Source organism: Stegodyphus dumicola, chromosome X1 (genome assembly GCF_044657685.1).
Source record: "Stegodyphus dumicola isolate Sdum_Otavi_A_Nest chromosome X1, ASM4465768v1".
NCBI classification, from domain to species: Eukaryota; Metazoa; Arthropoda; class Arachnida; order Araneae; family Eresidae; genus Stegodyphus; species Stegodyphus dumicola.
The window spans coordinates 171,753,345-171,962,092 of record NC_140780.1 but is presented as its reverse complement, the minus strand read 5'-3'; the positions used below and the strand labels follow the sequence as shown (position 1 = coordinate 171,962,092).

The 208,748-nt window shown below is 32.7% G+C and overlaps 2 protein-coding genes across 3 annotated transcripts; one reads left to right on the top strand and one right to left on the bottom strand.

Annotated features, from left to right (window-relative positions):
• Nucleotides 1-29,606: 29,606 nt before the first annotated feature.
• Nucleotides 29,607-175,890, top strand: LOC118192042 (alpha-catulin-like). Its single transcript, XM_085807804.1, has 17 exons — nucleotides 29,607-29,716; nucleotides 33,009-33,198; nucleotides 64,713-64,888; nucleotides 67,096-67,215; nucleotides 67,438-67,527; nucleotides 67,654-67,893; nucleotides 79,206-79,409; nucleotides 100,452-100,538; nucleotides 104,290-104,448; nucleotides 108,000-108,092; nucleotides 110,967-111,155; nucleotides 122,919-122,969; nucleotides 125,980-126,162; nucleotides 141,880-141,957; nucleotides 145,933-146,055; nucleotides 163,784-163,867; nucleotides 169,463-175,890. Exons 1-17 carry the CDS (start codon nucleotides 29,630-29,632, stop codon nucleotides 169,613-169,615), a joined length of 2,307 nt encoding a protein of 768 aa, XP_085663930.1. The 5' UTR covers nucleotides 29,607-29,629; the 3' UTR covers nucleotides 169,616-175,890.
• A 2,028-nt stretch (nucleotides 175,891-177,918) lies between these two features.
• Nucleotides 177,919-197,587, bottom strand: LOC118200172 (uncharacterized). 2 transcript variants are annotated; one of them, XM_035372097.2, is made up of 4 exons: nucleotides 197,374-197,587; nucleotides 187,492-187,615; nucleotides 186,762-186,799; nucleotides 177,919-179,532 (listed from the first exon to the last, which is right to left on the bottom strand). In XM_035372097.2, the coding sequence occupies exons 2-4, from the start codon at nucleotides 187,589-187,591 to the stop codon at nucleotides 178,015-178,017; spliced, it is 1,656 nt and encodes a 551-aa protein (XP_035227988.2). In that variant the 5' UTR covers nucleotides 187,592-187,615; nucleotides 197,374-197,587; the 3' UTR covers nucleotides 177,919-178,014. The 2 variants fall into 2 exon arrangements, with proteins under 2 accessions (XP_035227988.2, XP_035227989.1); XM_035372098.2 differs by lacking the exon at nucleotides 197,374-197,587 and adding an exon at nucleotides 180,246-180,383 and having other exon boundaries at nucleotides 187,492-187,590.
• Between the last annotated feature and the right edge of the window lie 11,161 nt (nucleotides 197,588-208,748).

The following is a 208,748-nucleotide window of genomic DNA, read 5'->3' as shown; positions in this document are numbered from 1 at the left end:
ATCGAAAGGAGAGGAATTTTATCTTAAAAGTTTCTAAAGAATTTATTTAAACGGAGCATCTATTAGGACATCTGGGAGAAAAAATTTATAATTTAAAAATTCCCTTTAAGAAAACTTTCATAAAAATAGCACACGCAGAATATGACATTTTACTGACTTAAGTTATTTCAATTTACAGTAATTCCTCGATAAGTAATGTATTCCCGAACCAATTTTGTAACTTTCTTAAGTGTAACTTCGTAAGGAACTCCAATATTTATTATATGTAAGTAGGAATATATATATTATTCATACAGTACTTTATTATAAATTAAACATCATCCAGGATTATTTACTCGAATATGAAATATCAAAGTATTAAAAATATACTGGCGACAGGTGAAAATTAGTCCGGACACCCGGGCGGCTTACATAGACTAATCGGGTATTGTCCGGATCCCGCAACTATTTAGTGCAACACTCCGGTGCCCCACAAGGAAAGCATGGATTAAAAATATACAGATTAATGTAAAAACAAACTAAAATAAAAATTTTCTAATAAAAAAAGGTCTTGGGACAGCTAATATGGTTCTTTTGGAGAGTAGGCGCTGCAGGTTGGTGGCTGTGAAGATATGCTGGTCTTTGACAATTCTACTTTTTTTGATGTTGAAGTCTGAAAGCAGTCGGGGTCTTTTGATTTGTTCTTCTGACAATGGTGTAGGGATATCTCGCAAATATGCCCAGAGTAAATTGGGTTGGTCACACTTTTTTTGTCATTGTTAATGGCCTTGTACTTCAACATATCGAATGGATATGGCTGCTAACATTTTTGAACCGCTTGGTGTTTGTATGTCGGACTTCTCTTGTTGATCTTGTAAGTCTTTATGTAAAGACATGGTCTTCTGCTTGGATAACAAGATCCTCGATCCAGTGAAACAAATCTTCCATCTCTGAAATCGGGCCTAGACTTTTCTTGATAATGATTGTGCGCTTCAACTTTAGCACAACTTTCACGCTTTCAACAATGTGAAATTTATATTTCAGTATCGTTATTATTGTCGAAATAGATGGATTTGAATCCTGAGTAGTTGATATGATTTTCCCCTTTTCATGCATATGAATTATTTTCAACTTTTCTGCTGCAGTAATTGGAGTTTCGTCAGATTCATTACCAGCGCATTCAATTTTGTGTTTCGAATCAATCTCAAAGGCAAATAAACACTCAACACTAACAGTGGTAAACAAGTAACTAAACGAACCAGACGAATATTGTTTAAGTACAAGAAGTACGGATTGGATTAAGGAGGAGCCCACCAACGGCCAAACGGTAAAGTCACTGAACATTGGAAGCTCAAACCGGAATTCGATTCCATATGAACGGGCTCGTTGCATCAGCGTTTTCGTGTTTTTCCTCATGTTTAACGGGAATACAAACCAGTTTCCCTTAGAAAATGCTCCACGGAGGCATCCCTTCCCCTAGGCATGTAGCCCTCGTGAGCTTTACTGTAATCAAACAAACCAAACCAAACCGTAGGAAAAGGAGAAATTGTTTGCGGATTTCTTATTTCTTATTGGTAGGTTTCAGTTTGAATGTTACAACTTTTGCCCCTTACGTAACTGCGAATTAACGTATGTGTGTGTGTTTGATTATGGCAAAGCCTCGAGGGCTATCTGCCTAAGGGGGAGGGATGCCTTCGTGCAGGACTTTCTAAGGGAAACTGGCTCGTATACACGTTACACATGGGGAAAATCACGCGAATTAACGTAAATGGAAGTTTTACTTCTACGCATTGCTTAAGATTTCATTCTTCTTGATTTCTACGCAAAATTAGCGTATACTAATAAATGGATTATGAAAATAACAGTATTCTGTATAGTTAAATTTTTGGTATATTTACTAATTTATCGTAATAAGCAAAAATGCTTATAAAATGCATAGAATACTCTCCGTTATAACTCGCACAAACAGTTTTCCGATATGTTATATGTGGCAACTCGATACTTCTGCCAAGAAAACATGCTTTTCCCATCAGTTCATTTCAACTCGTGGTAACGTTTTTGGGTTAGAATAGACCTAAGGGTACCTCTTGTATTATCGCAAAGTTGTTTCATTTATCGCCAAGTTGTTGTTTCATTTATGGTAACCTGAGTAGTTGAATGTTCCGTAAATATACTTTTACCTAGAATTGCGTGCTCCTTTGACTTGTTAAGTGAAAATATATCTATGTGTGCATGGATATAGTGAAGGCAGTGCGCAATGCCAAATTTGTGCAATTCTCTGATTTTTTTTAAGTAAAAATAGGTCGACGTGTACATGGATAAAGGGAGTGAGCAATGCCTAGTTTGTGCAATTCTGTGATGTTTTTTAAGTGAAAATAGGTCAATATGTACATGAATACCGAGTTCGTGCAATTATTTGACTTGTTATTTTGTTTTTGTGTAGCGGCGATTTTTTTATCTAAAATTGCCGCTACACAAAGCCAAAATAACAAGACAAAGAATTGAACAAACTCGGTATCCATGTACCGCCAAAAATTGCCAATTTTCGCTAAGGGGTACCCGTAATTATATTTTTACCAATTTTTCTAAGCATAAAAATAATAAATCTCTTAGGTTAATTATTTCGATAAGCAAAACAGAAACAGTATCACGCACATTAAAAATATTTTATTGAAAATACTCCTTTTGAAAACAAAGACATTTTTCTTCGGGAAGAAAATAACCCATTTAATTTAATAATGGCGTAACGGCCATGTTACCATATATATGAAAATCTTTCTACAGGAAAAGGTTTAGCACGTGGTATCCTATAACGGAAAAGATTCAAATTTTGAGCTAATTTAAAAGAAATTTCAACTGCAGTTTAGAATAATATAACTTATATCCCTCTTCCTACCCCCCCCCAGGTTACTGCTATTCATAGGGAATTACTCTTTTACAGGAATTTTATTCCTCAGATTTTCCTTTTTAGTGAAATAAATGTATGTGGTCCGTGTGAGTAAATGCAATTTAAATAAAATTTACATAAGTATATGCATCATGTAATGTAGAAGATTGATATATTCAGTTAAAATAAGTAAAATGGGCTTTGGATAATCATTTAAAAAAATTTAATTTTCATAGAAAAAATTGAAACTGTGTACTATATAGTTCAAGCGATTAAGTCTGATAAGAAGAAAATGTAAATTCTAAACGTAAATTATCATAAATATTGCATAAAATGTTATAAAAAAAGGACTCCAAGAAGACAAAGACAAAAATTATCTTTGAAAATAAAAGAAACTCTAGCTTTCTTATTTATCTTAGCTATCTCGAGGAAATCCAGTCACTTTTTCTGAAAAAGGGCAAATTATGGATAGAAAGGCTCATGAAAATTTGCCCTTCGGTGCCAGAAGCATTTGTCATTGTCCCGGGCTCGCTTTCCGGCGGTGGACTGTTTGCATGAATTTTCATGCTTCTTTCCTCCATGTATATGAAAATGTTAAAAAAGGAAGTCCAGTAAAGTCTTAAAAAGTATCCTTTATTTTAGATGAATCGCCCTGAAATGCTGAGCCATAATTAACAAATGCAGTCAAATCATGGTGAAAATTCCTTCAGTATATTGAAGTGTCTATTGTGTTTCTGTTGCACTAACATTTTCTTTAAACTTCATCTTGTTAGCTACATAGAATAAATTACGCAGGAGAACATTTCAAATAAAGCCAGAATATCCTAATTTCATATTAAGTTAGATTATTTTTTCAATACTGCAAAGCACATGAGAGCAAGAAGGATGTCTTCGTAAAGGACATTTTAAGAGAAACTGGCTTGTATTCACCTTACACATGAAGAAAAAGCATAAAATCTCGCATGCAGCCAGAAAATGCTAGCGTTCAGCAATTTTTAACACTCGGGTGCTCGTTGGCCTATTCTAGGATTTTTTTTTAATACTCAGCTTCTACAAGCTTATTTATATTTTGTTATAGAAAAGCTAGGCTACTGATAATTAAAGTAATTCGCAACATTTTCACAATACAAGCTAAAACCTCATCTTGCGACCTCCATATCAGTAACTGACTAAGAAAACGTTGTCGGGTTGTTTCAAGCTTGAAACATTCTTTTCGAAAGTTGGCCCATCAATTTAAAGAATATCGGCCCATCACTGTATCACTGTCTGAGAGTTAGAATTGGTAAATACTTGCAATCTGATGTGGGTTCATACCTCAAAGAGCAGGCTGGATGCATGGGAATTTTAGTGGTTTTCCACATCTTTAAGAGAATATGAGTAAATTTTGCATAACAAACTTTCACGATAGATACACATATATATGCATATGGATATATATAGATATATATCTAAATTTTAACAAACATGTATATACGTAAAAAGCAAATTTATATCTATATATATATATACACATATGTATATACATACTGCCTCTCTCTTTGTATATATATCATTATGGCAGTGAGCAAATTAGGCTGAAAATCACTGTCACGCAACAGCTTAACTTCAAAGCTTTCAGCCAGCTATAACTGAAACTTATGCTATAACTAAAGCATTATGTTAAAGTAACTGAAAATTAGTGATGAAATATATGCAGTATATTGTAAAAGTTTCAAAAGGCCATTCAAATATCCAGACAATGCTTATTTTTAATGAATCTACTAAACTGCTGTCACTTAGCGTAAACTGTAAATTATAATCTTTTAAACGTTACCTTATCGAAATACGCTAACTGCAATTTTTGAACAAGTATCAAAACTGAAAGAGATTTATTGCTGAAAGAAGACCAGAAATAAATTCTCTGGAGAGATTCCATTCAGTAGAATACTCAAGAAGGAAAACAGCAATGTAAAAATAATGAAAAAAGTCGCTCAGTGATCCCTTTTAGAAATTTATATTTTATCTGCCTAAGTTAGAAAAAAATTCCAGTATAACAAACATAAATTAAATGATTGTTTACCAGTGAAAAGCCATGTTGGCGACTTTATATGAGAAATGCATAGTTAGGTATAACAACAAGACAATTATTTTTCCCTGTGATAAAAATAGAACGTTTGCCGTTTCTTTTGGTATTTTGCCTCTTACTTTGACCGGGATGTTATTCAATGAAACCAACTGCTTAACGGAGATGAAAAAAGATCAGAGAAAGATATATAAAATGAGGAAGGAAAGAGGTTTTATTAAAGACACACGCAAAGATGATTAAACTACTATAGATCTTCCGCAGTTGGCTTGCATTTGCTGATCACAAAGGAAACTGAATAAAATATTACGGGAATACATTTTCCAAATTAGAAATTCATCTATGTATTTTCCGGCGTTAAACGAACCATGTAGATATATATCTGCTTACGAGGATACCAGCTCATATTCAGGTTACAGATGTAAGAAATCGGAAAATTCTAGTGACCCACCAACGGCAGATCAGTTAAGTCACTGAGTTTGATTCTAGGCCAATGGGGTGAGTGCATGGGTGTTTTCGTGCTTTTTCACATGTGTAGAATAGTTACGAACCAGATTCCCTTAGAAAGCCCTCCAAGGGGCATCTCATCCCCTTTGAAAGATACTTCTAGCGTGTTTTGCCATAATCAAATAAACCAAACCAACTGAAATCCTATGCAATCTGACTGAGCGCTCTGAGACGAACTATCAGTGTTCAGCGGTCTTATCCACATAGCCACTAGCAGGTACTTTGATAATCAGAACAGAAAAACTGTATTTTCATTGAAACAGTCGTGAGACTTATGTTTATAAATAGCAGTAATTTCTTTTCTGATTACTTTTCCAATCGGTTAGTAAAATACTTTCAAAAAAAATGCAATCATTTTTACTTCTTTGTACGAAGTAAAGGATGTATATTGTATTTGGATAAAATGTCGGGTATCATATTTCAACAGAAATATCCATTTTGATCATTCTCAAGTCCATCTGAACAATATTTTTGCATGATGTCTGCACATACGACAGAAAAAAGGACTTTTTTTTCCAAAACGAATCATAAATATATTTAAAAGGGATTCAAAAGGGATTTTTTGTGACGTCTCTACGTACATACGAATTAATGTACCTCGCATAACTTAAGCACGATTAGCCTCAGAATATTGAAATTATGTGTATTGGACTACAGTAACATCTAGTTGTGCACCTCCCTTTTTCATTGCAGTTGGTGGTGCCAAAAGCCTATATATATATATATATATATATATATATATATATATATATATATATAAGCAACAAAAAGGAAGCTATAAAATTAGTGAATTTCAAAATTTATTCAAAAGGACCAAGACATAAAGTCCCGATCAATTGCTGAAAGATACCACTTAATTTAGCAATAGAGAAAACAAAGATAATTATCTCCCAGGAAATTCGAAGTAAAATTTAGGAAGCAAAATTGTGTTATTGTGGTAAAAATTGGCAATTACGAAAGCCTTTTTGGAAGACGTTTGGATACTTTTCCGTTTCGCCGGCGCAAATCTCGAATTGGCGAAACCACACAGCATACACATAAAAATTGTTGACAAATGTTAGTTCTAAGAACTTTTTATTTTGAAAGTATAAATATTTTAATGCAGTTTAAAATTTTGTAAAGAAGCCAATAAATAAAGACAATAAATTGCTAAAAATACATTAATTTATGAATTTACTATGCTTTCATCGTACAACATCCTGATTCGCCGGTTCACATCACGTGACCCCATCTCACGTAAACTAAGCTACAAAAATCTAACTCTCTCAGTAATTATCTACATTAATTTCAAGTTAAATCTTAATTTGGAGTACAAGTTTAAATGCAAGAATTATTTCAATTCGTACGAATAGCTTACTCAGAAATTAAAATCGCAGTGCTTTACTTCGCTGGTGCATTCTCATTAGAATGCATGAATTTAACCCTTGACTCTGCCTTTTCTACATTTTCGCCATCGGGTGAGCGGTATGATTGCATCCTAATTGACTTAATTACCGCCCGCAAATGGCCTTAGGGCATAAAATTCAAACTATCTGGTAAAATTTCTATGTAATTGTATGCCAGTATTGAAAGAAACAATCAATCTGATAAGAAATGGCTGCGACTTATTTTGAAAATGTAAATGTTAAAGTAAAAGGTTACCAGCGAGGATATTTCGTTTGGCATCGGTTGTACCATTACTGGCGACTTTATCGCTTGCGCAAAACGGAAAAGTACCGACGTTTGGTTTGGTTTATTAGATTACGGCAAAGCACTCGAGGGCTATCTGCCCTTACGGGAGGGATGGCCTCGTGGAGGACCTTTTTAAGGGAAACTGGCTCGTATACACATTACACATGGGGAAAACCACGAAAACACCCATGCAGCCAGCCCGTTCGCGGGATTCAAACCTCGGACTGAACTACCAGTGTTCAGCGACGTTACCGCTCGGCCGCTGGTGGGCCTTTTTGGAAGACGATATGCACAATTGTGGAAATATAATTGGAATGGATGAAGAAATAACAGTTTAAATTAAAACAGCATAAAATAGAATAATTATTACTGGTTCCATGGAAAGATCCCGACTTTTCAAGGGGAGCTGGAATATCTCCATACAACCATCAGCAGTTCATGAAAAGCCTCATTCGTCATCTAGCAGATCCGAAAAAAAAACCCTTTAATTAACAATTTAACATATCCGAATTTCATCTAATTATTTCGGTTCGCGAGATAGTTCCCCGACACACTGCCAGAACATTGAAAACAATAAAAATAAATCATACAAGAACAATACTTAAAACTAATTATACGAAAATGGAATAAAAATAGAAATAAACGAAAGGGTCATAAATACAATTAAAAACTTTATAAAAAAGACCAAAATTAATTTTAAACTCTGCTTACATTTCACTCCAGCAAAAGAAAGTTGAAACTGGTGCCATAAGTGAAATAAGCATGAGACGCTAATGGTTGCCAAGAGTAAAGCTGGGGAAGAGTCCATTGTATTGTGAATTGCGCCAGTTTGGCTGGATTTGAAATTGGAAGGGATGCCATTGATATATATGTATACAGTAAGAAAGTTATGATGTGTATCCAACTCATCAGCAAGAAGACGTGAATTTCACCAAGTATTTGTAATATATAAAAACAGCGTGGTAAAAATCTAAAAAACTAAAAACATATGATGATCCTAATGCATAAAGTAAAAACTAAGATTCTAAAACTTATAGTGATCTTAATGCACAAAGTAAAAATTAAGACAGTAAAAATGCATGGATTAATCTCCCTTGTTTGGAGCTCCATAACAGAACGTGTCAAGGGAAAAGTGTTTTGAAGCTCCATACCTGGTTGATTAATAGACAGCTAAAACAAGTTTCGTTCCGACTAATTCACTGAGACTGAGAACTTAGTAATTAATCAATTATTCAACGAATTAGTATAATGAAGAGTGTTATTGAACTGTCTCCTTTCCCTACCTGTTTTAGCTCTCCAACACAAAATTATGAATTGTGAAATATTTTTAAATAAACAAGTTATAAAAACGTGCTTAAAAAATTATATAGAAAATTGATATATAAAACTGAAGAAGCCTTTGCAATATTTTATATCCTTTATGTGAATGATTTCTCTAATTTTAATGAGAATATCAACTCGCTAATTGCCTGCCACGCTGATGATACCGTTGTAATTTCGAAGTCCAGGAATCCAAATCATACACTGCTCAAAATTCGGGAAAAAATCCCTATCGTCGAGCGCTGGTTTAGCAAGTGGAAAATTAGCATCCAACCCGATCAGTCAAAAAGTCTCCTAATCAGAAAATTGCGCAAAAAGAGACGCTAATATGAAAGAACTAACACTCTTCGGAACCCAGGTTCCTAGATTCAATGCGGCTTAATTATTTGACTGTTACCCTAATTAAGGACTTCACCTAGTCCAACCACATGACTAACGTGTTGAAAAGGCTTATGATGATCAGGTTTTCCCGCTGCTCAAAAGTTTAAATTAAAACAGCATAAAATAGAATAATCATTACTGGTTCCATGGAAAGATCCCGACTTTTCAAGGGGAGCTGGAATATCTCCATACAACCATCAGCAGTTCATGAAAAGCCTCTTTCGTCATCTAGCAGATCCGAAAAAAAAACCCTTTAATTAACAATTTAACATATCCGAAAAACATCTAATTATTTCGGTTCGCGAGATAGTTCCCCGACACACTGCCAGAACATTGAAAACAATAAAAATAAATCATACAAGAACAATACTTAAAACTAATTATACGAAAATGGAATAAAAATAGAAATAAACGAAACGACTCACATTAAATCTGAAGAGGAGATTATACCTCTCGATCATAAGACCTATTGTTACATATGCTTTTCCCGCCTGGGCCAACGCCAGCGATAAGGACATTAGAAATATTCAAGTTCTCCAAACTAAATTTCTAAGGATCATCACAAACGCTCCTTATTTCAATTGTAATAGAAGCCTGCATTCAAATCTGAAGATGAAATCCATTAAACGTTCGTCACCAGGATAAATGAAAATTTCTTCAATAGATCAATAAGGAACAACCCCGCAAACTTCGCTAATATCCTGACCTATGAGATTCTGGAAGAGGATATACTTATTAGGCCTTATGCTGTTCATCTGCTTCACTCAAACCCGTGTGACCACGATAACCAATGACAACATAATACTTCTGTGCACTGACAATTTTCTGTAGAAAATTGTGTTTCTTCAAATTTACGACTCTGAAAGACTCTCGTCTCCATCATATGGAACGTAATTTTTTTGAGTGGTCGTTGTATATAGTTTGCAAAAAAAACCTACATGTCAGGATTCGTCGAAGGAACTCGCCTGACTAGCTCCCAAGCCTCTGGTCTGCTTTCAAGGTTTCAAGGGACAAAATGCTCAAAACTTCTTGCCCAACGAATTCACCTCATTCAGAGGATATATTTAACTGCGAATTTCACAAAGGTCAGGCTTTAAACATGAATCTCGAAGGTACTGGTAAGAGCAGAGAAAAAAAATATCCTGCTGTAAGCCAGTATACCGACGAATGTATCTAAGATATAAATATACTTATATCAACCTCCTTACCTGGCTTAAAAGTCTTTAACCAGTCTTTATTTTTGCGATCGTTGGGTAACAATCCCGGCGAACGAGGTAGCTATGGGCGTTTTCGTGGTTTTTTCCGTATTTAACTTGATTACGAGTAGCTTTCCTTAGGAAATTCTCCACGATGGCATCCGTTAGTCAGATAGTTCGCTAGCTCTTCGATATAAATAAACCAAACGAACCCTTGCTCTCTATACCTCTTTGATACTTCTGTAATACTATTTTTAAACATCATTGAACTGTAAAACAGCATTTTTAGACTAAGGAGCTCCGCTAGAGGAGTTGATTCTAAACATGGCTCAGCGAATCAGAACATTTGGTAACTGCTGATCTAGAAGATAATCTCGTATAATTTAGTTCTCTTCAGTGCAGCACCTCCGCTAATAAAGTTGTAGAATCAGAGCTTCCTCTTCCACGTTTAGCTTAATTCGCATTAAAATCTCAAAATGTCAAACATTTTTAGTAAATATTTTAAATCTCGTTCAAACTGAAACAGCTGTAGAGACATTAGGTTAATTGGAAGCAGGGCAGAGGGTAACTGAGCAACGCCCTCGCCAGGAATCGAACCACGGACCTCTGGAATACGCGCCCAGCGTGCTGACCACTACACTACGAAGGCGGGAGAAATATCTTATACAGTTTTAAAAAATTAAGCTATGTAACAGATCTTCTTATCTACCTTTGATAAGATTTATAAATTTTACTTACTTTTAATGCAGCAGCAAATTATGCCACTAGTATTCTAAAATAAATTCCTTACTTTTCCTAAATTTCACTTGTTTTACGATTATAATTTATAATATAGGTGCAAAATTTGTATATTGTTCTATATTTGGCGAGAAATTTACATAACCAACTTTGCGGAATTTTGTTTCTCAAGAAGTTTTTAATTCAGTGACATACTATTTTAAGGAAATATTAATTTTTTATGTCTTACTTATAACTCGTTAATGTACAAATACTGAATAACCAAAATTCACTCTAAATTTTTGTTTTTGCAAGATGTTTCACTGATAAAGAAAAAGTGAAATGAATGAATTATTTTTAAAGCTCAAGAAAATGAAGTTTATTGAACAATACATGCTTTTTAAATATATTGTTTTTGACAGTTTTAATCTGAATATTCTATGTGATATTCTGTACTGGCATATAATATTTTTTCTTAGTTTCTACCACAGCAGCTCTCAAACGATGAGTCACAACGTTCTAGTATGTCAAGAAGCCCCGACAGATGTGTGTGTGATGTAACTTTCATATTTACATGCACATTTGTGGCATTTAGATATGCTGATTGAAAAATTATGTTTTATACCTATCTTAGAGCGTTTAATGTGTTTTATTTTGAAACTAAGTTGTACCAAACATATAAACAATGCTTAATTTATTCTTTACTGTTGGCTGATAAATAGATTCATTTCGACTGGTCAATACTTATTCTTTTACTTTTTCAGCTTACTGATAAAGCGAGTTAAAAAGTTCCCTTCCAGCAGAAGTTAATATCAAAACATCTAAAAATGCTTTTAAAAAAAACTTCAATATAATACATTTCTCATCTTTCTCCGTTTCAAGGTTAGAATGAGCAACTTTGTTTGGTCAAATTTAGAATTATGTGCTTTACCGTGCAAGTCGCTGAAGGGAAATTCTTGGCAAAAAAATTCTGCTGCTGTTACTCTTTTTGATTGATTCAAAAGAATTTCTCAAATAAACAACTTAAGAATAATCGAATCTTTCTTTCCCTTTAGCTTATTTAAATACGGCAAAGCACATCAGAGCTATCTGCCTAAGCGGAGTTATGGTCTAGTGAAGGATGCCCACCAGCGGTCGAGCGGTAAAGTCGCTGAATGCTGGTAGTTCGGTCCGGGGCTTAAATCCCGGTGAACGGGTTGTCTGCATTGGCGTTTCCGAATTTTTTCCCATGTGTGACTTGTATACGAGCCAGTTTCCCTTAGAAAGCCTTCCTCGTAGGTATCTCTTTCCTCAGATAGATAGCCTCGTGTGCTTTGCTGTAATCAAATAAACCAAATCAAACCAGCCCAAATGGAGGAATTTCTGTGGTAAACTTTCTTGGATTCAAGTTACCCTCGGAAAAGTCACAAATAAAAACATGCAGGCAGCCGTTCACCTGGATCTGAACACAGAACAAACTAAAAGTACTCAGCTGTCTTTAACCGCTTGCTCACTGGTGGAGTTCTAGACTTTTATCAATAGTTTTAATTTTTGCAATCACTTCACTCTTTAAAAACCTAAATTTTAACTCCGAATTTTTGTAAAAATAATGCATTCTGCATAGGTTTATTGACATTATAAAGTATGAAGCCTTTTTGTATTGAATATCACAACAAATAAATTCATGGACAAAACACTTCAGTCAAATAAACTTCTATAATTTCTTTCAATTGTCCATAGAAGTAGAATCTTCTCCTATACACATATACACCCGCGCATATAAAATAAATCTAATTCCAGGTTAAAATTTAAATATTCTAAAATATTTCTCCTTTTGTTTCTGTAAGGGGAAGTTTCATGCAAAAATTTATTTATGCATTCTACTTAATTTGCAGAAAATTCTATAAATACTCGGGTTTAGTAAGGCTGCTCGCTTATTTGTACTTAAATATGCAGATGAAGTAACAAAGCTTTATGTTAAATTCTGAAGAAAAATTGTTGGAAAGTTCCGATAAATGCCACTAGATCGCAGCACTATTGAATGGGCTTTGCATAATTAAATTGGAAAGACATTTGAAGTACTGTTCTTAATGAGTCACACGTAGCTTAGTAGTTCTCTTCCCAAAATCATCATTTAGTTGGCAATCTTTAAAGCGATAGAGAATCGGTAATTATCGTAACGAAGGGAGTTGTATCAGTGAAGAACTTTTGAAAAAAGATCTTGTGTTCTTACATGACAAGGAAGGTCTTCCAACCTTGAACGAGGCTTTCCTTAAATGTTGTATTTACTCGCATGTTCCTTCCCTCGCATAATATATTTCCCATGTTTTTTCAGCATATGATTTAGAAATTACTGATTTGTAGAGCCAATTTAAAATGCACTGCAGTGTAACGCACTGCCGATTTGTGCACACAGATCGGAAAGTATTTTGTATAAATAAAAAGAACATTAGTGAAACCGATAAGTTCTTTACATCTTTTACTTGTCATATACGAATCTAATATACGCACTGCGTGCGAACTCGAAAATTTTGTATTGTACCTAACAGAAGTTAATAATTCTTTTCTTTCCATGATTGTTATAAGATTAATAAAATCTTCTCCCGAAGTTCACCTTGCAAGACATGTAGTATGTTACTGGAGGAGTCAAACAACAAGAATTTGGGTAATTATTTCTAAATTTTTCAGAGCTAGTTTCGATGGTACTGTAGTTAAAAAATTGAAACTAGGCCTGCAAAATTTAAAAATATTACGCTAATTCTTTTTGTTTGACTTCTCCAATAATCATTATTCGGCGTGTTATTTTAATATAAATTATGAAGTCTATTGTTTGAAGTTAACTCTAAACTAAATTCTTTACCCTTTATTTTTGTTAACTTATAACTTATACTCATTTAAATGCTAATTGTTATCTTTTTTTTTGGGGGGGAGAGTAAATGTTTCTATTTTTGCAAGCAGAAAAAGAAAGGTTACTAATTTATCACAAGCAGCAAATAACTTTATTATTTAGCTGTTAGACGTTTAATTTAAATTGTACCATTATTTGGCAGCGAAAATATATACCACGTGGTTTGAATGTTGTTTCAAGATTATGCAGCAGATATTTGAACTTAACAGGTTTTACCCAACAGGACTGAAAATCCCGCTTCCTGATATGCTGAAAGACTATGAAAGTCCAGGGGAAATTACGTTTGATCAAATAATAGAAAGAAACCTAGCCTGATCAAATGGAGAGACTAACTCTATAAATGAATACAGTGTCACATTTGAAAGTGAATTCCCAGTTGCTTCGTCAAATAATTAAACTAGAAGGTGGGGAATGAAGCCTCAATCATGTATTATGAAATTGTAATTAAAAAGGTGGTAAAATTCTACCGCTTAAAAACATCAAAATTTAACTCGAAATGTGTTCGAAATAAAATTAAGCAAGTGAAACATTTATAGCAAGTTTATTTAAAAAAGAAGAATGGGGTCACTTTTTGAAAAAAAAATCGATAATATTCACGTTACCCGAGTAAACATCTTATGGTACCAGTCCGTCCACCGTGATTTGAAGTCTCATTGAACGAGCTGAGGTGAGCGGTTTTACATACTGGCCGCCGGAGGGCTTGCAAGTTTGAAACTTTTATAGTTCAATTCAGTCCCCTAATTGCAACTGGTGTAAAACAGATTATAACTTTGATCACTTTTCTTTATTGGACTTCATCAGAACTTTACATTCAATCTGTAATCAGCTTGTTTATTATCCTGTATTCTAAAATGACTAAAATATTAGATACTTTTCTATAGAAAAATAGAAGCGTTTCTTGTGACTTCATTTTTCAAGGACTAAATTTGCGTCACTAACTAAATTGCATAGTTCTCTTTAAGATTTTATTTTATGTTATGGTGAATGACAGCCAAAATATGAGTCTTTCGATTTTTATCTCTTCATTCATTATTTTACATTTTCGTTTAGCTAATTGATAAGCTTGGAGACTTTCCAAATTTTCAAATCTGCATTCTGAAACTTTTGGGGTTACCAAATAGCACTGTATTGCTAAATCTCATTATTTTTTACATTTTTTAACTTTTTAACTATAGACTATTTAATTTTACTATTGTGAACTTCTAGAGAAGTAGATTTTTAGGCATTGTTTTAAAAAATGTGAGAGTTCAAGCTTGGCACCCCCCTTTTTTTTTGTGTGTGTGTGAGTCATTTGCAGCCCTTTAAATTATACTAATAGTGTGTTTACCTTTATGCATTATTAGACATTACGCGTTTCTTAGTATATATACAAATGCGTAACCCATTCTGGCCGTTACATTCGCTATAAGGTAAGGTTTGTGAAGATCAATGATGTTATTTTCATAGCAAGTAAATATACCCCAGGAGAAAGAAGCAAATCAACAAATAAGAAAGACAACATAGAAATGAAACTTCATAAGATAAGAATAATTCCAGGGTAACAGGATGAAGGCAAATTCCAAAAGTTCAAGGAACATGAGCCAATGAGAAACAAAGAGTACATCATTTCATAGCCTGCAAATCGAACGAAAATCAAAAATCGTCATGGTGGAAAGAGACAGGACTTGCATTTTACTAACAGAAGCGGATTCGAATAAATACAGATTAAAGTATAGATACAGAAAAGTCATGTAATAGAATAGTATAAATAATACGAAGGCCTAGAGAAAATAAACATAGCATTTTATGCACAAAAACATGAAATATTGAATAAGCCGAAAAGCTTCACTATGAAAAATTTGCATATAAAAAGCTCTAAAACTCCAGCAATGTAGAAAGTATGTAAAACTAGGTGTCGAAATTTTGATCTTTTAATAAATGAAAAGCAAAAATCCTACCGTCTGTTACTTTAAAATAGGCACTTTAAGATCGTAACGACCTTTCCCTCATTTACATATGTTTTCATTACCGCACAGTGGGGATTGGAGATTAGTAAATTAGAGAGCTTTACTATGGTCCGCAGCAATCGTAACCATGGTTCCTAGGCAAGCCAAAAAGAAGATAATCGCTTTGGAATGCCTGTACTGAAGCAACAGACTACACTGGTGTGCAAAAATTAAGGACGAGACGGTTTTTTTTCAATATAACTTTGTACAAAAACTTTCCAAATCAACACATTTAATACCGTAAGATCCCCAATACGTAAGGACATGAGTAATGTAAGCAACACTTACTAAAAGAGAAATCAGAGGAATAAAAAGAAGCTTTATTGAAAAAGTAGCATGGAGCGCAATGCGACTGAAGGCCGAAACATCCCTGTGATGGGTGTCCAGCAAGAAACATCCGGTCTTTAATAGGGGATATGACCTCCCCTGACTGCTAGGCAGGTTTCACAGCGTCTGCCTATGCTGAGAATGAGGGTGTCAATGAGTTGTTGAGGCATTGCTGCCCATTCGTCTTGCAGCGCCAATCGAAGCTCCGGAATCGTTACTGGTGGTAAGGTACGAGCTGCCAAGCGTCTGCCTAGAAAATCCCATGCATGCTCGATGGGATTGAGATCCGGAGATCGTGCCGGCCAATCCATACGTTCAATATCTTCACTCTCTAAGAGCTGTTCGGCAGCTACTGTGCGATGACATGGTGCATTGTCGTTCATGAAAAGAAACTGCGGACCCATAGCGCCTCTAAAAAGACGCACATATGGAAGAAAAATCTCGTTACAATAACGGATCCCGTTGACTGAACCTGCGTCGAAGATGTGAAGGTCTGTACGATTACCAAGCATGATGCCTCCCCAAACGAGAACACCGCCACCTTCATACCTGTCCCTTTCAATGATGTTCGAGGGATGATTGCGGCTTCCCCGCTCGCTCCAGATGAGTATGCGATGAGAATCGCTACTAAGACTGAATCTGCTCTCATCTGTAAAGAGTACTCGTCCCCATTCATTGTCTCTCCAATTCCGGTGTTCCCGGCACCACAGAGAACGCCTTCTCCGATGGGCAGGCGTTAGAGTTACACACCGTACAGGGCGTCGTGCAAACAGACCACCACCGGGCAGTCTTCTGGCCACGGTAAAACGCGATATCGGTCGTCCAGTCGCCTGTGTCGTGTGTCTAGCGGTTTCTCCCGCTGTCTGCCGCCTGTTTCTTCTGGCCTGTAAGGCAATATACCGGTCATCTGCGGGTGTGGTTCCTCGTGGACGACCACTACTAAACCCCCGGATAGCTGTTCCTGTAGTTTGAAATTGTCTCCAAAGTCGTGAAACGATGCTGTGAGCAATTCCGAACTCTGCAGCCACACTTGTCACACTGCGGCCTTCCTCCAACTTCCCAATGATTCGACCTCGGGTAAAAGCATCCAGATGTCGTCTAACAGATTGATTATTCGCAATTTCTCGCTGAGGCAGCAACTCGGTGTGATTTTAACTGCTATACGGCGTGCAATCTCTTTGCCAGAAATACTGATCTTACACCGACAACATGCTTTATACTACTAAGACACTCCCCCATTACGTCTACCTGCATATCTGCGCATGTGCTACCGTACATCACCTTACTTAATCTCCTGATTGGTCTTTCTGTCCGCTCTGCCTCTTCGTTCAGCTGATATGCTAATTTTTCGACTTCGTCCTTAATTTTTGCACACCAGTGTATAGTAAAGCAAGGGATAGTGATACATGTTATTAATAACTGCTCCTTTTCCAGGCACTTTCTTAGGCTTAAGCTTTTTAACCCTCCAAGCGGCGAGCAAGCATATATACGTCCAAACCAAAATCCTCTTCTAAGCCCCCAGCAAGCAAATATACGTCCAATCAAAATATTCCTCTAAGCATATATACGCTCGCTTTAGCTTTTCTTCCCCAGCAATTTCGACGAGAGAGATTGCACTAATAGGCCCCCTGCTGGGAAGGGTTTCGCTTTCCTGAAATTTCGCTTGTTAGTTTGGGGTTGCTGCATATAATTGCTATGTCGCCCAAACTCTACATATGTTTTGCTAGCGTTTTTAATACCACTACCGAATTAGCCAATATAGCGGAAATACTTTCAACATGCATTGAAAATAAAAATTGAATTTATTTCTTTATGTAAGGTCTCCCCCCCCCCGAAATCGAAGTGTAAAATTCTGCGAAGCTACTGGCTAGGATCTATACCGAGGCAGTCTCGGCTACGGGGTATGAAATTTATGAGCTCTGTGGTTCTGAAGGCCTCGGAAAATTCACTTATTAGCCGGCCCGGTGGTTTGGCACGTCTTAGCGCGGCGTGGTTCTAGTAGCCCGGGGGGTAGCGTCCCCTGGTTCGCTGGGTAACGTGCCGCTGCGAAGGGCAGCCCGAGCGACTGGTTAGGTAGCAAATTAACGACCAGTACCGTCTGGACTTCTCTTCAGGCGGTGCTTCTCTCTCTCTCTTTAAGGTGTGAGGGCGGAGGTTAAACCTCTGTGCCTGGTTCTGCGGAGTGAGGTTACCACACTGTGAGTCATAGAGACACGCGGAGTGGGAATGCCCAAATCCCGTAAATTAATTCATCCAATGTCTGATATGGTGAATAAAAATAATTGAATAATAACACTTTAGCCGCTTTACAGCTAAAATCTGGTTTGGCAGTTTGAAGACAATATATAAATCCGGAGTACCTATTCAAAGTTCTTTTTTATATTTTAGAATCGAATATCCGCAATGCAATAAACTGAACAGAATCGTTAAAACCAATTTCAAAATTTTAATCATTTAATTCACCTTAACATTTAATGAAGATTTGTTTTAATAGGAGTATGTCAGTAGTGCATTGAAAGTTATATATGCAATAAATATTTTAATGACAGACTTTTGACAGCATAAGATTGGTATTAAAGTTATAAACATAAAATCATCTTTACTATCGGAAATACTAGAATATTAAACATATTAACAAGAATTTTTAATAATTTCCCCCGGGTATTAAACTGATACTAACCTAACGTAAAGGATAACGAGGCAAATTTAGTTCACGATTAATTTCCTCAAGGTCATTAGAAAGTGCATTAAATCCGTAATCTGGTGTCAGTAGAAGTTTCTCTTAACTATATAAAATTGCTACTTGAATACTATAATATTACAATACAATAGAACCTTGCATACATTCTAAAAATCTGCATCTCCTTGAGACTATGAAGTGAGAGGTAATTTTCTATGATTATCTTGAACATCACATTTTCTGTAGGGTTATAACTTAAGTCTCTGTTGTAGAACATCGGACTCAAGAAAATATTATACACATTATGTCAGCTCAAAAGTTTCACCCATTTTTGAAAACGCAGACTACAAGTGGATTTCAAGACATACATGACTTTATGATGCCTGAAATTTTTGACTGATAAACGTGTAGCCCAATAATAAAAATCAGACAGGTCTCTCTGATATTTAACATTCAAATATAAGACAGATTGTGCGAGTTTGATAGAAGCAGTTCTACAGACGTAGCAAACCAAAACATTCGTCAAGTATGCTGGGAGTTGACGATAACAGATGTCGTCACTAGTTTCGGAAATGTAGGGGAGGAGGAGATAAAAGCAGTAAAGTCCAGCGACATTTTGGACGAATGGTTATCGATAGTCTGATTTATGTCTATCGATAATTTCGCAGCGGATTTCAGACAAGCCCAGATCGAATGCCTGGCATCCAACTATTGAGGAATCCTCGGAAACACCTATTTCATCTGAAGTGCTATACACTGACTACCAAGAAGTATTTGGACGCCTGTGATATAAAAGAAAAACTAACTTTATTCAAAATCAGTAGTTGGTAGAGCCTCTACGAAAGGTAATTACAGCGTGGACCCTCCAGGGCATACTTTCCACAAGTCTTTGTATGACAGCTAGTGGTACTTTCTTCCACTCGGCCTGGAGAAGACATAGAAGTTCCTTCACCGATTTTGCACGGGTAGTGCACCCCTGAATTCGGCGATGCAACTCGTCCCAGAGGTTCTTGATAGGGTTCAGGTCTGGACTCTGGGCAGGCCAGTCTATTCGATGAACTCCATTGGCACCATCCCAAGCCTTGGTTAACGTCGAAACATGACAACTGGCATTGTCGTCCTGAAAGTAACAGGGGTACAACCCGTAAAACTGCCACAACGTAGGAAGCACATTTTCATCCAAAATAGTGTAGTAGGCATCGGAGTTGAGCTTACCATGAATGGGGACCAAGGGTCATACCATACCAAGAGAAACACTCCAGACCATAATTCCACCTTCGCCGAACTTTACTGTAGGCTCAATGTATTCTGGCAGGAGACGTTCTTCAGGCAGACGCAAACCCTGCCACCTGAACGGTAGAGGGTTAAACTTAATTCGTCGCTCCAGAAAACTCGTTTCCTCTGATCGACGGTCCACTGTCAGCATGCTTTGCACCACATTAACCGAGCAGCGCGGTTGGACTTCGTGATCAAAGGGCTTGTGGGCAGCAGCACGACCATGAAAACCAAGCAGATGTGCTTTCTTACGGATGGTATTCATTGAAACAATACTCTCGAATGCCTGTTGAAACTCCTTGCGCATGAAGGCCATCGGTTGGGTGCGATTCTTCCGAATTTCTCTGGACAGCACTCGTCGGTCTCTATCTCCCAGTTTCATTGGTCTGCCGACTCGGGGCACATTCCGACAATCACCGCTCACCTTTCACTTCTTAATCACATAGGCCACTGTCGATTTTGGGTACTTCAGATCGCTAGATATGTCACTTCAGGATCGGCCACATTTGTGATACCCGATAATAATACCTTTCTCGAAATCAGAGAGCTCCGAACTGCGAGGCATCTTGCATGCGACTAAAGCCTATGCTGTTTCCTACACGATATATACCGGCGGAGTCCGTGACGTACCTTAGGACCGCAGATATCGTCATTTTCATAGGTGTCCAAATACTTATTGGTAGTCAGTGTATAACTGCTTAGGACTGCGTGTCATGTAGCTCCAACCGCCTCCATAGTAAGATTGGATCCCAAAAAGATATTTTAAGAGCATGGTAGGATATGAAGAGTATACAATGGCACTTACGTCCACGAAACCAAACCAATAAAGCTGGCATGCAACTGCCTAGACAGTTTCCCTCTGATTTCCTTCATGAAAGCATCCCTCCCCTTAAGCAGTTAGTCCTCCAGTGCTTTGCCGTAATCAACTGAAACCAAAGCCCTTACGTTTTCTCATTTCCAACGAGGAAAATAATTTTCATATGCGCTTTTAGTATATAAAGCATACGAAAGCTTTCCTGAAACGACGGTGAAATCTCTGAACTATCAATAAATGAAGAAAGAAACTGACAATATTCCATTTTTAAAAATAAAAATACGATTACGAGATCAATTTTTTTTTAAACTTTGTAGAGGTAGAACAAATCTGAATGAGTAGTCAACTTATTATTCAAAGTAATATTATAAGGTATTTCTCCACCTTCTCAGCATGCCTTCGTAGGGTACTGGTCAGCACGCACGACGCATATTTGAAAGCTCCGTGGTTAGAGTCCCGGCAAGGGCATTGCTCACTTTTCATTTTTCCTGCTTCGAAATAACCTGATGTCTCTACAATATTAACATTTAAATATTATAAACATCATTAAAATAGTAAAATATATGCATATTAGTGTATTGTTATTATACTGTATTAAAGTTGACTTCACACATTACAGTGAATATCAATAAACAATACACGCTTCATAACCAATTATAACGTGAATTGCATTTTAATGTTAAAGATTTAAATTTCATTACATTAGTTTTAAATGTTCTTTCTTTTGCGATTTGGCCATCAAACATATTAATATATTAGCGTCCCTTCCAGGATAAAATCGTTCTTATCTCAACTTTTACTACATGAATCATTAAAACAATTTGTATTCTAGAGAAAAAAGCGAGTTATTTTGACTGACAATTTGTTTAGGTAAGCATCAAAGCAGTTTAACAGCGTAGGCGGCGGTGTGTGTGACATTTGTGCTCTGTACGAATCTTAGACTTAACATAAACAGTTCGAAAACAAAGCACAAAAAAAAAAAAAAAAAAAATACAAACTATAAAAAATCTGAAATGTTTCAGATTTTAAATTAACAAAGGGGTGTTTTTTTTTACATTTTGTGTGTTATATTTATTTATTAAATATCACGTTCTTCGCACTTAAACCATTAAATTCAGTTCAACAGCAATATCGCAAAATAGTTTTAAAATGAGTTTAGCTTTAGAAATTTCCGATACAGAGACTCACGCGCTGGAGATAAAAATTTGTTTTCTGTACAACGTTGCTTTTAAATCGTCGAGTTTGTTAATCAAAAATTCGTTTAGGATAGGAAATCGATAATAAAACAAATTCAAAATTTAAATTTGGTTTTCCACATGCCCATATTCGGAGGAGGATTACGTAAATTCAAAATTCGATGGCTCTATGTACAGTTGTTTTATCACAATGCGAGAAATATACATATATTTATGCAGATTTTTCATAATTTAATTTCTTCAAGTATAATGCAGGACTCTAACATTTGATGGCAACAGTTTGAAAAGCGATTCGCCGTTTATAGTGAGTGATTCAACTCAAAATCGCAAAATGAAAGCAATAGTCCTTCAGGTTCTATATTTCCCGTTCTACTGGGCCGATTAACGAAACTCAACTTGCGTTTTTCATGTCTCGAAAGCGCTGCTTAGGATATGTATTAGATTTAAATATAGCATTATTCTAATATAGGTATTTTGACACAAAATCGGACTTTTTCTGAAATAACATACCAATTTTTTTTTTTTTTTTTTTTTTTTTTTTTCGTATTTCAATTCTACGACTCAAATTACGTTAAACTAGTAACGCCAAGTTTTGTAAAAATCGCATGAATAGTTTTTGAAAAATTAGCTCTCAAAATTTTAGCTCCTCAACGTTAATTGAGTTTGGTATATATTTATAAATCTCTCTTTTTTTTTTCATTAAACTTGTTTGATTCTTCCTTTCACATTTCGAAATTCAGGTTCATTCCAAATAAAATTCACCTATTTTTTTTATGATTTATTTTAAAAAAAATTTTATCTTTAAATAATTTTTAAAAAATTTTCGAAGAAAATTTTGAATTGTAACCTATAAAATTTTTACCATCATCTTAAAGTAGACGTATTTCTAAGCACATCTGCAAAAAATTATATTTTTTAATTCAAAATTTCCGAAGATATACGTGAATTTATATACTGGCGCGTTTTGAAATCTGACATATTTATTGAAAGCGATAAAACATGAAATGTGGCTTAGACACTGCTAAAATTATTTGAAAGTAGGAACGATGTAACTTTTTCCCGCTCCGGCATAATGGAAGTGAAAGGAAAACTGGTTGTTATATATTAAGAAGTTCGCCAAGGGAATTATTTTTGGCGCAAACTGAAAAAATTGCGCCAAGATAAAATTTTGAATTTCTCCGTAAATTTGGCACCAAATGTTACAAAATTTAATATCTAGGCATAGTTTGAGTCGTACAATCGAAATATGTAAAACAATTCGTATGTTATTGCAGAAAAAGTCCGATTTTGTGTCAAAATACCTATGTTAGAACAATGCTGTATATAAATCTAATATATATCATAAGTTGCGCTTTCGAGGCATCAGAATCCCAATTTTAATTTTGTCAATCAGTCCAGTAGAACGAGAGCTATAGAACTGTAACCCCCCCCCCTTGTGTGCGTGCGCACTGTACATATTAGTGGATACTTCAGTGTTCTACAAGTGCATGAGCATTCGTGTCCTGTTCCAAATCGTTAAGCACAAGAAAACTAGGCAGTTTTCTTGGTCCATCATAAATATAACTTCTCAGATTTCTTTGATAGTGAATTATTACTCTATATATTATTTTTTAATTATACCGATATTTTTATAATATGCATAATTCATTATGCAAGGCAAAAATGCATAATTCATTCAAAACATTGTCTTGAAAAACAGTAAAATACAGAAAAACTTAAAATACCAACTACAGTTAAAAACAGTTTTGAAAACAATTTTTGCTGCTAAAATTAGAATTTGTACGCAAAATTAAGCAATTCTTCCAACGCGCAGAAGGACAACATTTTCGATGCTCAAAAATTTAGAGTTAACTTTTGGTCCCAAAAGACGTTGAAGTTGTTCAAGAACCAGCTAAATGAATTCACTACACTACTAAGAGTTTCAACAAATAGCCGACACGTTAGGCCTAGCCGCCACTTACACTTTTAATTTGTTGAAAATTCTACGACTTTTGTATGCGGATTAACTAAAAGCATAAAAAAAATTAACTGGAACATTAGAACAACATAATTCAGTTCACTTTAAACAAAAAATACGCAATTTACCAGCATATAGGAATAAAAAAGAAGGGAAGCTCATCGAGCCGGGTAATAGAGTGGGTATACGCTTGGTGCGGCCAATTACAACAAAAAGGTGCGGTGAATAACTAGATATTATAGCAGTTCCATATACAAAATTTCAACATTCTACGTAATCGTCTTTGAGTTAGGCGAGAGAGATACATACATACGTAGTGGCGTCATGAAAACATTCCTTCTGAATCCATTTTACAATCCGTATTGAAAAAAATAGTGCTTTGTTCTGTCCGTATGTACATATGTCACACACAAATAAAATCATTCAAATGGGTTCGACAGAAGTCAAGATGGACATTTTCGTTGAAATATGATGTCCGAAATTTTTCTCGATAACAATACTTCGTTTACTTCGTACAAGGAAGTAAATATTGAATATAAAGCGTAACTTTGAAACCTGGATTTTAATACAATGTCTCCATTTAGGATTATGTCCGAAAACTGCTGCACATTTTTCTGGATTTGGGAAAAGGCAGACCTTTTTCTGAAATCAGAATAGAGCTACATTCAATAACCAGATAATTTTTCGTTCTGTATATACATCTAAATGAATGTCCATAAAGGGAAATTTTTATGAAAGTATCATTAGGTTACATTTCTCTTTAGGCATGGCTGTGTCTATGGAAGTTAAGGAACGAGAAGTAAAATAGAGTATGGCATAAAATTCAACCAAATTTCTATATCTAAAGTTCTGAACATTCTAGAAAACATGACTACTTGATTTTTGAATAGATATTTCAAAATCTCACAAAAACATCAGCATGACCATGGGGAGAAGCATTAACGAAATTCGTATCAATTACATTTGGTAATCCAAAATACTCACAAAATACCTGAATATTTTATAAATAATATTTCTGAGAAATAACCAAAATCGGAGTTTTGAAATAAAATGCAGGACCGTCCCTAAAGAAACGTCTTTTCACTTTACTCTGCTCGTGTTATCTTTTGTCCCTGTAATTCCGAAATACTAGAATTATATTCTACCGGTAGGAATTTATTTAAAAGCAGACATTACTATGGGGAAAAAAAAAATCTTCGGATTACCTTCTAAAAGTGCAAAATATGTTCTAAATACTGTCAAATCCTCTCTAAAATCTTATTAATTAATTATAAAATTTATGCTGTTTAATATGATTTTTTTTTCACTTTTTACTTTCTTGTACGAAGTAAAGGATTTTGGATAAATAAATAACTACATAATACTCTATTATAAATATATTAAAATATGCAGTGTAAGAAATTGCAGTACATTTTCCTATTTATACCCTTTCCAAATCGATCCTACCAGCGACCGAGCGGTAAAATCGTTGAACACTGGTAGTTCGGTACGAAGTTCGAATCCCTGGAACGGGCTGGCTGCATAAGCGTCATTACCAACATATCTGTCATTAAGTTAAATGTCTTAAAGGCGGTCCAGCTGCTCATCTGATAAAAATAAATATATCTGTCATTACTAATATATCTATGGTAACTTCCAGAAACATAAAAGTTTAAAGCCCACAAAAGCTGTTTTAAATAAATTGATAACTATAACTACATATATTTATATATATATAATTATATTATAAATATATTAACATATGCAGTGAAAGAAATTGCAGCACATATTCCTATTTATACTCTTTTTAAATCCAGCGACCGAGCGGTAAAATCGCTGAACACTGGTAGTTCGGTCCGAGGTTCGAATCCGGCGAACGGGCTGGCTGCATGAGCGTTTTCGTGGTTTTCCCCATGTGTAACGTATATACCAGTCAGTTTCCCTTAGAAAGTCTTCCTCGAAGGCAACCCTCAGCTTAGGCAGGTAGCCATCGAGGCTTTGCTATAATTACATAAAACCGAACACTTTTTAAATCTGAATAAAAAATACACAAAACTGGTGTAATATCTAAAAGCAGCATAAAAAATTTGATAACTAATTATAAATCCTGCATTAAAATATTTACAAGAATTCAATTTAACTGAAAATTATACGGGAATTTAACTGGAATTATACAAGATTCTAAAAATACTGGAAACTGACATTAATATTGGAACAATTAAAACTTCTTAAATAATTTTTATATCAAAGCAGTTTAATATGAATGTTGAATTTATATGTGCATAATTTGAATACGTACTGCATATTCTTTAATGCATTTGTTAATGTATTACATATTTATACACTACAACTTAAAATAAAGGTAGAGGAGAATACATTATAATTTAAAACATAAAATTTATATATTTATAAATTATTCATCAAAACACGAAAATAAGTGCATTAATATAGACATTAGTTAAAAAATTACAATTTTAAATTAAAAATATGCACTCCTTCTTTATATGTGAAAAAGGAAAACACCAAATATATTTTTTGCACTGAAATAATATTGTTACGAAATGTCAAGGCGCGGGGAGATGGCTTTCCGCAAAGCAGTTTTAGGGTTGCCATAAAATGGCAAGGGAAGGCAGCGTTATCACATTTGGCGAGAAATCGCCCATTTGGCGAAAAAATTGTCCATGGACTGATGGAGAACCTTCTGGAACGAATTCTTACCGGTTTAGCCGAGAATGTTTTCGAACACAAGCCGAAAGCTATATAAACCCTGCTGGTCCGCAGTCAGAGAGACTGCCTCGTCGAGAGGGCGAGTCAGAGTGTCTTCGAGAGTGCGAGATAGTTAGTATCAAGTTGGTGTCTCCTTTAGCGAGTCAATCCCTGCGGAGTCGATCGAGTTGACAGCAGGGCAGTGAGTTCGTCGAGTGCACCGAAAGAGTCTCGTAGTGTATTGCGGTTAGCGCATATTGAATTTAACCTTGGGAAACGAGACAAGTCTTTGTTCTTAGCTAGCTGCCCAGCAAGTAGATTTAGTTTAAAAGCTTTGAGATGGGCCCAGATATCGTCGATAAATTGATTTTCCCTTTGCATCTTGACATTCAAGTTGCTCATAGAATAAAGAAGGTCTGTGAAAAATGCAAAGTCTGAAAGGCATTTCGTATCTTCTAACATTTCGCACTCCGCAGAACACTGTTTCTCATGCAAGAGCGATACAATGTCGTCTTTCAGCTGCCAAACTCGCTCGAAAACATATCCTGCACTAAGCTACCTTACTGTCTTGTAATACAGTACATCAGAATATTCAGACTGCACAGACTGAAGAAAATTTCGAAATTGCCTGTGAGTAAGCACACGTGATTGAATAATATTTACAAGCTTCACTACTGCATCAAACACGGGTTTCATATTCAATGCAGACTTACACAGAGCATCGTGATGTATAACACAATGTAGGAAAACAACATTGTTCCCTGGATAGTTTTGATTAACGATTCCAAGAAATCCACTTTTTTTTTTTTTTTTTTTTTCTTTTTTCCCTGTCATATTTGTGCTCAATCGCTGTTATAGGCACTTTCAAAGTTAAAAACCACTACTGAAATTCACGAAAAATATCATCCCGTCGTAGTTCCCTTTAAAGAACGCATGCACGCCAAATCATCGGCAATTTCAAAGTTCTCATTAACAACTTTTATAAATAATACTAATTGAGCAGTATCATTTATATATCAGTGCTTTCATCCATAGCTATGGAGCAAAATTTAAACTGGCCAATCTTTGACTCTAATTGTGATGTCAAATTTTTATCGATGTCTTCGATTCTAAGTCACCATTTTTCGGACTCTCATAAATGTCCGTTCACTTTTCAAATTGTTGCCACAAAGTGTTAGAGTCCTGCATTATAATTGAAGAAATTAAATAATAAAAAATCTGCATAAATATATGTATATTTCTCGTATTGTTATAAAACAACGGTATCTAGAGCTATATAGTTTTGAATGACGTAATTCTACTGCGAATATGGGCATCTGAAATTCCAAATTTGAAATTTGGAATTTGTTTTACTATCAAGTTCATTATTCATAAAACTTTAACCAATTTTTCAGTAACAAGCTCAACGATTTAAAAGCGAGCAATGGGGACCGTAATGTCGGTGTTAAAAATGATCAGACGTTTAATTTTGTGTTCAGGCTGGCGCTGCGATCACCGAGGCAAGTGGCTGCACATTGGCAGCGCTCTGTAAAAAAGTGTAAAACATTCCTTTCCCCTTAGTGATTATCAATTAAATTACTTTCAAATAGTGTGTTTTCTACAAAATCTACACGTTTTCTAAAGATTTTCGTCTCCGATGTTGATGAGAATGAAACAGCGGACATGTGAGCATATACTACGAAAGCATAGAATTTTAAGATAAGTACCCTTCTTTCATCTAAACTAAATCAAATTTCTATAAATAAGTGCTTTTAAATCAATAAAGTTTAATTTTTAATCAGTTTTTAGCATTAAACAATACTTGAAATTGCTCATTGCTAGTGGCTTCCTTTGTGTTTACAATTCCAAACAGACGCCAACATTATCAGTTCACGTCTGTCAGCACTTACAAAGGCCCCACACCTTATCTTGTTTTCAGGAATCTCGTGAGAGGGAAAATTAGGGATTTGGGAAATCGCGCTACTTCCCTCTCGGATCTTCTGGTTTCTTTTTTTCTTCTTCTTCTTTTTTTTTTTTTTTTTAGATTGTTTAAATATATTTTCGCCTTTAAATAATATTATACCTTACCGATTTTTTCTCATACTGTTCCTTGCTACCTGTTAAATGTCCATATGTAAGGGATGGATTATTCTTCACTGCCTTAAATAAATTCTTAGAACTATGAGCTTATATAAATAACAGTGTGCCTCATTGTGTGCAACAGTGTACCTAGTAATAAATTATGATAGTTTGTTGTTGAATCTTAATTGGAAAAGTTCTGTTCTTTAAAAAATCAGCGATTAGATGGATGATGGCAGGTGAGAAATTATAGTTCATCAGCTTGATGATAAGACCGTGATGCCAAACTTTATCGAAGGCTTTCTCTACATCCATAAAAATAGCAGCAACTACTTCATTTTTATTAAAATTTTCACCTATGAATTCTACGATTCGGGCGATCTGCTGAGTCGTTGAGAATCCCTGGCGAAATCCGAATTGATAGTCTTTGATGATGTTATTTTCATTAATAAAAGTGGTGAGTCGAGACTCGATAAGCCTTTCGAAAAGTTTGGCAATCGCAGGCAGAAGACTGATCGGTCTAAAGTTACTTGTGAGATTTCCAGCTTTGCCAGGCTTTTTAATGACAGTTAGAATGGCGTGTTTCCAATTTTTTGGGAATGTATTAAGTCTTAAACATGCGTTAAAAATATTTGTAATAAGAACGATGCCTTTCCTTGGGAGGTATTGCAGGGCCTTATTAGTGATATTGTCATATCCAGATGCTTTCTTTGGATTAAGTTTCTTTATAATTTTCTGCATTTCTTTGGGAGAAGTCGGGTTGTTTTGATTTTCAGGATCTTTGCAGAGGAAATCGGTCACGTGATTGATAATATTGATATAATTCGGGTGTGGGAAATTATTTATATTAAACTGTTGTTCATAGTTATCAGCGAAGAGGTTGACAATTTTCTTATGATCGTAAATTTGATGAAAACGCTGTGGGTTCTGGTTCATCCCTCAGTCACGTGGTTTGATTAGCCAATCCTATAGTCATATTTTATCCCTCTCTTTCACTATCTTTTCTCGGTTGAAGTCTTGCAGTTTGCTAGTAGTGAGTTTTAAAATGGCAGTGGTGGTCGATCGGCAGTCGATAAGTTTAGAAATTCGAACGAAATCAATTGAAAAAACCCTCATTCCTCTAGTGACACAAGTACGTCGTATATTTGTTTTCACTTACACTGTTTCACATAATTGAAAATTATATTATTATATGAAATTTTACTCGACAGATAAATAAACGTGGAGTTCGAGCTGTCAGTGGGTTGCGATTTCCTTGGAATGTGGTTGTAATTTGAATTACTACTGAAGTAAATCTGCTTTATTTGTACATCCTAGTTTTTAATCAGAATGATAAAGTGCTGTTGCCACAGGTAAACTGGAGCCGAAATATACATGATTATAATAGATAATTATATTCTGTTCTGAATATGCTACCATACATTTCCTGGTCTAACTTGTCATCGATGTTTCTGAAAATGATTATTAAAAGATAGGTACATATTGAAGTAATAAAGAATATGCCGAAGATAAAACACCTCGTCCTCAGTAATTATAGAATTGTTAAAATCTACGCATATAGCTGCGGTTTAACTTAAATGCTAAGTGTTGTGTACCTGTACAGCATATTTATTTGATTACGAATTCTAGGAAGTGTTTTTTAAAAAAATTAATTGAAAAGGTGAATCATAAGATTTTTGTCGTAAAAACCATATCCCCAGCAAGCATAAAATTTTACTCGCAGCGTTTCCTGTTATATACTCTCTTTTTTTTCATAATTAAGAAATTTAAGTTATTTCCTTTTCTATCAGTTCTTCATGGAGAAGCTATTCTGCTTTTGACATTTTTCTAATAAAATTCTTAATTTAGAAACTAATAACAGAGAGCTGTTCAAAATTATTATTATCAGTAATATAAAAGTATATATGGGAGAGTATACTTTTTTTTTTTTTTTTTTTTTGTTGTTGTTGTTGTTTGTTTGGCCTTCCCCTTTTTTTGCTTTGTTTTGTTATAACCAAAAGATCATGCATTAAAAATTACATTTTATGTAAGTGTTTTCTTTTTGGGAAAATTGATTTTTACTATTTTAATAATTAGATGTACTATATTTATTATTTAGTGAATTATTAAACTGCATTATACAGTGTGTGCAAATTCTAAAATGTATATAAATTTGATTGTCTTTATATGAATTTGCTTAAGGTGTCAGCTGTGCAACACATACACAATAAAATAAGTCAGCCACCTTTAAGTATATACTTTGAAGTGTGTGGATCAGCTGTAATATTTAGTTGAAAAAATAATTGATTCACGTGCATGCACTGTTATTTTATCTAACAAAGTAACACAGAATGTTCTTTTTAAATGTAAGTTATGTTCAACATCTTGAATGCTTGAACTGGAAAATGGTTAGGTTAGGTTATTCAATTACGGCAAAGCCTCGAGGGCTATCTGCCTAATGGGAGGGATGCCTTCGTGGAGGACTTCCTAAGGGAAACTGGCTCATATACACGTTACACATGGGGAAAACTATGAAAACACCCATGCAGCCAGCCCGTTCGCGGGATTCGAACCTCGGACCTAACTACCAATGTTCAGCGACTTTACCGCTCGGCCGCTGTAGGGCTGAACTGGAAAATGAATTTAGTAGAACTGCTTTCAGTACTTAGACAAATTTGACTACTACTGTTACTTATAATTCCTGATTAAATATTTGTTTATTATTTAGTTTAAAATTTTGCTGTTTATTTTAAATTATATTAGGTAAAAGCAATGTGAAAAGTGAATAACTCATTCACTGGCATCTGAAATTCGCTAGGAATTAGAAGAAATAGAGTTCAGATGTACTATAGATGTTTAAGTTAAATCTTAAATGTTTATAATAAGCATAAGAAATCTCAGTTATTTTGTAATAAGTTAGATGTTCCTTAAATCAGCTGAAGTTTAGCAAATAATTATTGTAGTTTTTCTTATTATAAACTCTCATACTCGATTTATAAGTGGTAAAATAAATAAATCAGATTGATATAGATTGAGTTAACAAAAATGAAGAAGGAATTTGCAATGTTACATTTAATATGTGTGTACATTGTATTTAAATTAAATTTATTTAATTAAATTCAATTTATTCTTATGTATAAGTAATACTATGTTGTTATATATATACTTGGATATTCCAATCTCTTCAAAGTTATTGACTTTTAGAAATCATTTATGTATACATAATATATAAATAAGATAATGTATATATATGTAATAAATGTTTTTAGATTGATGATGAATGATATGTAATAAAATAGTAATATATATATATAATTAGGTTTCAAGAGTATTTCATCTTGTAAATACTAAAAGCATTTTATTAATACAGTATAAAGTCTTTAATCCGGACGTCCATAATCCAGAATGATCTATAATCGGGACCTTAAAGCTACAAACTTTCTGCGCATGCCTAAATGCATAATGCGTTTACGCATGTGCATAATACGTTTACGCATGCGCGTTTAATGTATAACGGACGGTATAAGCTAGGCTAAAATTATCTAATTATCTATTTCAGTTAATGTTTCAGATTGCATTGTTCCTTAATCTTCTAATTGGATCCGGCTTATTATTTTTTTCAGATTGTTAGAGCAATTTTATGAAAAGTAAGCTTGAACTTTCGATTATGTCAAAAAGAGTATCCATTTCTGGAGCTGCCAAAGAATCTACAAAGCGAAAGCATATTTCAATGTCCATTAAACAAAAAGTGGAATTGCTGCAGAAAATGGATAAAGGCATGAAGAAAGTGACAGAGAGGTGATTTGTTTCTCTAACCATTCCGAAATCTGGTTATCAATTTTACGCTGCTCTGTGGTGGGGGGGAGTCGTGATGCGCAATGAACTGGAAGTTGATCTGTCAGCACTATCATCATCTTCAGGGCAGATTTTTTTTTTTATTCGGCGTATAATTCCTTACTAAATGTAGTGTTTCATGTTGATGTACTCCGATATGATTTAAATCAATTTCCTCATCATTATAAATATCGTGAATACACATCAAATAGATTTCTGGTTGCAATTTTCTAATTTCAACTATGCGTAATGTATGCTTTACGTATGCGCGCATTGAAAGAAATGTTTAATAAACAAATAAATATTAAGCTTTTTTTTTTTTTTTGTAAATTTTGATACCCTTTACATCATAATTGCTCTTTATTTCATAAATCACGATTTCATATTTTTAATTGTATAATTTCTGCATGCCATCTTACCAGATTTAAATTGATGATCTATAATCCGGAAAAAACCCTAATCCGGAATCGCCGAAGTCCCGACAAGTCCGGATTAAAGACTTTGTATTGTATAAATATATCGTTTCACTTGTGATCTCGGTTAGATATCTCTTTAGAAGCAAAACAGCTTCACTCATGGCATATATGTAATGTATTTTTAATTTCTTTTAGATTACTACATTAGTAAATGCAAAAGAAAAGCCAATAAAGTCGGAGAAGACATTACGAGCAATTGTGCATGTTGGCCAGGCTGTTAATTTTGCTGTTCAAAAATTTGTATCTGTTGGAGAAGCAATTGCTGATGATAATTGTGAAATAAAATCTGACATGTATGAAGCTTGTAGAGATGCCAAATCTGCAGGTTAGTTATGAATTTCATAACTCTCAAATTTTGGTTAGTTTTACCGTAGATACAATTTTGTACAATTAGAATATGTTATTTTAATAACTTTCATATCTACATTATGCTGCTGCTAACAACAGTTATATTTGCTTTGAATATTTTATATAATATGATGTGTTTTATTTTCTGCATGTAATTTGTATGTGCTGAAATATACATATTTTGTTGTTATAATCAGTAAAAGTATATTCATGGGTACCCGTAAGGGAAAATTGGCGATTTTTGGCGGTACATGGATACCAAGTTTGTGCAATTTTTTGACTTGTTATTTTGGCATGTGTAGCTGCAATTTTTGTGCCAAAAGTTGCCGCTACACAAAGCCAAAATAACAAGAAACAGAATTTCACAAACTCGATATCCATGTACACATTGACCTATTTTCACTTAAAAAAAATCCCAGAATTGCACAAAACTTGGCATTGCACACTTCCTTGACTTTATGTACCCATCGCCCTGTTTTCACTTAAAAAAAATCATCAGAGAATTGCACACTCCTTTGACTTTGTCCATGTACACATCAAACTATATTCATTTAAAAAGTCAAATTAACAGCAAATAAAAAATTTATAATCTCAATAAACTACATTTTAAATCAAACAATGAAATAACATAAAAAAGGAAATTTATCTTTGCACTACACAAAGGAAATACCCATTTACCTTATTTATGAATTAATATGTCTTCAGTCGAACAAAATTTCTTAAGAGCATTCAAAAACTTCCTAAAATGATCTGAACTAGAATCTGTATACTGGCTTCGCCACATAAATTCACAAAATAAGAGTAAAAAATATCCTCAGTAGCACCGTTATAGTCCGACCATACGCATTTCCTTCCTACAAACAGGACACTCAATAATGGTTACTAAGCAAACCTTCATTTACACACCAGTCTAGTAATGCTCTTTTCCTCTTTCTTTCTAAATCGTACAGAAACTTCAAATTAATCTTACCACATTCAGCCATTTTACCATCTAAGTCAGAAAACAAGCGATCTACTTCCTAACCAGCACATAGCACAAGCCCTTACAAGTTCACCGCAATCATGCAACCAATTACATAATAGATAGGGTTTCCATAAAATTCAACTACTCGGGCTACCATAAATAAACCACCACTTGGCGATAAATGAAACAACAACTGTACAATAATACAAAGAGTACCTTTCTTTCTTCTAACCTTATAGTCTATATGTTTTATGCATGCTGTGTTCTCGTTTATAGTTGTGAAATTTAAGGGCTCATAATATGCTTTTAAAGTATGTTTAAGTTTAACCACAGTATTCCAATAATTCACACATCTTCAACACATTGACTGCATGCATTAGAGAATTTTAACGTGTGTCTTACCGAGTTTTGTTTACAATCTTCCTTTTCTAAATTTTATTTTAAATTTTGATTGTTTACACATAAATAAGTTATCAAAGCATGCTTACAGTAACAATTTTAAGGCAGTTTATCCCAGGGCCCTGAATAATCTGTATTTTTTTAGAACTTAAAAAAGCATCTTTTGCAAAATATTCTATTATGATGTTATTATTTTTTGTTTTTAAATAAAGATGCTGAAAAATAGTCAATTAGGGTGGCAAATAAAGTAAGGCCTGACAGAATATTTGGCACTTCTGGGTTAATAAAGTACCACTTAGCATTAAATCTAAATGCTGACGCGAAGCCTAATTAGAGAGAGGCGGGCCATTTTGAGAAATCTTGGAATCCCAAGCAAGTTCAAGGATTGGGGGCTCTTTAACATGGTCTTTTTCAAAATTATATTTTCTGTGGCCTGGTCAGACAGTTACATAATTTATTACCACTACAGAACAAAGTCCGTAATCCTGACTCGTTGGCATTTCGGCGATTCTGGATTAGGGTTCCTAAAATGAAAAACTTCCTAAAATGATCTGAACTAGAATCTGTATACTGGCTTCGCCACATAAATTCACAAAATAAGAGTAAAAAATATCCTCAGTAGCACCGTTATAGTCCGACCATACGCATTTCCTTCCTACAAACAGGACACTCAATAATGGTTACTAAGCAAACCTTCATTTACACACCAGTCTAGTAATGCTCTTTTCCTCTTTCTTTCTAAATCGTACAGAAACTTCAAATTAATCTTACCACATTCAGCCATTTTACCATATAAGTCAGAAAACAAGCGATCTACTTCCTAACCAGCACATAGCACAAGCCCTTACAAGTTCACCGCAATCATGCAACCAATTACATAATAGATAGGGTTTCCATAAAATTCAACTACTCGGGCTACCATAAATAAACCACCACTTGGCGATAAATGAAACAACAACTGTACAATAATACAAAGAGTACCTTTCTTTCTTCTAACCTTATAGTCTATATGTTTTATGCATGCTGTGTTCTCGTTTATAGTTGTGAAATTTAAGGGCTCATAATATGCTTTTAAAGTATGTTTAAGTTTAACCACAGTATTCCAATAATTCACACATCTTCAACACATTGACTGCATGCATTAGAGAATTTTAACGTGTGTCTTACCGAGTTTTGTTTACAATCTTCCTTTTCTAAATTTTATTTTAAATTTTGATTGTTTACACATAAATAAGTTATCAAAGCATGCTTACAGTAACAATTTTAAGGCAGTTTATCCCAGGGCCCTGAATAATCTGTATTTTTTTAGAACTTAAAAAAGCATCTTTTGCAAAATATTCTATTATGATGTTATTATTTTTTGTTTTTAAATAAAGATGCTGAAAAATAGTCAATTAGGGTGGCAAATAAAGTAAGGCCAGACAGAATATTTGGCACTTCTGGGTTAATAAAGTACCACTTAGCATTAAATCTAAATGCTGACGCGAAGCCTAATTAGAGAGAGGCGGGCCATTTTGAGAAATCTTGGAATCCCAAGCAAGTTCAAGGATTGGGGGCTCTTTAACATGGTCTTTTTCAAAATTATATTTTCTGTGGCCTGGTCAGACAGTTACATAATTTATTACCACTACAGAACAAAGTCCGTAATCCTGACTCGTTGGCACTTCGGCGATTCTGGATTAGGGTTTTTTTCATTAATTTAAATCTGGTAAGATGGCATGCAGAAATTATACAGTTAAGAATATGAAACTGTAATTAATGAAATAAAGAGCAATTATGATCTAAAGGATATCAAAATTTACAAAAAAAAAAAAAAAAAAAAAAAAAAAAAAAAAAAAAAAAAAGCTTAATATTTGTTTACTTTATTAAACATTTCTTTTAATGCAAGTTGTTTAAGTTGCTTCATTTTTTTTTTTTTTTTGCTAATTTTGCTAATACTTTCTCTTTCATTCTGTAAACAAATTTATTTGTTTATATCATTATTATCATTCTGTAAACAAATTTATTCATTTGTTCAAATAAACAAATTTAATAAATAAAATTTCTTTATTTGTGCAAATAAACAAATTTAATAAATAAAATTTCTTGTTCAGTTACAAAGTTCCACTGTTCAAGTCCTGTAATTGCTGTGTCTAGAATACCAACTAACTTGTCAATCAAAATTTTTTTGTTTCCAATAACCTCTCTGTCACTTTCATCACTATCAAAAGCACACATGCGTATCGGAAGTGTGCATTAAATGCGCATGCGTAAAGTATACCAAAAAAAAAAAAAAACTTTGTGCCTTTGAGGTTTGGATTATAGATCATTCCAGATAATGGACGTCCGGATTATGGACTTTGTACTGTATTAACTGTATTTTCAAAGCAAAAAGAAAGAAAATAATAAGTACTTATCTTTTTTTTTTTTTTTTTCATATTAATAGGTTCAAAATAATGTATTTTCAGTTGTGAAATAGACCAGAAATATCAAATCAAAGGAGAAACACGCCAAAGTTAAACTTAAAATTTGTAAAGAAATAACCTTGCATTTAGACAAAAAACTCGATGAATTTTGAGGGCAAACAGGTCCCTCTTCTTCTGGGGCAAAGAAATTTGCAAGACTGAAAAGCAGAAGGCACATCAGTTCTATTTATACCATACTGCAGTAAAATGAACAAGATGATGGTGCCATATATCAGCAAAATTATTAATGAAAACTGAATTAAGTTTATCATAGTTGGTAATTTAATCATAATTTTGACTTTAGGTCTGCAGAAATTATCCAAACAGCTTTTTCCATTGGTGAATTAGATTTTCTTGAAACTTTTCACATTCACAAAGATTTATCATGTTTAGTTAATGACTTAAAGTCCAACCCAGTCCCTCCCAATGCTTTTAAAATTCTAATAACTTAATTTTTCAATTTTCATTACTAATTTTGCTGTCAAATGGGTGCTACCTCCTCATTCGCTTTACTGCGGTAGCATATAAATAGGATCATTATGTCCATTGCTGCTCTTCAAGAAATATCCATAGCGGTATACCACAAGGTTCGGTTTTAGGACCTTATTTGTTTTTATTTAATGCTGCTGACTTTCTTCAGACACCTTAAAACAATGCTATATTGACCTGCTATGCACGCAATACTGCTCTGGCAATAAAGACTACAAATATGAATCATGCCATCAAAAAATTGTAAAATTTCATTCTCAGCATAGAAAGATGGTGCGTGCAACGGAAAGTCCAAATAAATGCAGCCAAATTTCAACTTCCTCTCATACAGAGAAGAAAAAGGAACACTCCTGGGAAAAGAGGACTTAATGTGTTTAACAAAAATGTTTCTATTCTTTCTCATACCAAGTACTTCAGAGTGATTATTAATGATCGCTTAATGTGGACTAATCATATAAATCACATCGGAGACAAGGCTTGACAAATTATTAAATGTCTCTACTGAACTGTGGGTAAATACTGCACTGTGGACTTAAAAACAAAGTGGCTCATCTACACTTCAAGATACTTCAATGCACTTCACGATCAAGACTGATAATGACTTATGCCTCTCTGTAGAGCACCTTTAACAAAACTGACCTCAACAAATTATGTGTTGTTTAGAACTGCTATCTAAGGATGTGTAACCAGACAAAAGCCTACTGGATGAAAGTGCACATGACAAAAGCCCACAAAAAAGACCCTACTGGGATAATTGCCCATGCGACTAATACCCACACTGATGAAAGCTCACATTGATAAAAGCCCACATAGATATAAGCGCACGCTGATAAAAGCCCACATTGACAAAAACCCACATTGATATATATGCTACGTTAAAATTAATATTTTTCCCTTTTTCCTCAGCTTCACGAAGCAGATTCATGAATAAAGGTAAAATAAAAAATACATTAAATTAATAACAAATAATTGAACAATAAATTTAAGTAGCAGAACACTTTTCATTTTGGGCTCCTGAATTAAAATCCTATATGTATATAAAACAGAGAGTCGATCAAAATAATATAATTAAAAACATACACATGTATGTGTAACTTTCTTTTTATATTTACGCAACAAATGGAAGTGCCCTCGTGTAAGTCTGACAAAGGGAGGTGAAAGGAAATACTGGCCATGCTGCTTCTTTTAATTCTACAAAATTATAAGGAGTATAAAATGTATGTAAATTTTCATCATATACAGAGAATAATTTATGAATAATTTAAGACTGCAGAAAATTTTGCATATAATGAATTTAATATGGAGACTTAAAGCCGAACTTTCATTTCAACAAAAAAATATTTGTGTGCACTATCACAAGCACTGTTTTAATGATGAATTTTAAAAGCGCAGTTTCAAATAATCTAGTTCAATTTTGACCACTTGGATTTTATATAAAATAATTTCATTCCCACTTGAAATTTCATTTTTAATCATAATAATTATTACTCGCAAAATTTTTCAGGAAGTCATAATTATTTTGGATTTCCTGAAAATGTGTGCTGTTTTTAAGTGGGCGTTCGTCAAAATGATTGGCTGCTGGCTACTCAGGCGGGAAACCATTGAGTTCCTTTTTTTTGCCCCCAGCTGTGTGTAAAAGCAGTTAAAGACAGGAGAGCCTTGCTTAATTGCTTCATCCCCTATCGATCCTGGGGTGCCAAAGAACGGCCTCAGAACAGACGGGGTGGCAGGAGAGCAATTAAAGGTTGGTCAGGAATAAATTAAAGAGGATTTTAAATGTCTTTTGTTAGTTACTAGAAAATAACACTACCTGAAATTTGGTTTGTAACTGAAGTTAACCCCTTTCTTGCTTTTCTTTAGTCTAGTTCTTGAATAACTTTTTATCTAAGGATTTAGTTAGAATTTCAATTATTTTTAAAGTTTCAATAACTGGAAAACGAAAGGAATTAAATATTTCTTAACCATTTTTAAAAGGATAATTCACTGTTTTTGCAGTAAAACTGCGGAGTGGAAAAATATGCTAGTTCCTGATTCAATAGTGTCTCTAACAACTTTTTGATGAACTAATTAAACATGTTTGTTATATTGAAGCAAAGCCATTGTTTAAAACTACTGAACTATTTCTAAAAAAATTAAATTATCACATATATTAAAACTTACATAAAAGTAATATTTTTCATTTTAACTTTCATATGGTTGAAAACGCAACTAATGAAAGTTTAAATGAAAAATATGAAACCATATAAAAGTTAAGCTATTCAAATAATTTTAATAATGAAGGTTTCTGTACCCAAGAACAAGAGGATAGAACCATTAGCCCAGTGAGAAGTAATCACACAGTTGTGAGAAAAGTAATCTTGCACATTAAAAACAATTTTTATTTCAATAAAAAAATATTATGTTACTCGATTAACTGTAAACGCTTAAAAAACAGTTCATTTTAATTTACCATAATTATTTATATTCAAAAACTTTCAATGAAGGAAATTTAAACAGAATTTAGAAACTGAATTTCACTGGAACACTTCTTTTGTGGGTTTTATGCTGTTATTACATGTTGAATATTATTTTGCCTAGATTAAGAAAAAGAAACACATAACATGTAAAAATTTATTATTTAGAAAAATTATCAAATTAAGGTCATTTTCTTCACTATTCTGACAACACAGAAAAATTGGCCACATAACTTGTAGGAGATTTTTCTTATAAACCTTGTGTGTTGGCGATCAAGTAGAAAAAATGCTTAATTAATGGAGCTACGTTTTGAATAATTTTTTCCCTTATTGAATGAATTCAAAAGTTTCTAATATCTTGTTTTCTAGCATGAAACCATTGAGTTCACCAGTTTTTAAGGTTCTTTCCTGAGAATAATTTATTAAGCAGAAGTTAGTAAGAACAAGTAAGGTATACTTCATATTTGATCTGTTAGGGTTATTAGGTCTGGCTGCCAAATAAACGTTTTTGAATTCAACATCAAATTTTAAACATAATTTTTTTTAAAAATTTGTGTCTTAACTTCTATTTTCAAAAAACATGTATGTAATCCGAAGTTTTATATAACAAAAGCTAGTATAAGAGAAGTGTGACAAATTAAATTATCTGTACATTCAGTCACTATTAAGAACTAATTCTGTCTAGACTATAGGTCCTCAATCAGGAGGAAATAGCCCTAAGGGGAATTTCACAGTTTCAGAGAGTAATTTAGTCAACCTTTTCTTTACGAATTAAGTATTTAGATTTAGTTTATGAATATAAAAAAGCACTTTTATTCAGATTTTGGTATTTAGCAACACATTTTATACTTGTTTAATTTACATTAAAAATAATCCATATTTAAACAAACGTATATGTACTTTTCAAGTTTCGGGAAAGAGGTTGAATAATCGTTTAGCAACGGTGAAAAGGGCACGAGGGGAAAACTATTGAAAATAACTGGTCTAGACTGAGCCAACTTGAATTAAATATAGAATTTTATACTTTACAGATCTTTAATTCTTATTGTAGAGTCATTAGGTTTTTTTTTTTTTTTTTTTTTTTTAAGCAGAAGACGTGGAAAATAAGCAATGCCCTCTTTGAGACTTGAGCCTATATCTCTTGAATACGTGCCAATTGCACTAACCGTTACACCACATAAGCATTTTGGAAGGAGGGAGAAAATACCTTATATACTCCCCCTTTTAAATACGACTGGGTATTAGAGAACCCAATCATCAAATCTTGGTGGAGAAGAATCATCCACCACCTTTTTTTTTTTTTTTTTTTTTTTTTTCAGTTTAGGCGTCATGCTGGAGACGTGAGATATGAGCAATGCGCTCACCAGGACTCTAACTTGAACCTCTCAAATGCGCACCGAGTGTGCTAACCATTACACCACGAAGGCATGCTCGAAGGGGGGAGAAAACACTATCCTGTTATGTATTATTTCAGCCTGTACTGTCAATTCTACTTTCCGCTTCCTCACTCAAATATAAATAAGTTAGTAAGTAAACATATTTAGGATGCAAATGAGTTAACCTTTTCACGTGGGCTGGAAAAATAGTTGTATTCCTTCACTGGGGGCTCTTCGCTCAGCGGTTAGGGAAAGGGGGTAAAATTTTTCAGGTCGAGTCTTAACGACAAGGTGATTAGTGCTCTTTTTGTTACCAGGCAGAGAAACGGTCAGCATTTCTTTTTGGTCCAGTTCCAAAGCTCTAGGCGATAGAATGAAGGAAGTATTCTAATCGCTTTCACACTGCAGATAGATGTATGCAGTTTTCCCATGAAACGTAATTTATTGTTTTATTTTCAGACGAAATGTTTTATGCTACAACTAGGCAATTTTGTTCATTTTTTTGTTAAAATAACTTTTTAAACTTGCACATAGGTTATATACTGAAAAATATGCGAAGTAATCAGAGTTACCTATATTGACTTGTCACAGTATAGAGAATTTAGTAATTTAAAATATTCAAACATATCCTTCAAACAATATATAAATTTTCATTTTAAGTATTATAATTATCCTGATATTGAAGAGCAAATTAAATACAGTTTAATTATTACAAGTGTCATTTAGAAAGCATTTTCGAGTTCCCAAATGAGTGTTATTGGATTTACACTTCTGTAAAATTCATTTCTGGAGAGAAAGAAATTGGTAACTGCGTTTGTGCTGCATTGAATCATTATTGAACACCACTAACAAATATGCACTAACAAAAATTTACCAATGCACGAGGTAAGAATTTTTTTTAATAAATTTTTCTTCCATGTGACGTTGCAAATAGCGTTCCCAGGCTTGATCTGCCTTCATATCAGGGATATATAAGATCTTTAATTTTTCTAACTGCTTCACAGTTTTTGGTTCGGTAAAGAAATGCAGGAGCAAACGCTGGAGGTTGAGAAAATAATATTGAATTATTATTGAATACATTGAAACTTGTTGAGTTTCAATGTATTCAATAACAAAAATTTAGGTTTACAGTTAGAGATATTATATATTGCTTTTACCTTAGAATAGAAGAGAAATAGTTGTTCGTCGATTTATATTGTTGCTGCATTTTTTCTTTAAAAGCAAAATTGCATATTCAAGAACCCATTCAAATTTTGAAAAATAAAGATTTTTGTCGAATGGAGAAATATTTCTTCAGTTTTTTATGATCTACATTTTCAGAATGCTAAAATCGCCTTTGAGGTATCAGATTGTTATGCGAAATTTTCAGATCTCGAGCTTTTTATTGTTGCTTTCTTTCGGAGTAATGAAGCTCGGAATGAAGATTCGTACCGAGTTGATGAACATTAATAAAGAATCGTACTGAGGATTAAATTCAGGGAACTAAAAAATAGTACACATCTCAATTACTCTATGCATCCTTAGTATCCTAATGTATCGTTTGATTCCCTCCAAAATACAATTATCACGTAAAAATTAATTACTTTCTGAACACTACCTGTGACTGAGTGGTCAAGACCGCTGAATACTGGTAGTTCAACTTGGGTTCGAGGCCAGGCGATTGGGTTGGCTGCATGGTTGGTTTTCGTTGTTTGCCCCATGTGAAACATGAATACGAGATAGTTTCCCTTAAAAGTTCTCATCGAAGGCATCCTTTTCGATAGGTAGGCATCATTTCCCTTAGAAAGGCAGCCTTCGTGTGTTTTCCCATGTTTAATTAGTCTAAACTAATGTATCTACTTTCTGAAAGAATTGATACAGATATCATCTTATAGACGCAAACATATAACAACGGATAAATTAATAAGTTTTGAAACTTTTAAATTTTGAATTATAAAATGTTCTTTACTAACAGCTTTAATAAAAATTCGTGTTTCATTTATCGCACAGTCGAAATTCATTTTGTCATCAAAATTATTCATAAAAGGAAGGGTTTCTAAATATAGTTATGAGACGCTCATAAATATAGTTTTCTTATTTCGAATATAATTTTATTTTCATTCCTCTGATTAAAGAAAAGATTATTTGCCCAATCGAAGGGGGCTTCCGTGGAGGACGTTCGAAGGAAATTGGCTCATATACATGAACGAATACGAAAGGTTCATGCAGTCAATCTGTTCTTCGAAATTTGAACCCGGTTTGAATTATTAGTATTAAAGAAAATTTATCCGCTCAGCCGCTAGTTATAATTTAGAACATAACAAAGCAAAATTTCACTCAAGTAAACAGTCATCGTGGAATGTATGTCATTTAGAAATAACATTAAAATTAATTTTCATCACCTGAAACGTTTATATTCATTTCACTGCCTTTACATGCACATTAAAAACTGGAATAAACTGAAGTAAACAATTACAAAAAGAATGAAACAACGAAAATTTCCTTTACGTTTAGCCATTATTTAATACTGAACTTGAAAAAATGATAAATATCAACTCAAAGAATTTATAACAGTATTTGCAAAAGAAAAAAAAAATTGAAGAAAGATCTTAAAACGCAAACGCGTGAGAATCGAAGTAACAAATTAGTCTTTTTATTTTCTCCTCTTGAGAAAATATTTCCTGGAAGACACCGAATTCACAAACAGGCCATGTGGGTTCAAACTACGAACAATTACCCCTACCCATTAGCGGAATCCCTCAAAAGAAGGCACTCTTTAGGGTGTCGTAAAATAGTCGTCGAGCCTCAAGCGTTAGAATTCCTACCCCTGCGACCTAGGAAAAAGTGTCCCGGGCCCCCAGTTGCCGTACACTTTGCTTGGGACATATATGTCCCAGCCCCCGGGAAAAGGTTAAGAGTATTTAAGGCGAAGTTTTTGCGATTGAAAGGGAATGCAAGAATTGGCTACGTTGACTTCTGCTGTCAGGGTTTAGCCATTTGCAGCTGTTGCATTAAGTGCGCCAGTAAGTTAATTGTCTGAGAAAGCCTGTTAGGCTAATCTTTAATTCCTCTATTTAATTTATTACCTTGAAATGTTAAGCTTATTAGTTGTGCTGATACTTTAGCAATTCAATATTTTGCCAATTGAGTTGTTAAAATATCAACACAGCAATTTAAGTATTGTTGTATGGTTATACTGATGCTTTAGCAACTTATTCGTCAATACTGAGTAGCTAAAGTATTAGCACATCTATACAACAATATTTAAATGTAAGCAGTAAGCATAAATATGGAGAATGAAGTAAGCTTTGTAAACAATTTTATAGTAACTTAATTTTGATAATAAAACACTGATGTAAACAGATCATGTTTGCAAACACTCTCTAAAAGAACATCATCTACATCACGCCTTTATCATCTTCATCACACCTTTATCTATTGCAATATGTAATGTCCTGAAACATGATGCCTGTACCCATTACAATAAATAATGCGATCATGTAATGTAATGCATTTTACTTGATCTAATTTATTGATGGCAGAACTTGCAGTGTTGGCTGGAGTCACAATTTCATCATGACTTGAAGACGCCGGAAAGTTGTTGTTTTTCTTAGTCAGTGTGTAGAGCTAATGCGTACTTACTTCAGGTGTATATTAGGTGGCCCCTTCACTTCTATGTAACATAACACCACAAGCAGTGGTCTATATGTTAAGCACAAGGTGTACTCTTTTAAATAGTTCTCTTGGATAAAAGGTTTCAACCTTTATCCTTATTCTGTTGTTACTGAACATCAAGTTGATTAGTGAGTTTGGTTTGGTGTATGTGAGCACGGCAAAACCTCGAGGGCTATCTGTCTGATTAGAGGAATGCCTTCGTGGAAGACTTTCTAAGAGAAACTTGTTCGTATTCAAATTACACATGGGGAAAACTACAAAAACGCCCATGCTGCAAGCCCATCCACGGGATTTCGAAACTCGGACTGAACTACCAGTGTTCCACGACTTTATCCCTCGGCGGACTCTGTTGACTAATGAGAAGTCACCAGCAATCTTACAGAAGGTCATTGACAATTTGCATGCTGCCGTGAACAATTAGACCTTATAACTTGTTTGCTAGCTCCATTTTTGAAGCTAACATTCAAACATAAAATTAAATAAAATTCTGTGCTTTAGTGGAGTTAGTTTCATAAGAAAATTTCTATTGATTTCAAAAGAGAAAAAATTTGAGCATTTGTTGAGATAAGCAGTATGCATAACAACTTACATATATTACATTCTAAACATGAAAACATTTTTTTGATTGGTAGAATGAATCTCATCTAAGACTTAATCATTTATTTTTGATTAGCAAAACTTTCTAGACATTGTTCCTTTGAAAATAAATCTGAGAAAAAGTTCAAATATTGGAAAAAATAAATGATTAGTTTGATGAATAAAAATTAATAAAAAAAAAAGAGAATAAAAGCTGTACATTAAGAAATTGTCAGTCATCTAATTCTTAAGCTTTTCATGTAGACACGAGGCTCACAAGCGGCCAAGTGATAAAAACACTGAACAGTGGTAGCTCAGTCCGGGGTTCAAATCCCAATGGTAAGGCTGACTGCATGGGCACTTTCATGGTTTTTCTCTTGCGTAACATGTATAAGAGCGAGTTTCCTTTAAAATGTCCTCCATGAAGTCCTCCTCAACTTCCCTTGGCTTAGGGCCATTTCATTCGTTCTCTTTCATGCCAAATTCGAAATAGTGTCATTTGCCCCTGCCGTTCGCACTTATTCTGTTTTCCCATTTCATTCGCTGTTCGAAAAGTCACTTTATGATAAAGACAAGATATATTCAGACGAAATGACCCTTACTACTTTGACCTGATTTAGCCTTTGTGTTCTAATATTTATTGAACATTTTCTTTAGATAAATTTATTCTGAGCAGAATAATGAATTTCAGACATGTTCAAGAAGTGTGTTTTTGAATCTAATTCCATTTTTGTCATGTAGTGTCCATTTTTTTAATTTCATGTATTTCTAAAGAAATAGAACTACTATTCCTCTGCTTTGACAGAAAATCAAAATGTAGCAAGTGTATAACGAAGATGTACATATTTTATTTAAAATATATGGAGCCTCTATAAAGGCAACCGTTCACAGTTTTAAAGGATTTTGTTGTAAATATGGTGGTCTTAAAAATGCGATATTTACTGGCAATGTTTGTTTATGTTCACAAAAAATACAGGTCTCTTTCAAAAGGTGACCTCTTAGAAATGTCAATAGATATAATAATTCACTATGATTATCTTCTAATGGATAATGGAATTAATTTAATCTAATGCCAATTAGAAAATGGCTATTTACAATAGGGATATTTAAAAACACTATTAACTGTAATTAAGAGCACTATACTTTTTTTTTTCCACAATCAGCTGTTATATAAGATTAGCTGCTTTCTGTGTATTTTTCATGTTATATAACTGATATCCATACGTTTTGAACAAATATACAGCAAATCCAAGACAAATTATTAAAAAATTACAATTTCAAACATTAATACTAATTTTCTATTACTATACATAACACTATTAATGAATGACGAATTTATATAATATGTATACTTAGAATCTAAAAACGATGAACTTTGAATCTCATGACTCTAAATATATATTTATGTAGTTACAAAAATTTTATTAGATGTTATTATATGCATAGTTCTTTGTAATCGTCACAATCTCTAATAAAATGCTACATATTTATTACTATAGTTTGAGGTGATTGTACTTAAATTTGTAGATATGTTGACTTTTAAGAGTTGTTCCATCCCCTTCCAAAATAAATAAAGAAAGAAAATTAAAAACACTATTCCAAATTGCTGTAGTTGAATGATTAAGGGGTTACATTTGGAATTCATTTTCAGACAGGGTGTCAGCTGACAGTTTTAATTTATTCAGAAATCTAAAAGAAAATATCTCTAGAAAATCGTCAAATTATAATTGTTACATTCAAAAACGCCTTCAATGAGAAATATGTTTAAACTTTGATAATAAGCTCAGTCTAAAGTAAAGAATAAAATATCTCTTAGCCAAGTTTTGATTGTGCTTAACTGTTCTAATATCCCTAAACTTAAAAGGAACTAAAGGAAAAATTAAAAAGAAATAAAATAAAGTTAAAGTGTTTTTAATTAAAAAGTTAATAGTTTTAATAGTGAAACATAATTATATTTAATCTCAGCCATATTATCTTAAAAATAGCATGTGAGAAACTCCACAATTATATTTTTCATTTTCACATACACATACCAAAGTTAAATAAGTAAATAAATAATAAAATGCAATTTCAGATTTATCATCGAAACGTTATAGGTAATCACTTAATCAGAGAGTAGAAAGTTTGCTTTCAACCTAATAAATTAAACAAATAAAATAGTGGTACAAACAGACATATATTTGAGACATTAAAATTCAGATCTGAATACTCCATTTATTAAAATTAAAATTATAAATACACGATTTAGTAATAAAAAACCATAAGTCCCTTTTGATTATGTGTGCTTTTATCAGCATGGGCTTATATCTATGTGGGCTTTTATCAATGTGCGCTTCCATCACTATGGGTAGTTGTCGCGTGGGCAATTATCATAGTGGGCTTTTGTCGTGTGCGCTTTCGTTTGTGGGCTTTGTCTGGGACCCCTGAGGAGGATTATGAATGTACATTATTTCATGCAAAATAAATGCCTTCACGACGATCTCAAGATTGACCTCCTCAGGTAACTTCATTAAAGGTACATTTACAGGCACCCCTTGGTGAAAATATGCGATTTTTGGCGGCTGATGGATACTGAGTTTGTGCAATTCTTTGACTAAGCATTGCATGCTCCCTTGACATTATCCATGTACACGTCGACCTATTTTCACTTCAAAAAACTTTAGAGAATTAAACAAACTTGGCATTGTGCACTCCCTTGACTTTGTCCATGTACATATCAATATATTTTCAATTAAAAAGTCGAATGAGCACCCAATTCTAGGTAAAAGTATTTGGTACTTTTCTGTTTTGCCGGCGCAAATGATAAAGTCGCCAATAATGGTACAACTGATGCCAAACGGAATATTCTCGCTGGTAACCTTTTACGCCTCATTTTCAAAAAAAGTCGCAGCCGTTTCTTATCAGATTGACTGTTTCTTTCAATACTGGCATACAATTACATAGAATTTTTACAAGATAGTTAAATTTTATGCCCTAAGACCATTCGCGGTAATTGATTAGGATGCAATCACACCACCCACTCGAAGGTAAAAATATACAAAAGGCAAAATAAAAAGGGTTAAATTCATCAAATCTAATGAGAATGCACTAGCGAAGTAAAGCACTGCGGTTTTACATAATTTGAGTAAGCTATTTGTACAAATTGAAATAATTCTTGCATTTAAACTTGTATTCCATAAGATTTAATTTAAATTTTAACTTGAAATTAACGTGCATAATTAGATAATTACTGAGAGAATTTGATTTTTGTAGTGTAGTTTGCGTGAGATAAGATCACATGGGGTCACGTGATACGAACCGGTGAATCAGGATCTTGAACCATGAAAGCATAGTAAATTCTTAAATTAATGTCTTTTTACAAATTTATTGTCTTTACTTGGTGGCCTTTTACAAAATTTTAAACCATATTAAAATATTTATGCTTTCAAAATAAAAAATTCTTAGAACTAACATTTGTTATATGTATACTGTATGCTGTCGCCAACAAAGTCTGCTTGGCGAGATTTGCGCCGGCAGAACGGAAAAGTACCAGGTATTTTTACAAAACATTCAACTACTCGGGTTACCATAAAAGAAACAACAACTTGGCGATAAATGAAACAACTTCACAATAATACAAGGGGTACCCTTTAGTCTACTCTAACCGTAACTTCTTCAGAGAAGCTCAGGACTGCAATCATATGTGTCAATTTAATCTATTCGAGTATGAAATGTTGCATGAAGATATACATCTAAGACCATTTACTGCATTTATTCTCAAAGTAAATCAAAACTTTCATAGTTAGGACTTTATTCTGTATATATTTTGCAATATTGAAATGCTTAGCAATGGAACTACAGCACAAAGTGTTTGTACGAACTCGTTGGGACTTCGGCGATTCTGGATTAGGGGTTTTTCCGGGTTATAGATCATCAATCTAAATCTGGTAAGATGGTATGCAGAAATTATACAATTAAAAATATGAAACCATAATTTTTTAAATAAAGAGCAATTATGCTCTAAAGGGTATCAAAATTTACAAAAAAAAAGCTTAGTATTTATTTGACATTTCTTTCAATGCAAGTTGTTTAAGTTGCTTCGTTTTTTGTGCTAATACTTTCTCTTTAATTCTATAAATAGACATAATTTCTTGTTCATTTACAAAGTTCCACTGTTCAAGTCCTGTAATTGCTGTGTCGAGAATGCTGTGTCAATCGAAATTTTTTTGTTTTCAATAACCTCTTTGTCACTTTCTATTGGAAGTGCGCATGGGTAAATGCTTTACGTGCATGCATAGCGGACGTGCGCATTAAACAACAGATGTGTAAACGCTTTACGCACAAGCGTAAGTTTGTGGCTTTGAGGTCCGGATTATAGATAATTTCGGATAATGGGCGTCCGGATTGGAGACTTTATACTGTACTATTGGGGACAAGATGCAGGAGGATGACCTCCCACGTGGCTACGAACTTCGACTTTCTATCACTTATTTTAGAACTCTCACTGCTCCTGTTTACATCATATTTCTTTTATTACATTTATTTCATCTTATAGTGTGATAGAAAAGTATGTTTTATATGTTACTGCACTTAATTATTTTAATAGAAAATTTTCATGATTTTTGCATACCCATCACAGCAGCCAATCAGACGACATCTTCTGATTACTATCTGATCTATGTATACCTGCTTCTGATAGACTGCCCGCTAATTTTTGCCTTATAATTGCTTACTTATTTTGTTATTATATTTTTGTTAATATTTTGTATCTATATTTTAGGGAGCCCCTTGCATTATGGCCAAATTGTTGTTTAATTTATGGTAACCTGAGTAGTTGAATGTTATGGAAACCCTATGATGACGTCATTGGTTATGTGATTGCGGTGACTGATGGAAAAATATATGTAAGGTCTAATTTCTGTATTGTATATCAGTTAGGAAGTATGTTGCTTATTTTGTGCTGCACACCATAAAATGGCTGTATGCGATAAGATTAATGTGTAACTTCTGTACGATTTAGAATGAAAGGGGGGAAGCATTAAATGAGTAATTTGTAAATTAAGGTTTACTTGGTAGTCATTATAAGTGTCCTGTTTGTACGAAGGAAATGCATATGGTAGAATGTAAAGATCGTTCAGATGTCCTTAAATGGGTTTGTCTCAAGAAAGTTTCATACAAGAAATGCCACCAACAGTCTGGCACTGCAGAGGATATTTTTGACTCTTATTTTTGTGAATTTATGTGGTGATGGCAGTATGCATATTCTGGATGAGATAATTTTAGAAAGTTTTTGGATGCTGTTAAGGTATTTTGTGTGCCACAGACTGAAGACACAGAAATTTCTTAATATGGTAAGTCAATATTTCTTTTTTGTAGTGCGTATATGCGATAATATGTATTTCCTTTTTTATGTTATTTCATTGTGTGATTTAAAATGCAGTTGATTGAGCTTCGATTGGCTACAAATTTTGTTAAATTTTGGTGATGAGTAACTTTGTTTTAACATTATATGATGTCATCATTCTCCTGATTTTTTTAAGTGAAAATAGATCAATGCATACATGGACAAAGTTGAGGGAGTGCGCAATGCCGAGATTGTGCTGTGCAATTATCTGATTTTTTTTAAGTGGAAATAGATGAATGTGTACATGAACACCAAGTTTGTTCAGTTCTTTGACTTGTTATTTTGGTTTTCTGTAGCAGCCATCTTGAAATTGTGCCTTGCAGGCCAGTCACCAGTTTTAGCCAAGGGGCACCCTGAAATATATTTTTACTCTTATTTTGTGTAAATGGTCTTTCTAATTGCAAGAAAAATGTAATTTTTATGATACAGTGCACTGAATATTTGTAAAATGGACACTGTTTCGAAACCTTTGACCAGCATCTCTTCAGCCTACTAAATGCCTCTACAGCTTCACATGACAAAGTGGTCATGCCCTCTTTACATCTTGTCCTCTGGTCTCACTCGGGCATTCCTACTTGCAGCGTCTCTCATCAAGTCAAGACAGCCAGTATACAGCTTACTATCTGCAAGCTAAACACAACAATAGCAAGAAAAGTAAAGGAACTGCTATTCAGTCTTGCAAATTTCTTTGCTCCTGATGAAGAGGGACCTGTTTGCCCTTGAAAGCGATTCAGTTTTTTGTCTAAATCTGTACCAAATACAAGGTTGTTTCTTTGCTAATTTTACAGCACAAATATGTTAAAAACAGTTTAATGTAATACTTATATAATAATAAGCAAGGTACATATTATTTTCGACAAAACAAGAAAAAGGTCTAGTATATTTTCGCTAAATAAAATCAGAACACAATTAATTTCTGAGTGAAAAATTCTGAAATGTATAAAAAAATAAGCTTACCTCAATCACATGACTAATTCTTTTTTATTATACAAAACTATGTTGCACACATTTACTTAGTTAGATTTATTTTTAAACTTAACGTTTATAGTTTTTCCCATACAATTTGTCTTTTAGCCTCATAAATTTTTATGCAAAATCATGTAATATTTTTTCCCCTTTCCTCTTTAGATAACTTTTTTCTGCATTTCTTAAATCTTCGCATTTCATGGTTTTTGTGAAGCAAACGTTTTAATTAACTTGGTACATTGAACTTGTAATCTGCCTTTCTTAAATCATTTTATTTTCTTTGGGTAGTAAACATTTTAATTAACTTGTTAATGTCCACTGCACATGCAATTTGCCTTTCTACTATTATTAAAGAAAGACCTCTTAATCATTCTTCATTCATTGTAGATTGTATGTAACTTTTGAAATCAGTGTGAATGATAGAAATAGCCTCAAAGCTAAAAATTAATTGCTTTCAATGTCTCTTTATTTACGATTTAGTGCTACTTGCTCAGAACAGGAAATGAACTATTAATATAAATGTAGAAATGTAGTAGATCATTCAAAGTAGCTGTAATGTAAAACATCTGAAGGAAGCTCATGGGATATGATGGTGAATAAATAGTTGTCATGTGGTATGCTTTGTTGTTCAAATCACACTAAATCAACGTTCCCCTCCCCATAAAAGTAATTTTGCTAATTCAGTAAGAATCAGAAGTGTAACTCATTCAACATCTGAAGCGCTTAAACAATTTTGATGTGACAGTGAAAGTAGACAATTTGGTGACTGAGGTTCACATTGGATGGTCTGTGTTGGATTAGGATGTCGACAATGATTAAAATGAATCTTGGACAATGATACACTGGTGGACAATTGCTAAGGACAGATGATGGTAGCAGCAATATCAACCACAAAATGAAAGGCAGAAAAATGTGGAAGTTAGCATAAGTGTGGAATACAGTAAGCTGTGTTTTATATACGCAAAATTTGAATTGCCACAATTGTTCATCACGTAATGTGTTGATAAAAAGGATAAAAGATTTGATGCATGACCTTTGTTGTTCAAAACTGAAATTTAATGGGAATCAGTCAACAAACTTGCAATTTTAACTATGTCTTTCCTACATTATTTAGATGATTTTACGCATGGCCATATTATTTGCAAGATTGAAGAAGGGCAAAAAATAGCAGATATGGCTAGGGAGTTTGACATCAGCCACAGTGTTGTTTCAAGGCTTTGGAAATCATTTCAAACAAATGGAATGTGTAGCAAACATCATTCGGGAGATCATGTTCACAGTGCGGAAGATAGGTACATATTGCTATTGACAAACAGTACTGCCGCAGCACAGCTGTTGAAGTGGCAGATCAGTTACTTGTTGCTACTGGTAAATGAATCTCCTGAAAAACTGTAGTCAGATATTTGCATCAAGGAGCACTATATGCCCGAAGTCCTATTGTGTGTATTTCATTCTCCAGACAGCAATGTACTGCCCATTTGCAATGGTATCGTGAGCATTGTAATTGGACTAAACAGAACTGGACTCGTGTACGATTCTTAGATGAGAGTAGGTTCAATCTGTTACTGGATTATAGACATCAACTGATCTGACATTACTACTTATCATCCAGAAAATACTTAGGAAGGACCGGTATCCGAGATGTAGTATCGTGGTATGGGCCGGCACTATGATCAATTGCTACATGTAGTTTTGCAGCTGAGACTATTGATACTGGCCAGTGATACATTAATAATGTTCTGCTGCCTCATGGTCGCATTTGTATGGTGCTGTCGGTGATAAATTTGTTTTCATAGATGACAACACAACATGTCCTCAAACAGTCATTGTCCTGGAGTGTCTAGAGAGTGAGGATATTCAATACCTCGTATGTCCAGCATGTTTTCTAGATCTGAATCTCATTCAAAATGTCTGGGATGCTTTGGGGGAAAGTCTTGCTGGTCAACAGTGCTGTCATCTATGCACTGATAGAGGAATGGGATTACCCCAACAGCTGTTGGATAATATTGTGCAAAGTATGACACAATGCATTGAATCTTGCATCACACTCCATGGTAATCATATCTCAAATTGACGTATCTTTCACCACAATGCCTGTAGACGGCAATAGTATTTTTTCACTTGTAAAACACAATATGTCCATTTTGTTCTTTGAACACTTTCCAAAGCCTTCTAGATTTCAGAGCACAGTAAGTTATCTTTATTGTTACGTATCTTTCACCACAATGCCTGTAGACGGCAATAATATTTTTTCACTTGTAAAACACAATATGTCCATTTTGTTCTTTGAACACTTTCCGAAGCCTTCTAGATTTCAGAGCACAGTAAGTTATCTTTATTGTTATGTCCCAATATTCTGGCATTATTTTATTTCACTTGGTATCCAAACACACTTACTTTTTAACGTGCTAAGTAGCTGCTTGTGATCTGTCCTTAGCAATTGTCCACCAGTGTATTATAATTATCAGTACTATTGTTTAGGGCTAATGTTTGTTATATTTTTCAAGTAAGAAAATTGTTTTCAAATAACATTTAAACCGAAACAGAAAGCTAACATTAGTCATTCAATTTTAATTAATGATTCAACTTTCAAAATGACCAAATGTACCTCAACAATGTTAAGTGATCTTTTATAATGCAGAAAATGCAAGTTTTCAGCTTGAAAAATTAAATATCAGCCTTTACTAACCATCGGTTCATCAAAGGCTGAGTTTTTAAGGCCATAAAAGGTGATAGTTTGACATGGGTTTGAATCCTGGGTACTGGGTTTACGCTGTTTCTGTGCAATTTTGGTATTTTTTGCACCATTTTTCTCTTGTGCAGGATTTACCGATGCGGCCTTTCTTCCGAGAATTATGGTAGTTTTATTCTAAACCTTTTATTGGAAAATGGGGGTCAACCTCACTGAAATTATATAACTAATAATGATAACATACATTTGAAAGAACAAATATAGAATAATCTGAAAAAGAGACCAAAGAAAAGTCCTATTTTTTTCCAATTTATCAATTTAGATACCTTATTCCAAAAAACATCAAATAATAAAATAAATAAACAAATATTGTGTGTATTTTATTCTCCAGACAGCAATGTACTGCCCATTTGCAATGGTATCGTGAGCATTGTAATTGACAGCACTTTCAGCTGCTGTCAGTTTAAATCAGCCTCGATAAAATGTCAGACATAAAATGGCCACCCTGTATAGGAATATTGCCTCACTAACATATACCAAAACCTCTTTTTACACAGTAGATTGGTTCTTCAGAAAACCATGTAAAAATGTTCCATGTATATTGTATATAGAAAATATTCTACACTTGCATCCCAGATTCTGTTCATGTAGAATATGCCAGATTTCAACCTAGTAGCAGAAGATAATATTCAAAATGTTGGATATACTGACATCTAAGTCTTAATTTTAGGGCAAATTGAAGATTTTTTAAACCATGCTTCTTAAAAAAAGTGTGTATTTGGTGATATTTTAAACTGTGTTAATTCAAAAATCGCATAAAAGTGAGTATTGAAAAAAAGAGGTTTCCATGTATTTTATAATATTATTCAATTAGTATGTTATCAAAGAAATCATAGACATCTTTAAAAAAATACTGAGAAAATGTGCTATCAATATACAGAACAGATAGATTTAATAAATTAATACACAGGTACTTACATTATCAGTAATATCAGTGATTCAATGTCGGAAGATAGAGCCGTATGCGGACTTGGCAAAAAAGAATGCCACAATAGGTGCAACGGAGTTTGGGGTGCAAAACAAAATAATGGAGAGCCGGTTGAGAGTTACATGTGATTTTTAATTTATTCTTTTACTTGACTATTTACTTCTAGTTGACCATTGTACTTATTCTCTATGAATTAATATTGACTGTCATTAGCCTTTTTACATCTCCTGATCAATTAGACAGAGACGCGTATTATGTGTACATCACAACCCCTTTCTTTCTTAGGGTGGCGCCTCACTGGATACTTCTTGCTAAGCAGCTGGTTTGTCTATCTAAACAAACAGCTGGGGATGATCAAATGCTGAAATGTGCAACTCAGATTGATATTTTTCTTAAAATGTCATCTATACTTCTAGTTCATTCAACTGAATTAAATCTGCCTTCTATAAGTAGTTTCATGCAAAACTGAAACAGAAAAGTACTAGTGAACATCCAAGAGGAAATCTAGAAGCGATGTGCATGTAGTGATAATAATTATATGATTGACGTTAAATTAGAAAATATTGATAAGTTGGTTACAGTAACAAAATGACTGAAGTTATATCAAACCAAAATAAACCGATATTTTTTTCAGTTCCAGTTTTCGTTTCAACCAAAATAACTTTTTTTTTCCCGGTTCAGTTCTGGTTCGAAGCTCTGGTTACATCAAAAGAATTTATATGAGGCGTATTCGGAAACTAAGTACCGTTTAAAAAAAAAATAGTAAAACAATTTTTTCGAATCCAATTTTATTTTTACATGAAAATACATGTCTTAAACTATTTTTCAACATAGTTTCCGCGAATGATCAAACACTTGTCATAGCGGGTGACCAGTTTTTGTATACCATCGTCAAAGAAACTTCCCGCCAGTTTCGATAACCACGACTCCACAGCATTTTTCGTGTCATCGTCAGATCCAAAGCGCTTGCGGTCAGACACAATTTCGAACAAAACAGTACGTGAAATTTGTGGAAATGCCTCTGAAAGAGTTGTCATTGTGTAGCGTCTGTTCTCATGAATTGCTTCATCAACTTTCCTTACCAAATCATTGGTGACAACAGAAGGCCGACCACTCCGAGCCTCGGCATGGACATTTGTTCGACCTGCATTAAACATTCTTATCCACTTTCTCACCATTCCATCACTTATCGCGTATTCAACGTAAACTTCTGTCACTTGACGATAAATTTCGGCCGGTTTAACATTTCTCGCGTTCAAAAATTTAATCACGGCACGTATCTCACAGTCAGCGGGAGAACTAATTGTCTTAAACATTTTGAATGTGCACAGCAAACTGAAAACACAACATAGAGCAACCAAAATGGCGACAATTGAAAATCAGTGAACAAGAAAGACTAGTGCGCATGCGCGGGACGCCTACCACAGCGCTGCGACGGCACTAGAATGAAACGGTACTTAGTTTCCGAATACGCTACGTAGAATTAGCAAAAATATGTGCATGTAGTAAGTAGGCTTATTAAAAGAATGTTTTGTTATTTACAAGAATGATGTATTTATTTAAGATCCAAACCTGTTTTCAACAATAATGCTTTAGAATATGTTTGTTAGTTTGTTAGTTTATGTTTTTTAGTCCATGATACGCTGGTCACATAATAGTATATTTTGACGCATAAGCAAACAGGCATCTCTCTTTGCAGGTGTATTAAAAATGCTGCTAACAGCACTTTCCACCAGTGTAAAGAAGCATGCTTGTTGCATGAAATGTAACCAAAGTAAAGGCACATCTAAAACAAAAAAGTTTGTGTTTTAGATGGATATTTATTCAAATATACACATATATCTTGTAGTAAGACAAAGTTTTTGTACAGATCTGTACGATATTTATTGTGTCAATATTGTACAATTATACAATACAATTTGTACAATATTCATTCAAATATCCATGTATACCCTACAGTAAGACAAAAAATGTCATATTTATCTTTATTATCAAAAGAGTATTGATATGTATGCAGAATAATTTCCTATAATATGGTAAAATAAATTTATGTATTTGAAAAGGAGCCAGTGCTAGCCTTAATAATATAATGTAAATTATTATTAAGAAATGATTTTAGCTACTGCTGTATTAGCTGGGGGTGCAAGAAGGGAAGTCATTTATGATCCTTGTTCTGGACATCATGCGATCACGGCCAGTTTTGGATTACAGATCTCTTACCCTTTAGTAAATAAAGTGAGAAATAGGTGGAATTATAAGAAGGCGAAGTGGGAAAACTTTTGCTGGGAACTTGAGGCTATCTTTTCCCAGCCACCTAAGTTTTTAAACCCTGAGACGAGCATCGACAAGGCATTCTCTTATTTTTCTGAATTAATTTTGACAACCACAAAGAAGGGTATACGAAGAGGTAAACAACTAAGGTTCAATGCTTTCTGGAATGATAGATTGACTGAATTAAAGGGTATATCCATTGAATCCCGAAACTTTGCTGAACAAACAAAAAATCCTAAGGATGTCCAGAGATGAAGAAGTGTAGTCATCCTTAGAAAAGAAATTATTGCAGCAAAGAAAAAATGCTTTAATGATTTCATTACTAATATAGATTATAGAAAGGATGGAAAAGAGGTTAATAATTTTGTGAATGGAGTGAAAAAGGAAGAGAGTGTTCAGGGAAGAGGATGATGGATGATCTGGTCATTGCGGATACTTTTAACTCATTTTATTGCAAAAGACAGTGTTTAAAAAACGATCTGAAGACGAGCCAAAAGATCCTTGGGAAAACAATTATCGAGAAATTTTCTTCTAGCTCTCGGGGACGTTCAGTCTTTAATAGAGATTTTGCTATTTCTGAATTGCGAAGAGCTATTGGACAAATGAAATGTAAAAATCATCCAAGCCCAGACAATATCTATATTGAATTTTTAATGAATTTTTGTGAAAACACCCTGAATGTCACCCTGAAGCTCTATAATAAGAGTTGGAACTCGACTGTTCCTGCTGCCTGGAAAAAGGCCATCTTGATCCCAATTCTTAAAAAGAACAAACCACAGCAGGATTTGGACAGCTATAGACCAACTGCTTTAACTAGTGTGTTATCAAAGGTAATGGAGGGAATGATTATTTCCCGTCTTAAATAGTACTTTGAAACCAATGGCTTAATATCTTCCAAACAAGGGGGATTTAGAAATTACCATTCTACAAGTCAACAAGTTGTATTCTTAAGCCAGTCAAATAAAGATGCACTTGATGAACAAAATTCGGTACTGGCTGTTTACGTAGATTTCCAAGCAGCTTATGATAATGTTTAGCGGTTAAAGGCTGTTCAAAAACTTCAGACATTCGGTGTTGGCGGAAAAATGTTCCTTTGGTTAAAACATTTCTTGACCCAACATTTTTGTGCTACTCATTATGGCACCAGCACTTCAAAATATAAACATGTTGAAACGGGTTTGCCTCAGGGCACTGTTATTAGCCCTATTTTCTTTAACATTTTTATTAATGACCTACCAGACATCTTAGATTCAGATGGAATTGTGAACACTGCCCTTTTTGCCGATGATCTTGTAGTATGGGTCAGAGCTAACAAAAAAGACCAAGATGGTTTAAACTGAATCTTAAACTCTGTGCTCCAGAGACTTGAGGAGTGGTAATAATATGAGAGTTAATCAGGGAAAGATTACTTGTCAGTTTTTCTCTCTCAACAGACAACACTTTACTCCTTGACTACTGTATGAGAAGTCGGTTTTGCAGCAGACGGATGGTGCCACCTATCTTAGCTGTATTTTTGACAAGTGCCTAACCTGGAGAAAGCATGCAGAGCATGTATTTGCTAAGGTGGAGTGTAGATTACCTATCCTTAAACACTTAGCTGGTGTTAAATGGGGTTGTGGTAGAGAGACTCTCGATGTATAAAATGTATATTCGACCAATACTACATTATTGCTGTGAGATATTGATCTCGGTTACACGAGATGTGATACAACGTCTGGAGGTCTTCCAAAATCAGGCACTGCACATTATAACCGGGGCTGTTTAAACGACTCCCATTCTGGCAATGCAGTTTGTATCGGCAAACCAACCAGTGACAAACCTGATTCAGAAAAATGCTTTCATCCTTTTCCAGAGACTTAGACGTCTACCAAGTAACCCTCATTGGAGGAATTATGATTATAATAAGCAATGAAATCTGAAGACACAAAATGGCTTTCTGCAGTGTGTCTCTTCCCTAGAACAATACAATCATATAAGAACACTGAAACCAGCACTGCTGTTTTTGTTAAATCCATTGGATTATAGCTTCCTTGATGTGCGGTTGAACATGGAAATGAAATTTGATTAGAAGGAAATGAGTCCAGAGCAAATAAGAACCATAGCTTTGGAAACAATTGAGCAACGTTTTCCGGCTGAGGAATGGATACATGTGCATACGGATGGCTCTCTGACTGATAGGATTCAGGGGGCTGTAGCTGGAGTTTTTAGCAAGCTTTTTAGTTTCTACGTACCTGTGGGGGCTTACTCCACTTACTTTGATAGAGAACTGAAAGCTCAGGCTAACTGAATATGTAGCTCTCCAACAATTATCATTGAGACAGAGCTTGTTCAGGAGGGCTGTTGTACTGTCTGATTTGACTTCAGCAATACAGGCCATCTCCTCTTACCAAGAGTGTAAGAACATATGCGTTCAACAGTGTCAGGAAATCATAAAAGAACTTTCCCACAAGATATCTTTTCAATGGGTACCTTCATACTGCGGTATTTATGAAAATGAGATGGCTGATATGCTTGTGAAAAAGGGGGCTACTGTTCTCCAAAAGCCACAAATGAGTGCAAGCCTCCGTTCTATTAAGCTTCTGACATCGCTAACATATCAAAAGAGTTTTAGAGATTTTGCCACTCGGGCTTCTGAGGGCAAGCCTTGGAGTGTTCTCTCTTCAAACCCAGCTTTTGTTCGTGACCACTCGCGAACAGTTGTGGTTGCCTCTTTTAGACTATTGACGGGCATGACTGTTTAAAGAATCATTTATTTCGCATTGGACTAGCTGATTCGCCGTTGTGTGTTTTATGTAATAGTGGACGGCCAATGACGGCGGAATGTTTGAACGAGCGTGAAGCACTGACAAATTTTTCTTGTAGATTTCAGCGCTATTGGCAAGCAAGGCGTTTAATGGCCTAACAGCCAATGTAACTGGCATTTGACAAATAAATTATTAAGAAATCCTCAGATTAAATACTGCTATCATCTTTTCCATTAATTGGTGTTATCGATTCATTTTACTGTATTTTTCTTTAAAAGAAATTTATTCATGAATAGTTTTAAATGGAATAATGGGGGGAATACAGCTCTTTTTAACTATCTACGACCCTCTGAAATGTATTCATGAGGTAGCGCATTATGTTGCCAAAATAGGCATCCCATGATGTCGCAAAATGTATTTATATGGCAACTCTGGCATGCACATGCACTTAGCAGATGAGAGCTTATTTCTGCTTTCAAAATCCACTGTCATTTTTCCAATTAATGTTTGTTTTATTTGCATTTGATTTTTCCCCCCTTTCATAAGGAATCAATGAGACTGAGGAGTTTGCCGGGTGATGAAAAAGCTCGTGCAGTACAAAGTCTATAATCCGGACATCCATTATCCAGAATGATCTATAATCCGGACCTCAAAGCCACAAACTTGTTTTTTTGTATGCTTTACGCATGCACGTTTAGCACAAAAAACGAAGCAACGTAAACAACTTGCATTGAAAGAAATGTTTAATAAACATATAAATATTAAGCTTTTTTTTGTAAATTTTGATATCCTTTAGATCATAATTGCTCTTTATTTCATAAATTACGGTTTCATATTTTTCATTGTATAATTTATGCATGCCATCTTACCAGATTTCAATTGATGATCTATAATCCGGAAAAACCCGTAATCCAGAATCGAAGTTCTGACGAGTCCGGATTACGGACTTTGTACTGTATTGCATTTTGTCCAATTTTGAGAATGCAAAAATTCGTATTCAGTGAAGTTTACTTAAATGATCACATTTTTATGCAACAAAATTTGTGCATGATGCTAAATTTATGCATTTCTCCTATTTATTTATTTTTTAAGCTGAAGCAAATTGCTGTATACGTGGAGAGAACAGTGAAAAAAATTTATCTTTTTTATGAAAATCATTTGCATTTTAAAATTTTTAATTGGTTGTTTTCTTGTGTGATTCTTAGTGTGCTGCCATATTTGAAAATGGCTGTTGTCGTTCGTGTCGTAGCTTAAGGAAAAATTAGTTATTAATGGTTGGTGATGTTTTGGGGAAAGAGATGTGTGGATGCTTAGAAAGTACTATAATTTTTTTTTTTACTACAAGCAATTTTTAAGTTATTTTATTTGCATTTATTGTATTTTTCTGAAAGTTTATGTACAAGTGATAGTTGATATTTATCATAACACATTCAGACTATGAGATGTATTGAGCACACTCAATAAATGTTAGTTTATCATAATTTAAGTTTTCTGCAAAATAATTGTTCTTAAAAATGTCAAGGGAAAACCATATTTGGCACTCCCTCCTTTTTTAATTCCTCTTGCCCCGGGTTGTTAATTTATTTTTCTCTATTGTATTTTCATATTTCAGATATGCATGTTATGAATAAAAATTGTGATAACCCTCATTTATTTAGTGTACCTGATGCCAGTGCTATGTATTTGAATTCCTATATAAATAAACTGGTTGTAACTAAACATTTGTTGGGAAAATATAATAAAATTATTAAAATGAGGCTTTTTTTCTCTGGAAATTTTTTAGTACATTCTTTTCTATTTTTTTTTTTTTTTTCTAAAAACCATTATTCATGTATAAATTTTCTTTCAAAATAAAGTAGCATTAAAACTATTAAATATACCAGTAAAAGAAAATTTTCTCAAGATCATGATTCAAACTGAGGACTTTGTTACGTGATGCCAATATAATCAGACTAGCAGTATTTTTTCTGAAAATTTAAGCAGCATGAACATAGCATAGAATTTCAGCTTCAATTTTCTAACTTTGTTTTTCATTTTGGAGTTACACACTCTCTCTTCACATATATATTTATTTTAAGGCCTTTTGTTAATATGCTGAATTTGGACAAAATCTGCAAGACAAAAGGACATTTCATTTGTAAGTAACAATGTGGTTCATAATGCAGTTTGAGCATAAAAATATACATATCCTTAATTGATGGTATTCCATAATTGTTGTTCCATTATTATACTATGTTAACATAGCTGCATCAGAATTGATATTTGGTTTTTGTACTTTCTTATCTCTCATTTTAATGTTTTCATTAACTTGAAAATGTATTGAATATATATATATATATATATATATATTTTTTTTTAATAAAGAGAAGGATTCTGCTTGCGAATTTCTGCTGTTCTGTCTGTGTTAACTTTTATTTTGCATCTTTTATGATGCATGCGTATTTACTCTTACTTTGCATCTTTTATGATGCATGCATATTAACTCCTACTTTGCATCTTTTATGATGCATGCATATTCTTTTTGCTACTATAATTGCTTGCAGAATGGAACTTTCTTTGGCTCTATGCTAAAATCATATAAGTTTTATTATGGAATTATAGATCTAATATCAAAAATATTTTGTGTCTGATATATATATAATTTATTTCAGAACTGATTTCAAATAGAAAAGCTCTATTTCAAGAGATCAGATTTAATCTGTATTATTTTCTTATACTACTATCCACATGCCTTAAATATTATGACGAGCTGTAATTATCACTCTCCAAAAGTGTTCCCATGCCTTAGCTCATAAATTTATGTATGCAGTCAAAAGTCGTTAATTCGGACACCCATAATCCGGAATGATCTATAATCCGGACCTCAAAGCTACAAACTTTCTGCGCATGCGTCGCGTTCACGCATGTGCACAGCCGTTTAAGAGTACGCATAAGACCTTTACTGCTGCGAATATGTTTGTGCGCATGCGCGTTTAATATGTAACTGAGGTATAAGCTAAGCTAAAAGTATCTAATTCAGTTAATGTTGCAGATTGCGTTGTTCCTTAATCTTCGAATTGGATCCAGCTTATTATTTTTTGCAGTCTGTTAGAGCAATTTTATAAAAGTAAGCTTGAACTTTCGATTATGTCAAATAGAATTTCCGATATATATTTACTAATATGTAATTTGTATCTACAAAGCGAAAGTATGTTTTGAAATCCGAAATCTGTTTATCAATTTCACGCCGCAGATTGGAAGTTGATCAGTCAGCACTATCCTTATCTTCAGGGCAGATGTTTTTATTTTATTTGGCTTATAATTCCTTACTAAGTGTAGTATTTCATCTCAATGAACTCCGTCTTTGATATGATTTAAATCAAGTTCCTTGTCATTATAATTTGCTTCCGATAGTGAAGAAAGTGACCCAGAGGTTATTGAAAACGAAAACATTTCGATTGACAAATTAGTCGGTATTCTCAACACAGCAATTATAGGACTTGAACCGCGGAACTTTGTAACTAAACAAGAAATTATGTCTGTTTAAGAATTAAAGAGAAAGTATTATCACATGAAACAAAGCAACTTACATTGAAAGAAATGTTTAATAAAGTAAACAAATAAATATTAAGCTTTTTCTTTTTGTAAATTTTGATACCCTTTAGATCATAATTGTTCTTTATTTCATAAATTACGGTTTCATATTTTTAATTTTGTAATTTCTGCATGCCATCTTACCAGATTTAAACTGATGATCTATAATCCGGAAAAATCGATAATCCGGAATCGCCGAAGTCCCGACGAGTCCGGATTAACAACTTTTGTCTGTATATAGTTACCCTTTATTGTTTTGCTCAATAGCTGCTAGCCAGTTATATTAATGACATTAAACTAAATGTATGTGCAGGCTAACTTCTCAAAACTGAGGAACCATGTCTATTTTTCTCTCACATTGCATCACAAAACTATCCTATTTGAATCCGATCTGAGATTGAACTTTGTTCCGGCTTTTACAATACTCCTGCATTTAGTATTTCAGAAATTTCTCAAATTGTAAATATTTTTGTATCTTTTTTTAAAACTCATTTGCTTATTTCAATATTCAATTTATAGGTTATTTTATTGAACAGTTATGTGATGTTCAGCATGATGAATGTGGTCAACTGAGGTCATATGCTGATAAAACTAACATGGTCAGAGCTGCTAGATCATTATTGTCTTCAGTGACTAGAGTCCTTCTGCTGGCTGATACGGTTGTAGTAAAGCAACTTCTTATGGCTAAAGACAGAGTAAATGGTTTTCTTTTTTTTCATATATATTTTTTTATTTATTTCAGTATCTCATTTGTTTTAAAATCCTGAGCAAAGCTTGGTAAGAGTTTTTATTAATCTAAATTGCAGCAATTAATATTATTTTAGCATTTGTCTGGCATTATTTTTAATTGCTTTTAGAAATTATGCTTGTGACAATTGTTCTTAAACTAAAGGCAGAGGAATTTTTATTGCAATAATATAAGATATTATTAATTGTGTGAAGGTATCTCCCTCTTTATGGCAAATTAACATGTAATCATGTTTCTTAATTTAAACAATACTCTTTCATTAAATGCGGAAGTGTTACTTTTTGCATAATTTTTTTTTTAGGTAGTTGAGCTTTCAAATAGGCATATCTCTTGATGCACAAGTCTCTAGCTTGTCTTTTAAAGTCCACTTTCTACTAAACCTGAAAATATATATATATATATATAATTAAAGTTGCTATGGAATACATATCGTACTTTTGGAATGATGAAACATATCTTACTGAAGAAGTAAATAAAGAAATAAAGGCATGGATTTCAGTGCTTTCGAATTAACACTGGATTCAGAATAACTGCAAAACAATTTTCACGCATACCTCTGGTTTTGATTTACTACTTAAAGCTTGAAACTTGTAAATCTTTTTGTAGCTTGATTCATGTTAGTAAGTCAGGTGTGACAGTTGAGGGAGAGTTAAGTTTAATTTCTGAAAATATGAAATATAAACTAAGAAAACCACTTTTACTCTAGTTAAAGAATTTACGATTTCACATTATCTTGAAATAAAAAAAGTAGAAATGCATGTCATGCGAAATAATCTCATTAATGCAATTAAAAAAAAAAAAAAAACTACCAGAGTACGATAAATTGTAGCCAGTCTTTTTTTTTTCAACCAACTTCTGTCAAATGATTTCTATTCTTTTAGTCAAGTAACCAATTTTCTTACCTTAAATTTCATCTTTGAAATACTTGTTTTTTCTTATATAGGTAATCTTAATGATAATTTGCATACTTTTTTTGTTCTCTTTTGCTAGTTTTTATGCTTTGAGGTATCTACAAATTGTCATTCAATAAAACTCAAGAATACTACAGTCAGTTTATAATAAGCTGAAACTGAAAAGAAGAGATAAGAATATAAAATAATTGAAAATCTGGTATAAGAAAAGTTAATGCTTATGGTGATGGCAAGTCCTCACATTTTTCACTCCAAATTCCATTTCGACAGTGGCAATAGATGTTACCTAAAGAGACTAGACCAGTTTGAACTTCACTCACTTTCTTTATCCCCTCCCTTTCCCTCGAAGTGTTAACTTTGAACGCGTGAATGGAGGCTGCAAGACATCTGGTAATTTTTCTTCCAAGCCCATTTGGTACCACCATTTTCGCTTGCTTCATGTAATTATTTATCTTTCATATCTGTGAATGAGAATGATGATTTCGTGAAAAAATAGCTGGCCATTTTTCATTCCTACCAAGTCCTATAGTTTCCTGCAAGCATGACGTCAAAATTTAATGACTTTTGCAATGTTTCAGAATTTTCATATTTATTTTATTTTTTATCATAAATTTTAGGCATATTTAATATCTTCTTTTATTCTGTTTGTTGCTCAGATAAATTCTTTAACACTTATTTTTAATTCTACTTTTAGACATTGAATTTTTGTAATTGAAATCTTGTTAAACTACTTTCATCCATGCTGCCTATATGCGATACCTCACTTAAAGGCATCCATATTAAGGCACATAGTCTGTGTAAAATGTACCTTATTAGTTAATTTCCTGTAGTAAAAATACTTTCATTATCAACTGTAATTTATAGATACTGTGTTTTGTATTTGAAATGTGACTATAAAGTTATTTTTTATATTCATATATAGTATTAAAAACTTGAGAAGTCTCATGTTTTTATAACCTAGTGAATCAGAATACGTAAAACTGTAGCAATGGATTTTTATTTTCAGAGTATTGCTTTTTTGTGCATATGTTATGTAATTAATTATTATGCATGTAATTTGCTTATTAAGTAATTTTAATCCATTAAATTTATTTGATGAAAGCTGATAATATTCTTTGTTGTTCCTTGCTGCTGTGTCTACTCTTGTATTTATTTGATAATCAGTTATAGCTTAATAGTATTTCTATGAAAAAATGTTGCAAAAGTCTTTCTCAAAATATTTTCAGTTAAAAATATTTTTTAGGTATCCATGAGTTTAAATCGTTTAGAAAATGCAAAGAATTTTACAGAATTTGTGAAGGCTTTTAGTCAATTTGGAACTGAAATGGTTGAACTTGCTCATTTAACTGGTGATCGACAAAATGTAAGTATGATATAATATTATCAGTTATTTAATTTTTAAACACATTTCTTTGCTGTTGCAATTGTGCTGGAAAATTTGAAATATTAAACAACCAAAAGTTGTGTGTGTTAATAAGAAATTTACAAAATTGTTCAGTATTTTTGTATATAATTCACATATGTTAAAATACTTTAGTTTCCTATTTATACATGAATATGTGCTTTGGCTTTTTTATTTTTGGAGGACATAAAAGATGAACGTAGGCGATCTCAGATGGCTGTAGCGAGACAAATCCTAGAAAGATCTACAATGATGCTTCTTACCTCTTCAAAGGTAACAGATGCCAGTAAGTTTTATACAAATAAAGAATAACAGACATGTTAAATATTAATGCTCTTATAAATTAGTATTTCGTTCGTGATGTTACTTGCTGTTAAAAACTGTATTACTTACTAATAGGTATGTTTTCGGCATCCAGACTGTGAATTTAGTAGAGAAAATAGAGATGCTGTGTTTCTTCAGATGCGTCAAGCGGTGGAATTAATACATTTTGTTGCTAAAGATGGACTGATCTCAGAAGCATCAAATAAATTTCAAAGTGTTCAGAATAATAGATCTCCAAATGCTCTCTCATTGTTACTGTGTACTGAAGAACTTGAATGCAGTTATTCTCTGTATAATTTAATCAAACATTTTGAGGTAAAGATTTAAAAATTTTATTTATGTTTTTAAAAACCAGTATTCTTTGATTAAGTGATTTCTGAGTATATGTCAGTTTAGATGCATTTAAAGTATTATTTTTTATTAATTTACTTATTTGGAATGATAGTTATCTGATACCTTCTGGAAATACATCTGTGACATAATGCCTAATATTTTTCCTTAACTAAAATCATGAATCAAATATAATCAAGCTTGTCCTCTGTGTTCATAGCTCACACTAATAAATGCTCAACAGAAAAACACGAGTGTAGAAGACAAAGAAATGTGAATGCAGAAAATATACCCACTTAAAGAAAAGTTTTACATTCGCAACACTGTCAAGTAATAAACTGTTAATGAAGCATTATATTTACTCAATAAATAATAGGTACTTTATGATTATCGGCACCTTCACCGAAAAGCTGCAAACTCATTGCTGACCTTGGAGACCATTTGTGAATGCCTTGGTGGCTTAATTTTTTTAATCAAGCTCATGTGTGAAAGGTGACAGCCATTTTTTAAATGACAGCAAATTGAGAATTCCATGCAAGAGCATGATGAATGAATTTTAAAAAGCAAGAATTCTTTTTTGAGAAATTCTTTGTGTTTTTTTTTCCCCGACATGTACGTAGTGATTTGTTTTCACTTTTAAAAAAATTGCACCAACTCAGCATCCATACAACTTTTGCATTACGTGCTTGCCAGAACAGGCATGTGCTTTGTGCTTACCTGAGTTGTCACATAACTGTTTTGGCAATATACTACTTTGCCTCATGAATCCTATCATGATTTTTCTCTAATAGTATGAAATAGTATGCAAATTTTGAACATTAATAATTTAGTACTTTCTGATTATCTGCTATGTTGTGAAAAAGCCTAAAAAAGTATTGATAGGGTAGTGCATCATGTTACCAAAAAGTGTTTATATAACAACCCAGGTATGCATGTAGCATCTCCAAAATGGCTGTCCAATTTGGACATTTTTGCTAGTATGAGTACAGATTATGATATCTCTTTTTGGGAATTTCTATGTTTTAGCATAGCAGTTGTCAGCATACTGCAGTATTCATCATCTTTGGCAAAATCTCAGGCTTAATTCCCCCCCCCACATGCATAGGGCATAATATGGCTCACTTAATTCACTTACTTGTGGAAAATATTTCAGCATAATGTGTTGAAAAAGGAAAATTCTTTTTCCCGTTTCACTTTTGAAGAGTGCCTTTACAGCTGATCTTGCCCAAATTTTAAATAAATGTGAAACAAATATTGCCATCTGTTGACAAAACAGTAAATTGCACTGCATTTGATAAAGGAAAACAAACTTATTTTTGGCTTCATGGAATAGAAACATTGATTCAAGTCAGTTTGGGCATTCCCAATTCGGTGAGGTTGGATTCCCCATACTGGACTTGGGTGACACTAAGGTGTTAATGGGATCATACACCTCTTTTTTCCCTTCTGATTTTAGGATCTTGGTGTCTAAGTTGTGCACAATGTGGAGTTCAAGGTCTCTGAATTTTTTAGTGAAAACAAATCATTATGTGCATGAAGAGAACAGCAGTACAAAAACACTGAGAAATGTGCATCTCTTGTATGGAAAAAGCAGAATGTAAAAGAACAGCCAGCACTGGATGCATCATTGAAATAGGCATAGATATCCTAACCATTGAAATAGGCATAGATACCCTAACAGATGCTTCTCTCTAAAGTCGCTAATGAGTTTGTGATTTTTCTTTGGAGGTGCAGATAATCAGGAATTGCCGTAATTGTGATAATGTGAATGAATTTTTATTTCAAGTAGCATTTGTAGCTATTAAAGTAAGGTAATATTTTTGTATTGAACTAAAATGTGTTTTTAATATTGGAAAAAAAAACATTAACTACACCAAGGAGAAAAAAACATTAACTAACCAGGTACTGGGCTCATGACTTAAGCTTTAATTATAAATTCTCTTTCATTTAACTTCAATATGTCTTGTTGCTCCAAGTACATTAATGGCAACTTCAAGCATGTGAACACTAACATGAAAGAGTACTGTTGCACAAATTTTATGATGTATAATTATTTTATAGCCTCAAAATAATTTGATGTCTTATTTTTGAATAATGCTTTCGTTTCAGATATGACAGACATGTCTAATAAGTTATTCAAAAATCTGCTTTATATAGTTTTTGGTTCACATTGGACTCAAAAGAGGACCCTAGATTTGGTTCACATTGGACTCAAAAGAGGACCCATTACAATCCGTATTTTGCAGCTCGTAAATGTATTGATGAAATCATGGATTACCTCTTTAAACTGGTTAAGGAATATTCCCTGACAGTTTTCAATAATAATTATATTTTTTCAGTTCTTAAAAGTATTTTAAATACTCTTCTGGCCATTAAAATTGCAACACCATGAAGGAAAGCAAATACAGAAAAGAAATTTATTGTACATAAGCAGTATGGCATGAAGATAAAATTATTAAATTTGTAAACTGTTTGGGGGTTTACAGGGGTGTGAAATTAGTAGAAACAGCTGTTATCCCTGGCAGCTAAAATGGCCCTTACCCGGTTAGGCATGGAGAAAAATTGGGCTTGGATGACAGAAACTGGCAACTCATTCCATGCTGCTTCAAGTCTATGCCACACTTCAACCTTATTAGCTGGAGAAGAGTGGCATGCCAGTCTGATAGCAACCCATGACCAGATGTTTTCAATGGGTGACAAATCTGGAGACAGTGCTGGCCAGGGCATCAATCAAACCCAAACAAGATTGTAAGGTCTATTTTTATTTTTAGACCAGGTGGATCGGGTCGTATTCCTCTCATTTGTAACCCTGTCTATCAAGGAAGGTCAGAACACGATGTGCAACATGTGGTCTTGCATTACCTTGTAGGAAAATGGCATTTGGCTGGCCTCGAAGATAGGGCACAACCACTGAATGTCGGAAATGTACCGATCTGCATTCAAATTACCGTCGATCCGAACTAGAGATACACGTGTTGTGCACCCAATGGCTGCCCAAACTATACACCAGATGCATGGCCCCTATGCTGATATCGACTGCAAGCAGGCAACGTATGGTCTCCTTGGAGCCTCCAGACACATATACGCCCATCAGGATACTGTACAAAGAACCAGGACTCATTTGAAAAGACTACGTTGTGTCACTCCTGTATCCAGCTTTGTCGTTATGTGCACCAGAGTCGTCATCTCTCTCTATGCTGCATTGCCAAGGAAGTCGAAGTAATGGTCCTTGTATTGATAGTCCATGCAGCTGCAAATGTCAACACACTGTATGAGCGGATTCTAGGTTTAGGGCAAACATACCCATTTTCTGACTAATGGTCCGTGATGTGGTTGTATGGTTTTGCAGGGCTGACCTCACAATGTGTCCTGTTGACGTTAGTCATAGGAGTGTGTTGAGATCATTCAGTAAGAGCCATGCCATTCAGTATAACCCTCAGCAACCTATTGATTCCATATCCACATGACAGTGATTGAATGTTGACCAATGCGACAGGTGATATCACAGAATAATAATCTACACTCTCCATTAGGCAATGATCCTGCCTCTATTGCATTCCAACACTTGCTGATAAGCATTTCTTATTATTATTTGAGACATAACATGATATTCTGAGCAAACTCTGACCTTACAAAGTCCTTTGTGTCCAAAATCCACTACACAACTTTTCTTTTATGCAGATCTTCAGATGTCGTTTCTCCCTCCTGCATTGTTTAAAATGGTCTGAAATACTAATCATTTGCATATCCCAACCTCTGCTTCCTTTTGTGTGATTTTGGCATTCTAAGAAAATTGAGTTCTCCACTGACTACAAAATACAGTCAGTCGTCCTGCATTTAGGAGCAAGTAACATGAAAGCTACCGATATTCATTGCCAGATAATGTGAAATCACAGTAAAGTATGGAAATGAGTGAGATTGTTCAAGGAAGGGTGGAAAACATCCAAGAAAAATTACATTCTGGTCAACTATCTGAAATAGTTAATGATTTGTAAAAAGAGTTGAGACTCTTATTCATGCAAAAAAGGAGATATGAACTAATAGCATAGAGAAATGAAGAAATACGTGAATAACTGGCTTTCATCATAGATGGTAAATTCTATGCAGAGGGAATCCGAAATCCCATTAATTTTTGCTTTTATTGCAAAATGGATCTTACTTAAAAAATAACTCTCATAATTCAAGAGTTAGATTAAGTTAAAAAACTAGACATGGGTTTTCCAACTGTAATTGCAGTTGATAATTTAGACTATATTCTGTTAAAAACTTTAAAAAATAATAATAAATAAATTTAATAAATCCAAAAGTTTTCAGATTTTAAATTGCATCCAAAGGGGTGTTTTTTTAATGTTCTGTGTGTTATCTTTATTAAATATCATGTTCTTTGCACTTATACCATAAAATTCAGTTCAACAGCAATGTCACAAAATAATTTTAAAATAAGCATATCTTTAGAATTTCCAATACACAGTTCTGCTCGCCAGAGATAAAAAGGTTTCCTCCCCCGCCCCTAGTGATGGGCAACTTCGGTACTTTCTTGTGCCCGTTACTCTCGTACCGGGTACAGAAAAGTACCGGTACAAAATACCCGTTACTCAAGTAACCGTTACTTTGAAAAGTACCGAAAACCGATTTCAAGTACCGAGTACCCAAGTAACGATTTGGAGTACCGAAGTAACGAAATACCAGAGTAATGTTTTGCTGTACCAGAGTACCCTAGTAACGGTTTGCTGTACCGGAGTACCCTAGTAACGATTTGGAGTACCGAAGTGCCCTAGTAACGATTTGGAGTACCGAAGTGCCCTAGTAACGATTTGGAGTACCGAAATACACAGCTAGCGATTTTGCGCACTGAAGGAACTCTGCCATGTCACCACGTGTTTGATTTTATCTGTACGGAGTAAGATTTTGAATATCAGAAAACATGTCAACTGCAGAAGTGTCTGAGGAGCAGGAGAGCGCGGCGAGTTGTTTCTGGTGTTGGGTTTGTGTAGATTGTCTTTGATGGCCAGTGGGAGTTGGGAGGATTGGCACAGGAAGTGGATGGATGGAAAAATTTTCGCTTTCGGTTGTGTCTTGTGTGCAGGTGCAGCAAAATCGATGGGTGCTCTATCAGTTTCGTGAAAGAGGTCGTCCATAAATGGTGTCACGCTTGGAGGGGGGTTAGTGAAATTGTGACAGTTTGTGACAAGATGGGAGGTATCATATTTTGATTAAAATTAAAATGTTTAAAATCAGCAGATTGAATTTTGAAGTTATTTTAAAATTACCAAATTTTGAAGGTATTTCCTTAATTGGGGCGAAAGCAACTTTCATGTGAATTTTTTTTTTTTTTTTTTTTTTTTTTTTTTTTTTTTTTTACTTACATTCCTTTCTTTCCAAAAAAAAAGGGCATTCAGAGTAGGTTTTGAGAATAGGGTAGCATCAGAAATTGTAATTTTATTGCTATTGTGTATTAATTATGTTTTTGCTGTAAACTTTTCTCTTATTTCATGCAAAATAAGTACACGAATCATTATTATTGTTATATTTACAGATGTCATTAAAACATATAATTTAAATTTAAAAATAAAGTCTGAAATATGATCTATAACATAGTTTTTGAACGTTTTTGCACGTTTTTGAACTGCAAGTATAAGTTTACGTAATATTGTGTGACATGTGACAAAGGGGGAGGGGGGTATGTTGAAGTGTGACACTTTGTGACAAAGAGGGGGGAGGGGTGTCCAAAATGTAAGTGTGACATCATTTATGGACAGCCCCAAATGAGCATTGAAAAACGTCGGAAGATTTTCTTTGTATGATATTGAAGGAAGGGAGAGTACACTATGTTTTTTCAGCTGTGTTGTGTTGTGTTGTTGGAGGAAAACAAAGGGAAAAAAAATCGGAAAATAGAAATTTTGATGCAACTTTATACTATGAGTAAAAATGTTGCAATAAATTTAAAATAGAAAATTAACTATAACTAGCTGTGTAGCTACCCAATATGATGTAGTTTCCTAAGTAAATATCAGAAATTTAATGATCAATCTGTTTTAACATGATATTTTTTATTTATACGGATAAATAACATACCACAGAAGTCGTTTAATACCTACAATTCGGTAGTAAAGGGCATAGGGCTGCGTAGGGTCTAGACATTAAAATAATCACAAACCTTTATCCCACTTATAGATAAGATAATGACCTTCAGTAACACTGCGAAATAAAACTTATTCAAGCTACCAAATTTTAAGAAAGATAAATCTCTTATTCTCTACTCTCCCCTATATATATTAAAAATTCTGAATAAAAAAAGTAAGATAATTTAAACATTAAATATAACATAAATGACCTTGTGTGTTTAATTGTACAATACTGGCATAAAATAAAATTTACACATTTATTCATATACACATGGTTGAAGAGCTTTTCCACAAAAAAGTTTATACTGTTCCTTTTTAAATTACATTTAGGTTTATTTTGAGTTAAATTTGTACTTTTGGAGATTTGGCACCGTACAATAAACAACAAAATGATTAGAAATATTTTTAAAAACTAAAAATATGATTTTAAAAATGCATTAACATATATATTTGATTTAAACATTTTGAATTACCAAAAGCACTAGAAAATGAGGTATGTTTTGAAAAGTGAGATAATGTAATATATTTGGATGTACTGCAGTAATAAGTAAATTTCAGCAAAATGGTTAAAAATATTTTTAAAAACGCACAATATGATTTTAAAAGGCACATTCAATATAACAATTTTGAATTGAAGATTATCAAAAAACACTAGAAAATAAGATAGCAAAGGGTTTAAAACTGTGAGAGCGCAATACCTGGATGCAGTAATTGCTGTAAACACAAAAATGCAACAGAATGGTAAAAAATATTTTTAAAACTCAAATTACAGCCAAAGCGACACAAGAATTTTGAGTGAAAGATTATTAAAAACACTAGGAAATAAGGCAGCATGTCTTTAAAACTACGAGAACGTAATATCTAGATGCTGTAACAGCAAAAAGCAACAAAAATATTTGTAAAATCGCATTATATGAATTCAATAAGTACATTCGATATAAAAATTTAAATTAAACGTGATTTAAACACTAGAAAATAAGATAGCATGCTTTCAACTATACGAGAACTTAACATATGTGAGTACAGCTAAGTAAATAATAGAACTGTAGAACTTATTATTATATTAATGATCTGAATACAATTTCAAAATAATATTTTTTTTAAGAAATTGACATTTGAATGAAGTAATATTTCATTTAATTAAAATAAATAAAACTTTGATAGGCTGTGCAAAACGTTATAAAAGTATCAAATTTTTTAACTTTTAGGAAATTTTAGGCATTTAATTCCTTCTATTTCTTTTTATAAAGACCACTTAAAATATGTATCGAAAAATTAAGCATAAAAAAATTGACTCCCAGAAACAGTTTTGAAAATAATGCAGCGAAAATAAACATTTTAAGCTGAACTTAGGTTGGAATTTTAAGAAGGTCAACAAATGATTAAATATTATAATTGTAATGTAAGAAAATTAGTTGTTTCAACTTTTGTCCACTCAAACAGTTTCGCCGATCATTCAGTATTAATCCAGCTTTAGAGAACACTCTTTCGCATGGCACTGAAGTAGCCACAAGGCCTAATTTTTTCCATGATAATTCATACAAATTAGGAAATACATTTTTATTCTTTTCCCACCACTCCAGTGGATCAGATTTCTGGAAAGAATGGGCTCTTGCAGGTATCTTTTCACTTCTGCTGCGGGAGCTGATGAAGTTCGAGAGTCTTTAACTTTACTCTCAAACTTGAACCAAACCGATGATTCATCTATCTCTTCATCATCCTCTTCCACATCCTCAATAAGATTATGGGTAGTTTGTGCAACTACCGATGACTCACAGATAATATCACTTTGAATTTTTTTGGTGACATCACATTTGAGCCCCAATTTTTTTATTCAGGGGCCAAGAGAAGCAGCTTGAGCAATGTCTTCTCTTGCATCGATAGTTGTAAATCCCAATTCACGTTGTAGTACTAGTACCACATTTTGTACTTGTTCATTAACACTTTTACTAAGCAGATTTTCACAGATCTTTTGAAGTCCGCCGATTAACACAGGCGCCAAGTATTTTTCCGAACTCAACTCGCAGATCACCTTTTCAAAGGTTTCAAAACGTCACAAAGATGTTGGAAACTTTCCCATTCTGGCACATCAAGAGCCTCTGGGGGGTCGTTCATGAAACCCATTGTAGAACGAATAGCGTCTTTCAGTTTGAGGAAACGTTTTACCACATAAAATGTTCTGTTCCAACGAGTCTTCACATGTAAGATGACTTTTAAGTCTTTTCTCTCCTCGCTAGAGCACAGATATTTTCGCAAATTTTTTGCAGTGGTATTACTTCTCCTGTAAACTATCACAATATCCCTAATTTTCGTTAGAAGGTCGTTAACCTCGTTTAGAGAATTTGTGACAATGCATCCTAAATGTTTTAACTTAGTTCGCTGTCGACAGCCTTAATCATATTTTTGGCATTGTCAGTCACTATTAAAGACACTTTTTCCATCGGAAAATATGGTTGGAAAATGTGTATGATATTTCTGCAATATATTTGGCTGAATGACGTTCATCAAAAATTGAGCAGTCAATCAGTACAGTTTTCCTTTGCATGTGTTCATCAATAAAATGGCCTGTCACAGCCATGTAACTTTCAGCCTTTTGGTTGCTCTAGCAGTCTACAGTCAAACAGATAGTTTGTACAGCACTAGAAACCGTTTTCCGTGAAGGTAAAGAATAGGTTGGATTCAAAGCCTTTGAGTATTCTCGGAATCCCTCATCTTCTACGATACTTATTGGTTGTAAATTCTTATATACCATTTTGATCAGTGCAAGATTGATTACTTTTATGTACATCCATCGTATTTCTCTGGACAAACTGCATAATGCTGGACTGGGATTTTTGTGAAAATACACCAACAATATCACAAGCACTGTTGTCTACCGTAAGTTGTGTAGTCTGCTGGGATGTGCATGGTTGTCCACCATCTGCAGGGCTAGTGACGACAGAATGGGCTGGAGCGGCATCAATATCATCAACATCTTGATTCGGCAAAGCGCGTTTCTCATGGAGATTTACACAAGGATGCTTCCTTTGCAAATGTTTTTTTAAATTTCCTGTTGAACCACCTTTGATGGATAAAAGGTCTTTACAAATGTCACACATAACTTTTTCGTCTTCATTAGTATAGAAAAAGTGCTGCCAAACCAAGCTGAATTTCCTTTTTTTACTAGACATTTTGCAATTCAATTTTTTTTTTTTTTTTCCCCTGAGGCGTAAGAAACTGATAGAGACTAAGTAATTCTATAACGTACCGATACTCACCAGTGCGAGACAAGAATGAATCTTATGGGAAAAGTGACGAAGTTGGGAGATGGTCATCAGCATCGTCAGATAAGCATAAAAAAATTCTATTAACGACTTCCGCTGTTCACTCCAGCTGCAAATTCTAAAATCAGCACTACGCTGTGAAAAGGGTAAGGGTAATATTGGGTAATGATTCTATTAATCGGGCATGAAAGAGCAAAAAATGCAAAGGAAAAAAGGGAGGGACATGTATGTTTACATAAACATGCCCGGATAATTTCCGGTGTTCCATTCGATAGTCCCCCCCCCTCAAATAAGCTCCAGAGGAAGTAAAAAAAAAAAAGATTCGGTCTGCCAGGTCAAAGTTCACCTCTCTTCCTATCGGAGGAGCGTCGTCATGTCCTGGAGGGGTAAAGCAGGCGTTGACAATTCTGCATTAGACACGTGACCTGGGTTTAGTTTTTGGCGAGATGAAAATCTGTTTTTAGAAGGGGGAAGAATTATCATAAGTGGGTCAGTTATCTTTGTTCTTTCATTAGAAAAGTTTAAAATTGTGTCTGTATTTTATGTTGATTGGCTTAGTGATCCACTAGATGCTGTGACATTTTCTGAAGTAGGTACAGCGGGATAAAAAAAGGATCATATTTATTTAAAAAGGATCGTATGATTTACGTTGCCCTATTTAAGCAAGCAAACGAAAAATATTTTTCATGATTTATGCTAAAAATATGTTGAGGAAAAGGAAGTAATCTAGTTGGTAGTTGATTCCATTCACCAGTCCAACAACAGCAACTTACCAAATCAATCATTTCAGATCCACGCAGTTTTTCTCCTACAAACGATGAAAAATTAAAACATGCACAATTCGGATTGCAAATCATCTAGCGTCCCCTCCCTTTCCCTCCTGACTATACCGACTCCAATCACAAGCGAGCAATGCCGGCGACAGTGACTCCAACTGCTACTATCCCCCCCACACACACACACACAACGAACGGCCTTTCGAAAAATTTCCAGTATTTCACACTCGTCCTCCCGTGCACACAAAGGACGAAAGGAATGGAAGTTTCCCCCTTCCACATTTGCCATTCCATGCCCTATTTCAAGGTCATTCATGGACACAAAGAGCGCATATCACCATTTCGCAAATACGACCAGATACTACTGTCCTCGTACCAAAACCGAAGTGAGCTGAACTCTTATCAATCCTCCAGTAACGAATACTCGTTACAAAGTAGCGAATACCGAAAAGCACCTGTTTCGGTACAGAAGTAACGAATACCGAAAAGCACCCGTTTCGGTACAGAAGTAACGAATACCGAAAAGCACCCGTTTCGGTACAGAAGTAACGAATACCGAAAAGTACCCGTTTCGGTACAGAAGTAACGAATACCAAAAAGTACCATTTTCGGTACTGAAGTAACGGGGCCATATACAGCACACAGTTAACAATGAATGCATGCCAGTAACAGAATTTTCACCCAGAGAAATCTCATCACTTGTAACGGGTACTTGGATGTACATTAGCTGGGATTTTTGATGCAGCACACATTTTGAGATGTAATAACTAGCAGATGCACAGCAGTATGAAGCTCTCATTAGCACAGCTGGAAGCCTGCTGAATTGCAGAGTGAGTGATGTAACAAAGATAATGCTCTAACCATGCTACAATGATGGTTACCTTCTAAATTACCCTGGTATGTGAGCTTATATGTAGTCACTCAGTGTTCTAAATTGATATTTCTAATGAATTGGTATGTTTCTGCACATATTATTGTAGATAATGTAGTTTATTTCTTTTCCCATATTGATATAATTGATATAGAATTTTAAAATTGCAATTAATTCTAGTTTGTTTTCCAGGATTTCCTAACTCTTGATCCCTATATATATATATATATATATATATATATATTTTAAAATTCTTTTGCAGGATATTGTTGAAATAACTCGCATGACTCTTATTGGAGCACCATACAGAGAAAGACTTACAAGTACTTTAGACACTATCATTGAAAAAACTCAAGATTTCACTGATTCAGCATATACTTCACATGCTCATCGTGAGAAAATTTTGCTGTTATGTGATCGTGCTAGATTAGAACTTAACCAACTACTTAGAGTGGGTGTAAATTTGGTTAGTTAACTTCATTTATTTTTTAGTCATCATCATATAGGTGTATATACAGTAGGTAAAAAATGTTTCCATGCCCCTTTACTGTACATGTAGAGTACTACACTGATCATTAAAATTAAAGGAGAATGAGAAAAAATATGCTAAGTTAATATTGCAACCTATGCCCATATTATTTATGTTAATTAAACAGAAATGAACACAAAACTGCACTTCCACATATATATTAGCACTAGAGATATGCAAATTTGCTTTTTGATAATGTGGTGTGCAAAGGACGCATGTTGGAATTCCAGTCTGTGGTGTTGTTTAAAGTAACGTGGTTTCTGAGAGTGATCAATTTTCAGTAGTTATGCCTCAAAGGCACAATTTAAGTGAAGGTCAAAAGTGGTGAATAATTGGTAAAATTGAGGGAGGTCAAACGCAAATGGAAGTTGCCAAGATTTGAATATCCCTCAAAGTGTCATATCAAGAGTTTGGAGCTGCTTTTAAAGCACTGGATCGGTTGATAGACATACTGGTTAAGGACGATGAAGAGCAGCTGCTCAGATATATGTAGGCATTGGAGCTCCAAGTTACACTATTTAGGGGTGCTGTTGGCCCAGAGTTTTTGCTAATAATTGACAATGCCTAGCCTTGTCGAGCATATGTGGTGTCAGAATACTTAAAAACAGAAGATATCACTTGAATGGATTGCCCACTTTACTAATCAGACTTCAACTTGTTTTAGCATGTGTGGGATGCCATAGGATGTCGAATTTCAGCATGCCAAATTTGTCCCCAGACACTTGAGGGGCTGAAAAGTGCACTTTTAGAAGAGTGGCATGCAATTCTACTAGGCTTGATAAACACTATGGTAAAGTCTATGAAATACAGATGTATACATCTCTCTCTAAGGTGACCTATTTTTTCCATGGTTTTCCAGTTTCCATAACTTTGGTTTTAATATTGATATTTTGTGAATAATCAGCTGCCAAACATTGTAATTTATGTTAACTAATGCTTTTGTACAAATTTCTATTAATAATTTTTCATTAAGTATCAGTTAAGATTTACTTCTGTCATTATCCTTTAATTTTGACGAGCAGTGTATATTGTGGCAAAATTATCCAGAATCCATGAAAGTGTGTACAGTAAAAGTTAATGAAAGTAATTCAATAGCTATTCATATATTGGGTTGTTTGGAAAGTAATTTCGTTTTTTTGGGGGGAATATGAAAGACAATTTTCGTATAATGAATAAATATTTTATTAAATTATATAGTGGCCATTCTGGTCCAACACCTTTTGCCATCTTTCTGGCAGTAACATGATTCCCCGCTCATAAAAGTTTTGGTCCTTGCTGGCAAAAAACTGATTCAGGTGGTTTTTGACTTCTTCATTTGAGGTAAAGGTTTTACCATCCAAAAAATTTTGCAGAGACCGGAACAAATAATAATCGGAAGGCACCAGATCTGGAGAATATGGTGGGTGTTGCAGTATGTCCCATTCAAGCTGTAAAAGCTTTTGGCGAGTGATGAAACTTGTATGAGGTCTCGCATTATCCTGGTGGAACCCTTCCTGTTGGTTAATTCTGGCCTCTTCTGTTTAAGTGCATCATTCAATTTGTCCAGCTGATGACAATAAGACTTCCGAATTAATAGTTGTATTGTCCAGTAAAAGCTAAAAAAAAAAAAAAAAAAAAAGATTCCTTTGAAATCCCACCAAACGGACAGCATGACCTTTTTTTGGTGAATGTGGGCTTTTGAAATGGTTTGAGCCGGTTCATCTTTTCTGCTCCATGACCTCTTGCGTTTCACATTGTTGTATATGACCCATTTTTCGTCCCCAGTAATAATCCGCTTCAAAAATGGATCATTTTCCTGACGTTTGAGGAGCAAATCACACACGTCAACGCGGCGACACAAATTTCGCTCCGTAAGAACATGGGACACCCACACATCGAGCTTCGAGGTTAAGCCCAGGCCTTTCAAGTGGCCATAAACAGTCGAATTCGACAAATTTAACCTCTCACCGATCTCTCGTGTGGTTATTCGCCGATTTGCATCAACTAATGCCTTTATCGCATCTTTGTCAGCTTCGACCGGCCTTCCAGACCGTGGTGCATCTTCGACATCAAAATTGCCGGATCGAAACTTTGCAAACCAGTTCTGGCACTGGCGTACTGTTAACACGCCTTCTCCATACACATCCGTCAATTTTTTTCTCGCGTGGACAGCATTTTTACCTTTTCTGAAGTAAAAAAGTAAAATATGACGAAAATGCTGCTTATTGCTCTCCATATTTAAAAGGGCACCAACCAAAAACTACTGCATAGAATTAATAGAACTTTTTCACACACAAGCCTTGTAATATCAGCTCTCAAGACATATAATGGTTATGCGGCTTAAGTGTGAAGTTGGTTTCAAAAAAATGTAATTAAGTCCTCTGACGGGATAAAACGAAATTACTTTCCAAACAACCCAATAGTTCAAAGCACATAAGTTACAAAATTGAGCATTGATCTGTTAAACATAAAATTAATGAATTATAGGGCAGGAAAATTTTTTCTGCAATACTAAAGTTGTTTCAAAATGATGTCGCAAAAGAATCATTCAGAATTTTCCTCCTAATGATCTAATCTCTTTTTGATTATATTTATTAAGCATTCATTTATTACTTTATTAAGCATTTCTGGCTTGATTTCATCTAGTTTATGCTGTGATTTTTTTTGGGGGGTAGGGATGCCAAATCTTCGTAATTTTAGTTTTCAACTTTATGTTCTTAGCAATCTGTGTGTGTGAATTTCTTTCCATTTTCTATAGGATTCAAATTATGAAATTGTGGAATATACACCCTATCCGCAAAGTTTATAACCCATCTTTTATTTTCACGACTGTTTGTCGTAAACACAGAGTAAAAGGCCTAACTGTGCATTCAACTAACCAGAATATTGTGTTATTTTAGAAAAAAATTTTCCCATGAAAAATTTAGTAAGTGAGAGGTTTGTAATACCATTATAAAAATTATAATATTTTTAACACTTTTACATTGTCACCAAACAGTGTAATTTAATGCCAGTAACAGAGAAGCATGACATCGCAACTCAATCATAAGAAGTTAATTTTGGTTTAATGTAAATTCAATTAATTCTTGTTGAGCTTGTTTGTTTTGCAAAGCAGGATTAAATTATATTTTTTCCTCACATTTTGAAAAAGTGATTTGTGTTTGGGACTCCAATGAAGTAGATTAATTTTCCAAGTTACAGTATCTGAGCATCAAAGCCTCAGTATGCAACTTCGAAAATGGATAAACAATCATGATGTAATGTCAAAAATTATGATAGGAAATTTAAATGTTTTATATGTTGTATGTGTAATTTGTATCTTTATTATCTATCTAAATAATATATTTAAACTTTTGCCAGAATTATTAGCAACATCTCTGCATGTTTCATGTTCAGCGGGATTTTATAATCAGATCAGGCCTGTGAAATGCATCAGCTTTTATAAGACTGAAATGTATTTCTTTTTCAAAGTCTGATAGGTATCGATATTCAAGTTGATAACAAATAAGGTGATTGCTTTTATAATTTTAGAGCAGAAAAATTTCCTGCTAATTGGGCTTTTCTAATGTGGATTTTGTTTCTAAGGCACTTGATTATCCAGAATTTTCACAGTATTTTTGGCATTTCCCGAGATTTTACTCTGCTTCCAATTACAAATATGTTTTAAATAATGCAAATACTTATCTTTGAGCATTTTAAAATTTAAAGTAAAAGTCTGATTCCTGTATGACAAAAATTGACCAAGATATTTGGTATTAAAAGTTGGGGGACATATTTAGGGTATTACACAAATTGAAGAGTGGCATGTTTGCATGTGCATTTATAAAAAGTAATATCAGTTTAGAAAAACGGTTTCTAACGTGAAGAGATTAAGCAACAAATTCTTCACTTCAGAAAGTGCATGAAAGGGACTAAAGCAGATTATTGTGAAAAGTGTTGATCAATATAAAATTTTTCAACAAATAAATAACTCAATTTTCAGACAGGAAAATTTTAAAAACTGGGAATTTAAATGTTATTGCTAATTGATTCACTAAAATTAATTAAAATTAAACTATTAAAGAATTTTAATTAATTAAACTAAATTAATAGAGAGGAGTTTAAAATTAGAATTAATTAAAAAGAAAACAAAACTATTAGAATTTGAAAGTTGTATTTAAAATTTATAATAAAAAAAGAGAAACAAACCAGGTAATTAGCGCTAAAGCTGCTAACTACAAACAAAATTGTTTCAAAAGAATAAATTGAATTTAAATACAAATTTAATTAAATCTTTGCGCCATTGCTGCAAGGAATTAAATTTAAATTTTAACAAACATGTATATATGTAAAAAGCAAATTTAAAGTTAAAATAATTTTAAAAATTTAAAAAAATAAAATAAAATAAATTTAAAGTTAAAATAATTTAAAAGTGTGCAAACATATAAAAGATTTAATTTTCGAACTAATCTACAATGTCATTTAAATTCAGATAGCGTAAGTAAATCAAGTGCAAAACCAAACCATGAAAATAAATTCACCAATTTCACAAATTAAAATCAATCTTTTTTTTTTTTTTTTTTTTTTTTTTTTTTTTTTAATGCATAAGTGAATGACTGATGAGCAGGCAGGAGACAGACTTATCAAGGGGAAGTTGCCTCCAAACCTAACTCTACAATCATTCAATTCATGTTTCGTCATTCATGCAGGCAAGGGTAAAAGTCAAAACCAAAAGTAAATACATAGTAAAGAATGTCCAAAAATAAATACCAATAAAGTGTTAACTTGAGAAATTAGCAATTAAAATAAAGGTCTAAAAGGAAAATACCAATAATGAAGTATTTTGAGAATTAAGCAATGTAAAGTCTAGTATTAAATTTAATTTAAAAAAAAAGTTTAAAAAAATTTTTTTAGAAACCCTTGTCTACAGAAACCTCCCCGACGAGAATATGCATATCAATCAGAAAGAAACTAAAAAGGAACTAGACATAATTTATGTAAATTAATAAGAAACTAAAAAGAACTAATTTATAAAAAAACAAATAAATACTTAAAAATATAATTACATATTTAGAAAATACTTAAATACTACATAAAAAATACTTAAAAGCAAGTAAATAGTAAGTTTTCTAACTTACCTACCATGTAACGTTGTGGTCTGTAAAAGTATCTAAGTGATGCCTGTTCTGCAAATTATATAGATGGTGCTTATGTAAGTAAACTTCAGTGCCAAGCTGCTATCTTTGTTTTATTAATAATTTTGTAAACTTTAATATTAAAATATTTAAATAATATAAATCTAGAAAAAAATCAAAGAATATCCTAAAAGTATGTAATTCAAGTTTTAATTTTAACTGACCAACTATTTATGGTAGGGAGTTTAGTAGCTGAGCCAATCAAGAGATGTAAGTTTGCTCTGCAAATATAAAAAAAAGTACTCTAATTGAAGTAAAGTAGAGTTAAATGGTTATTGTGAATTAATAAATGTAAACTGTTTGTAATGTTAAATGTGTAATTTTAAATGTGACAGGCAATTTAGCAATAGTTCAAAACCAACTTTTAAGAAATTTAATGGAAAAAGGTACCAAATTTAAACCACTACTAAAAATTAACAAACATCACAGTTTTAAAAGTTTCGAAAAAATCTAGACGAATTTATCGTTAAAACTAGTTACAAATTAAATACAGTCAAAAGTCGTTAATTCGGACACCTATAATCCGGAATGATTTATAATCCGGACCTGAAAGCTACAAACTTTCTGCGCATGCATCTCGTTGACGCATGCGCATAAGACCTTTACGGCTGCGAATATGCGTGTGCGCATGCGCATAATGCGTTTAATGTATAACAGACGGTATAAGCTAAGCTAAAATTATCTAATTCAGTTAATGTTGCAGATTGCGTTGTTCCTTATTCTTCGAATTGGATACGGCATATTATTTTTTGCAGACTGTTAGAGCAATTTTATAAAGTAAGCTTGAACTTTCGATTATGTCAAATAGAATTTCCGATATATATTTACTAATATGTAAAGGATCTACAAAGCGAAAGTATGTTTCGAAGTCCATTAAACAAAAAGTGGAATTGCTGCAAAAAAATGGATAAAGGCATATCCTTCGTTTCCATAACCATTCCGAAATCTGTTTATCAATTTCACGCTGCTCTGCGGCGGTGGGGGGGGAGAGAAACGCCGCGGCGCGCAATGAATTGGAAGTTGATCTGTCAGCACTATCCTTATGTTCAGGGCAGATGTTTTTATTTTATTTGGCTTATAATTCCTTACTAAATGTAGTATTTCATCTCGAAGAACTCCGTCTTTGATATGATTTAAATGAACTTCCTCATCATTATAATTCGCTTCCAAGAGTGAAGAAAGTGACACAGAGGTTATTGAAAACGAAAAAATTTTGATTGACAAATTAGTTGGTATTCTCGACACAGTAATTATAGGACTTGAACAGCGGAACTTTTGTAACTGAAGAAGAAATTATGTCTGTTTATAGAATTAAAGAGAAAGTATTAGCACATAAAACGAAGCAACTTAAACAACTTACATTGAAAGAAATGTTTAATAAACAAATAAATATTAAGCTTTTTTTTTTATAAATTTTGATACCCTTTAGATCATAATTGTTCTTTATTTCATAAATTATGGTTTCATATTTTTAGTTTTATAATTTCTGCATGCCATCTTAACAAATTTAAAGTGATGATCTATAATCCGGAATCACCGAAGTCCCGATGAGTCCGGATTAACGACTTTTGACTGTATTCCAAATTCTACCTTTATGGCTTGGAAACATGAAGTATTAGAAGAATTCAAGCAAAGAATTCGAAGGATTGAATTTAATAGCGATTTAACGTGGAACATTCTCATTCCTCTATTGGAAGATTTGAAACAAAAGTTCGTAATAACCAAAATTAACAAAGCCAATAATAATTTTAGCATAATATGAAAATTTTTTGTCTCATTAATTAATACTGAACTGAATAATGCCATTACTTACAAACTCACCAATATACAAGAAAATGTTATTGCAAAAAAGCTAAAAGCATATTTTAAGAAACTGCAAATTTCACAACCATCTAACTACAGTAGATTAACAAATCTATATGCTCTCCTAAAATTTCATAAATCACCACTCAAATTTAGATTTATTACTAATGGTACAAATAATTATAAAAAGAATATAGATTATATATTTGGAATTAAACTTTAAAAAAATCCAACAACTCGTTAACAAACAACACAACTATAGTTGGATTATTTACAATAATGCTCCAGTTCTCAACAGATTTAAAAGTTTAGAAATCAAGAACATTAACTGCTATGACTTTGAAAACCTTTATACTTCTCTACCATTAGAAGAAATTTTTACTAGTTTAATGCAACTCCCACAACTTTTTCCTGACATACTTGACATCCTTTGCATTGAAAGATGGAATACTTTTCTGAATTGTGCATTATTTAATAAGTACATTAAATTCAGTAATAAAATCTTTCAGCAAGTGAGAGGAATTCCTATGGGAGCAAACAGTTCTACACAAATATGTAACCTATTTCTTTTTACTTATGAATAAAAATTCCATCTAAGTTTAAATAAGAATGAATTAAAGCTATTTGCACATACATTTAGATACATAGATGATATTATAACTTTCAATAATAATTCTGCTTTTGAGCAATTCAAAATTTACCCAAATAGTTTAACGCTTAATAAAACGAATACGAATCAAGATACTATTGAATACCTAGACCTGCTAATTATTAAACACAGCAAATTTAAATTATATGATAAAAGAAGGAATTTCCATTTTCATACTATTAAGCTAATTAATTGGAACTCTAATATCTCTAGAAAAGTAATAGAAAACACATTTCATAACCAAATAATCAGAATAAAATGTATATGTACTAAAATAGAAGATTTAAAGGAAGAAATAATAAAGCTAATTATTGTTCAAGTTGATAACCAAGTACCACCAAAATTTATTAATTTATATATTAAAAAGGTAGGCATTAACCTTAATTTTTTGGCTCTTTATGGTATAACATTACCTTAAACCTTAGCTGGAGGGTAGTGAAGGATATAGAAGAGTAAAGGAATTATCTTGTAAATTTTTATTGTAAATAAATTTGTAAATATGCATATTTAATCAATACTGGATTCTTTCCTTTTACTAATAAAGGGCCAACTCTTTTCAAAAGTCTCAATTATAGCCCGAATTGAGTGAAGATTTTAATCTTCTAATTTTTATTACTTTAGCCAGTATTTAGTAAAGTTTTGATATACCAGTTGGAATCAAGTTTATTAAAACTTTCAATATTTTCTTTCTTTAAATTTAGCTTTTAATAAACATTTTTTAAGGAATTCAATTTAATAAATAAATTTTTAGGAATTCATTTCAAAATTTGGGGAATTTTTTAAGACATTTTAAGACTTTTTTTAATTTAAATTTTACTTTAAAACATTTTTAAATTTTAAACATTTCAGTTTTACTTAATTACTTTTTAATTATTACTTTTTAATTTGTAATTTTCACTAAAAAATCATTTTTTCACTTAACGTTTTTATTTGTATTATTTACACAATTTTGCAACACATTTAACATTACAAACAGTTTACATTTATTAATTCACAGTAACCACTTAACTCTACTTTACTTTAATTAGAGTACTTTTTTTGTGATATTTGCAGTACATCTCTTGATTGGCTCAGCTACTAAACTCCCTACCATAAATAGTTGGTCAGTTAAAATTAAAACTTGAATTACATACTTTTAGGATATTCTTTGATTTTTTCTAGATTTATATTATTTAAATACTTTAATATGAAAGTTTACAAAATTTTTAATAAAACAAAGATAGCAGCTTGGCACTGAAGTTTACTTACATAAGCGCCATCTATATAATTTGCAGAACACGCATCACTTAGATACTTTTACAGACCACAACACTATATGGTAGGTAAGTTAGAAAACTTACTATTTACTTGCTTTTAAGTATTTTTTATGTAGTATTTAAGTATTTTCTAGATACGTAATTATATTGTTAAGTATTTATTTGTTTTTTATAAATTAGTTCTTTTTAGTTTCTTTTTGATTGCTATGCATATTGGTGTCGGGGAGGTTTCTGTAGACAAGGGTTTCTAAAATGCATTGGTTTCTAAATTAATTTTTTAAAACATTATTTAAAAAAAATTTTAATAATTTTTTTTAATTAAATTTAATACTAGACTTTACATTGCTTAATTCTCAAAATACTTAATTATTGGTATTTTCCTTTTAGACCTTTATTTTGATTGCTAATTTCTCAAGGTACCACTTTATTGGTATTTCTTTATGGACATTCTTCACTATGTATTTACTTTTGGTTTTGACTTTTACCCTTGCCTGCATGAATGACAAAACACGAATTGAATGATTCTAGAGTTAGGTTTGGAGGCAACTTCCCCTTGATAAGTCTGTCTCCTGCCTGCTCAACATTCATTCACTTATGCATTTTTTAAAAAATTTTTTAGATTAATTTTAATTTGCTGAATTGGTTAATTTATTTTCATGGTTTGGTTTTGCACTTGATTTACTTATGCTATCTGAATGTAAATGATATTGTAGATTAGTTCGAAAATTAAATCTTTTATATGTTTGCACATTTTTAAATTATTTTAACTTTAAATGTTTTTTTTTTTTTTTTTTTTTTTTTTTTTTTTTTAATTTTTAAAATTATTTTAGCTTTAAATTTGCTTTTTACGTATATACATGTTTGTTAAAATTTAAATTTCTTTCCTTGCAGCAATGGCGCAAAGAATTAATTAAATTTGTATTTAAATTGAATTTATTCTTTTGCATAAATAAATTTATTTACAGAATCTTATGAAATTTGTGTTTTAGAAAGCACTGTCAGACTTCAGTTTTTGCATGCAGCTAACTCATATTATTTGCATTAATTAAGCAGGAAGAATATATGTAGTTTAAATTAATCTTTTGTAGGATTAAAAGATTAATTTTAAAGTTATGGTACTACTCTTCTGTACACCCTCAGGTCGCCAAATGTGGCGATATGTGTTCTGTGCTGGTTTTTGGCACGATTGCGTGTTCTGCAATGGTTTTGGGGCCGATGTTGGTTTCTTTGGCAACGCTTTTTACATGGAAACTTAAATTTTACTGTAGTGGTTTTAGTTACTGGTTGGTTCGTGTGGTGTGGTTTGAAATGGTGTATGATGCAATGAAAGATGTGTTGGCAAAATTTTAGTCGTGTGCCTAGTACAACTATTATTTCGGGTGACTGGAAATTCTACAAGGATTCAGGAAAAGGTTTTGAACATTTATTTGTGAAAGATAGTATCAGTTTTGTGGATAATGAGTCTGTCTGTCATATAAATATGATAAAGATTACGTGGCGGCATGTTAAACCTACGTTGCCTACTTATAATCGGAAATGCGATTTTGAGTTTTATTTCATGGTTTATATGTTTTTCCATCGCTGTTCTGAAACGGGAGAAGATCCATTCAACAAATGTGTGTTGAAATTGTTTGGATGATGTGTGAAATTGATATTTCTGCTGTTTGAAGAAGCATTCATTCATGGTAAGTTCATATTATTTCATTGTTCTTATTGTATAGAATGTTATGTTCATTGTTCTTTAGTATGAATTTCTGTTGTTATTGTTGTTTTTTGAATTGTTTGTAATTTATTTTAGTTTATTTTGTTGATTAGTGCACAAGGCCTAGATTGTGCAATTCATAGTTTTTTTTTTTTTAAGCTTAAACAGAAGCAGTGTACATGGTATTGTTTTAATGTTATTTTATGTTAATTTACTTAAACGAGGTGTGCGTAGTTCATAGATTGCTTCGCTGCATAAATTGTGTAATTCTGTGATTTTTTTTTATGTTAAAATAGATCTCTGTGTACATGGATTTTTGTGAAATATTTTTGGTTAGAAACTTTTACGTTTTTGCTATTTAAAGTTTTTGTTTCGGATTTTTAGCTTAAATTGTGTGTTCAAAACGTCGTTATGCAAAAACCGTGTTTTTTGAGACATTTTAGGCTTAAAGTTCAAAATGTAGACAAAAATTTAGATAGTAACATGGCAGCGTGGAGTTTCTCATCAAGAGAGGCCGTAGATAAGAGTAGTTCCAATGTTATAAAACTTCACGAGAATGTTAGTAATGTATTTTTAGTCTTTAAAAACATGTATGTTACTTTTAAGAAAATTCTTTTGGTATACCAAATGTAACAAAATTATAAATTAAAGACACTAGTAAATCGCAAAACGGTATCATTTAAGGGGGGGCCTTGAATTGTGACCCTTCATTGCAAGTTGAATTTGACATAAAAAATTGCACAACTTGAAATTAAATATCTAAATCAATTTTCGCTGTACAGGAATATTTGTTTTTTAATTTTATTTTTATAACGAGTATAAAATTTATCTGACAGTAAGGGAATTGGAGGATTAGCACTGTCATTTATATTTTCAAAAAAAATATTCAGGTATATATGCTGATGCATTTTGCATTCAGTAAACTAACTTCTGCAGACAACCATATTCCTTCTGTTATGATTTTGAGTTCAGCATGAGCATTTTTACACTTATTTGACTTTTAACAAACTATCTCTCTCCTATCAAACTCTGAGATTAAATTTTGATTAATCCTTAAAAATGAGAAAACTCTTGGAACATCAAAGACTTTATTCTTATGTTTACTGGCAATTTCTTGGCCTTGCAACATATTCTTTATAGCTCATTGTATTGGTAATTTCTCATTCTGTTTGAGGTGATACTTGCACAGTGTAGTCTCTTTAAGTGAAGCAGCAATTTTCCTTGTGCTCTTTTCTTGGCTACTAATATTTTCTTAAAGTGTCCCTTTTATGTGAGTGACCTAACATTTGAAATCTTTCATAACTGCCTCTGCTTGTAAAATCCTTCAAGTTTATATATTTATGTGTGTTATATAGGGCAGTAGACGTTTTCATATTTGGTGTACAGGATGGTTAAATAATATCTGGTAGAAATATACAGGCAGAGGAGGCTGAAATAAGCAAATTTTGTAATGGAATTTATATTCCAAAGTGGTGCATTGAGGTAATAACTGCTGTTGAGCAATGAATAAAGGCATTCTATTGGCATAAATTGTCATTTCCTGTGCAGATTTCGAGCAGTAAAAATTATTCAAGTAAAAATATGCAATTATATGCTGTACAAACAGAGCTGTTCGACGTGAATTTTTCCTATGAGTTTGCTGCTAAAATAGAGCAGCTGCTCAAAGGAGCAACAGAAAATGATTCCAGAGGGCTTCTTTTGAGCAATTGCTTCATTTCCATCCACAGACCCATACATAAAATGCATGTCAGCGTGATCTATGTTTATGTAGTGCTTGATATATGCCATTTGAAATCTGTGCATCGAATTACAATCAGCAGAATGCTATTATCTACTAAGCAACACATTATGCCATCTCAATGAGCCACTGCAGCACACAAATTTCATTATAGAATCTGCTTATTTCAGTCTCCTATACCTGCCTGTACATTTCTACTAGGTATTTTTTAATCGCCCTGTTTTTCAATTGATAAAACATTGTTTTGTAATTTAATGCGTAGCTTGCTAATTGCTTTAGACATTTGTGTTGTTATCACAGTCAAAATATTCTAGTCCAGCAGTTCTCACCTTTTGACTAATGTGGGCCATCTAAACGAAAATTGAAAATCTTTTGTACCACCACTGCATTTTACAATGATTGTTTTTCAATTTCTCCCTAGAAATATTAAAAAATTATGTATTTTGATATTTGCACAACCTATTATCTATTTGTATTAAAAATGCACATATAAAAAATATTTGATTAAAAATTAGTTACCATTTTAATTATCAAAATGTAAATTATGATACTTCAGTTCTAAAATTTAGTATGAAATTTGGATCTTTTTAAGAGAGATCAAATTCTTTGTCTTGCCTTATTTCACTTAGTTTTAACCATAAATTAGGATCCATTTTTAGTTTTGTTCTGTATTTATTTTTTTCAAATATAATAAGGAAGAACATCCTTGTTCACACAAATAGGTTGTGCAAAAGGGTAATAAAAATTTAATAGTTTATTTGAAATGCCTTCTTTTTTTTTTTTTTTTTTTTTTTGTTTAGCCAAAAGTAAACAAGTGTGTTATTTTAGAAATCTTTAGTTAGAGTTCTATCGCAGGAATTTTCTATCAGTTGGTCTTTTCCCTTATGAGATAAAATTTCAGGTACATTTGAAAGAAATGGATTTCTAATCCAATTTTGTTTTTCATAATCCTAGGAAAAATACATGTTGAAATTATTTATCAATGAAAAAACAATGAATTTTAATGTTGGATGCTAATTCTTCTTTTATTTTCAAATTATTTTCAGTTGGAAAACTTTCTAAAAGTAGTAAAAAGCTTAAAATATTATTATCCAGTTCTTTGATTTGAGTTCTTTGACTTGAAGGATTTTATCATTGCATTTATTTAATCTCTAATGGTAAACAAATTAACACTTTGTTCTTGTAAACCTAAATTTAATTCATTTAACTTTAAAAAAATATATCAGCTAAATATGCTGAATGTGTCAACCATAATTCACTAAATAAAAAATTTTGCACCTCAAATTTTGAATCACATAAGAAAATTTGAATTTCTGATCCAAGTTCAAAAAGACGATTTAAAGTGATGCCTCTGGATCACCTTACTTTGGAATGTAACAAAAGCCTTTCATTTTCACTGCCCATCTCTTTTCATAAAATCGTAAATATGCTTGTTTAAAGCTCAGCTTTTAATAAAAGTAAAATTTTCTCAGCTTGGTTTATAATAGTTTTCAGGTTTTTGAGGATTGTTTTGGCTACTAAGGCTTCACAAAAAATGGAACAATGAGTAAATTTAGTGTCAGGTGCGACTTTCTTTGAGAAACAGCACCGAAATATTTTCCTGTTAAAGCCCGAGCTCCGGCACTGCATGTGGCAATGCACTTATTCCAAGAAATATCATTCTCAGACATAAAATTGTATATTACTTTCACAATTTCATTTTCAATTGTTCTATTCATTTATCTTCTTCGAAATGTGTGTAAACTAAGCAAAGTTTGTTATATCAGTACTTTCATTCAGTTGCAAGGCAAAATATTCACTGCATTTTATTTTTTGAATAAGTGTCTCTTTTATGGAATTTGTTGACTTTATTGCATCATTTGGTAATGGAATCAGGGTAAGTCAAAATAAATGTAGCTGTTACAAATGGCTATAACTATTTAATGGAAAAGAATTTATCGATAAGAGTAATACAGAATGTAGACAGAACTACAAAATTTCTTTACGTAAGGCGCAGGTACAGTAAAGTGGAAGCCCACACATACGAGTTGAAACTTTGCAACGACAAGAAACCTGTTCATTGCAGCCGTCTCATTACTAAAAATGGTGAGTCCCATGCAGAAAGCATTTCACATGTTAGAATTTGAAACATGTCATTCTGTTATAACAGTGCAGAGAAGATTTCATCAGGGTTACAAACAAGAACCTCCAAAAGTTAACTACCTACGCAAATGGCATTCGATGTTTAAAGAAACGGAATGTCTGTGAAAAGGGGAAAGTAGTGGAAGGCCATGTGTTTCAGCAGGTAACGTAGAAAGAATTTGGCACACATATGATTGAAGCCCGGGGAAATTGACGTACAAAGGCAGTAGGGAGTTACAAATACCACAAAAAATGCTATGTCGTGTTTTCAGAAAGAGGCTGCAAATGAAATCTTACATCATTCAACTTTTGCAGCAATTGAAACAAGACTACGGCAAACATATGAATTACGTTATGTTTATGCTGGAAAGCATGAAAAATGAATCAATGGCTGATCGTCTCATTTTTAGTGATGAATCAACCTTCCACAAACTTCCCACATAAGTGGGAAGGTTTACTGGTACAACAGTCGAATACGTGGTACAGAGAAGCCTTCCACTGTAATTGAACGTGAACGTGACTCAGCGAAAGTTAATGTGTTCTGCGCAGTCTCATCACATATATTATACGATCCTTTTTTTCTTCAGTGAGCGAAATGTAGCATCAAATGTTTACCTAGACATGCTTGAGGTATGGTTAATGCCATAGCTAGACTGTGATTCCACGGATTACATCTTTCAGCAAGATGGAGTATGGAGGTTCGTGCATTTTAAAATCAACATCTTCCAAAGCATTGGATCGAAGTGGAGCTGCCGATGATGTCTTCTACTCTTGGCCACCGAGATCTCTGGATTTGACACCCTGCGATTTTTTTTTTTCTATGGTGTTATGTGAAAGACAGGGTGTTTGTGTCTCCCATTGCACAAAACAATTGAAGAGTATGCATTTGTAATGCGCTTCCATCATTGACTGAACAAATGCTTCAGAATGTATGGCTTAAAATGGACTACCACCTAGATGTTGTCCGTGGGACCAAGGGAAATCACACAGAACATCTATGACGTATGTGTACAAAATTTAAGTTCCCTCTACATTATGTGTTAATCTTAAAGATAAATTCATTTTCGATAAATAGTTATAGCCATTTGTAATCGCTATATTCATTTTGACTTACCTGGTATTATTACATTCAATAGTTGCTTTTTCGTTAAATAATGTTAAAATATAAGGTTTTCTCCAATAGTGTGAGCCTGCTCAGTGTTGGTAATTTTTAGGCTTGCTTTCATTTTATTGTCACGCCTCCCCCCCCCTTTTTTTTTTGTTGTTGTTGTTGTTGTAAATATTTAATTTATTTTCCAATGTCATTAAAATTGCAGTTTCTTTAATTAGAGAATAAAAATAGAGGTTATAAAGTTCATATAACTTTATTCTGAAAACATAATTAAGTTTTAAGTAACTAGCTTCCAAAGCTTTTTCTCTTGAAGTAATGAAAACCTTTCATTGCTTGTTTACTATTTTTGAACTCTGATAATGTCTTCTGAAAATATTCTTCAGATTTATCCTTTAAATTGGCATGCTTAGATTCAAGATGTGTTTTAAGAAACAGTGGTTTCATACTTTGATTGGACAATAGTTCTCCACAAACAACACATTTCGGTCGAGAGTCCATTTCATCTCCATTCTGAGTAAAGCCAAATGATAAATAATTTTCATTATATTTTCTATAAACAATTTTTCTTTCTTTTCAGTATTCCTAGTGCTAGAAGGTTGTCGTAAATGCATCACCCTATGAATCATCACTTTTCCATTTGGTCAATCCCAACCATTTTTGCATTTTGAAAAATCTATGTTTGTTTTATTATTTTTCACAAATATTTAAATGCACACTATATTATGAGTCCTTGAAAAACAAACGATGATATTCTCAAATCGCATAGAAAAGTAAGGAATAGAAAGGAAAAAGAAAACAAAATACCTGCAAATAGTAATAAAATTACTGAAAAAGAAGTGTTCCGAGTATGATATACACGAAATAGTTCTCAAAATGTGTTCTAAAATATTTAGAAACATGATTCAAATATATGAATTATTGTAATTTTTTTAAACCGTATTCATTAGGAATAAGTTCACAAGAAGAAAGTGGACTGTATTTCTTATTTAACACAACACTTTGAAATAGAAGAAATGCCGTCCATGTGACGACACAGCATTTTATGCACACATCACTCAAAACACCATAGCAATAAAAAATAAATACTTAACTCACATGTTTGAAAGGTTCATTCCCATAGCAACCATAATTGAATCATCAGGCAGTAGCACCATCTATTGTTGCAAAGACACACTAGAAATTTGTTTGGTAACAAAAAATACTAAACCCATATTGAGAACTTTTTTAAACATTGTATAGTATTTTATTTTAAATATGCATTGTTATTGCATTTAGGTCTGTATCCAAAGAAGCAGATTTGCATGAGACACAGAAAATGGAGCAGATTGTATATAGGAAATATTTTCATATAAACTTGTATAATTGAGATATTTTCACATATGCATAGTTTTTTGCCCCCCCCCCTTTCTCACCATATGTGACCTATTTCTCTGGAAGCTAGACATTATTTTCCGTTGAATGGCTTCTTAATCTGAAAATTTACATTTTTTGACCCAACAGTCTATTACAGTAAGAGTAATAATTAGATACATAGAAGATGGCTACTGTTGCAGATTTCTTGTAATTGTTATTGATCCTACCCTCTGTTATGCAGTTATTAAGAATGTGACAAAAAGTGCTTCAAAAATGGCAAATTTTTTAGAGCTTTGCTCTTGTGAGTGAGCAAAAGCAAAGGATTAAAGTTTACAATTGTGTTTATGTCGCAATGAATATATCAAATCGACTCAAACCATTCTGCTGATATCACAAGCATATGTGAGCTGTATCATGCTTTAGTACATACGCTGCTTGTTAAGGCCATAAACATATATATTTGATTCTTGTGTAATTTTATTAAAAACTGTTTGATAAACATACTTATTTTGTTGCTTAAAAAAGAATGAGGAAAGAACAGCCATGTTTAGTTGCTTATTTTTCAGTTCCTTTAATGATGAAAGCTAATAAATACGAAGACTGTGTGAAAGTCAAATCTCTTTTTAAGGCTATATTATCGTTTTTTCCCCCTTCTTTTTTGGGGGGGGTGGTAAAAGAAAAATGATAATTCTGTTATAAACACAAAGCTTTTATTTTCATGATTAGTGGTTGAAACATTGTATTCTAGTTGCAAAGAATTCTTTGTTTTAATCAATGTTTACTATTTTTCCATTATAGCATCTGCTGTGTTGTATGCATGATGGATTCTAAAAGGAAAAAAAGTTGTCCAAGTGTTACAAAATGTGTCATTTGCATCTACTAATGGTAGTTCAAATTACAATATGAGTTCTTAAAAATAACAGTGTTTATCTATGCTACAATATTAGTCAAAACCAAATTTTTTTATCATTATTGCCATTGTTGGAATTCACCAATAATTCAGCGGAAGGAATTTTCAGTGTATTGAACAATGATTTAACTCGGAAGTATATTCCTTAGGGAAAGTATGTCATCTTGGTTTATGGTAATGCAAATACCATAGTATGCAGTGCAGAAGGAGTTACTCCTTTCATTAGCAAATTTCAACCACCTATACTTATGCAAAGATGTTCTTGACATTTTCCTTATGTAACTCTTCAAAATGCCTCAAGTCATGGACTTAAATGTTTAATAACTTTTGATTCAGTTATATTATTTTCTTCAGAAAAGCTCAGACTAAGTAAAATTCTTTCAAATTGTGTGAAGCTGTGTTTTGAACTAAATCCTCACAAAATTTTAAAATGCAAGCATTCGCTGCTCTTCCTTTTTAGGTTGATTACAGAAAATTAAGCAGTTTGAAGCTTTAGAGCATTTTGTTTCTAGTAAAAATGCTCCTTTTTCCAAGTCATGCGTTTTAGCATATAAGTCACAAATGTAAACTTGACTATCTGTTCTTCATTAATGCCCTTCCATTTTTTATTTCTACTCATGTGTTTCTTCTAAAAGAAATTCCCCAAATACAGGTTCTCCAGAGGAAACTTATTGCCCATTTCACAGATTAATGAGCCTTTAGGGCCAATAATGCTGATGCATCAATTTTTTGTGTTGACTTTCACAGCATGCAAAACCAGAGAAGTGATTTTGACCAGTTAATCAGTACTAAGATCAGAGATTATATTTTTGAAAGGAAATTTATAGCTTCACAAATAAATCAGTTTCATTCCAGTTTAAGAGAATTTTACGAAGCAACTAAATCTACAATAAGTTCCCACCAACAATGAGTTTTTGAACCAAAACAACTATAGGATTTTTTTAAGATGAAAGGTTTAATTTTCTATTCAATAGGTTGCATTTGTCAAAAACCTGACTATTCGTGTTTACAAATTGAGTTTAAAGCTTAACTACTAGTTCTCTGATTTTGATGAGAATGTGCTTGCTGTTTCTTGAACTGATGTAGCATGGCATGTTTCAAGATTGCAAGATAAATATGTGTGGATCAGATCTGGAGAACTTAGCAAAGTAATGTTGACTGTTTATTTAGTATCTCGCACCACTGAAAGGATTTTCAGCATTGTACACAGAGGAATCAAACTTAATTTAGACCAAATTAATTCATGGACATAATGAATCCACTTCTTGTGCAGACAGAAATCATTTACTCTCTGTGCTGTTTGCTAAGAAAATACATTTAGTTGAGAAGAGTTTGCTGCAGCAAAACGTGTAGTAAAAATGGCAGATCAGGGATTGTAACACAGGGAAATGTATCTTAATTTTTCAGTCTTTTGTTTCTTGTGCAAAATTATATATAATATATACCTTATATACATTCATTTTATGTGTTGAAAAAGCCCCCTTTTTTTTGTGTGTGTGTGTGTGTAATTTGGGTAACACTTAGGTGTTGCAATTATAATTCGTTATGTATTACTGTTGCCCTTCTGAAAGACTGGCATTTCTATTATATCTACTAAGTTCAGAAAAGTATTTGAACATATACTTTGATATAATGATAAGAAGTTCCTCCAAAATAAGTGGCCTTTGATGTAGTATTGTGATTACTAGAATCTGAGGTGAACTGTATGCAAGGTGATGGATGGAATTTGTCATATTCTTGTATTCTCGCAAAATATCACCCAGTTAGGCTAAAACTGATGGAAGCATATGCCTCAATTTCACTCATTGATTTAGTTCATTCTACAATAAGGTTTAGTGAGTGCTTGGTTTTGGTACATTCAGTTTGTTTAAACATTGTATCCTTATGCTACACATTGCTTAAGGGCCTTAAAAATCTGAGATGAAGACCTAATGTTTTGAACAAAATATCTATATAGCATTAAAATTAAATATCTCATTAAAAAGCTAACCGTGCTGAATTTTAAAAAGAATTACACTACTTTATTTCAGCATAAAAAAAGTTTTTATCCTTTTTAGACATCTAAGGTTGAACAGTTTTTGCCAACTTTTGCACCTTATTGCTTTTTTTCAATTTCTGCATTTTCTATCATTTCTTCTTTTTTAATGTTAGAAATATCCTAATCACGATTTATTTATTTCTACACCATAGTATAACATGGGACCATGCATTTATCATTACTCAGCTTGACAAGTGTTTTTGTAAGAAACAAATGTAACTTACCATTTTGTTTCTTACAAAAACACTTGTCAAGCTGAGTTGTCAAGCATAGAATCAAATGGTTCTTCTCTTTGGTTATCCCTCCAAATTAGTATCTTTTAACCAATTCATTTTGGGACTTGCATTATACTGTAATGCATTTTTAAGCCTTGATTGCATATTTCCAGATGGGTAGTTTGGACAATTACTGAACAGTGAAGTAAGGGTGCCTCTGACTGTAAATGAGTTTCAAAGCCAGAATCACTGCTAGAATTGTAAAAAAGCTGATTAATGTAATATTGGTAAGGAACTTGTCAGTGTAATATACTGATGTAATAACTGCATGTAAGTGCAAATGCATATCTTCATGAAAACCTCCTTTATAGGAAACAAGTTATAGGAGAATGACTTTGTTAGTGATTAGTTCACAGTATTCCTCATATCTGACTCTGCATTTGAAACATATATATTAAATCTTGGTCCGTATTTTCCTCAATGTTTAATCATCTTAGCTTTGCATGTAGCACTTTCAGTACTATAGGTATGAACTTTTGCCCATTTTAAGGCACACCCTAAAGATGTTAATAGACAATATCCTATTAACCTCTTTACCTGCTCTTAGTTGTCATAAATATAACTTTATGATTTGACAAGAATCTGTCCAATTCCTGTGATGCATTTTCTGTATTTTAATGGAAAAAAAAAAAAAAAGCCATAATGATCTTTTACTGAGTTAGTCCTTACTTGAAAACCTGTTTTCTGGAAGTAAAATACATGTTTTTTACCATGTGGCCATGCTATATTTATTTCTTAATTGCAGTAATATTTCATTAAAGTGTTATTGAAGGCCTTGTGTGTTAGCTTGGTATGAAAAGAATAAAGAAAACAAATTTATTACTTGTATTGCTTCAAATAAATAAATGTAAACTTATTCTTATTTGATAGGATCAAGCAGGGTGTACTTCACCTACTGAAGATCTAGAAGCTGCTATATTACAAATTTTACGAGCTAGCAAGGATTTAAAACAAGAGGTATTGCTTATTTAGTTATCTTAATTTAGAAACTTATTTTCTAAGTTATTTTATATAAAAAGATCAAGTTACTCTGAATTTAAAGTGATGCAAATGTGTAGAAACGAAATAAAAATGTGAAATATTTTTTTTTAATTGTGAAAGACATTATACAGCTGTAAAAATGTATGCACCATGCATAGTAAACTTTTTCAAAGTAATTTTAACTGATCCCTTAACCTTTTTATTGAATACATTGTGAACTTCTTATGCTTTATGTACCTCCTTGAAAAGTAGTAACTGCCTTGCCTGTTGCATAGATTTTGAATACTCTAATTATTAATATATGCAATAATAACAGTAATAAAATTAAACTTGTATATGTGTGTCTATATATATATACAGAGAAAGAGACATGCTGTCAGTACTACAATTTTTAATATAAGCAATAATAATAAGAAATAAATCGTGTTATGTATACTGAAAGAGAAAGGGGTTAAGTTTCTTATTCATTAATTACGAATATTGATAAACATAAAAAAATGGTTTAAACGGTTAAACAAATTGTATGAAATTATAAATATTTTACTATATAATCATTGCGATGTTTGCACATCATTGTTCATCAATTAAGATTATGTTTTAGGTAAAATCACTAGTCATCTTCAGAGAATATCTTTATTTTATGTTTTGGGGCATTTAAGTAGGAAAAATGAATCTAAGGAATTAATCAGCAACATTGTTTCCACAGGATGCACATAATATAAGTTAAGAACTACATTAATGTTAATTGTCGCAAAGCATATGAAAACTGTGGAAATGAGCAGTATTTGTCAAGAATGTTCTTTTCATGTTTAAATAGGAAAGGTTGAACTCTCAATATTTTTGAGAAAAGTATGTCCATGCGTCTGACCATCCAAAAGTACTTTTTGATAAAACTTTAGCTGCTAAAATGCCATAGGTAAACACATAAAAATAAGTAAAATATAGTGGTATTAAGCATTTTAAGCAACTTTCTGAAGCATAAATTTCTTTTAAGTGCTAGTTGAGCAAAATTTTATTCGGCATTTCTAAAAGAAAGTCATTTCATAAAACAGAATGAGAGGATTTAAAGCATAATTATATTTTAATTTATTGATGCACAAAAAGTAAAACAGATCAGCAGGTAAGTTTAGAATAACCTTCCTTAGATAGAATGTATTTGAAAAATTTATTAGAAAAATAAATTAGTACTTTCTTAGAATTATTTTTTCAATTGAATTGATTCTTAAGAAAATATATACGTACGCTTTCTTCAATAGCCCTCTCTTTAGTAGGCACATGCATGATCATGAAAAACAGACTGGATCAAAGGCAAAAGATGTTAGGAAGTGGCAAAATGCCAGTTATACCAGGCAAAGGAGTGATAAGTCATTTATATTGTTTTGTACTCATCAAACCATAGACATCTTTATGCACTCTGTAACATAAAAAGCAACACAGCAAGGAGTTATCTGAATGAGACAAAATTACATATGCCCATATCTTACAATAGAATATGGAAATGATTAATGCATCACAGATGGTTTTGAAAATAGTATAAGCAGATGTCACCATTTGAGAGAGGACATGCAATTGAACTTAAGGGAGCAAAGTCAAATTGCAGGATCACTAGACTAAGGTTACAGCAGTGCTACCATTCAACAGTGTTAACAGGAATGGATGAACCAGAGCATCAAGAAGGGAGTAGTCAACTGAAAATAATAATAAAAGGTGATAACAGGGTGATCATTTGATCGCTCCTCGCAGCCCCTGATGTGCCTTTATCAACAATCCGACTTGCCACAGGGGCATTGACAGGCGACTCGGTGATCAGGAGCTGAAGTCACAGAGGCTATTGCTCTAACTGTCCCAGTCTGTTGCACACCAACAGGCACATTTGACTTGAGATCTTGCATACTGGAATAGAATTGTTTTCAGCGATGAGTCCACTTTGCTGGTAAGGTATCTGATAACCAGCAAAGATATATCTGGAGAAGTTCAGGGCAGTGATGGGTTACTCACCTGACTGTTGTCTGCCTGACAGCCTGACACCCAGGAGTTATGATATGAGGTGCCATTTCATTTGATTGCTAAACCCCTTTGGTTGTCATGCATGATACGCTTATAGCATGGCAGTATGTCAACAAGATTCTATGCTCCATAATATTGCCCTTCCTTTCATCAACCCCTTGCCTTTCAGCAGGATAATGTACAACTGCACTTGGCATCCCTTTCTACTGGTTGTCTTCATGCATTTCCTACACTTCCTTGGCCAGTGCGATCAACATGTATTTCTAATTCTTTTGGGCTCTGATAAGCAGGCATTTATGAATTGTGGCAATCTAACTGGGCAGTTGGAACATGTACGGCAAGCAGTCTCGCTGGAGGACATCAGCCAAGTCTGCGAGTCAGTGCACAGCTGCATAACAGCTTTTGTCAAGGCTGGAAGTAAAGCAATGTATTATTTATTACTGAATAAAATGATAGTTTCTATGGTACTGCTAGTGTTCCATTTTCAATTATATGTGCATCACAGCTACCATTTTTTTGTCCCATTCATGTATCTCCTTAGTGCATCACTTTTTATGTTATAGAATGTATTTATGACTCAGGTTTCTTCAGGTTATGCATTACAGGATTGCATATTGTTGGTAGTAAAATTAATACTTCACATTTCAGAAGAAGAGCTTTATCTGTTGATGTGCTCAGAAATAGCAATTTCTGTTTCTGGTACTGAAAATGGGTCTTATCATGAGGCAGGAACAGTATACGAGTAATATGTTTTAAGTCAGCCGATATATTATTTGTATAGTTGGACTTTAATCCAACAGAAAATGTTTGTATAAATCTTAAACAGAAGATGAATAAAAAATACAGCTAACTGAAGCTATGCTTTCATGCTGCTGTGTTCATGAGGCTGAGGAAACTTGCATCGAGATGTGCTTTGTTTATTAAAAATAAAGGCAATTTAGAGAAACTGTTTGTATTCATACACATATCTAATGTAGCATGGCTTCATGAAGAGTTGTTTGACTGCGTGTGATAATTTTAATTTCCCTTTCCTAATTTTAAAACTCGCATTGTCATTTAAGACATAAAATAATGCTAATTTTAAGTTCCTCTCTGCCTTCTCAACCGTGAAACATGGAACTCGAGTGAACGTGAAACGAGGAACATTTTAAATCTGTAAAAATTCTGAATTCTTTATGATATTGTCATCAATATGATATACTGTTTATATCATTTGGTATTAACATTATTTGCGAAATGGGTTCAGGTGCTCAAAATACAGATTTACATGATGTGTTGCAAGACCAAATTATAACTCCAAGTTTAAAGTGCATGTCTGTTTATTTTGCACTTTGTATGAAATTAAAATATGGAGGACATAGGAGAATCCATCTTTTCATTTCTCTAATATTGTTGACATATCCTGAACTATTAACACTTTTTTTAAGTTGATAAAAATTTGATAAGTATTCTCTGTTACAATGTTAGATCAGAATAAGTATCAGTGTCTTTAAGTAATCCTTTTAATCATCTTTTTCTGTACAAAGTCGTTAGGTGTTACACATACAGAATTTATAATATAAAAAAGTATATCATATGCTAATTCAACCCTACTGTCTTTAGTTTATTTGAATTTAGTCTTCTAAATTTATTGGTTTATTCATATTTTGTTTCTTTTAATGCTTTGAAAATTTTTTCATTGAATATTGTAGTGTGAGAGTTCAATATTTTGTTCATATAGCTTCAGGATGCTGCTCTAGATCAAGCTCAAGAATTGGTGAAGCTGTTTGATGAAGTGCATATTTTAAGTTATCTTAAAACTTCTGCTATTGCTGGTGACAAAGATAAACTGGAAGAATTTTCTGAGAAGTTCTCGGAATATGCTGAACACGTGCAAGATGTAAGATGCCTTTCATATATTGCTGATCCAACATCTTCACAGCATGCTAAGCAGTTGAATTGATCGGTATCACTGTATAAAGTAGTAACAATTTCTTTTTGAGTCAAAACTTCCTTTTTCTGTATATTTCTTGAATATCTGAAATTGTCAAATTGGTAAAAAATGCAAGAAACTACCTTTTTGTAAGAAAATACTAATTTTTTCCCTCTAGATTTCTTAATTTATAAAATCTGCAAATGTGTGAAAAATAATGTTTCAGTTAAAAAATCCCAACCATTTTTTTCTATAGCAGTGGAATACAGGCAGATGTTGAATTTAAAGGAGTAAAAGTTATTTGAGGCTAAGTTCAGTTGTCAATGAGTTAAAATAAAACAGAAGCTTCTTATTTGGTTTTTGATCTGATGAGCTTCAGGGACAGTAGTTGAACCTATTTTAGATATTAATCCTTTATTGGCACAATATAATGAGGAACAACTTTACAGCCATGATGATACACAACATGTCTTAGCTACATTCTGATCATTAACAAAAATTTAAAACAATTGTAGCGTATCAGCATTATCCATTGGCCAGAATTTGCAACAGGTGCAGTATATGTTTTTCATCATGAATGGACTGCTTAACTACTGCCATGTTCGATAGGTTAATAAGTCAAATTGTCAGCTACCTTACATTTGTCATTTTTGGAAACCTTTGAACTTACAAAATTCAATAACAAAGTGATTTTCTTACTACTTTACACATACAGAAGTTATATTTTTCTGACTATAATATTTCTTGTATTTCGATCTGGAATATAATTGATTTAGTAATAACCGAGTCTGTGTAGTTGTTTTAAACTACTTAAATATAGTTTCAAATGGTGTCATTCTTTTGTTAGTAAAATATAGACATTTTGTTTAAACGTGCCATTTTAAATATATCATTTTTTTTTTATGTGTAAAAGACAAAATGTGTGTATTTTCTTGTTTTTAAAGTTGGTGTGATTATATCGCTCTAAATTTAGCTGCATTAAAAAAATCTAATAAATTATTGTGTAAAGTATTCATAATTTAGTAAATACTCAGTGATCAAGATGTATCAGAACTGGGGCTAAAAAATATCTATACTATTTACTGTATTCTCCTTCAAAATAGTCACCTTATGAAAGTATATACGTTATCTAAAGTTCTTGCTGTGCTGAAAGCAGTTCCATAATTCTTTTTCTGAGATAGTAAGCAAGTCGTGTGTTCTGTTGAATTCCATTTTTAATATCTGCCTCCTTTTAAGAAGTATTTGATTTTTCTAAAGAGGAAAGAGTTACAGTGGGCATTGAGGTCGCTGTTAAACCTGAGGAGGGGCTTTTGTTTAGCTGAAAACTATTGTTGATTCAGGCCTGAATGAGTAGGTGCATTGTCATGGTGAAGTATCTCTATTCACCAGATACATACAATTCCCATCTTTTTCAATGAAAGTTGCATCCCATAAACATTACAACACTTAACTATAATACCCTATAATTACTGTTTAGCCTGATGGAGCATATTCGTGATGAACAGCGCTCTTTCCCTTCACTGTTGTATCAATTGTATTGTTCGGGAGTTCATCCTTGAAATTGGATACTAGTCATAGGAAAAGAAAAAAAATATCCAAAATTCACAATAGGCATTCGGTCTTTTACAAGATCTGCTCTTGCCCAGTATGTTTAACATCAGCCGTATTCAAGAAATAAAAACAGTCACCAAATTTAGTGCCAATATTGGATAAGCGTGACCTCATTAATTGTCAATAAGCTGATTTAATTTTTGTTAATTAGAATGTAAATTAATTGCTGTTATCAGTTTCCTCTCATAATTTGAGAAAATAATTAAATTTTGGTACCTGCCTTCAACGGAACAAACAGCATGCAGTGAAGTATTTTCAAAATTATGAGATTGTGGCATCAGAAAGAATGGCATTAATGGGGACAATATGTAACTTTATTTTAACTAAGGTAGTGCAATGTTAAAAAATTATGGAAAACTGTTTTTATAGATATCTCTGTGCATTATCCAGTTTAAAGAGCAATCTGTTCTTTCAAATTATTGCTAGAATAACTGGTGAAAGTTTGACAGTAACTCCTACTTTAATGTTTGATGGAATTTCATAATTCGATAAGAGGCTTTACTTTCATATATTTAAAGCCTGCAAAGAGGGGGGAAAACACCGGCTTTTATGTCTGAAATGCATTTTTTTTCCTCTGAAATCTTACATAATTTTAAATTTAGGTTTTTGATACTGAAATAGATTAGAAAATAAGATGACTTCTTTTACAATATTGACTGTAAGTTTCGTCTATCCATTTGACTTTTGTAGTGTGAATTACATTTTTTTACACTCAACTGTCTCCAGAATTATCACATATTCAATATTCCACAAGCTTTCCAGATCGTTGAGCTTTTACTGTACGGTCAAGATCTTGTACAACTGCTGCAATCTCCCAAAAGCAATTTTGGGACAGATTTTCATCATGTATCCAAATCTGCTATAAGAATGGGTTGCACTGAAATGTAACTAATGTTGAGTTCTTCATGTATCTCAGAGACTGTGATCCAAATATTTTTTGCATGGTTAAATGGACACCTTCAATGTTTTTCTTTGTTTTACTGCTGATTACAGGTCTCATGGGGCATCATCACTTTCAAGACAATTTCACTTCTTGGAAAGGTTTAAATATTATAGTTCAAACCTTTCCAAGAAGTCTAAATATCTGACTTTTGATAAATTTGGTGCTAATTCTCTGCTTAACTTTCACCGCCATGATGAAGGGAACATGACACTTTGTTCAAAGCACTCTTGTAAAAGTGAATTGAGCTAAGGCATTATAATGAAAGATGCATATGAGGCATGATCTCTGCTTTCCTTTGCATGTTTCCACTCATTACTGATCGCCAGTCACAATGCATTTCGATCCCATGTCTTATATAGCAGTTTTGTTCTCATAAGTCATCTTAACCAAAAATGAGCTTCATTAAAATTATGTTCTTTCCTTTTGTCAGTTTTATAGTCTAGTTTTTCCCCCGGTAACTAAGGCTTTCATCTTGACAAAAATCTTAAAGATTCTTATTGTGAAAATATGAATTGGCACACACAATATGAATATCAAATTGGATATTGATAAATGCTTTGATGGTCATGAATAAGCTCAGCTCACATTCCAGTTATGCATCGCAGTGGGCGTAAATGAAGTGATGAAGCAAGCAGGCTATATATGAAAATTTCATTTAAGTAAGCTAATTTAGTTTTAAACTTCGAAAACTTTTTTTAAGTTCACAAAATTTAGTTGGTAGGTATCGTCACTTTCTATCTTTTGCCATTTAATGAAACTGTTTTGAGTTCTTATGATTTAATAAAAGGTGTAGTTTCAATATTAATTTGAGATACAAAGTAGAGTCTAGTTAACAGTTTTAAATATGGGCTTGTGAAAAGATAGAAAATTTATATTTCTTATTGTTATCAGTATTAATATTATGGTAAAGACAATGTTCTAAATTTTTAAAAACTGAGCTGTAAAATATATTTTGAAATTTCAGGCGTGTAAATTGCTGCATCATGTTGCCAGCACAGAATCTTTACAAGTTACTTCAAAGCACACCGAAACTTGCCTGAAAGTCTTTGTAACCCAGGTAACTACATACTGATTTTTTTGCCCGTCTGTTTAATTAATCTTCTAATTAACTAATTTATTAGTCACTATTCCTTAAACATTACTGTGTTGATGAGTTATCATCGTAAGTTTAAACGGACTGTAAAAGCAACAGACATACAAAAATGTATAATATTAGTTTTCATTTTCTCATCACTTATGAGTTAACTTCATTTAATACCAACATAAAATCTAAATCTCTCTGGCTTACTGCTTCTGGCTGGTATATACCACAGTTTAACTGCTTATAACAACAGTGCTGCTACTTTACAAATAATATCATGGTCAGACAACCTATTTTGCTAAATTTCATGCTTAATCAATTGTGCTGAACATCCAGCAATCACTGTAACAGTGGCACCTGCAAGGCAAGACGGCAGCAATAGCCTCTGTTACAAGTGATGCTGCTTATGTTTCTTCTGAATTTAAACTATGCTGCTTACCATAAAATTTGCACAAACCTCTGGACTTAGTGAGCATGTGAGTAAACAACAGATCAGGCACCCAAAAATAGAATTACATTGTTACTTAAGTGAAATGTTACATTAGTATGAAAGCTGGGAAATGTAAGTTTTTTCTATATTTTTCTCATATAGCTTTTTCTATATTTATAGATGCAAAATATGCTTTTCCTCCTTCATGAACTAGCCTTCAATGCAAAATACTTTTAGGGTCAAATTTATTCCCTTATTTGTGTAGTGCATTCATGCATGATTCAGTTAGCAGTTAAACTCTACAATTTACATTAAATTGTGACTACTTAGCATAACAATATCCTGTTTACCTGAAATATGGCTTTCATCTAAATTTCCTACTTTTCAATTAATAGCATTATCTCAAACAAATCAGTGATCAAATAATGCTTGCTTATCCATATGGTTTTATATGGAACAAGGAATGTGTTTATTTTGTGGGAGTACATGTAACTTCTTCAATTTAAATTACTCTGAGAAACAGATAACATTTTAAAAAGTAGTTAAAAATAGTTGCACACTAAGTATCGTTTGAACATATTGTCATAGACTTATTTTTCCAGTTTAACAATGGAATAAACCATGTCTGGGTTGGTCAGAGGATCTGGATGACCAATACATGAAGTAAATATCCTCACTTTCCTGATAATCATCAACCAACTGAGCATTCTGTGGACGAGCAGCATCATCCATTAACAGAAACCCAGTACCAACTGCACTCCTAAAAAGTCAAACGATAAGATCTCCTCTCTGTACTTCATAGCAGTCAGGGAACTTTTGTCAAACACATGCAGGTGTGTGTGGCCAATCAACATATGGCCTACCCAAACCATTATTGCTTCACTGTCAGAATATTCCTTTTCCCTGATGAAGGAAGTGTGTGTTCCATGCTCTCTTCAAATGCAAGTACACTGAGAATCACTGTCCAGCAGAATCTCTCCTCATCTGTAAAAAGCATGGTGTTCCACTGAAGTCTGGTCCAACATGCATACTTTTTGCACCATGCTAAATGTTCTGTCTTGTGTGCTACAGTGCACAAGACACAAACAGCAGGTCTTCTGGCATGCAGCTTTATCTCATGAAGCCTTCAGGCAACTGTAAACCATAGAACTAGGGTTCCTATGACAGCCTACAGCTCATGGGAAAGCTGGGAAGCTGTTGTAGACCTCTGTTGCCACACTGAAACTGCCAAATGATAACACTTAGTCATCGTTGCAGATCTTGGTCAACCTTATCCAGGTTTTCTTGATATGGATCCAGTGCCCTGAAACTGTTTCTACAAATTGCAGATGACACTGGGTGTTGCATTGAGCTCTGGAAGGCACCTGTGCTTGGCTGCTTCCAGTCTGCCGACAAGTCTCCATCTCATTCAATCATCCATGGGTTCATGGTTGCTCCTATTACCTGATACCTTATAAAATTTACCCGACTCTTGCGAGAAACATAGTGAATGTCATGAATGGGTTTGAGCACACAAATTATCGAAAGCCCCTCATGTACTTATATTCTTGCCGCAACTACAGCTCTGTAGGCATGCATGTATATAGTTATGTATTCGACTTTGAATGTTTGCGTAATTCTTCAGCAGCAGTAGTAGCATTGATTCAATACTTTTTTGTAAAAGAAGGCATACTTTGCAAATTTTCTTTATTCTGCACCCAAGTATAGTTTCTTAGGTAAATAAATGCTGATGAAGTTTTAGAGCTTGAAAGGAATAGTCTCAAAATCTTATGCATCTAAAGTTGATGCATTAGGGAGTTTTGTTTTTATAAGAATATCTTTAACATAACATAAACTGTACTGAAAGACCTCTCAAAGCTATGAATAATTTAAAGAATTATATCAATTATTTAAATTGAGGAAGGGAAGAGTCATCTGTTACTAATTTCTTCTGATAGTTTTTTTATTCAGATAAATACATAAATCAAAGTATTCAAATTTTTAGTTGTAATATCCATGTGTATTGAAATTTTATTTAGAATAATTTTACATTTAATATTTAAATTCAGTACTTAATATCAAAAGTTATTTTTAAATATTTGTTTTATTTCTCCATGTCGCTGGATAAATTTGTAGTTAGTTTTATTCTAAGTCTATCCCTACATATTAGGTAATCCTGTTTATGGAACTTTGCCATGTCCCTGTCTGATGAGAAAGCTTGACTATATGTTAAGAGATGAAAATTGCTTTCTTGTGTAATTATTAGCAGTCAACCTTTAAATTTAAGTAATATAAAATAATGTATATTATTTACCATGACCTGTGCTGTGGTAAACAAAAGATAATTACATCTTTTTGGTTAGTTTTATCTAATGTAGTTCATTCTGTATATCTTGAATGTTGTAATAATGTTTAAATAACTGACAGTTACAATCAAACAGGTACTGAATGCTTGCCGAACAGTGTCGGTGCATCCATTATGTGAAATATCTAAGGAGAATCTGGATGTGTTTTTAGAAATGTGGAATTTACTGACACAAGATGTTTTGTCTATGTACAAAGAAATAAGTGAGCTTTGTAATCGTGATGTTCGTTACAAAACTGCGTACATGTCTTTGCCAAGGCCAGGTGTAAGTACTTGCTTTGTTGATTGCAAAAGCTTAGTTCATTTTTTTACAGCCTAGTTATGTATGTTATTAAACTTATTAATTTTTGTCAATTAAAGAGATATAAGAGGTATTAAACAAAAACAAAACAGCTGTGTTTTCTCTGTTATTGCATGTTCCTGCTAAATAAGTGCAAAATAGTGTACCCTCAAAAACAAATGTTTTTTAAGTAGCTATTTAGTTCTAAATTATTGCAACTATAATAATTTGTTTATTGTTCATTTTGTGTGTAGTATGAATAAAGTTGACAGTGGGCCCTTTTGAAAATGTAACTGGTTATTAGCATTTTTCTGTCTAAAAGATTGAAAGAGAACAGGTACATAAACAAAACTTCTTAATTGTCTGCCAAAAGCAACTAGAAAGCAAAATAATGTTTCTAGGATCATTTAATAATCCTATTAAGCTTAACAGTTTTTTGCACATTCAGTGGAACTGCATTTAAATAAAAATATATGTTTAACTCATTTTCAGAAATAACTTATTTATAGCCCTGACCATTATTTAATATACTGCCAGTAGAAAGTTGTATTTTTAGTGAAAGTTGCATCCTTGTTAAACTTCAACATGTATTGAATATTTTTTGCATTAAAATATAAAGCTGGGAGTTTCACACTAGCTTATATATTAACCCTTTCCGGATGGCATTCCAGTCTGCTGCCTGGTCATTATGAGAAGGAGTGCTGAGCTTCCATGATGTCACCACTAGACAGTGGGTGCTCGCTCTCTAAACCTAATTTTGCTAAAAAATTCGGCAAAAATACATTTTTGTTCCAATTAACTCTTTTTTATATATATATATATTAAAGAAAATGCATTTAACTTTATGCTTGGTGAATTATAAAATTAAATATGTATAACGTTAGCAGTTGTAATCATATATATAGACAACGAAAGAGAAATTTTAAAACAAGCTTTCAGCATTTGTTAAATTGCAATTAAAATATTTAATATAAAGTAGCAAACCTACACAGGCACAATACATATATACATTTACAGTGGCATTTAAAAATTGTTTTTTTATGTGGTACAGTACAAAGTCTGTAATCCGGACTCGTCGGAACTTCGGCGATTCCAGATTGAGGGTTTTTCCGGATTATAGATGATCAATTTAAATCTGGTAAGATGGCATGCAGAAATTATACAATTAAAAATATGAAACCATAATTTATGAAATAAAGAGCAATTATGATCTAAAGGGTATCAAAATTTACAAAAAAAAAAAAAAAAAGAAGCTTAATATTTATTTGTTTACTTTATTAAACATTTCTTTCAATGTAAGTTGTTTAAGTTGCTTCATTTTTTTTTGTGCTAAACGCACATGCGTAGCATTAAATGCACATGCGTAAAGCATACAAAAAAATTTTAGGGGATTTGAGGTCCAGATTATAGATCATTTCGGATAATGGACGTCCAGATTACAGACTTTGTACTGTATATTCTGAAGGATGGATCCATGCAGAGTCCTACATTACAATCTATACTCAAAGCAAAATGTTTTTCATGAAGCTTGCTTCATCTACATAGTTTGAGAACAAACAATTTTCGTTTTTCCCATTAAGTGGTGGAAGAAAATGCCTTTCTGAAAGGCAAAATGTATTGATGCAGCTACTGCCCAAAGTTCACTTTCTGTTCTTGACATGACCCTCTCCATAGTTTGTTCAGTTACTTCAATCGAAATTGAAGTAATGGTCTCTTTTGTACAATTATTACATTGTATAAATGCATGGACATTATAGATCTTAATATTGAGATGTCCAAAAAACAATTTCTTATACCGTTTGAAAGTAAGTAGTGACTGCATCTTTAATATCCAGTCTTCCCATACTTTTGTTGTACTGCAATATCCAGTTTGATTTCTCAATACTTTCTCCCATTTTGTAGTTTTGTTTATTGCTGAAGCCACTTATACTGCTGCTACTGAGATCTTGTAATAAAGCTGTGTAGTCAGCTCTCTATAAACATTGCTTTCATTTTCATATCTTAAAGGGGGGGGGAAACCCTCGAAAAATTTACATTCACAAAAGAAAAAAAGAGACCCTACTCTACATACGAAAGGAAAAAATTCTGAGTAACTTGTGATTTGAAATTTTTTCATTTTCATTTGCCTCTCTGTCACTTTCTTCACTATTGGTAGTGGTATTTTGGGATCTAGAGCCATACTACAGAGCCATTCATTGATTGATAATTGTGGTATTGTCATCTCAGTGAAAACTTCTTTTATATCATCTTCATTTATTACTGCTTTTCCACATTTCTTTACAAAATCCATTAGTTGGAAAATTCACATTTGGTCTGTGATATCCTAAAAACCTTCGAATTCATGGCTATCATTTTCATCATCCTCATCATGAAATATAGTAGGCCATAAATTGTGCCAAATATTTTTTATGTATCTGGAGACACATCCTCCCACAATTTTGCAATGTTCCACGCAGCAGATGTTATGCTAAAACATTTCAAAAATTCCTGAATAGTCTTGCCATTATTCAAGAAATTTAACATGGACTTAAAAAATGCTACTTTATATTTGCATTTCTATGCGTGCTCTATTCCGATATTTATAGACTGAATGATTGATGTACAGTTTGGAGGAAAGAATAATACGGATACATTATCTTTTGCTAAAACTTTAAATGAAGCATGAGCTATACAGTTGTCTACAATCTGGTCAATTTTTGCATCATGAGGTAAACCAACCGAATTCATATGTTGCTGAGCCTCGGGTATGAAATGATTTCCAAACCAGTCATTTATGAACGCTTGTGTCATCCATACTCTTTTACTTGCATGATATACAGCATGTTTCAAAAAGATTATGTGTATTTCGAATGCATATATTTATTAAACTATTTGACATACGGATATGGAACTGTACACACATATGTACAAACCTCTCAAGTTCAGGTTACAGATGTTCAATGTGTCCTCCATCAGTGACACGTATAATATCACATCTATACTCAAATTCCTCCCATACTCGGGCAAGCATGTCCGTCGTCACAAATGTTATGACAGTACGGATCCGGTTCTTCACCTCTTCCAGGTTCTGTGGGAGTACATAAACGTTGTCTTTAATGAAACCTTACAGGAAGGAGTCGCAGTGTGTCAGATCCAGTGACCATGGAGGCCAGCTGAGACGTGTTGGAAAATATAGCTTATTTTATACCTTTTACTGCATCATCTCTCCTCCTTGAAATGTTTATTTAGTTTAGTTCTTATTTTAATGTAATATAGTAGTTACTTCTACTTCTTTTTCTTGCTGCCACTGTTTGCATTGAGAACGGACTGTTTCAACCTAATTGAGATGCAAAAATGAAACCTGATGTTACGTCATCTGAAAAGCCGATTCGTGCCGATAGCTGATTGGTTACCATGAGATGACTTCATTCCTACTTCTGATATAAGTATCTCGCGTCGCTCTGGCTCAACCCTTCTAGTTCCTGCTTTCCTGGCACTTGAGTGAGCGGTTTCCAGCCCCTTCAGAAGGATGCATGCAGTCCGGTGAATAAAGTGCCTTGGTTCCGGTTTGCGGGATGGCTGTTCCTGAATAAAGTTCCTTGGTGCCTGTCCGTGGGATGGTTGTTCCGGAATGCGGTTCCTTGGTTCATGTCCACAAGATTATTGTTCCGGAATAAATTCCTTGGTTCCAGAGGCTACCATGTGAGTGACTGCCATGGGCAGCATCCATGTTCTTCAATAAAGGCGGCATTTAAAATATGTGAGCGGCGATTCCTCATGCAAACGGAGTTAGGCCGGTTTTAAGTGCTTTCAAGAACTTCATTTAAATTTTCAGGTGTTTTCTCAACCATTGATCATGGACGTTTTGAATGTGTAGCCAACTTCATTTTTAGGCCGCATAATTAATGTTTAGGACGTTTTTGTTTGTATTGAATGCCAGTCAGTGTTTTGGAGACCAGGTAAAAATATGATATTGATAAATGATGGTTATATTATGTTTTTCCTAAGACTCTGATATTGTTGAAATTTATTTTCTGTGTTTTTATTCTTTATTATATTGTTAATAAATTGGTTAAGTTCAAAGCCTTTTATTGTCTTCAATGTCTGCACAACATGATATCTCAGGGAGCTTTTATTGCTACTACTGCTAAATGTTTAATTTTTTTTCAAAATTTAAACTTTGCTTTAGCATCAACATGCTAAGTCATCAGCTCCTTGACGACCAATCCAACGGTTCGGTAGAGTTTCATTCTGATAATCACGCACTTGGCGACACCAGTGAGGGGGGTGCCCCGTCTTGTTGAAAAATAAAGTTGTCTTAGTGCAGCCTCGGAAACAACCAGTTTTGTAATATAGCGAGATACTGCTGACCATTAACCGTGTTTCCATCAAAGAAAAATGTGCTGTAAACAGATGATCGAGATATCGCACAAAACACATTGATTTTGGGCTAACCTTGTACATATTCAATGGCTGCATGTGGGTTCTGTGAGCCCCAAATTCTAACACTGTGTTTGTTTACATGACCACTAACATGAAAAGTCGCTTTATCACTGAACATGATGCATTGTGCGAAAGTGTTATCACAGTCAGTAGCATCAATAATCTCGTTACAGAATTCCACACATTTGCGTTTGTCACCAGGACGCAGAGCCTGTAACAAATGTAACTTGTACGGCTTCATAACCAACCAACGTCTCAAAACAAGCCAAATTGCTGTAGGCAGTTGTAACTCCCAACTGGCATGACGAGTTGCTTATGAAGGACTACGTTGGAAAGCAGTTTGAATTTGTGCAACATTTTCATTGGGAATAGGAGGAAGGCCAGGACTTTTCTTTACATACATATCTTGTATTTACAAACTGTCGATACCACCTGTGAATGTTCCACCCATTTGGACGATCACTTTGGTACCTCAACTTTTCAATGGCTGTTCAAATCATGAAATATAGTAGTGGTACAAACAACAACAAATGTCCCCTCAACAAATGTGTTTGGACTGTAATCACAGAATTGCACTTCGCAAACTTGAGAACTCAAAATGATTTCTGCTGCGGCGTATAAACATGTTACCGTGCAAAATAGAAGACATATGACATCTATCGACTATTAATATAAACTAGATTATGTATTCGTTTCACCAATAGCCAAGGTGCAGTGATCGATAGTTTGAACAAAATAACACTTTGTAACATGTGTATTCTTTTTAAAACACAGTGTATAACAGGTAAATCTTTACTCCTTTAACTCTTTCACATCGAAGTTGCCCGTAACGCCTGTTCATTCAGGCGACTGCAAACCGCCCCAACGCCTCGTTTATTTTCTACCTAGTGCTTTCCCCCTTCACGTTAGTGTATGGCTTATTAGTTTCGCAAGTTGTTAAAAGACATGTCGATCATTCTTTTGAAGCAACTAAAGGAGAAGTACGGAAGCTATTCATGTTTGCAGGTGTAATCCGGCCTTAAGGTGAAACTGCACACAATGGATGAAACCGCAGAAAAACCCCCAGGAGAGAAAAGGAGAAGTACGAAAGCTATTGATGTTCGCAGGTGTAATCCGGCCCTAAGGTGAAACTGCACACAATAGATGAAACCACAAAAAAAATCCCAAGAGAGAAGCAAGCATTTCACTTAAGTAGGTTATTGTTAATGCTGTAGCTGTTTACTAGGCAGGGGGGAAGGAAAACTACTCCAAGACAAATTCGTAAACACGGGCATTTTCTATTTTAATGAAAACAGATCTGGTCATCTCTCGATGCAAAAGAGTTAAATGCTCAATGTCGTGTATTTTTTTCGATGCTGAAAAGTTTACACTTGTGCGTTCCTGCAGCACATGCTAAAATTGTTAGTCTCTCTTTGGAATCTTTGATACTAGTTAGAGACTCTTCTGTGGAGGTTGCCAAGGTATTGTGTGGTACATATTGCCAGAAAAAACCAGTTTCATCAGAGTGTAAATTTGTTCTGGAGATAACTTTTCAGTATTAGTGAGTTTAGTAAATTCATCTGCAAATACCTCAGCAGTTTCAATATCAGCTGAGAGTATCAGCTATCATGAGATTGGCGATAAAAGACATGTTGCTGTTCCACTACATTTTGTCTTGCTTCTATCATGCACTTAATCATTTAAGCCTGAATTGTATTATTTTAGTTATTTATTATACTTGCATCTATTTCTTGTACATACTTAAGACTTACCTGAAGCCTGAATAAATAATTCCCTGGTATACTTTAAGGCTTATCGAGAGCCAGCACTAGTTATGTTACTGCCTGATGTAGTCTCTGCGAGTCATAAATTCTGCTACTAAGCACCTCCCTAAGTTCTAAAATTTTGCCACCCCTAAATTCTAAAAAATTTGTCATCCCTTAATTTTGTTGTTCGGTGCTTCTCTAAATTCCAAAAGTTTTGTCTAAATTCTGCCACCCAGCGGAGCCACATGAGCTCAGGCACCAGTTCTGGGTTTAATCCTTTCAGGACGGGCGTCCCATTTACGCATTCCCTAAAAATGTCTATTACAGCCGGGCGTCCCATCCACACATCACTAGGGATTGCATTCAAAGGACGGGCAATGTACATACACATTTTAAGCTGGAATGTTTTCTGGAAGCCACTAGATGGCATCCTATGTCCGTTACTTTTGAAGGGAACACAGTTTTAGTTTCCTGACCTTGAGTTTGATATATTTTGCCTGACTTTGGTATTTTACTCATCAACTGTTGCGAGGGTGGGGGAGAAGGAGGGAAAGCGTAAACAGAGGTGGGCTCTTTAAATCACCATGTGCTAATATAAACATTCACGTGTCTGATTTATATCTAATTCCTTCTTTTATTCTATTTTCCCCCTCTACTATGTACGGTCTTTTAGGGTTATTATGTGGAGTTCTGCTACGTTTTTCATTGCCTACAGATATATTTCCATTTCTTCTCTTTTTATTTCGGAAAGCCTCACCTCCAGTCTGTTACGGCGGGAAGGCGCTATTTATCAGAGGAAGAATACCCTCATTGGTTAATGAACCATTTAACTAACGCAGATGAGAGTGATGTTCATTTTCTAAAGAGTTAGTGATACTTCTCTGTGCTTCGAGATTTACCATACTCAGTCTTCATTTTAAATTTTGTTACTTCTTACTGTAAATAGTCTTTATTGTGTTGTTTTATTAATTTTAAACTTTATTGATGGATTTTATCAATTAAAACTTTGGAATAATTTGAATATTGCTTCTGAAAATTATTTTAGAAGATAAGCAATTTTTTAATTATATTTTCATGTAAAATAAAGAAAAAAACATTATTAAGTGCTAATTTTAGCATATATAACAGCGCAAGTAATAATCTAAAATGATACCAAAAATTACGATGCTAGAAGTGAAACTTTTTTTTTTCTGATTTTTTTAATAAAAGTAGGCTTAGTGATTCAAAACCTCCATTCTGTACGATGACTGCCTTTGATTCCCTTCCGTCCCGCACGAGCGTCTTAAACAAAGGTGCGCTGGTGCAAAAGGGTTAACTGAATAACAAATCAATTATTCTTAATTCAGATAGCACTAATTGTAGTCTTTTAGTCTATAAGGTATCATTAAAAAAATCTATTTTTTTTAACACCCAGAGAGAAATGTTTGTTAAAATTTTTCCTCGTCAACGTTTCTTAATGCATTTAACGTAAATCTGTAATCATTGTCAAGTGTAATGTCAACATAAATGGTTGCCATACACTTTGTTATACTAATATTAAAAAAAAATTGTTTAGGCATCACTGCATGAGTCAGTATTCAAGTGGCTTTGAGGTCCAGGTATTGGAGGTCTGGATCTTGGACTTTTTACTGTATATGCTGTCATTGTTATCTCAGTGTTTTCAAAATTTGAGTAAATAAGATAGCAAGTTTTACAGTGCAAAGGATATCAATACATTTTAGTTTTAATAATAAACTTGGAAGTTGAAATATCTCTCAAGAGTATCAGTACACATAACCAAATAATACTTGCAATAGCAGATGCTTATCTGTTGGTGCCTAGAATTTTAATAGGTGCAGTGTAATTTCATCAATCATGATCTTGCCATCCAAATACGTTTCAAAACACCCAAAACAGTTGCTTGTAATTCAGATTGGTACTAATTTTCAGCATTTGTTAGCAACCACAGTCAGTTTTAATGCCAGGTGCTGCCAGTATATGTGTAGGACTTCGTCAGATTTATTTTCTGATTTCATCGCTTTAGTAGTTTTTTTTTAGTTCCTTATCATCTAAGAACTGGAAGCAAATAAATCTTGGATTAAATTATAAACCTCGTGCCTGCAAGCTTTTTCAACATGCTGAGGAAAATGATCTTCCTTCTTTGGGAGAAAAGAATTCTGGCTTTTGCCTTAAGTACTGCTGATTAATTGCATAGTTTATTGAGCCAAAATGTGAAAAAAATTTCATGATGGTTAATATTGATTTTAAAATCATTGAAAGAGATTTATTTGAATGTGAAAAGCATTTCAAAAGAATTCGATTTATGCTTGATGCATTTTCTGTAATTTTAATAGAAGAAAAATGGAAAGAATGATTAGAGATTCAAGTTGGATTCATTTCCCTTTTTCGGATATAGTATTTTAGTGTACAGATTATTCAATACACTAAAATTAAACATTGATAAAAGAAGAGAATTTAAATTTACTGCTATTAAACTAATTAATTGGCAAAGCCACTTATAAAGAAAAGTTATTAGCAATACAATAATCAATCAAATTACTAGTCAAAAATTTGTGTACAGAAAGACTAAATAGTTGAACTAATTTTACTTACACAAGTTTTTATAGATAATCTTATTCATTTCCATGTCATTAATTATTCACTTAATAAGCAGTAATAAATTATGATGGCCATATTGTAAACCATATATGAAAGATGAGACCAAATGTGTTTACTTTAAAGTTTGTATATCTTGTATTTAATTGTAAATTGCATTAATATAAATAGCTCTGCAGCTTTCCTTTTATTAACGTAAGGCCATTTAGTTTTGGAATACCCGAGTATCGCTGATTCTGATTGACGACTTTTGACTGTATTCTTAATATTTCTACCACATTAAAATTCATCCACATGCATCCTCTGTGTCATAACTGTTCGGCTGTGGCAGTGAGCAGCTTACAGAATGCTTGTGAATAATTTTACTTCTTTACTACCAATTCTTATATACACTTTTCTTACACTCTCATTATTTTGATGTACTATCGGCATTATCTGATGGCTTCCTGTATTTTGCATATTATTTGTGAAGATGTGTGCAATAATTCTACTGAAATTTTTACTTTAGAGTTCGATTTCCGTGTGATTCTGAATTATCCTTAATTTATGGACATGAGTGTATTTTATGAATGATAAACATGTGCGATAATGCCTTTCTGTGTTCAAGTGTAGCAGTTGTTTTGCTAAAATCCTTGGTGCATTACTTTCCTGAGTCACATTTTCAAAGGTGCATCACATTTGTGGTAACTAAATTTATTGATAGCTTCTTACAATGCTGATTTTTTAATATTTTTTATGAAAGCTGATAATTTGTTGAATCTATTTAAAATTAGAATGAGGCTTATTGTTGTGGTAATGTTAATTTATGTCAGGATGATAATCATTTCATAACACACGTACCATTTTCTGATTTCCAGTTAGCTGATGTTGAAAAGGTAGCAAAAAAATAAGAAAAGCTAAATGGTACGATAGTCTTTCAAAGCAAAGAGGTCTTGTAATAAAATGACCTTGCAGTATTTTAAAAAGAATTATAAAATATATTAGTTAACTTTCTGTTCAAAGACTTTCCTATTTGTATCAATTTTTTGTAAAAGTCTCAAACTTGGCAAATTTTCTAACCTATCTATTAAAAAAATGAAACTTTCCTCTTCATCACAGAACTTCGTAAGCACTATGCTCAATAAATGTTTCCTAGAAGCCAGCTGCAAATTTATCATCAGATGCTCTCAAGATGCAGCAATTAATTGCAAAGATAAATTATTTTTCTTTTCCACAAGTGCTTTATAAATTTTTCCTGGATTTAGTCAGAGACATGGGAAAATATCAATCTATAAATTCATTTCCAAGTAATTCTATAAGTTTTACTCCTTCAAACATAGAACATTTAGGTTTAAACTTAATAAAATTAATTAATATTGTATTAACTGGAATTTTAGCTCTACAGGACTATAGGAGAAGCTACTTTTTTTAATTGAACATTTTCCATCCACAGTCATGAAACTACTTTTCATCAGACTGACCGACTTCTTTAGGAGCACTACATTTTGAAATATATGTCTAGGATCAATGTACAAGGTGATTCAAAATGTATATAGTACAGTTGGCCATAACTCAGAATTGCACAAATTGTAGAAGGAAGTTCAAAATTCCATTGTGCAAGTGCAATGAATCAGAAGCCTGTGCATGGACGAGTTCAGATTATGCAACAATCAGAAATCCATTCTTTGCAACCATATCATAATGAAAAAGGCAAATCCTGAGCAAAAGGCATTCTGAGTGTTAGAATTTAGCAAGTGTGATTCTTACAATGCAGAGATTTCATCAGTGGTACATTCAAGCGCCTCAAAATGCCAACAACATACTCAAATGTCATAAGATGTTTCTACAAAAAAGATGGTTATGCAAAGGAAAACTTACCAGACAGCCATGTGTATCACTGGAAAACGTTGAAAGAATTCACCTCAGGTATGAAGCCTACAGAAATCCGATGCACAAAGCCAGTAGGGAGTTCTAAATATCGTAAACTGTGGCTTTTCATTCTATGTAATTCTTATTTATAAATTATTTTCATTTAAATAATTATAGCCATTTGTAATCTCTGCATTCATGTGGAATCACCCTGTATAAGGAAATAAAGCTATGACCATGTTTTTCAAACACCCTGTACATGAATCTTCGTTAACAGAATGCATAGTTACTTTTCTTAGTTTTCTGCTGAATGGATTGCCACAAAACACGTGAAGGTTATCTGTTGCAGGCCAGAAATGCTTCATGTGTATTTCCAAGGAAAACAGGTTTTTATTTGCATTAAACATGGTTGAAAACATAAAAGACCCATGCAAACAGCACATATCCTAGAATTTAAGCACGGATTGAACTACTAGTGTTCTGCTGTTATCTATTCAGCCACTGAAAAGATTGCTTGTCAAAAGAACTTGGTATTATTTTACTGCAAATTAATAACCCTTACTCAAACTGAATAATGCAAATAGTAGATTGCTCACAGAAACCATTTGTGGTGTAACTTTCAAGTGAAGTCAGTTTCAAAACACTTGAATAAACTGCTTGCTTGTTTTAAAATTTGAAATTTATTCATATTTTACAGAACTTTATTTTCATATTTGTTGGTGGTGTAAAATATAGAATTAAAGCAGTAGAAAAATCTATGAAAATCTAACCTGCTATTAAATCAGGTAGAACATACTTTAGAACACTGCAAAATAAACCATCATCTTCAAAATGCAATTCTGTTATATGCTAGTTGAGGACTTCCATATTTTAGATATTGTTTTTAAGTGTTATTTTAACTGAGGCCTTCAAATTATGCTGCTATGAAGAGTTTTGTGGCAAATATAAATTGTCAATAAATCACAATATACTGATTTTTATGATATTTGTGAAATTTTCTGTATACTATTGAATACTCTTACCATAAAATGTATTTTTCTTCGAGTTAGATATTTACTGTGTTTGTCATCCAATAAGACATTGAAAAATTTGATTTGTATTTAATACTTTTCTCTTATTGTTATCTTTCTATTTTCAGAAACATGGCACTACTAGCAAACAGTTGAAGCCTTCTAAGCTTGATGTAGAAGTAACTAAACCTTATATATAACTAAACCTTATATTGCATTTAACAATTGTTAATTACACACTATTTTGCATGTATAACTGCATTTTGTTGAACTCACCTAAAAAGTGTGAGTGGAAACTGATAAAATTTTGCATATGCAATAAAAATACATACTATGTTTAAAAATTAAAAACGTACCTTTTAGATTGTTAAGGCTCTTAGAACATTTAGAATTTCATGAATATTACACACTATATTAAAATCCATGACCATCAGAAGAGACTATATTGTGAGACAGCGAGAATGTCTGAAGGTCATATGGCACTAAATTGTAGACTTGCATTGAAGCAGGTAATAAAAAACTCGTAAAATTTAACTTAAAATAAACTTTTAAGTTTATTTATTAAGTTTGCAGGGGATGTTGAGAACAATCTAGAGTCAAACATCACACCAGTCATTCATGTTCCTGTTTAGGGTATCCTGTATCTGTGTGACCAGTGTTAGTACTTTCATACTAGATCTAGTACTTTTTTTAAATGTTTAATGTTCTAGTATATTTTTCATCAAATTTAATAGTTTCTTCCATTTATGTAAAAGCTGTATAAATAACATTAGAGTCTGGGGTCTCACAGCAGGAAGATGGTACTAAACAAACCAAATCAATTTTAACTGCACTGCACAATCTCTTAATTAAAACACATTTTCTGTGCTTATTCACACTATCAAAAGTAATCTTTTTTAGTTACTTTTAATTGAATGTTACCTTCACTTTCTGATTTCATCAATAAAAAATAAAATAAATGATAATGAAATAAATACCGTACAAAATGCTAATGTGTTATAGTAGTACCAACTGTTAAAATAAATCCAGCATGGCAGTGTTCCGTTTTTAGAGAGGGGGGAAAAAATGTTTATCCAGAGGTGAGAATAGAAGCTTCTTAAACAAGTTTAAATTAGAGTGTAAGAAAAAGACAATAAAACATGTTAAGATCAAATACTTTTCAGTTTGTTTTGAGATCTTGCTTTTAAGTTTCGAACAAATAAATTTCAAAGATTTTGTATTAAAAAGATTGAGATTAGTCAAGCTAGATTCTGGAATAGGTAAATCAGAATGTAAACTGCTTTGAGTTTTCTAAATCTTACTGAAGAAAATAGTTATGAAGATTTTGGTTAAATAATGGATTGAGGACTGTAGAAGCTCTGAGAAAAGGGCACGGATTTTTAATTTCTTGAAATAAAGGGTATTGCCTAATTTAATAGTATTAGTTAAAATTGTCTTTTCTTGACAGTGACAGTGAATACAAGACCTACAAATCACCTACAACTTGAAAAATGTTGCCTTTCAGTTAAAAAAATATTGTCAGTGACTGATTTTTACTATTTTTGATGAGCTGTTTTATTTTGCAAAGCCTACAAAACATAGCTAATATATATTTCCAATATATTCTTCTGTATGTATGTAATAATTATATTGAATGAAATATCTTTATGTAAATTGCATATGAAATAACATTAATTTCTGTATATAATTAGAACAATTAACTAAAATTATAGTCTTCGTTAATGATTGCTGTGAAAGACTTCATTTTCGTATTTGTCAGATGTACAGATGATGTCAGATGTAAATTTAATATTTTTACATTGATTTTGTATATGGTAATAAGTTGGCAGTATCATAAAATTTCCTAAGTAAAATAAAAGTCCATAAAATGTCCTAAGTAAGACAAAAGCAAATGTTAATTAGTACTCCCTCCCCACAGATCCAGTAACATTCTCATGCATAAGTTAGTATGAAATATTTTTGTGGAACAGTCACCTTGACCTGTGTTTGTTTTAAATTCAGGTCCATTTTTATGCTTACATCATTTACTACTTTCACTAAAACTGTTTTATTCTCATAAGTATATGCAGTTATGCAGAGAGAAGAATTGGCAGAAGACAGCACTATATTAGATTTAATGATGAGTCTCAATTTTAAGTTCTACTTGAAGTCTCATGCTTCAAGCAAAGGTAATAAAACATCCTAATGAGGATAGTAAGTGGCAAGCAGCTAACATCATGGTGCAGAAGTTACTAATTAATATTTAAGTAACTATTAATGCAGTAAGACAACAATCCAACAATTTGATTTCTTGAAATTTAATAACAACTGTACCAATTTTTTAAAAGCGTTTCTGCTGCAGACTCAACAAATTTCACATTTTATATGAAAATATAATTAATTCATTTGCTTTGCCATCATGCAAAAAAATTGTAAAATTTCATAAGTATAATCAACAAATTTAAAACTTTTTAAAACACCCATAAAATTAAATTTTTAAGCAGACTTTCAGTTTAATTGCTCCACCAATGCATAAGCAAAATAATTCTATTGTGATTTCTATAGTATGAAAAGTGTTAAGTCTGCTTTTTATTTTAATTCATATAAATAATTAAACTTCTCCCTGTTAAGGCATAATATTCAATTTGTGATAAATAATTTTATAAAAACAAATTCATATTCAATATATAGGAATCTCTTTTGATCCTCTGCAAAAAGTGTTTAAAACTCACTCAGTTTGAGAAAACCAGCTGATAATAAGCAACTGCTATAAATGCATCATGTGCATGAGTATCGTACACCATACTTTGCAGATGACGTGACGGACTTCCTTAGCTATTGAACTGTAAATAATTCATTAAAGTTTATCCATTTATGTCATTTCTGAGTTCTGTACCTTTTCCATCAATAAATTCTTTTTAAAAATGCAAGCAGATTTTTTTCACCAAAAGTGTAGGAAAAATGAGGAGCAACATGTCATTACATGAATATCAAACCAAGAGTTATGAAATACCATTGCCTAAGATATCAGAAAATTCCATTAATGAATAATTTATCTTTTATGTTTTGTTAATACTAAAATATTAGTTTCAGGTACATAATAAAAAATGGTTTAAAATCTGAAAAATAATTTGCTATATGTTTTAATGGTAAGTGCTTTATTTTAATTAAAGTGTACTAATGTTTAAAATGTTATTTTATTTTCATTAGGAGCAAGCAAAAATTGCTAAATTAGGTCTTGAAATGAAACTATTAACATCTGAAATAGATGCAGAAACAGAAAGATGGCCTTCATCTGAAAATGATCTTTGCAAAAGAGCACGCAGCATGTCTCAGATGGCATTTTCCATGTATCAGTTTACTCGAGGAGAAGGTGACCTTAAAACAACTCAGGTAAATTTTCTGATGTCTATGAAATAGAGCTTTAAGTGTAATTGTTATATAAATGGCATACAAAGAGCTGGAGAACTTTTTATTTCTTAACACTTATTCTTTCAGTTTTGCATGTCTGCCTTCACAAAATCATACTCAAACATCAAATACTACCATGGTGTAATAATGGAATATTAGTTTATGTTATAGGAAAATGTGTATGTCTGATCATCTCTCTTTTAATAATCTTTTTAATTACTCATTCTGATTTGGCTATGGGACCTTTCTCATCTAATAGTATAAATTGTTTGTATTAGCTTTCTGGACTGCATCTTTCAAAATTAATCTATTTTATGTTTTATGTTCTTATGTAATCCTCCTGCAGTAAGACAGCTCTTCTTATCCAATCACAGATCAAAATTTGAATGAAGAACTAAGTCATTAAATATCACTGCTACTGAATTTGCAGCTCTTTTTCCTGCTATGCTTGCTGTTGCCAACATGTGCTTCTCATCACTTTTTTTAAAGCATATTTAAACTTCTCATGCACCACATACTTACAGAGGCACAAGGCTTACAGAGGTAAGTAAAAAAAAAAAAAATACAACACAAAATAAAATTTCAAATTCACAGATGAAATATGAGAAATAAATATATGGGATGAAGAGAATGCCATTTTATCTTGAACAAGCACATGGGAAAGGGGGGGAAGGAAACTGAATGTTTGAAGAGTTTAACTGAGTAATGAGCTCTTTTCTTCCTTTGATAAGCTTTGAACAGGAGAACAAATGTTCAACATTTTGCACTCCCTCAAAGCTACAGGAACACAAATCTGTATTTAGATAGCCCAAATATCTTCAAATATAAGTTGAAATTGTCATGCCCAGTTATAAATTTAGTAACTTCAGAATTGCAGAAAAATTGTTTATTATTCAGTCTGTGAAGAATAGAAGGGAAAAATAATTTAGTAGAATTTCTGTATAACTCATTCGACGTGAGAGTTGTTTCTTTCCAACTCTGTTTGCCATTGGGGTGTGAATGTGAAGATTTGTTTGCTTAACCAATCAGCCCTTTCATTTCCTAGATTGCTATTGTGGCCATGTACCTGATATCAATACCTTTATTATTAAGGTTCTTTCAGAATAGCTTGAGAAGTGAGAATTTATTACAAGAGAAGATATTCATGAGAATATACGGATGAAAGAGAAGCAGTGCAAATAAGTAATTTACCATTTAACGAACTATGATTAGATATCCACTTAATCGTTTCGTAAATGTGTAGTAATTCGACTTGGAAATCACTGCATTCATTTGGAATTCTAATGAGTTTGTATTCCGGCTCAGAACCATGATGAAAAATGATATAAGTTAGCCCAGCTTGGTTATTAATTTTACTGCTCTTTGTATAACATACAACTAAGAAACTATCTTCAATGGAATTTTCATAAATTATAGTTTGATTTCGCAAATGATCAGCAGGGTGAAGAAGATTCCCAAGCAGCACCTTGGTATCTAAAAAATATATTTGCTGATGGTATCTTTAAACTCTTTGTCATGTAAAACATGAAGATCAGTCAGGGAAACCCTGAAATTGCAAAACAGGCTTCATAGCTAATTGCTTTTAGGTCACATACAACTGTTAGTAAAATTCATATGTGAATTCTGAAAAGAATATGAGAATTAATCCTCTTTCTAAAGCTGTTCCCTGTACTCTAGAAGCAAAGCAAACTAAAGGGACTATACCTTGTTTATAAATCATACCAATAACATTAGATTTTAAACCAAATGTATTGCAAGAGACACGATTAAGCCTTCTGAGTATATTTTCAAATTTTTTGGATAGCTACATAGGATTTTTCCAGGAAAACTCATGCTCAGTAATAATGCCTAAATGTTTAATTTCGTTCACTGTTTCGAGTATAATACTATCAAAGTACACTTGCTGGTTTGTACAACTCAATTGCTATAATTTTATATTTATAAGGATTTAACTCCACATCTGCTCTCTAGACCAATCTGAAACCCTATTAAGGGTGTTCTTAGCCATATTATAAAGAGTATTGGGACACTTTTCTTGAAAACAAATCAGTAGATCATCAGCAAAAGCAACTGTTTTACAGCCTGGACAGTCTGAGAGTCTAGTGAGATCATTCATAATTAAATTTCACAGTAAGAGTTCAGAAACAGCCTTGTGGCCAACCTTTTTTCAAAAATGTGGAAAGATGAAACATGGCCAAGGGAGAGCAATTTAAGTTTCTTTATTCTGTAAGAACCAGATCATTCTCTTTAATAAACAGTTTTTCTGTGTATTTTCTTAAAGCTGAAAAAAGACTAATGCATCTCAGATTATTTAAATGCAGAATCTGAAGACCACTTTTCTTAGGGATTAAAACATTAGCTTCTAGCAACGAGGAAGTGAATCCAGCTTCAGACAAGTATTAAAGGTTTGGAAAGCAATTTAAAAAATGTTCTATGAACTTGCTTCAAAATTTCATTTGAAATGGAATCAAGACCCACAGCTTTATTGCATTAAGGTTTTCAATAATGCTATTAATTTCTGAACTGGTAAAAGGGGATCCTAATTAGCAATATAGTTTATAGAAGTTTCAGTCCTTTTCGTTCTGTGAAACAAATTATCCTGGCTAAATGGGTCAGTGGGAAAGCTTCCATTAAGAGCCTGATATACTGTTTTTTCTATCGACTTTGTACTGTTACCAGATGGGAGACAAATTCCAGTAACTTCATTTTTTTTCAAAAAATTGACTTTATACAATTCATATACATATTTTTTCCAAACATTTCTTTCATGAACATTCATTAGAAAATCTCTCCAAGGGTTAAGTTTTGTGTCCTGGAGCTTTGAGCTCCAACTATGTCTGAAGTGAAAATATTTTTGCTTATATAGGTCAGAGTATGATTATGATTTTGTGAAACCTACTACATCTAGCAGCATTAACCTATTTTCTCATATATTTGATTGCAGTAGTCTGCCAAAGTACCTTGTGAACTCACCTTTTTAGCAGGCCTTTGTTGCATTATAGAGAATCACAGAAAGGCATGCTTATGTGTATCAATAAATTCTGAGAGCTCCTCAACCAACTGCTTATATGAGTAGTAAAAAATATAAACTCAATTTTGCTGTTATCAGAAGAGATTAATGTGTCTGGTGCCAGCAAAAAATATCGCTGAAAAGGTCAGCTCTCATAACCGTAATGTCAGTATAGCTTGAACCTTGAATACTACAGAAAGCAAGACCACAGTCTCCATTGATAACAAACAGGTTATTCATGCTTAAAAAAATTCACAAAGCTTAGCACCTTAGGAATCTGAAACTGAACTATGCCAAATTTCAGATTTATTATTGGCATCAACAGCCTAAATCAATCTCTCATAGTTTTTCAAAGCTAATGCTCCATTAATTTTGTGCAAATTTAGATTTGCAGAAAATTGTTGGTATTTCTATTGGGTTCAAAGTAATATGAAAAAAGATAAAATCATGAGTATTGAGATAACATTAAAAACCACATTATAATCAAGGTTATTAATGCCAAGCAGACTGGAGCATTCTTGATTCTATACATAATAGTGGCTTTAATGGTATCAGTACTGCCATCAAAATAAATTCAGTAGTGGAAAAGGGCAAGTTGAAAAGAGAGCACTGAACAAGAGCGATATCAGTGTCAAAATTTTCCATATTTAAGCTGTTAAGTAACTTTCGAATGATAAAGATCAAGTTGAATAATTTTAAAAACAGAAAAGGGGAAGTTAGCTATAATTAGTTTGAGAAATAATTCTTTTCTTCATAGAAATATGAGAGGGACAATTCTTGGAGAAAGGCTTGTGCTTGACATCAACTTTCTTGCCAATATCTGTGATTTTTCTATTATACTTGATGCAATTTATGCTAGCTTGAATTTGACAGTGCTCACTTTTGCACTCGTTTACACATTTGAAGCAAGCAGTAGAGTTTCTGCAGACAGCTTCTTTGTGATTGTAGCCAAGGCATTTAAAGAATCTATTTATTGAATTAAATACTCTACTTTACAATTGAACCACTCAAAATGCAAATATCTAAATGACAGCCGCTGGCAGTATAGCTCAGGTTTCATTTTGACAACTTGCATTGAGTTTTATGATTTTTTAAGAGTAAAACAAAATTTCATGTTATTAATATATTTAGTATCTCAAAAAAATATCAGGATTTTGGTCAAAGAGAATTGTTAACACATCTTTATGTTCAGTTTCATTTGGCACATTTGTAATGAGTAGACGAGGAATTTTCCACCTTGGAACAGAAGAAATTACTTCAGGTTTGTTCTTGATTTCATCTTTAATTTTACCACAAGGAAAAGCGTTGCACTAAAATTCTGTTATTAGAAATCATTCTAATATTTTAATGCCTAATTTCTTTTCTGTATGATTGATTTTTTTTCTTTCAGAAGTTTTTTACATCGAGAGATTAAAAAATTTTCTAATCCAGCAGCTGCCAAAACAAGTAAATTGCAGTCATTTGACATTTTGTTTACATTTTCTCACCTAAATAGCAATACCATATCCACATAGAAAAGTATCATAATTGAGGCTTTCAAACATGCCTCACAAGCTTCACAATAGTTAACAGATTGTAATCTGTCGAAATTCTTAATTATAAAATATTTTAACTCACTCAAAGCAGTCCTAACATGTTCTCGCAGCTCACTATTCATATTACATTTAGGTAAAAGTGCTGTATTGATAGCATAAAGGTTTTTCAAGATACATGAGAAATGTGCCAGGCTTTTTCATCTTGCCAGATCATCACTTTGCATTGTCCATTGTTTGAAGATGTAAAGAGCTGTATAAAATTTGAAGGTGCATAGTGCACCCGTCATGGTGATATGTCATTAAAGGACCATGGAAATAAATATTACCTCTGTTGTAATGATTTGTTTAGTAATACTGAGAAACTGCTTGTGTAAATTAATACTGTTATTACTAAGAATTTCTCAGAATATTGTAACGCATGAAGTCTTCATTTCATGTCTTTTACCAAAATTTCATCTCTCTTTTATTGTTTCATCTTTTACTGTTTCTTGGAATGGAAATAATCATAGAGATTGAGAAAAAAGACGTGATGAAGTTTCTAAAACATATTAATGACAATGTGATATCAAATTAGGGTATGTAAGTTGTGATTTTATTAGTATGGTTTACAAGCTAGGATGAAGTTTAATTTTTAAAAAAGGTTACTCAGAAAATCCCATGAGTTTTAAAGCAAGGTTTCAGATTTTGTATTATTTTCAATAGTTAAAAAGTTGATCAGTAACAAAGTCAAGTGTTGTGTTCTAAAACAGCTATTATGCCATCAGTATATCTTTCCTTTATTTGGAGGGGAAAAAAACTGATAAAAATTTATTCTTAAAAGTGTATACCTTCACTTTGTTTCAGAATTAACTTCTTCAAAAAGATACCAATGTTTTACTTTCTCCTGCATGACTAAAATTTATCAGATTTAACTCGAAGCTAGGTCAGTTTCTTTATACATTGAAAAAAAGGCAGTATTATAAAACTGATTTAACATCATTGCAGAATTTATGTTAATGATAAAAAAATTAATAGGTTTAAACGAGAATCGTTTGTCCATCCAAATATGTATAATTTAGTTTTTAGCACATGAAATCTCCCCTTCATACATGAGGAATTCCAACTACATTTGAAATTATTTTTGAATTGCCTTCATAAAACAGGATTCGTACAGTCCTTAAGAGTCCTTAAGTTTTTTGGAATCGATTTGTGGTCCTTACAAGTCCTTAATTTTGGCCAAAATTGGCAGAAGGTCCTTTATTTTAATCATCAGAAATGTCTGTCTCTTTTTACAACTGCCATTTTGAGTGTGAATTTTCATTTTGGAGGAATATATTTGGCGATTCACTGATATATATGGTTATCTTTTGAATGGGTTCATATGTTATAATTTGTTCCTATTTCTAATATAAATGGTGGGGGTACTGGAGTTTCTAAGCAAGAAGTGTAACATTGCATTTCGGAATTCATTTTTTCTAAGAGCTCTTGAACAACTTTTCACCTTTGTTAAACGCTTCTGAATTTGGCGACTTATCAGCATTTTGTCGATTTTATGATCAGTTTCTATAAAAAGTTTTTAATTCCTACATCTTGGAATGTTTTGATAATTGTTTTTAAAACATTGTAACATTGATAAATTTCACTAAAATAATAGTAATATATTGAAATTATACTTAAAAATAACATTAAAATAAAACATTTGTATTTTTCGCTGTCATATTATTAAGTTTTATTTTGGCAACTTATAATACAGTATTTTGAGTCTGAAAAATAAACAAGGTATAATGTATAGAAAATGTGTGTATAAAGCACAATTTACGAAACAGTTCTTAGCAAAAGCAAAATTAGCTATATAGTTAAATTAAAAATGTCTTTGTTAAAATTTTTTCATAGTAAGAGTTTTTCCCTGTGTAATCGTATCAGAATATGCATCAGTTTTCTCTATAAAATTATTTTTACACTTTTTTCTCTCTCTCTCTCTCTCTTTTTTTTTTTTTTTTTTTTTTTTTTTTTTTTTTTTTTTTTCCAAAATATTTCTGGCTTTTTGCTATTACAGAATTGGAAGGGATAATTTTTCTTTAGAATTTTAGAAATTGGAGTTTCGAAAGTTTAAAATAATAAGAAGGCAAGATTTATAGAACCACAATTCTAAAAGATTCTAGAGATATGTGACAAAATAAAAAATGTCTCCATATTATTAACACATAATGGATGTATTTTACACAAAGTTTGCGATGAATTTCTTACATTTTGGAGAACATCTGGAAGAACAATGAAAACATAATATTTGAATGTTTTACTTCTGATACTAGAATCTTTTTCTTAACATGTTTATCTTCCCTTTGTTTTCTCTACTTTTCACTAGACACAAGTATGGAAAAGATCAAAAATGCTTATAATCTTATCACATGAGCAGGCATTATAGAAAGGAATTTTTTTATTGATAAAAGAAATTGAAAACTTAGGCTTTTAAAAGATTCATCTAATATGTCTTAATGCATCATACACCGAGCTGGCACTAGGCATTTTCCTTCCTAATGCAATCTCTGCACAATCTTTCTGCTGCCTAGTGCCTTTCTAAATTCTGCTTCCAATGTCTGCTCTAAATTCTAAAAGTTTTGCCATTTTTAGATTTTGTTGCTCGGTGTGTCACTGAATTCTAAAAATTCTGCCACACCAGCTCTGTAACCGACCCTTACCATGTATATTTCATATTTCTTCTGAATGTTCATATTACTAAAGTAATAAAATTAGCCGCTTTTTCTATACATTCTAAATGCACTTTTTTTTTTTTTTTTTTTTTTTTTAATTTTATTTTGGAATAACAGAAATTTTTACTTAAATGCAAAAATTCTAAAATGAAAAGGAAACCTGTTGAAAAAATAACTAAATACATGAAGAAAATTATTCTTCAAAGATATGTACAGTGATTATGTAAATTACCCAGTTGTTCATGATTTCAGCCTTCACTAGAATTTCCTGTTTTTATTTTCTCATATGACAGAGTTAATGAGCCAGCTTAAATTAAAATTAAATTGTATAATCTTTGAGCACTAAAAGTTTGAATTTTACTGTTCTTGTTTAATAATGTCACCATGAGCTGTAATTGATTTTGTTAGCATCAGAACATGCCTTTATGTTCTAAGTTCTTTTTAAATAAGAGGCTTATTTAAGCCTTTGTCTGATATTATAGTTACTTGCACACATAGCAAAAATTTGCTTCGCATTTGTCGGGGGAGGTGTTGGAACTATTTAACTTTTACCAGATCAAGTAAACCCTCATAGGTATATTGTGGAGAGGTTGACAAGTTAGCAGATAAAGCATGCAGAAACTAGTCAGAGCATTGGTTTGCATATTGAGAAAAATTCTGATTGTTAGAAAAGAGGCTTAAACAGAAAGAATTTGATAAAAATTTGCCAAAATGTCTGGGAAGGCTTCAAATTAAAATGACTCATAAATATTTTGTTGAGTGTTGTTGTTACAAGACATAAATGTTTTGTAACAACAACACTTTCAAAACTTGCCAGCTGTGCCTACAACAGGCCTTTCAGGTTTGTTTTAATCAGCAGGTCTCTCTCTAGACAAGCAACAGCAGTGACAACATTCAGTCTTTTGTTATGATCTTACTTCTCATTTTAACCTATAACGCTTGACATAAAATCTGCCTGCTATTTACTAAATCTCTAGACTGAACAAGTATGTGACAAAATGAGACATAAAAAAAAAATCAACATAAAGCTAACTGTTAGTAAAATATAAATGTCACTTATCTTTCAAATATGTCCAACCATTATAAGTGTAAAATATTTAATGCTACTTGTAAATTGCATAAAGTTTATTTTATTCTCAAACTTTAATTAATTTTAAACTTAACTTGTTAATTCATGTTTAATAATAATGTGTCATACTTAGGGATCTATTTTATTTTTAGAATGGTATTACAAAAGTGAAATTCAGTCATAGGTAATATTTATAATTGAATTTATTCAGTTCTCATTTGCTCATAGGTCCTTAATTTTTTTCATTAATGGTCCTTAAAAGTCCTTAATTTCCGTGTGCAGAAATGTGTACGAACCCTGTAAGATGCATCCATATTTGAGGCAAATGAGTCAGACACTGTAGAAAGGAGGCTTATATATATTAAGACTACATAAGTGAGAAAGTTCAAAACAAGAACTGCAGTGTCAACCCTAGAAAGTCTGAAACAACAGATGTGCTTATCTCAAAGCTCTATGTTGATATGACTACAGTACAAGCTACTCACTGTAATTAATCAAATTTTGGGCTAATCTTTGGAATATGGTAACAGGTAGTTTGGCTACCTTTTGGTAAGGCGATAAAGGTTACTAGCTACGACTTTAGCAGTGTACATGGATAAAGTCAAGAGTGTGTGCAATGCCATTTTTTGTGCAATTCTGGGATGTTTTTTTAAGTGAAAATAGGTCGACGTGTACATGGATGATACTGTGTATGTGCAATTCTTAAAAACGCGGCAAGCAGTGGGCAATTCTGCTCTTTGTCCCAATTTCGCACCTAATCTTCATCATGATTAAGCACTTTTGTTCCATAAAAGTTCTAGCATAAGCGTAATTCGGCTAGCAGATAGTTGGGGGGGGGAAGAAAAGCCTTTATTTCGTGAAAACAAAATAGCGTCCAAACAGAAACTAGCAAATTGCTGTAGCAGGGTTGGTCGCCAAAAAATCGCCAAGTTACCATAATCCAAAGATTAACCAAATTTTGCTGTAAAACGATAGCCTTATTCTCATTTTATTCTCTACCAGGAAAGGAAATTAGAACTTTTAACAAAATTTCCCAAACTTTGAAACATTTAGCCAGAGTAATGCTAGTTACCACAGCATATGCTTTAAAAAGTGTGATTTAATCCTATGAATAATTAATGCAAGAAAAATGTATTTGCATAAATTCTTTACATGCTGTATATTTTTAGAATATATGAAGGCATCTTTAAAATTGTTAATGTCAAATACATTACTGGTTAATTCTGTAGTCAGTAGTAGAGACTAAAAATATTTATATAATATTTTTAACAGCTGGTTATTTCATAATGAAATTGCCAGTAAAACAGCTGTAATTAAGTTCACTGCTTAAAAGACAACACAGCATTTAAAAGCTTTTTCAGTTTTAGACAAAATTTTGAGAATTTCATCTATTCATATCCAGAAACTGGTTCTTTAAAAAATAGTTTGGTAAAGAAGCATGTCAGTTTGCAGTTACTTAGCAAACCTAAATTTTGAAATAATTGAAACACAGCCTAGTTGTAATGAATAATAATTTTTATTCTGTGGGAGCAGGTTTTGCTATAAGCATTCTTATTAGGCAGGCAGCTTAATTTTATCATCTGAGGAAATGGTTACAGTTTAAAGCATCACAATTGAATAATTATTGTATACAAGAGCAACCAAAATTACAATAGTTTTTCCAGTGTGTGAGTGTGAACCAGCCTCCTTTAGAAAATCCTTCTGTTGGATAGATAGTGTACTTTGTCATATTCTAATAAATCACACATTGCAACTAAATAATTTGCACATCATTTCAAAAGTAGAATCTTTTCCGGGTCATAAGTGTTTGATTCTTATTTATAGCATCTTTTCAAGCTCTTGAAAATTTGCATTTTAGCCTTGCTTAAAATATCATGGTCTGATTTATATTGTATGTGAATGTATAAGTAATGGACTAAAAAAATGTAGACACTGATAATGTAATTATGACAAAAATCAGTCTTATGATTTTGAATCGCATGTTACAAGTTTCTGTGTTTAGTGCTTAGAATATTTGGCTTGTTTAGTATAAAGCAAAGGTATTTTATGAAATAATGTATTCAGAATATCTAATATATGTTTTATGTTCATTAGTTTATGCATCAAATTTTAATATGTAATAAAAAAATGTATTTTTTCTTTATCTGCACTTCAACAGAAAAGTTGTGAACTTTTTGCCGGTTTTGAAGAGCATTTGCGAATTCACTGGTGACTAATTTTTTGGAAGCTAATGTACAAAAAGCAGCAGCCATTTTCAAACACTGAGCACACTGAGAATTCCGTACAAGAGCACATTGAATGCCATTATTTCAGCACACTAAGAATTCCGTACAAGAGCAATCAATCAATAAAATTAAAAAACAAGAAATAAAACTAATAAAACACTTACCTTTTTCAAAGTGTTTTATTAGTTTTTTTTTTTTTTTTTTTTTCGGCATTCTGCACCGGCCAAAACAGACATGCTATGTGCATACCTGGGTTGCTACATAAATATTTTTGGTGACATTGTGAATTGCCATATAACTATTTTGACAACATATTGCTTTGCCTCAAGAATACTTTTTCAAATTTCTTTGCAGGGAAGCAGATATTTGAAAAGCGTCTAAACAAAATATCTTTTTTGTAGAACTTCATTTATCTATAAATTAAAATTATCTTTTAAGTGTGAAGATGTTAGAGATACTTCTTATATAGTGAAATCTCGGATCATGAATGCCTCATGGCACAAATTATTTGAACAAAAATTGCCTTGGATAGTGAATGGTGTCTTGAGTTGCACAGATTCAAATTGGCTACATATAAATTTCATAGGTGTTTTGAGGTATCTTATGCCACATAATTGATACCCAGAGTCTTCTGAAAAAAATCATTAAAATTTTTTCCTTATGTATGATATTGTATCTCTAGCTAAAACCATAGCCCAGAAAGTTAATGAAGATGTGTAGAAGTTACTGAAGGACCATAAAAATGATCGCAAAAAAATACAATTTCAGAAGCAGCAACAAAGTCAATTGTGGAAGAAATGTCTTTAGAAGATGAGGAAAAAAGAAAAATGAGCCTAGTTTTCTGATTTCTGAAATTTCTTCAAAATGGGGTAAGATGCAAAGCTTTCATGAAGTGATATAACACTGAAAAAGTAAACAGCAGTATGCAACAAAAAATTACATTAGACAAATGTTGACTGAAACAGAGTCCCAGTGAGTCTCAAACGGAGACAACTGACACTGCTGTTCTTAGTGGAAGGAAATTTCGTATCGAAACATTAGCATCTTTCTGATCATTTTGTAATTATGCTGCCATCTTCATACGCTCTGCTTTGTACAGGTACAATAAAATTAAGTTTCATTTATTTTTTCTTTCCATTAGTTTTTGGTTATGAATTTGTGCAAAAAGTACTGTTATAGAATAAAAATAAACCATGTGTGGTCCAGACACAGGTTATGTAGTTTGCATTAATTCCTAAGGGGAAATTTGTGGCTTATGAATATTTCAATTGATGAATGGCCTTCTGGAATGAATTAAGTTCATGAACTGAGGTTTCACTGGATTACAGTGTAAAAGGTAAAAGTAAGGAATAAAATTATTTATTCTGTGTGCATTCACTGTTTATACAAGTTAGATTTATTTCACTCCTGGGGATATATATATCTTAAGAAAATAACAGAAATGAAACTTTGGTTTTACAACTCTAATTAGAATTCCATAGAATATGAGACAAAGGGCTATATTTGCATGGCTTTAGGAGTAAAGCTGTAGTTATTAGTTTATTTCTTATGCTCTGTGAAATTATATAAAATCATTCAGCTTTTAAATTCTTACATCAGTAATCAGTGAAGTAGCTAGGGGCAGGCAAGGGTAGAATCAAGTATGAAATTTTAGAATGAAATGTTTCCCATTTTGGGCAAGCAGGAGGAGGTATGAAATCTTCAGTTGTCCCCGGGTGCTAAAATCCCTACCTACAGCTCTGTCAGTAATAGTTACCTTTCCATAAATATAACATGCTTTTTTGTAAATCATATTTATAAAAAGTGAACATTCTTACTTTGTATTTATCAAAATAAAATAAATAGTCATTACTTATTCTCGTTACGGGAAATGACAGGAGTAGCTTGTTTGTTAAGATCTCTTACTTGCCTTGCTAATTTTAAAGTATTCTGAGAGATCTCACGAAGTAATACTTTACTACATATTTTTAGCCTTTATAAAAATAGGGCATGATATCATTTAAATATGTTCTTTCAGTTTTAGAGAATGTGGTAAGAATTTTGAAGCTCAACATTAAAACAGAAGTACTGCAATGAAGTATCCAAAGTATGATACAACTTTAGAGGGACCAAAATAATGAATACCTTTCATGACTAAGTGTTAGAAACATTCCTGAGTACTTTTCAAACTGCCTAAAATTGTTCAAAATCCATTTTAATAAGCCTTTTGACAGTGAAAATTATCCTCTTATGTGAGATATTCTTTTATCTTGTACATATAGCATTAGAGCTGTACTTTGGGACATAACAGAATATAACTATTTTAAGCAGGATGTTTCATGAATGTATATAACTATTAAATGGGTTAAGGAAAAAAAATCTAATGAAATAAGGCTATAATTGGTTATGATCTGCTAAAATAGCTACACTGAAGTGTAAAACAAGAAGTTCAATACTAGATAACATAATTAAAATGCAAATATATTCAAAGTTTGATGACAAAAAATAAATAGTAGTTGATTACTAGCTGATGGGTGTTGAAGAAAAATGGCTTTTTAGAAATGAATCTTTTGTTTCATCATCATATTTAGGGCAAGGTTATGTCTTAGAATCTGGATGAAGCAAGCATTTGATAATTTGATCCACTTTGATAAAAAAAATCTGCCAGGAAAATGAAAGAAGTACAGAAAAAGCTTCCTAGAAATGAATCTTTTTTTCATCATCATCATATTTAGGGCAAGGTTATGTCTTAGAATTTGAATGAAGCAAGCCTTTGATAATTTTATCCACTTTGATTAACCCTTTCAGGACAGGCGTCCCATATACGCATTCCCTAAGAACGTCTCTTACAGCCGGGTGTCCCATCCACGCATCAGTAAAGATCGCATTCAGAGGATGGGTGATGCGTATATGCATTTTAAGGTGGAACGTTTTTCTGAAGGCCACTAGATGGCATCCTGTGTCCATTACTTTTGAAATGAACACAGTTTTAGGTTCCTGACCTTGAGTTTGATATATTCTACTTGACTTTTACTCATCAGCTGTTCGAGAGTGGGGGGGGAGGGAAAGCGTAAACAGAGGCTGGCTCTTTAAATCGCTGCGTGCTAATGAAAACATTCTCGTATCTGATTTATATCAAATTCCTTTTTTTCTATTTTTCCCTCTACTATGTAGGGTCTTTTAGGGTTACTGTGCGGAGTTTTTTTTACGTTTTGCATTGCCTTCAGATATGTTTCCGTTCCTTCTTTTTTTATTTAAGAAAGCCTCACCTCCAGTCTATTATGGCAGGAAGGCGCTATTTATCAGAGGAAGAATACCCTAGTATGGTTAGTGAACCATTTAAGTAATGCAAATGAGAGTACTGATTCATTTTCTAAGTTAAAAAGTGATACTTTTTGTAAGAGTTACAAAGTGATACTTTTTCTAAGAGTTACAAAGTGATACTTCTCTGTGCTTCGAGATTTACCACACTCATTTTCATTTTAAATTTTGTTACTTCTTACTGTAAATAGTCTTTATTGTGTTCTTTTTATTAATTTTAAACTTTATTGATGGATTTTATCAATTAAAACTTTGGAATAATTTGAATAGCACTTCCGAAAATTATTTTAGAAGATAAGCAATTTTTTAAGTATATTTTCATGTAAAATTAAGAAAAAAATGTTTTAAGGGCTAATTTTAACATATATAACAGCTCAAGTAATAATCTAAAATGATACCAAAAATTACGATGCTAGAAGCGAAACTTTTGCTTTTCTGATTTTTGTTATAAAATTAGGCTTAGCGATGCAAAATGTCCATCCTGTACTGTGACTGCCTTCGATTCTCTTCCGTCCTGCACGAGCGTCTTAAACAAAGGTGCGCCGTTTCGAAAAGGTTAAAGAAAACTATGCAGTAGTTACCAGAAAAATGAAAGAAGTACATTTGAATGGTACTGAGCAAACAAAATGCTCATCTGTTCAGTGTCTTTCTGCTGGAGGCATACTGCAGAGAATTGTCTGCTTATCTCATTGAAAGAGGAAATGAAAATTTTGTGAAATTCGTGTCATTATTGTTTTGAATAGATAAATGAATATAAAATTTAAATCATTTTATTTTGAAGCCGTTGATGATTTCTTTTCTGTAGTGATACTGAATGTAAGATAATTGTATCAAGACAGCAGGAAATCAGTTCAAATCATAGATTTATCTATTTCTAAAGAATTGACTTCTAATAGTTAAAAATTAACTATTTAATATGTGGTTTTTGTCATTTTTCTCGTATATAAATATGAATTTTAGACAGTTTCACTTATTTATTCTTAACATAATTAAATTAACCAACCAAAACTGAATGAATTTCAACACTTTGTATTTAAAATTTCCAATGAAATTTATATTTTAATGTAGAAGACCTGCTGTAATCAGAGGGGAGGTGATACAAGTAAGATGTAAAGGACAGTTTTTTCAAATGCCATTGGCTTGCAAAAAGATATTCATGTTATTTTATGTAGTGATTTTTTTTGATACAAGGTGGATGTAAATCATTCTCAATTTGTTCGCAGTTGTTCTCTGTTCACCTTTCCCCTCCCCCTCCCAAAAAGGAGCTGATTACTGTACCTCACTAAAAATGTGCTTTCTGATAAATAATTTCTAACTACATACTTATTTTCTGAAGTCCCAACCACATTATGTTTCGGCTACGTGGCACTTGACATTGAAAGGGACAATTCTAAGAAATCCACGTAGTTATGTTACCATTTTCACTTACTACAAAGACTTGAATGCCAAACACTAATCAATTATTGCTCAGATTGGGATCACGTGAGGCTTCAGAAGCAGAACTTTTTGTCTGATTGGTTGTCTCTACTCGGGACTGAGGTTCAAGCGAGACATTTTCGGTGAGGTTTGAAAAAAAATCCCGCATAGCCGCAACATTGTTTCCGTAGCTAGGTGGAACTTTGCTTCAGGTGGGGCTCTTTTTTCTAGGATTCCTCCCGTTTGATCTAGGGCTACCAGAATCTCATTTCTCAGAAAAGTCCCATCTAGCAGGGACTCTAGCCATGTGTGATAACCTCTTCAGAGTTAACAGTATGCACCTGAAAGTTTAGACTGTTTCATGGAGTTTCTAGTTTTTTTTGTAACTTTATTCCTTTTAATATGTTAATATTCAAATTTTAAACCTTATAAGTGTAATTCTAATTTTTTGCAGGATCTTTTTACGCAGGCAGAATTTTTTGCAGAGGAGGCAAATAAGTTATATAAATTGGTCCGTCAGTTTTCATATCAGGTAATTTTTGCATTTTAATTTATTCAAACTTTGACCATTAAAATGTCTGATATTTTAAAGTCAGAGTGCTCCCATCTAATTAACCTAATGACCTATAATTATCTTTTAGGTAATTTTCTTTGGTCGTTTGAAACAGATAAAACACCCAAATTTTTTCTTTTATGTACTGGTTAAAAAAATCAGATATATTTAGTCCTCGTTTGTAATATGTATTGTGTTGCCAAAGAGTAATGAGATTGGCTACATGTAAATTTTAGTACACTCACGTTTGTGAAAATTGCAACACCAAGAAGGAATCGTCATAATTGAATGCAATTTAATACACAGTTGAGTGGTAGTGGTACAAATAAATGATTAAATGTTCAAAGCAAACAAACAAGAACAAGAGATCAGAATCAGTATTTTGTGTGGCCACCACGCGCCGCAATAAGTGCTGCTACACGACGTGGCATGGAGTCAAACAAAGTTTGAATGTCTGACTGAGGAAGAGCATTCCATATCGTTTGTATGCGTACCCAAAGTTCGTCTGCAGACGCAACAGGATGAGGATCACAAGCAAGACGCCGACCAATGACATCCCACACATGTTCAATTGGCGACATATCCGGGGGACACGCAGGCCAAGGAAGAAGCTGTACCTGCTGCGCTGCAAAGAAGGATTTAACAATCCGAGCAGTATGAGGGCGGGCATTGTCCTGTTGAAATACAGCGCCTGGCAAGCTTTGAAGGAAGGGAACAGCTTCGGGCTGTAGAACTTCACGGATATACCGGTTGCTGTTCAGATTGCCCACAATTCGTAGCAATTGAGATCGTCTATGATATGCTATGGCGCCCCAGACCATAACTCCGGGTGTTCGTCCACTGTGGCGTTCGATAATGCACTCCGGAAGGTGGCGTTCACCGGCATAGCGTCTGACACGAATGTGGCCATCATGGTACCACAAATTAAAGCGGGATTCGTCAGAAAACACGACATGCTGCCAATCAGCACGCCAGTCTCTATGCTGATTGGCCCATTGTAGCCGCAGGCGGCGATGGTCGTGCGTTAGGGGGATCCTGTATAAAGGAGTCCGTGCGCGCAGTCCACACTGCAGCAGACGTCTACGAATTGATGAAGCACACAATGAAACACCTGTAGCTATTGACCACAGTGCTGCCAATTGTCTATCATCGCGAGCTGACGTCACATTTCGGGGTCCACTCCCGGATTTCCGAGTTGTCCGACACTCGTCCGTCCACTGCTTCCAAACGCGCATCACTGTGCTGCTGTTACGCTGCACACGAGAGGCTACTGCACGATACGACAATCCAGCTTCACGAAGGCCGATGATTCTCCCTCGTTCAAACTCTGTAAGTTGTTCAAATCTCGCTCTCTTTCGTCGACGAGGCATAAGTACAGATTGAGTTAACGTTTACCACTAGCAGATAACCACCGATAACCATACACGCCTCGCTACAGCCGTCTATTTATTCGGATCCATCAGCCGTTCAGAGGGCGCTGCTCAGCATACGCATGCGCTACGGATTTGCAATTCTAATCATTTGCATATCATGCGCTACTTTGCATTTCCTGAAAATTTCAGCTCACTCGCGTAAGTCCTTCATGGTGTTGCAATTTTCACAAACGTGAGTGTATTTATGCATAAGCTACAAATCAGTGGTATGTCTTTCAAAGTAAGTGCTTTGGGAAGTTGCATACAGCCAGAGACATTGTTCTGTGTCTTTATAGCATTGTTTGGAAAGCTTTAAGCTCATTTATTACATTTTATGGATGCTGTCCACAGTACTAAAACATCAGTTTTTCAAATGTGTACCTTTAGAAAAGAAAAAGAAATAATACTGGCTCAAATCAGAAAGCTGTGAAATTATTGAAATGCTGTTTTGAATTTAAAAAAATTTAATAGGAAAAACTGTGTTACAGTAGTACCTGAGTTCTTTAAATTTTTTGCATATATTCAACTTTTCTTTGAGACAGGAAGTCTTTTGGAAAAATCCATTGCTCACAAAAAAGTAAACAAACATTGATTTGATTGAGATTTTCTCATTTTTGCATTATTAGGATATGGTGAATTATTAGTATGCCACTCCTGACTGAAATTTCATTTGAATATTGTATTGAAAAATTTAGTATTTGTCACTGGATATCACTTTCTTAAGGAAATTCCTCTCACTTTGGATGCTACCCAAATGGAATAGTTCTTAATGATGATGACTACGATACCGATGGGCCCAGGTTCAAATCCTGGAGGAGGTGTGGATGTTTGTAAGTGTATAGTGTTATGTGCAGCAAGGGGTATTCAAAATACATGGCAAACCAAAAGGCTTTTTGAGTGGTTGGCGTTAGGGAGGAGTGTTGAGAGACCCTCGGATCATCCTGTAGGGTGTGTTCTCTTTCAAATTTGGGGCAGAGCTACACAGTTAGTACAGTGGAACAGTACCTGTACAACTTATTGTGAAATTCTGGTATTCCGCCCATTTACCCCTGTGCCTCTCACCTGTGCCACTCATAATGTGTTCTAGAAGAACAAAACACTCATTTTTATTATTCTTCTGTTCAAATGTGAGGTGAGGTATCTTAGGAAATAATCTGGCGTACAACCTTGTCATAAGTTAAAATTTTGTACACTTTCAAATGGTTGAAATTTAATTCTGTACAGATCCTCTTTAGTATCAGATGTCTGATTGAAGCAGATTTCCAATACTTACCGTATTTTTATCTGTTATAGATGCACCAGAACTAAGTAGATTTTATCTGCAGTAGTTTCACCAGGGTACTGAAAAGGTTTTGTGCCATTACTATAGCAATGCCCTCCATATGCTTTTTCGCTTTTCAAAAAAGTACTTCAGAGGAAAATTTATCACAAATTATTGTTTGAAATTTGGAGATTCCATTTCTATAACACAACACAGCAAGACACGTGTGTATCTTGTAAATATTTTCTGAACAGATGTATCTTAGAAATGCTTTCTGAAGATCAAAGACCTGTTATCTACTATGTATAGAAGAAAAGCTGTTATGGGACCTGTTTTTAGGTAATGCAAACTGTCTTAGTACTGCATACTTTGTTATCTGTGTTTTAAGAATATTTCTTTTTTATAACATTCAAATGTTTTTAAAATATATTTCCCGATATTAGCACACATTTAACTTCATCATTTCATTTAACTTCTCTTCATCTAACTCTTCTTTATAACAAGCTCTTCATTTGTAGTCAGTAAGTACAGTAAGCTGACAAAATGACAAAATGTGAAATTAATGTATAATTTGAGTAATGATCCCAAGAATTAGTTTTCAAAAAAATAATTGTCTATCATATTACTATAAAAAAATTAAAGCTTTTTTTCTAAGTATATTAATTTGTGGAATTCAGAGAATGGAATGATAATTAATAAGTATCTCTTCCAAATAAGACAAATCGTGATCACTTTTTATCTAGTAATGAGATAATTGTAAATGGGGGAGGGAATTCTTATAAATCAAAAAGGAGTACTATTTTTTTAATAAATGATAATCTGTATTTAGCCTACAGTTACTGCTCCTGACTTTTTCTTTGTCTTTCAATGTTGATCTTGTTTTCCCTTCCTGGAAGTTCTTATAATTTTTATTTGGGTATTTTATTCAAAGTTATATAAACAGTACTGCCACCCAGATGGTATAGTGGTTAGGGGAGCTGACTGAGATACCGAAGGGCCCAGGTTCAAATCCCAGAGAAGGCATAGATGTAAATTGCCTGTTCCATCAGAGGAGGTAGCAGTGGCCACCTATTAGGTCCCTCCAAAATAAAATGACCACCACTTCCAGCCTTTGTAGTGGCCAGTGCCCGATAGGCAAGTGCTAGCCATAGGATTATATATATATATATATATATATAAACAGTACTGACCTATAATGATGATGTTGAGAATCTGAATTGCTGTCTGTTGTAGTGTGTATGCGTGGAAAATTTAAGATGTGTGTATTTAACTTTTTTGCAGGTTCCAGGGGGCCAGCAAAAAAATGAATTGCTTGAACTTCTTGATAAAGTTCCTACTTTTGTGCAGCAACTTCAATTCACAGTAAAAAATCCTACTGTTGGAAAAGCAGCAACATTTACTAAGGTATACACATCTTTTTATTGCAGATTAAGGTACAGATGTGTATAAGATATATAGAATTTAGTGAAATTAGCTATTAATGAGAAATAAATTTTAATTTCATGCATTTATAATTTTTAATTATCTGTAAACATTTCAAAATATTATATAGTTCACTAATCTGGATAAAAAATGTTAAATCATTAGAATAACATTTTCAAATAAATCACTGTTTAAATAATGATTTTATTTTCAATTTTTCTAAAGAAAAAATACTACCTATATTAATCACTTTAGTAAATAAATGTCTACAAAATATTATTTCAACAGGATTGCCACACTGCCTGGAAATCCTGGAAAAGTCAGGGAATTTGAAAAATAACCAAAAAAGTCAGGGAATCAAAATATTTTTAAAAATGTGCGAGTCTGGGAATTTCATATGACGAACTGAAATAAAGCGATTTTTGCATCAGCTTTGGAAGCGGTCACTTCCTTGCCAAATTATGTATTACATTAGCATCATTCGGGCAGCTGAATACCAATAGAGCCAATTTTTGCAGTTGTAATCAGATAGTCATTTAGAAAGACAAAGCAGGTTTCAGTGACTCGATCGAGAGACTTCATCATTATGTCGCCAAATCCCGTGTGTACCGTATACTACGATTAATTAAACCGATTTTCTTTTACATAAGAATGGGAAAGTATTTCTTTCATTCAACATGTACTGCACATGGGCATACGCAGAGCTGCGTATGCACGTGTGATTGGCGACATAATGATGAACAGTAAACCAGACGTTTGTGGTAAGCATTAAACAGGTCATTTTGGTGTTGGCGACAGTTTTCAAAATCATGCCAAGGCTGTACTTATATACTAGGATTTTACCACAAAATCTTTTAGATTTTTTTCTTTTTAATAAATGCCTTATTTGTCATTTTGCAGTAAAATTAAAAAATAGTAATGCGTCTTCTAGGTAATTAAAGCATTAAAATTACATCTATGCATTAAAACATTAACAAATGAAGATAAGCATTACTATGCAATATGTAGAATTTTAAATATGTAAGATTTAATTTATAGGGTGTAAGAGAATAAGCTAGTTTCCTATTAACATGAGAAAAAGAAGCCATTATCAAAATGACGATAAGTTGATTTTGACAAGCATTCAGGAAAATTTAGACTGAGAGACTTGCATGATTTTCAAGAAGTTGGCACAAAGACAGAGATAAAATAACGCAACTTGTATTAGCTTTTCTTCAGGCCTTTTATAACTATCAGCATAGTGTTCATCTCTTTGAGTAACAGAGATATATATCATTGAATTTATCTCATTGAAAAAAGGGAAGTCGTGTGTTGCATAAAATGTTTCCATTTGCTTCAGATATCAGTAAAGTAGAGAGTTCAAAATCTAGATGAACAGTATCTGAGGTGATCTAATCTCTGGATCACCAGCATTTTTATTTATTTATTCCCCCAGAAAGGGAGGAAGATTTCTAATGTAGTATCTTGCTTTAGTATATGCTTGATGTTTCATGCATGCATAGTAGACTTTCTTTGTTCTAAAAGAAAGTATGTGAAAGATCTTGATTCTTAGTTTCAGTTTGGCACTAAATAAAACAACTCCATGTTGAAATACAATAATTAATTAGTTTAAATCTATCAATAAATTGTAGGCTCCATAGCCACTTTTTTGCTTTGCTTGCATCTCGGATCAAAACATTTTACTGAAGTTCATCTCTGATTTTACACCTACAGTATAACTTATATCCAACCTGGCAATTATTTGCTTTTTTATCTTCTTTATTTTTTGTTTTTATTACCATTTGACTCTCTATATGACCTTGAGAAATTACTCATGCTGTGGTACCAAACATCATGATAATCATTTGGGTTGACACTTGGAAACAATCACAAGCCTCAGCCAATTGTGTTGAGTGTGTTGTTGAAAAAAATTTTTTTTTAAAAATTTCTCTTTATACAAACATTACATTTAGTGATGTTTGAATTAATAACAGATTTGTTGATTAGAAAAGCTGTAAGTGTATGTGGGAATTTATTTATTTGGGACTCAAATAAGTCTTAAGCATATGTTGGAAATAGATGTAATTAAAATAAATAACTAAACTAATATAGTTCAGGTTTAACTTCCACTGGGCATGATAGAAGCAAGACAAAATTTAGCAGAACAACATGTCTTTAGTCAACAATCTCATGATATATCACCAGTTGCGTATAGCAGATGCTAACTAAGCATTAAGCTATGCTAAAATAAGACACTAGTCAAAATCTGTAATCTAAATGCTGAAAATATCATTACCAATAGAGAAGAAAGTGATAGGCGTTGCTGAGAACGAAAAATTCTGTTTGACTATCTAGTGGGAATTTTCATCTCAGCAATTCCAGAATTTGAACAATAGAACTTTGTAACTCCACAAGAAATTATGTGAAGAATCTTAAAAGCTTACAATAACGTACATTGAAAGAAATGTTTTATAAAGCAAATAAATAAATGAGTTTCTTTTAATTCCCTTAAGATCATAAATACTTCATTGTTTCATCAACAGCTATTTACATATTTTAATTTTATAATTTCTACATGTCACTTAACTAGATTTAAACTGGTGAACTAAAATACTGAAAATTCCAAAATTTGCCAAAGTTCCAACAAACCTAGACCTTAGACTTAGTATTGTGTATATTTTACATGATTTTCTTCGAATATCTATCAATGCTAGACTAAATGTTTTAGCTTTTCATTCATCTGTTGGAGCTACTAATAAGCTTTGAATAATTTTTGTTTGAAAATGACTGTTTATTTCTGCAAGTACACAAATATTTATTGTGAAAACAGCTACATAATGTTGGAATGGCCAAGCAGCAAAATACTGGTAATTCACTTCAAGTTCTAACTGGTATATGGAGATAGGAAATACAGGAGAGTCCCAAACTAGTTTTCCCATGCACTGCCTTAAAGCAGTGAAACACCCCTCTTGGTGCCCAAAACATTCAGTGATTTGCCATTAAGATCATTAGATTTTGATGTGATCAAAGGTAAACATTTTGTTATTACATCATAAAGATAAATATATATATATTCTTTTTCTACAATATTTCAGAGTTCCAAGTATGTGAAAGAATACATTTGTGAAGAAAATTTCTTTCTGAATGGAATTAAATGCTATATTTTGCCAGAACAGATTTAATTTGAATGAAACATTTTTCACAAGTTTTCGTTTATTACATTAGAAAGAAATTTTAAGGTAGTTCAGATTTATTCGGTTAACAATTACAAAAATTAAAATCAAAGTTTATTGTATTATTAACATTAAAATTTTGCAATATTTCTTTTCTATTTACAGAGCATTTTTCTGAACTACTTTTACAAATATGACATAATTTTCAGCTTCTAAGGCATCTTTTAAATCAAAAACCATAGTCACTGTGTAATTTAATGCTCTCTTCAGTTCATTTCAAATTAGAGTGCCTTTTATTTTAATAGCAAAATATGTTAAATATTGCTGCTGATTTCTCATTTCTATCGACTTAATTTTCTTTGAATATTTCTGAAAGGAATAAAAAAGGGGGGATTTGTTAATATTATTCAAAACATAGAGCTGAGTTATTATAAAATGTATGAAAATACTTCTTTAAATACTTATCAAATTTTTTTACCTTTAATTTCAATAATACATATTCTAAAAATTCTACTTTGCTACTGCCATCTGTTAGATTAAGCTTTACAACACCTTTTAATAGATTGTTTTCCACTGCGAATAATTCTTGCAAAAATAGTTTTACACATACATCTGTCAAGAGAATTTCAATTTACTTTTGCAATTAAATGTTAGTCATTGTTTATTTAGATAATACTTAATAATTATAAATTTATATATAATTAATAAGTAGGTTTCTTCATAGTAATATTCACAAGAGTTTATAAATGAATAAATCCTTCATTTCCAAATACATTTATAAATACTATAATAAATATTTACGTATTTTGTTAAAGGCAAATGCATGCTTTTTACGGGGATAGGCACAAATACTTATATCTATTTAATATTTTTTAATTTTCAGTATGTACAAATCTTTAATTTCTCTGCATTCAGTATATTTTTCGAATAAAGTAATTTACAATAATTTAGCATATATCAGAATTTTTTACATAAATATATATAAACTGAATGAAAATTACATGCATTATTTTTATATGCACTCAAAGTCAGTTTACTTTGAAATTCCTCCATGGAGGCATCTCATTACTTAGGCAGATAGTTCTTGCACGCTTTACCATATTAAAAAAACTTAACCTGATCTATGTACACTGCTCAAAAAAAAAAATGGGACAGTGCTATATCTCCCGTTCTACTGGGGCGATTGACAAAATTCAAACTACGTTTTTCATGTCTCGAAAGGGCGACTTAGGATATATATTAGATTTATATATAGTACTATTCTAACATAGGTATTTTGACACAAAATCGGACTTTTTCTGAAATAACATACCAATTTTTTTACATATTTCGATTCTACGACTCAAATTATGCCAGAATACCAAGTTTTGTAAAAATCGTACGATTAGTTTTTAAAATATTAGCTCTCAAAATTTTAGCTCCTCAATGTTAATTGAATTTGGCAAATATTTATTAATATCTCTTTTTTTATTAAACTTTTTTGATTTTTTCTCTCACATTTCGAAATTTTGGTTCATTCCAAATAAAATTTACCCATTTTTTGCGTTTTATTTTTTAAATTTTTATTTTTAAATAATTTCTATAGATTTTTCGAAAAAAATTTTGAATTATAACCTATAAAATTTTTACCATCATCTTAAAGTAGGTGTATTTTTAAACATATCTGCAAAAAATTAGACTTTTCTACTCAAAATTTTCTAAGATATACACGAATTTACATAATTTCGCGTTTTGAAATTTGGCACCTTTTTTTTGAGCGATAATAACGCCAAATGTGGTCTATGGATTTTTGTTACACTAAATTGCCACAGCTATTTTTAACCTTAAACTTCAAGTAAAATTTTACGGAGAATTTATTATATGACATTTTTTCCCTCAATGATGCGTAATAAATATTTATTAATACTATATGAAAGGCTATTTTTTTAAATTATAGATGATATTATTCAAATTTTTAACTATTTCTTTTTAATTTCTCTCGTATCTTTTCTTTTTTTAAAAAATTTCAGAGTAAGTTTTTGTAAGAGTAAATTTTTACCTTCGGCGTTTTATCGTCTGCTACTTTACTTCGTTTAAATCGAATTGTCTAAAACTGAGAATTTTCGTTTGATATTTATTTGAATTTTATGACATTAACTGCATAATTTATTTCTAAACAAACTGTTGCTTTTGAAGTGGCTGAAAGAGCGGCTAATACTATTATCCATATTTTTAAAGCACAATATATTTTTATAGAAACATAATATTTAGAATAATCATTTTTTTTAAAAGTCAAATTATGATATAAACATACAACCCTCTAGAGACTGAATTAATGGAAGTTCAATGGTTATGTAGAAATGATCTGCAGCTACTTAATGGCTGGATAAGTCAGCAGATTCTGTGGACAAGTAAGAATAATTATATAAACGACACCAACATTCTGGATTCAATAAACAACGAGACGTTGTTTATTGAATCCAGAACGAGAGATGTTTACTAAATGAATTAAGAAGTTTTAAAACATAAAAAATCAACTCATTTTTTTCCTAAAATGTATTTTTGTGCGTAGCGTATTTTCATTATATCCTTAAAATTCTAATTTAGAATGTAATTGTCAAGAACTGAATCCTAATCATCAGTAATATAATAAGTAATTATTGCTGTTATTAATAAATCCTTCTTATAAAGTAATTGCAAATATTTCAAAAGACTTTCTGTCTGAATGCAAACATTTTTCTATGCAAATATTTTTAATTTTATATTAATCAAGATTGCACACCATATTACTTATTTCCACTTCAATTCTTACCGTCAGTTCTAGTAGAATTTACAAATCAATTATATTTAATTAAGGATTGAATTGGATTATTTAGTTATGGCAAAGCACACGAGGGCTATCTGCCTAAAGGGAGGGATGCCTTCGTGGAGGACTTTCTAAGGGAAACTGGCTCGTATACACGTTACACATGGGGAAAACCACAAAACCGCCCATGCGGCCAGCCCGTTCGCGGGATTCGAAACTCGAACCGAACTACCAGTGTTCAGAGTCTTTACCGCTCGGCTGTTGGTGGGCTATTTAATTAAGGAATGACCATCTAAGTTAAGAAACAGCGTACCGTAACAACATTTCAATTATTGTTCCGTATCTTTCATGTTACTCCCGATTGGCTAGCTACAGGATTTTTAATGAGTATTCGGATTTTACTAGTAACTTCACTTGGAAATCGCACTTAAACTAGGTTAGTTGGTTATTTGAACATAGAAAGAACATGGGAGCTATTTGATTAAGATGCTTTCATAGAGAATCTTTGTAAAGAGAACCTAAAAAACTACGAAAACCAACCATGCAGCCTGGGTTAGACTGAGCAGCAAACAATTAGTATTTAACAATATTTTCTTTTTCAAATGCTAGGCAACTGATGAGGCTTCAATTAAATCTCCAATTTAATATTTTATTTGTAAATATTTAAAATATTGTTGTATTCTTTGACACAAAAAGCAGAATTTAAGTTTTGTTAACTCGTTAGTAAACTACCAAGCCGTAGTGCAAATGAATATTCAATTTCTTTGGCAATAATTGTATTTACTTAATATTCTTGGAATATGAGCTAAAGAAGGAACGTTCTCGGAAGATTAAAGAAGTGTTTAAATCCAGTGATATTAGGTTTGTCTTACAAGCTCAGGATCAAAACTATTCTGCAATTGCCCGAGTAGTTTACTTGTAAATGGATGTGAATTAAGCAGATGACTTTTAATCTTACGTTATTCAGCCAGAAAACGTATTCCAAATGTTTTGTATTGCATGACAATGCATCTTTTCATTATTCAATAACCAGTCGGAGAACCGCTTGTGTTCGGAAAATAAGTATGTATATTCAATCGTCCTGCATGTTCTTCAAATTTGTCTTCTTGTGATTTTTTTTCTTTCTCAAAAACTAAAGTTGCCTCTCAAACGAAAGAATTTTGACATTGAAGAGACAGAAGTAGTATGACATCTACTTTTAGAGGCATGTGAAAAACAGATCTCTACAAACCTTCTCTTCCATTACATGTTGTGCAGTCAGACAAAAAGTTACATCAGCGTTAATTCTATAATCTATTTTTATTACACTCTGATTACTTTATTAACATGCAGTGAATATATACTAAATCTTTAACTTTAGCTTAAGTAATTCAGAATTTTTGACGGAATTGTTGTCGGAACTAGGACTTAGAAGATAAGTCAAATTAAATATTTCGATAACCCAGTAAATTCAAGTTCGAAATTTCAATATTTTATTTTCGGAGGGAGGGGAAATGTTTTCAGTTTTGGTCCATTATACTAAGTATATTTGCTTCGATTTTTTATTTTTCCATAAAAGCGAAAATTTTACGCATGGTATACATATAACGCATAGCTTCAAATTAAAATTTAATAATATACAGAGTGGTTATAATTAAAGTTCCACATTGAAACGGTCATAAAAGGAAAACGACTGGATCAAATGTTATCAAACTTGGAAATCGTGTAAAGGAGGTCATGGAAATTTATTTTCCGTGAAAAAAAGGAAGTTCGAAACCTCACCACCAGGGAGGGAAATGGCGCTGTATGCAATATTGTTAAACTAAATATGGGTCGGAATCTAACTTAACCTTTTGTTAAACGGGTTTAATATATTGTATACCCTTAAGAAACTTTGAAGTAGGCAAATTATTATTTAAAGACGTTAAATTCGATAAATGTCGAGTGCGCCATCCCTGTAAGTGAGAATTTCGTCTGTGAAAACCACGAATTAGCGATTAGAAAATGTGAGATCGCAAATCACTCTCACAAGTGCGTACAATCTGGAAATCGTTTTCTTACAGATCGCTAATTTGTAATTTTTTAAGCCTGAATTCGGCACTAAAACATGAAGATACTGATTCAAAACGCTTTTAATCGATTTGGGCCAAAGAAATCTCTCATGTTATCTATCTAGTTCCATTGCATTCTCCTACGGCATTCGATTGCATAACAGTCATTTCACACCGTTTACTGTTGAATGACAGCTAGTTTTATAACTGAACCATTTTTTTCTGAAGAGCAGTCGACAGCTGGACCACTGCGATTGCAGTTCCTTAGAGCCAATATTAAAATGTTTCGTGATACATGAACTGCAGTAACGTGGCATTTTAGATACTACGATTTTTATGCAGGGCTGGGCACCACCTCAAGAGTGTTGCATAGTTACTTAGGCAACATTTCAAAAATGAACGTCTTATAGGCCAACACTTCCCCTCTTCCCACCAGACCTCAACCTCTGTGACTTTTGTCTATAAGGTTATCTCAAAAGCACTATTTATGGTGATAATCTAAACAATGTGGCAGAAATGAAAAATGTGATACACTGATAACATTCCTCCTGATATGCTATGTGTAACGTGTATACGAGCCAGTTTCCCTTAAAAAGTCATCCACGAAGGCATCCCTCCCTTAAGGCAGATAGCCCTCGAGTGCTTTGCCGTAATCTAATAAAGCAAACCAAAACCAAACCTGATATGCTAAGAGCTGCTGTTGAGAATGCAGTAACATGATTTGACTTGCTTTCGGAAAATGCTGGACGCTACATTGAACATGCTTTGTAACACGTTTCGGAAAATATTAAACACATTTTAAACAGATGTTTTCGTGTTTTATTTCATTTAACAATATTGTATACAGCGCCATTTTTCCCCTGATGGTGAGTTTTTGAACTCTTTTTTTTTTTTTCCCTCCGAAAATAAATTCTCATAACCTCCTTTACACGATTCCTAAGTTTGATAACATTTGGTCCGGTAGTTTTCCTTTTATGACCATTTCAAAGTGGAACTTTAATAATAACCACCATGTAAAATAAGCTTTAAAAGTCTGACAGTTTGGTTCAAGTCCCAACTTTAAAAAAAATATATATAAATATAAATTTTTATATTAATTCTCTTAGAAAGCATGTTTTAAGAAGCTAATTTTTTCTCTCGCGTTATAGATTGTATAAAAAAACATGATCTTTAATATGATTTAGATTGTTTCAGCCGATATAAGAATCGGGTTACTCTGTGGTACAGAATAAACCCTGCTGGACTGTTTTATTTCTTTGTCATTTAGCAAAAATCTTTTAATTAAATTATTTTCCTTTGGACTTCGCTTTAAACTTTATTTATAGCTAAAATGACTAGAAAATGAAAAGCTGTCTTTAGCTGAAACGTAATTCATATAATTGATATTTTAAAAAATTGACAAGAATGCAAAATGTATGGAAGTCTAGCAGTCGAAAAATCTTAATTTTCTTGTGTAAGCACTGAAAATAACTGTAGAAGGAAAGAAGAAAATTAGGGAGAAAAGTAAGCAAAAATTTGCAGGGAAATTTGGCTGTCAGACGTACCAAGATGTTCAAAAAGTTGGACGCTTTCGAATATACTTTCAGGATACTTCAAAGTATTTAGGTGTTCAAAGAGAAAACACTTGGACGAGTACACCAGCAAATACCATCAATTGAGCTTGTGTTAACAGAAAAGACAAAACGATATCATTGCAGATTAAAGTGAAGAGCGACTGGTTTTAAACTATATGGTTATGTAAATTACGTTATAGAACATCATATCGTATCATAAATGGTGAATCCCATGATTTCCTCAGTCGAATTATTTGAAGATTCAGGAGTTTATCCAGTAATGTATGTGGATGTCACTTAAAGATGTTTTTTCCCCTTCCTGATGAACTAGCGGCCGAGCGGTAAAGTCGCTGAACACTGGTAGTTCAGTCCGAGGTTCGAATCCCGCGAACGGGCTGGCTGCATGGGCGTTTTCGTGGTTTTCCCCATGTGTAACGTGTATGCGAGCCAGTTTCCCTTAGAAAGTCCTCCAGGAAGGCATCCCTCCCCTTAGGCAGATAGCCGTAGTGTGCTTTGTCATAATTAAATAAACCAAAACCTTTTGATGCCAGTCTTTCCTTTCATCTCATAGCTTCAAAATGTTTAGCCTCTAAAGACTGATAAAGGCTCTGACGAAATACTTCGGGAAGAACTTTCTAAGGGAAACCAGCTGTCATACGCGATACACATGAGAAAATCCACGAAAACGCCCATGCAACCAGCTCGTTTACCGGGGTTCGAACCCCGTAGTGAACTACCAGTGTTCAGCAACTTTACCGCTCAGCCGTTTGTGGGCCTTTATGAAATGGAAGGTGATAACTTTATTTAAAATGATTGTCAGAAATACCAAAATGTTTCGAAAAGTTGGATACTTTTCAATATACTTTCAGAATGCTTAAAGAAACAGAGAAGAAAAATAAATTTTTTCGTAAAATTTAGTATTCGTATTTTTTTAAATTTAAAACTTTTCAATCTTATGATATTTGATTCTTGCGATTTCAAAAATAAAATATTTGACTAAAATATGAATAACATTTTAAGAAACCAAATGTAGGATAAAATTGTGTAAAGCAATGGGCACAATGATAAAACTGTTTAAAGCAGTGTATGCAAGTCATCCTAAGTTAAAATATCGGTTATACATCTCTCTTATTTATATATATTTTTTCTGAACGGAACATTAAAAGGCGTGTAAAACTGTGCTTTACTGTATTTTCTCTTTTAATATAGTATGCAGTTTTCAAACGCATCGTAGTCTGGGTTACAAAGTATTCTTCCGAAAAAAACGCAGTTCAAATAAATAAAATCAAAATCTGGAAAATTGATATTAATAAATATATTTAAAATGCTCAGTTCGAAGGAATAAATAGAAAATTTTAAAACAATTAAAATAAAAGTATAAAAATTTAAAAATGACCTAAAATAATAGCTATGACGAAAAACATATATAAAGAAAACTATTTGAAAAAAAAATAAACGCTTCACCTTTATTTACGCAGTTCGAATAGGTAAACAGAAATTTTTAAAACAGTTATTCGAAAAAAAAAAAAAAAAAAAAAAAAACGTGCAACTTAAACAATTAAAATGAAATTCGAAAAGAAAAAATTACTTAAAATAATAAGTTATAATTAAAAATATAATATAAAGAATATTATTTGGAAAAAAGGAACGATGGTGACTTTTTTTCCTAAGGAAACTAGGTTGCCATATATTAAGAAGTTCGCCAAGTGAAGTATTCTTGGCGCAAACTGACAAAAAAGTGCCAACATAAATTTGTGAATTTCTCCGTAAATTTCGCTCCAAATTTTACAAAATTTCATATTTAAACGTAATTTGAGTCGTAGAATCGAAATATGTAAAAAAATTGGTATGTTATTTCAGAAAAAGTCCGATTTTGTGTCAAAATACCAATGTTAGAATAGTGCTATATATAAATCTAATATATATCCTAAGTCGCGCTTTCGAGACATGAAGAACGCAATTTGAATTTAGTCAACCGGCCCAGTAGATCGGAAGATATAGGACTGTCCCATTTTTTTTTTTTTTGAGCAGTGTACCTAATTACAAATGTTTTAGCATATGTAATTTTATATTTACATTTAGTCATCAGGTTTCAACATTCTGACTTAAAACAGGTTTTTTGATACATTCATTATCAAGTTCAAATTTTCTAGTAAATAGATTTTGGCAAAATATTCAGCACCCATCTTAGCAAGTTGACCCTGTTTAATAGCTGTCTGATAGTATAGTAAATAACAACTATCCATTTCACATTTAAACATTAACATCATTGTTATCAGATCACAATCTTTATGGGGAAGTATTATTACCAAACAGCTGTCAAGGTTACATGCTCTGAATGTAAACAAAACACACCCCCTCTGGCTAACAAAACTCAGGAGCACTCCATCAGGCATCCTGCGGGGATGATGTGTCCTTTTATTCTTACTACCATGGTCTAGTGATTAAACAGACTGCCTGCATAGGGCTTTTTGGTTTTCTTCCGTATGTAATGCAAATGAGAATGTGTTTTCTTGAGAAAGGTCTCCCACAAATGCAGATTCTATCAAGCAGATGACCCTCATATACATTGTTGCAGATAAATAATCCATTCTGGTTCATTATGAAAGCAGTACAGCTACCAAAGGGAATTGTGTATCAGAATGTACTTTTCCAAAAATTTACAAAGGTCAGTGTGCTTTATGCCTTTCTTGCATCTATCCATATTCTCCATATAAGTATCTAGTTTTAAAAATATCACACCTCTTTGAATTTCTGTTTTGTCCACTAATATACTTTAACATACAGTAATCTGTTTTTTGAATAATTCAGGTAATGCTTTTTCTTCTAGAATATTTAGTACCAATATATTTTACGGTTTTTTTATTATTATTATTATTAAATATAAAAATTAGAGAATGTTTCCTTTTTTTAATTATTTATAACTTTATTATTTTTGTGCATGAAGCTAAGACATTTAAATAATAAGTGCATTACAAAGTCCGAGATCTGGACTCGTCAGGAGTTCGGCGATTCCGGATTTGGGATTTTTCCAGATATTAGATCATCAATTTTAATCTAGTAAGATGGCATGCAGAAATTATAAAAATAAAAATATGAAATCGTGATTTATAAAATAATGAAGCATTTATGCTCTAAAGGGTATCAAAATTTACAAAAAAAAGTAATACTTATTTGTTTATTAAACATTTCCTTCAATGTAAGTTGTTTAAGTTGCTTGGTTTTTTTTATGCTAATACTTTCTCTTTAATTCTATAAAAAGGCATAATTTCTTGTTTAGTTACAAGGGTATCAAAATTTACAAAAAAAAAGTAACATTTATTTGTTTACTTTATTAAACATTTCCTTCAATGTTAGTTGTTTAAGTTGCCCTTTTTTTTTTTTTTTTTTTTTTTTTTGTGCTAATACTTTTTTTTTAATTCTATAAACAGACATAATTTCTTGTTCAGTTACAAAGTTCCACTATTCAAGTCCTGTAATTGCTGTGTCGAGAATTCTGACTAATGCGTCAATCGAAATTTTTCGTTTTAAATAACCTCTCTGTCACTTTCTTCACTATCGGTAGAAGTATTTTCTGGATCTAGAAACATACCACAGATTTCGCCGTCCGTTAATTGACTGATGATTGGGGCATTATCGCTGTGAAAAACCTGTGTTATATCATCTTCATTTATTACTGCTTTTCCACATTTTTTTACAAAATCCATTAATTGGAAGATTTAACCTTTGGTTTGCGATATCTGAAAACCTTCAAATTTGCAGCTATCATCTTCATCATCCTCAACACGAAGTATGGTGGCTGGCCATAAGTTATGCCAAGCATTTTTTAAAGTATCTGGAGACACATTATTATTTTTAAAGTATTTGGATATCCTCCCACAATCTTGCAATCCTCCTTACAGCAGATTTTATGCAAAACTATTTCAAGCATTCTTGAGTAGTCTCGAGAAATTTAACATGGATTTTAAAAATGCTACTTTATGTTTGCATTTCAGTGAGTGCACTATTCCTATATCCATAAGCTGATGACAGACATACAATTTGGAGGAAAGAATAATGCAGATACATTATCTTTCACTAAAACCTTAAGTGAAGTATGAGTCAAGCAGTTGTCTACAATCAGGACAACTTTTGCATCATCAGGTAAACCAGCCAAATTATGCCGAGCCTCAGGTATAAAATGTGGTTTTCTCAATGTGTAACATGTATATGAGGCAGTTCCCCTTAGAAAGTCCTCCACGAAGGCATTCCTCCCCTTAGGCAAATAGTCCTAGTGTGCTTTGCCATAGTTAAATAAAGCAAACCAAACCAGGTATAAAATGATTTTCAAACCAGTAATTCATTAACACTTGTGACATCCATGCTCTTTTATTTGCACGATATATAGTGGTGAAAATTATTATTCCTTTAAATGGTCATGTATTTTTTACAATTACAAAATGTTTGCACTTGTGCATTCCTGCAGTATCTGTGCATGCTAAAATTGTTAATCTTCCTTTGGAATCTTTGACACCAGTTGGAGCCTTTTTTGTAGAGATTGGCATGCTATTTCACAGTACATATTGCCAGAAAAGACCAATTTCATCAGTGCTGTAACTTTCTTCTGGAGATAATTTTTCACTAATAATGAGCTCAAAGAATTCATCTGCAAATAGTTCAGCAGCTTCAGTATCAGCTCAAGCTTTTTCACCTGGAATTTTTTAATTTCCTTATGCCATGTCAATTTTTAAATTTGTTTAATCAACCTGTCGAATATGTATACTCAGTTTTGAAGTTAATTTCTTCATGAAATATTTTGGCTTGAACTATCAGCATTGGACCCGTCAGTGGCATGCCCTCACTGGACACTGTTTGACCCATTAAGTCATCACTTTTACCATAACAAACAATTTTTATGTTATTCATTGCAAGTGGGGTGTCTGGATCCACAAAAAATTCAAAAAGTTAATTTTTCTTATGTCATATACAGTTGACTTTCCAATGCCATACTCCTCGCATAATTTTGAGATGGATATGCCTTTACCCATATTTTGCAGCAGTTCCACTTTTTGTTTAATGGACATCAAAACATGCTTTCGCTTTGTAGGTACTGTTGCAGTTTCAGAATTAGAAACTCTTTTCGACATAAACCAAAGTTCAAGCTTTAATTTTCATAAAATTGCTGTAATAATAACAATCTGCAAAAAATAATAAGCTGGATCAAATTAGAAGATTAAGGAACAGAGCAATCTGCTATATGGACTGAAATTCCTTAAAATCAGTAAAGTATAATATTTAGCCTAGCATAATAGTGTCCGCTGTACATTATTGGTTATGTATCATGAGATTGGCGATGAAAGACAAGTTGTTCAGCTAAATTTTGTCTTGCTGAATTAAGTACATGTTAAATCACGTACTGAATTAAGCCAGAATTGTATTAGTTTAGTTATTTATTATACATACATCTATTTCTTGCACATGCTTAAGGCTTATCAAAGGCTGGTGCTAGATTTTGCCGGATGCAGTCTCTGTGGGTCCTAAATTCTGCTACAAAGTGCCTAAATTCTAAAATTTTGCCGCCCTAAACTTTGGATCCAAATGCTTTCCCTAAATTTTAAAAATTCCGTCATCTCTTAATTTTGCCACTCATTGCTACTTCAAATTTCAAAAGTTTTGTCTTCCCTAAATTCTTAATAAGGAGTGAGATAATGGATTATCTAGAAGGCATGGATTCAAGCCCACTTCCTGGCAGCAATCATTACAGAATGCCACATTTGCTTTCAGTAGCAGGAGCAGTTATATGAGTTTGTTGTTGTTCCCTAAATTCTGCTGCCCAGTGCAGCCATACGGGCTCTTAACACTGGTTCTGGGTTTATGTGAATAATATATCAGTTATTCTTAACTCAAATAACACTAAATGTAATCTTTTTGCCCATGAGCTTCATTAACAAAATCTATTTTTAGCATATGAAAAGAAATTTTTGTTAAATGTTTCCTCGTCAACATTTCTTGGCTCATTTTCTTAAATCTGTAATCATCACCAAGCGTAATATCAAGATAAAAGGTTGCCATACTCTTTGTTATTCAATTACTAATGTTAAAAAAAATTTTAGATGTCACTGTGGTAGTCATTACTCAAGTTATCATGTGTTGATAAAATTACTAAAACAAAATATAATAAATAATGGTTGAAAACAAAATATAATAAATAATGGTTCACCAGGTTGGTGTCAGAGATATAAAATACCAGTAGGTATAAAATCAACGATGTTTATATATGGAATGTTTTGGTTTGAGATGTATGCCAAGCAGATACACAGCTATGAAGCCAAATTATTAAATTTCATAAATTTATGCTAAAGTGATTGTTTCTTCAATAGCGAGGTATTTTATGTAGTGCCCAAGTGAAATTAAGAATCGGGACTCTGCACATGTTTTATTATGAGAGTAAAAAATCAAATAAGCATGCAAAAAAAATATTTGTGGCTTTGAGGTCCAGATTTTAGATCATTCGGGATACTGAACGTCCAGATCTCGAACTTTGTAGTGTAAAATGTTCGAGTTTTCAGCAAATGGCATCATTGTGGCCTCAAACTGGCTAGCCCAATGTTAACTTGTTACTTCCTGACACAGTAAGAAAGGTACATGGTAAGAACTGTTGATTCAATTACATCTGTGCAAAGGAGGCTACAAAATTTATGAAATTAAACCACTGATTATTTAACAGCTTTCAAAAACATCATAGTGAAAATCAGTGTGTCATTTGAGGTATTCTGTGAGAACTGTCTGAAACGTTTCTGACCTGAATATGTAGATGGCAGCCCAAATCAACTGAAGTGGAGGGGAAACTTGTTAAGCATCACTTGATAACTACCAGTCAAAATTTCAGCTATTTTGAATTTGAATTTTTTTGTTTGACAATAACTTTGAGTTGATGTGAAAAGTGGCTGTACCAGCTTGGATGATGATGAATGTTCGTGACGGCCAAAAACTGCAACTACTGACGAAAACATCGCTAAAATCCACCAAATAGTGCTGGGTGACCTTTAAATCAAGGTTAAAGAGCTAGCAGAGGTTATGACCATGTCCAAAGAACATGTTTGCCACATATTGAACCAAGATTTAGATATGTGCAAGCTGGCTGCATGTTGGGTGTCGGGTTTGCTCACTTTGGACCAAAAAGGTGTCCATATGAACATTTGCACAATACTGTTGGTACAATTCAGGTGCAATAAGTAGGAGTATTTTCAACTGTTAATCGTTAATGAAATCTGACTTCATCATTATAGCCCAGAAACAAAAGCACAGTCAAAACAATGGACTGCAAAGAGAGAATCAACTCCCAAAAATGGCAAAAACTGTTTCTTCCGCTGGGAAAGTGATGGCAACAGTTTTTTGTGACAGCTGGGGGATTGTCTTAATAAATTATCTTGAAAAGGGAAAAACCATTACTAGAGCATACTATGCAACATTCTTTTACAAGCTGAAGGCAGAAATTGCAGAAAAATGGCCACGTTTGCAAAAAGAAATTTGTTTCACCAAAACAATGCTCCTTCTCACACCTCAGTGATTGTAATGGCGAAAATCCATGAATTACGGTTTGAACTGCTTGACCCTCCCCCAGCCTATTCACCCGACCTGGCACCAAAGCAGCATTCAGAAATGTCTGTTACAGTTAACAACCTTAATTCTAATCCATCTTTACCGTCAGCCTTTAAGGAAATTATGTTTTAGTTTTCTTGTGTCTTCAATAAATGGTGCCAGCAGCATAACTCCTGTCCAGCCATTCTTATCTTAGCTGGTTCATTTGCTCTTTGGCAGCTGAGGATGATGGTTCAGTAAAACCATCAAAGCTAGTCCTGTGAAAATTTGCAAATATAACACTGATGTTTGTTGTTTGACTTTTAAATTAACATTTCTATGGTTGTACTCATGCATAGCTTAGATGCAAGTCAGTTTCCCTTAAAATGTCCTCTATGAGGTCATCCCTTCCCTTAGGCAGATTAGTACTTTGTTGCAATCAAATAAGTCAAACTAGACTGGATTTAAAAATTTTTTCAGTGCTTACTTATTAAGCTGAAATAATGATTAATTTGAAAAGTTAAATATCCAACTGAGACCCTTTTTTTTATACTTATGTGAATTTCTTTAAAAATGTTTTCGCTTTTAATATGTGACAACTTGATTTCATTTATTTATTTACTCCTCCAGGTTGATAATGTTATTCAAGAGACCAAAAACTTAATGAATGTTATTTCGAAAGTAGTGACAACATGTCTCTATTGTGCTACTAAGGTATTTTTCTAATTCACTAATAATTTTCACATAAAATTTTTCTTCATATTTTCCTTTTTTTCATTGTAACAAGCAATTATTGTGTTGTTATTTTTAGGTATATAAATAAACTTCCTGCGCATGAATATCATTTTTAGAGACTAGCAATTTTTTTAATTTAAAAATTAGATTTTTCATGTGCCTGTAAATTAAATTTTTAATTCTAATTATTACTTGAGAAGGAAAATCAGTAATAATAGTTTTAATAATATTTCATTTTTCTAAAGTTGTTTTAAAGTAAAGGTACATTGCTCTTTAATATTTCTTAAGTAGTTGTGTATTTCTGAAAGAAACTGATTAATGTCTAAATCATGACTTGTCAATTAAATATATAGTCATAAAAATGTTCTTATCACTAAAATTTCTCAAGAGTATTCAAAATGTCAAAAATAAATGTGCAATCAGCTATCTTGCACAGTATTTAAAGAAAACTGATTTTTAGTTACACTCTTACTAGGTATAAATAATTTCCTAATCATAACTGCTTATGAGGTGCTGAACTTGAACTCTAGTGATCAATTATTGAATAATTTTTAATCTAGTTATGTTATTAATTTAACTCTTCTTTGAGTATATATTTATTTCTTCATCAATATTTTTTTAGGGTTTTCTTCATTGAAGTTGTTTGAAAAGTATTAACCCTCTGACTGCTCAATTTGTGGACCGAAATCGCTTCCAAAATTGTGCTTTTTTTTTTTTTTTTTTTTTTTTTTCTTCCTAATACATATTTTAAATCTATATATATTGGAGAATTGAAAAATGCACGTTTTCTTTCTACAAAATATTTTTTATATAGATTTTTATCATGAGAAACTAAGTTGCTAGAAAAACCAATTTCAGATGTTATCACTAAAAAAAGATCTTTTTAAAAATAAATTTCAGTTGAATTACAGTTAATTTCTATTTATTGCATAATATAAAAAAGTAAAATGTATAAAATTTAAGAAAATATAAAGCGCTGAGGGAAAAATACCTTAGAAATGCAGTTTAGTATGATAGAGTTCAAAACAGGTTCAAGGCAAGGTTCAACTTCACAGTTTTTGCACCAGATTCAATAAATCTAATTAATAATCAATCAAATTAATAATTCAATAATTTAATTAAATAATTAAGATAATCGCTGAACGTTTTCTAGCAGCCATTTCTGTAAGGATAAAGCGGCAAAAAGGGAAGTTTGAGCGCTAATACCACGTGCCTTCAAATGCTGCAATTTAGTGGACAACTGATATCTGTTGACCAAAGCGTAACCTAAACGCCTTATACTGTATATAATTTATTTCAATGATTAAACGGGGGGAAAATGGATGCGCTCCTCAATAAAGGAAGAAAAACATAAATCGCGAGATAAGCAAATTTTGCTACATTTGAGTTGCCCGTGGAAATCGCGGGATGATCAGCCAGAGGGTTAAGAAAGAAATGTAAAATTTACTGTTTGCCCACACTTTCAAAATCCATTATTTCATGATAACTATTGCAGTTCAATTCATATGTGTGAATTGGAACTGCATTAACGTTATCTGGAAGAGGCTTTAGAATTAAATCAGTTACTTTGATATTTCACTTATGGGTTACTAAAATTGACTCTTCTGTTCTTGATGTCTTCTATTTTTAATAAATACATGAATGGTAGAGGAAAAAACTGATCAAATTTAGTAGCATATTGAGTACGAGTCATCACCATCGAGATAGATAAGGCCTGCGCTCTGAAACGAAACTGGCTTGTGACGTCACGGTTAAGGGACCCTCAGCAAACTTTTTGTTGGCTTTTATAAGTTGTAATTTTTTATTCATTATGTTTTAAGAATTGAATTTATGTTTACTTTTGACATCTGAAGCATCATCCCTTGTAATAATTACTAACACTAGTAATATAAAAATTGTCAGCAAAATTTATGATTATTTATTTTAATTGGAAACTAATTTTATATGAAATAACTGTCCTAAGGGGTTAAAAGCATAACACTTATTTCATTACATAATATGTAGGATATCAAATGCAGAGTAAATTTGATTCTTGGCAGAGTACTGTGTTCTTTAATTTAAATATCAATGTTTTTTGCAAATCATTAAATATCATTTTATCATGATGAAACTTAAATGCATATGTTTAGCTAATATAGCTTCTGTTCACTTTTATATGTGTTATTATTATGCAATCAGTTTGTTTAAAATTTGTTATGCAATATAAATCTTTCTGAGAATGATAGAAAAGTTTCTAAAGTAATGTATGTAAGATTCATATTAAGGTAAGTAAATTGCGAAACTGCAAAATGAAATTTTAAAAATGTACAGTTATTGAAGAAGCAGTAGAAATTGAATTCATATGTAGACATATTTGTTTTCATTGTATTTCAATTCAATGCAATTTTAAAAACAATTTTTTAATTATCTTTTAAATTACAATCTTTAATTTGAGTACATGGCACCACCAAAAGCTATGTAAGTTAAGTTAAAAAAATTGCTTACATTATACAGAAAAGTTTTGAACATGATGTTAGGATTTATATTTTCTTTTCACGTGGATATTAATAGAAAAAATATTTTCAGAACAGAGGTAACGCTTATAGTTAAATAGGTATGATGTAAATATTTGCAAGAAATTTCAGTTTCTAAAAGTTTTTTAAGTATTTCGTATATTTTTAAAATATTTTCAAAAAAAATTGTGTATAACTTTATTTAAAAAACTTTTTGTCCTGTCTTATTTGGAATTTTAATATTGATAGTCTTCAGAGCTATGTAATAAACATTATCTCAATTTAACTGCAGATTCTGTCGAATAATTATGTAGCATTAAAAGGAAAACATTAACTGTAATACAGATTAACATACAATATGTAAGTAAGAAATAATTTTAAGACTAGACTATTTAGTAATTTATTACATTCAGAAAAATTTTCTGACTGATATAAGGCATTTAAATGTTAGTCTAAATATTAAGTAGTCTCTTGCATTCGTTTGATGTTTTATAATCCTGCTACATTAATATGATAGATATAAAAAATATACAATAACTATAGAATGAGAGATAGCATGTGTTCCCACTGGCAAACATTTTGTTAAAGTAGTGGGTGAAACAAAAAAATTTGATGCGGTGATGAGAATCAACAAGAGACACAAAGACAGTGCAGAAAAATCAAAGTAAAAATTTTAGCTACCTGAATTTTAAAACCAATTTTTCTTCAAAGAAATGATTTGCTTTTAAAAGCACCACACCATTCTCAAATAATTTTGTTTTGAAAATAAATACCAACAAAAGAAAATGAAAATATTTCATATTCGTATAAGCTTTGTAAAATATTATATTGCCGCTTGTAATTTTGTTTTAGACTGATTTTATAGTATGAGATACCAATTTCATAGAATTGGTTTAGAAAAACGGGTGTTTAGCAAGGAAGCTAAACTGCACGAAGACCGGTCCCCTAGCAGTGACGTAGTAACTCAGCGCGCAGGCCTTATCTATCTTGATGGTGACAGTAGGAGTACAACATCTATGATATTAAAATAAAATGCAGCAATATCTAGTCATTGCAAAACATATAAATCAGAGATTGGAAATGTTCTTGAGCACTCCTAGGAAAAAACTGATCAAATTTAGTAGCATATTAAGTAGGAGTACAACATCTGTGATATTAAAATAAAATGCAGCAATATCTAGTCATTGCAAAACATATAAATCAGAGACTGGAAATGTTCTTGAGCACTCCTGTATGCAAAATGACAGTTAACAAGAGTCGAGGCTGAAAACACTTTCATACCTCAGTTATATTCTGTTACACCTTACATACCTCAATCATATTCTGTTAAATCTTTTTGTATTATTTATTATCTATTCAGTTTTTTCCGAAACCAGGAAATTTATTCGGGCTGTGTTTCAAACTTTAAAAACATTTTGTTTCAAAATAGCCTCTGCTGGCATTGCCTACCTGCAGATTTTTAAAGTAATTATAAAATATAGTCAGTTAAATAATGTAGTTGACATACTATGAAATACACAGACTGTACTTGAGTTTTATTTCAAAAGGATGGTACATGTTTTTTATGCATGTGTGCCTGGAGTTTGCATAAGATGAAAAGTATTCAACATTGGCTGTGAGTTTTGTAGTATTTTATGCTGCTAAATCATATTCCAACAATTCATAACAGCTTATGTAATTTTTTGAAGTACAAAGGCCTGTTAGTTGCTAGCCATGAAACAGTGCAAAGTCTATACTAGATATTATTCCGTACTTTTACAGGCTGGCTGCATGAGTTTTTATGATTTTACTCTTGTATAGTATGAATTAATTTCCATTTAAATATGCCCTCCCTCTTTTTGTGAGTATTTCTAGCAGGTTTTACCATAATTAAATAAATCCACTAACCAAAAATTGCTGGTTAAGCCTAAACTAGAGCCTGTACAATCCAGCCATATGGTTGGTAAAATTGTAGAAGTGGAAAAGATTGCACCAGACCTAATGCATGCTGGTTTTCCAGCAAGATGATAATGAAGCAGTTGTGTTTCATCCTTGACAGTAACAGCATTTAGGTATTTTCCTTCATTGTGGCTGAATTTTATTAGATTCACTCAGATATTTGCTTTCACTTCAGTTCTGGATTGAATAAATATAGAACCCAGCTGTACAAATGACCATGGATCATTTATTAGTACAAAAGGTACATCATAAAGGTTTTATCATCATCAAGATAAAAGGTACATCATAAAGGTTTTATCATCATCAAGATAAAAGGTACATCATAAAGGTTTTATTGTCATCAAGATAAAAGGTACATCATTTATTAGTTAGTGGTGAATCAGCATGTAGGGCTGCATTTACTATTAGGCAAAATATGCAGATACCAAGGACCTGCGGGGAAGATGAGCCTGCACAAACACATTTGTCATTACTGCAGGAAATGGATTTTATATGTCATAGCTCATGTACATGAATCAGCTTTGCTTTTATATGTATAGTTAGTGAATAATATCTTACTGCTGAATTTAGTGCATCTGTATAGTAAAATCTGCTGAGTTTTCCCAATTACTGCTGTTTTAGACTTTATTTGTGAGTAATTTGAGTGCTCTGTCATATGTCCTCAATGTTAAGAAGCCTAGCCTGATTTTATTACCTGTATTCATCTCAAGTTAAATATAATTTCAAGTTGTCATTTTACCCAGCCTAGTTATTTAACTCTCTGAGCGTTATGACCGGGTTTATCCAGTCATCAGAAGTTTTGCTACTTTGCAAATATTAGCTTATAATTTAAGATATTTTGCTTTCTTAAATAATGTAAATATCATCTTAATGAATGTAAGTTTATGAAAATACAGACTAAAATAAGTAATTATACAAACTAAATTAATGAGTGCTGTTTAAATACTGGTTTTCATGATGGATCTAAAATCCTGTGCCACTGAGAGAGTTAAGATCTGTACAAACCCACTGCTTATGTCTTTATTCTTAAGACTTAAAACAGTATGTTCTTTAGGCCATTTTATTTAGTATTGTTATGACATAGATATTAAATTTATGAGAAATCTAATTCAGTATTTACATATATATTTTTTCCCTTTGACAGTTTTCTATTGATTTTCATAATGTGTTGAGTAAAACACACACTGTTTCCCCATACCAAAATGATTTAGAAGACTACATATTTGAAAGACCTAGTGGAACAAGTAATGTTCCTTCAACTGATTCTGGACCAGATACATCAAAGGCCAACATCTGACATTATGGTCTTGGTCCCCAAAGGTCGAGGGACCCTCGTCGTACTAGAGTATCATTTTTACTTTACTAACTGTCGGGTAATGACTAAGTATAACTAAAATGTTTTATAAAATTTTGTGATTGTATGAATGTGTCATTTTTGTATCCACTTTTGGTCAGTGATGAAAGATTGTGAAATTTAGTCATTTTGAAATCCAAAGAAATTTTGCGTATTTGGCAAAAAAATGTGCAATAGAACTGTGCCATGTGAAATACTTATTCATTATTTATGTGTGTAACGTTTTCTATATTGTTATAAGTAATGCTGCCTGGCAGCCTATGAATGGCATTTATAATTTTAAGAAAGTTCTTTGTAACCTTAGTAATGTTTGTGACTTTCATATTCATTGTACAAGTACCTTACTTTCATAGGTTAATTTGTTGTCCTTCGCTGGACTTTTTAAAAATAATTATGTACTGTGTTTGTTTTATAAACACACAAACACAGGCATCCATACATACATATATATATGTATTGAAAACCAAAGGTAGTAATTTTAATATTTGTTTAGGAAAATATTTTTTGTATTATAAACAAAAAATTTGACTGGCAAGCACATCATTGCTATTGCTGGGACCCTTATTGTACTAGAGTACCATTATTACTTCACTGGCTGTCAGGTATTGGTTAAGTGTAATTGTTTTATAAAATTTTATCATGGTATGAATGAGTCATTTTTGCATCCACTTTTCATCAGTGATGAGATTGTAAAATTTAATCATCACAAAATCCAAAGAAATTTTGCATATTGGCAGAAAATGTGCCATATAAAATACGTATTCATTATATATGTGTGTAAAGTTTTCTACATTGTTATAAGTAATGTTGCCTGGCAGCCTGTGAATGACATTTATAATTTTAACAAAGTTCTTTGTAACCAAAGTAATGTGTGTGACTCGTATTCATCGAACAAGTACCTTACCTGTCATAGTTTATTTTTGTGTTCTTTGCTGGACATTTTAAGAAATAATTATCTACTATGTTTTTATACATATATATTGAAAACCAAAGTTAGTAATGTTAATATATGTTTAGGATAATATTTTTTGTATTATAAAAAAAAATTTGGCAAGCATTTCAGTGCTGTTGCTGGGACCCTTATTGTACTAGAGTACCATTATTACTTTACTGTCAGGTATTGATTAAGAATAATTTAATCAATACCTGTCATTATATGAATTATATGTCATTATATGAATGAATCATTTTTGCATCCACTTTTTGTCAGTGATGAAAGACTGTAAAATTTAATCATTTTGAATTCCGAAAAAATTTTCCGTATTTGGCAAACCAAATGTGCCATATGAAATATTTATTGTTATTTATGTGTGTAAAGTTTTCTGTATTGTTATAATTAATGTTGCCTGGCAGCCTGTGAATGACATTTATAATTTTAAGAAAGTTCTTTGTAACCTAAGTAATGTGTGTGACTCATAATCATTGAGCAAGTATCTTACTTTTAATTTTCTTGTTCCTTGCTGAGCATTTTAAGAAATTCTGGACTTATAATAGTACGCTGGATAAATATATACTATGTTTGTTTTATATATGTATATATATTGAAAACCCAAGTTAGTAATGTTAATATTTGTTTAGGATAATATTTTTTGTATTATTATAAAAAAAAATTGGCAAGCATTTCAGTGCTGTTGCTGGGACCCTTATTGTACTAGAGTACCATTATTACTTTACTGTCAGGTATTGATTAAGAATAATTTAATCAATACCTGTCATTATATGAATTATATGAATATTATATGAATTATATGTCATTATATGAATGAATCATTTTTGCATCCACTTTTTGTCAGTTATGAAAGACTGTAAAATTTAATCATTTTGAATTCCGAAAAAATTTTCCGTATTTGGCAAACCAAATGTGCCATATGAAATATTTATTGTTATTTATGTGTGTAAAGTTTTCTGTATTGTTATAATTAATGTTGCCTGGCAGCCTGTGAATGACATTTATAATTTTAAGAAAGTTCTTTGTAACCTAAGTAATGTGTGTGACTCATAATCGTTGAGCAAGTATCTTACTTTTAATTTTCTTGTTCCTTGCTGAGCATTTTAAGAAATGCTGGACTTATAATAGTACGCTGGATAAATATATACTATGTTTGTTTTATATATGTATATATATTGAAAACCAAAGTTAGTAATGTTAATATTTGTTTGGGAAAATATTTTTTGTATTATTATAGAGAAAAAATAATGACCGGTAAGCTGTCGCTAAAGTAGTCTTTTAAGAGATCCATTTTGTCTTTATTGTAATGTAATTATTCATAATCGTTATTGATTACCCAAAAATATTTTTTGATAATTATGATAACTGAGTTTGTGTATTTATATATACATATCCATGTTGTGCTGTGCCATAAATCTTCGCACACTTTTTGCTTGGTGAGTATGTACAGTCTTGAAGTGTGCTTCATTCCATTTGTTTACAATTTTTTCAATGAACGATATCTATATTTGTCAATTCTTGATACATTAAAAAGGTGTAATTTACTTCTGGATATATGTATTATGTTAATATGCTGAATTAACGGACTGGGTCCATTCTAAAGAGCAATTTGAAACTACTTCATTTACAAAAATGATGCAGTATCAGTCTATGAATTAGAAGTATATTTTTAGACCTTGAAAAGAAGAGTGAAAGAAAATTTTTATCCCTTTCTTTGATAACTTCCCACACATTTAAAAAAGAATAAGAATTTTTGATCTCGGAAATCCTGCATTTGTGTCCACCTTTATGAAGGCATTCCTTGTAACGGGCTTGGAGTAAGGGGAGTAAAAGTCTACTGGTTTTACTCTGTCACCTTAGCAAGTTCAAGGCAGATCTCATATTGGTAAATCCTTTTGTTGCTCCTATTTGTTATTGCATTTTTTCAATTTTATTTTGTACTACTATGAACATTTTTATTTTAGAGCTATTTAAAATTGTATTGTTTCTATGCTTTGTTATTTATGCACCAAAATATTGTGAATTGCTTCCTGCTTTTTTCTATGTTTGTTCTCTTTTTTGAAGAAAAACGCAAACATATGCATTTAAATTCCTATTCAAGAACTCTAAAGAATAGAAGTTCCCATTTAATTTATTGTGGCATTATCCTGTTTTAAACTGTTGAGTAACCTGAAGAAACAGAATGTAACTTCATAGAAGTTTTCGTAAAAAAACACTACCTTTTTGAAATATTTACGTCTATGAGCAGTGTAGTCCAAAACATAAGGATGCAAATTTTTAACTTATTTATGAAACATTCTGTATGACTGAAGCCAAACGAGGAATATTACACAATTTTTAGTTTAGTATATATTACCAAAAAAATGCTATGAACTAATTACATACAAATAAATTTTACAACTGTTGTAAATTTTCAAGATACAAAGATCAAGAATTTCAATCAATTATTGTATAATATGGATCAATTATTTGTACTGTGTTATGGTTGTCACAAATGCAGTTGTACTATTAAAATTACAGTTCACCCTTAAATTATGCATTGAAGAAATTTTCATTTGTTAGTAATAGTCTGTTTTCTTGTATATGTTGTTTAGTGCATCTTTTTACCATGACAGTTCTTCATTCTTGAACCAAAACTTTTCCTGATCTGCCTCTCTTTATTCTGATATTGTGTCTTTAATGCTACAGTTTTAAACAAGTTAGAAAATCCTAGAATCTGAGGATATTAATTCAACTCTCATTTATGCATATTCAGTTTTTGTGAATATTACATCACTGAAAATTTGCATTATATCCTGAACAGAAGTATTCTAAGAACTTGCAAAAAACTTAATATCACAAACATCTTGTCATGGGTTGTTATTCATGTGATGATATGAATTGACATAATGCAGGAATGCATTATCTTCATGCACCGTATTATTATGGCATTTTACATTGCACATGGAACGTTTTTCATTGATTAAAAAAAGATAAAAACTGCATGCGCTATTCCATAACTGATTGCAATCTGGCGTGCTGTGGCCACACAAAATCCTTTGAATGACTTTTCTTTTCAAGAAATCAGTGAAATTATGTATCTGAGACATAATGAAGTTTCTGTATTCATTTGCATTTAGATTTTGTACAGTTTACCTAATACTAGTTGCCTTATTATATCACTTGATACCTGAGATAACAACTCCCAAAAATTTGCATGTCACTAGATTGGTAAAATTTGTTGTTATGGATTTTGCCATTAACCATTTTATCTAATATTACAGATGTCTTTACAAACAACCTTCATCTTAAGGTTTTAGACAGGAGTGTGTATGAATCATTTGTAAAATAAATATGTTACTGAATACTAAATTATTGCAGATTCAAGATACTGAAAATAATGTATTACCATTATTGTATCAATGCTATTCACAGCTGCTGCTTTAAAGTACTGAATTTAGAATATGCTTATGAAATTACAGTTGCCCGTTTAATTAGTTTGTAATGTGTTTTCAATTTCAAGTTTAAAATATAATTTGATTATTAATAGCTTGCTGTCCATTACAGTCTAGAACATTATTTTCCATATTATATGTAATAGTATAGTGTATCCTTTTAGATTCAAGTGAATTCAGGAAATTAAATGTTAATAACAAAACTAATAAAAAATGCACTAGAATAATTAACGACACAGTGCACAACATTGAGAAATAACAAATAATCATGTTTTTCCATAGGCCAAAACATTATTTGCTGTAGTATACATAAAGGAATCATACTCTTCATTTATTATATAGTATTAAGTGTAATTTATTGAAATTAAATAATTTGAAATTTAAATTTACTCCAAATCTTAAAATAATCTGATTGTATTTTTCTGCACAAAGAAATTGTTTATTGTTTGAATTAAATGAAACAAATAGCCAATTTTTCAATTAAAATTAAAGCAAAACATTTTAAGTGATTTAAAACAATATGTACCTAACAAAGAACGTCTTCCAACGTCGAAATATCACTTTTTCTAAAAAAAAAAAATCAAATACATTTAAAAATATATAACAGTAAAAGAACTAATATTTTACAGAAAATGGCGAAATTTGTAGCATGGTTCTAAACTCAGAAGAATGGCGCTTCCAATAGTGAAGGTTTTAAAAAGCAAACAAATTAGTATGGAGTTTTTTTAGTGCATCATAAATGCTTCATTATTTCATATTTTTTATTTTATAATTTCTGCATGCCATCTTACTGGATTTAAACTGATAATCAAATATTTGGAATGACTAAAGTCCTGCCGAGTCAGGATTGACACCATTTTTTTTTTTTTTTTACTTTTGGGTTGTTTATTCTCCCATCAATAAAATTCCGAGTTCCATACTCAACGGATATGAATTCCTGGGGTATTTATAGGATTCCTTGTCAGTGTGGTTTAATTTACATTGGCCAAACAAAGAGAGCCTTAAAATTCCATGTCAAGAAACATGACGCATATGTTAGAAAAAAGGAAACGCAGAAGTCTTCAGTTGCCCAACATTGTTGGTCTGAAAATCACACTTTCAATTTTTCTGCTGCCAAAATTATTCAAAAACATCTTCCATTTTAGAACTGGATTTCTAGAAGCATTTCACATTTTTTAAAAATCTTTGTTCTAGTTAACGTTCCTAATTCCAATCCATCTTTGCCTTTGGCCTTTAAAGAAATTATGTTTTAGTTCTGGTTTCATCAACAGATAGTGCCACTTGCTTATTCTTCTCCAGGCTTTCTTATCTAATCATTATATCCTATCTCCTTCATTTGCAGCTGAGGATGGTGGTTTGGTAAAACCATTGAAACTAGTCTTGTGAAAATTTAAAAATAAAACGCTGATTTTTGTTGTTTGACTTCTGAATTAGAATTTGTTCGGTGTGTTATTGTGTCAAATTCCATATATTTTCATTTCCAAGTTTTGTAAAAAAACAAAGGGATTATGTAGCAGTAGTGAAAGGGATCTACAGCAATTTTTAACTGCTTGTCCATAGCTACTTTCTTTTACTCTTATATATTTCTAGATAAGTAGATTCATATCTTTCCAGAAAATTTTCTATAATCCACATAGGCAAGTTATTAGCAATTTTAATATTCTTTGAAGAACAAGTGATCATGATAACTGACATAAAATATGTTTCTGTATTACTTTGTGAATTCTGCACCTTTCATTAGCATCAATCAGTTTTGTTTTACATGATGCAAAACAGTGTAAATGTTGTATGTTTGTATTAATACCAATAAAAAATGAGAAGCTAACATGAAAAAATATGTTTCATTAGCAGGTATAAATATTCATGTATTACCAAAGTGGCAGCAATATGACTGAGTTATAGTAGAGTAACTGTGATCATAAGAATGGATTGTTGCCATATACATCATGTTGTACTGGACATAGTTGCATTTAAAATTCTACAGTGCATATCAAGTAATGTAATATTTCTTAAAATATCATGACTTCTCAATTTCTTGGGACCAGTTCCATTATAATTAGTGGCACTTCATATGGGAAGTATGTCTAAAAGTTATTTACAGTATTCCTTTAAATACAAAGAGAAATTGAAGATCCACAAGTGGAGTAATGTTACCTAATGCTAAATTATTATTATAGTTGCATACGTTATTTGCATTAATTCAATGCATATATGATTTAATACTGTATTGTACATTTTAGTCACTGCAAATGACATCTTAAGTCTACGAGTGTTTATGCGAAATTCTTTTTCAATGAATGGTAGTAAATCATTAAAAAAAAGAAACATCCATCACCAACAATTTTTTAATAAATTTTTCAAAATCCTTGTAAATCTCAAAATATATATACTTTTAAATTGAGTTCTAACCTACTTTTTCCAACCATCGACTGGATGTATTTAGTTATACATACTGTCATGTTTGTTAGGATGATTTGTTAAACAGATTTCCTCCATAGTGGTTATACATTTATGTAACATTTACAATAAGTGCTCTTCACTGCCATAGTATTCTCATTGAATAAGTAGAAAAAAAAAATTAAAAACAAACAAACATTTTTGAATTTTAAGAAATATAAATAAAAATTATGAATAAAGTTATATTTCATTATTATAAAATGGTCAGCGTTTACTCTCATTTAATCAAATGTAAAATAGTACCTTCTAATTCATGTTTTAAGATTTATTAAAATATGAAAGAATCAAAAAGTAACCAATATTTGGCAATAAAAAAATTCCAAAGCAAAATTCTGTAAAATAGCTCTTAATCTTGAAAAATCAGTGGGTATAGGCTTTTAGGTTGTGTGGAAATATGACATTAACAAACAGCTAACATGAATGGCAACTTGGAAAAAAACCATGCACCAAAAGGCTATAAATACTAAAATGTAAGAAGATTATCTGCTTCTCTTTACGTCCGACTGTGAGATCCACAAAAGGAAATCTGAAAGTCTTTATTCCCTATCACCAACTCTCAAGAATTTCAAACTGATAGATTTTTAGAGTTCTATTTTATAAAGACGCTATTAGTTATGTCCTTTTGTTTGTTTGAAACCCAAGCCATTATAATCATCAATTAGCCTCAGCTAACCACCCTAATTTTGTTTTTGGATACCCCTTTGTTTTAGTCCTACGAGTTTTGGATAACTTACTATTTTCCAATAGAGCAGTTTCTGGGTTCTGAAGATGACAAATCCAAATCAGCATATCAAGGAGGCATTTACTAACAAGAAATTCAACAGAGGTGATGTATCAGTGGCTTTAGGATCTATCAATTGAGATTATTTCTTGTAGTTCTGGATCTATGACATACTTGTATTTATTGTAGTGAAACTACATAAAAACAATTTGTAAGGTATTTTCATTCCTACCTGTGCATATTTTAGTAAGAAGGTATTAAAATTACTTTTCAACTTTCTTACGTATAATAATTTGAAAGGGTTTCTTACAGATTTTTACTATATAAATCAGTACAGACTGAAGTGTTTTGTTTTCTTTGATCATACATACTTCAAGAGAATAGCAAAATGTTCTTATGTACATACTTTATTGACCCCTTAAAGACTCTTTACACCTCTATGCTTATAATTTTAATCATGTGTTTGCCATGTAAAAACTACTATAGACCAATGTACAAATATCAGTTTGATTGTTTTCAATAAAGATATTGGATCATCTGCAGATAAGACTCGGTTTAATTCTGTGTCTAGCAAACTTTTTTTATACAAATTAATTTTAAAATATGAAGAGGAGGAAATGTGCCATTGATGATGTTTTATTCATTCATAATTTTGTTAGTTTCTACCTGACAAGTAAATACTTAGTCAATCTTTAAATCTTTATTGCATTAATATCCTTGCTCTAAAATATTTTTACAGTATCTACAATATGTAACAGTATTTTACATGTTGCATGGTGAATTATTTTGCCTGCTTTGGAGATGAAAAATCACTCTTAGAATAAATTTTAAAACTTCTACGACCACCAAGGCTTTTTCTTACTCTTCTATGCGGGGCATGATTTCTGTTGGCATCTGATGCAGTAAATGGTGAATGTGTATAGTCAGACTTTGTTTCATCATCATCAAAAGGAATCTCAAAAATTTCTTTTGTTATTGCATCATCAATATTTTCATCATGTGAAAAATTATCATTTTTTATACTTGTGTCGCAAACTGATGCTTCTGTACTATTTTGTTTTGTAATTTTGACCGTCTTCGTACCTTTATTGTTCTGAAAACTATTTTCAAAGCTGGCAGTAGTACTGCTACATGGTTTGAGATCTTCATCTTCAATAAATAACTCATCTTTCTCAGAGCATACTTCAGCAAGCATCTTTTTAGCAGCTTTTAAAGCAGCTTCAGATATATTAAGATTTCTTCCTGCTGCTGTTTGGAAACCCAAGAAAGAACTTTGCATTTTGTTATGCCTCTCCGGGGATTTTATATTCGAGTTCATAGATTTACTGAAGCAAATATTTTCCATTATACATGTTTCATTCTTTTGATTGTCACTACGTAAAGGAAATTTATGTGCACTTCTGGAGGGAGAAGTAGATGTCTTAGCTACATTAATTTTTGGAGGCAGTTTCAATGCTAATTTATATTCATGAGGTCTTCTATTCATTGATATTTCACTCTTACTCACAATCGGAACTTTGCAGTTATCTTTCTCTGCCTTCTTAATAGATGGTGAAATCTCAAGTACATCTGAAAAATTTTTCAGATTGGAGGTAACTTCCGATACATTGGAATGCATCCTTCTCAATAATATATCCGAATAACTATTTGGAAAATAATGCTTTAGTTCTCCAAATATATTCCATTTGTTATTTCTACAGGAAGCTGAACATACACTTTTAACACAGCCCAAAAAATCGCCAGAATTATGCTTCGAGATTTTATAACTCTTCCCTTCATATTCTATTTTCCGTTTTAAACCTTTTTTGCTATTCTTTTCCCTAACCATTATTTCTGATGCTGTATGGAATTTATTTGTTTGCATTTCGTGAATATCGTACACATTTTTCACATTGTCAGAATTTTTCCCTGTAAGATATAACATATTCTGTTCATTCCACATTAAGTACTGACTTGCGATAGCATAATAGAATACTGCACCAAATGTAGTCACTGCAGGACTCTTTAGAAAGTGTTTGTATAAAATATAAAACAAATTCCAGGCAACATTCTTAACACACCAAACATATATGCTATCTTTGCATAACTGAAATGAAATATCAGGATTACATTTTAGAGTTAAAATCTTATTACGTATTTCTAATTGATTCTCTTCAGCTACCAAAATATTCATTCCTAAAAATGTATTTGTTTCAGTTTCATCAACAAAACATATAAGAATAGATTTCCTCTGTTTTATTGAAGAAAGTGTTTGCTCATCCACAATGTTACAACAGTTAACATTATGATGCTTTTCTACCTGAAATAAACAAACATTCAATAAAAATACTGACATGAAATAAGACCGAATTCACAAATCTGGAAAATCAATTTTTTCTATAGCATGAACTGCAACTGATAATTCTTGCAAATGGGCTACTAGCTCATGAAATACACTTACTGCATAAAAAGAACATTTTATTGTCAAATATGAACAATAATTTATAGTTTATAGCCAGCCACACACCATGCCAGAAAAAATAGATATACTAAGACAGATTTCTAGTAAGGTTTCAATACTAGGATTGGGACAAATTTCAGACAGACAAGCTTTATTAACAAAAGATCTGGAATAACGTTCAATGGGGAGACAGCAAATAATATCAAAGACTGCCTTGCCATGGAAGTCAACAAGGGGTTCACCAACTCAAATTCGTGCACCAGACCTATTATTCATTACACCATGAAACTTAAATGTAAGACCTTATTGAAAAACCTGTTAAATATTTAAAAGCAATATGCACTTTTTATTGATTAAAATTAACTTTTTTTTTTTGGCAACAATCAATTTAAAACTGAAGAGGGCCAAGAAGTTAACCACTGCCAACTTGTTTCCAATGTAAACATATCTTGGGATGCAAATACACTGAAAACTACTGTGTTTTGTTCAAATTTAATGCCATAATTATAGTTTAGATACAAACATTACTTAAAAAAGCCGAGGTGGACAAATACCACCCCGGGCATACATACTTCCATAACCATGAGCCAAAAAGGTCTTTTATAGTGTATCTTGCAGGCAGGGCCATTGCAAGGTGCAATGGTGCTTGTGTGACAATCTTTTGCTGTGGCCCTGTTTTTGCCAGACCATTATTGGGGGAACATTCTTTCCTGGTAGAAATTTTTTAATGAGTACAATTTAAAATAGCAATTGATGCATTGAATACTTTTTCTTTAAATAAGCTAAAGACAGAGAACAAGTATCAAGACAGCTCTTTATTTGGGTCGTGTATACTGTTTCATTTTAAAATAAAAATTTAGGAGCAACACATCCTTTTTTTAAGTTCCTTTTCTAATCAGCTCTTTTACCTCAACAATTTTCATATTTTATTGTTTAATTTCTAAATTAAAACTCCTATAATGATAAAACTCTATTCTTCAGCAGATGCACATGCTTTTTTCTAGCCTATCAATATTCTCAGCTTAGGTTGATGAGTAGTATAGTCATGCATATAATATGCACACTACATCATACCAACTCATGCTGCTGATTTTGGTAATTTGCATAAAAAATCAAGTAGGAAAGAGATAAAAATGTTGTTGCATGGGTTTTCATAACGGCCGATTTAAGTAATTTAATTTGGCCCGTGGGCCAGCTTTTGCCCATCCTTGATGCACACTATACCATTTTTTTTTTCTCTAATTAATAAAACCTAATATTGCTAGCCTGTTAGCATTATTAAGGCAAATACTAGTTTGGCATGATTACATCTGTAAACAAATCTGAAAACACATAATTTTCATGCTGAAAAGAAATGGCATAAAATGGAAAAATTAAGACAATCATGTATGACATAAACTTAAAAACAGAAATACTAGAACTATATCAAAAGTATATAATGAGAGAGATAATGGCAAGAAATAAGGTGTAATGAAACTGAAAGATTTGTGTTAGCACTTTCTTTAGACTACAAAAGAAATTCAGAGGATTTAGGACCATTTGCTCAGTGTCAAAAGAGAATGACTTCCTGCTGAATAAAAAATTTTATGGCAAATTCCAGTTTCTGCTGCCATAAAGGTCTCTAAATCTTCCATGCATTAAATTTCAAAAGAATGAAAAATTCTTCGGCAAAAAATTAAATTCTATGCTTGTTCGACACAACATCATAAAGAAGGCCTCAACTTGGCCAAATATCACATAGCATGGATTCAAATGGGACAAAACTGATCGGAATGATGGAGCAATCTAAATGGTCCCAGTGGCTGGAAATATTTGTCAAAGCTTGAAGAGAAGAAATTTTATTGTGAGGAGTAGCAAAGGCAACAATTTATGTTATTATGCCTAGAAACTTTCCAACATATTTATTCGAGTTTAATTTTGAATATATTTTTGCACCACATTCAAACTTAACTTTTTGGTAGTCACAGATAAGCCAAGGGTTGTAACAACCTATTTTACATCATCTCTGAAAATGGACAAGAGACCTTTATACAATATATGCATTCCACAGAAATATACCACACATGCATTTCACAGAAATATAGCAAATGTCTCTCAACAAGACTGCTGTTTTTTGTTCTCTTCCCTTAATTTCTGTTGAGTTTTCTGCATATGTTGACAACATTTAGCATTCCAACTTAAAAAGAGGATCAAAGAAATAGTTCTAATCCCTTTGAAAAATACATATTTTTATAGACTTCCTTTGAAAAGCAGTAAGAATATATATTGACTTCTTTGGCTGTTCGTTGATCTTTCCCAGATTTCAACAATGCCACCAACAATTAAGTGTTCTATTCTATCAATTGACACTAAAGACTTTAAAACCTACAGATAAAGAAATTCATTCTGAAACTGAAATTGTCAAAATTTCCAATATTCCAAGAAATGCTTTATTTACAATTGTTTTAAAAAGGGGGTATACTAGTTAATGTAGAAGAAATATGCAATATCTAATATAAAGAAAAAATACTCCAGCTTTCTGCTATTAAAGATGACACCTGTGAAATAATTAATGCATGCAAAAAAAAAAAAAAAAAAAGATTAAGTGTTAAAATGCATATAAGCATTTCACATTAAATAATACATTGAGAAATGGGAATAAATCATACCTCAAACAATTCAGCATAGATGATTTTATTAAAATATATGTAAAAAAGCTGAAATGGACACCACAACTTTCTTGTACAGCCTATTAAATTATACACATTTTTTGTTGCGCTTCATTGAAACTTATCTTCTCAAATTACTCTAACTTAATTAACTGATTCCTCAACACAAGTTCAAAATGACGTTCAAAAAAATTGAAAATTTTGATCAATTATGGTGTGATTATTCCAATCAATTTTGGTCAATAAAAATACAAGAAGTTTGACTGTATTTTTATTTTTTCATAACAAACATAAAACTTTCCCCTATAGAAGTATAGGAACCGGGAAATGTCATTGAAAGTTAGATTTTATTATTTGCCCCCCTTTTTTTATACCTTTGACATTTTTGTTATTTAAAACACTTCTGTAATAGGAAGTATACGACTATGACCAAGGTCCTTAAAGTGAAAAGGTTTGCGCATTTGGAAACTGAGACATACAGCACTTGCCTCAAGTCTGGACATTTGATGTCACAGTGAGACCAGAGTACATGGGAAACACAAAGCCATCAAGTGGCCTAAATAAGATTATGCAAGGAATGCTGTTGCATAGGCACCCAAAGGCTTGCGAGGGCCCTTGAATGCCCTGCTTAATTACATTTATATGTTTAAATTTAAAAGAATATGGATATATATATAATAGAATCTAAGTTTTTAGGGGCCCTTACCTACCTGCCATATATATGATGCAAACAGGGGACCCTTGCAAGCAGATAAAACAGTTGAATTTGATGTTGTACTGAATACAAAGCAAATATGCTGTATGCTTTTGTTTTGATTCCCTTCTACAGGAGAGCTTTTAAGTCATTAGCTATAACCAGGAACAGACTGTTGTTTGGGTTTATTGTGAGAATAAGTTCTGAATTCCTTGAGGCGAGCATGGAACAAAGGTGAAGAAATTAAGATACAGAAAATTAAGCCCTCTGAAGTTCAGCATTCCCAGAAATTCTAGTCTTAGGAATATATATATCATTATATAGCAGCCAGCCACATGTCAAATTTTTTCGTTTAGGTAAAGTGTGAGTTGGCTGAGGTAAAAGTTACTTCATTTGGGCATTGTAGACTTCATACCAGTTCTTGCTGTAAAAACTTAGCTATACAATTCATTTATTTACATATATGCCATGATAATGGTTCATTCTGAAGGAAAATTTTAAAAACAATTGAAATCTCTCTTCTTTTTTTTTTTTTTTTTTTTTTTTTCTATTCTATTCTTGCTTCCTACTATAACAGTTTTTTTTTTTTACACTTTTTTTTTTCCCCCCAGTAGTCACACTTGAATAGGTTATAACTCTTCTGACACGCATTAGTTTCAATACTAGTTTTGTATGTATAATTTTACGAAAAAGAATCTAAGCCTCTTTGCTTAATTATTTTTTAAACACATAATGAAATCCTATTCGATATGATTCATATGCTACTGATGTGTAAATATATTTGAACTTTTTCCATTGCATAGAAGAAAAGATACATTGTAATGAATGACAGTTATTGTGAAAATTGACCTAAATAGACTCTTATCATTCATAGACCTCTCATACTGGTCATTGTAATAAAGTGACCATCATAATAACTGTCAACTGTGCTGAGATTTCTGGCATGCGTTTCTTAGCATCTAACTATTTTAAGATATCACTTTCCAAATTAGAGTAAATGTAAAGGAAACAGACAAAAATCAGCTATTTTACATAAACAATGAATGTGCGGAAATGCTGACACCCTTTCTAAAAGGCCCTGCTCAGAATACTGCCGATATTGTTCAAGGGTCAAAGCAAAATATGAGCTGCTTAATCCAGTCGGTCCATGTCAGGTTAAAAATTTAACACTGTCTGACACAGACCTATGGAGTGACGAACAAGTCAGGAAAGACCAGTTGGAAGACGGCAACATTAAACCCATAATTGACTTAATGGAGTCTTTAAACTGGAACAGGACATTTCAATCTATCATCCTACGATGAAACAATATTTGGCTCTCTGGAACTCACTCTATATTTGAAGCAGTGTCTTGTACCAGAAGTTCAAATCAAATGATGGAAAGGCATTCATTCCAGAGGCAGCTGATACTTCCAAGATCTTGGATCCCTGATGTCTTTAAAGAATTACATATCATCACTACAGGAGACTACTTCGGAATAATGAAGACCTTGCAGAGAGTTACTGGAGTAATGCAAAGGATGACGTGCAAAAGTGGTGCCAATTTTGCGATGCCTGTGCGGATCGGAAAGGACTGAAGAAGCGCAGCCAAGGCAAGCTGCTACGTTACAACATAGCAGCGCCTTTTGAACGTATCAGCTTTGACATTTTGGGACCTCTGCTACGAACTGCTGATGGCAACAAATACATTCTCATTATCATTGATTACTTCACCAGGTGACCTGAAGTGTAGCCTATTCCTGATCAAGAAGCTGAGGTAATGATAACAGCACTGGATTTCCAGGTTCAGAGTGCCTCTTTAGTTACATTCTGATCAAGGAAGGAATTTACCGCAGCTGTAATTAAAGTATTCTGCAATCTACTTAGCATCAACAAAACCCTAATAACACCTTTACATAGCCAGTCAAACGGAATGATAGGTTTAATCGAACCATCTTCAATAACCTCTTGCTGGTGGTTTCCAGAAACCATCAGGATTAGGCCAAGAAGTTATCTCTGTTTTTACTGGCCTATTGCAGTGCTGTCCACAAGACTAACAGCTCTTTCCCATCCCAGGTGTTCTTCAGTCACGACTTTCACCTGCCCTGTCATCTGTTATTCGGTCAGCCTCCAGATGTGCCTTTATCACTTGAAAAGTACATCCAAGATCTCCAAGCCTGGTTTGAAGTGATGCACAATTTTGCACCATGCACAACTTGGCAATGGAGAAGATGAAAACCCAATACTATATCAGAGCCACAGGACATCGAGTTGAATGTGACAAGGTGTGATTATGGAATCCAATTCGATGCAAAGGATTCTTTCCTAAACTACAGTCACCTTGGGACAGCCCTTATATAGTCCTAAACACACTAAACAATGCTGTAGTTCGAATCTGTAAACCGACAAATTCTAAGCCTGAAGTCATTCATTTCGTCAGGCAAGCCTCTTACTACGGCCATTGTATATAAATTTGTAAATTTATGCATTTATGTGTTGGTTTAGCATTTGATTTGTTTTGTCATTTATTACAATTATTGTTTAAGTATTGCATTGATTTGCCTTAGTTGTAAGTATGGCTTTCTATCCAGAGAATGTACTTCCTGAGATGTGCAGTCCCTGGGAAGGGAGCAATGTTATGAATTTTGTACACAGATAATTTTAGTGAAATTATATGTGAAACTTTTTTTTTTTTTTTTCTTCCCTGTATAATGTAATACAAAAATCTAAAGCATTGATGCTCCTCTGCCGGAAAAATAAAAATACAGGGGCAAGTATATTTAACACTGCGCAAATGGCTATCTCGTTAATTTGGCAAGATATCACCAAGCTGTCAATGGTTTTAGTGACTAATTTTTTCCGCCAAACTTGAACACAGCACAAAGTGTGTGTGTTCACGACCATTTGGCAGCATTTTGGTTTAGCGCCTGTATCACTGTAATAGGTGCCGCTATTGATGCTTTGTAACCATATTTGGACCCCATATGCTCACCAGTAATTTTGGAGAAGCAGAAAGTACTAGAAATAGCTCAGCAGACGGGTGAATACTGTATAAGACCGGAGAGAACATATGATCTCAGTTATTAGTTCAGCTTGAGTTCAGAGTACTGAGATATCTCTGGGATATCTGTACTGAGATATCTTTAGATACACTTTGTGCTGTGTTCTATTTAACATTCTTAGCAGTTTGAAGTGTAACTACTGATTGTACTCTGTCATATTGTGACGAGTTGTATGGCTATTTTTGTGGAAAGTTCCAGACCTCTGAAGTGTTTCTTTTGATAAAATAAATTTTACTAACCAATCATTGGACCTGTCATTCAATCTATTACGAATCTGTACACAAGCCACAATATGTTGATAGACGATTTTTTATTTGTTCTTGTTTAATGATACTCAGCAAATGAAATTTCCTGCTAATAGCATTTAATGTACAAATATTTTTACATTCACCAAGTACCTTCTGTTTTCTGACATGTAGATTCATTCATGAAATTAAAAAATTCCTAAATAAGCAAGCATTGTTTAACCTTCATGTTTCTGTCAATAGTTAGTTAAAACCTTTTTTTTAAATAAACAACTTGAATACTGTAAAAACAAATTCCAACCCTATTTTTTTAATAAAAATATTTGCTTACACATATTTAACAAGAACTCCAGTTCCACTTCACAAATTAAAGCATGACTTGAGCATTAATGTTTTCACCTATGTGAAATATTGCAATATATATTAAATTAATGCAGATAAAAATAAAGTTTGCACTTACTTGAAATCTCTGAGCATTAACTACTTCATGAAACTTCCCTAAAAAAAGATCAACTTATATACAACGTAACCACAACTGAGTGAAAATTATTAGAGATACTGAAATAAATAAGACTGCATTAAAAATGATAAAACATCATAGTATATAAATACGCTTTCCAAATTCTGTTTGAATGTTGCTATTTGATCAGTACTTGCATAAATGAAACTTTAGCTGCTCTCTTATTATTTTCTGATAACATCTGAATGGCTTAGAGAAATATCTCATTGACACTAAAATTCTTGAACAATAAGATCAAGCTCAATTGGTATGCTACAAAAAATTAAGATTTTATGATACTTTCTTTTAATCCACCTTTTCATCAATTTTTATGAGCACAGTTGTCATAGCCTGGAGCAATCTGACATTTTGGCACCTTCTACTAGGGTAATTATGATAATATGTAAGTACCTAATTAATTACTTTTATTATAAATATATATTAATAAAATTAAATATATTTTATGTGAATTAAAAGTAATTTAATGAATTCATGTGTTACTAATTAATATAATTTAAATATTTTTGTTAATTTCTGTCAGTTTTTGCCATTTTTTGCCAGCTTCAATCAGTTACAACTAAATCCTGCCGTTTACAGGTCAAAAACTACTTTCTGCTGGCAGAAAGCCTGCCCATTCTATACACATGCACACACATACAAAAAAAACATTAAAATTCTTTTGGGTACATACGCCTCTTCTTAAGCAATAATGAATAATGCACTGCATCCACACGAGAATAGTTATAGATATTCCATTCAAGAACTCTAGGCCTGTAAGACTGAACATGCATTTTCCTCCTTAGAAGATTTATATCCTGAAATACAATAAATTAATAAATAAGCACTTCTGTAATAGTCAAGCCCAAAAAACAAATGAAAATTGCAGCTGTAAAAAAAAAGCTAGAAACCAGCTAACCTTTAAATTCACATAATGTCACACACACATCTAATCAAAAAAAATTCATAGCAAACGTTACTTACATAAAGAAAAACCTTACATATTAGGCATTCACATAAACATTAAAAGAGAGAGAAGACGCATTTCTTTTATATTTATGCTAAATAAATTTTGTCTACTTATAAAACTCAAATTGATATGTTTCTCTTACATCTATTATTAAACTTATTTTTTCCAAAAAATTGAAATATGTACAATGGATACAAATACGGGATATGTACAGTAGAAATCCAAGTATTAAGAATGCTTGGTTATTTGGCCAAGTAAAAGTGGACTTCTTGTTGATTAATTTACGCATTTTGGTTGAACTTTACTGTATGGTTCCGCTTGGTTTCTGTCTGAAAAAATTGCCAAGTGGTATTGATTGTTCACTGGAAGCCCACTGCGTGAAGTAGGTTTTTTGGTAACCCCAATGTTGATAAAACTAGTATTGGGTGAAAATTGCGAATATTGCCAAATGTCTTATGATAAGTTGAGATTTTGGCTATTTTTTGTAATAGTAACCCTTTTGTATAGACCAGAGATTTTGAATTGCTGTGTTTGGTTGCACGTGCATAATGTTTTATGAAAGTGGTACCTGAAAGTTTGCTTAGTGTTATAAATGAGTATATCATTCCGGATACGACTTTAATTTCTGAAGAAGTACAAAAAATGGAACAGATTTATGAAAGCTATTTTATGTAAGCTATTTTATGTATTTATCCACTATTAACAGCAGAAGAGCCAAAATGACCAAATATTTAACTGAATTGCTTACATGGACAAGATGATATTAGGAGGCATTAAGGTATGCACGTGAAGAGAAAGTACGTTAAAGAATTGACATTTTATTTATTTATTGGTGTCTGTGTGTTAATTTTTGTTGTTTACTGTTTTTATGTTAGGAAATATGTATTTTTGGTTATTTGTTTGTGTTGGTGTGTTAACACAGAGGCGAATTTTTTTTTGGTTAACCCAGCATTACCCACATGACAAAAATGGCCCAGGATATGTCATACCCAAGGGTGTTTCATTATATTTTCTACCATAAAATTTATGCACGAAAGGTTAAAAAAAAAATTAAAAAGAAGACTGTAATTGTAAAACTAGTTAATCATGCTACTTACATTTATTTTGCATATTCTCTCCAAATGCATGGCATATGTTCCATACATATATGTTTGTCACACCTTTCACAAATAAATTTAATTTTTCCGTCTTTTCTATTAGAGCATTCAGTGCATCTTTTAGATATTAGTTTGGCCTTCTCTTTAGGTGGTGCAATGTCTCCACTGGATCCTAGTTTTACTTTTAAGTTTCATGGAAGCATCACATGTTGGCTTCTATTTTTCTTGTATTCTTCTGCAAGTTGAAATTCTAAATATTTCAAAAATGATCGCCTCGTTTGATGTTAATTAGGTGGTTTCTTAGTAAATAAGAAAATAATTCATGCATTTATTGCAACAGCGTTCAACAGTATAAAAATATTGCCATGGGCCAACAATTAGATTGCCTAGCCGTTGAATATGTGGCAGCAATTTTGTCTGCAACATTAAGTGCTCCTTCAGATGAATTGTAGAAAGTTATTATTTCAGGTTTTCTTCGATTCTCCTGTAGATGAGTCTAATGCATCATCATTACACATAGTTGAAAGTAGAAGAACATCCTTATTTTTCTTGGGTGTATGTGACAATTATTGTGGAAACCAATATGAAGGAGTAAAACCAACAAATTTTGGAAACCAAACATGGAAAAGTAAATCTCTCTCTTCTTTGAAATCAAAAACATTGGAGGAAGCTCTCTTTTATTTTTTTCTTATGGTTCCAACAATAGTTATTCATCTGAAGATCCAATAAATTTCTGAATATCCAATAAATTCACCATAACGAACCATATCGGAAGAACAATTTGAAAGCTTGTTCGCATACTCAGAACTCTATAACAAAAATACTTGCGCAGGATATAATATACCCGTCCAGGTGATATCCAAAGAACTATTTTCAGAATTCAGCCCCAGGTTTCCTCTCCTTCAAGGTTATGTTCTTAGAATAAGCTATACAAAGATTCACCAATTTCTCAAAAAAGGTTAGACAGGACCATGGAAAATTCAGGGAGGCTAGTATCTCATACCCTGCACAAGTAATGCCAGATTAACACGACAGTTTTAACTTTGTGATTTTGTTTAAGTGAAAATAGATTGATGTGTACATGGAAAAAGTGAAATTAGTGCGCAATGCCTAGTTTGTACAATTTTCCGATTTTTTTTAACTTAAAATAAGTCAATGTATACATGGATAAAGTTAATTAGTGATCAATGCCTAGTTTGTGCAATTCCCTGATGTTTTTTCAAGTTAAAATAGGCCGATGTGTACATGGATACCAAGTTTGTGTAAGCATTTGATTTTCTGTAGGGGGTGGAAGGATTAGCCCCATCTTGAAATTGGTGTTGATCCTTCGCAGCGCTGATCTTGGCGTCAACAAATCAACGATTCGGCAAGCGGAACCGTAAAGATTAACCCACATTTCAAATATTTTCATCGACATTAATTTCACTATACATTTTCCAATGAAATAAATATTAATATAGATAAATATATATAGCATGTAGACTAGCCTATAGCATTGAACAAATATATAATTAATAAATAATAGTGAAAGAACAAGTATTTATCGTAAATAAGTCTACCATTCTGTCTGTAATCCTTGAATTATTGCTTAGTTGTAACAAACACTTCATTAAAAAAAAAAACATAGACCTCAAATAACCAACTTGTTTATTTTTGTAATAAATTTTTTATAAAAAATTATTAATTGCATTTTGTCTAATAAATTTGCACACTTTAATACATACAAACCACAAGGCAGTAAAAATATATTTCAGGGTGCCCCTCGGAGAAAATTGGTAACTCACCAAACAAGGCAAAATTTCAAGATGGCCGCTTATACACAAAACCAAAATAACAAGTCAAAGAATTGCACAAACTTGATGTCCATGTACGCTTCGATCTATTTTCACTTTAAAAAAAAATCAGGAGAATGATGACACCATATAATGTTAAAACAAAGTTATTCATCACCAAAATTGAACAAAATTTGTAGTCAATCGAAGCTCAATAAACAGCATTTTAAATCACACAATGAATTAACATAAAAAAGGAAATACAGTACAGTCTGTAATCCGAACTCGTCAGGACTTTGGCGATTCCGGATTATAGATCATCAATTTAAATCTGGTAAGATGGCATGCAGAAATTATGCAATTAAAAATATGAAACCGTAATTTACGAAATAAAGAGCAATTATGATCTAAAGGGTATCAAATTTTACAAAAAAAAAGCTTAATATTTATTTCTTTACTTTATTAAACATTTCTTTCAATGTGCACATGCGTAATGTATGTGCATTCTTTACGCGAATGTGTAAAGTTTGTGGCTTTGAGGTCTGGATTATAGATCATTCCGTATAATGGACATCTGGATTACAGACTTTGTACCGTACATGTTATCGCATATACGCACTATAAAAAGGGCTTAGAGTAGTTTGAAGTGTGCCCCTTATTATCGCGACGTTGTTCTTTCATTTATGGTAACCTGAGTAGTTGAATGTTATGGAAACCCTATTATGACACAATTAGTTGCATGATTGCAGTAAATGTTTAATGATGGGAAAAGAATCGTAAGGGCTTGTAGTGTGTGTTGTTTAAGAAGTACATTGCTTGTTTTGTAGTTTAGATGGTAGAATGGCTGAATGTGATAAGATTAATTTGAAGTTTCTGAACGATTTTGAACGAAAGGGGAAAAGAGCATTAATTGCGTGTAAATGAAGGTTTACTTAGTAGCCATTATAAGTGCCCTGTTTGTAGAAAGGAAATGCGTATGGTTGAAGGTCGGAGCATATTTTTTACTCTTATTTTTGTGAATTTATGTGGCGACATACAAATGCAAGTTCAGATAATTTTAGGAAGTTTTTGGATGCTGTTGAGGAATTTTGTGTGCCATAAACTGAAGAGGCAGAAATTTTTAAACAAGGTAAGTGGATATTTACTTTGTGTAGTGCTTATATGCATAAGATGAATTTCCTTTTTTATGTTATTTTATTGTTTGATTTAAAATGTAGTTTATCGAGATTATGTATTTTTTGTTTGGCTCTATTGTAGAACTGGGTGTTGTTCCTTCGACTTTTTAAGTGAAAATAGATCGATGTGTACACGGACAAAGTCAAGGGAGTGCATAATGCAAAGTTTGTGCAATTCTCTGATGTTTTTTTAAGTGAAAATTGGCCGACGGGTACATGGATAAAGTCAAGGGAGTGTGCAATGCCAAGTTTGTGAAATTCTCTGATGTCTTTCTACAGATACCAAGTTTGTGCCGCCAAAAATCACCAATTTTCGTCAAGGGCCACTGATAAATATATTTTTACCCAAAAAGGAAATATTGGCTTGCTATATTTAGAAATTTCTGTGTCTTAAGGTCTGTGGTACACAAAATTCCTTAACAGCATCCAAAAACTTTCTAAAATTATCTCAACTAGAATATGCATACTGCTGTCACCATATAAATCCACAAAAATAAGAGTAAAAAATATCCTCTGTAGGTCCTCTGACTGTCGGTGGCATTTCTTGCATGAACCTTTCTTGTGACAAACCCACCTGAATGATCTTTATGTTCGACCATTCGCATTTCCTTCGTACAAACAGGACACTTATAATGACTAGGTTAATCTTTGGATTATGGTAACTTGGCAATTTTTTGGTGAAAATTTGGCAAACAACCCTGCTAGTTTTTTGTTTGGACGCCATTTTGTTTTCACAAAGTAAAGGCTTTTTTTTTTACTCAACATTTTTTTCCAACAATTTGCTAGCCGAATTACGCTTATGCTAGAACTTTTATGGAACAAAAGTGCTTAATCATGACGAAAATTAGGTGCGAAATTGGAAGAAAGTGCAGAATCGCAAACTGCTTGCCGCGTTTTTAAGAATTCCACATACACGGGGTATCCATGTACACGTCGACCTATTTTCACTTTAAAAAAAAATCCCAGAATTGTACAAAAATGGCATTGTGCACACTCTTGACTTTATCCATGTACACTGCTAAAGTCCTAGCTAGTAACCTTTATCGCCTTGCCAAAATGTCCCCAAACTACCTGTTACCATATTCCAAATATTAGCCAATGACTACTATTCACGGTGGAAGTTCCAGATTAGTTCTGTGTTAAAGGCTAAATACTTTTTCATTTGGCAACTAGCACAAAAACAAGAACTCATAGAAGAGAAAATAAAAATGGAAAAATGGAAGAAAGAAGGACATGGTAGAAATGTTCATAATTTCATTGGCCATGGAATTACCACAGATAACAAAAAGTTACTAGTGGGAAATCTATTTGTCCTTTCTATGACATTAAATGAATCAAATGATGCGCTATTTTTATGTACATGCTTATATTCGTTTTATTCTGTATGCCACCTAAGTATCCAGTCCAATACTTCCTTAAACAGAAGCCCAACTACCAGATCATCACATCACAAGCTGGCGACTGACAATCATGGTTGGTCACCCACTTTCTGCCATAAAAGTGTATGTGTTTTTAAAGCTTCACTAACAGATGGTTTCTTCTAATGATGTATATACAGGGTGTTTCAGCAAATCCGTTAGAAACTTTCAGAAGAGACAGAGTACACCTAGACGATTGAAAAACACACAGCAATTGCACGGTGAGAAACACTTTTCCTAGCACGGTAGTAACGGCACAAAAAAAAAGAAAGGAAGACCTATAAATAAGGTGAGAATATGTTTATTATGCTTAGTGCAGCAGAAACCAATAAATAAGAACAAAAATAGGCGATCGTCATCAAAGGTTTTTGAAATATATCCTCAACATGGGATTGGTAGGGGTAGTTCAGTGTATTGGCCTGCAAGATCGCCAGACCTCACTTGCACTGACTACTGACTCTGGGGATATGTCAAGACACTGATGTACGAAAACACCATTCAGTGCTGAGGAACTTGTTGCATGCACTGTGGCACTGCTGGGAAAGTCTAGGACACACCCATTACTTTCCAGAACATCAAATCTTACATGTGTCGGAGATGTGAGGCCTAAATCACAGTCTGAGGTCGTAATTTCAAACATCTTTGCAATTATTATCAGCGAGGAGGGTTGCAGCACACTAGTACATTACACCTTCTTTGATGATAATCGTTGTCTATTTTTGTTCTTATTGCTTGGTTTCTTCTGTACTAAAAAATAAGCATGTTTTCTCCCCCTGTTCATGTCCTTCCTTTCTCGTGTTTTGTATTGTCACTACCGCTCCAGGAAAGTGTTTCTGATCATACATTGCTGGGTGATTTTCCATCATCTAGGTGTATTCTATCTCTCCTAAAAGTCTGGAACCAATTTGCTGAAACACCCTGTATATATATCTTAATCTCAGAATTAATAATCACAGATCTTGCATTAGAAAGTTTAAACATAAGCCACAAACTAATAGCAAAGGAGTTCTTACCACTGCAGTACTGAAACATTTTCTATTGTATAATTTTGACCAAATTAAAATCTCTATACTGGATATCATTCCCAACACAAAAGAAAGACCTTTCAAAGAATCAATCTACATCTTGCAATGCAAATCACTTTACTCATATGGGATCAACTCCTACTTACAAAATATGACTAGTAAAAAAGACAATACTACTTACAGTCAATTTGAAATGTAGTGAGAAAACTCTTCAAGGAAAAAGAGGTGGAATTAAAGATGGTGTTCACTTCCACGCCTATCGAATTAATTTCCACCTTTTCATTGCCTTGTATTGGCAACGCGCTTTTGAGATGTGTAGTCGGAAGATTTTGGTCGGTAAAAACGTAGCTGACCTGTAACTGTTGTAATTCTTATTTTAAAGCTTATCTGTATTGCTGAATCATTACTAAATGTATACGTATAAATGTTTTATTATTAAATATATGCAGTTTGGTTTGAACAGACTGAGAGTGGTTGGATTTATTAAGGATATGTAAAATCGAAACTACTTCATCCATTTCGGCGCCATTCTAATACAGGAACGTAAACAGATGGCAAAAATTATTTTGCTACTGTGAATACAGTACAACTCCTAAATAACTTTGACAAATTAATGCAAGTAAAGTTTTCACCAAAAATATACTTAATTTATTCAATACTTTCAATAATAAAATGTTGTGGCAACTTCTTAAGTACTTCAAACACCAATATAAAGTATACCAAATACTCAAAGACCCTGCAAATGATTTAAATAAATTTCAAAAAATACCATGTACACAGCATCCTGTTTAAACTTAAAAAAAATCTACGAATTGCATAATCTAGGCAACGAACGAATTTACAAACTATGCACACCTCGCTTTAATAAATTAACATAACAACAATAAATTTCAAAGAATACCATGTACACAGCATTCTGTTTAAATTTTAAAAAACATCTACAAATTGCACAATCTAGGCAATACGCACTAATCAACAAAATAAACTAAAATAAATTTCAAACAGTTCAAAAAAACAACAATAACAACAGAAATTCATACTAAAAAAAGAGTGAGCATATCATTCTTCAAAATAAGAACAAGAATAAAATAAAATGCACTTACCATGAATGAATGCTTTTTCGAACATGCTGCCACGTAATCCAGAAAATTCATACTATGGTTCACAAATAAATGTTCAAAACCTTTTCCTAAATCCTTGTAAGATTTCCAACCATCCGAAAAAATAGTTGTACGAGGCTCAATCCACTCTTTAATACACTGTGTCAGCGTTTTCTTATTTCTATCATGCACAGCCACTAAAAATAATCTCCTAGACCCTCTTGCAACCATGTCTCTCATTGCAATATTTCAAAAAACACACGACACGAACCAACGAGCAATTAAAGCACGCCAGCAAAAGAGTTTTCAAAGTCAAAAGGGTTGCCATACAACATGTAATCGTGCCAAAAACCAGTGCAGAACACATATCGCCACATTTGGTGATCTTAGGGCATATATAAGAGCAGAGCCAATCATTTTAGTATTCTTGAGATTTTGATTTTTACGTGGATGTGGATGTATGAAGCTAATACTAAAATTATTAAGTCTCAATTAAATTTGATTGTTATTTTTGTGAATTTATGTGGCGATGGCAGTATACAGATTCTAGTTCAGATAATTTTAAACAGTTGTTTGATGCTGTAAAGGAATTCTGTGTGTCACACATGTTGAAGGAACAGAAATTTTTAAATAAGGTAAGGGCTAATCTTTGGAATATGGTAACAGGTAGTATGATGACATTTTGGTAAGGCGATAAGGGTTACTAGCTAGGATTTTAGCAGTGTACATGGATAAAGCCAAGAGTATGCGCAATGACATTTTTGTGTAATTCTGGGATTTTTTTTTAAGTGAAAGTAGGTCAACGTGTACATGGATGATATCGTGTATGGGCAATTCTTAAAAACGCGGCAAGCAGTTGGCGATTCTGCACTTTGTCCCAATTTCGCAACTAATGTTCGTCATGATTAAGCACTTTTGGTCCACAAAAGTTCTAGCATTAGCATAATTCGGCTAGCAGATTGTTGGAAAAAAATGTTGAGTAAAAAACAAAAAAATTTAAAATAAATAAATAAAATAAAAATGCCTTTCGTGAAAACAAAATGGCATCCAAACAAAATCTAGCAGGTTGCTGTAGCAGGGTTGGTCGCCAAATTTACGCCAAAAAATTTCCAAGTTACCATAATCCAAAGATTAACCAAGGTAAGTTGATATTTCCTTTTCGGACTGCGTAGATTGGATAACATGTATTTCCATTTTTATGTTACCTTATTTGATTTAAAATGCAGTTTATTGAGATTACATATTTTTTGTTTTAATTATGTTTTATTGCATTATGTTTTGGAAGGCATTTTACTGGGAGGGGCATTGGATGTAAACGTTAATGGTACCAAAAAATCGCCAAAATGTACCCTGAAATATATTTTTACCCTAATAACCTTACTGCACTATTCACTTTAATCATCCAATTTATGATTCACTTAAAATTAATCAGATTTTTAAAACATATCTGTATCTATTTCCTGATCAGAACGTCAGAATGGTATCATGTTTCAAGTTTGCCAAAGTAAAAAATGAGCAAAAAAAAAGGCCAAGCAAATAGTGCACTTATTTGCCGAGAACAGAACTTCGTGGCTTTGCCACCCACATGAGATCCTCACATTAGGATATAGACGGAATATATTCACAATTATCACAAAAAATTTAATTTAACTTAAAAAATGTTTGTCACGCTTTGTACGAAACATTCCTTAGTATGAAATAGTCGCACAAGTACCATAACCAACACACGCAATGAAAATAAGACTATGTTTGCAAACATATACGCAAATATGGATATGTTCTTACAAAAAACAAAGAAATTTAATAACATAACATTTTTTAATTCGCATGTCAATGGAGAAAATATATCATATATAAATATATTCATATAGGGGATTTTATTTCATTAATATATATCCAAAATAAATCTATCAAAAGATAAATAATATTTTTCAGAAGTTAACAAATAAGAATTTTGATTTTAAACAAATAAGAATGCGGCAACATTTTCTACAACAGAGTACACAAATATAAACTTACTAAATAGGCCTTAAGGAAACAAAATCAATAAACCAATGAGGAGAAAATTTTAAGAGTTTATTTTGACGAAAGCATCATTCACTAAAACCACGGACTAAAACATACAAATGCAAATCTAAAATTGCGCGCCACACAGTTGCCAATTTCACATTCTGGCTCAAAAAAATAAAACTTTTCGCCAGAGTTTCAAAAGCAAGGAGCTTGTTCAAAACTAAATTCCTTAATTCATTTCAACTGAAAATTAGTAAACTCATTTTAGTGATAAAAAGTTTTATCGATGCTTTTGCTGTTAAACTGTCTTAGTGCGAATTATTAATTACGAGATACCGGTTTGAAATGAAGAGGCGCAAAAATGAAAGGAAAGAAAAAGGCTGATATTAGAAGTTACCATCAGTACAGTTTGCTCAAGAACTCATTAATTTGGCAATTTCTGTACGATTTTTGGGCTTTATTATTGTCATCTTCGGATTACATTTTGATTTCTGGGGGAATTTTTAGTCTGAAAAAGCCCCTTTATGCTAGCGGAATTTTGAGCCCAAGACATATACGCAAGCTTGCCAGCTTCATGTGGCAAAGGAATAATTCATGCTGCGAATTTTTAATGATAGTATCACCTAGGCTATTTATTTCTTTAAAGCAACAAATGCATGGGTACTCAGTTTTATTTCAAAACGAGTTAATGTTTTTCTTTCTTTGAGTAGAACCATCAATTTCGCTGACGTTTTTTAGGTTCAAAGTTCCGCTGACGCAAACATCAGAAACAAGTGAATGATTCAATCACCTGGGTTACCGTGAAGTTCGTTCAGTTTTCCTTTTCCTCGTGTTCTGTCAAGGGTTCTCATGCTAGTGCACTGCCATAGTAATTAGCTAATTTTGAAATTTAAGCGTTTTATACCTAAATCACGTGAATAATTAGAAATTCCAGGATGAATCGAAACAGGTTAGGCCCGTGCCTGAGTACTCCAGTTAATACACTCTTCAGCTCCTGTGTATGAAACAGTAACAGTCCGTGACAGAGACGTGGAGGTACGAAATTTGTAATTTAACATTTAAAAAGTTTTCCGTCCAACATATGGCAGCAAAAACTGACTATTAATTACTGTGCGAGATAATAGTGGTGCATGACCAGTCAGCGCTAAATCCTCAAACGCGCAGGGAGGTCACGTGACATCCGAACTACGTATAAGATGATATCACATCAAAGATACTCCCCTTACGCTCTGTTAATTTCTGCTCATAAATTGAAACATGCTTTTGCAATATGAGTTTCAGAAGTAGAGAAAATTTTTCTGAAAATACTACAGATGCTAACTAAATACATACCAAATACTAACATATTAGCATGTATAGCTTTCCAATTTACTCTTGTGTTTATTTTAAATCACTGAGAAATATATGAGATTTCAGTTTTAAATTAATTCTGTTAATATTTGCAATACATTTCATCTAATAATTAATGTTTTGTGCTTTAATTTCATCATTGTATTAGAAAAAAATTAATATATGTTTCGCTATATATTATTCAAATGAATAATTAATGAATTTAAAATTACGATCATTTCGTAATAAATGTGACATTTTGTATAATTTTATTGTATATCTGAAAGGAATCTTTTTAAATATAAATTATTTACATAATCTTTGGATGGAAAAACTATCATGTAGTATATTTAAACAAAAGATCTACTGGAAGATTGTTTTTGTTTATAGTTTTCGTATGTTCAGAACTTTTAATGTGTATATAAGTTTCTTGTGAATAGTTTTGAAAAATATATTGCACCCACACTAAATTTAGAATAGCACATTTTTATCCTGTGAAATACACTCAAATTTTAATATGAATGAGCCCTTGTGAAGCAGCCAACGTATTAATTTAAGGCTTAAAAATGACTTCAAAAATGGATTCCAGACTTTTCTAGTGTAGATACGAGCCAGTTTCCCCCGGAAAGTCCTTCACAAAGACATCCATCGTTTTAAGTTGATAGCCCTTGCGTGCCATAATCAAATAAATTGAAACAAGCTTTGGTAAGGCTGTGATATTGGTTCTTCCTTATTATTATGAATACTGTTTTTTAAAGGTGTCAAGATTTTTGATAAATCGCCAATGTAAACTATTCTGAAACATCTGGAAGCCCCAATAATGATGATTTAGAGTTTGTTTCTAATTAGAAGAGCTTCGAGGAAACCATGTTATCATATTTCTTACCATGTAAACAGGGGCGTAGCTAGAGTTTCCAGAGCCCGGGGACAACTGAAGAATTTGCGCCCTTATCTGTGTGCCAAGAATGGGAAACATTTCATTAAAAAATTTCTTAGCATCAATTTGGCGACCCTTGGATTCTGCGCCCGGGCACAGATGTCCCCCCTTACCCCACTCTAGCTAGACCTCTGCATGCAAATACAAATAATTCATAATCACTCAGAATTCTCTAATCACAAAAAGAGCTCTCAGTATTCTACATGTTAATGAATTTTATTTATATTTTTATCTTAAAATTCTTAATTTACTGAGAAGTAAGGAAGATGCTTGCTATATCTTTCTTTCAAGAAATGCACATAATTTACATCACATTCAAATATGAAAAAAATGGACATTAAATAAAATTTCACATCAGTGAAAGCATTTAGAGGTGCAGCTTGAAAATTTGCAAATCAAAGAAAAGTATGTGTTTTAACAACTGATTTAGTGGTTTCAGAATACTGTTTGTAACAGCATAAAATGAAAGAAACACTACAAAAATGTGACTATTCACTGAAACATTTTTACGAGAGAGATGTATTATCTGCATATAATCTGCCAACCAAATATATGAATAGGTGGCCCTGAAAAAATTTTGAACATCTGTTCATACAGCAAAAAAATCAAAACTAGCACGATTCTTCCACAATACTGTATATATGACAAGTTATGCCAAAAAACTGAAAAAATTCATTCTCGCTCAGTTTCTAAATAGAGAGCCATCAACACTCATGCCAAAAGTTGTCAACCGTCTACAAGAGGAAGTGACAATTTATTCAAACTTCTGGTGAGAATATAAAAGACAGGAACTGGTAAATACCAGCTTACAGACATTTTTCTGTGGACCATAAATTTCATTTTCTTGATCTAACAACAGCTGCTCATATATAAAATATAGAAAGACTGTGGAGCTCCGCTAAGTGGTGGAATAAAAATCGAAGAGGCACGTTTCACTATCATCATGAATCTTACTTTGCAGAGTTAATATAGCAAAAATCTTTGAGACCTTGGAATGCTTCTTATGCCATATTAAAAGCAACTGAGGAAGCAGGGCAGCAACAAAGTGTACATGAGACATGAACTTGGTAATAATTATGATGCCAACTTGATGTTTAAAAAATGAAAGCTGCAATTCTAAAGAAGTATCGTAACATTTTTAAAACTAAGGTTCTGTTTATATTTCAGCTCATTTCGTTGCCATATCAGTATGTTTTGATTCTGATGCCCTCCAATTATGAATGTCTTTTCATTTCTTTTTAAAATATAGAAATAAGTCATTACTCTGCATTATGTATGTTTTAGTTAATTTCATAAAACTCTACATTATGTAGCAAGGACTTGAAAATTTACTGATGTCTCCTCAAAGGAAATTTCTAAATCTATTAATGTCTGAGCAGAAAGAGGCTCTGTTGAGCCTCTTTCTGCTCAGACAAGAGCGCTCTGCAAGAGCGCGATAGGCTGTGTTGGAGTAGGTAAAGGATTTTTAACTGGTTAGTGAGGGCGTTATTTTAATAGCCACTGTATTGTCTATTAAACACATAATTTATATACTTCTGTATAATATTTGGCACTGTTCCTGTATCAGGTCCTAATTCAGAAATGTAGATATGCATGCATGCAAGGTTCTGTAATATGCAAGGTATGCATGTATATATGGATGTGTGTGTATGTGTTCATATATGTAAGTACGAATGTATGTGTATACACATACACACATATATATATACATGCCTTCATACATACATTTGTCAATCCGGTCTCGATAATAGAACAGTACCTAATATTTTGCCAATTGATTTTTTGGTAGACCTCCACCGATAAGCCATGGGAATATATTGATGAAGCAACACACCATGTCTCCAAAAAGCATTTACTTGGCAACACATGATATCACCAAAAAATATTTATTGTTCAACCCAGTCATATGTATAGCATTCTCCCAGATCGTTTTTCAGTATCATGACTGCAGAATATGATCTCTCCAAAGGGAATTTTAATGTTTTAGCCTAGGGGTGGACATTTGATTGTTTTCGGTAAAATCTCATATTTAGCCTTCTGCATGCATAGACTGTAATGTGGCTTGCTTTAAAGACATCATGCGCCCAGAGGCGTAGCTAGGGTTTTCATCGCCCGGGAAGAAGTGAAAATTTTGCGCCCCTTTCTGTGTGCCAAGAATGGAAAACATTTCCTTCTGCCATTTCATGACATCAATTTGGCGTACCTTGGATGCTGCGCCAGGGGACAAATGTCCCCCCTTGCCCCATCCTAGCTACGCCACTGCATGCGCCTCTTTCTTCTTTCTGATTTTGGAATTTTAATGCCAAGTTTATAATATTCTCAGATGTTTCCTTACCTGAAAACAGATGACTGTGTATATGGTGAGAACAAAAGTACAAAAACTTAGGCGTATATGTGTGTTATATAGAAAAAGGTGAATATAGGAAAACAAATGGCAGTGGATGAATCGTTGTAATAGATGTTTCTTTCCAAATGATGCAAATGAGTTATTACACTGAAAGGCCTAATGACCATACAGAGTATGGATGTCTAGCAATGCGAAATGATAACACATATTACTGTAAATTTCCAAAATTACAGATAATGAGTAATTTCCTCTATAGGTCAAGAAACTTTTAAAAAATACCTTAAAATGTGTGATTTACCATAACTGTGAACACTGCATTCAAATTTAAAGTTAGGTTAGGTTATTTTAATATGGCACAAGTACACAAGGGCTACATGACCAGGATACCTTTGTGGAGAACTTCCTAAGGGAAACTAACTCATATTCATGTTACACATGGAGAAAACCAACCATGCAGCTAGCCCATTTGAGTGTGTTCTAACCTTTTTTGAACTACCAGTGTTCAGTGGTCATAACTTTCCGACGACTGGTGGGACCCATATTTAATGTGTATTAACAATATTTTCCTGCGACGAAAATGGCTCACAATAGGCAATTGGTAAAATTGAGGAGAGTTGTTAGTTAAACCCAGTTTCAAATCCCAGCAAATGGATTGACTGTATGAGAGTTTTTGTGGTTTTTTCCATGTGTAACATGGAAGCGAGGAACTTTTCTGATAAAAAGTATTCCACAAAGGCATTCTTCCTCTTAGTCAAATATCTGTTCAGTTCTTTGTTATAATTTAAATAATGCAGTGTTAATTTGTAAATATAATTATGATCCAAACAAATGATATTCAATAATTTAAAAACTTAAAATTGTAATTTTAGAAAAAGAATAGCTTGTTTATGGACTGTACATTGCGTTAATAGCAAAGTACAGAATAATTCTTTAAAACATGAGGTATCATATTTCCCTTCAGAAAACTCTGAAGGGAAATATGATGTTTATACTCTATAAACACTAATGTAACAGTAATATTAAATACAGCAAATTTTACCTAGCAGTACATAACAAATCTTTCCAAGTTATGAATTATCAAACGGAAGTATTTACAGAGATAATTCATGCATATTATAGTTCATGCATAGTGCAACAAATTTTGAAGAGACTGATTGCCCGTATGATGCAAAATGTTTTGTTATATTATTTGATATAGGCTAGCCGACCTAGATCACAAAAGGAGGTATAATACCTGTCTGGCATATACAAAATTTGAAATTTTTTATATACCACAAGGCACGGTTTTGCAGAAGTTGTGAGAGTTAACTATAAATTTTTGAATCCCTAGTCCGACCTTGGCACCAAATTAGCACCATTGCTGTAGAAGTACATGTCGGCCATCTTTCAGAGTATATACCAGTTACACCATTGTGGTTGTGATGCATGTGTTGCTTTAGTGATAGTTTATTTGAACAGTTCTTATAAATGCTAAACATTATTCGTTATAAATATTCATTATTAAAATCATATTTTGTTCTCCCCACTTTCTTTGAGTATTTAAATTTTGAAACAGTCATGGATTTATTTTCTGTTTTGTAGCTTTGAAAAATTAAAAAGAAAAAGAAATGTATTGTTGCTGAAAATTCTGAAATAGCAAATTATATTATTGATTGGTTTGTTGATTATGTTGATTTGTCTATTAAGATATAATTTATGTCCTTTAAAAGAAGTCTTTTCCTGCATACTTATATATCTATAGCAATATACCATTGCACGCAAGCATCTTCCTAATAATATTTTTTAACTAATCAAACTAATTCCATCTATACATACCTGAGAATTAAAATAATAGTTTAATACTAAATCAAGTTCAATGACAGAAATACAGGTGGTAGAGATAAATGCTGAAAACACAGAAAGTAAGTTGAATGGTTTTCTACGTATATGTAGAAAAAAAACGCATTCCTGGCACTGCTACCTATTATTTCCCAATTTGGCAGAATATGCATTTAATATGTCTAACATAAAGATGCAGCCTATACAATGGATATTCCATTTTTTTTAATATTCAGAAATTGCGGTGTTCCATAAAATTATAACAGAGCCAACACTGCAGAACAAAAGTGTAAAATCTGATATTTATTAATTTTTTTCATTTTCACTTGTATTATTAAGATGCATGATAAAAGTAAACAAACATTTTGAAAAAATACTTATTAGAGTGTAGGGTTTATATTTATTTTAACTAACATTTATTTTAAGTTTAAACTATCTTTCCTGTCAAGCCTTACTTTCCCCTGGAACTGCCAATGCCAGAATATGTAAATTTGAGTAGAACGCGCAAGCATTCAAATTATCAGCGGAAGTAGTATGATTTAAATAGAAGGAAACGAGTTCGGAGAGTGAGTGATTCTTACTTAGCGAGCGCGGAGGTAGTTATCGAAAATTGAAGAACCCCGCGTTGCGGCCTATGTGCTTGGCGGGAAGTAGCTGCAATTGTTCCAGTGAGCTTCAAGTCTGCTGAATTAGCTGCGGTATTTGTAAAACGCGGTGAGTTAGTTATTTTAGAGAGCCTCGTAGTTAGAATCTTGTCTTTACTTTCTTTTTCAGGTTATTATTTTTATTTGACTGCCTAGTGGGCACAGTCTGTAAGCGTCAAGAGGACGCCATTGAAATTTATTACGTTGAATAAAAAGGGACTTAAACCCTTTATAAGACTCTGTGGTTTTTACAAGCTTTCACAGTCACCTCTTGGTTGCGTGCAAGTTAGAGGCGCGCAACGTTATATTGGCGCCCGAACACTTATCGAACTGAAATGGCCGAAAACTGGATGGAAGCCGCTGGACAACACCAAGAAATGACAACGCAGTTAGAAGGATTTGGATACCTGGTCCAGACTTTGAGAGCATCAATCAAGCCAAACGTCTATTTCGACGGAAAAAATTCGGTGTCCGTATTTTTAGAAGGTATAGAAAACCACTTTCAGCTCTATCCTGTGCCTGAAAGACAAAAAGTTGCTATTGCCACATCAGCACTAAGAGGACAGGCCGCGCTATGGTGGAAAAATATAGGCAAATTTCTTCTAGGTGAATTTGGAAGCCCGACGTATACATTTGAAAATTTCAAAAAATCGTTAGTAAAGGCCTTCCCCATAGTGAAAGATCGCGCACGGCTGGAAGCCGAGCTATATAGTTTCTATCAACGGGATACAGCACAATTGACGGACTTTATTTTACGAAAAATCAAGCTAACGGATATGTTGTATGGGAAAAAACCCGATGCGGAGATAATTGAAATAATATTACCAAGATTGTTACCCGCTGTCCAAGACTACTTTGAAATTAGAAACCCAAACACATTGCAGGAACTTTTCGAATTGGCGGTGAAGTTTCAAAATCGCAGAATAGCGAAAAAAGCGAGAGGAGAAACATATTCCCAACATACCCGAAGGAAGGAGGAAACCAGAAATGGAAATCGCTCATATGGGGGAAAGAACTATCAAGCTAACGCATCGAAACTCGAAGGTCAAGGCCCAAAAAGAAAATTTGAAAATAAGCATCCGCGTACCCAGAAGACACAGATTGAAAGGAAAGCTTTAAACGACTAGAGGGGCCTGTGAAAGGGAGGGTCCAGACCCCGGAAGTTTAAAAAAAACCCTCAAATAGACATTTAAATACAGTCATCGTAAAAAACTCACAGCTACCAATTATACAAGTCCTGGTTGGCGATGTACCAGTAGAAGCCCTCATCGATACAGGAGCAGAAGGAAATTTCATGAGTAAAAAGTTCTTCAAAAAGAATTTTTATAGGATACGACTATTTAAAACTAGAAATACGGAAATTATAGCGGCGCAAGGAAAAACATGTCACTGCATCGGGAAAGTATCATTAAACTTACAGATAAAAGAGGAAAATCTCAAAGTATTAATTTTTGTGGTGAAACACCTCCAACACTCTCTTATTTTAGGTATGGACTTTTTAAGGGCTGCGAGGGCCAAATTAAATTTTCAAGATAGTTCCGTAGTGCTGGAGATGGACCAGAGGGTGGTGGAACCTGTGGAGACACCTGAATTGGACCTTAGCCATTTGAATGACCAGGAAAGTAAAGCAATAGAGCAAGTGGTGAGTAATTTTTCTCATTTGTTTTCAGAAAAACCGGGAAACTGTCAGATCGTGACTCACAAGATTCAATTAAATGCCGAAAAACCTTGTAGGACTAAACCGTATCGCTATGATAAACAAAAAGACTTAATCATCGAAGAACATATTCAGGAGATGTTAAAGAATAAAATAATAACGCCCATAAATAGTGAGTACGCGAGTCCAGTCGTACTATGTAGGAAAAAGAACGAGTTTCCTGCTTCGGATAAAAGGGATTGGAGGTTTGCTATCGATTATAGAAAACTAAATAGCATAACTAAATTTCCAGTTTACCCTTTGCCGGTTATAGACGAGATCATTAGACAGATCAAATCGACAAGCTATATGTCTACTTTGGACTTAACGTCTGGCTACTATCAAATAGCTATGAGACCCGAAGATATACATAAAACCGCGTTTATAACAAAATCGGGCACTTATGCATTTTTACGCATGCCTTTTGGGTTGTGTGGGGCCCCATCAACATTCCAGAGAGCTATGGACATTGTTCTAAAGCCTGTCCTAGGAAAATCAACTTTAATTTATCTAGATGATATAATTATAACGAGTAGTACGTTGGAACAACACATTAATGACCTCGAACAAGTTTTTAAATTATTAAAAGAGGCCGGTCTTACAATTAACGCCTCAAAATGCAAGTTCGCAACTAAAGAACTTAAATATCTCGGTTATAAAATTTCGCAAAAGGGTATAGAAACGCAAGATTAAAAAATAAAAGCTATTAAGAATTTCCCACCGCCCAACACCGCCAAGAAACTTTCGTCTTTCCTTGGATTATGTTCTTACTATCGATCTTTCATAAAAGATTTCGCTAATATTGTTGAACCACTCTTAGTAATCAAAAGAAAAAAGAGTAAATTTAAGTGGACAGCTGAAGCTAACACAGCTTTTGAAAGATTAAAAGAAGCGCTTATGCCCCTGTTTTAAAATTCCCTGAGGGGGACGAAAACCTGGAAATTGCGGCAGATGCATCAGACTATGCGGTGGGCGCGGTTCTTATGCAAAATAACCATCCGCTGGCATTTTTTAGTAAAACATTGAATCAAACACAAAGGAATTATACAGCTACAGAAAGAGAAACATTAGCCGTATTAATGGTTGTACACAAATTTCGAGTTTATTTCGGCAAATCGCCAGTAACAGTCTTTTCGGATCATGCGGCTGTTGGTAGACTTTACTCGGGAAAAAACCTAACGCCCAGGTTAATAAGATGGGCTTTAAAACTCCAAGAATATAATATCACAATAAAATATAAACCGGGTAAGGAAAACAATGTAGCTGACGCACTTTCTCGTATAAAACTGGACGATGAAGGTAATGAACTTAAATGCGCTGTGTTGACTTCAAAAATTTTAGATTCTAGAGATACGGTTATTACTGAACTGAAGGCTGATCCTGAATTTGGAAATATCTATGCTTATTTGAAAGACCCCGAAAGCTTTGAGCACACAGATATCGATGCGATAAGAAATAGAGCAAAAAACTATGAAATAATAGATAATTTATTATTCTATACGAAAACAACAAACGAAAATCTTGAGTATAAGCCAGTCATCCCAGCCTCGCTTCGATTAAGCATTTTGAAGGAGTTGCACGAAAAAAAAAACAGCGGGCCACCTCGGGGTCAGAAAGACTATAAAAAGGGTACGCGAGGCGGTATATTTCCCGCAATTATACAAAATAGTAACGGCGTATGTCAGGTCCTGCAATCAATGTCAGTTAATAAATGATATTAATTACAGCCCGGCCGGGTACTTAAATAGCATTCGCGCTACATTTCCGAATGAAATTTTAGGCATAGATCTCCTTGGTCGCTTCCCCCAGAGCGAGTTAAATAAAAATCGTTTTCTTTTAGTAATAGTAGATCATTTTTCAAAATGGATAGAAATTGTTCCACTTAAACGCGCGTCAGCCAAAACAGTCGCAGATGCATTCTTACACAGATACATTTTAAAATACGGTGCACCGATAAAAGTCATTAGCGATAACGGAAAACAATTCATTAGTCAAATATTTGAAAACATATGCAATGGACTTGATATACGCCATATGAAAATGGTTCCGTATAGACCACAGGCTAACATAGCAGAAAGAGTTAATAAAAACTTTGTAAAAATAATTCGCAGTTACGTTAGCACACATCACAAGCGCTGGGATGGCTACATAAATTAATTAGCTTATGCTTTAAGAACGGCACATCATGATACTATGGGAAAAACTCCAGCAGAATTATTTTTAGGCAGAAAGTTAATTACGCCTTTAGATAAATTATTCTTTGTGCAACAAAGAGAGAAGGAATTTAGACAACAAGACGTGCAAAAGTTGATTGACCAGGCGCTTAAAACTTCGGATACGGCAAGAAATAGACAGAAGTTATATTATGATAGAAAACGCCGTGAAGCAGATTTTAAAGTTGGGGATAAAGTATTGAAACGGAAATTTTCTTTATCAAGTGCCCCAGACAATTTTATGGCAAAGCTAGCTCCAAAGTTTGAAGGCCCCTATGTAATTCAGGAAATCAAAGGAGTAGTCTTATATCTTAAAAACGAGAGAGGGGAAATCTGTAAAGCAAGTCCCGACCAGGTGAAAAAATACTATAATCCAAATGATTTTGAAATCCTTAAAAGT

Excerpts from the sequence above, each read along its gene's own strand:
- LOC118200172 (XM_035372097.2), bottom strand. The coding sequence starts at position 187,591 with ATGCATGTTCAGTCTTACAGGCCTAGAGTTCTTGAATGGAATATCTAT. Across the intron at positions 186,800-187,491 it reads ATTATTGCTTAAGAAGAGGC|GGAAGTTTCATGAAGTAGTT; the intron begins GTATGTACCCAA and ends ATCTTTTTTTAG. Across the intron at positions 179,533-186,761 it reads TTAATGCTCAGAGATTTCAA|GTAGAAAAGCATCATAATGT; the intron begins GTAAGTGCAAAC and ends TGTTTATTTCAG.
- LOC118192042 (XM_085807804.1), top strand. The coding sequence starts at position 29,630 with ATGGCAGTGGTGGTCGATCGGCAGTCGATAAGTTTAGAAATTCGAACG. Across the intron at positions 79,410-100,451 it reads TTAGAGTGGGTGTAAATTTG|GATCAAGCAGGGTGTACTTC; the intron begins GTTAGTTAACTT and ends CTTATTTGATAG. Across the intron at positions 100,539-104,289 it reads GCAAGGATTTAAAACAAGAG|CTTCAGGATGCTGCTCTAGA; the intron begins GTATTGCTTATT and ends TTGTTCATATAG.